Source organism: Triturus cristatus, chromosome 9 (genome assembly GCF_964204655.1).
Source record: "Triturus cristatus chromosome 9, aTriCri1.1, whole genome shotgun sequence".
Classification (NCBI taxonomy): Eukaryota; Metazoa; Chordata; class Amphibia; order Caudata; family Salamandridae; genus Triturus; species Triturus cristatus.
In genome coordinates, this window is record NC_140592.1 from 514,830,393 (window position 1) to 515,118,750 (window position 288,358).

Below are 288,358 nucleotides of genomic sequence, written 5' to 3' on the forward strand. Positions count from 1 at the left end.
GGAGGATTGTGCTCGCTCCATCCTCCTCTTTGTGTGGTGATTTTGTGGCCTTTTTGCAGGGAGATACAGTAGCCTTCTTGCACGGAGACAGATTTGCATTAGCAGGTCTACTCAGCTGCTCGTAATACTGCCTCTCTGCATCATCATACCTTGGCTTATCAAACCAGACCTTGTCATACAATAAAGATTCTGCATCCATTTTTGCAATCGGCGGTGCAGGGGAGCGCGGCTTCTCCACAGCGGTTAGTACGGCTGGCACTGCAAAAGGGCAAGAAATGAGATTGTTGTTCTTAAATTAATTACTGAACATATCAAATGTTTTCTAGGCTTTAATTGTGTTTTAGCTGGTTCTAATTCATCATCAACCAGTCCAACTAGTTGGTCCATCGACCAAACAGTGGAGTGCCTTGATGATAAAGACAGGATTCAGAAGACTGTATATAGAATGTATATATAATTTAGTAGAAAATGAATCCTGATAGATAATAAGGTACCCACATGGTCCAGCAGCCTTTCTCCTGTGTACAAATTCGAGTGAGTTGTGTGGATGAGAAGCGTGTTGGTGTTATGGGCCCCGCCAATGAATGAATGTATGAATGAACAGTTGTGAATAGGGATCTGTGACATAAGGAGATTATGTAAATGTTGTCCTCTGCGCTGGATCACACCCATCAAACATGTATTGCACAGTACCTCCAGGAATGGTGCATTTCACCACCTAGGGAAAACAATGTTGTTCAAAGAAATACCAGAATACAAAAGTAGCGCTACATTGGCAAATTCTGTAAAGTGGTGCTAATGTGTTTGGGTGTGAATAAAATCAATCTGGCACTTCGCAACAATTCTATCTTGCTTTATTTAGTTATTTTACACATTTTGAACCTGTCATTTCTCTCTGTCCCAAGGCTGCAAATTTCAATAGAAAAATGTCAGAAAAAGACAACATTTCCAGCAAAAGTGTTTTTTTTCTTTTTTGGATCCATTTCATGGAGGAACAAATAAACAAAATGAGAGGAAAGAAAGAGTAATAACAGTTTCTTGAAGTCACAGTTTTCAGTAAGTGAGGAGGAGCAAGACAGAAAGAGAGGGCGGAAGAGTAAGAAAGAAGGTGGGGCAGCTGCCAGCAGCAGAGCAGAAGTGGACACTGTCCTTGTCTTCTCTGGGCCGGAAGGAAGAGACAGAGGGCCATATGTACAAAGACTAGCAAAAACTACTGCTAATGCTAGTTAGCGACAGTTTTCTTACTGCTGTGTACCTGTGAAAACTAGCGCCTTGTTAGCGACATATGTACAAGACGTCGTTACATGGCGATAGCGTTAGGGATCAGCGGTGAAAACTGCCGCTAACATTAGCGTGATGGCGATAGGAATGCCGGTGTTAGCGGGCGAAAACCCAACGGCCCATTAGCAGCAAAAAAATGCATGTTGTTTGCCTCTATTAGAAAAAATAGCCTATCAGTCGACCTCCAATGGAAAATAGGCAAAAAAACAATGAAATGCAGAATAGAGCAGACAGGGCCAAGTGCCGCACACATCAACAACCCCCTCAAGTCACCCAACATCCAGGATGACCTGGAAGAGAGCCTGGATGCCTCGCTGGACCTGGCCTGGAGCCTGGATGTCTCGCTGGACCTGCGCCTGGAGCCTGGACTGGGATGCTGAGGAGCTGTGGAGTCGATGAGCTGTGGCGGTAGACATTGAGGAGCGGCGATTGCCTGTACCTGGTAGTGAAGTCTGGCCGGTCACATGGACACACATGTTGCTGACCTGTGTGAGAAGACCGCCATGTGTCTCTTGGAGCTGTAAATGGTAGAGGCGCTCCTGCGCACCAACGTAGGGAGGTCTGCATCGCATACTAGAATCCACCACTATACCGGGGTCAACGTAGGTGATTACCAATGGTGGGCGGCACCTCTCTGCATCACAGGTCGGATGATATTGCGCTGGCTGGACATTGTGGAGGGTGAGGCCCCTGAGCTTCACCGAACTTGTGTGGTGGGAGTGCTGCAACTTTATGCCTAAGGGGGCCTTGCTGCATCAACTGCATCAGGAGGTTCACCAGCGAACTTGGTGGTGGCTGCTTTACCCAGGCTTGTGAAATCCCACCTGGCTGAGGCTCCTGCTGGCTGAGTCACAGATTTGGAGAGAGTGCAGCGGATTGCGCCATAGTGTCAAGGTCCAGGTAAGGAGAAGGTGGGACGCGTAGCGGAGGAGGCCTGGGGTCAAGTTGCCCAGGCCTAGCACGTGTAGATAACGCACACCCAGTGGTGGCTCATCTGCTATGGCAGAAAAGTGTCACCCCACTGCTTTCAAGAAGAGGAACAATCACCACATGATGACAACTGATGTAATCGTGCCATGTTTCCTTTGCTAGCGGGAGGATGGGTAAGGTTGCTCCACTCATGGAGCAGGGACGGAGTGGCATGCCCACTCAAGTGCGCAGTCACTGTTTGATCGGCCTGCTCAGGCCACCCAAAGCAGTCATGCACATTGTCCTGCATTACAGCCTGCATGGAGAACATGACCACCTCTCCAGCCCCTGGCTGAGCACCTCGCCCAGGAGCCAGTGACCAATCTCAACGCTGCATTGCAGCGTTGTGATTGGTTTAGGGGAGGGACCCCAAAGCAAATCCTCAACCCTAAAATTCATCTTTGAGCCCCCAAAACTCACCCTAAAAATCATATTTGACCCAAATGCTCACCCCAATTTCCATGATTGACCCCAAAACACATCACAATTTTGAGATTTTACCCCCTAAGACACCCCGATTCTCAAATCTTACCCCATAAAACACCCCAAATTTCATCTCCTACACCCGAAACCCATACCCACCCTAAAACTTAAAAATACCCCATTACTGACCTCACAATGCATTGTAATAGAATGCGATGTAAAGGCACCTGCGTTGTTGGAGTTGTGTTGTATAGGCATTACGATGTAATGCCTGCGTTGTAATAGACGTCTCCTGTACCAAAGGCAAGCCATAGGCAAGGCCGTCTGCGTCTGTCTGCCCCTGGACAACGCTCAGCACCGAGGATCCTTCCTCTCGGACACTCTACCACTACGGTGCCAACACCCTCCTCGCCATCAACCCTGGATGCCACATCGTCTGCCAGGACCAACATCTGCTCTGGACCTGACATCACCATCGCCATCACTGACGGCTACTAAATCACCCGCAAGGGCCACCTCGACCATCCAGGAGGAGGCATTGCCATCACCTACACAAGCACAGTCCGACTGACCACGCACTCTAATGACCCAACGGTGACCATGGAACACCTCAACTTCCAGATCCGGGCCAACCCCAACCCCATCCTCTGCAGCACCCTCATCTGCAGGCCCTCAGGGCCATGGACACCCATTCTCCGATACCATTGTAGACCTCATTGCACACCAGGCTCTCCCATCCACCAACTACATCCTACTGGGAGAACTCACGTTCCACCTGGACAACCCCATTGATCAGAACACCAGCCACTCCTGGGAAGCTCCCCAACATCAGACTCAAGCAGCTAGTCACTGCAGCAAGCCACATAGCAGGACAAACTCCAGCGGGAACTTCAACTACAGCCACACCGCCGGACTTTCCTGGACCAACCATCATTGTATACATAACGTCTTCACCATGCCCACCGTACACCACCGCCATCATCGCCCCCCCCTCGCAGCTGGATCAAGGCCACCGAAGAACTTCTCATCAACTCCCTCAGCACCAACACTCCACCAACGCTTACGGACGATGACATCCCAGTGCTCAAGCGCCACCGATGGATATCCAACTGCGCCGGCACCCTGGCACCCCTCTAGAATGAACCAGGCAAAGCTAGCACCACGTTGTGCCATATTTGCAAAGTGATGCATGTAGGCATAAGCGTGACCTTGTTAAGCCCTGTGCCACATCATACCTGCATCAGGTATGATGTACCCAGGGTGTGCGTTCCCACGTGACAAGGCCTCATAGGAGTGGCACAGTGAAATCACTCAGATTTCGCTGTGACAATTGTAGGACGGCACTGTGCCAGTACCTTACGCCTGCCTGATGGCAGGTGTAAGGGTGATGCAGTGCCACAGGTATAGGCTGGCGCCAAGCATTGCTGGAGTTGCGTCATGCTTGTGACATGACTGCAGCAAGGAGTGACTTTAGCACAGACAGATACGTCAGGATTCCAGACGTATCTTGCATTACTTGCGTCATGGAGCGCTGTCCAGTGAATACAGCGCATCCGTGGTGTCGCAAGAAAGGTGTAGTGAAAAGTGTTGCAACGCTGTGTTGTCGTAGCGCTGCAACACTTTTCATGACTGAGGTCCAGGAATACGCACTATCTTATTGATGGTGCGCCTTCCTGCCCTGTATTTTTGTCGCAGGGCAGCGCTGCAACATTACTTGCAGCGCTGTCCAGCACCAAAACCCGCTGAAAAGAGGCCCCAAGTGTTATCTCCATTTTTAAGACCAGCTATTTTCTGGTCTTAAAAATCTGCCTCTAAGTGCAGTTAGAGGCAGGATTTTGGTCCTCCAAACTTCAGGAATCCCCTTGTAAAAATCGCGAAGTGGGGTTGGCGACCGTTTTTGCACGGGAACGCCTCCCTTGCATGTCATTATCGCTAACAGAAGTGGTGAACTTTAGAATAGATGTTTTCGCCGGAAAGCTTCCGATAACAATCTCACCTCAAAACCGTGGAAAAAATTTAGTTAAGGCGGCATTAGCCACTTGTACATATGTCCCAGATTCCTTTTCCTTCTTTGCCCACCTGCCCGTACCCGAACAGCCATGAACGCCAAGCCTTATCTGTAGGCCCTGACTATTTCTGCCATCCTGGAACTTGTATTTAAAATTTTTAAAAAGTAGGTGAACGGAATCTATTAAATTAAAGAAGTAGGGGCACACCTGCCCTGCCGATCCCGGCCACTTGGACCACTGATTAAAATGTAGTTTGGCCTTGTGCTTTTTTAAGGACACTTGAAAGTCATTTGATGTTCCTCAAGCTTGAAAAGAGGACCACTCATGCTAGATGTAAGATTAAGTTTAGTCAGGTATCAGTGGGGTCACCAGTTATTTACAATTTGAATAAGCAATGGAAAAGCTAGTAAGTCTTGACTTGGCAAGACAGTGCATTGTGTTTTTTTACTCCAAGATTTTGCCACAAAAATAAAGATGATAGGCTTCCACCAGAACGAGGCCACTGTATGCCTGCAACTCAAAATTTCAATTTAAAAAACATTCACTGACGTGGCTGTTTTACTTATGTTTTTCGACTTTAATTTACAATGTCACTTATACACTATATCAGCATTTATAAAGAAACAATAGGGAAAAATATCATCTAGGTAGGCTCCAGAACAACCGGCAAAATGAATAGCCAGTATTTAAAGTGAATATGAAAAATGAAAAGCACGCTTCAAACAAGCCTTATCTCTGAAGAGAAAGGAACTTTTTTGGATGGATGTGAACATCTTGGGCAGGCTTTGTGCAGTCTGCCAGATTGAAGGCAGCCAGTGGTTAAAGTGGCCTGATTGGTTGTTTGATGCTGTTTTTTTGCGGAAGGAGAATGTGACTGGCAATTCAGTAGACCAATGGGCGAAGCCCCCTACGATGCTTTTGGAAAAACAGTAGTTGTATGGTGTTGTTCGCCTTTTTGATAATGAGACCCTGCTTGTGACAGTTAAAGCAGTCCTAAAGGTCATATCTAAACTTTAATTTGTGGAGGGCCTGTGAGGTCCACCCATGTGTATCTCAAACTGAGAAGTTGGACTCGTCTAATGAGTAAGAAAAATAAAATGAACAACCATTACATGTTTCTAAGTGGGCCACAGTAAAAAATGATTGCACAGACACCAAGAAATTTATTATTATATATTGGTTTCGTTCCACAATCATTCTAAGAATACGTTTGTACAGAGGTACTGCAAACTGCACATGAACAAACTACAGTGTAAGTGACCAGTGACAATAAAATAGAACACAACATGTGAAATCGTTGATAGGAAAGATGAAGCGTATTGGAATAGCATTCAAAATGAATTACTGGGACAGAGGAAAATTCACTGCATAATGTACCCCACTTATGGTTAGCAATTCTCTGCAAACTCCGAGAACATTAAAAACCTTTGAAGTTTCAGCCCCTTTGCAGGAATTGTGCATGGGTATTCCTAAGGACCAGATATGGCTGCACCTTAAACTTGTTCAGCAAAAATAAAGTGCATTCAGCAGTGCTTGGCAATGCTGTAGCTTACTAAGGAAAAAAATGCATAATCTGTCTTTTTGAAACCATGGAGGTCGTGCTCTGCTCCGTGCCGCGTCTGACTCCAACAGCACTGGAGAGCAGCATTAATCGGATCTTGGACCAGCTCATAAATGTTAAATCTTGCTATTGGCGGTTAACTCAAAATGCACGCTAGGTGTATTGACATTGCCAGTGTTTATTTTTAAGTCTGGTGTTTGTCCGCTTTCTGTCTCGCCTGAGTATTTTTTTCCCCAAAAAATCATACATAGTACACATAAAGAGAGGGGTTGTTCGTCAGCGGGCTTAAACCATTGCTCTGTTAAATTATCATTCACATTTTTCTTCAACACACCACTGCATACAGTATAGAGCAGTGGGTCAGCACATTTGGCCTGTGCACGTTCATTTCTGCAGAAAGTTTTTTTTTTCAGTTGCTCAGCTGGTTCAAGAATGCATCTTATTTTTTATAATAACTTTAAGTACCAGCTATTTATTTTTTATCTGCGCTCCTTTCCTCTTTAAAGTTCGTTATAAAGTGTTTAAGTGGCATGGTAACTGCCTGTGATTTACTTGATTGGTTATGTGCTTCGTTTATTCCTGACTACTTGTTAAAAATGGGGTCTATAATGGGCAGTCGGTATGCATCCTGTCCAAGTGGGGACCCTCACTCTAGACAGGGTAAATATGTTTCGGTGAAGGCAGCAGTGCGGTGTCGGTGTTGAGTGTGCTTGTTGGCAGACCCGAGGCTGCGATGTGAGATGCGGCAATGCGCCATGCTCTTCACGAGCGGTGCACTCAGCCTAGGTGCAGGCAGCAGCGTCGTTTGACGAAGTCGGAGTTGAGGGAGCTGTCATCTACACACCAGGGGCAGCGGTGTCATTGCGGTCGATGCATAGTGTTCTCCATGTGCGTTGACCATGGCTTTGTTGCAAGCAGTCTGGATAGCTTTTCTTGGGATTACAGCACAGGGACTCGGTTCCAAGGGCTCCGGACTGGTTTTTGCACCACTTGGCAATGTAGGACTCACAGCAGAAGAGTCCAAGTGCTGGTCACAAGATGAGAAGGAAGTCTTTCATGCCCCTGGGACTTCTGCAACAGGATGCCAGCTCAAACTCAAGCCCTCGGAGAACCTTGGAAGGCAGGATACAGAAAGCAAAGTCCAGTCCTTTCACTGTCCAAGACAGAAGCAGCAGGCCAACACAACAAAGCAAACAGCAAAGTGGTAGCTCCTCCTGACAACAACACAGCTCTTCTTCCTGGCAGAATGTCCACAATCCAGAAGTGTTCTGAAGTTATGGTGTCACAGCTCCAATGCTTACACCAGTTTCTGCTTTTGAAGCAGGCAAACTGCAAAAGAAAGTCTTTGTAGTGCACAAGACCCACCCTGCCTTTACGTGACCTGGCTCCAGACACAATACAAGGGGGTGGAGGTAGCTTTGTGTGAGGACAGACACAGCCCCATTCAGGTGTCAGTGACAACTCCTTCCACCACTCTAGCTCAGAAAGGCCCACCAGCCTGGTGACTGCCCATCAGAATATGCAAGGTACACCTCAGCTCCCTTTGTGTGACTGTTTAGAGTGAATGCCCAAGAGCCCAACTGTCATCCTAACTCAGATGTGGATTCTAAAAGCAGAGGTACAGAATGGTTAAGCAAGAAAATGCCCACTTTCTAAAGGTGGCATTTTCAAACATGCAATTTAAAAACCAACTTCAACAAAAGATGTACTTTTAAATTGTGAGTTCAGAAACCCCAAACTCCAAATCTCTATCAGTACCCAATGGGAAATTACACTTAATAGATATTTCAAGGCAATCCCTATGTTATCATTTGGGATAGTCCTTGCAATAGCGAAAAACAAAATTAGCAGTATTTCACAATTAGGACATGTAAACCACATGCCCTACCTTTTAAATACACCCCACCCTGCACAGGGGGCTGTCTTCAGCCTACCTTAGGGGTAACTTACATGTAGTAAAAGGGAGGGTTTGGAACTGGAAAGTGGGTGCACTTGCCAGGTTGAAAGGGCAGTTTAAAACTGCACACACAGACACTGCAATGGCAGGCCTGAGATATGTTTGCAAGGCTACTCACGTGGGTGGCACAATCAGTGCTGCAGGCCCACTAGTATCATTTGATTTACAGGCTCTGGGCACGCCTGGTGCACTTCACTAGGGACTTACTAGTAAATCAAATATGCCAATCATGGATAACCCAGTCACCAATTCAAATTCCAAAGGGAGCACTTGCACTTTAGCACTGGTCAGCAGTGGTAAAGTGCCCAGAGTCCTAAAACCAGCAAAAACGAAGTAAAAAAAATGCAGGCAGAAGGCAAAAAGCCTGGGGTTAACCCTGCAGAAAGGGCCAGGTCCAACACTACTCAAATAATAAAATGAGTGGCACGCATGAAAGGCTTGCTGTTTAAAATCTTTTAGTAACAACAGCTGCATTGGTGGATTTTTATATATATGTAAATTTGTTGTTACAAAATTTAACTCAACACATTTCCATTCCACACCGCATAATTCAAAACCAAACCACATCACTCAACTCACCAACACCATTACACAATGCAGCACATACATCCAATCCACACCACAGAATTCCACATCATGCCACAAAATTCAACAGCATACCACATCATTAAACTCCGCTACATATCACTCCACAACACAAATTGCCATTCCACATAATTGCACTCCATGGCACACAATCCCACATAATTCCATTACACTCAATACCACATAACAGCTATCCACATAATTCCACTGCACATCAAGCCACAAAATCCTGCTACACAATTCCACTCCACACCACACAATTTCACAACTAACAATTCCAATCAACCCACATACTTCCACAGCACATACATCCACTCCACCCCATAACACATGGGTAACAGACATTGGGGCATATTTACGATAGGATGCCAGAGCTCGGCGTTGGGCTAAAATTGTTAATGCCGCGCTCCGCCATTCTGAAAACACAGCGATGCACCGTATTTACAATGATACGATGCCCACCTGTATTTTCCCTAGCATTGGCACTAAATTCATCTGCCTAGCGTCAACGCAGGCCCTCTTGCACCATAGTGCAAGGATGCCTACATTGAGGGAATGATTGTTGCGTTCCTTCTTGCACATAAATATTCACTAATGGTGATTTGTAACTCCTCTCTGTGCTGCACTGTGCAGCCCACATAGAAGTTGAAAATCGTCATTTTTTTCATGATCGTTTATTTGCAGGAAGGGACAACTTCCTGCACATAATCAATCATTAATGGCGATTTGCTGTTTCTATGTGTGGTGCACAATGCAACACACATAGAAACAGCAAAAACGGGGAGAAGTGAATAATTTCTAGTTTCGCCATGTAATCAGATTATTTTTGGTCTTAATTTTGGCACTGCCCCATATTTATGCCACCCTTGAAAATAGGGGAATGTGTCAAACTCAATGGGTGTTGCGACCCACCACACACCCATTGCCCACCCCTTTCACGCTAAGTGTTGCGTGAAAGGGGACCTTATTTACAAGGTGGCGTTAAGCCTAGTAAAGTGGCACAACGCCGTCTTGTAAAAAAGGCGGAAGTTTAATCGCTGCAGGAACATCACAAAAAGTGACGTTCCTGTGGCGATAAGCCCTTGTTAATATGCCCGTTGTCTCCAACTCCAATAGCTCCAACTCTTGCAGAAGTCAAGTCAAAAAGCACTTTATTCGATTATTTAAAAATCATAAAAGTATACTATACGGTTACATAGAGTTAAAAAATTTCCAGAGCGTATTATACAAATAAAATTTTAAATATATAAAAAGTCAGTGACATATACATATAAAACCACACATATATACTAAAATTTATAGTAGCAAATGTGACATGATTCATAACCCCAATATTTCATGTATTACAGGAGAATTGAATTAGATTGTGTCATACGATCTCGGGTAAACATTTACAGAACCAGAACCTACATTCAGCTTGAGTCTTTTCCTTCTAGCACGGATACAGGCAATCAGAAAATTGGCTACACCAAACATTACTAAAGGGGTCTCCATTAATTGAAGATAATACAATGCAGGTTTAAACTGTACAAACCCCTTTTCCCTTAACAGCGGTCTAATGAACTTTTTCCTACTTTCAGAAAAGAGAGAACAGAAAAACACAAAATGTGTCTGGTCCTGATCAGAAAAATTATCACAGTCACAAGGTGCGTTTTCCTTTGGGAGACACCACTTTTCATAAGTTCCCAACAAAAAATGAGCTTGATTGAATCTAAATTTTGTTAGGAGCCACCGATGATAGGGTCTGGTAACAATAGCCAGGTAGGGTTGAATTGACAAGGACGAGATCAGCAAAAAATGTGACCTAACTGTAGGCTTTGTAATTTCCTTTGCTTCTCGTTCTAATTCTCGTAAGTTTATAAATCGTGCTTTTACCCATGTAATATCTTCTTTAGTAAGATTTTCCGGAATCAGATATAATTCAGGGCGCCCAGAAGTACTGCAGATGTTTTAATAAAAGTAAACCACAAAATGTCCGCCACTCCATCCCTCTCCATACAATCCCTAATGATCTTGTGATTAAGTGTAAGGTTGGGGTTCAGCCAGGTTCTGATCCAGAGTAAAAGTGGTGCCAAATTTAGAATATCAGTAATATACCCTATCCCGAGCTCCGTGTGAGCTGCAAAGGATGATGTAGATTGGGGAAAACCCAAAACAGATCGAAGAAATTTATTTTCTTCTCTCTGTATCGGGGCTAGATCTTTATAGCCCCAAATACCTGCCCCATACCTTGCTATGGCTAGGGTTTTGGATCTATAGATCATCAATATGGCCTCAGCTGGTTTGCCACCCAGTCTTTTGGCAAAGCCTAATATAGCCGCCGAAGATCTTTTCACAGCTGCTACTTTATTAGCAACTTGGGGTACCCAAGACCCTATGTCATCAAACACTACGCCAAGATAGGTGAACACTTTCACTCTCGATATTACTAAGCCCTTACAAGAAAGGGTTTTCATGTTCTTCCTACCTTTCCCTATGGCCATGACATGCGATTTCTCTACATTTGTCACTAGGTCCAGATTTCTTTTGCAGAAGAAGACCAATTGGCTTTGCCAATGCTTGTTTGTCCCTCTATGTGCAATTCAACTGTTGGCTGTGATCTTGATGTTAACAGTAAGGCCCCAAAAAACAAATAAATTGCCAGACTATGCAGACTGAGCAGCTTAATACACATTCTGTACTGCACTGACTATCGTATAAACTCACCGTTGAACTCATAGTTTTACCTCACAATGATCAGTACAAAAAGTGCACATTAGTTGAAAAAATGCATGCATCCTGTCTGGCAAGGATTTAAAAAATTTAGAAAAAAACATCTCTAGAAGCATCTCAGTTTCGTAAGAACTTATAATATGAACTGCAATCAATGTCCTTCCTCACCCTACCTGCGTCTCACATTATATATGTGGTAAATGTGTCTGCCCTCTATCTTTGGCCGAAGGAAGAGAGCCAGCGCATAAAGCATGACCATGTTTCTTGACCAATTTCTACCACGAGATGGCAGCTCATCACAGCTGATAAAAAGGATGAGCTGTGTGAACATCGGAGCAGAAAGACGCTAGAAAATGAAATGAACAAATACAACCTAACGCCACAAAAGCTTTAAAGTTAAACACAAAAATATGTGTGATGAAGCAAATATTCTTCTCACGTAATGTGTTTTGAAGAAAATTAGCAAATCAAAATCCCAATGTTTAGAGATCGGTGCCCCACAGGCTGGAAACAGGGTTAAGGGCTATCGCAACAGTGGATTATGGGACAATATATGGCAGTTGTCTGCCTTAATTTAGCATGCAGAGACAATTTCCTGATTTCCTCCTTTGAAAGAGGAGTATTAGTAAATGGACAAATACAATGCAGTTCGTTTTAGATTCAAAATCATGGAATTCTTTCTAAAGGGTTCGTTATTGGAACTATATCTTCCTCTTGATAAAATGTTTGCTGGAAACTAGGGTCAGACTAGGACAGCCAATAGGCCCAGGCACCAAAATAAAATTGGCCCCATTAGTGAATTAGAAAGCTAAACTCACGGTTGCAATTTGGACCAATTTTGAACTAGTGAAGACTCGCTTTGTAAGTGTTTGAAAGATAAAGAAGACTGTATTGAATTGAGCTTGCTGCTGGGAATTTATTGTTTTAATTTCAGGGATATCAACAGTAGAAACCGGCACAGCAAACTATAACAACCATTTGCAATACAATAGGTCTCACATTTACGAGAGTTTGAGCTGTTGTCATTGTAAATGACAATGCCTTTTATTTATGTGTTGTTTTTAAAACAGATAAATAAAAGGCATTGTCATTAACAATACCAATAGCGTAAACTCTCACAAATGAGAGACCTATTGCAGTGCAAATACATTTGTGCTATAATTTTTTTTTTAAGAGTTTGGAGAGAACGTGTCCTGCCTGCAACAGCAGGCAAGACAAAGCTATTTGAGAAAATAGTGCTTAGAGGCTGTAATTAAAGCCTACTGAGTAACAACACATGTAACAGGCGATGTCACCATGGGAGGTTACAAAATGAGGCAAGGCGGTACTAATGGGGGACTACTAAGCCTATTGACCAATGAATGTCCACAGTTTACAGTGGACAGTGACACAAGCCAATGAAAAGTAGAGGAGAGTGGGCGGAGTTTCAAGTCCCTACCTGAATACAGCATGCCTCGCAGAGCAGCGCATGGGTTGCCCACGGTCAACCTAAAAAAAGGCCCATAAACAGCTACAAACACAGCACACAAACTTACATGCCAGTCCAGCCCGTCAAGCACTACCTGATTGCTCTATAGGCCAGTCCGATCTTGCAGAAATCCCATACTTGAATATTCTACTGTTTGATGATGGTCTTTTGTCATAAGAAGCAGTGTCCAGAGGATATCAGTATCAATCCCCCCTGACAGTGCTTTAAATGGGCCGGTACTGAGTACCAGCACTTTTTTATTTTGAGAGGGAGAGTACCTGCACTTCTCAAGAGAGATGGTATACTTTTAATTGGAGAGCACCGGCACTTCTCAGAAACAAACAGGTACTCTGGTACAGGCTAACTGCACTTTTATTTTCCCATTTCAGGCACTGCCTATGCAGGTGTGAAAATTAAAACTAGAGAGCAGGAGGTGGCTCAGTGACAGGATGGAAAGCCTGTGAGTGGGTGGAGCCACCCACGCAGGTTTTCACATCTTAGGTTTTTAAAACTATTGCTGGGACACCTACACTCCAGTGCTATCCTATGGCAGAGGTTTGTGAAGACTGACAGGCAAGAATGCACATTTTACATAGCCTAGGATTGCCTGGAACATTCTCATTAGACCACTGAATGAGCACAAATCCAAAAGGGCCTCAGAGAAAAAAGAAAAATCAAGACCCTCCTTAGATCAGAAACTTCAAGACACATGAGAAAGAACCACAAAACTAACCCTCAGGTCAGAGAAAAAACAAGTTACTTGCCTTCTGTAACGCTCCTTCTGGTAAATGTCTAACTGCAGATTCCTCAGCTTTGATTATTTCCCAAGTGCCACACTGGATCCGGATGTTTTCACAGTAGTTCTACCTTGCAGGGCTAGGTGGCACCATGTTTATTTTTGTATAAGGTTTTATATAGAGCGAACGTGACCCACGATGGTATCAGAGCACTTTACAGTATACAGTATAAAACATAAAAAGACGAAGTAGTATAAAAGCATTTGGTATTCGTCATTACGTATAAAAGAGGTATGTAGTATATGGATAACATAGGTGACCCGTAGCCAACAGAATATTGCACTATAGACAGTTATTGAGCATTAGGTGGTTGTGATAATAAACATACTTATATATTCTCCTACAACCTACCATAGGTATGTGGTATATGTATAATATAGGAGACCCGTGGCCCACAGAGCATTGCACTATATACAGTTGATGAGCATTACGAGGTTGTGATAAGAAACATACATATAATATTCTCCTTCAATCTACCAGGGGTAGGCAGTGATATGAAGAACGTATAGGTGACTCGATGTCAGCATAGAATTAAGTCTAAGGACGTCAATTTGTTCATTAGTAGTATTTTTACTTCTTTTTTGAATGCGGTAAAGGAAGAGATTCCACGTACCCCTGGAGGTAAGGAGTTCCAAATCTTTGGTGCAATCCCTGAGATAGCTCTGCAACTAGTTCTCTTCTTACGGAAGGATTGTGGTTTCAGAAGTAACGTACTCGCACTTCGTAGTTGTCTGCATCCTCCCGACATTTCAAGCTTTAGAGCTAAGTAACTGGGTGTATTGTTATGTAGTGCTTTATGGGTCATGCAGGCAACCTTTAGGTGTGTTCTTGCCTCGTATGGCAGCCAGTTCAGAGCTTTCAGGGTTGGAGAGATGTGGCTATTTCTTTTCGTTCCTGATACCAGTTTTGCCGCAGCATTAAGTGATGCCCTCAGCGGAGCCAGCTTGTATTTGGGGAGACCGCAAAGAGTGGTGCTTCCATAGTCTAATCTTGGTAGCACTAGGGCTTGCACTGCCATTTTTAGGTCGGCCTGAGGGAGGAAGGGTTTGAGTTTCCTTAGTATACTCAACTTGTGATTAGCTCCCTTAGTGGCATTAGTGATGTGAGTCTTCATATTCAGGTGTTTGTCTATGGTGACTTCTAGGGATTTTGCAGAGTCAATGATGAGGGGAGCACAGTCAAAGGAGGTTAGGTGTTTCAACCATAGGTCTATCTTAGGTGTGTGATTCGGTGGAGAGATGAGAATAAATTCTGTTTTCTTGGTATGCAGCATGAGGTGGTTGTTAGTGAGCCAGCTTTGCGTGTTCTGTAGAATAGCGTTAAGGGAAATGAAGTCTTCTGGAGTGGAGATTTTCAGATACAGTTAGGTGTCGTCCGCATACAGGTGATATAGAATATTTGCTGATTTCAATGCGTTCGCTAGGGGTTCCATTAATAGGATGAAAAGAATAGGTGATAGGGCTGATCCCTGTGGAACGCCCAGGGTGACCACGGAGGGTTTAGAGTGTGAATTCTTCATCTTGATTCTTTGTGTTCTGTCATTTAGGAAGGAGGAGAACCATTGTAATACTGTGCCCGAGAGGCCCATCCTTCGTTCCAATAGAGACAATAGGTTGTCATGCTTGACCGTATCGAAGGCGGAGGATAAGTCAAGAACTATCATTAGGCATGATTTGTTGAGGTCAAGCATTTTTAGTATGTCATCCATTATATTTGTGAGTGCAGATCCTGTGCTGTGACCTTGACGGAAGTCAGATTGGTGACTGTCTAGGAGGTTGTAATTCTCAATATGGTTGCATAATTGAATTTGTACACATTTCTCCAGCGGTTTCGCCAAAGTGGGGATGTTGGATATAGGGCGGTAGTTGTTGAGATCAGATGGGGTGGCGTTGGATGGCTCAACTTCACCTGTGTACCGTCATGGAAGTGATGTAGCGGAACCACATTGAAGCTCCATCCCTGAAACTCAACCCTCAGTTTCTTGATTGTCACTTTCCACAACCTCGAGTTCAGAGCATGAATAATTAGAGGTATCAGTGTGCAGATTTGGGACCTTTTTAAATGGTATAAAGGAAGCCACTCCACATAACGGGGAGGGTGTGAGGAATCTGCAGTCGTATTTAGTATTCACCAGAAACAGCATTACTGAAGGTAACGCCTGGTGGATACTTTTAACAGCAGATTCCTCACTTTTAGAATAGATACCAAGATCTGAAGGAGGAGGGTCTGTGGAGTGGGCTCAGACCAAAATGTCCTGCAGGTCCGAATGGGTGAAATGCCCTTCACTTGGACCTGGCGGTCAAGGCAGTAAAACTTTGTTCACATGTGGAGTGTTGCCCACGTCACTGCTTGACAGATGTCAAGAACAGGCACTCCGTGTGTAAATACAGTAGTAGTCACTTGGCTCTGGTGGAATGAGCCCTCAGTCTTTCCAGAGGCACTTCTTGGCCAATGCATAGCAGTAGCATATCTAATGCTGAGGACTATCTACTTAGACAATGTACTTTTGTGCACTGGTTTACCTTTCTTTGCCCCTGAGAACCCCACAAAAAGCTGGTTGCCCACCCAGTGGTCTTTGGTGCAATCTATATAAACGTTTAGGACTCTTTTGGGCTCTAACCGATGGAGTCTCTGCTCTCCTTTCAAGGTTAACCGTATCACAACAGGTGATTTTAATGAGGACGGTTGGTCTAGCATATGCAAAAGTGCATAAGGGCCAACTAATAACCATTAATAGCGCCCATTGCAAGACCTTGCTGGGTAAAAGACAAAAAAATAAAACAACTCAGTCACAACAGGGTCATAACAGGTGAATTTTACAAGGATGGCTGATCTGGCAATTGCAAAAAGTGCATAAGAGCTGACAGATAACCTTTAAAAGTGCCCATTGCAAGACCTTGCTGGTTCAAAGACAAAACAATAGTACAACTGATAGCTTGGCTTGTAAGGGGTCTGTCTTGTGGACTACAAATTAGGCCAAAAATGTATCCCAGCACCTGACATAAATAAATTGTGTGAAGCGTTGCTCGTCAGCGAGGATGACATCCATAACCTCTGGTGGTATATCAAACCAAGTCAGCCGCCACAGCAAAATTCTCCACATATAGAGGTGTAGATTGTGCAGGTTTGGTGCAGAACTCTTTCCTGCTGCTCCAACAGATCCTCTGGAAGCTGCAGCCTGATCGGAGGACAGATGCTCGTGTCCAGAAGTGCTGGGTACCAAACTCTCCTGGCCCAGTTCGGAGCCACTATGATGGCTTGGCTCCAGTTGTTGCTGACCAGAACTCAGGATAGGAAAGGCAAGGCGGGAAAATGTGCATGAGTCCCATGCTTCTCTCTAGCAAGAAAGTGTCTCCTAGAGAGAGAGATTTCTTGGGAATTCCAATTCACAGATGTTTTGAGCACTGCAAATTCTCAATTGAGGCGAAAAGATCCAGCAAGACTTCTACCCACTGTCAGAAGATGCCCTGTGCCACCGCAATTCGTGATCCATCCCATTCATGATTCACTAAGTGCTACAGCTGAGCTCCTCCGCCCTGGCATTTCAATGTCCTATCAGGTTGTTCACGTTCAAAGAGATGCCCAATGCTCCATCCAACTTCAAAGATGTAGCGTTTCTTGGCATAGGAATTAGAACCCGCACTCTGCCCTGCTTGTTGCAGTACCACATGGCAGCTGTGTTATTAATGAGAGCCTCCCCTTGATGGAGATGGCAAGAAGACCTTCAATGCTAGGTGAATGACCAGTAACTCAAATAGACAGATATGGAGCTGGGTTTCTACCAAACACCAGAGGTCGCTGAACCCCACTTCTTTGATGACCTCCCCCAACCAGAAGTGATGCATTTTTCACCAGAATAAGCTTTTTGGGAAAGGAAGGAAGAGGAGTCTGTTGCTGGTCAGGTTAAAGTTGAGCAGCGCCAATGCAGATCTTGTGCAGTCTCCTTCAAAACCTGGATAACATTTTGGTGCTAGGTCCACTAATCGTTCAGATCCCATTGCACACGCTCCATATGCCACCTGGAGATGTGAACAAGCAGCATGCATGAGGCTAAGAGGTCTCAGAGCTGCTCTCACCAAGATCCAGGACTGAGACTGATACATCGGGGTCATAGCCTGAATGTCCCTCCTTACCAGGCCCCAGTGCCATTGCTCATTCCTTAAAAACGACACTTTTTAATTGTGACCCAATTGGCAAGGACTTTAGCACCCTCGTAAGACCCTGATAAATTGTACCCCTGGTACCCTGGGCATGGATGCTAAAGAGAGTCCTTAAGGGCTGCAGCGTGTAGTATGCCACCCAAAGGGACCTACACACAAACTGCATGCAGACTGCCATTGCAGAGTGCCTGAAACAGTGCAGGCCATTTTGAAAACACAACATTGCCCACTCCCTGTGTGCAATGCCCATGTACACTACATGTGCTATATGTGTCACCCCTACAACAGGCCTTTAGACCCCTATGGCAGGATGCATTAAATTACATGTGATGGCACATCTGCATGAGCTGGTATGCCGCTGTGATCCCTAGTTCCATTGCTAGTCATTGCAAGTTTTCAGGATGCCATTTTGAGGACATGTACTGGGCACTAGTCATTACGAGTTACCCAGCTACAAAATGGCTTCACTGTGAGTAATGGTGTTTGATATTAAGCACCTTGCCTTATTGAATCTGTACTGATGCCAGTATCAGATTTATTGGGACATGCACTCAGAGGGAACCTTAGAGGTACACACTGTAGCCCTACCAGCCCCTTAGTATGTTGGCTGACTGGTATATTCCAGCCTGCCACCACAGATGGATTTCTGGCACCCTGGGAGGGAGAGCCCACGCTCTCAGAGGCCAATAAAAATGCTTGTTCGACAGAAAGTGTTCTCACCGCCTCCAGCAGGATGTTTAGCAGTTTAGCATATCAAGGCCAGAGGCTTCAAAGCCTCTGCAGCCTCTGATAAGCCACCCTGGCTTCCTTCAGACCTTAGAAGCGCCACCCTCTGCCCTGGGACTCGTATGGCACCAGAGCAGGCGGGAAATCAGTTATTCAGGAAGCATGTTGGAGCCAAAGGCTAACCACACCCCTAAGGTGAGGAACCTGAAGAGAACAGCCAGAGAAAGCTTGAACCATCTTGCTTTTGGTGAAATAGGGATTTTTGGGTCAGGGTTATGCTTATTCCTCATAGGAAGTGGTCATATAAGAGGTGTAGTCGCCCTAGTGGTAGATAGCATATTGGCTACTACCTCGTACTCACTTAAATTGAGTATTTAGGGCCTCCCCCAAAATCCGGCCCACGGATTCGACTTCCTGGGAACTGAAGAGGGCAAAGACGAGACAATACTGCGAGAACCATGGACCTGCACTGAAACTGGCCCCAAACCCTGCTGTGCTGCTTGTCTTTAACAATTGCAAAGACCTGATTTGTCCTATGGCTGTGCATCCTCCCCAAAACACTTGGAGGTCTGTCCAGCACTTTGACAACCAGCTATCATCTCCCTTGGGGTGGAGGAGACATCCTCCAGCATCTGCAGGCACGACCGCATTTGCCCGGTTCACTGTGTTGTTGGCATCACTTCAGGAGGAAGTCTTCGTGGCTCTAGGTCAGACTCATCCCTCGGCCGAGTTTCAAGACGCTAGACCCTCCAAGATCTCCCCTGCACCAATACCTTGCATACCGAGGCATTGGCATCAGCCAAGGCTTGTTTTGTGTCCAGCCCAGACACCAATGCCTTGGAAGCCTTCCTGCACATCGAAGGACATAAGGACAGATGAGACCCATGACCAGAGTGGCCCTCATGTTTTGTTTTCCTTCGCTCTGCAGATCTACTGACAACCATGAGAGCCTCAAACACCAGTGGCCAGCCAGCCAAGACCCTTGGCAACTAAGCTCCACAGCCTGGATAGAAGACATCTGACTGCATCCCGATGGCATAGGGGTCGCCACGACCAGAGTACCCCTTTGGGTTCATCCGGACTAGCCCCCAAGTCCCTCCATGCAGACCATGTTTCAAGTCTCATTGACTTCAACGGTGTAGCGCTCGATGCTACCATCCCAACCAGCACCTCTTTGCCCAGACACCCCAGGGCAGGTAAAACGAAACTGCTGGTGGTACTAGCACCTTAAGTCTCAAAGGGCTCCTCTGAATTCCGTTTGCAAGTACCTGTTTGCTATTTGTATTTTTCTTCTATAGGATAACATTGTAGAGCTCAAGGCTCATGCCTCAAAACTGTTATTCAAGCAATTTTTCTTTAAAATCGATATCTCTGCTCATACTTGAGTTATTCTAAATTTCGTGGTGTTTAAATTCTTATGAAAATCGACTATATATTTTTATAAAATTGGTCTCAGATTCCTTATTGATTGTGTGAACCATTTATTACCTGTGTCTATACAACAGATGCCTAACACTCTTCTCTGACAAGCCTGAGATGCTAGACCACATGAACACAAACAGAGCACAGGGTAATATTAAAGAAAGCCCTGTAACAATGTGTGCCATCTGGACTTTTTTGCATGGTCTGCCCCTACATTGGCATCACTACAAAAAAAGCCAGCTTCCTACAGTGGAGGACTCCCCTTCAACAGGCCAGTCATAGAAGTAGGGGAAAACTGGTATCTCTGAAATAACAAAGATGCGCGGCACAACTGTCATCAATTTTGTGAACATCAGAGGGGTGCTTCGAAGGCTGAAGTGGAACACAACAAACAGAAAATGCTCCTGGACAACATTGAAACACAGATAATGTCTGTGGGACTGCAGGACAGGCACATGAATGTATGTGGCCTGCAAGTCCAAGGCTACCATCCAGTTGCCCGGATCCACTGCAGATGGGACCTATGCAGAAAAGAACTGTTGATAAACAGAATGCAGAACAATGTCATACATTCACCCCAGTACAGAGATCTGGACCTAAATCCATTGTTTTTTTCCTAACCATGCCATTCCAGTTTGGACCCAGCCATATGCAAATCAGTCTTGACCCTGTGCCCTATGGGAACAGTCCAGCCCGAACTGCCAGGCCAGGTCCTCCCTGGACTGGAAACAAGCATCCTAGGACTGGTTTTGGGGTTTCACCCCTCTTCAGCCAGGATAGCTTGATTCCAGTGGCATGGAGAGCACGGGACTCACGTCTGAGCATATCCGTCCCACTCGGGGTGACAAATGCAGAAAAGAACTGTTGATGGACAGAATGCAGAACAATGTCATACATTCACCCCAGTATAGAGATCTGGGCCTAAATCCATTGTTTTTTGCTCTCCATGCCATTCCAGTTTGGACCCAGCGATATGCAAATCAGTCTTGACCCTGTGCCCTATGGGAACAGTCCAGCCCGAACTGCCAGGCCAGGTCCTCCCTGGACTGGAAAAAAGCATCCTAGGACCGGTTTTGGGGTTTCACCCCTCTTCAGCCAGGATAGCTTGATTCCAGTGGCATGGAGAGCACGGGACTCAAGTCTGAGCATACCCGTCCCACTCGGGATGACAAATGCAGAAAAGAACTGTTGATGGACAGAACGCAGAACAATGTCATACATTCACCCCATTACAGAGATCTGGGCCTAAATCCATTGTTTTTTTGCTCACCATGCCATTCCAGTTTGGACCAAGCCATATGCAAACCAGTCTTGACCTTGTGCCCTATGGGAACAGTCCAGCCCGAACTGCCAGGCTAGGTCCTCCCTGGACTGGAAAAAAGCATCCTAGGACCGGTTTCGGGGTTTCACCCCTCTTCAGCCAGGATAGCTTGATTCCAGTAGCATGGAGAGCACGGGACTCACGTCTGAGCATGCCAGTCCCACTCGGGGTGACAAATGCAGAAAAGAACTGTTGATGGACAGAATGCAGAACAATGTCATACATTCACCCCAGTACAGAGATCTGGGCCTAAATCTATCGTTTTTCTGCTCACCATGCCAATACAGTTTGGAACCAGCCATATGCAAATCAGTCTTGGCCCTGTGCCCTATGGGAACAGTCCAGCCCGAACTGCCAGGCCAGGTCCTCACTGGACTGGAAACAAGCATCCTAGGACCGGTTTCGGGGTTTTACCACTCTTCAGCCAGGATAGCTTGATTCCAGTGGCATGGAGGGCACGGGACTTACGTCTGAGCATACCCATCCCACTCGGGGTGACAAATGCAGAAAAGACCTGTTGAGGGACAGAATGTAGAACAATGTCATACATTCACCCCAGTACAGAGATCTGGGCCTAAATCCATCGATTTTTTGTTCACCATGCCATTCCAGTTTGGACCCAGCCATATGCAAATCAGTCTTGACCCTGTGCCCTATGGGAACAGTCCAGCCCGAACTGCCAGGCCGGGTCCTCCCTGAACTGGAAACAAGCATCCTAGGACCGGTTATGGGGTTTCACCCCTCTTCAGCCAGGATAGCTTGATTCCAGTGGCATGGAGAGCACGGGACTCACGTCTGAGCATACCCATCCCACTCGGGGTGACAAATGGAGAAAAGAACTGTTGATGGACAGAACGCAGAACAATGTCATACATTCACCCCATTACAGAGATCTGGGCCTAAATCCATTGTTTTTTTGCTCACCATGCCATTCCAGTTTGGACCCAGCCATATGCAAATCAGTCTTGACCCTGTGCCATATGGGAACAGTCCAGCCCGAACTGCCAGGCCAGGTCCTCCCTGGACTGGAAACAAACATCCTAGGACCGATTTCGGGGTTTCACCACTCTTCAGCCAGAATAGCTTGATTCCAGTGGCATGGCGAGCACGGGACTCACCTCTGAGCATACCCATCCCACTCGGGGTGACAAATGCAGAAAAAAACTGTTGATGGACAGAATGCAGAAGAATGTCATACATTCACCCCAGTACAGAGATCTGGGCCTAAATCCATCGTTTTACACAAGGGTTGAAACTGATTTGCATATGGCTGGGTCCAAACTGGGGTGGCGTAGTGGGCAAAAGAACGATGGATTTAACCCAGATCTTTTGACTGGGGGAGAATGTTTGCATTGTCAGCATTCCGTCCATCATTTGTTTGCTGTTACACTTTTCACCCTAAGTGGGATGGGTATGTCCAGATGTGGGTCCCTTGCTCACTGTGCCACTGGATTCAAGCTAGCCTGGCTGAAGAAGGGTGATATACCCTGAAACCGGTCCCAGGATGCTTGTTTCCGGTCCAAGGAGGACCTGGCCTGGCAGTTCGGTCTGGACTGGTCCCATGGGGCACAGGGTTGAGACTGATTTGCATATGGCTGGGTCCAAACTGGGGTGGCGTAGTGGGCAAAAGAACAATGGATTTAACCCAGATCTTTTGACTGGGGGAGAATGTTTGCATTGTCAGCATTCCGTCCATCATTTGTTTGCAGTAACGCAGATGGAACCTAGGCCAGTGTCAGCATTTTGAATGTGTCCTTCCACAGGAAGACATTTAGAGGTTGAAGATATGGAATAGGATGAAGACTTCCATTGTTATTAGGCCCTGGTTACAAGTGCAGGGCTAAATCCCCATTCCTGTGTAAAAAAGTTTTTGCACAGGGACCGGAATTACGAGTTGTGTGATAATTATCACACCCTTAGAGTTTTCCCCTGATAAATTCCGGCAGGTCAAACCTGCCAAAATTTATCAGGGAAAAGGGCCCGTAAAAAAGGGAAAACATGTGGAATTTGGTGTGTTAAATACTGATTCCGCATGTCATGCCTCATTTTAAAGGGCACAACTTGTAATAGGCAGTAATTATCACACCTTTTAATTTCCGATCCCCATAGTATCGGATTTTAAAAAGTATGATAATAATCACCTAACCAGCCAGGCACTCATAATGAGGGCCTGAGGCAACAGGAAATAGTTGGAGTAACATCCTGTCCTTATTTCTGAGTTTAGAACCCCTTTGAACAGCAGAGCTATTACCTCTTGAAATCAGATTGATATGTGCTCCCTTGCCACTCTGATGTGGGCAGAAGCTGCAACGGGTCAGAAAGGAACGGAAGGGCTTGAAGGCTGATGTTCAGGGACTGGGAAGAACAGTGTCCCTGGTGACCTGTGCGATGCCTGCTTGATCCCTGTCCTCAACCACAAAAGAACTGGTATAACTGTTGTGGGGTAGAAGGGGCCTCATGGTATCTTTAAGCAAACCCTCTGGTGTAGCCTAGTAGACCAAATTCATGCCCCAAGCATTCAGTAGGATCCAGACCAACCCAAATCACATATTTGGCTGTATCCTGGCCATCTTGAATAGTTTAAGCAATGGAGGCCCTGCCCTCCTTAGGGACTGCTGGTAAGATCTCTCTGGCCATGTGCCAAAGGGAGTGTGTGTAATGGCCTAATAGGCAGACAGCAATGACCAACCTCAAGGATAGGCTGGCTTAAGAGAACATTAGCTTCCAGAACACCTCAGTCCTTTTCGACTCCGTCTGGAGTGGTTGTGGGGAACGCATTAGGATTCACTTGCTGGTGGAAACCTCAATCACCAAACTCTCTGGGGTAGGGTGCTATGTAAGAAAATTCAGATTGCTGGACGCTGATCTGTGGTGTCTGGCCACCTGCCCATTCACTGATGGGCAAGAGAATTGCTTAGGACAAGTGCCAATAAGGGTGTCAGTTGGCACTTCATTCAATGGAATGAAGGGCTCAGATGAAGCTGATCTGGGGTGCACAAGCGCAGTAGCAACATTTGTCTTGACTTCAATAGAAGGCAGTTGTAGGTACATGTAGGAAAGTAGAATCTGCTTCTTTGGGTTACCCCCACTTTTTGCTTGATGTGATGCTGTTTTTGACTAATCTGACTAGGCTCCTGCTAATCAGGACCCCAGTCTATCTGTTTTCTCCCTAAATTGGTAAGTTCAGTACTTAGGTACATCCCAGATGAGATACTGGAGTACCCTTGTCAGTCCCTAGTATATGGTACCCATGTACCCGGGGCATAGGTACCCCAGAGGTCTTTCATGGGCTGACGCATGCATTATGCCACCCATGAGAGTCCATGCAAAATGGAACTACAGGGATGCCATTGTAGCCTGTGTAAGTTGGTGCATGCACCACTTACTAAATATATAGGTTTGCTATATCTAAGGGTCACTGCACTTAAAACCTATACTTCACCCCTACATCAGGCCTTTATACTATATAGAGGGGCACTGCGTAATCGATGACTATCTCGAACACTGCAGCAACAAATCCTACCATGTTTGGTATCAAACAAGTTGGAATCATACCCCACACCGTAAACGTTGTGGGAGGTATGATTCCAAGCACTGGAAGAGCCCTTTGTTAGGCTCTCAGTCTTCCCGGTACCAGCCATTTTGACCCGGACAGCACAAAATGGTTGCTGCCGACCAGAGACACATTTCTGCCCTCCTGCTCCTGAGCTAAGCTCGAGCAGAGGAAGGTGGAACAATAGGCATCCTGTCACAGGGAGGTGTGAACACCTCCCAGATAAAATTAAGTGTATTAGGGCTGGGTGTTCAGACAAGATTTAGTGTATTAGGGCTGGGTGGGTGCGCTTGCCAATGCCAGAAAGCCTGCATGAGGGACACATTTAGTGTCCCTGTGCATAGTCCAGTTCAAATTAGTCCTGGGAGACGTTGGCTCCTGATCTGGCACTAAACTGGACAAAGGACATGGGAGTAACCTCACCCCTGTCCAGACCCTCCCCTGGGAGGGTGCCTGAATCTTACCAACCCTTTCCCTAGGGTACTTAAGAGCTTACCTGGGTGTAGGTCTTTAGATGAGATTCATATCAGACACCATTACACTACTACCATCTGGGCACTCTGGACTTTGCTGGACTTCGTTTAGGCCTGACTTTGTCTCCCTTCCAGTCTGCTGCATCGTCTGTGCCTGTGCATCATACAGGAACCTTCCAAGACCTGTGAAGCATTAAGGACAACTGAAGTAATCTCCCTTGGAGTGAAGGAGTCACTCCCCTGCATTCGCAGGCACAGCAAATAAGTCGACTGGTCTGCAGATCCTGAGCTCCTCCGGACTCTGTGGGCTCTGCAATCCAGGTGGTGATTTTCCACAGCTCCCGAGGCTTGCTCTCCCCTTTCACCAAGTTTGAGGCCAGCAGCCTTCGTGGGGGTTACAGTAACCAAACCCCTGGGTACCGGGTCCCCTTTGCAGATGCAAAGGCTTTTTGTCATCTTTGCAAGAGGATCTTTGGGCTCCAAAGTAGCCCCAACCTCAAGCACCTCCACTGACCAGACAGTCCCGCCACACCGCATCGTGTGCATCTAGGCTTGCATCTTTTGGTGAGCTGCTTGAGGTCCTCTCGCGACTCCAGCGCCTTTGGCCGGTGGGCCCTCTTGAGGGTCATATTTGTTTCCTATGGGCTCCCCTGATTGCTCGGGATCTGCCCAGACTCCCCTGCTTGTGGTGAGTTTCCTGGACCTTGCTGGTCCCACCTTTGTACTTTCTTGACTTCCTGCTTGGGTTGCATTTGTCAAGGCTTGTTGGTGCTCCCGCCAGACACCGACCCTTCAGCACTCAACATCCTTCGTGGGACAGCTCGTATCCAGCTCCTGATCATCCTCAGCATCACCTGTTCCCCACTGTTGCATCGTCAAGTTCATCGACATCATCCCTGAAGCACCCGACATCAGAGGGCATTCGTCTTCCAAGTCTCCTGGTCACTGCTGAGTACATAGACTCTGTCCCCTCTGCTTTCAGGTACTAGTCTTCAAGAATGCAACACATTTGGATTCTCACGGACATTTTCTCCTCTTCCAGCAGCAGCACTTTCCTGAAGTCCTCCATTGGGTTCGACAGTAGTTTCCTACGCCACTTCACACCTATGCACCCGGCTTCCCTGGGATAGGTAACTTGGGCACCACGGTATCCACAGGTGGGGTACTCTCCAACCTTCCGTCTTCCACTGGGTTTCTACAGGGCCCACTGGGACCCTTAAAACTCCAACTACGACTTACACTTAGAATTGTATGGAGCCCGCGGTCATGTTCCCACGCTGCACGCACTCTCCGTGGGGTCCCTATCTACTCACCTTGGGTGGTTCCATGGGGTCCCAGCGATTCTACGTCCTCTCGACAGTATCTTGACCTGAGTCTGGTGCTTATACCACTTTCTTAGTATATGGTTTCCCCCCCTCCCCCCGGGGCCCACAGTGTATTAGTGCTATATTCTGTGATTGCTATAGTATTGTGTGCTTTGTGTGGTTCTTTTTCCTTTAATTTATACTATAAGATTGCATTCTGGTAAAACAAACTGCTTTACACTCCTTCAAGACTAAGCCTGAAGGCTGCTTTTCATAGACAACCTTAGAAAGCTTTCTAAGCGGTAGCTAAGACCTCTTAAATCATCATAAGGGTTGTCTAGACTGGTGCAAGGTGCCCACTGACATTAGTGGGCATTATATACCAGGCCAGCTTCTCACAGTACAGAACCTCAGCTGCTTGCCTAATGACAACAGCATAGAAAGCACTCTCTTCCATTGGGAGTTGAAAGTGCAAAATCAATCCTGTATCAATTGAAGTATTAAGCCCACTTGCCTCCTGTATGTCCGTGTATAAACATCATCATCATAATATGGGGATAACTCTTCCCTATCTTTACCACTGTCATCTGCTGGTGATGGCAAATTCTGGTCAGAATCAGAACCAAAAGGATGATGAAACTTCCAAGGAAGGTTCTACAGTAGTGGGGTCTATTATCTGAGCCAGACTGTATGGTTGCTGGGTGCAGGTGACTGGAGTAGGAACGCATTCTCAGTCAGGGTCAAGACAGATTCAGCTCAGTGTCAGGCACTTAAATCGGAACTGTATTCCCCTCCGTTGCCAGCAATGCGAGGACTGGCAACAATAAAAGAGGGACCTTCATAAGTCACAAAGCCTGAAAGGAATTCGGCCCCGTAGTTGGTGCAAAACCCAAGGAAGGCTCTTGTGGGTCAGATGGCGCAGTGGACAGATACACCAGCATTAACCCAACTGCAGGCCCTTGTGGAACGTTGGTCCTTAAAGACAGGCTAGAGGGAATCAGAAAAGTCCCACACTGATTGGCTCCCCTTGTTAGTACACACCATCTAGGAAACTAGCAGTATCATTTACAAAGCTATCACAACAAGCACTTCCGCTTATCTTGCAGACAAGTTCATCATTTCTGGAGGTTCTTGGCACACCTGAAGCCAGGACACCATCAAACTGCAGACTAAGAAGTGCTAAAGTAAACCAAGACCAAATACTTTTTCTGTCTGCGCACCTAGGATCTTGAACAACATCCCCTTATCCATTAGGACCACCCCAACCCTGCTCCTATTTAATAAAGAGATGAAGATTCACCTGTTTAAAGAACCCTACATCACAATGCATTAACTGTTCACACCTCAGCATCCTCTCCTACTACTCACCGATTTACATACATACATACATACAAGAGTGATAAAAATGCAAAGCATGACCTACATAAATGTCTGCAACATCACAGATGACCCGGGGAATTCCTGGTGCATTGGGACCAGTTGCAGAATGGGCTCCTCAATCTGGTATCGGAAGTGAGATTGATTTGAACTTTGCCGTCATCACGACTTCTCTTTAGACAGAGACTTGTGGGATGGGTTTGAGTCCCGCTTCAACTTCTTGTTTCTTCTTTAACTAGGACTTCGAATTACCAGACATCTTCAACTGCAAAGAAGACCTTTCGCAGGAGTGGACTCGAGAGCGGGAGCAGGACTTGCATATGGTCTATGTTATGTTAATATATATTTATGTTATGTTATGTTAACATATATTTATAAAGGGCCAAATCACCAACGGTCTCTAAGCGCTAACACATTGACCCAAAACCCAAATACCCCTACTGCCAGCTGATCAGACAAAAATGGGGAAGCTTATCCAAATGCCTCAGTAAACAGGATGGTCTTCAACTTCCTCCTAAAAGGAAGTAAAATAGATTCTCCACCTAGGCTCTCCGGAAGCTTATTCCAGAGCTGGGGAATTACCACAGAGAAAGACCGCCCTCCCAACGTAGCCCTATTGAAGCGTGGGCAAGTCAGCAAATTTCTCCAAGATGAACGGAGACACCGACTTGGAATTTACGGCTTCAGGCGCTCTTTTATATAACTGGGGGCTGCTCCATACTGGACTTTGTGTGCAATACACAGGCCCTTAAACCTGACCCTCTGCTTAATCGGGAGCCAATGTAATTGTTGTAGCAGGGGTGTGGCACTAGATCTTCTGGGCAGCTTGAAAATCAGCCTTGCCGCATCATTTAGTGTCACCTGAAGTTTCCGCAGGAGTTTCTCGGGGAGCCCAATAGAATTCTTTCAATGTAAGGCGACAAACAGCTTTGCTTCTCAGCCCTGTATTGCCTTCAAGTGCATGACAGCACATTGTTTGCACAACTTTGGAGTCGTGCCCAAAGCCCAACACCAAAGGCACACTTTGTGTGAGTTTCTTACTGACATGTGTTTCTGAGAGTCACAGCATGGTTTGATGGCCATAGTCTTTTGTGCGGACGTCGTTCCCCTGCACACTGGAATTCAATTTATAAAAAATCAGCAAACTTGAAAAGGGGGCAGATCTCCAGATCCACATTTGAAGGTGTGGAAGGAACTGATGTTGACGTTCAGGGATGCTGCTTATCCGAAACCAAAACTGAACAGAGCGACGGACTAATTGAATAGCACCTCACCTAAAAACTGCAATTTAGTCTTTGGAGAATGGTGCACAAATCATCCAGCAGTGTCGCCCTTGAGTGCCACTGAATACAGATTACGATTTTTGTTGAAAGCAAGGAGGTGCACCAAGAAAGTAGATTCAGTCCATAACAATTTCTTCAAGAAAGTTCTTTATTCAAAGGTTTTCAGAGAACAACCAGGCAACGCGTTTCCATCCCAAAATAAAATCGTGAAACTTCGTCAAGGGTTCTATGTTCTAGTGCGCCGTGAGGATACATCTTAAATTTGACAGTTGCCTTATGACAGATTTATTTATTATTTATTTAACGATTTGTAAAGTTCCTGGTGACCCGGAGGCATCCCCGCGCTGTAAAAGACTAGTAATGATCAGGGGGGGAGAGGAGGTACTATTTGGGGAAGAGGAAGGTTTTCAGTTCTTTGCGGAACCGAAGGTGGCAGGGTTCCAGACGCAAGCGGCGTGGAAGTAAGTTCCATCCAGAGGACGCCTTTACTGCGAAGTGTCGACCACCAGTGCGCACCTTCCTGAATCTCGGAACGTTGGCCAGACGCTCATTGTCAGAGCGCAGGAGTCTGGGAGCCTTATAGGGAGTGACCATGTCTCTCAGGATCGAAGAGCCTTGGGGAGTTTGTGGGTGGTACACATGGCCTTAAATTCAATCCTCTGACGGATCGGGAGCCAGTGTAGGGCCTTGAGTGCTGGTCTGGCAGAGGCTCTGGTGGGAAGATTCATTAGGAGCCGGGCGGCTGCATTTTGAGCGCGCTGGAAGTTTTGCCAGAGTGGATTCGGGGGCTCCTAGATAAACGGCGTTGCTATAGTCGAGGCGAGCAAGGATCAGGCCTTGGACAAGGAGTTTCCTTGATAGGGGAGGGAGTAGCGGGAGGATCTTTCGGATAGAGCGCATGAGTCCGAAGCAAGTGCCTGCTGTTTTGGCTGCCTGGGTCATCATGGATAGATCAGGTTCAAGCCAGACTCCCAAGGTCTTAATTTCCTTCTTCGGGGTGGGCGCCTCGCCAAAAACGTCAGGCCAGACCGATGAAGGAAAAGTAGCCCATTTCTTGCCCATGAGCATGACCTCCGTTTTGGATCCATTGAGCTTGAGTGATGAATCGCACATCCAGTGGTGGATTTCCTGGAGGCAGTTCAAAAGATTGTCTGGGCGGTGGTCAAGATGTGAGAGAGAGACGACCAATTGCGTGTCGTCCGCATAACTCACTATCTTGATACCGAATGGGGCTACTACATCCTCCAGGGGGGCCATATAGGCGTTAAACAGAGTGGGACTTAGCGAAGACCCTTGGGGGACTCCGCTAGAGAGAGGGAATGAGGCTGAGCGGGAATTGCCGTCCCAGACCTGGAACGAGCGTCCCAATAAAAAGGACTCTATCCAGGCAAACGCGGTACCCCCAAGACCTGCCCTGGCCAACCGATGGAGCAAGACATGGTGGTTCACCGTGTCAAAGGCTGCACTAAGGTCCAGGAGGATCACTGCCACTGACCCTCCTGAATCCAAGATGCACCTTGCCTCCTCGATGACTGTGAGGAGGGCGGTGTCCGTGCCGTGGCCAGGGCGAAATCCTGTTTGGGATTGACGCAGAAGGTTGTTGGATTCGAGAAACAGGGACAGTTGGGCATTGACCAGTTTTTCGGCAATTTTGCTAATGCCCGGGAGGAGCGAGATTGGCCTGTAATTTGCCAGATCGGAGGGGTCCAGTTGAGGTTTTTTAAGGAGGGCCTTGACTACTGCACCCTTCCAGCTCGGAGGGACAGAGCCTTGGGACAGCGAGATATTGATCAGCTCCGTAATAGGGGGTACGATGACCGGGGCAAATGTTTTCAGGAATCTCATGGGGGCGGGATCGAAGGGAGATCCGCTTATTATCTTGGCCAAAGTTTTTCCCACTTCGTCCAGGGATACAGCCCTAAACGCAGTTAGCTGTGGGTGAGAGATGTTTTCAGTGTGGGTAATAGACACATCGGTGTTGCTATGGGTTAGCTGACTGGGGGGTGGGAGAGAGGCCAAGATGTGGGAGATTTTGGAATCGAAGTAGGTTGCCAGTTCATCGCTTCTGCCCAGAGGGGAGCTGTTGGAGGAGGGGGGTGTTGGTATTTTCAGAAGCTCTTTGGCGATAAGGTGCGACTCTCTCGCCGAATTAGTGGCATTTTTTATTCTAGCATCGTAATATGAGGCTTTAGTGAGTTTCAGGGTGGATTTGTAGGTTCTCACTGACTTACGGAAGGCGTCTTTACTGGAGTGGAGCCAGTCCTTTCTCCACAGTCGCTCCGCTTTTTTGCATTCTTTGCAGAGGATTCTAAGCTCCTGGCTGAACCAGGGGGCTGATCCTGTCTTTCCGTTTTTGTCCTCACGAGTTTTAATGAGGAGGATCGAATCCAGGGAAGTGGAAATCCACTCTCTGAAATTTCTGTCCGCTGTGACAGGGTCCTCTGACGGAGTAAGGGTCATCGAGTTGAGAGTTCTGGCCCAGTCCTCTGTGGAGAGCCTGGACCAGGCCCTGTCCCGGATAAGGGTGGCTGGCTTGTGGGGCTTCCTAAATACTCCTGGTAAAAAGAGTGGGACCAAGAAATGGTCTGTCCAAGGGAGGGGAAGAGACACTTTGGATTGGAGGGTGTGGACATTGGTGAAGAGTGGGTCTAACAGGTGACCTTTGGTGTGGGTGGCTCCAGAGTTAGTCAATTGGAGTCCGTAGGCTGCCAGGTCTAGAGTCAGATCGGCGGCCCCTATATCTAGGGGGTCGTCAAAATGAATATTCAGGTCTCCAAGTATAGACAGAGGTAAGTTTAAGGTATTAAAGCTTGACACCTTGCTAAGCGTCTGATTTCTCCTTCCGTGGTTCCATGTGATTTTGAGCTCAGTCAGTCTCATGGTGGAACAGGGCACTGCGGAGCCTCACAGCGCCACCTAGCAGCGCCGTGCGCGCTGTTACGAAAACTTCCGGATCCAGTCTCGCACCAAGGGACAGTGGCGTCGCAAAGAGGGGCTGGTGCACAGGTTTTGAGGATGGTGGCCCCCCCCTACCCTTACCTGTGGCCGTCGCGGGGCAGCCGCCGCAGGAATCAACCCCCCACCTCCCCCACCCCCGTCCCCCACCACTCTTACATGTGCCCGTCGCAGGAATCACCACCACGCCCGCTCTTACAATGCAGCTGCAGCGGGAGGCAAAAGCAGGGACCGCCGCGGGCGGCACAGCTACGCCTCTGCCTGTGGAATATTCTAAAGGTAACAAATCTGTGGTTAGAAGTATTTATCAGGAAAAGGGCATAAGGTTCCTTAATAGGTGTATGCGATTTGGGCCTCGATGTGAGTGAGCGACCCTGGACCTGGAGTCATTGTTTTATTTGAATACTGCAAAGAAAGAGGACGTCAAGCAGGATCTTTTTCAAATACATTTATTAAGAGGTTTGTAAAGTGTTTTTTTCCAGGTAGCTTGGACTGTTCCTGTTATCCAGCCATGAACTGTGGCGGAGGGCTAAATACAGGTAATGACCAGAGCCCTCTACAGCGCACCTTTCAAACCTCCTATCCAGCGGGTCCATGGGATTCTCTCCCATAAGAATACTTCTTCAAATTTGAAATAATTACAACTGGAAAAACCACATTATCGGTGTTTTACGTTACTGCACCTAAAATCCAGATGTTTGAGAAACCTGTGGAATTTCGGGGTAGTTCAATTTACACAGTTTTAGGAGTGGGAGTTGAAACTCCGACAGGCACTTTAATTGTGTATGAAATAATACATAAAATAAATATAAACTCACTCACAATGCAGCTTTCAATGCCTTCCTCTCCCCTCTTTCACGAACCATAGCATCTCCCAAAAAGAAGCAACCTGATCCCCAGAGGTAAGCACGAGAATATAACATAAAACAAAAATGTGCACACAGGAAATCTGTTCTTCTTACCCTTTCTAATGAGGTCTCATTTCATCCTACTCATGTCCTTCAAGGTATCTTACCGCCCAGTCGAAATTGTTATAGTCCTCCATAAAACGGAGCATTGCCTTTTTCATCCATATGCAGTGTAACGTGAACCAAAACAAAAGAGCTCTTTTTCTGATGTGTCCAAGGACCTCAAAGTTTAGCCACTGCAAGTGCTATGTTGTAAAATATGCTAAGACAAGTGAACTATTCCTTTGATGTAATGTAATGGACAATTCTGGTCCACACTGGAATTCCACCTTAAAATGTTCCAATGGGTTTTAGACAAACAAACCTTTTTGAAACTACCCTCTGCAAGGCACAATAAAGATGCCATCTTGATTGATGCATTGTGCCAGAAAGCAGGGCAATGTTTGCAATCTTTGTGCATGCTGATTCCCTAATTGAGTTAAACCTCTAGGAAGGAAGTGGGTGGATTTTATGTACTACTATGCAGATCTTTTCCTGGCTAGCAGCTTCTCCAAGTCCTCCACCTACTGGAAAAAAGTTAGAGTATTAAACTGAGAACAAAAATGTTAGGAGTCATGTGTGGTGAAAGGTAACGTCGCAGCAAGGAGCTGGATAATGTGAACAGGAGTAAATCAAATGCATAGGAATCCCAGACTATAGCTGATGAGTCTGGAGTGCCATATTAATGCCCTGCAGGTCACGCATATTGAAGTCATCTGCAGCCTCTTGATCAGTAAGGTGTAAACAATGGTAGGTATATGAGGGGGTGGGAAGGAGGTATTTACCACTGAATGGGTTCGATCACACTTCCTTCCTCAGTGTTTCACGCTGATTGGCACGTTAAGTTCATAGCTACTAATGGTGCTTAGCCTATATAAATAAAATGACTTGCCAAGGAAGTGGCGTGCTAGACCTTCGGCTGCCCATGGCAGTCCCTGCATTTGCGGCTCAGCAGCGGCCGCATGTAAGAGTGGGGGGAGGGGGTGTCGATTCCTGCGTTTGCTGCAGGTAAGAGAAGGGGGGGTGCCTTCGCCGCCCCCGAAACTTGTGCCGCCTGGGGCACACCCCCCCCCCCCCCCCATGCTACGCCACCCCGCCAAGATCCCAGGCAAAAAGCCTTATCTCCCCACACATGAAAGTACAGACAGCAATATTTCTAACGGTGAGGGGCTTTGGGACTTACTTGCCATAAGATATAAAATAGGTGCCAACAGTACAAGGCAACAATTCTACTTTCTAAAGCAACAAGTCCATGTGTTTACTAGCCTCTCGTATGCACCTCATTCTTAAATTCTATTCCACTGAAGGCTCTCTCTTCTCTGTCATTGTCCTCCCAATACATTGTATCCACCACTATGTCCTAGTCTCTCTTGCATTCTGTTCGGATTTCCCTTTTGTAGTCTCCCTCACACAATCTACTCTTTCTTTTGCATCCTTTTCTCCACAATGCAGGCTATTCTGGCGATTGTCCTAGTCTTCTAGGTGATTACAATCCTCTCCTCTGTGCACTATGATCTTAACGCGCAATGTCATTTTAGTTCTATTTCTTGTCACATAGCAGCACTTACTCTAAACACCGTTTCAGCTTCATGGGTGGGTGGCTGCTGGTTAAGAAGCAGAGTGCAGAGACGCAGACATCATTGCCCATGTCTTCTGCTACCCAGTTCAGCATTTACAGACATTTCTCAACTTCAAAGATGTTTTGCAAGCAACCACCCCAGAAGGAGAGAAAGGTGTACCAATGATAACCTCTGTAATGGACTGCCTGTAGGTCCCCATAATGTGAAAGGCTGAAAAGGCTTCAGTCTGGTAGCTTACAATCCTCACTGAATAGTCTAGATGGTATTAAACATCTGGAAGAAATGAGAGGGTTTTGACAAACGGCATCAAACATTATATTTTTGGCAGCACTTGAATGTGGTCAAATTTGTAAAAAGCACTTGTGTCCAATTGAAGATATCTACAGGAGAAGTGTACTGTGCCGCACTTAAAGAGGCTGTCCTGATCAATGGACCTCGCTCATAGGGAATGCCAGGTTTAGCATGCTTATGCTCCCCACCGGCCCTCTGTGACAGTAGGGGACATATCAAGAGACACATATGGTACCAGGATTTAAGTGATAAAATGGGATATCCTGGAACATGCCAAGACCTCATGCAGTGTTATACTGTCAAACCTCTAAGATGTTCCCCTCATAAACCACGTCTACGACAAAATAAAGTAATTCCGACTCATGTAACAGAAAATGACTGTACCATGATAACCCCGACTGCTCCATTGGTAAACACTGCATATACTCCTTCACTGGGATCTGATAATATACACTACTCTTCTGCGTAGTGACACAGACTCCTCTACTGAGAAATGATAACACAGATCTCTGTACAGGTTAGTGACGACACAGAACCCGGCGCTGGCCAACAGCGATAACATCAATCCATATTCTGGACAACGATGACTTAGAATACTCGATTTAGCAACACATACTCCTCTGGAAATTACAAAGCAGAATCACCGACTGGGCACTAGCCTCTGCTGTAATATGAAAATGCATACTCATCCACTGAGAAGTTCTAATTCTTTACCAAGAAATAATAATGCAGACTGTTATCACCCCCACTCCCTCCCAAAGAGAAATCTTGATTTTGAGAGCTTCATTCAGAGCGATCTTGGAGATAATGTGCGCGTCCCTTTTTATGCGCAGTTGCATTTTTTTTAGGGAAAAAATACAAAAAACATAAGCTTACTTTTCCAAAAAATCAGAAGTCTCCCTTGAAATTAGGAAAGTTGACAAGTATGCACCCAGTGGCCTTGAGGCAAAAGTGCTCGGTAGCATGGGTCTAGTCTCAGAGAATGATCTTGAAAGGTGACGAGGCAGTTTATAGTGGCGCAACAAGTGACATCACATCCGGTTACAATGTTCTAAAAGCAATTTCTAGAACCGTATTGTGCTTGGAGCGAAGCAAAGGAAGAGAAGAGACACAGACAAGACACTTGTATCATGTTGAACCTCATATCAGGTGCATAAACAACGCCAGGAAGAACCATCTCATCAATTGAACATAGAGAAAAATACATTTAGACAAAAAAACTTTCGCCTGACTTGGACAACTATCAACAAGGGAGAAAAAAAGTGTTTGTCTTTGTTTTAATTAAAGTGCGACAAGAGAACTATCAGGGTTGCTTCGTCCAGTTCAGTGTTTGCTTAGGGGAGAGGAAGAGGAGGTGACATTTCTTGGGGGGAAGAACAGACATTGACTTGTGATGGCTTCGCATTTTCACCGAGGGATGGGAGCTGTTTTTTGTTGCTGCAAATACGCTTATAGGTCGCTCTCGCCATACAGGGCGCTGGAGAAGGAGATATAGTCCAGGGCGCCAGTCACCGCATCTCCTCCGATGTATTTTGTCATGCGGCTGATGCAGTACTCTGCCTGGTCTGGAGGCAGCTCCCTGCGCAGTTCATCCACGGTGATGTAGGACTGCAAGAGGTAAGGATGGTAGGAAAAAGGAAGAGAAAAAGACATATCAAGTAATGGAATTTTATTGTCATTTCTTTCATTTTTTGATGCCATTTTTTTATTTGTTTGATGGCAGATACTGCATTTGGAGGTTAGGTACTTATATCTTGAGAGCAAAGACACACCTTTTATAAACCTAGGGCCAGATTAAGAATAGCTCATGCACTGCTGTACAACATGGCTCTGTGCTGCGTTGTGTGAATGGGAGACAGCTGAAATGCGCCATATTTACAAAGATTTGGCTCTCTTTCTGTGCTGGTGGATGTGTGGCCCTGCTCCAGAATTAGCCAGGAGCTCCGGGGCCAGAGTATAGTCCTGAGAGGGCACCCTGCAGCTCGGGCCCCGGCCAACACCACAGGGGCTGCGGGAGCTAGTGTTACCCCACTGCTGTGGGCCTTATCTATCAGGTTTTGCGTCACCCTTGCACCACACAAAGGGGCACAAGGGCGATGTGAGCGATGCAAAACCTAACTGAGATTTACCAAGCCACTCAAGGCCACCTGGCCTGCATGAATAGATAAATCTGGAGTAACGGAAGGCAGCGCAAATCACTGCAATGCGTTACTGTGCCCCAGGGAAGCTTTCCATAATTGCAGCATGTGTGTTCCAATGCATCCACCCATGGATTTAGGCGCATTCCCAGATTTACTATTAGTGGGAATTTGCTAAAATTTGAATTTGAAATTTGTTAAAATGCTACGCCTCCCCAGGTGAAGCATAACGAGGAAAAATATCTTTATTTCTCCTCGTTTTTTTCCTCTTTCCACATGTGCTGCATTCTGCAGCACACATAGAAAGAGGAATATGCCTCTGAGGATTGTTTTTGTGCATAAAAACAATTCTGCCTACAACCCAGGCACCCTTGCACCATGATGCAAAGAGACCTGCTTTGGCGCTAGGCAGCCAAATTTGCACCAGTGCTAGGGAATGCACCGTATAATGTTAAATACGGCTCATTCCTGTCCTGTCCTTTTCACGCAACGTAAAGCAGCAAGGTTGATTGCTGAGTTGTGCTGCATAAAAAAATGATAAATAAGTGCCCACGTATCTAAGGTTGACTTCCTTTTAAAAAGTGTTTAAAGCACCAAATGTTTGCAGGCTGCTAACACTTACCTTGTCTGATGCCAGAATCTTGAAGGAGGCCATGACCTGTTCAGCGGTGTCTGTCTCGGCTGTCTCCCGGGTCATGAAGTCGATGAAGGCCTGGAAGGTTACCACACCAGTGTTGTTGGGATCCACAAGTGTCATGATGCGTGCAAATTCAACCTCTCCCTAGGGAATGAATTGAACCAAATCTAACTTATTGAACACCGTCAGGAAAGTCTTGCAATCAGTCATACTGGAAGCAGTTTTTAGAACTGAGAAATGTAGCAAGACATCTGAACCTACCAAGTCGTAGCCCATGGAAATGAGGCAAGCACGGAAGTCATCTGGGTCCATCATTCCATTTCTCTTCTGTGGGAGTCACAAAAAAAGATAATGAGACAAAGATTGCAAAACAAGCCAAAGTCCTTGCACTTTTTACTTTCTATCTTCTGTTTCAACTGCTACTTTTCATTATTGCCAATGCAGCTTACCAGATGAACAGATATAGAAATCAAAGTCTATACATCTTTATGGCAAGTCAAGAGGTACTTTCACTATGCTTTTTTGAGGCGTTCGAATGGATTGATACCCAGAGCATTAGTACACATAAGCCTCAAAGATCTTGAAGGAATAAGAAAAGAGGTAACTCATAAGCATCTCTAAAATTACACCTTTCAGGTTAAACAGAGAACTTAAGTGTGACTAAATATGCAAAGCTTAAACAGTTAAGGAGAACTGTGGACCATGTAGAAATTAATTATGGAATCCCTTGTGGGCCTCTCGCTGCCTAGGATAATCTGCCTTTCATACAGATAGTGACTCCAGCATTGATAACTCAGTGGATCAAGTTCAGATGAGAAATTGAGGAGTCCATGTAATTCAGGATTGGTTAGGTTGGCTTTCAAGTTTTCAGGTCAGAGATCTAATGTGGTCTGATTGGTCATCCTCTTATAATCTCCCTTTAATAGTAAATGCAGTCATGATACACAGTGAACCCATTGTTGGGGGGAGTTACAGAATTGTGTTTGAATATGAAATGGTTATGATTTTAATAAGTGAAGGTGTGAAAATAGATACATGCATGACTACATTGGTCTATTCCTTGCGAAAGATAGCGGTGCTGTAAAGACCTCTCTATTCACCTTTTACCCCAATGTCAAATTGCTATACTTGTGACCCTGGTAAGGCAGTAATTCTTGATCTCTTTTGGCAAATCTCTGAACAGCCCTTCTCCACCTACTTTACATATGATAGATGGTACACAATCTGTTGTCTCAATATAATCTGGATCTATATGAAATTTCTACAAAGTAGAGTTTTTTTCAATGTAGTAGCCTCATTTCTTCTGCTTACCATGTTGAGCAATGTGTTTGGCATTCACCCGTCTTACCCTGTCAAAGTGGTTAAAGGAAGCACGGAACTCATTCATCTGTTCCTGGCTAATGCCCTTGGCATCACGGGTCAGGATCTGGTTCTCCACCTCGTTGATGGTTCTAGCGATAGTGGTAAGCAGCTGCTCCCAGCCGACACGGATGTGCTAATGAAAAAGGAAAAGGTTAATGCAGAGTCGTGGCACTGGAATAAAACTGTTTTGTCAAAAGGTGCATTGGCCCTACAGAAAAATACTAATAGGAAAGGTGACCCAAAATAGGACAGAAATAAAACAACCAAGAAGTAAAATGGTCTATCTCTTCCAAGGTAGAGGAGCATGAGTAGATTGCCTACATTTCCAAATGACAGAGAATTAACATTAGTCACACACCTTGGTAGAGTTTAATAAAAGATCGACCAAGTCATGTACAATTCACACTAACACACAACACAAAGACTTTGCAGCCACCCCACTGCACAGCCGCACACTAAAATGAAGACGCACTCCACGTCGAATAACAACTTTACAAACCCCTACCATGGTAGACACACCACTACATCCCAATGCCCTTACATGTCATGCATACAAAAGGACTTCAATGTCCTTCCACAGAACATTTACCACAATTATGTGACTACCATCATGCTACTTGTACCCTACACTGACCGTAGGCCTTACAGGCACCACATTGACTTCACAGCCCTCTCACTGAACAAATACACTACAATGACTTCAATCTGTAAGCACTGCATGCACATACACAAACGCAGCATATGAAAGGAAATTGAATTACTGCACAACAGTTGTTGTGCTGTTTTGAAACTAATATTCATTGTACATAATGTACATTTATCCACTATCTAGTGGTTGGGGCTGGACAAAAACAAGTTAAATATAATTATTTTGGGTGTCAACAATAAATGTTATCTGTATGATACATAATGACATTAATCATAAGCTCATAAACTAATATCTCAGTGCATGACCACCATCTTCTTTTTTTTCTCCATTTAACAGGAATGAGGGAGGATAACATCTTGAATGTGCATAGTTACATTTTAATCTGTATACTCGGAACTTACATATTACTATGCAGTACTTTTCTTCATCAGTGAGCGAGGAGAGTGTATAGAATCTAGAATAGTGAGCAAAAATGTTCCTCTTCCAGGATGAGCCTATTCTAGATTCTCATGCTATGTGTTAACTGCGTAAATGTCCTGCACCTAGGGTGGTGCGCATAAAGTGTTCTTGCCCCCTGTTGCATAAAATATTTTTACAGAAAGTACATATGGATGAACATTTAGCTGCTTTACATGTCAGTCAGTGTTAAATTTCCGATAGAGTCTAGAAAGACACATGTTGTTCTGGTAGTGTGTGCTCTTGGTGCAATTCTCTGTGGCTTTTCAGCTACACAGTAACATAAGTGAATTGTCTCAATGATCCATCTTGAAATTGTGCCCTTTGTTGTCGATATAATATCTGTAGCACATTTGCCACAAAGAAACTGCTGACTTTGGTGTTTAGTTTTTGCATTCTCCATATAATACATCATTACCCTTCTGACATCCTTAGCATATTATGTTCTATCTCATGTAGATGGTTAGTTTCGGAAAATGTTGGTTTTTAAATGACTTGGCATGTGTGGAAAAATTAACTGACCTTGTGTATAAACTTTGGGTGAATAAACATATCTGCCTTTCCATGATGTACAGCTGTACAGAACAGTTGGACCATTAGGACTTGGTCCCAAGGGATGCTTACCATCAAGACATATTTATCATGTGGCTTTGTACTTCTGGTTTGGAGCCTGAACTTCTAAATGATGCAAACCATCTAATGATAGATTCTGTGCTGAACTGACAACTAGTTGTATCTGTGCAAATTAACAAGCAACTGAAGCAGCTGAACATCAATTGTTACACTGCATGTAATTACTTCGCAGTAGATTACTTCAACGTACCCATTCCTGAAACCTAAACACCTCTTTACTATCCCTTAATATGGCCCCTCCTTGAACCCTAAAACCCATTTAACGCTACCCAGCCCTGAACCCTAACAAATACTTACTACAACTAATAAACTAAAATTACATACTGTTAAAAAAATACACACACACATATATATATATATATATATATATATATATATATTTATATATATTGCATACACACACATAAACCTAATGTTATGTCACTTAAAAACATTATAAAAAATACGTGATAAAAAATACAATGATGTAAAGACAATGAAAACAACCTTCGATGTACTTACCTGTGATTAAAAACCCGGATGTACTTATCTGAAATGTAATGATTATGATCTAAAGGTAGCACACCAAAGCAGGTCATGCTGATTAGTTTCTCGACTGCACAATTAATGTGGTCCTTTCTTATAATCCTCATTGAGATATTATAGGATCACCTCAATATCCACTCACTTCTGGTGTCCAAACCTTGAAAGTAGCATTGTGGATTTTGAAAAGCGCCACACAAACAAGTTACTTACCTTCGGTAATGCTCTTTCTGGCAGAGACTCTCTTTAGCTGCAGATTCCTCTCCTTTTGAACACTCTCGGCATCAGACTGGATCTGGAAACTTATCAGCAGTACCTTTGCGTGCCAGTAGGTGGCTCTGCATTGCTGTTCAGCTCTGGATATAATGACAAGCAGGGCCGATAAAGGCGCCATTCCTGATTGCATCAGTTACTTTTGAGACTGTCCGTACCCCCAGATGCAGAACCCCAAAAGCAAATTGAGGAAACCAGTGTGCAGATACCTAGACTTGGGATCTTAACAGAGGGAGTCCGATCACAGAACGTGGAGGACGGGAAGGTCGGTAAGGAATCTGCAGCTAGACAGAGTCTCTCCTAGAAGGAGGATTACGAAAGTAAGTAACTTGTTCTTATGATAGAGACTTCTAGCCACAGATTTGTCACCATTTGAATAGATACCAAAGCCGTACCTATTTGGAGGTGGGTCTGTGAATGAACTCAGACCAGAAAGTCATGCAGGACAGAGTAGACAAAGAGCACTTCTTGAGAAACCAGACTATCCAGACAATAGTGCTTTATGAACATATGGAGGGACACACATGTAGCTGCCTAGCAGATGTCTAGAACAGAGACTCTGCATGCTAGCGCAGTGGTAGCAGCTTTGGCCTTGGTAAAATGAGCACACAGTCCTCCTAGTGGATGCTTTTTAGCCAATGTGTAAATGTGTAAGAGATCTTAATGAAGAGTATGAACCAGCATATGGTCCTCCTTCAGACATTGGAGGGACGGTGGAAGGTGGGGAAGTACAGAAAGGAGGGGTATGGCATAGCCCTTCTGGACTATATGAAGGACTCACCTGCCTGATGTAAAGACCTGCCAACCCGGCAATAATCATGGTGGCCTGCCTTCTACTCAGTGGCTGAGCTACAGTAAGGACACCCTACAGGAGTTTGGCAGATAGTACTGAGCGGGGGGGGGGGGGGGGCAGCCCATAGATCTTGTCCGCAGGGTGGGTGGCTGTTAAACTGTTGGGCGCTGTGGTTGGATTGGATGGTGATATGGCTTACCTCTGCCAAAGCGCAAAAGGAGCAGTAGGTCTGATGTAGTTAGTGCGGTAGGCAGATAGGCCTAGGGAGCAGGCTGTGGCCCTGCTCTCCTTGAACCACTCGAGAGCAGAGTCTGCCTTAGTCCCGAACAGGTGGGAACCATCCAACAGCATGTACATGTGGGACGACTGGACGCCACTTGAGAAACTGGTGGACCGCAACTAAGAGTGGGGGTGAATGGCAACTCTGATTGGCAATCACCCACCAGATGTAATCAGTGGTATCCAAGCCACAACAAATTGTGAACTTGGCTGCATATTGACCGTCCTCTTTGGCCTGGGCTAGGACAGGTCAGAGGTCTTAATGAAGAGCCTGATCCAGCAGGAAAGATGGTCCTCCTTCAGACATTGGAGGGACGGTGCAAGGTGCTGTGGTACAGAAAGGAAGGATATTACATAGCCCTTCCGGACTATATGCAGGACTCACCTGCCTGATGTAATGGCCTGCCAACTCAGCAAGAGTCACGGGATCCAGCCTCCTACCCAGTGGCTGAGCTCCAGCAAGGACCCCCTATAAGGGTTTGGCAGATGGGACAGAGCGGGGGCTGGGCAGCCCATAGACCTTGGCCGCAGGGTGGGTGGCTCCGAAACCGCTGCGCATCATGCTGCGGTTGGATTGAGTGGTGATATGGGGTACCTCTGCCAAAGCGCGAAAGGAGTAGTAGGTCTGATAAGGTTGGTGAGGTGGGCAGATAGGCCTATGTAGCAGGCCGTGGCCCTGCTCTCCATGAACCACTCGAGAGCAAAGTCTGCCTGGTGGGAACCATCCAACAGCATGTACATGTGGGACGACTGGACGCCACCTGAGAAACTGGTGGGCCACAACTAAGAGTGGGTGCGAATGGCAACGCTGAGTGCCAATCACCCACCAGATGGAATAAGTGGTATCCAAGCCACAACAAATTGTGAACTTGGCTACGTCCTGACCGTCATCTTTGGCCTGGGCAAGGACAGGTCAGAGGTCTTTTGGGACATCTGGAAGGACCTGTGCCACAGAGTTTCAAAGGGTATGGGAATAGTGTCCAAGGAGACAGCTGGCATTTACAAAACAGAGAGCCAGGCTGGTGGAAGAAAACAATTGCTTACCAAACATCTCCACTTGCTTCAATTACCTATCAAGGGGAGTGGTCAGAAAAGAGTTGGGGTTACTCTTGCTGGTGCACCACTACATTTTTGGGGGAGTGTTGCTGAGAAAGTAATGCAGTGTTGCCTGGGGTAGGGCAAAGACCTCTCCCTATTGCATTGTTGACTGGGGGAGCAGAGCAAGGTTTGGCCCACACAGAGTATCTGTCAGTGCCTCATTAAATGGCAGAAAAGGCTCAGGAGATGTTTGCCCCGACTGTAGGATGTCCGTTAGCACATTAGTTTTAACCAACATGGTGGGTAGCAGTAGGGCAAGGAATTCAGCTTCCCAACACACCACCATGCTGTAGGAGGGGGATTCTTCAGTTGCTAGGCCAGTGGGTAAGAGAATACCTGATTCAGGGGAGATACTGAGGCCACTGGCATCCTGCAAGACACTGCACCAGTTGTCATCATGATAGTGCTGAGCAAACTCATCACCTGCTTTATAATTGTTGTCTGAGTCCATGCCGAAAGGGGAGTGTAAGGTGTGTGTTCTCCCTTGTGGAGGAAGCAAATCTAGTGGGGGAAGTGGCGCCTTGACAGCAGGTGGAAGTGGCTTGGCAGGAATCACATGGACAGTGGCACCAGAATAGGAGCCGGAGGAGACGGGATGGGCTTGGAAGGTACCACTGGCACAGAAGGTCAATCTGCTGGAGGTACTCCAGAGAGGAGGCATCTTGTTTCTGTGGGACCTAAAGGCATGTCAGAGGGAGTCGGCACAGATCTAAGGTATTGCCTCGCTGAACTCTTCGATCTTTTGGGAGTGTCGGATGGCCCCAGAAACTCAGGTTGTGCTGTGATCGGTTTTGAGGTCGACGGCCTCCGGGAGCGAGATTGAGAGCCATGGTGCTGCCCCCCGCACCTTCTCAGGTGAATGCGAGTAGAAAGAGGGGGCGAGTCCCACTTTGATTTTTTATGCTTCTTTTTGGAATTACCTGATGATTTAGATCTCAATGAAGACTAGCCTCTGAAAAGGCTTTGTTGACTTCTAGAGGGAGAACGGGACTGTGCTTTTCAACTTGGACCATGACTTATACTGGTCTTGTTGTGGGGTTTTCTTATGTTCAGCAATGTAGAGTTTTGCCTCACGGTCCAGGGTGGCCCTCCAGTTCATTGATGCTCAGTCGTTGCAGGCCTTAGATTTGTGACACCACCCTTGGCACCACAGGCACACCTGATGGGAATCTTTCACAGACATTTGTTTGCAACAGTATTTACAGGTCTTGACACCTGTCATTTTTGGGGGTGGCATTCCCTTGCATATTTTGACAAATCATTGGAGGCACATGTCTTTAAGAGTCAAAAAAGAGAGCTCTGGATCTGCGTCAGGGTGCACGGAAAGAAAGGAACTGATGTCAGAGTGCAGCAGTGGCGACAAGAGACAAACGGCGTCAGTAAACAGTTGCACAGTGTTACCTACCGGCACGCAGAGGTATTGCTGAAAAGTTTACGGATCCAGTCTGATGCCTGGGAAATATTCGAAAGGACAGGAAAGAGGGGCTAGAAGTCTCTAACAGACGTTTGCAGTAGCAGCCTCAATTTTAGTTCCCATGTCAGCCAGCCTTTTGCTTGTTTTATTTGGCACAAACCTCTAGCAAATGCAAGACTAACTGATCTATCCCTTGCAGTAGCTAAGACAAAAGAATAATGTGCTGCATGCAATCTTGTCTGCTGGTCATGTAGTGAGGATCTATATTTCCTTTCTGTTCTTAGCGTTATACACTGTGTTGTTTTTGGCATTTGGAATATGTCTGGTGAACGACAGTGGTAGGAAGAAATTACCCCTTTTAAAGTGGGCTTAGCATTTCTAAAAGGAAACATAATTCCTCTCATGTTTTACATTAGACTGCCATTTTTTCTCTCTCTCTTTAAGACCTACATGATATGTTGAAATATCCTGAAGCATAGTCGAACAGGAAAAGTAAGTCACTAGCTCAAGCTCAGGCGATTCAGTGCAATATTCCTCCATTAGTCCCCTGCACATTAGCCTCATCTTCTGGAATATTTGGAATTACTTTGCAGCTTTATATAGCGCAAACTCAGCCCAAGGAGTTTACATAAGCACCAGTTACCATACACAAGGCCAAATTAATTAATTTTGGTATGGGTAGATTAAGTGATTTGGCCAGAATCACAGGATGTAGGCCTCGAGGACTCTAGGACTCGAACCTCATCTGCAGTTTTGGTATCCTCTTCCTGTGTAAGATGTTTTGATTGTATCAGAATCAGAGTGTGACTCTCAACAGCCTCTGGTTCCTTCCTAGATCTCATTAACTTGGATATTTAGGGCCCGATTCCGATGTCATTCGGAAGGCCTCCAAATCAAATTTGGCTTGCCTGGATTAGATTAGTAGCCCTTGTTTCCAACCGAATCGTACATAGGTCCGAAAGACCGAGTATGATGCGAAGATCGCGTACGAGTTGAACAAATTGTTTCCGGGATCCAAACCTGTCTGTACAACTCGTGATAGCCGAATCGTGCTGCTCAATGGAGCCGAATTCCGACCGAGCGAGTGTGAAGCACCATTGGGAGAGCCGCTTCGCCTCAGTCTCCGCGAGATGAAACGGCTGTCGGAATCGGAATTTGGGGGTCCGTAGCAGGTTCCCCTTCACCCGGGACCCTCCAAATGTCACAGGGGTGTGCCCATGGGTACCCCTGAGCCAGGCATGTACAGTATGGTGGGCACCATGGGGTGCCCGCTACAAGGTGTACGCTTTACCCCACTCACCCCTTTTTGCTATGGGAGCCTGTGTACGTGTCTGTACACAGGCTCTCATAGAGTTCAATAGGAGTCTGAGCGAACCGAGTCCGTAAGCATACACTGCATCTTACTCGCTCGTTCAGATTCCCGGAGCACGTCTCGCTCGGAGAGCCCTCCGGATCCGAGTCGTACAGAGGGCTTTCCTAGCGAGATCCGAAACGGGCCCTTAGTGACTATAAAGCTCCTTCAAAAGATTTTTTTAATTTGAGGGAAAGATATCTTTTTTGATGCCCATTGGTTTTGAAATATTTTCGCTGTTGAATATCTTGGTGACCATAACGATCTCAAGTCCTGTTGTCAAAAGTGGCGAATTTTCAGGGTTGAAATTATTTTGACCTCACTTCGAGATTTACCTTCTTTCTGTGGAGTAGAATTGATGCTGCTTCATTTGCCTTCTCAGAAATTATATCTAGGGTGTGTCTCTTCAAAGAAGTGCTCTTTTCTATTGCCTGCTTGGAAGTTCAATGTAATCGTTCCTTGAGCACACCAATCATATAGGACACTAAATATGTTTAGAAGATTTAAGCTCCAATATTTTAATCTCAAAAATTCTTTCTGTTGGCAAATTTTAAAGAGCGTCAAAATCACTTTAATAACAAATATTACAGGGTCAGGAACTTCTACTTCTCAGAGCTAGAAAAGTGTTGCCCCTATGCTAAATCAGTATACTCGACATCTGAACAGTTATTGTCGGAGTTCAAACACATATCCTGATAAGCAGTCTGTGACTCCGGTGCTCACTGGATTTCAATCTGCTGTGTCGTTTAGTAGAACACAAGCCCTAATATTTTTCTTTAGACGTTTTCAGTGATTACGATTTTAAACCGCACAATCCCAATCATAAGTACTGTTGTGCTCCCAATGGATATAAATGACTCTATGGGCAGGCCCTAAAAACATCCCTCTTTCTGAGTCATTAAACAGGTCCTGATTTTCAGATCATTCTCCCAGTGTTGTAGCAGTGCTGATATCTTCTTCCAGTGACTCTAAAACGCTTTCCAGACTGTCTTTGTTAAAAAATATATTAATAAAATAAATAAAAATATATAAATAAATAAAATATATTTTTATTTCCACTCCCAATGTGGAGATTGTTTTTTATCCCAATGGCGGAAAATAGAATCTAAAGATGGTGGACAAGTAGTGGGACATTGTGGGCTTGCGATCAACATCATCATGAATCCTGTTGACTCTGCCTAAGAGTGACATACGACATAAGAGATTACATTTTTGACAAGTGTCATCTGGACCAAAACAGTTGGCGGAATATTGCACGTCATATAAATATAGAATAGGTTCATGCCGCAAGAAACACACAACTACACCTCAATGACTTCATTGCTCTTCTACCGCATACGCAACTACCAGAATTATGTAACTAGCTTCCCACTGCTTACCTATTTAAATGCACGCACACACACCCCAACCACAAACACACACACTCGCTACTCAGCCTTTCCACGGGACAAATGCACATCACAATGATGTAACTAGCCAAGCACACTTCAATAACTTCACGGCTCTGCCACTCTATGGATACGCACCAAAAGAACAGCCCGCTCATGCAGACACACCAAACAGCACCTGCATGGTGCTCCTGCTGCTTAGAAACACACACACTCATGCAAACATCCACGTACAAACACGCAGAGCATCGAACAGATAATGCCGTTTACTTGAACGACATTGTCTCTGAAGAAGGATAATCAGTGGAACGTTGTGCAAATAACTGATACTAAAAATACAGCAACCAAAGCCTAAGGGTGCGTTAAGTAACACTTTTGGCGTGTGTGTGAGGTTGGCTGATTTACCAGTGGAGACAAATACCTGCCCAATCATCATTTTCTACTTCCTGCACAGTCCTTCACATAGCTCACCTCCATACTGTAGCTAGTATGCTTGTTGTCAAAGATCAAGGACTCCTGGATGAGCTGATGGTCTCCCTCCAATTTGTCAATGTTGGATTTGTAGTTGATGATGTTCTGTTCATACTGCTTAAGGTGGTTCATTTGATCTTCCAGGGACCCACTTATGTCCACAGAGATGTGGCCAATTTCCTTAAAATAGAGGAGACAGTCAACGCGCAAGTTAGTATGCACACCAGTGCAGCAATTTCCTTTGAGGAACGTTACATTTCTTTACGTTAACTTTGGATCACACTGTGTTATAGACATATTTAACACTAACACTCCTAAGTCACATAATGTCCTATAGTTCCTCGTTCTACCAGTATCAGTAGCACCTGTTTGCTCTGTTGCAAGTACCTATTCTATTTAAAATGTGGTCACTGTCCCATCAAGGAGGACAGAGAAGGGGCATTCACAGGGAGGATGGGACTGGCGCTACAGCTGTAGTGTGTATCTCTGCTTCTGGTTCTCCAATTCCAGCCCGCCCTGTTGGTTGTAGTACATCGGGAATGGACGTGGAGAGATACCGCAAGAAGCCGCTTTGAGCCGGCGGGCCTGGGTGGTAATGTGGGGGCTATGTAGCTTTCCCACCATATTAGACTCTACTATTATGTTTTTATGTCAAATAACTTGCTTATATTGATAGTATTGGATTTTTTATGGATTTGTCTTTCATGATTTTAAATCGAAATAAAGACTTGATGATGATGATGACTCTTCTATCTGCAGGCGCACAGCATTTGACTAGAAGGCTGTGACTCTGGATATACTGCACGGCATTAAAGATGGACTAAAGCTCTCATGCTATCCTCATATGACCTGCAAGGTTGGTGATACTACATTTTACTGTGGGAGGAGAGAGGATTTGCTTTCCTGGTGGGCCGAAAAAAGTTTGAGGATAGCCATCTTTTTGCACTGCTGCCTTGAGACCATTACTGGCCTGCTGCTGCTTCTCTGCTCCCCTGTTTCCTGGTTTAGTAGGGGCTGGCTTGCTATGGCTAGCCTGGGTTGCAAGAATAATTAAACACCTGAAGGAAAATGACAGCAAAAAATCATGGCTGAGAGAAAAAACAGGAGCAGATGGAAAAGTATGTGAAGTGGTCCAACCTTCGGATTACGGGTATTCCAGAGCACAGTGAAGATGCTGGCAAATGTATAAAATGAGTGGTAAATTTGATACAACCTTGTGTAATCCCAGTATTTGTACAGGATCTAGTAATTACACGGGCCTACTGTGTTCCTGCTCACATGGGTGATCAGGCCAAGTACCCCCGTACTATGTTAGTGAACTTTGCCGATCACAGAATTAAAGAAAGGATTCTGACTAAGGCTAAAAAGGAGAAGGCCTTTAGGTCTTCAGATAATTGTGAATCAGTGAGGGGTGCAGGGGGAAGGCTTCAATTATTCAATTTTCTGAACTTAAAATGCTGCACAAGGGTTGCTTTAGAATATTTGACATTGTGAAAGAAGCCAGTAAGTTTCTAGAGTCATTGCTTTAATAGTGGCACGCAGCTTGCTTGAGGCTTATTTCGGAGTATTTCTGGGGTACTGAGTTAGAAAGTTGTGTGGGCCTAATCTTGCTATTCAGTTTTTTCCAATGTCTATGGCCGATACGAGAATACTGAGGGAAGGGGCTGGAGGGGAGCAGCCGTAGGCCTCGGCACTGTGTCAGGGTGCCAATATCCCCAAGGGTGAAGGTTGGGTTGCATGCAGGGAGTGGGTGGAAAGGCGGGACACCCACTATGACATAAAGAGGGTGGGAAAGAGGGGTTGGTGGAGGTTGGGGTCAGAAGGGAGGTTCATGGTGTTTGATAAAAAGGGATCCAAGGGGTGCTCAAGGAGATGCTTGGTGGGCCAATGTTTTTGAAATTGTATGGAATGAAAGGGATGGTGAGGTGGAGGGCCCCAATTAGAGAACGGTGATCTGGCCAAAAAGCTAGGGAAGAGCTGTCCAAAGTGTTTTTGGGACCTTGGATTTGAGCACTTTAGTTACATTTGGGAGTAAGGGGGTAGGCAGTTTAGAGAGCACATTAGAGGATAGATGCACTTTAATCATTTGTCTTCAGCTTTTGGCTGGCACTTTCCATATGTTTGCACGTTTTTGCACTTGACACTTTAGGCACCCTATGGACTCTAGACACTTTGAATCATGTTTAGTGCCAGGGAACAGAAGGTGGGTGTGATGTCTAAGTGTACTCTGAAAATTGTTTCTTTTAATGTTAATGGACTAATCAATAAAAAGAACATGCATGTTATAGAAGCATGGATGGAAGATGAGAGTCCTTCAGTGGTATTACTGCAGGAGACTCAAATATCAGTTGCTAAGCTTTTAGAGTTTTCCATGCTTAAAATTTGGGCCAGTTATAGACTCTGCTCGTCACATTGGGGTACTGCAGTTTTTCTGACAAAGAGGCTGAATGCTAAAGCGCTTAATTCTGCCAGTGAGATATATATATATATATATATATATATATATATATATTCACTGAAAAAAACATAGGTTTCACACATGTTATAGTTAGCGGAAATTTTACTGATAAAAAACCAATGAAATTCCCCCGTTATAGTTAGTGCAGGCAACTATAACTCACGCGACCGCAATCCTCTGCTGATGCTAATACTGTATTTAGACACTTATTTGCCCATGTCTTCTTCCATACATTTTTAGCTATACATATATTACAAATATTTTTTTTTCATAAAGACACATATGTCATCAGCAGAAGATTGCGGTCGCGTGAGTTATAGTTGCCTGCACTAACTATAACGGGGGAATTTCATTGGTTTTTTATCAGTAAAATTTCCGCTAACTATAACATGTGTGAAACCTATGGTTTTTTCAGTGAATTTGCAAGGTTTTTTAAATGCTAATTCCTAACTATAACGTGTGTGAAACCTATGGTTTTTTCAGTGAATTTGTACGGTTTTTTAAATGCTAAGTTACTTTACGCCATTCGTGGCGTGCGCGCCCACTTAACGCAGTTCGTTCCGTGCGCGCACGGTGCGCTTCGCGCACCGCGCGCCCACTTTACGCAGTTAGTGCCGTGCACGCACGATGGGCACGCGGTGCGCTACGCGCACCGCGTGCCCACGTTACGCTAGATGGGCCATGTACGCACGATGCGCTTCGTGCACCGTGCGCACATGGAGGACATATGATGCACTTCGTTTTGAAATGTAATATTTTAATTTTTCGTATATTTTATAAGATATGCACAAATGGTGCCCTTCGGGCACCATTTGCACACGGGGTGGAGAGAGTGTGGATAATTTTTTTTTTTATTATTTTTTTTTTAAATATTTTAGTTTATCACTCGTGTGCTAAGCCATGCACAATTGCTGCCCGTCGGGCACCAATTGCACACGGGGTGGAGAGAGTGTGGATAATTTTTTTTTTTTTTTTAATTTTTTAGCGTACGCGTACGGTAAGCGTAATCGGCGAAATTACCGAAAAAATAAAAATTCCGTTTTTGGCCTTGGGGGATCTTTGGGGACTCCCTCAATATGGCTATGTGTGTGGGAGCTGTCTAAACAGCCCCTTTACATGTTTTTGGGCTTTATATTTTAAAAATCACTCTCAGTGCGAGAGAGAAAATGGCGGCCGCCGCTTCCTGGTTTCGGCCGATTCAAATGTTTACTAAGATCTAAGAGCCAATCAGAATCGCGCTCGCGCACGCCACCGTACGCGTACGGTAAGCGTACCGTAAGCGCACCGTAAGCTGGCTCAGATATATATATTGATTTAAAGGCTATTTTCTCAGAATCTACTGAACAGATTTACACCAAACCTACAAAAGGCACTTCCTTGACCTGAGGCCTACCTCTCTGCCAAATTTCTAGTAATTCTGTTCAGCCGTTCGGGCTGTAGCCCTGTCTAAAGGTCCTATGGAAAAATGCATGGGAAAAACGCGTTTTGGGACCCCCCTTTTATCTCAGCCCCCGCTTGACGAATCCCCCCGAGACTTTCAGGGTAGGAGCGGAGCGTAGCGCCCCACCTATTTTGAAAAATTCGCGAGGATTCGTCGACCGGCGCCAAAGTTATTCAAAATAGAATGTTGCGGATTTCCTATGGAAACGTGGTCCTAACTATAACTACCTACTGGCGACCGCCAGTAGGTAATATATATATATATATATATACACACATATATATATATATATATATATATATATATATATATATATATATATGAATATCAGGCGCATCCTTCCACTTCCCAGCGGGCGAGGAGGAAAAGCACACGGACACCAGACGTGCTTCATAAAGATTTATTCAAGGTTAGTGATGGCGAGGCATGTCATTACGCGTTTCGGCCACCAGGTGGCCTTGATCACATAAAGTAACAACCATATTGAATACCCTTTTATACAGCATTTTAAAGTCACGTGATGATTGGTGTTGAACGATATAGAAGAGATACTTGTGATTTGCTTGTCATTATGTAACCTGATAGAGATGTACAGATACATGATCAGTGATAAGGTGCAAATATTAGTTATTTAAAGTGCTTAGGTTGAAGTACACAAATGCAAGTTATGTGCAAAATATGCTGAAAAAGGTGTAAACTGCAAATAGTTGCATAGGATATTTGATTATACATGGGGGGGTAGCTAAAAAACCATTTTAAAATTATAAAATACATTTGATAAAAACCCTCGAATTTGATCATTTATAAAACAATATCAAGATGTTTATGTGCAAAATACGCAATGATTAAATCCACACTGATCAGCAAAAGAAAGAGAGAACTCTCAACCTAGTTCACAAATGATCATGAGTACAGGGTTCAATAACTGACAAGCAGAAAATAGAAATTCAAAGCCTGATGACAATATATCGTTCATGTGAATCCCAATTTATAAAACAAGTGCAAAAAATGTGTCAAAGTGATGGAATAGGGGAACACGAGGAAGGAACCCATATGTGTCTGACAATGGAAATTCATGAAATGTCCCAGCTTGCATATCAATTAAGTCCAAAATCAAAGTCCAATTTCAAGTTATGAAGGTTGGTTAGTGGGTGTTCACCTCAGAGTTAAGATATGCATTTCTTCAATCACAATATTACCAAACATATGATGGCTTGTGGGCTTCATGGAGGCTATATTGGATGTATTTTCCATTGATGATATATATATATACACATATATATATATATATATATATATATATATATATATATATATATATATATATATATATATATATATATATATATATATATATATATATATATATATGTTATCTACTGGCGGTCGCCAGTAGATAGTTATAGTTACAACCTAGTTTCCATAGGAAATCTCAAAATTCTATTTTGAATAAGTTTGGCGCCGTTTGACGAATCCTCGCGAAATTTTCAAAAGTAATGGGGCGCTCCGCTCAGTTCCTACCCTGAAAGTCTCGGGGTGATTCGTCAAGTGGGGACCAAGAAAAAAGGGGGGTCCCAAAATGCGTTTTCCCCATGCATTTTTCCATAGGACCTTTAGACACAGCTACAGCCCGAACGGCTGAACAGAATTACTTGAAATTTGGCAGAGAGGTAGCCATAAGGTCAAGGAAGTGCCTTTTGCAGGTCTAGTGTAAATCTGTTCAGTATTTCCTGAGAAAATAGCATTTAAAAGCATATCAATATCTATACGCGCGCATCGTGCGCGCACTGTGCGCGCACCCTGCCGTGCGCGAGCGCAATTCTGATTGGTTGTTAGATGTCGGTAAACATTCGAATCGGTCGAAACCATGAAGTGTCGGCCGCCATTTTGTCTCTCGCAGTCTGAGGGGGTGAACAACAAAGGTGGAGAACATGAAAAGGGGGCAGTGTGGACAGTTCCTGACCCCCTAGCCTTGGTCAGGGGGTCACAGAAGGACCCCTAAGGGAGAAAATTTTTTTTTTTTTTTTTTAAATCGCGAGGTGCGCGCACCCTGCGCGCACTGCGAACCGCGGGCGCTCGGTGCGCAAAGCGCACCGAGTGCCCACAGAGCGCGCACGGTGAGCGCACGGTGTAAACCTGAAAATAAATAAATACATAACTTAGCATTTAAAAAAACGTACAAATTCACTGAAAAAACCATAGGTTTCACACACGTTATAGTTACGAATTAGCATTTAAAAAACCTTGCAAATTCACTTAAAAAACCATAGGTTTCACACATGTTATAGTTAGCTGGACATTTCACTCGTAAAAAACCAATGAAATTCCCCCGTTATAGTTACTGCAGGCAACTATAACTTACGCGACCGCAATCCTCTGCTGATGACGTCAGGTTTCAAACCTTTTATTTGCAAATGAAAGCAGATTTTCACCTCGATTATTTCAGTCCTGCTACCAACGCGTTTCGAAGCCTCACGCTTCTTCTTCCAAGGTAATTCTGAAAATGCAGCATAGCATAGCGAACGCAGTCCCCTGTGTGCTCATATTTAATAGGCTTCAGGTGTGCCTCCCATCATGGTTGAACTCCCTTGCACACTGGGACATGTAGTTCCATTCTCAATTATTGCCCTCCAGTGGGTTCTGCATTTTCCAGACAATAAAGGACACAGTAAAAACCCTCCATTGGGCCTCGGAGTGAATCTTTGCCTTCATACTTTAAAGCGCTGCTGTGCCATCTGTGGAAACGAACCATTTCATTCCCCGAGGTCTCATATATTCCTTGAGTGGTGCGATCTTCCACGGCCGGAGCCGCCGTGATTAATTGTTTCCAAAGCCTGCCCAGATTTGAAGACGCACTCCACAGCAGCCAGGTTTCAAACCTTTTATTTGCAAATGAAAGCAGATTTTCACCTCGATTATTTCAGTCCTGCTACCAACGCGTTTCGAAGCCTCACGCTTCTTCTTCCAAGGTAATTCTGAAAATGCAGCATAGCATAGCGAACGCAGTCCCCTGTGTGCTCATATTTAATAGGCTTCAGGTGTGCCTCCCATCATGGTTGAACTCCCTTGCACACTGGGACATGTAGTTCCATTCTCAATTATTGCCCTTCAGTGGGTTCTGCATTTTCCAGACAATAAAGGACACAGTAAAAACCCTCCATTGGGCCTCGGAGTGAATCTCTGCCTTCATACTTTAAAGCGCTGCTGTGCCATCTGTGGAAACGAACCATTTCATTCCCCGAGGTCTCATATATTCCTTGAGTGGTGCGATCTTCCACGGCCGGAGCCGCCGTGATTAATTGTTTCCAAAGCCTGCCCAGATTTGAAGACGCACTCCACAGCAGGCAACTATAACTCACGCGACCGCAATCCTCTGCTGATGACGTCAGATATTACATCACTGTATTTAGACACCTATTTACCCATGTCTTCTTCCATTAATCTTTAACTATACATATATTACAAATATTTATTTTTCAGAAAGACACATTTGTAATCAGTGATGTAATATCTGACGTCATCAGCAGAGGATTGCGGTCGCGTGAGTTATAGTTGCCTGCACTAACTATAACGGGGGAATTTCATTGGTTTTTTACGAGGGAAATGTCCAGCTAACTATAACATGTGTGAAACCTATGGTTTTTTAAGTGAATTTGCAAGGTTTTTTAAATGCTAATTCCTAACTATAACGTGTGTGAAACCTATGGTGTTTTAAGTGAATTTGTACGTTTTTTTAAATGCTAAGTTATGTATTTATTAATATTTTTTTTTTCAGGTTTTTCACCGTGCGCGCACCGTGCACGCACTGTGGGCACTCGGTGCGCTTCGCGCACCGAGCACCCATGATGCGTTGTGCGTGCCATGCACGCACGGAGCGCGCACCCCGCACTTTATCGAATATAAAAATAAATGTTTTTTTCATCCATGGGGGTCCTTCAGTGACCCCCTGACAAAGGCTAAGGGGTGAGGAACTGTCCACCCTGCCCCCTTTTCACATTCTCCACCTTTGTTTTTCACTGCCTCAGACTGCGAGAGACAAAATGGCGGCCGACACTTCCTGATTTCGACCGATTCGAATATTTACTGACATCTAACAACCAATCAGAATTGCGCTCGCGCACGTCACCGTGCGCGCACGGTGCGAGGCTATAGATATGTATGTACTTTTAACTGCAATTTTCTCAGGAACTAATGAACAGATTGACTCCAGATATGCAAAAGGCACATCCCTGACCTGAGTACTACCTCTTTGTCAAATTTAAAGTAATTCTGTTCAGCCGTTTGGGCTGTACCTTGGACTAAAGGTCCCTATGGAAAATTGCATGGGAAAAACGCGTTTTGGGACCCCCCTTTTTTCTCAGCCCACGCTTGACGAATCCCCCTGAGACTTTCAGGGTAGGAGCGGAGCGCCCCACCTATTTTGAAAATTTCGCGAGGATTCATCAATCGGCGCCAAAGTTATTCCAAATAGAACGTTGCGGATTTCCTATGGAAAAACCGTCCTAACTATAACTATCTACTGGCGTCCGCCAGTAGATAATATATATATACATATATATAGTCGAGGGTATTGGGTTTATTGCTTAGTCTTTTCCACGCAGTCCACCTTTGTGAGTTTGTATGTCCCTGTAGAGGATAATGCTGGGCCATACAAGGAACTATTTCAATCATTATTGCAAGTCCCAGAGGAGAATATTACGGGTGGGGATTTTAACAATCTGCAGAACCCAAGAATAGATTCCTCTGTAAAATGTAAAAGACAGTTAAAGACTCAAGTTGCAAATGTTTTGCAGAGCTATCAAATAATAGTTGCACTTCTTGATCCCTGGAGGGAAGTCTTTCCAACAAAAATAGAATACACATGTCTATCCGGAAGGTTTCATAGCTCTTCACGCATCGATTTATTCTTGCTCTCTAAAGCCCTGGTTTTTAAGGACCAGCAGACCCTACCTAATGCGTTTCTGGACTATGCAATTCTTGATCTGGAGTTTTGTGGAGAGAGGCACTCCACAAGCTAGGAGATGGGTCTTTAATGAACAGTGTTTACAAGAGGAGGATTAGGTCCGAATATGTAAAGAAGAGATAAAGGAAGTTTTGATAAGGAATTGCCCCAGCATATGTGGTGTGGACTGAATTAAAAGCATATGTAAAGGCGCTGGTGACAGCCAAGGATGTCACAAATATTATAAATGTTAGAGAACAGAAGCAAATTCTAGAAAAGACTGTACAGGAAATTCACAATAAATTTTTGAGACAACTATTCTCTGCAAATAGAAAAGAGTTGGAGAAGGCTAAACAGGTATTCAGCAATTTCTATTATACTAAGTGTTGTGCATCCAATTGGGCCTATCTGCAGAAGATATATGAGGAGAGTAATTTTACTGGAAGATTTTTAGCTTGGCAGGCACGAGAACAAGCTGCAAGTAATGTGATCCTTGCTTTGAAGTGCCCAGTCTCTGGGGCCAGGTGCAAGGAGCAGTGGAAACAGGGTGACATTTTGGTTAAACACTACAGGCAAATTTATAGGTAGAATTAGGTGGTCAATATGGCAGCTAGAGGAAATTGTTTGGCAGGGCTGAATATTCCTACTCTTACAAAGGAGGGGGTTGAACATATAGCCTGCCCCTGGTTGAGGTGGTTAAAAGCCTCCCACAGTGCAAGGTATGTGGCCCAGATGGCTTCCCGGATGCGTTTTATAAATAGTTCCTGGAGGTGTTAGTGGACTATCTATTATTGGTTGCTAATGCCATGTTGAAGGATGGCCCCATACCTGCCTCCTTTAATAGTGGGAAAGTGGTTAGTTTTTTTTAAACAGAAAAGGATGGCGAAGATCCAAATTCTTATGGTCCAATCACATTGTTAAATTTAGATTATAAGATCGCAATGAAATGATTAGCTAACAGATTCAATTCTATAGCTGCAAAATTAATACACCAGAACCAGAATGGTTTTCTAGCCAGACAAAAGTTAGGAACAAATACACAGTACTTAGCTGAGACGCTCGATTTGTTTTCATTCACTGATACTCCTGCCATAGTTCTTCTATTGGATGCAGAGAAGGCATTCGACCTTGTGGTCTGGGAAACTCTTTTCTGTATTTTAGCTAAGTTTGGGATATCCACCCAGATCACGGGGGGTTGATATATAAGATGGACAAGAATGCTTAAGCCACGATTATACTTAATGCCACTGAGGTCGGCAGACTGCAAGTTTGCCATGGCACTCGGTAGGGATGTCCCCTGTTGTCGGTTTTATTTGCTTTTTTTTTCAAGCCATTAGCAATTACGATTAGGGAGAACAGAGATATTCACCCTCCTATACCACAGATGGGGAAGCTAAAACTGTATGCCCATGACATAATGCTGCTTCTGGATGCTAATAGGTGTTAACAGGAAAAAGCCTTTTATATTTTTTCTCTATATCAGGTGTTGAGGGGCTAAAAAATGAACAGAAAGAAAACTGAAGTTATAATTCAGATAGATTACTTCCAGATATAGTCTCATGTGTAAATGATGAGCTTGAAGAGATATTTGGGCATTGGAGATCCTGTAAAGTTTGAAGATTTATACGATCCTAATTTTGCCCCACTTCTTTTAAAAGTTTAAGCTACGTATGCATGATGGCGTTCGCTTCCTTTAACTATTCTTGGGAGGGTTGCCCTGATTGAAATTGCAGTTCTCCAATTGTCTAATTGCCTCTTTTCTGCTGTACCATGTGTTTTAACAACACCACTTTTTTAAAAGTGGCATCTTTTTTTACATCTTTTATCTGGCAAAACAAAACCTCTAGATTAGAACTTGGCCCTTTATATGAAGGGCTGGAGGGAGGCGGTTTAGCACTCCCCAATTTGAGAGATTACCATTTTGCTTATTTTAAACAATACATGTCCCTATTTAATGTGAAACTTAGACCAGGTAGAATTTTTAAGAATGATCTAATTCGACTGATATTTATTGAATATGATATTCGAGATGTGTTAAATGTAACAAAATCACCTAAGAACAAGCAATAAAGTTAAACTTAAAAACTTCATGAACCTTACGAAAGTAAGACGAAAACAAAGCAAATGAAATAAAAATGAATGCAGTTGAAGATACACAAACCATAGGCTACCACCCACCTCCATCTTTGTCTGGATCCATGGTCCAATGACATTCGCCTGGGCAGCAAACTGGCGACGGAGACGCTCGTTAGCCTGCTGGCGGGCAAGTTCTTCCTGCAGGGTTTGGTCTCTGTGTGGAACCAACTGCCTCACCTGAAGGAAATAGGGAATTCAAAATGTGTTTTTGTTACGTAAACACCTCTGTCTTTCAACACAAAAGCACAATGATTCATAATTTCTTTTTTAAGGAGACTTAAACATCAGGTCACAGGAGAAGCAAAATCTAGTATAATCAGCTACATCATCACCGTCTTTTCTTTCCTGAGAGATATACGGATAACCAATATCCCCTATAACTCACTTGCTGCCACATATTTGCCTGCACCTTCATTTAGAAGCCTCAGTTTGGCAGTGCTGTTGTATGCTTTTAAAAGTATCCGAGATCACTATAATACAATCTGTTGTGCAAACATCGTGGTCCTCCTCTTGCTCACGATCTTTTTTACACAGAGTAAACATATACAGAGTAACACCTTAAAGCCCTTTCTAAATGTCCATGCTGGCTGACTTCTGTGCCACTTGGGTCAATCACTTCTGATCATTTTTCTGCCTACTCACATCTAACTGGCGAATCATTTAGATGTAAACTGGGGTTGCAGCATTATCTGTGGACTGCTTTATAACATCTGTGATTTAATCTATTCGAGTAGTTATCTTTTCAAAATAGGTATGTTGTTAATTTTGTATAGCTTCAGTAAGTGTGTGTTCCTGTGTGTTATCAATCAGTTTTAATTAACAGGTTTCATGACTCGTGTTTTTATTAAAGGATGTCTAAAAACGTACAAGAGACTGTCACTTGAGTCAAAGCTTACATGACTTCTTTTCCACTGCCTCAATGACTTCAGTAAAATAACATCACTTTACTCTCCCTTACTGTCATGAGTAGTTTATCAATCATTTCTTTATACAATTTTGCTCTCAAGATGCAAACCTTGAGATTGTCTAGAAAAGGCAATTCATTTAATGGAAAATAAAGTTTCTATCCAAAACATAGTGGGTGTGATGCTAGCCAGTCAGGGAGACATAAGTGGGCACATGTACCACAGAATTCAGAACCATGTTGAGAATGGTCTCCATTGCTGTATCAGGGAGATATTAAAATACTTCTTTCTTAATTGTTTTAAAAACATGCTGTACAGAACTTTTATGATATACTTTTATATGTCGAATAAAGTATTACAACAACAACAAAATACTTCTACATAGGCGTTTGTAGCCAAGTTGCAAGTTCAAACCTCAGGCAGAAATGAAAAAAATGAGTATAGGCAGAGAGCATCTTGTTGACACAAATAACACCGCCTTCAAACCTGGTTACAGAAGCTGTAGGTTAAGTTGATTGAAAGCTGAAGACACGAAAATATCACCATAATGCAATATATGAAGATAACTATGTGGAACATAAAGGGCTATCGGACTATGAGCAACTCTTTGGGACGGATATTCAATGGTGGCAAAGATTGCTTCAGGTTGCCTGTTAATCACACCTACCGCCCCTACGAGAACTCAACACACTTGGATTGCTTATTTTGAGTTTTTGTACAGAGCAAACATCACCACTGGGTGGCATACATTCACTGGGTTTAGAGGAAAGGGGTAGGGGTCGAGGGTCAGATAAAATGAGAGACAGGTGCACTGGACTGGCTAGATGGATCGTCATGTTGCTTTAATGTACAGTTCAGTACCTGTATCTGTATGCTACTTGAAGCCAGGCAGACTTGGGTCCCTCCTGAACTTCAGGGGGTCTGACTTCAGGTGTAGTAGGAGATGATAGGTGCTCTGCAAGGAAGAATCCTCTACTTGTAGGAATCCACCCACAAACTATTTGTATGTTGCAGCTGAGTAGCTGCCAGGGTTTGTAGTGGAAATCCAGAAAGGCCATGAATGTGCCACAAAATACAGATTCCAACTTTCGAGCACTCATATTGGTCAAGAAGGGTCGATCAAGAGATAGGTGCTGCCGCATCACTGGCCACTTGGGGGGGGGGGTGGAATACTTCAATATAGATAATATTGATATCTACATTTTAAGATAGAGCAGCAGGTTTTTAAGTCCTAGTGTATTACCAAGTGCAATTCTGTTTAAGGACCCCAGTAATACAGCTGTGAAAAAATGCCTTGAGATTGGATTTCTTTTTTTTTTTTCATATGTTACTGAGCACATCCTACGTTTTGCTCAACAGAGATTTGGGATATTTTATCATGCAATAGGAGGTAACTTTGAACCTAATCATGGATGAAAGTTGCACACTGACATCTAGGCAGATAAGAGTACAATGTACCAGGAGGAGTTTGCTGCATACAGCTTTCTCAATTTGACTGGTTCACTTACAGATTCCCACTTGTTGGAGATGTCCAGGTGAGTGAGGTTGGTGTAGGGATTAATGCCAGAAAGTTTGATTCCATAAGTCTGGGCAATTTTCTGAATCTCAGCTTGGATTCCAAGGATGGCCATCTTCTCCTTGTCTGCCTCGGGAAGGGTAGCCTTGAACTGCTCATGAGCGGTGATCAGACTCTGTGAGATAAAAAGGGAAGAAACTGACATATCACATGGAAAACTGAAATCCTTAAAGCTTGCATACTAACAAAGTGCACAGATAAACAGATCTCTCATGACCCACAGCTTCCAGACTTAGGATCTCTCTTGTCTGACAGATTAGACCATTGCACAAAGATTTCCAAGCATAGCCTAGAGACCAGGTACCTAACAAACCGATTGCTTGGTGCCTTTCAGTCCATCTATATAAACCTTTACAGTTTGGCTCTCCTTTCCAAACCAGCCCAAGTTTCTAGGTTCCAAAATCTTTGCTGCACTCTCCCTCACCAATAACCTTCCACTTCTCCAATTCTGATTATTGGAACATGACTATTCCTATTTCATATCTGCAGTTTGGATTTCACATAACCTGTCTTTTCCATCTTAGAGGTAGCACATGTATTTCTCTAGCTAGCTGTTAGGGGCCCAAGATATCTAAATGTTATTATAGCCTTTGCAACAAAATTCATATAATTGATACTTGGATGGTGTTTTATATTCTTTATCCCCAGCAGCTGCATTTTCAGTACATGAATCTCCTAGGTTCCTACATTTACACTCTTTGAGTCACTAGGGCTAATTTTATCTATGCTCTGCATTCTTGGAGTGACAATTTTGGAGTAATTGAGGTCCCTTACATTTTGATATCTGGATCTCCTAGACCCAGAGAACTACGTCCTTCTGACTATTTGGCACCTTTCTCTTTGCGAACCTTACAACTGGTTTTCAGTTGACTTGACCCTTGTCTTGACATCAGACCTCAATTTTATGTGAAAATGATCCTGCATCCCTACTTACAGCCTCTTTTTTTCCTCTACACCTGACAAGATCTACTAGACTCAGTGGCCACTCACATTATTCTACTACCCATATCTTGACACCAGCCCACAAATCTGATATTTAATCTATGGTGCAACACAGAGCATACTCAAAGGATAACCAACGTCACACTATCTACATTTAAATCTACCTATGAATTACACATAAATATGTTAAAAGACATATTGGTTACTGAACTCTTTGACTTCCACACTCCATCCCACCATTAAAGTCTTACACACTGACCATGCCACCACTCAGATAGGCAGGGCCATACTCCTCTTCAACAAATCATACCACGGTAACCCCAGGCTGACTCTCCTTTGAATATTTCCCCTTCCTTTCAAGGCCCGAATTCTGGTAAGTTACAGCCTGATGATATACTGAAACATTCTTTGTTTATCCTGATATCTTCCTGTACCCTCTATAGCTCTAACATACCGTAATCAAATTCAGTTACTTAAATGTTAAACTCACTGACAACTGGCAACACATGCATTCTGCTCAGCTTCTCTTGTGCCAAGTCCTAAAAAAACGTTGTTTGTTTCCACTCACACAAATGGATTCCTCTTGATCTCATACTGATTTTTGACAGTGTGTATCGTTCCTTCTTCGCTACAGATCGTACATTGGCCATGCTTTGATTCACATGACCATAAACAACTCCTCACTAGAATTGCTGCTAAATCTCCCATCACCCAAAGAAAGTCTGTAACTAACTCAACTTAATCCAAGCTCACAATGACCGTGACTCATACATTTATCCCACATCTTAGATATGTTCAACAGCATTCTGCAATCAATATTTAATTCTCGCTATCACTTCATGCATTCATTCCTTGGCCTTTGGCCAATCATTGATACTTCCATCAATCTACAATTTCACAATGAAAATGCATTTGCTGCTTTACAATGGAAGATAACCCGTGCTACGAAGCATCTCCCCGAGTTAAAACAGACCCACGTTACCATCAAATCTGTAACTGAAACTCCTAAAAGAAAATATTTTTACTTATAATCTTAAATAGCTGTGACTATGTGTATGATCTTGAAACACCTTACAGGAAACAATCCTTATATTTAATATGTATGCTTATCTAACAGGTATGGTCCTGATTTTATGATAATCTATTGCACTATATAACTAACATAGAAAAAGAGGCCTCCATACTTTCCTAATAATTCTTTAGAAATTGAGAAAATGACAGAAACTGTCAGCTAGGCAGTACAGCCTTCCAGAAAGATAATCTGCACTGTTTTAAAGCTCCAGGCAAACCCTATTATCCCAATTGGCAAACATTTTGTAATCAATTGGAAGTTAATTTTGACTCTTTAATACTGCATTAGGATCATTACAAAAGGCTGTCCACCTATGTATACTGATGAGGCAAAGATTTCCATGACGGAGGACTATGATTAGAAGCATCTTTTCTTTCTCCAATATGGGATCTTTATTAATATGCTTGAACCCTAAACAGATGAACACGTTTATTCCCATTGCCTCTAATCAAAAACCACAGTGCATGAGTGTGAAAACGAAGCAGACATGCCTTAAATACAAAAAGGGTGTCACAGGGAAGCTTTGCCCACTATTTGTTCTGATTTCAGAGTGTAGACAATAGTGCCTTTGTTGACTGATCACCATGCAACTGTGAAGCAGATTTCAAGATCTTTCTGTGGACTGTGTAGCCACGTTTGCACTAGCTGAATGAGCCCTATGCCACCCTGAAGACATTTTGTTTGCATTTTGGTATCAAGTTATTTACAGGACACAACTTGGATGACTATAGACTGCTTGGAAGTTGGCATCCTTCTACAGATGGGAACATACTTGACAAACAATTGTTTAGTCTTTCCAATTTTCCCGATCCTGCCTAAGGAATACCACAGACCCCTTTTCATACCTAGATTGTGAAGAGATATTTCTCCCTCACACAACAGATTTTGGGGAAAATGGTTGGTGGTGATGTACTGAGATTTACATGGAAATCCTAAATAACTTTATAGAGAATGTTTGTGTGGATTCTTAAAACAACCTTCTTCCTATGGCACACTGTATCAGGTGGTTTTGAGTACAAGAGACAGATCTCAATAAAAGGCACGCCCGGTAGAGGTAAGAATGGTGGGGCAGGGCAAGGAGAGCAGGGCGTAAATCGAAAGATGACAGGAGAGGGAAAATAAAATAAATGAAAGCACTTACCTTGTGCTTGGCGATGTGGCGAGCACAAGGGAAGTAGTTTTATTTATTTACTTATTTTATTTTCCCTATCCCATCGGATGTCGGATTCCCCTGCCCCGCCCCACCACTCTTACCTAAACCAGCCATGCCTGTTCAATAACCCTTCGTCTAGTAGTGTTGGTAGCTAAAAAGCCAATTTTCAAGTAAAAACATTCCAAACTTGCTTTATATATGGGCTCTGATTAAAAATCAAGCAGCATTTGCAAAACAATATTCAGCATCCAAGTGGCAACAGGATTTCTGACCACAGAAACACAATGTTCACAAGAACCTATAAAAATACTTAATCACTGGGATGGCGAGGAAATACGTTGATAACCTGCCTCAAGGACCATAATGGATCAGAATTGCAGACCCCGCTTTGCCAAATACGGAAAGTGGAGTCTTGTGGCCGAAGGTCTACAGATACTAGATAAGAAGCTCTATTTGAGCATTATAAAAATCTAGCAGAATGTCTCAAGCCTACTTTAAGGAGGAAGATTTAACTGTCTATATTGGATCAATTCATAATATAGTCTCCTATGTTAAATGATTGCAAGCTGTGGGTCTAGATGTACGAGCATTTCATTTGCGAGTGTCCAATTGCGATTTTTTACAACTTGCAATTAGGAACTCGCAAAATGTGAAGTACTTATGTGTCCCACACACATTTAGTGATTACCAATGGGGTCGCAAATGGCCTACCTCATTAATATTCATGAAGTAGGTCGAAATTTGTAACACATTGGGAATAGCCTTTAATCACAGGGATGGTGGCCTGCTGGGGTCATCAGGCCACAATGTCTAATTGCTTTTTAAATAAAGCATTTTTTTTACTGCAGACCTGTTTCCTTAAAGAAAAACGGTATGCATTTAAAAGAGAAAAAGAAAAAATCCTTTTTCATTTTTTAAGAGTAGGCAGTGGCCCGTGGGACAACTGCTTGCTCTCTAAAAATGTTGGCGCCCACATACTCAAATTCCCGTTTGTGAATGGGTTACCACCTTCTTCATGGAGTCGGTAAATTATGAATGTTTTGCGATCGCATTGCGGTTCATACATGATCCTGCGACTCGCTATTAGGAAGGGACGCCCTAGAAAAAGCCCCTGCCTAATACTGAATAGCGAACCCTATTTTGCAAGTTGGTAATAAGTTACAGACTCTCAAAATAGGATTAGTACATGTTCAAATAGTCTTTAGTGGTCGTAAACTGTCTGATCCTACGTTTGTAACAGCTAAAACGGGTCATACATCTGGCCTTGGGTCTGCACAGCTATCGCTTGTGAGTGGTTTGATAGGTGAAGCAGAAATTGGAACTATTGTTGAGGCCACTCAGAGGCAGTTAAGATTATTCTTGTCTAGGCCTCTTTCAGGGCGATAATCACCTTTGGTTTAGGGGATTAGTGGGAAAGCAGAGAAATGTTTTTCACCACATAAGCAATCACCTTGAATCCAACCTTTAAAAATGTGGATACAAAATCTTACAATTTTTTATGTTCATAGTGAAAAGGTATATAAAGAGTCCTCATCAGTACTGGCATATTTAGAGATAAACCTTCCACATATTCTTTGTGATGATACTGCTTAGAGGATGTGCTTGCTCGTTTTGTGTTTGGCACAGTAGGACTGCTGTGACACAAATGTTCCAGGTGATGAACCAGTGCTTGGCAGGCAGATCTCCTATTAAAAGGATTCTTGATGTCATTCATACCTATATGTAGAGATTGTACACCACTGCTGTGTTATCCATTATTATCAATGGCAAGTTGTTTGTGCTGGTAAAAAAGAGACCTTAAAGTAAACTAACTAGTCCTTAGTTCCATCTTGTTTATGTGATGCAACAACTGCTTGTGTGTCCATTGCACTGAATACGCAGCTCACTGAACTTGGCTCCCAAGTAGGGAGAAATCCATCGCTTCTGTCACACAGAAAGACAGTTGTTGTAATGGCTCTCACTTAATTTTTTTCTCATTCAATGTCCACCACAGGATAGACCACAAAGTTGCCATAGAAAGCCTCCATTTCTTTTTACTTTTTTCCAAGCGCTGATTCTAATGGTCTTTTACAAAGCTTACGGAGGTCCTTATGAAATCTCAGATTTAGTGCATTCAAATGCCTATCATTCTGGGGCGAAACCAGTGTTGACAAGCCATGAGATTATTCTTCAATCATACAGGAAGCTTTTGACTTGTAAAACTTATGAGAAGATCCGAACTTCTGCATAGTTGTCACTGCTATCTGGAAATCATGAAGGATATTGTTTATGATTGGCTTTTAGCGACCAGTCAATCAGGTAAGTGTAAACTAAGATCCATTTTCTTCTGAGATATGATAATACTACTGTCATACACTTGAGCAGGCAGCTCTTGGCACAGATTTATGGTCAAGAATGGGCCTTGTTTCTCAATATTTTTTAAACTAGCCAGGTTTTGGCATCGGGTAATTGAAATAAGTGTCTTGCAGGTCTCGTGTACATTCACTATGACTGGCTTGGCAGTGAACCTCTAAGTGGCATATGTGTGGGCATCTAATACCTTAATGTTGAGATGGAGGGGGCTTTCTCTTAGATGCTGCATTCTTTGTCATTGTGTTTCAATGTCTGCCTTAGCATACAAAACACCCAATGGTTTTTAGTTGGCGGAAAGCCTCCTGTTTTGGTTCCAGATGCATCAGTAGAATTTCCATACATCTGAGTCCCATTTCTTCCGGGATCTTTCGTCCTTCCTGGCATTTTCCCGCATAATGGGTACCAGCGGCAGCTGGTACAGAATGGGGGTGGCGAGGAGGAGAGTGTTGGGGAGATGTGAAAATAAAAAAATTAAATCCCACTTACCTCCTGTGCAGGGCCACCGTCTCTCCTCCGGCGTCATCTCCCCTCCAGAAGCAGGAAGCACCCAGGCACATCTAACCCAATCAGGATGCTGCTGTCACCATGAGCACTGTGGTTCAGCGCTCAGATGGGGACTGGGATCCTGGGCAAGTTTTCCACCTACGCTGTGCATTACAGCCCGGTGGAGAACATGCTAAGTGTTCATGACTGTTAGTGGCCCAAGATGGCTGGCCAAACTGTCATGCGCACGTAAGTGCATGAACCACTCCTCCCCCTGCTGGCTGCGAGATAGCCCAGACAGCCCGCCCCCAAAACTGCCTCAGTAAGGAAAGATAACATTTTTAATAACAACGTGTTATTATCATTCGATTTTTCCTTTTTTCCACTGCTGAAACGCAGTGGGGCGATGCTCCTCCGCCTCAGCGAAGGAGCTGCCACTGATGGGTACCCGTGAAGTCTGTGGCTCTTGAGGGGGCAAATGATACATAAACCAAGAAAATTCCTTTTAGGCTTCTGCGGTAAAAAAGTTCATGAAAAATCTTAAACTCGCTGGCAAAATACTATTTTGAGAGAAAGATTATATTAAAAGATGTCAAATGGTATATAAATGTACGATAACCTTTTTGGAAATTGGACAGATATACCCAAAAAATGCAGAGACCAGTGTTCTCAGATTCTAAATGCATTCAGTAGAAAAATGTATCTGCTACTCTTCTGCCAAAGCAGTGGCCTTCAGGACAGCAGGGTAATTTAGTAGTTTAAAAATGAGCATTAGGAGGGTGTGGTCAACCAAGAAGGCCGAGTGGACGTGATCCACAGAGGCTTTGCTACACACTGGATAAACGTTAAGACACTACCTCTTTTGACGGCCTGATTTGGACCCTGGAGGCTGTCTGGAGAGCAAGGAGTGCCGATTGTGCCCGGGGTGAGTTTGCAAACGTTTAAACGGGAGAAATCAGACAGATTCAGTGAGGGCCTCTGAGGACAAAATAGCAGCATGACAGCTGCACCGCAGAGCCCGCAAGCCTAACTGGCGGGGAAGCCTAAACTGTTCCGAGATTTATTATGGTGCGTTGTGCCGCACCATGCCGCCTTGCACCAGAGATGAGGGTGGGCCCTCGAGAGACATGAGAATCCCTGATAAGTAAGGCCCCCAGACCCATCACACCCGCAGTCTTGCCCGTCGGCAATTAACCTCCAAAGAAAGCCAAGGCAACATCACAAGGATCTCAGCACATAAGGGGGGGACTGGTATGCAGGCTGATGAAGCCCCCTCCCAAGGACTAATGGCAGTGGCAGGCGTATGGGAGCCGCGTGGGCTGCTTGCCTCACTTTACAATCGTGGCCCATCGAAACAGGGAGAGTCTGATCGGTGAGCAAGGAGCTCCCCCAGCTTAAATATGATGTCTTCACACAATGGGATGCTCCATTGCACTGCCAAAAAGACAACCCGAAAGTGTTGGTTGTGCTTCTTGACGAGATAATGGGCTTGTTGCCTTCCCTCAATATGGCACATCCGCAAAAGGCCTACACAGTAAAGGCAATGCTTCATTCCAAAATCTCTCCACAAACGATACCTGACTGCAGGGGACTGGAGAATGACCTACAAGGGACCATTCACTTGATTGACTGTCCAGGTACAAAGCAACTCAGTGCACAAGGGCATCAGTAATCAACAAATCTGAACAAGGGCTGCTCTGCATCTCTACCTACATCATCTACTTGCTGTTACCTATATAGCCTTCCCTTGAAATATCAGTAAATCCACGCTGTGGAATAAAGGTCAAAAGGGGACTTAGCACATCATCACGTATCGGCTTGAAGCAAAATGGAGCAAACTCTGAGGAGATATTCCAAAATGTAATCACTCAATAGGCATGAGAGAGGCACACTATAAGTTACTCTATGACTGGTACCCATATTCCAATTAACTGAAAAAAATCTTCCCCAACACTTCTAATTTGTGTTGGAGAGGGTGTGGACTGTTGAGTAACTTTCACAACATACGGTGGGATTGCCCAACGATTCGTCGGTTCTGGTCTGAGATCTTAGTGCAAATCAAAGACATTCTGGGATAACCACTCCATGATACCCCGGAGATCGCATTATTAGGCGTGTGAGATGACGCCCTGAAACACCAAACTAAGGGTGATAGGGCTATAACATGGCTGTGGTTTGGTCTGCTAAATTGGCGGTAGCTACACCTTGGAAGAAGAAGGAGGCACCAGCACCGATACAGTGGGATGCTTGTCTGTGGCAGGCTCTTACAATGGAAAGGATAGCTGACATCTTTCTGGATGATTTTGAAAACTGTGACTTCACTTGGTATCCTGTCTCTCCAGAGACCTGCCGTTAACTACTTGCTCTTCGCGAACAAGGGCGCTTCATCTATTCCAAAGAATAGAGCCACTTTAGTCTAAGATAGCGTACTCTCCCGGTGCCTACACCTCACCTATAACACTTCTACAGTAACCGCCATATCCATAGGTCAAACTGTGTAACATCCATGTATCTTAATTGTCTTTTTCAGTTCTTTCTTTATTCGTTGTTATGCATGATAGGTTTGCGCGTGGGGGTGGAGGGGTTTGGGGAAAAGTTTATTGCTTGACATGTTTTAGCGTAATAGCAATTTCGCTACATGTCTTTATTCATTCTGAATCGTTGCCGCATCCAAAAGACACTGTTGAATACATTGGCTTCTTGGTGGTATAGTGAGGGGTTGTATATCGCATGTTCTGCTGTTACTTGGCATGTGTAAGATCCAATAAAAAGAGCTTTGACAAAAAATAAATGAGCATTAGGAAAATGTGGCAGCTCCTACCTTAAACATTTAATTTGAAGGTTTAATTGCCCACCTTAAAAAAGAGAGATAACCTCTATGTTTCGGATTCTACTCCTAGGCACAATATTCAATATTCATGAATATCAGTGAAGATCCCACGATGGGGAATAGTTTATTTCCCATACCTCATTATTTTAAAACAATTTCACTCCTCTGTCCTTTATCTGCAAAATCAGGCTCTCACTTCCCCACAGAACAACTATTAGACAATCTACAATCCTGCTTCTTCTCTCCTGCCTTTGCCACTCACTTCTCTAAAATCTGCATGCTGTTCTAACCCCCCACCTAACTTTACATCAAACCACCTATCCCATTACTCCACCCAGTTCTCATCACCATTCCAGCACCTGCCATGATGCTTATTCTCACAATCAAAACTACCACTCTATCCTCGGCCCACTGAGCTTCAGACCCACAACATCTGGTTTCTCCTCCTGCCTTCCATCATAAATCTTAATTTAAAAAAATGACTACCGCCTTTCAGGAACATAGCATAGTGGCTGGCATGTTGCTGTTACTAAAGAAACCCACAAGAGATTGTCCCACCCACTCCAACTCCAGATGTGCCTCTCAACTTCCTTTCTTGTTGTTGCCAACAACCCCTGAAGAATTCCAAGGTGATTCTACAGCCTCATGAAGCTAGATGCCTTTCATACTCGCAGTCCACAATAATACATCTAGCTCTCTTTTCCTGAGGTTTCTCATGTCTCAACACATTTCTCAATTACTCCTTTGGCTTGTCTTGGGCACCAAATGCTGCTATCTTGATTGCAATAGAAATCTACAACTGACCCATCCTAACCCTCTAACTATCACCCTGTCTCCTAACTTTCATGACCACTGAACTTGTGATAAAATGTCATACACCATAGTTTTTAACACACAAACCTATAAGCTGTCTCGAGTCTGGTTTCTAAGCCCTCCATTTCTCCAAGGTTGCCCTTTCTCACATTTCAAATGCCATTACCTCAATGCCCCGCCATCACTGAGGCTCAATGTTGATTCACCTCGACCTCTTTATAGTATTTGACAATGTTAATCTACAGGCACTACTTCTCTATCATCTCATGCCCCTGTGACTTCGACCAATTCACTAGCCTGTTGATACCCTCAATGCTGAGTCACTGGTCCTCTCCTGTTGTCCTTAAAAACTTCCCTAGGTGACAGTATTTACCTTTTGGGTACTCCTGTCACCTTATACACAGATAATACTAAAATCTTGTTCTCCTTCCTATGCTTTTCTCCCACCTCCAAGCTCATATTTCAGATTGTCTAGTGGAAGATCACTACTAGATTGCCCTCTGCTCTCCAGTGATAAACGCTTCGAGACAGCAATAATCTAATTGTCTGTATCTATTGCATCACAGACCTACCTCACTCACTCTCTTGCAAGCCTGAGTCACTCTCTCATTCTATCCCTATTAGCCAAAAACCTAAAGGTTCACTTCACCTCTTTTTTATGCCCAGAGGCCTTCATCGGTACCACAGCCTCATCTACAATATGCCAAGTTTTGTATATAAAAATTAACTACCCTATCTCTAACTCCATACCGCCAGAAGGATTTGATCAATACAATATTATTAAGAAAAATTGATTACTGCAGCAGTCTAATGCCATGCCTCCAAACCTGAGGCCCTCATTTATGTGTGGTGCAGGGACAGTTCATAAGTAATTACTAATCCCTTGCTTCATAATAATTATGGCATAAAATATTATTGCACCATTACAAGATCGGAGCCAAATAACAGTAAATAACAGCGGGAATCTAAAATTTAGCACCAATTTCCACAGGACGTTACTTTTTCAAAATCGCCAATAGGAAAAACAAAAGTGTTGGTTTAACCTCTGTACTCGTAATCTTGGCTAAGTCTAAACAAACCCAGAATTGCATTGTACTCAATAGTGAGGGCCTATGTCTTTGCCCCTCTGGTAAAAATTCCCATCCAACTTCCCCCAAATGACACTGACCTACCAATACTGACACCATTTTATATGGCTACACAAACAAATAGGTCTTTTTACAAATTGTTCACTGTTATCAGTAAGTCAATCAATGGGGCTTCTCCTCCATATAACATCAATATAATCTCCCAGGACATGTCCTCCACAAATATGGCCTGTCAATTTCTACTAGCACTAACCCCTCTGTGCCTCATCAAAATAGTCTCTTCAGCCTTCTAAATCTTTTACACTTGTAATAATCCTGGATGACCTGAGGATGATTGCCTCTCTTGTAATATTCAGAGTATCCAGGAATGTCCTGGAACTTCATCCCTCCTGTCCCTGAGCCACAGCAGTATTCAACACCTCTGCTATCACCCTCACCCTTATATCCCAGAATACACAGTAGCGGCCGGTATCTGGGCAAAGTGGCGGGGTAGGAGGAGGGGGAACCCTGGACAGACAACAAAATAAATGTAAAATATAATAACTTTCCTGCATCCACACTCCGTTCTGGCTCCGACACTCCCATCTGGCTCCGTGCACTGCAGGCACAGGCTCCCAGAATCCCCTGTGCCCAATCCTGCCGCTGCATGAAAGCAGTGTCAGGATTGGCCTGCGCACCATGGATTTGTGCTCCCAAGTAGATGGGGAGCCTGTGCCTGCTCTCTCCAACCCAGCAATGCAGCTGGGGTTGGAGAGAGCTTCAGTGCGCATGTCTGTTTGGCCATCCTGAGACGGCTGGCCAAACTGTCACACACACTGATTATAGAGCAAAGCACTCCTCCACCAGCCTGTCATCTCTGGCCCCACCCCCAAGCCTCAGCTCCGACAGCCAAAATAAAATGATAATAAACAAGCTTTTATTATCGTTTTATTTTTCATTTTTTGGGCTGCTGTCAGGAGGAGCGAAGCTCCTCTGCCATAGCGGAGGAGCCGCCGCTGAGAATACACCCTCCCAATACATCTATCCGGCCATACAACCATGGCACGCTAACTGTACAAAAGGGTCTAATTTGTAACATAATGCATGTTTTAAATTGGTTGAATTTTATCTGATAGCTCATCAGTCGCCCCTCTAACACCCATAAATGTCTTTGTGATCATGCTTAGGTAACACATCAGTAACTGTACGTTTTTGGGAAGCATACGCCTGTCTGGCTCAACAATAAACAAGAAATAATACATCCTCCAGAGTCCCTGCCCTCCTGGATCCATGAATCCCTCACTAGTCCATACCCTTCGTGCCCCCAATCTTTTCCTAAACGTATCTGAAGTCATAGTATATACACCTTCTGGAATAGATTGTACGAACAACACCCATTTCATTTTTGCTTTGCTCCCTGGTTACTGACCCTGCCTCGCCTTATATGCCATTGCACTGGTACCTGACTCATCCTGGATGCTTAGATCTATCCACCCTAGGAATCACTGGTACCTGAATTTCCTCAATGCTGTGAACAATGAACATGTCCTGCAGATCCTCAATGGCTCCATCCATCCAGTTGTTGAAAGGAGCGGCTCTTTTGGCAAATTCCAGGTAAAGCTGATCGATGGTCTCCAGAAGCTTCTCCACTCGCTGGGGAGGAAAGAACAGAAATATTACTGAAGGCATTCTACACTGTCTACAACAGGACATTGTTCGCTGCATCTGGATTACAATAAAAGCAGAATAATCTCTCAATCCCAGGTCTTTTGGCTACCTAAGCAATGGCCATTAGCATGACAACATACATCCTAGTTTGGAAGTCTTCTGATGCACTAATTGTTATGTAATTTTCCTTGGTTTAACTCCTTGACTAACCTACTAATACATATGGGGAATAAAAATCTGCTTCCAATATGCACTTAAAACAGATGCCCACATAATGGGCACAAGTGCCCTACCAATGTTTGTACAAAGTTCCCACAAACATTTGTGACAGTATCTTGCACAGGAGTGTGCAGCCACCTGGGCAGTCAAGGGCTTAACATTGAACCCGTAGAATTCAGTAGTACACGTATTCATTTTGGAGAGTCATTACAACCCCCAGTTTTGGCACCATATGGTGCTTCTGATTTTCATTCACAGTGTAAAAAGACCAGACCACAGTCACTGAGTTTTGATTTGAGGCTTCATAATACATATGTGTAGTGCTTCTTGAAATGTAGGCCTAGCTTCTTTACTCTCCTTACTACAATTTGTTGTATTGGAATTTTAGAGATTATCATTGCCTCTTGGAATACATTAAGGGCATCTTCAAAACGCACAACAGCAATTTCAATATGAGACAAAGCAAGACAAAATTTGCAGATTAAGGCTCCGATTACAAAACTCTGATACGTGCAGTACCACAAATCCGAATTCTGATTTTCACAGTGATTACCACACTCCCTGCAATTTTCCCTATACAAATATTAATACAAGCTGAATTTGATGCAGTAAGCTTCAACCTCTCCACGTTAAGTTATGTTTTCAACGAAAATCTTAGAATAGGAGATATTTGCTGGCCTCAGTAAATACCTCATTCTACTGTACCACTTCTTACACGGTGCAGTACATACCCCACCACCATCTAACCCCCACATAATTGGGGCCAAAGAGTAAATAAATAATGACAAAGAAATAATTTCGAATTTGAAGGCTATACCTAAAGCCCTGTTTAAAGAAATTAAAATTCACACAGATTAAACCAGCACTTTACTTCCTTCAACTTTTGAACTGCGACTGCACTTTATATGTAAGCAGCTTTCTAAAACTAGCTATCACTTTTAGGAAAAGTATGGAGGGATAACTATGCTGCTATTATTGTTCTATTCCTTAATGATTTTTAACTTTGTACAAATTATTTATATTCTTAACCTGCTTATCCTGCTTGTTGCCTTTACTCATATTGTTCCCACAGTTCGCCTATTATACAAAAGTATTGGACAGTTCTTTTTAAACTTTTTATGCAATTTATTTGTGAAATGTTTGTTCATGTATTGTGCTTTTATGATTGTTAAACTTTACAATCGAATAAAGTTATTTGAATTTGAACTTGAACTAATTTCGAAGTCTGCGATAGCATGAAACACATCTTACAATCAATCACCCTGCTTGTTTCTGCTACTGTCAAATCAGAACTGCCCCTTACCTCCAGGGAGTCCCTCCTTTTCTGGGTCAGGGTACCCAGGCTGTCCCACTGGTCACAGATGGCCTGGCAGCGGGCATTCACAGTGGCAGCATCATAGTAATCGAGCTCACTTTAAGAGAAAGCAATACACTGTCATTAAAAACATGACTGCCATCTCAACAAAGAAATTTGGAATTTGAAAAGAGCGACGCCAATTTACTGTCAGCAGAAGTCAATTAAAAGGTGACCTAGATATCGCTTTTATTGGGGTCCTGCCAAAAAGTACCATGCTTTTGTTGTCATTGAAAGACACATAAAAACAGTTACCTAGTTTGGGTTTAATCGGGTGTCTGTGAAAGCCCTCTGGGAGACTGGCTATTTATTCTTGATTACAAAGATGCTGGGATTAGCTTGTTGTTGATGTTTTGCTCTCTCTACAGTACCATTCTTATTCTAAGCCCTGAGGACCTGTGTATGTGAAGATGGTTTGACTGAAGGTGTCCTGCGCTTACCTTTCTCAGCTGTAGGGTAGAAGGGATCACCACAGTGTTGATGTGTAAGATTAGAAGGAGGATGGAACTCTTGGAGATTCTAATACACATTACAGCTAATTTGTGAACAACTTTTTCTTTCTCACTATACACTTATCTCTTATGTCTCATGGTGAAGCATCTTGAAGCTACCTTTTGAGGGCAGATAAAAGCAAATAAATACATATAGTGCACTTTGTAGTCTCTGCCTACAAAGGAGTTGGCATCCACAAACTTCCTTTATTAACTTTTAAGTTATTACTGTGTGGTTCATCCGACTAACTGTTCCTCCTCACTTAACCCACTAAAATATGGTTTTCACAAATTCCACTCGACTGAAATAGCTCTTGTTCAGAACTCAAACTTTCTCATTTAAGCCCATGATTACAGCCTCTCTTTCATGATCTTTCTTGCTGACCCCTCGATTGAATTCAGCACTGCGAACCACCCCACTATGCTCCCTAGCCTTGCCTCCCTAGGTTTTGGATTTGAGGCAGCAGAATGGCTCTCATCCTATTCCTAGAACCAGCCTTTTGGAGGTTTCTGACACATCCTTGAGCCCACTGCCCGCACCACTCTCAGTGGATGTATCCTAAGGATTGGTCCACCTCCTATGTTGATATCATTTTCTGCTTTACGTCCAAGACGTTCAAATGATTCAAGAGTCAATTTTGCTAACTTTGCACAGAAATTCACATACTTTACTTCACCAATATCCACCTGAACAGTTGACTATCAAAAATGTCAATGTACAAGAAACGTATTCTTGTTTTTCCCCCACATACCTCTCCTAACTGGTAACAGGACACAGCCAATAATGTTCCTTTTGTTTCACCAATCTTTACCTCTTTGCAGTTCCCATCTGACATGCAACCCCTCAACATTCAGATGTTTTTAACTCCTTGGTCCTCTTCTCTGGAATGGCTTCACTCACATACCAGCTCAGAATCATCCCCGTCCCCACTGAGGTTAAATGTGCCACTGACTCAAAATGGACAAATAAGGCCATGGCAGCTCGACCCATCTCTTTCACCAATCCTGAAACTGCAAATACGTATGCAGGCTTTACTCTTTGCTTGATGTGTACAAGAATCTATCACAGTATAATGTATGTGGTCGTGTCTCACTCACTAAAAGCCAAGATACGCCTCGTCCCTTGCATATAAGCCACCTCAACTGCTACTTATCCAATGAACCATTGTATGCAACTATGTACAACACTTAAAAGGGTACCAAATCATTAAATACAAATACATATAAAAGTCTGATAACCTTCAACACTGGACTGATATTAATCTGTTAGACTGACAATTTCAATGACTTGGAATGATAACTGTTGGGATCTAGAGTAAAAAGATAGTAAGCGCAGGAAAGATATCAACATATGTGAACTGGTTGGGATCTGGATAATATATGATCAACTCCAATAAAAATGTAGACAAAAATCATCAGTTGGCTTTAATTTTTGTTCCTTTAACATTTCATTCCCTTGACTAACTGAACAAGTTCAAGTGAGAGATGGGATGAGTATGTAAAAACTAGAGTACATAGATAATGATTATTCTAAGAGCTGTTGCTCTTTTTGAATTAATGCAGAAAGTGGGCGATCACTAGCGATTTTCACTTAAACATCCAACCACTCTAATAAAACCTCCTATTATAGACAGTTACAATAAAGTAGCTCAGGGAGATGAAAAGGGACATCGGCTTTTGTAGGGCTGATGGTTCTAGTTCTTACTTGAGTTCCTGGGCGATTGCAGCAATCTGTTCCACGCGGTCCTGGTGGGCAGCCAAGTCGCTCTCGAATGCTTCATGCTTGCGCAACAGAGCACGGATCTCCATCAGTGAGGCTGACTCATAGTCCCTCAGAGTCAGCATCTCCTCCTTACCTGTAAGGAATGGATATGTATAACATTGCATTGAATTGGAAATAGACAGAAGTTACTTCATCCATACACATTGCTGCAGGGAGGGCAAATGTAAAACACTTTGATCTTAGGCATAAAAAATCAAGCAGGGTATTGCAGTCCTGGAAACAATACAACAAAATAGCTAATCAGATTAAGGGTTGTCAAAAATGATTACATATAAAGGCCCGACCAGAAGAATGTGTTGTCAAAGTGGGGAGGAAAGGAAGGGAATTGCATTATGCAGGTTATTTTCCAAGCACGGGATGGATTTTGAATTATTCAGAGCTCTTGAATTACTACTTATCATCAAGGGTGACACCAGCCTAATACTTCTTGACCCCCCCAAGGGTACATGGAAGGGGTAACAAAGTGACCAACCCCACCCCCACCCCCTTGATTGGCTGGCTATAACATGGACAACATTTTGTGGCAGCCATTACAGGACTCGGGAGGTGGTTCTCATTGAAATGCAGTTGTAGTGAATGCCAGGATTTGAGGGTCACAAAAACACATAAAAGGGTGATTATCAGGTGATTTTAGACAAAATTAACATCAGTTGTTGATGGTGTTGAATTCGCTGTAGGAATTCTGGTGAGTCCTAAGCTGATTTTATACTGGTAAAAATGAGAACCCTCTGATGAGATTTTATGAACCACTTGTGAGAGAAAATTGTTTTCTCTCATGATTTTCTTACAGAGGTTATGGAAGGTGGTCCAGAAGCTAAAATGGGAACACATTTTCTATTTGTTCACTCTATATTCCTCAGCTATGCGCGAATAAAGTCTGAGACTCTGAGTACGAAGTGTATTTTCAAAAGCAGCAGCAGCCTGTCAGTTCTTTCCCCACAGTTCTACCGTAGCTTCACCATAGTGTCCTAATGAACCAGTACAATGGTACTATTCTGTGGTTATGGAAAAAGTGTGGCACCTGAACACTGTCTTGATGGAATCAAAGCTGTAAAATTGATACAATTTGCTGGAAAAAGCCACTTGCTTGTAATTCTAGTTCTTCACCATGGTATCTTCATTAAATTCATAAATACTAAAATAAATCTCAATTTATATGTGTGGGATCTAGACACAGTTTTGAGAACTACCTCCTTCCCTAAATATTTTAATATACATATATAAAGAATTAATTTCAATACCTACCCTGCTATTAAAGATGTACACTGCAGACGAGGCATTTGCATTCTAAGGGCTCTGACAATACTAATGTGGTATTCTGTCTTGGGATATAACTGAATACCCCACTATTTCTACATTTCTGTTAGTATAGTTAATTCTTAGATGCAAGAATTCCACTGTATTCCAAGAGGCGCCTAAGCAGACCACTAGAAATGGGGAAATATAGTTGTAAGTGGTGTTACCACACCCAATTTGTGGTAATTCCCCATTACAGAGTTGATTTGCCACTTAGAATTTTATCAGCATTCAGCTGGTGAAATATCTAGGTGGAAAACCATGCTATTTTCTTTTAATTCCGAATTTGGCCAGTATTTCCTGTAACAGGACGAATAAGGAATTACTCCCTTCTTACAATGAAGACCTAACTTCAGCATGTTCTCACATGTGAACAGCAATATTGAAATGGGTATATTCAGTAAGGAAAAATCAAAACAATTAGAGTAAAACCATACAGTGTCTTTTGACTTTTCATCTGAACTTGCACTATTTAGCTCCAGTGCTCTGTCTACAATAAACAGCATGACAAATGTTTTCATTGAGCACATAATAGCATCTAGCCACTAGGAACAATACATAGATGTGACCAGAATTAGCATGACAATTGCATTTATTTATGTTCATGTGCCCTGAAGTTCTCCTCCTGTACCTCTAGTCCAGGACTCGTGTAGGGAAGCCTTCTGCTTAAACTTCTCGGCCAGATGGTCCAGTCTTTCAAGTCGTCGGATCTCAGTCAATAGCCACTCCTCGTAGCCCTTCTCCACCTGTTCCAGACCTTTCCAGGCATTGGCAATATCCTGTGGGAATGTGTACAAGTTCATTACCTATCTGATCATTGGTAGCATTGGTGGATTTGTCTTAGGTGATTTCTGGGGTTAGAAAATTTAAAGTCCAAGGCATTACTTGGAAGTCATTTGTAGAAGAAAAGTGCTTGATACTACAACTCTAGTGCAGATGCCTTGTGGCTGGAATAACAGTGCAGATAATCAATGTCTGTGATAAGAGTGCCAGTGCAATTGTAGGTATTATCGAGTGCCATCCTACCAAATCTTTGTGTCATGGGGTGGTAGTATACTTTACAAATGCACATAACATGGGATAAAGTTGGCCTCTATGTGAGGTTGAAATAGAATATTTGTAATGCACCGGATACAGTTAAATAAATAGTCCGTAAAGGTGGAATAAGCAACCAAACAGCACCAGCTCTATACAGTACTTACTGACACCATCTTTCCCTCTGAGGGCATGAAAGCGGGTCTGTTGCTGAGCCGCAGCTTGGTCTGCAGGGTGTTGAAGTTGATCTCCAGTTGGCACTTCTCCTGCACACGAGGAGGCTTGTGGACACGGCGGTAGTCCCGGAAATCCTCCAGCTTCTTCTGCATAGCACTCATGGTCTGCTCGGTGGTGCGGTTCTCCAGCCAGGGAATTGTGCGTCTGATCCATTCCAAAAGCTAGAAGAAGTAATGAAGGGTAGAAAGGGAGCTAACTCTGAAGTATGGCACACAACACCATGCTAACATCAGAGGAGTACTTGGAAGTGGTGAAATCTTCATTTCTCTTGACTGCCCTTGGATGAATGTGATCAACTGTCATACATACAATGAAATGAAAGAGTAGGGTCTTACGTCATCCCTTTCATGAAAGAGCCTCCCAAAATGCACTAGGATTTAAAAAACGAGTAGACGTATACTTAACTTGGATCCCAAAATCGTAGGCCCTGTGTCGTATACTAGAGTTTTCAGGGCAGAGGGAGAGAAGGCAACATAGGTTCTACTGTAGAAATGTGTTCATTTAGGTTCAATGACAGTAAAAAAAGATCAAACCACTTCCTGACACCCGCAAATATTTTGAATGAAAAAAAGGGACTCTGGCATTCGCAATGGAGAAAGTGCAATACATGCATTGCTTTCCTCAATTCAAGCTCTTGATTGTTCTAAGCAAATCCCAGCTTACTATGGAATGTGGTCTGTAGCTTTACCCCTAAAAGTTCTTTTTTTTCCTCTGAAGAGGCTTGTTTGCCCAGACCTGTGCCTACCTACACCCGTTTCCATCATGTGAACATGTGGCAATGCGATATACATGATCCAGCCTTTCACTGGGGCTGAAAATAAACTTTTTAAGCCAAATGCCTTCTCAGTAACTTACTCATTTTATCTCTAGCAATATGGCCCTCACTTATGCACGTCTGTACTCTAAACAGACTCTGATGGCGCCCATATTTTTAATCTCTGAGAATATTTTGTAACCCATACCATCTTAACATCGGATTTAAACGGGCCATCTGGTAAAGGTTGTTTCAATTGATCTCAAAACACCAAATAAATAAAATATGACCAAAAGCAGCATTCTAGAATGCCTATTGCTTGTGACTGTTCAAAGTGCAGGACTGGGCCAAGAGAATCATTATTTTTATCTGCCTTGGACTGCTCCTATAATGCACAGCCTTGAGTTTGGGAATGGTGGAATAGCGTGCAGGTTACCTCGACATAAAAACGTTACCTCGCTTGCCAGCTTCTCATACTCTTCCATCAGCTTCTCATTCTCTTGGTTCACTGCTAAAACTTTACAGATCCTGTTTGCAGCGGTTTCAGCCTAAAACAGGAAAGAAAGAGAGGGCACAATTAGTTACACTGCCATATTGCAAAAAAATATCCATTAGATGCTGGCTCTGAGTAGGTAACTGACATTTTAGAAAAGGTTGTCAAGGAGACCAGGCATGTTTGACTAGAAGCACGGTGGTGGTCTCTTTCTGGGATCACAATTCCACATTTGTGCCTTCCAGGCCAAAACACTAGATGAAGATGACGAGAACACCACCAAAAAGTGAAGTTGCGGAACTGTGGCAAGATGGAAACGTGGTGGTTGTGGCAGGAGCTTTGTGTTTGTATTTGTAAGGATACTTTGTTTTTCCACTAAGCACTGACATTTTATTAGCATTATGAAATCAGCAGTTTATAAAAACTATATGAATAATATGTTTGAATGTATAAAGATTTTCTAATTCCATAGGTGAAATAAAGTTATAATCTAGTTTAATAAAAAAGGACCTCTGTCAGGGAGAGGCCGGACGGGGACCAGAGGCAGCGTACACCGGTCCTTGGCGGCCGCCGGAAGAGAAACACAGGTACAGCCACGAAGGAGTTAAGAAACTCCTCACGCCTTCTCCCCTACAGGATGACGTGGAGAGCGTCGATGCGGATGACCAATCACCGCTGAGGGAGGCAGGGAAAAGAGGCCTCTCGCGAGAGGAGGGGGCGAATGCGGAAGCCGGGGAAACCGATGACGCCAAAGAAAACAAGCCGGAAGACGCCAGGAGGGAAAGGAGACGTCCTGACGAGCCGGAGAAGGGGAGGACAGCGGGACTGACCCCACCGCCGTCACCGAAGCCAGAGACGTGGAGCGGGGACTGGTGGACGCCCCCGGGAGACACGAGCTAGCCGCCGTAACTCAGGAGAGTTACGGCTCTGGCGGTGAGTAAGCAGTCACCGGGGCACCCGAGGGGGAGGAGGGGGACGGGTATTGTAAGTCGAACCGCAGTTGGTTGTCAGAGCTGTGACTAAAACAGTTCCTTGGATGTTGCATTTAAGGCCGCCTTGCACATTAAGTTCCATGACCCTGCAGGGCTGATTGTTCATTTTGTTTTTGCTTTGACTTTGGGGGCTAGTTGTCGACGTTGGGGTAAGGGAAAGTCTGCAACCCTGGCCGGCACTGTTGTTATCTCACCGACCTAAACCCTCCACCCCTATAGGCTCACAAACCCCGCTTATATATTTTTTTTATCACGACCCCTTTCTCCTATCTCTGCGCGCCCCTCCCTCACGTGCCTCACAGCTGTCCCTACTGTACAGCACGGTCATCACCGGGTACGGTGAAGAGTAACTCAGAAGAGTAAAATAGGTCAGGATATTTACCGCCACTTGTTTTTTCTGTCTTTTCGAGTATCCTGGGGTGCCACCACTAGCGAGGAAGACCACATTACCAGTGGACAGAAGCCCCCTACTCACAACGACTCAACCATTCCATCATCCCCTGATGAACTACATCCGGAATTCAAGATTCCTGTGACTTTCTACTCATTTTTCCATTTACCATCCACCCTTCCTGAAGACCGAAATAAAAATCTTGTCACCATTGCACACCCCATACGGCCTCCTAGTTTTCATTTCCGACCCTCCCTCCGACAACCTCATACAAATGTAAGCGATATAGAATAGGTCTTGCTTCCAATTTGTGATGCTTTCAATCACTAAATGGAAAAACCTGGCCATCAGGATTTAGATATACACATGCCATAAGTGGACAAACTTGGTGGAACTTAGCCCTGTGTACACTAAAAGCCTTAAATATTGGCTCCAAACAACCAGCTAATGAGGTAATATGTGCAGTCTTAGTGCAGACCAAAATGGCCCCGCCATATGGATTGCACTGAGAGCAGAGAGTCTGCCGACCAGCATGTAGCGACTACACAGTAATTTCAATCAAGTAAGCTTTGTTAGCTCCGCTTGAGTGCCTATCTGCCTTGAATGCCTGCAGTTTTAAGATTCTGTGCCTGAGTGACAGTGAAAAACATGCAGTGTGGAGCCGCATTTAGAGCAGACCAAAATAGCTCTGCTGCATGGACTGCGCTGAGTACGATGAGCTGCCGAACTGCAGTCAGTGACCCCAGATAAGCACTAACAACACCGCCGACACGCCTAAAGCACATAATATCTGCAGTAGCACATAATACCTGTAGTATTGAGGGTCTACAGTTAAGTGGTAGTTAAAAAATGGTGCACTGTATGGAGGCCATGCAGTGTTTGAAAAAAAGACCTACCACCGTTGTCTCTTCTTGCAGACCCACCAATACAGCCTGATATCAGGCTGCCTTTAGTTACCTGTAGTCAATGACCACACAGGGGGCCCAAAACACTGTATATAGGGCGCTGGCCAAGCGGTTGTCCCCGCAGGCAGTGGCATGAGCGGTGATCCCACAGGAAACAAAATGATGGCATAGTGGGTGCAACCCGCCTGAGACCTGCGGTCAACGGTAAGACTTTAGCTGACGGGGAGCACGCTCTCCCATATGCCACACCATTGATAAGCAGTGATATTGACAATGTTGAAAGCAGTGAGTACTGCAGCGTTTTAACATTCTACATTGTGGTAGCACACATGTTTAGAAAGACAATGAGGGATCAGCCAATACCGCAGCTCCTTTACTAGCATTTCGCTGCTAATTAAAGTGCGCATCAATCTCACACCTGCTAGCAGTGGTGAAGCTTACCCCTGTTCACATTAGAAGCCTTACTAGAAGCCATGCTAAAGTTCTTAAGCTTCGGGCCACTTTTCAGCCCATTTCCTTAAGCACTGCATGTACACTCTCCATTTCCATGCAATTAAAACCTCAAAGGCGGAATGGAAGCGTGTCTCACTCCAAAAAAAGGAAGTCATGGAATCAAAGGTGCAACAACAATAATGGTGCACCTGGACTAGTGCTGCTATTGTGATGCTTTCTGCTGCTTCACACAATACCAAATAATGGACATACATATAGTATGAGCGCCATGGCATGGTAGAGGAGGTCATCTGAAACCAGCATTAAGAAACTGCTCAGAAACACTGCCACTGGTTTGATCTGCACTGTCATCCCTCAGACTATCTACACACAGGCATCTGTTGATCTACTGCCAATCCTTATCACAATCTTGTATCCACTATCTCCAATATTTCGTAGGAGCACAGAAACAAGTACAGTTGGAACCAAATATCATCCACATCACTTCTGACAAGATATACCAGAAGTAAAATACCCGATACAACATGGTTTTAAAAAGAGCCCAAAGCAAACCTAAAACGAGTTAAAGCAGATCTGCCTAACCCCGACTTGCCTCTCAAAAACAAAATTACATTGATGCAACAATGGATATGATCCTCAAGACATTAGCAGAGGTTCATGATCTGGCCAAATCCACAAAAGTTAACACAGATGCAATGCAGAATGAAATTTGCACAATCAGTACCGACGTAAAACAAATTAACAGTAGGATCGCTGAAACGGACAAAACAATTAGTAGCCTAAAAGACTCCAAAGTCAAAAACAGCAAGGCAATCGCATCACAGAACATCACAACACCGACTCCCTCCAATGAGTTGGCCGCCCTTGAAGACAGGAATAGGAGGGGGAAACTTCGTATTGTCGGCATCCCGCAGGGTGCAGAAGACCCGGCTGGGTCATGCATCTTGTTCTTAGGAAAATGGATCCCGCAAAACACTGATGTGTTTGAAAAGGAACTGGAATTTGAAAGAGTGCACAGAGTACTACACAAAAACTCCCTAACCAAACTCATCTGCGACCGATTGTATGCAAACCACTACGCTACCAATAAGTGGAAAAACCACTAACATTCATAAGAATGCACAACCATATTCAATGGAAAGGAAATAAGATTTACATTTTGCAGGACTACTCCAAATCCACACTAGAGACCCGAATGTTTTCCTAGACTTGTGACCATGACTGAAGGTAATGAACTGCCAATTTTCATTTGCCAGTTCGACCAAATACCCAGTAACAATCCAGGGCATCTCGCATATTTTCAATGATCAAAACGCTCTCTCAAAGTTTCTGTGTGATAAAGCGGAGAGTGAAATGGACACATACTCACATAAGGCTGCATTCAAAGCCAACAAACATTAGACTATTGCATTGCTCAAAAAATGCCTATTTACTTACTAATGCAACACTCTGAAGCTCCTAAGTGGACAATTTAAAACATCTATATTCTTTACTTATACAGCTGATTTATGTATTTATCTCCACCAAATGATGTGTTTTGATGCTCTGATTGGTTTATCTCAGATAGTAACAAGTTTAGATATTCGTTGCTATACTGGTTCATACCCAATATATGATCACTTTAAGTCTATTATATACTCACCTTTACAGTATATCTACCCGTGGTATATCTCAAACGTTGAAGTTATATATGCAAGTTCTCACTCTGGTTTAACAGTAGTGATGCAAGCTACTTCTTGCATTACTTGTTTCCTCCTCAGATAATGTAGGATGCTTTTCCCACATACCAAGGCTTTGGGGTTTATCAGTAGTTTACATTACGCTGGTGCTGCATTCACTACAATGTCACAGCAATATCAATGATGAGTGTTCGCACTGGTTGTCTTACTGCGCCCAATTTTAAAGTAAGGGCACTTTTAACGTGTCAACCATTAAGCACTCTAAATTGCGCACTTGAGGGGTAACATATATATTTTATTTACAAATGTTTCTATTTATTGTTTGCAATATAAACATACAATCAGAGAAATCATGAATACACGATACAAATAGAAGGTTGAGCAGTAGCATTCGATATAGGACAAAAGATCTAGCAACGTTCCCTTCGAAAGAGAGCAAGAGGTTAGAATCTAGGTTCAATATGAGGGGTCATATTAAACTTCTGAACCACAGCTTAATCATAACTGCTGTATGTTTTAACTGTTGAACGTCATGTAAGATCCTACACCTAGTATTACAATGTTGTTAGTTATTAATGACTGTTAATATCTATGACTAACTGTTTCCCTGGGGGGTATTTTCCTCCTTTCGCCATACCTCTTACATGTAGTGGGGGAAGGTGGAGGGTGGAATGCAGGTCAGAAAAATAGGATGACATTTTTGATACTTTTGTTTATTCTCGTTTTGCTATTGTTTGCACTTTTTTCAGTATCATTTAAGAAATACTTTCTGCCTTAAACGAGTGAGCACATCACACCTAAACGGTTTTGACACAGTTCTACTTTTAACACTATCATGCATTATTTGGTACACACTGAGTGTATTTAAATACAACTGCACTTCTATGACTACTCCTCAACACTACTGGATAGCTATGTCTCATAGTACATTTCTCTTTAGTCCTTACATTTATGAGCGACATCACAATGCCCAACCTAAATCCATTAAGTTCCACAAAGGAACTAAGAACCCCCAACCCATACCAATGACAAACACTAGGCAGAACATAAATGTAATATCCCTTAATGTTAAAGGTATCAACCACCCAGCTCAAAAAAAGAAGAAACATTGACTACTTGTACAAGTCGCCGGTGATATTATCCTGCTCTAGGAAACCAAGGTTGATACTACACATATCTCATCACTCAGAAATAACCAATTTATTGATGTAGCTTGCTCTGCGGCCGTTGTGAAGAAAAATTAAGCTCCAACTCTAATTTAAAAAAAGTCAAACACAGATATGGTTTCCAACTTATCTGCTAAACAAGGAAGATGGATCATTCCTAAACTTAACAAAACAATAGTGACTTTTTTTGTGATTGTCTACAAGCCCACAACTGATGACCAGTCCTTCTGGAGAGACCTGTCTGACCAATTTAGTTTAATCCCAGACATAGACATGATTATATTTGCAGGTGATTCCAATCTCCCGGCTAGACCCTGCACTTGACAAAAATTCTCGATGTGTATACCGACCCACAAAACCCATAAGGCCATAAAGAACCTGTGTTCCAGAAATAACCTAATAAACACTCGTAGGACATAAAACCCTGATGAAAGAGATTATAACTTCTATTTAACTCCACACAATTCATACTCTTGTATAGATTACTTACTAATATCGGGACACTCAATTAGCAAGGCTGACCAAACAACAATCAAACCAAGAGTGATCTCTGATCACTCTTGTATCACTTTGTCAATACCAGATATGTCCCTAGATACAAAACAAACTCAAAGGAAACTCAATGATGAGATACTCAGACACCAACATAATGTTCAACTAATTCAGGAAACTGTACAAAACTTCCTACTTGAAAATGACTCCTCTGACCTCATTAGATAGGACGCACTTAATGCTACTGTAAGAGGTGTGATTAATAAACGTCAATCCAGATTGCACAAAGAAACTTATAACAAACTAGTTGAACTAGAGAAACAAATTATAAAGTAAGAGAAGAAAGACATCTCCTCTAAAGATAAGCACATACTAAACAAGGGAAACATCGTTTACAATGCATGCAATACATGCATGCCATTACAACGTGGTCATTACAACGACCGCGTTGTTACAAAACATACCATTACAACGCAAGTCGTTATAACAACTTGCTGTAGGGGGTAGAAGGTGTTGGATTCCCTACTGTTGGACAGACTGAAGTTGGAATAGTAAAATATACTATTCCAAAACCCAGGATCCCTCCTACAGCAAGTCATTGTAACGACTTGCGTAGTAATAGCATGCAATGTACCAACGCGGTTGTTGTAATGACCGCGTTGTAATGGCATTCGATGTATCACATGCGTTGTAACGTGGCCTATTCACTAAGCAAGATTGGCAAGAACAAATACGGATACAACAAAATTCTAAGCACCACATCAGGCGTTTGACTCAATTAACAAAAAAGCATTAGGCTTTGCAAAGCTAATAAAGCCGGCAAAACTGTAGCAGCATTCTTAAAACACGGATTAGAAAGATACTCTATAAACACAATAAAGGACACGTTCAGACTAATAAAATTGCTGATATTTTGAGAGAGTTCTATCAAGAACTATATGCTAACAATACATCAACAGCCCACAGGAAGCGTGATGCCTACCTCCATAAGGCCAATTTACCCAAACGAACAGAAGAAGAGATTAAATTGGTCAACAGCTTGATAGAGAAAGAGGAAATAGCTGATGCCGTTAAAAAGCTTGCAGCAGGGAATGCCCTAGTCCCTCATGGCTATACAGCACAATTTAAAAAAAACATTTTCCACTGAAATTATCTCACCACTGTTAAAACTTTTAATCCACTTTGCCAGTACCGGTCAAGTCACAGGTACTCCAGTGGAGCCCATCATAACTGTGATCCCAAAGAAGGGATAAATGCAATACTACCAAAACATTCCAGACCAATCTCATTGCTAAACCTAGATTGCAAAATCTATGCTATGATACATCGCAACAGACTGCAAAAATACATATCTAAACATATACACCTATCACAAGTCGGATTTCTAAAAAATAGACTATCCAGGGACAACACAACAATATTTTGTAATTAAATCCTAAACACCTCTACAGTAGTGATCACACTAGATGGGGAAAAAACATTTGACAAAGAAGATTGGCGCTATTTGGAATCTGTCTTTAGGAAATTTAATCTGGGTGAACAATTGATCAAAATGATAATGACAGTATACCACAACCCGTTTGCTAGGGTTAAAGCGGGGGAAACAATTTCCAATCCCTTTTCTCTAAAACAAGGAACCAGACAGGGTTACCCTCTTTCACCTCCCCTCTTCCACTTGGCACTAGAACCACTTCTTCATAACCTTAAGGGAAAACACAGACATAGCTGGTATATCATTTGGAAGTAACACCATAATAATAGCTGCTTCTGCAGATGATATTTTATTTACCACAGAAGATCCCCCCCTCTTCCAGTACTGCCTTGACGGCATCAATCAGGTAGTTCTAAGTGGTCTCAGGTTATTTACTTAATGAAGACAAATCTGAGGTTAAACGTCTGAATAATCACAGAAATAAAGAAATATTAGGAGATTCTGCCCTCGCATTACAGTCTAGTTGCATCAAATACTTCAGGATAAAGCTCTCCAATGACCTCAATAACACAATCAAGCATAATGAAGAGAGCACACTCAGAAATGATCAACAATTACTTGACAATTGGTCACCCAAATTTCTTTCTTGGTGGGGAAGAGCTGAGTCCCTTAAAAGTGGTGATTACCCCGATAATCAACTATCTAATCAGTATGCTCCCACTGACAATCTCCAACAACTTTTTAATAAATTCTAATAGTAAAGCAAAAGAATTTCACTCAAAAAACGTAGGACCTGATTATGACTTTAGCAGTTAAAGAACTGCTGTTGCTTCTCGGCGGCCCGACCGGGCGCGTACCTGACAGTCGACCGCCGGATTACAAACACATCAGGAAAAACATCGCTAGACTGCCGCCACGAGGAGAGGCAGTAAATAGTAGCAGTGCAGGCATGTGGACCACATCCAGAATGCGACTTGCCTTTCTGCCGACCTTTTCCTGGAGGTGACGCTGCAACGCGCGAGTCGGCAGAAAGGCATGTTAATTGCTGATAATATGACCCTAGGGTGATTGTGCAGTTAGGGTACATCACTGGTGCACATACAAAGCACTCCAATACCTTCGGGTCAGGTTAGTGCTATTGCAAAATGAATTAAATTAATGAAATACACACATACTCCTGACTGGCTGGTATGACGATCTGGTTGTGTCCAGCAGTCAGCAGTGTAACCCATCTTGACTCTGCCACCGTTCAACCGCCAGCCCTGCGGGTAACTCATAATACAGTGAGTGAAATGTTGATGCCTTGGTGGCATTTTCAGAACCGCGGCGGCCTGGTGGTTCAACCGCCAAAGTCGTAATCGGGCCCTTAGGCTTCTAGGGATATGGGGAAGGTGTGTGCTGTCCTCCCTAACTTTAGGAACTATCAAATGGTTCATTGATGAGGTAGGCTACTAGTCAGTATGGGTGAATTTGGAAAACTCACTACTGGATGGTAAAGCCTACATGCTCATATCTAACGATGGAAAACTTTCACCCATCCCATTCTAACTACATCAAGAAGAACAACCCAAAAAATTATTCTGAGAATGGACTAGCATTCTAAAATGAGGAGCCGCAACTCCAATCTGCCAACCATCTAGCTCAATCCCAAAATTAAAATTGATGGACAATCAGTTATGTGGATTGACGGGTCAAAGAAAAGAATCAATCTGGTCACACACTTATTTGTTGGGACCTCTCCAAAAAACTTTTAAAAATTCCAAAGAGTGCTACATGTTGGAAAATCTCGACTTCTATCCATTTTTAAAACTTAAGGTTCAGTAATCTAAAAACTTAAACCTAAATAAAGACCCATCAGTACCTAACCTAATTGCTAGCTTATGGCCATGTGGTTACCAAAGTATACAAGCTACTCTTGCCAAAATCAACTAAACTTCACTCACGAAATGAACACAAATGGGAAACAGAACCACGCAAAAGCAACATGAAATTTGATCAGAAGAATATTTACAAATCTTGTTTCACAAATAAAGTATGCTGACCCAGATTAAATGTATGCTCTTTCACAAATCCTTCTTGGCACCTGAAAAACTACTAACACTTAATATGCGACAAGACCCTACCTGACAGGATTACAGAGATCACAAAGGTGACCTTGCTCATATGCTCTTTCATGGTTCCACACTGCAAATATACTGGGGTAGCATTATTAAGTTTGTTAAATGTACCTTTCGCATTACCCCCGCTCATGAATTCTCTTATGTAATACTAGGACAACTGATTCACAAATCAAATGGGAAGCAGGGAAGTTTCTTCCAGTGTTAATTCTGACTATGGTTTGCAAACTGATTCTCTCCAATTAGAAGAACTCCAGTATTGTATCCTTTCACATGTGGCAAGAGTGGCTTGCGTTTCTTAGATGAGCGGACAATACCTCGTTGCAACTTATTCCCTGGGGCCCTCCCAGCAGACCAACATAGGGTTCACTTGACACCCCACTACCTTATCATTCAGCAAATCACCTTGACAGACAGCTTTCCCGCTATGGACCGAAGCATCAAGATGTGCTGTGTCCTTTGCCTTAACTGTTCATTCTTAACCAGCACAATAATGCAACTCATAGAGAACAAACAATCAGCTCACTCGTACTCACTAACTCAGGCAACCAATTTTTCACTGTATTTTCAACTGTGCATGTACAAATGACACTAACAAGATGTAAGTACTGCACAGCCTTACACTCCTCTCCTTATCTTGTTTTGTCCCTATATGTGCTCCACTTGTGTTAGTTAATGTATTGTGATACTGCAGATGATATGAATTTTATGGCATGGCACAATATGCTTCCTATTCACTTGTTTTACCATACTGTCTTGTGTTAGGTTTTGCAAATAACTAATAAAGACTATTTGAACTAAACAAAAAGGAATTAAATATACACAATGATATGAAAGCGAGATACAAAAAGGTGTCTTTAGGGTACCTAATGACCCTGAATTCCTGCCATGACCTATATGATGCATATCCTTAAGTTGAGGATCACAAAGCTCACACAGGGAGTCATCTCTGGTATTCAAACAACACTAGTCCCAGGATAATGACTGCAAAGAAAAGATGGACACATCTTTTTGTTCTTGGTTCTTTGCCTGCTTCTCTTCAGATTGGGCACATGAGCACAACCTTCTTAACTTCCGTAAATTCTCATGGCCTATCAATTTATTAACATGGAATCTTAATTTCAGAAGCCCTCAGCTTTCCCTCTGCCTGTCAGGTAGCTTGCTGATGCATCCCTGGCAAACCCTGACTGAAGTAAACGGTTCCTAAAGTTTTAGCACTATACAAAAAGGCATAAACATAGCTAACCATATGAATGAAGTAAACTAGCTGATAAGATGATTTTCTTAGACTTCTTTATTACTGTCAGTACAGGAGAGGGTGCAGTCAGAGAAGTGACTACAGTGAGGACCAGAAATGCCATGTATTTAAGGAGAGAGTTACTCATAACACTAGTTCTACAATGTGGCTCTCTTTTTCATATTTTAACCTTTGGAATTCTCTTGCCTGCAGATCCTTTGTATGATGGAGAACATTATGATAATCTAATTCTTTTTTTAAATGCTTAAACTTCTTTAAACAGTATAGGTTTGCTTTCCATCTATCCTTCTGTGAGTAAAGGCCCTGCCAAGATAGTGGGCAGGACTAAAATTATTTGTAAGGCGTATCTCTCCCTTGGAATGGCTCTTCAGTGATCTTCTCAGCAAACCTAAAATCAAGCTCTTGTGGCTTAGATCTGAAGTCGAGCTTTGGGCCTTGCTGTTAGCCCCAAATGCTTCCTATTAGGATCAAGGTATGGATGTCATCATCGCACCTAATAAATTAGCGGCCCATCATGCCAACAATATGCAATGTTCTAGGTAGGCAAAAAAACGTAAAATCCCCTTCTTGGTGAGAAGCTTGTACCTGCTCAGCTCCAGCGAAGGCATGGTAGAAACAAGAAACGTATGTCATAATGGCTTTCTCGTCAGGCTTTGGAGTGTTCACAATATCTGGGGAAATGGAAACAAGACAGCATAAAAGTTTGACAGCGAGAATCCTGCTACTCTTGACTCTAACTCAGGAACATCTCTTCAAGACCCAGGACTAAGTATCATGAATTCAGCTTAAAAAGCCAATGTAACCACAATGGCACCAGAAACAAATAATGCAGAGCCATACTAACAATATGCACTTGAGTACAGTGCACCACAAACAATGAAAACACATTAATCACTGGCATAATAAGGAAAAACAGGAATTACTTTATTTCCTAGTCCTCTGTTAGGTAGATTAACAAATGTAACAGGAAAGGCTTGTTCTGCAGGACGGTGTGTTGTTTTTATAGTATTATTATTATTCATATTAATATTAGTAGTACTAATAGTAGTATTAGTATTATTATAATTACTGTTGTTGTATTTGTTGTTATTATTATTATTATCCCATGGTTTGTCTTTTTGGTGTATGTCCGTATCCCTTTGGGCTGCCAACCTGTGATAGTTAGCAGGAATATTTTTATTGAGGCTGAGGTGTGAGTGCGGATGTCCAAAGTGCAACATTCCCCAACATCTACAACGCACATATTGATTCCACCAGAGATTTAGACAGTGAATGAAATAATCCACACTTCACCCTACCTCACAAAGAACATACACAGACTAAGTAGGCTATTTATAGTTTGACAGATGTTCCACCATCCTGGTTGTTTGGCAGAGGCCAGAGGTATGCTATCCAAGGAGTAGCCTATCAAATAAATGTTGGGCTCAATTCACAAAGGTAATATGCATGATTAGATTTAATGCTGTATGCATTTACTACTACACTTAGGTGCAAATTCAAACTTTTGTGCTGTTCACCATTTCCAATATCTAATTGTAGACTTACAAGTCTCCATCAACTCAGTTCAAGGTGTGGAGACAGCTAATACAGAACTTACCAGGGTAAAGTTACTAGGATTAACTTTTCCCGCATAGGGAAAGATTTCTGCTACAGTAGACAGATATCTTTCTAGGGTAAAGTACAAGGAAAATAATAAAGCTTATGAATTTTTAAAAATATATGTTTTCATGTCAAAGAAAAATATAAATTAATTAAAAACCAAATAGTATTAACCTAGAACTAATCAAATAAAATGTTGCAGCACATGAACATAATTTTGGTTTTAAAGAATTAACTATTTGAAATATTGTAACTTAGTTAATAATTATTCCTTGTTATCAAAATTATAACACCCTTACTAGCATTTTACTATATAATTAATATTAAGTAAATCTAATTGAGAGTTATGCTTTTTGTATTAATATAAACTCTTTTTTAAAGTGTATCAGTTTCATAAAAAGAATTACAAATTCATTATTCATTTTTAAACATCTTAAATATTTGATTTAATCTGTTTAAACACTCAAAACAATTATCTATCTATCTATCTATCTATCTCTCTCTCTATATATATATATATATAGAGAGAGAGAGAGAATGAGAGAGAGAAAGAGAGAGAGAGAGAAAGAGAGAGAGAGAGAGAGAGAGAGAGAGAGAGTAAAGCAAAGGGTAAAGCGATGTTATGGGTAGGTGAAAATGTCAGTTAAAACATAACTGGTGCCCAAAAATAACTATATCTCGTGCCTCTGCCATGCAGTCTTGTCATCACAGATGTCATTTCAAATGTTGCAGTGATGTTGTCAATGATATCATAAAACATGTCATGAGTGATGTAATATATGGGGTAATTAGCAGTGCATGGTGAGGGTGCGAGTTATAGTTACTTTAGCACACAAGTCCCAGTTACTTGAGATAACTATAGTTGGTGAACTTCTGTGATTTTGTTAGTTTAGAACTGTATGTTTCAACTGACATTTTCACCTAACTATAACGTCCCTTTAACCTTTGTTTTTTTCACTGAATTTCTAAGGTTATTTTTAATGTACAGTAATATTTCATTAACATATGCAATGCCAACCCCACACCGTGCACCACCAAAGGCCAGGCCCCGCGCCCAACCTCAGCAAGCGCCCTACCCACTCTGCATGTGGCCTTTGGCCGTGTGCGGTGTGGGGTTTGGTGCAGGGCCTGGCCACACTAGGCAGCCTTACAACTCCCTACAAGCGCACTACCTCACATGGCCATCTGGAAAGAGTCACAACATCAAAATATAAAAACTGGCATTAACGGCTTCATGAAGGAGTGAGCATATCACTATATATAAAGCAGATCGATAATCTTTGTTCAGAAATTACCAATATTTTTAAAGGGTATCTCAGTAATTCACACAATGCGATGTTTAATAATAATGATTATTAAAAGTGTTTAATAAGGTTTTAATTAAAATATAAAAATCAACATGTCTGAGTCTTTTAACATAGTTTTTATGACAGCATTTTGTGGACTGGAAAATGTTAAAAGAAAGACTCAGAAACAAGTTTGTTTTTTTGCTATATTTTTTTAATAAGACCAACATGTCTCTGAGTCTTTCTTTTACAATTTTTCAGCCCACAAGACACAACCATGCAAAACAACAAGAAGAGGCCCTTGCATTCCAGCTGAAAAGCATAGAGCTCCCTCTATGAGTGTTTTTGAAAAATAAGGTAAGTTCCCCTGGGGGTCATGGATTTAATGACTCGGGAGGATTCCTGTCTGATTTAATAATGCTGGGGGCTACTGTGTTAGTGCCCGTGCCCCTTCTAAGGACATCACCATGCTGAAAATCAAAGTGTAAACAGCCTTTGCAGGGCATTTGGGGTGCTCCTTCAACACACAGTGAATAATATTTTTGAAACATTTTTGTGGGTGTCCCAGTGCCCACCCAGGACACCCACATTTTAGATTTCATTTGGGGACAGCAGGGTAGCCCCAGGGCCCCAGTGGCACCATCGGCACCCATAGTGGGTACCGTCAGGAGTCTGCTTTTCTTTCTTAAGCGGGTACTGGTGCCCATCCAGGGAACCCACAGCTCAACTTTGGGGGGTGGCCTGGGTGGAGAGCCCCAAGGCTCCCACGTCCCCAGCTAGCTCCCCTGGCAGGAGCCACCCCTTTTAAAAAAAATGTTGGTGGGTGCCTCAATGCCCACCTGGGGCACACACAGTGCTGGGACCGTTGAGGGCTGTGAGGGGAGCCCCAGGGCCGTGCGCTACCGCAACCTGCTCCCTATGCGAGACCTGGACCTTTTTCTTTAATTTGTGGTGTATTCCCCGAGGCCTACTTGGGGACCTCACACTACTTTCATCTTTAGGGGATGCGGGGCGAGTCCCAAAGCCATGCAGCCCCAGCCAGCTCCCTACTCAGCACCATACTGGGGACTGGTGGGAACCAGCATCTTTCCTTTACTCCCGCCCAGATGGTAGCAGCATTTTTTATAGCTCCTCTCCGGCAGGAGCAAAATTCTGTTCTATGTCCAAGAGAGTGCAGGCAGGGTATGCCTGCACTTTCCCAGACAGAGAACCAGTGTCCTGGGGGTACAGTCCCCAGGACACTGTCAAGTTTTAGACCTTGGTGGATAGGGTCCCATGGGCAGATATCAGCTTTGGGAGGGCACATGGCCCCCCTCCACTTTTAAAAGAAATTAAGTCCAAGGGATGTGGTGTCCGGGATCTGAACAGTCTCAGGAACGGTGGCCTTGTGCCCCCCTCCCTTTAAATAAAATACGGCTCTGGAGATATGGTCCTCAGGCCCTGTAAAAGCTCGAGATGGGGGCAACCCCCCCCCACTCCTCTTAAAAATGATAATGCCCGTGGATGGGGTCCCTGGGGCCTGAATGGGCTAGGGAAAGGGGGCAACATGCTCCCCTCCCATTCAAACTGACTTGTGCTGCACCAGGGGCCATGGCCCACTGCGGGATGGTTAGTTTCTTAAATGCAAAGACCCACCGCAAAATTATAAACATATATATGTTTTTGGTCGGGGGATCCCTCTGGGACACCCTAACCAGGCCTAGGGGGGCCGGCTATTACTACCCTGCCCAACTACATTTTTTTTAAACTTTTCTCTATGACTCAGGAATGAGTCTCGAGTCCTAAGAAGGCTGCCATCACATCGCGGTGATGTGGTGGCAGCCCTTCAGATTGCATCTGAAGATCTATCTGCTCCACAGATCCACAACAGCATGAAATATATAATGTTTGAGCCTTAATTGCTTAAAAACTACTGAATGGTTTTACACCAAATCACAAAAGCACACTTTCTGGGCCAAGATCTTTCTTTCTGCCAAATTTGGGGAAATTCTGCTCAGCCATGTGGGCTTTAGCTGTGTTTAATGTTCCTACTAAAAAATAAATGGGCAAATGTGTTTTTGACCCCCCCCCTTTATCTCTGCCCCCGCTTGAGGATCACCCTGAAACTTTCCAGAGAGAAGCAAGGGTGGAAGAACATTGTTTGGGAAAGTTTGCGAAAGATTTGGCAAACTGCGCCAAAGTTATAAGCAAACCAAAAAATGCTTTTTCTAAGGAAAAGTGGTCCTCACTATATATATATATATACATATATATATATATATATATATATATATATATATATATATATATATATATATATATATATAGGAAAAGTGGTCCTCACTATATATATATATATATATAATATAATATATACACACACACACACACATATATATTTAATTTAAAAGTCAAAATGATGTAGTGTATTTTTAATATTTCCTATGGGATGTTATATAAAGTCCTTGCCTCTATTATTTTATATGGGATTGTGCTGCAGTAACTGTGAGTGGCCTTGTGTGGTGCCAAACGTACTCCACAGCTGTGATGCAGTTTATTTAGAACTGTTTTGGGACCTTTTTGGTTGTAGTAACTTTAGAAGTTCAGTTTGTGAATAGTAATGGTGTTACTCTGCTGTGGATGAGTGTTTTAGTAGTCTGTTGTGCCCTAAACCCCTCCGTATACCTCCCTAGACCCCCTCTTTACCACTCCTTAACCCCTTTCCTATTTGGAAGAAAGTATTCCCCATTTTCAAGCCACTCTCCATGGTCCCTCCAAAATGTTATATCAAACATAGGCACACATGCAGAGATCTGTGTATAGAAAAGACAGGAACGGTGGAGGGCAGTTCTCTGCAGTAGGTTTGGTACCAGAGTAGTACTATTAAATATACAACAAAAAATAGTTTGTGAATTGGGACTTGTGAGTTAGATGCCACTGTGCCGCAAAAGTTCTCACATCAATGTTGTGAGAGCACGTTTAGCAAAATGTAATGATAGACAAGCCGACATGACAGGGTAGCCCTCTAAGCAATCTTTCTGTTTTCAGAAATAAACCTGCGAAAAGATTTTGTTTTAAAAAAAAAAAACCCTAGTGTGCAGAAAGCTTTTCCTTCCTGGAACAGCAATATTATTTTGCACGGCCTAAAGGGGTCCATGTGAATGCAGTAGACAATAAACATGGATACTGAAATCCCGTAGGTAAGTATTATGGAACCAGACTACAGGGGTAAACATAGAATAGAAGGGCCATCAGACGGCAATTTTCCATGGACGCCAGCATGTGGGATCAGGAAAAAGGGAGACATCCTTGTGAGGGGTAGGAAGAGGGACACAAGGGTGAGTTAGTGTAGCTTTAAAAGACAATATGACATGCAATGATGTGACTGTGCTACTCATGTATTTCATGACAACAGTCAAAGTGTGTAGCCCTGGGGATAGCTGGAAGAACACACAATCAGCAGTTATGCCATACAGTGATATCAACTTATTATTTTTCTTACAAATCTCTTTTGGGATACATAAGCTAAAGCAATACAGTGATTATCATGAACATCCCTATATAACTGAGAGGGTAAGGGTACACTTCTGAGGGTCCTACATCGTGCATATCACCATCAATGCATCAGACAACCTTCCTAAGAGCAAAACACATGCAACAAGGGAACAAAACACATGCATGGGAAGGAAAAAGCTTCTTGAACAATTTTCCAAAATTTCTACCAGGCATAGCGTGACTCACCCTCTGCATCCAACATCTTTGGTATATCCAAGAATTTTTCAGCCACTTCAAATGCAGTGTTCAAGTTACCAATGGGGTCATCCTAAAACGAGATAGACTACCATTAAAAAAGGGATCGGCAGTGAAAATAAAGGATGAAAAAATAGAGGGAAGAAAAAATGGAGGATGAATGAGGTATACGAAAAATACAGTATAATTAAAAAGCATTAGAGAGACAAAGAGAGAAGAGAAAAAAGGCATTCATAGAAGGAAATAGAAAAGAACAAAAGAGAATAAATGAACAAAATAGGGGGAAAAGCTAGAAACAAATTAGAGATGGAAACAATGACGAAATAAGGGAAGAGAAAGAGAAAAGGTACATGAGACAATACTGAAAAGAAGCATAATGAAATGAGAAATGCAAGACAAAATGAATAAAAAGAGGAGAAAGAAATATTAAATAACAGAAGAAAATCGAATGAGAGATAGAATTAATAAGCAAAAACAAATACATTACAGGAAATTATAAGCAAAGGACATTGGAGAAGGAAAGGGTAAAAGAGAAGAGCCAAATAGTGAAATTAATGAAGGAAGAGAGAAAAGACAGTACTAATGTAGGAAAAGCCAGAATGTGAATGGAGTGCGGGGAACAATGGTTCACACAGCCCAGGTCGGCAGCCAAGGTCAAACAGAGATAAACATGTCGAGGTTCAGCAGTAGCTGCCTCTGCACACTAAATCCATTCTTTCATTGTGCATGCTGATACACTCTATTAGTACGCCACGCACAGTGCAAGGTCATTTACTGCAACTATTTGCAAGCAAGGACAGAGGAGCTGCACTGCAATGTGAATTTTTTAAAAGCCGATATTGTTACCTATGAATGACAGAGTAGCTTATCGGAGTGTGTGTGAGGTCAGTCATAGGTGAAATGTGTTCTGTTATTTAGGGGCACAATCACACAAAAAAAACACCCTCAGAAGTACAGAGAAAGAGATCAGCAGCCCACAGAGAGGAAAGGACAGAGATTACCGTAAGTAGTTAAATAATGCGATGATGTTGACCGCAATAGGTGTGCATGCAGCAAGAAAATGTAGAATTAGAAAAGCAAAGACCAAGAGCAGGAGTAGAACAACTAGGACAAACATCAGTAACAATAGAAGAACATACACAAGCACATTAATAATAGCACAATGCATGGAGACAGAAGGAAAACATTAATATGAAAGCATGCAATTCATCGCCAACTGAGAGGCAAATAAACAGACCAGCATAGAAGTAGCTATAGAAGAGCAATCACAAAAATCTGCAGGGAAAGGAAAAGGGAACTCGAGATTAGCAGCACTAGAATGACAAAACAAAGCCAGACAGAACACAGGGAAAGCAAACAAAGAAACCAGCAGCAACAAAACAGAAAACACTCGGACCGAGAGCAATAGAGAACTTAAGCGCAAAGAGAAGCAGCCATAAAACAGAGCTAAACAAAGATTAAAAGAAATAAGAGAGAAATGAGCAAACAAATAGCAAGAAGAAATAGAAATGCAAACACTAAGAACAGTAGCAAAATAATTTTAAAAAATACAGACAGACCGAAAGCAATAGAAAAGAAACACAGCTAGATGTAGAAGAACGAACAATGGGGCAGGAAGCAATACAAGAGAGAAGAGAGACAAGAAGCAACACTGTGGGCCATATGTATCAAAAAAGAGTTTTGCGATTCTCAAATTGTGATTTTTAGCTAATCGCAATTAGAGAATCGCAAAATGCAATGTATATAGGATTTGCTAAAAATTTTGCAAATCCTACATATTCCTTATTTGCGAATCGAAAATTGAGATTCGCAAATAAGGAATACCTAACCATTCATTCCTATGGACTAGGAGGCCCATAGGAATGAATGGGAAGACATTCTCAATTTGCGACTACCAATTAGAGAATCTCAAATTGAGAATGCAATTTAAAGGTTGCAAGGGTGCCAAAAGGACACCCTGTTGCACCACTGAAATATGCATGTGTGCACATTTTGTGCACATACATGCCCTAAGGGCATGTATTTGCACCAAATGACACTTTGAAAATAGCAAAAAAGTGCTTTTTTTCTAGAAAATCGCAAATTACCACCAACTTCAAGTTGGTGGTAATTTGCGATTCCTTGAGGCCAAATAGCAAATTTCTGGTGCTTCCAAAATTGCATTTAAGGAATCACAATTTGCAATTCCTTAATTGCATTCGCAAAATAGAGAATCACAAATTTTGCGATTCTCTATTTTGCGATGGCCTTTTGGGATTATACATCCCAAAAGGCTTTTTCCCATTCGCAAATGGGCTGATTCTGAGAATCGGGCCGTTTGCGAACGGGAAAAAGGCTTGATACATATGACCCAAAATCAATTATTTAGACCAGCAGCAAAAGGAAGGCCAGAGCAGAAGACATCCGTATCCAGATGAAAAATACATAGACCATAAAAGGATCAATGGGAGATGGTGTGTCAAGGAGGCAGAAAAAGAGGAGAAAAATTAGAAGCAGGTGAAAGAAAACACAGGCACTGGCAGCAAAACAGGGTATGGCCAAGAAAGCATAGACGGAGGAGAAAAGGCAGGCTCTACTGCAAGAAAGCAGACAGACTTTAAGTGAATGTCAGAGGATAGAATAAGAAAGCATTTAGATTGGCTGGAAAAGGGAAAAGGTGTGAGAAAGCAAAGGCAAACACACAGTTCAACAAAGGAGAACAAGGATTAAGGATCAGGGGTGTCAATATGCACATTCTCCTCGCCATCATGCAGAGACCGCACACCAATGGCAAAGCAGGCAGGCACTAAAGGGAAATAAAGAAGGAAGGCAAAGGAACCTTTCTGAGCTTGGCATAGTCGATCAGGTCGGGTCTGTGTCTGTGGATGAGGGCACACAGTGCCAGGCCATCCTTCCAGCTTCAGAGCGACAAGAAGAGAGAAAAAGAATACAGAGATAGAGAAAGCAGAGATGAGCCTCATAGATCGTCAGCAAGCTCTTTCGAGGCCAGACCTAGCATACCCTGCTCCTACTCACACTTCATCTAAGCAATATCGTCTAGACTCATTCTGAGGCCAAGACACACTTTTAGGAAAGGAGGTAAGATTGCTTCATGGTGATGGGGAGATTAGACAGGCAGGCGTTTTTCAAAGTCTTTTACTGACGGGGCAAAATCAGCCAATTGTTGGCTTAGCGTGAGTGGCCCCGTCCCAAATCTGCTGTCTTTTCAGAATTTCTGTACACGCCAGTCCTCACTCCCTCCAGTATGTATGTTCATGAGTACAGCCCCCTTAAGCATGTTTGGTGCTTTTCCAGCTGAAACACAAACTAGATAAATTCCAAAGGTACCTTGACCAATATGGAGCGACTAAGCCAAGAAGATCATTACCAGACACCATTAAAGAAAACCACACTCTGCTACTAGTACTGCAGTGGTTCCCGGAGTATACCAAGCAATAATCTTAACAGTTGCGTCCTGGAGGATCCTCTCAGAATGACTCTTTCTCTCAAAATATATAATAGTAGAAAAAGCTTTCTGAAGGATTCATTCTAAATAACCCCAGGTCTGTGTCAAAAATAAACTGTCAGCTGAAAGTAAACAAAGGACAGGAAGTGAAAGTGAGAGGGGAATCTGCAAAGCACTTCCTGCTGTCCTTCAAATGTCATTCATTTGGGAGAAAAGAGTACATTAGGGCAAATTATGCTGAAAGTTTAGTTCTATGGATTAGAATCCTGCCACTCGATGCCTAACCCTTGTTATCGATTAGAGTTTAGGTTTATATCAGTGCAAATACATCAAGTCGCGTATTTATATTACAGTAAAGGTCATAAAAAAATGAAGGCTTTCCCAGTTTTCCAGTCACGTTCAACACAAATGGTATTCGAAGTCCCAGGTAACTAGTTCACATGAGAATGTTTTTACCAGCCGTCAGCCAAGGGGTTGTGCCTTCTGCACGTAAGTAATAGGTAAATCATTAGAGAAGGAAAACCCCAGATTACTGCATTTCTGTCTTTGAGAGTTCTAGATTACCCCCGTTTATTTCCAGCAGCCGAGTGGGAGATGGGAGCGCTCTCAGTTATTTAGGTTTCGAGCCAATACTGTTAAATATCTATTGTGCTTCCCGCTTGGGTATTGTAATGATGGGCCCTAGGCCCACATGCTAGGTGAAGGAGGACACAGGACACATAGTTGGGGATAGTGGGAATGGCCACGAGCACGTGCGCTCGGCCCCTTTTATTGACAGCGTCACCTGACACAGTGACGTCTGTGGTGGGTGGGTGTACAGTGTAATACAGCAGGTCGGAGCACTAGAACGTGTCCATGCTTGGACACTACATCCCTCCCAATTTTTAATAACAAAACCCAACGTCAACGTTCAACCTGGGGGAGAAAGAAAGATATACACAGTTGTAATACAGTGACCAAACTTCTGCAGAATCGCTCACGCTTCAGCTGCTTGGAGTCGCAGAAGATGTTCTTCCTGTCGCGGACGATGCTCTTCCTGTCGCAGACGATCACCAGTTCACTGTGGCACCAGTCATGGGTGCTCGATGGATCTAGTCTGTTTGACGGCTCTGCCTTGAAGTTGTTCTCACAGTCTTTCCTTCGCTTTTACTTTCTTGGCGACAAACGCAGTTGAGTTCTTGTGGTTTTTACCGCTAGATGTTGCCGTTCGTCTTTTCGTCCAGTCCTTTTCTTTATCTGTGGCGTGTGTTCTGTTTTGCAAAACGGATTGGTTGCAAGACACCCCTCTCACCAGGATGCCTCTCTCGCAGGTGTTCCCCTGCCACGGGATATCCCTGAGGCCCTCGGACTCGTCCTGAGCTGGGTGTACTGTGTCGTGTTACTCGCACGCCGATCCGTGTGGGTGCAGAGGAGACGACCAGTCTCACCTCGGGTTCTGCAGTCGTGCCTGGAGGGTAGCTGTTGGCTCCGGTCTTCGCACACAATGTCTTCATCCCCCTGGGACCTTTGCTGGAGGGCGGCTGGTGACCATCTCTCGTCGCGGGGACACTCTCTCACTGGTATCCCTGAGGCCTCTGCCCCTGGGTCACCACGGCTGGCGTTGTCCAGTGTCCGTGTGACCCCAAAGGTGGGTGTTTCGAATGGTCCGGCCTGCTCACCTCTGCCGATCCCAGGTGCGCTGAAGGTATCATCACAGATGGTCTTTTCTCCGTGCCACGGGTGTTCTTCAGGACTTGCGCACCGTGTTCTGACGCTTGTCACCTTCCTTGTCTTTGAGGTGTGAGTAGTCTTGCCACACTCTTCTCTCTTTCCTCTATTTCTTTCTCCGTGAGGATGTCATGTCACTCTGACTTCTTCTTTTGTTGCAGTGGCAACCGTGCCACTCAGATCTCTTCCTTTCCCCTTTCTTTTGGTGGCAAACGTGCCACTCCGATATCGACATACTTCTTTTCTTGTAGTGGCAAACGTGCCACTGCGATTTCTTCTTTCTTCGTAGTGGCGGACGTGCCACTCTGGTCTCTTCATCTCTTCGCTTCACGACCTACTCTGGACCGTTCCTGTTCTCTTATCTGGCCAGGCTTCTCCATGCAGCGCGCGCACTCTGCACGTGTTCCCCCTGGTCTTGTCCTCGTCCGAGAACACTCTCTTCATCTTCCTCAGCATTCCGAGTTAGGGTCGTGACCTTCTCTTCATCTTCACCTTGTCACCAGTTACTTCGGTTGAAGTTCGTGGGGCCATGCTCATGGTCCGCTTCGGTCTTCTCCCTTTCACCAGTTGCTTTGGTTCATCTTGAGCTTCTTTGGACCACTTGACGGTCCGCGCTGCCGATCACTGGCAGGATATCTTCGGTCTTGCGTCAGACCTCTTTGTGCGACTCCTGGCGAGTCGGCTTCTTTGGTGCGACCATGTGGCAGGTCGGCTGGGCCTTTGTGGTGCGACCGTTCGGCTGGTCGGCTTGACCTTTGTGGGGCGACCGTTTGGCAGGTCGGCTTGGCCTTTGTGGTGCGACCATTTGGCTGGTCGGCTTGACCTTTGTGGGGCGACCGTTTGGCAGGTCGGCTTGGCCTTTGTGGTGCGACCATTTGGCTGGTCGGCTTGACCTTTGCGTTGCGACCGTTTGGCAGGTCGGCTTGGCCTTTGTGGTGCGACCATTTGGCTGGTCGGCTTGACCTTTGTGGTGCGACCATTTTGGCTGGTCGGCTTGACCTTTGTGGTGCGACCGTTTGGCAGGTCGGCTGGGCCTTTGTGGTGCGACCATTTTCTGCTGGTCGGCTTGACCTTTGTGGTGCGACCGTTTGGCAGGTCGGCTGGGCCTTTGTGGTGCGACCATTTTTGGCTGGTCGGCTTCACGAGGTGTGTCACGTCGTGTGACTACCTGTGTCCGCTGCCTTGTCAGGCGCTGGTGCGTGCTACTCTTCGTACCGTCGTGGTACAGCTTCAGTGTAGCGTTGCTCCTAGTATCATGATCATTTGATGTGGTGGCTTCTTGGCGCCACTGGGTGTTGCTCTGCATCCTTGGCCGCCAGTGTCGGATACTTGCTGCGCCCATCCTCTTCAGTGGGTTCCTCTCGTGTAGGCGCTGCAGTGTACTGTCCGCGTCCGGGGTACCTCTGCGCTGAGTCCGTTTGTTCTCTCGAGGGTTCGCTCCACTTGATGCGGCGACAGCGCAGTCCTCGCTGGGGTGGATGTGGCTCAACACCGTTCTTATTTCTTCCTCCTTGTTGCTGCGGGATGACGCTGCATCCCTGTGGCACACCGTCTCTTCTTCCTGTGCTTCTGTCGCGTTCCTGCGCTTCTGGCACATTCCCGTGCGCCTCCGTCGCACTCCCGTGCGCTCACCTTCGCGCCTCCGTCAGACCTTGCGGTGCGTGCCTTGCTGCCTCTTCTCCCACGCCGTCGGTCTCTTGTGACTGCTGGACCTCCTTGGCTTGCTGTAGGCTTGTTGATCTTCCTCTTGCTGCAGTACCACCAGTGGCCACTGGGTGGCAGTGTTGCTTTTCTTCGGCTCCAGCAGCAACCTTCTGCGCTGCCAGAACTCTATGCCTTGTTTTCCTTTTCTCCAGGCTTCACTCGTGAGTAGGAAGGCTGGAGGGGAGCTGGAGCCAGGCAGAGCAGTGGAGTCCAGGACACGTGGCAGCAGGTAAGTCCTTTACGTTTTTTTTTGTATGGGGGGCAGGAGGGCACTGGCAGTCTGTCCAGTTTATCTCAACTTCTATTGCAGGTTGCAGCGTGCTTCTCTGGGCCACATTTCTGCCTCTTCCCCACAGCTCCTGACGGTCACCCGGGAGGACTCTTGACTCGGTGTGTGCCGTCCTTTCTTGGAGGGAGGGGCTCAGTAACTTGCTCTCTCGCGCTTCCCTGGCTGCTCAGGGACACACGTTGCAGCTGGCAGCCCGTTTACTTTGCTGGGGGCGGGGCCGGCTTCAGTGCATGCTGCCATTATCTCTTTAGTCACTGCAAGTGGGGAGGGGGGGGCCCCTCGCAGGCTGTCCGTCCTGCTCTGTCCTCACTGCGGGGTCTGTCTTTCGCGTGGTTACCGGCCACGCGCGGAATGTCTCAGGGGGCGGGGCACTACCCCGGACTGCAGCTCACGCTAGGACGCCTCACAGGCAGCCCTCTCGCCAGAATCACCGCACCGCCTCCCGAATCCCGGTAAGCTTTTAACTTCAGGCTCACCCGCCGCCGCAGCCTCACCTTCTCTACGCTGCGCGGCGGGGAGTAGGGTGTTGGTGAACTTGGTGCAGTCGCGCTTTACTGCGGGTGCTGTCGCTGCGGGTGGGCTCCGCTTTTGCTTACGTAGCTTTGGCAGGACGGTGGCAGTGATCCACTTCGCTGCACCTTCGTGCTCGCTCTCCGGGCTCACCTTCTGCCCGGTTGGGCGTCCTCTAACGCGGGTGGGCTCCGCTTGATACAGGCTCCGGTGAGGGGGTCGTGGCCGACGCGGGTGGGCTCCGCTCGGTCCACTCTTCGAACCGGGCACAGCGGCAGGCTAGACAGGCTCGGGGTGGGCACCCGACTTTCTCCGGCTGAATCACGGCGTCGCGGCCGGTGCGGGTGGGCTCCGCACGGCTCGCACTTCTCCTCCTTCACCGGGCAGGTCGCGGCCGATGCGGGTGGGCTCCGATCGGTCTGCTTGTCGTCGGGGCGCTTCCCACGCGGGGTTCACGGCGGCAGACTCGGGGTGGGCACCCGGCCGCCACGGGACATGCTGCGGGCTCCGCCTCGCCCCGTAGGCTTCTCGGCGCGTCGCGCCTTCATTCAGAGGGGGGGGGTGTCCTCACCGGGCAGTCCTCTCTCCCCCCATGTCGTCGATGGTGCGCCGATCGGGGGCTGCACACGCGGGTGTAGATTACCCGCCTCGTCGCCATTGTAATGATGGGCCCTAGGCCCACATGCTAGGTGAAGGAGGACACAGGACACATAGTTGGGGATAGTGGGAATGGCCACGAGCACGTGCGCTCGGCCCCTTTTATTGACAGCGTCACCTGACACAGTGACGTCTGTGGTGGGTGGGTGTACAGTGTAATACAGCAGGTCGGAGCACTAGAACGTGTCCATGCTTGGACACTACAGGTATCAGTCAAATCTTGCTGCTGTTCCGTGCCCGTGTGATGGCAAAACTGGCCAAAGAATTATACATTTTTTATTGTTTTGTAAATTCTATTATAATAATAATAATAATAATTATCAAATTTATAAAGCGCATGGTTACACTAGACTAGTGTGTCCCCGCGCTGCGGTGCAATCTGAAAGGCACTCATCCCAAAAAAGACAATAAAGGAGCTGGCCAGTAGACAGGTTGGCTTAATCAGAGGGAAAGAGATGAGTTTTCAGCTTCTTACGGAAGATAGTCTCCGAAGCCTCCAGCTGGAGCCCCCTTGGGAGTTTATTCCACTGCTGTGCTGCCAGAAAACGAAAGGAACGACCAACCATCCTTGCTCTCCTGATGGTAGGAATGCTCACCTCTGTTATTAATTCCTCTTTTTCAAAAGAAGTATCAAAATATCAGGCAGTGTAGAGCCGTGTTCTCATTAGTTTTGCAATTGTCTGATGTGGAAATCTGTTTACATGTATGTTCATTTTGAATTCATGCTGTATGGACACGTGGCACTTAACTATTTAAAAATATTCATGCCATACCTTTTCTCCGTGAATATGATTTTAACTGTATGAATTATTTTATTTGTCATATTTATGTTACTTTTATGAATGAAAATCTTTTCCGAATAAAGTGTTTGAAACTGAAACGTAAATCATCTCTCTCTTTTTTTTTTTTACAGAAGGAACTACCATAAAGGGAGTTCCCGTTCATGTGTGTGTTGTGCTGTTACTCGTGGTGATTTACTTGGTTAAACATAGTTTACTCCGCATGAGAAACAACGTATGCCATTACAACACGGTCATTACAACGACCACATTGGTACATCGCATGCCATTACAACTCAAGCTGTTACAATGGCTTGCTGTAGGGGGCAGAAGGTGTTGGATTTTAAATCCAACACCTTCCCTACTGTTGCACAGACTGGAGTTGGAATTGTACATTATACTATTCCATCATCCAGCGCACCCCCTACAGCAAGTCGGTGTAATGACTTCTGTTGTATTGGCATGCGATGGAACAACGCGGTCATTGTAATGGCATGTGTTCTAAACGCATACGTTATAACGTGGCCTATTCATTTTCTTGTGATGACTTAGATGCTGAGAGGGAAACCATGGACTTTTATTAGTGTTTATGTTCTTCCATAAATGGCTGATATTGATGGGGCTCTCTGACGCATGGCAGTGCTTTAACTTCAGGGCTGAGCCCCACACTAATTTCTCACCTCCCTGCTAAACTTTTTCTTGCATAAATTACTTTCTGTCCCCCAATATCAAGTGCTAAGATACTGCCCAGGTGTCTGTTTGACCATGCCCCAACTGAGTTGCACATGACAGAGCAACACGGAGAGGAACCTGCCATCTGAACGCATGGTGGTTGATGGATGGTACCTTTTATGCATACCTTAAAAAAGAACGGTACTTCCATTTCAATCTCGGTCTCTTCCTCTGACATGCTCTGGGAAACTTTTAAGTCAGTTATCTGAGGCAAGGCGATGGCATACCTACCTTACCGCGAAAAGTAAAGATGAGGCCACTGTGTGCTTGGAATCTGAACCTCTCAAGCTAGAATAGGTGTAGGTCTCAACCCGCGTTTAACTGAGTGAATGAATTCAGGAACAAATCTAGCAAAATGTTTTACTGGTTTGCATTGCATGTGCAGGGAATACAGTGTGTCCCTGATATGCAACTAGATTTAAGATAACATTGTCAGTGCATTCACAGTCTACTAGCAAAACCTATATGCCACCAATAGATGCAGGGGCCCTACCTAATTCATAGATGACCTCCTTGTGCAGTGCCTGGGAGGTGACTGAAAGCACTGACTCAAACTGCCTGTTGGTGGTAGAGGAGCTTGGAGAAGCTCTCACATCCATGCAATTCAGCGAGACTCTAAGGCCAATTGGCCGCTCTCTTGACTGTTCAAGAATATGGCCATGCTGCTCCTGCCAAGTATTTTCCCAATGTCAAAAAGGCTTTGCAGTGGGAGATCACCTCGAAGACCTCAAAATGGCAGCAATTGCATTAATCCCTACACAAGGCAGAGCAAGTCATTCCGCATGATTTTGCTCTTTAGTGTTCAGGCGAAGCTTCATGCCAAAGTACTGGTGAACAACCTAGCTTGGGCGGTCCGCAGACTAATCCATTCCGATCATAATGGCTTTCTGAAGCCATGAACAAGACACACCTGTGCAGACTCCATCTTGCAATGGCTCAATTGCAGGAGCTGCCCGAACCTTCACCATCATCTTGATCGACTTTTAGAAGGTGTTTTACACTTTGGATTCGGATTATCTATTCAAACATCTTAAAAATATAGACTTTGGGCCCAGATTTATTGCCTGTCAGGCTCCTTTATATGAAAACAGTTGTGAGGGTGAGAGTAAATCATGGGCTGTCTGACTCCTTGTACATTGCACAGGGTACCAGGCAGGGCTGCCCCATCCCAACTCCTCTTTGCCCTGGACATGGCAACTCTCAAGGCACAGATTAGGTGTGATCGAATAGCAATGGGTTTGAGTGGGGAGGTTTTGTTGATGACCATGTCTCCCACTATGTGGATGATATGCTGCTCTGTCAGATGTATCAAATCATTGTGACAGCGTCTTATAGAGACAATATACAGAGCAACAGGTAATTTAATATTTTTTTATTGGGAAAAATGTGTAATGTACCCAAAACCAGGGAGGAGCATTGACCATAAAACTGCAAACATGTCTACTAGAAGTCTCTAACAGTTTTAAATACTTGGGGCTCCATATTGCAAAGGACCCCCAGAATTTCAGGGATGACAACCTAATGCCCTTGTTTGATAGACTGCAAGGAGACCTGATCGCCTGGAACTGTCTTCCAGTCAATGTACTTGGAAAAGTGTCCATTTACGAGATGATGTCATTATGCTGTCAGTTATATGTCCTCCAAAATTACCCCTTTGGCTTCTCTGTGCAGTTTATCGTGAAAGTTCAGGAATATACACTTTTATTCCTATGGCCAAATATGGTCCAGAGACTTCCCTTTGAGAAATGTATGATGGTGGAATCTCCATGGATGACATCAGGTGTATTACTGGGTTTCCCTTCTTACTCTTACTTTAGGATACTTGCCTGATCTGCCCTTAGATTTGGAACCCAACACTTCATGGAAGCAGGATAGTGACCACGGCTTTATGGGGACCAGCTGCCATCTCCTTCGGCCACATCACTGCAGTTGCGTTTCAATGCCGGCAGGTGGGGTTGAAATTGAGGGGTTGAGATCACAATTTAAATCAGGAACCTCTACTTTAGGAGGGCACATGGCTCAAGCAAATGCTGAACCTAGGAAGCCCCGGTCGATAGAATCTAATTGCTACCTCTATAGTGGGGGATATTTAGTCTCATAACCAAATCAAATCATTTAATGCCTTTAGGCAATAACTTCTGCTGCACTTAACACAATTTTATAATATCACCAGGTGCAATTTTCATCAAAGGTCCACAAATTGGAGGTGATGCACCTTCCTCAATTCACCTCCCTTGAAGCTAAGCAGGCAATTGACCTGCCTGAGGATAAGGAAACTCCGAGGTTTGCTGTATGATAGTCATGAATGGCCCAGACAGATTGCCACCAGGAACTGGTTATAACTGACAGATTGTGCTTGATCCACTTTAAATACCTCCACAGGATATACCATTACCCACTGCACCTGTGGAGGATGTCCTTGTTTGCACAATATCTCAGGTGATTGCAACGAAATCTGGATTACTTCCATGTGGTGTTGGGGTGTCAGTCCATACAGAGGGATTGGTAGGAAGTAAGCTGTCAACAGTATTGGGGTGATAGGTGGCACTGATCTCCCCTACGGATCACTGACATAATATCGACTACAAAAATATAGACTTACAAAAATATCGATGCCAAAATATAGAATGCCAAAATATCGAAGTCCTATCTCCAAACAGGAAATTACAAAAATATCGAATCCAAAATATCGTTGTAAGTAATATAGTTAGTCAAAATATCGAATTTTTTAAATGTTTTAAAAGTAATGTTAAATAAATGAAATAATACATATAATTAACTGACACATACTTAAAAATACTTAAATAACAGTAAACTTAATGAATAATTAAAGTAAGTAAAAAAAAAAATTAATACATATATCTTAACGTGATATTAATTAAAAATATTCAATATTTTCTGTGTAGGATAGCGGGCGCGTAAAATTTACTATTACCACTCCAGTAAGTGCAATAGTAGGGAAAGCGTTGGATAGCGGGAGGGTAAAAATTACTATTCCCACTCCAGAGAATGCAACAGTAGGGAAAGCGTTGGATAGCGGGAGGGTAACATTTACTATTCCCACTCCAGTGAGTGCAACAGTAGGGAAAGCGTTGGATAGCGGGAGGGTAACATTTACTATTCCCACTCCAGTGAGTGCAACAGTAGGGAAAGCGTTGGATAGCGTAGGGGTAAAAATTACTATTCCCACTCCAGAGAGTGCAACAGTAGGGAAAGCGTTGGATAGCGGGAGGGTAACATTTACTATTCCCACTCCAGTGAGTGCAAAAGTAGGGAAAGCGTTGGATAGCGGGAGGGTAACATTTACTATTCCCACTCCAGTGAGTGCAACAGTAGGGAAAGCGTTGGATAGCGTAGGGGTAAAAATTACTATTCCCACTCCAGAGAGTGCAACAGTAGGGAAAGCGTTGGATAGCGGGAGGGTAACATTTATTATTCCCACTCCAGTGAGTGCAACAGTAGGGAAAGCGTTGGATAGCGTAGGGGTAAAAATGACTATTCCCACTCCAGAGAGTGCAACAGTAGGGAAAGCGTTGGATAGCGGGAGGGTAAAAATTACTATTCCCACTCCAGAGAGTGCAATAATAGGGAAAACATTGGATAGCGTAGGGGTAAAAATTACTATTCCCACTCCAGAGAGTGCAACAGTAGGGAAAGCGTTGGATAGCGGGAGGGTAACATTTACTATTCCCACTCCAGTGAGTGCAACAGTAGGGAAAGCGTTGGATAGCGTAGGGGTAAAAATTACTATTCACACTCCAGAGAGTGCAACAGTAGGGAAAACGTTGGATAGCGGGAGGGTAACATTTACTATTCCCACTCCAGTGAGTGCAACAGTAGGGAAAGCGTTGGATAGCGTAGGGGTAAAAATTACTATTCCCACTCCAGAGAGTGCAACAGTAGGGAAAGCGTTGGATAGCGGGAGGGTAAAAATTACTATTCCCACTCCAGTGAGTGCAACAGTAGGGAAAGCGTTGGATAGCGGGAGGGTAAAAATTACTATTCCCACTCCAGTGAGTGCAACAGTAGGGAAAGCGTTGGATAGCGGGAGGGTAAAAATTACTATTCACACTCCAGAGAGTGCAATAATAGGGAAAGCATTGGATAGCGTAGGGGTAAAAATTACTATTCCCACTCAAGTAAGTGCAATAGTAGAGAAAATAATAAATGTATTTTTATTTTTAAATTAATTAATTATTAATACAAAAACAAGTATTACCATTAATTACCAATCACACAAGAATTGATCATTTTTAAATACCAATACATTTTTGTTTAATTAATTAACAATTAATAATTAATTAACAAACAATTGTTTTTCAATAACAAACATTAATAAATGCAAATAATACCAATTAATAATTAATTTATAATATATTAATTAAGGATATACACAAATTATTTAAATATTTTTTTTTTCCAATTATATTACTTCCCTCCATATTCCCGTATAAACACAATACCCGCTACAAATATTAATTGAATACAATTAACATAATTATCAATTTACCTATTAATACTAATTAATTACCAATTAATACTAATTATTTACAAATTAATAATTAATCAACAAACAATTAATTTGCAATACCAATTAATAATTAACTAATAACAATTAAATTACTTCCCACCCTATTCCCCTATAAACCCACAACCCGCTACAGAAGTAAAATGCAAAATTAAATTAAAGATATATTAATTAACAATATACACAAATAAATTACATAATTATTTATTTACAATTATATTATTTGCCACCATATTCCCCTATAAACACACTGCCCGCTACAAATATTAAATGAATACAATTAACATAATTATCAATTAAACAATTAATACAAATTAATTACCAATTAATACTAATTATTTACCAATTAATAATTAATCAACAACCAATTAATTTGCAATACCAATTAATAATTAACTAATAACAATTAAATTACTTCCCACCCTATTCCCCTATAAACCCACAACCCGTTACAGAAATAAAACGCAAAATTAAATTAAAAATAATTAATAATTCCTATAAATTATTATTTAATAATATATAATTAAATTACTTCCCACCCTATTCCCCTATAAACCCACAACCCGCTACAGAAGTAAAACGCAAAATTAAATTAAAAATAATTAATAATTCCTATAAATTATTATTTAATGTACTATAATTAAATTACTTCCCACCCTACTCCCCTATAAACCCACAACCCGCTACGGAATTAAATTACAAAAAAATAAAAAAACATAAAATTCAATAATTTAAAAATATTCTAACATACATTCCAATATTAATACATACTTTTAACACATATACTAACACTTAAAACACTATAAAAAAATCGATATTTTTAACAACTATATTATTGCAATCGATATTTCTTACCTGTTTTTCGATATTCTTCACCACTATATTTTTGCAAGTCGATATTCTGTCCATTCGATATTAAAAACTCGATATTCTTGCTACTCGATATTTTTTTTTCGATATTATGTCTATTTACCCTCCCCTACGAATAAATTATTCTTGGCGATATGGAAGATGCAAGTTCTGAGTGCGTGGTAGGGTTAGGATTCCTTCTTGCTAAGCGTGACATTGCTAAATATTGGTGCTCGCCCATACTCCTGACAGTACAGGAATGGCTAAGGGCGATGGACACATGCTCCTTACTTTAAGAATCAATTATTTGGGTTCAGGGCTGCACCAAAAAGCGTGAAAAGATCGGGGTCAATGAGGGTAAAAGGAGGGCATTAAACTCCCAGGAGAAATGGGCCCATCACCTGTACCTTGACAAATAAATCCAAATGGAAAATGTTGTGAAACACCAGGGCAGAGGAAAAGGTATGACTGGATTCCTTCACTTTCCCAGAGATGATCATCCCTTGTATATGACCTTTGGGGTATAGTGTCACCTATAAGGAGAAAGGCCTAAAGGTGAGGTGCCTCACTGCATCTATGGCAGAATAGGTGCTCAGTGCGACACTTTTCGAACTTTTACTCACAACTCCTGTTGCAAAAATGAAATTCAACCTTTCCTTGTAGACAGGGTCCTCTTACATCTGCATACACGTCAGATGGTTTTTAAGACATCTTGCTCATTAGTGATGTAGAGAGAAAGCATATGCACAAAATGGTCATCCAACTGGTTAGCTTCACCTTTAGATGAGGGAAGTTCCACTATGTACTCCTCGGTGGCTATTCCAATCCTTCATAAATATAGTTCAAAATCATATAGTTCAAAATAATGAACCCAAAAAACGTTTCCAATATTTATTCAACTACATTTTTCTGTTTATTTGTGGTGTTTCTCCACATAGTAAATCCACTTTGATAGAGTTCATTCCAAAACCGATACCAATCATTTATCTCTTAACCTTGTAAGAGGTTGAGGAGTTGGGGAGAGGAGTTGGCCTAACTGCTAGGACGGTCGGCCTCGAACCTGGGGAACTGGGTTCGAATCTCTGCAATGACGCTGAACATCCTGTGATTCTGGGCAAATCACTTAATCTCCCCGTGCCTAACAAAAAAGAATGTGTCCTTATGTAATGTAACTGGTGCTATGTAAAGTGCTCTGATACCCGATTCGGGTCAACTTCGGCTTATATAAAACTCTGTAAAAAGAATATATATATATATATATATATGAAAGGAATTCTTCTTTAACTTTTCTATGCAATGCACATATCCCCCAAAGTATTTCCCGTGCCTCAGCCCTTCATCAGGGAAAATCGCTGTGAAGCCAAAAAAAATGGAATATAAATCTGTCTGCATCCAAATGTAAGAGACATCTGTGAAAACACCTGTTTAATAACGGCCAGTGCCAAAGCTCATTATGTGCATCCAATACACAGGACAATTTCAAGTGGTCCAAAATTAACCGAATGAAAAACCATCTAATCCCAAACCACACTGTGCAAAACAAATCAATATCTAATAACACAACCTGGCTAGCATATTCTCTGCTGCTTACACAACACTACCAACTTACTATAACTGCTTTATGTTGGGCTAATCACCATCAATGCACCATAACACCATAACACCACCAGAACGTCATGCTACTGCATGTTCAATACGAAAAAAAATGCAAAACAATTATACAATTCAATACCCAACAACTAAGTGCAACATAACACTAGCAAGATTGTATAAAACTGTACTTATGACCGAAACTCAACGTAAACTCTTGGTTACAACAGCATTCCATATCGTACTAATCGTCATGCGTGCACCATGACTACACCCTAGAGTCATTGTACTGCGTGTGATGGATGGCAAACCTACACTCCAACCCACCTCAGTGTAAACCTGTGCGATGCAATTTCAAAACAGTGAACATAGTTAACTCATATTAATACTGCATGACAATATTGTGCAAGTAGAGTGACATGCAATTCATTCTCTCATTGTTACTAATCTTAAACATACATGCGTATAACCTTAGGGCACTGACCTCGTCGAGGAGAACTGAATGCTTAAACGTGCCCAAACTGTAAAAACGCTAACCTAGCTCTGCTGAAATTTAAACTATTGTACGTAACCAACTAAGCTCTAGAGTTGTTCAAAGTACCACGATTGCAGAGTATGGTCACCATCTTGAAATGAGCACCATGTACCTTCGTTTACTCTTATAAGCATATACTCGTACTGTTAAAAAACACCTAAAACAATATAAATGAATTAACAATGTCAAACCCACCAAACTATCAACTCAAAATTGTATCACTATGCAAGAAAGCAAAACAATAAGGAAAATGAACCAATATCCCTATCCACCAGTGATTCCGGAAAGGCATCCAAATGTACCAAAATCTTTAGGAGGGCACATGGCTCTAGCAAATGGTGAACCTATGAAGCCCTGGTCGATAGAATCTAATTGCTACCACCTTAGTGGGGGATATTTAGTCTCATAACCGAATCAAATCATTTAATGCCTTTAGGCAATAACTTCTGCTGCACGTAACACAATTTTATAATATCACCAGGTGCAATTTTCATCAAAGGTCCACAAATTGGAGGTGATGCACCTTCCTCAATTCACCTCCCTTGAAGCTAAGAAGGTAATTGACCTGCCTGAGGATAAGGAAACTCAGAGGTTTGCTGTATGATAGTCATGAATGGCCCAGACAGATGGCCACCGGGAACTGGTTATAACTGACAGATTGTGCTTGATCCACTTTAAATACCTCCACAGGATATACCATTACCCACTGCACCTGTGGAGGATGTCCTTGTTTGCACAATATCTCAGGTGCTTGCAACGAAATTTGGATTACTTCCATGTGGTGTTGGGGTGTCCGTCCATACAGAGGGATTGATAGGAAGTAAACTGTCAACAGTATTGGGGTGATAGGTGGCACTGATCTCCCTTACGAATAAATTCTTCTTGGCGATATGGAAGATGCAAGTTCTGAGTGCGTGGTAGGGTTAGGATTCCTTCTTGCTAAGCGTGACATTGCTAAATATTGGTGCTCGCCCATACTCCCGACAGTACAGGAATGGCTAAAGGCGATGGACACATGCTCCTTACTTTAAGAAGCAATTATTTGGGTTCAGGGCTGCACCAAAAAGCATGAAAAGATCGGGGTCAATGAGGGTAAAAGGAGGGCATTAAACTCCCAGGAGAAATGGGCCCATCACCTGAACCTTGACAAATAAATCCAAATTGAAAATGTTGTGACACACCAGGGCAGAGGAAAAGGTTTGACTGGATTCCTTCACTTTCCCAGAGATGATCATCCCTTGTATATGACCTTTGGGGTATAGTGTCACCTATAAGGAGAAAGGCCTAAAGGTGAGGTGCCTCACTGCATCTATGGTAGAAGAGGTGCTCAGTGCGACACTTTTCGAACTTTTACTCACAACTCCTGTTGCAAAAATGAAATCCAACCTTTCCTTGTGGACAGGGTCCTCTTACGTCTGCATACACGTCAGATGGTTTTTAAGACATCTTGCTCATTAGTGATGTAGAGAGAAAGCATATGCACAAAATGGTCATCCAACTGGTTAGCTTCACCTTTAGATGAGGGAAGTTCCACTATGTACTCCTCTGTGGCTATTCCAATCCTTCATAAATATAGTTCAAAATCATATAGTTACAAATAATGAACCCAAAAAACGTTTCCAATATTTATTCAACTACATTTTTCTGTTTATTTGTGGTGTTTCTCCTCATAGTAAATCCACTTTGATAGAGTTCATTCCAAAACCGATACCAATCATTTTTTTCTTAACCTTGTAAGAGGTTGAGGAGTTGGGGAGAGGAGTTGGCCTTACTGCTAGGGCGGTCGGCCTCGAACCTGGGGAACTGGGTTCGAGTCTCGGCAATGACGCTGAACATCCTGTGATTCTGGGCAAATCACTTAATTTCCCCGTGCCTAACAAAAAAGAATGTGTCCTCATGTAATGCAACTGGTGCTATGTAAAGCTCTCTGATACCCGATTCGGGTCAACTTCGTGTTATATAAAACTCTGTAAATAAATATATATATATATATATATATATATATATATATATATATATATATATATATATTCACTGAAAAAACCATAGGTTTCACACATGTTATAGTTAGCTGGACATTTCACTCGTACAAAACCATTGAAATTCCCCCGTTATAGTTAGTTCAGCTAACTATAGCTCGCGCGACCGAAATCCACTGCTGATGACGTCACACATTACATCACTGTATTCACTAAGATACTGTTAATAAGTCAGTTATACAATTAATTTTACAAAAAAAACATCCATTTAGACACTTATTTACCCATTTATTCTTCCATTAACCTTTAGATATACATATATAAAAAATATTTATTTTTCAGAAAGACACATATTCATTGGATGATGTCATCAGTGATGTCATCAGTGATATCATTTGAGATGTCATGAGTGATGTCATGAGTGATGTCACTGACCATGTCATGAGTGATGTAATGTGTGACGTCATCAGCAGTGGATTGCGGTCGCGCAAGTTATAGTTAGCTGAACTAACTATAACGGGGGAATTTCAATGGTTTTGTATGAGTGAAATGTCCAGCTAACTATAACATGTGTGAAACCTATGGTTTTTTCAGTGAATTTGGAAGGTTTTTTAAATGCTAATTCCTAACTATAACGTGTGTGAAACCTATGGTTTTTTAAGTGAATTTGCAAGGTTTTTTAAATGCTAATTTCTAACTATAACGTGTGTGAAACCTATGGTTTTTTTAGTGAATTTGTAAGGTTTTTTAAATGCTAATTTATGTATGTATTATTATATTTTTTATATATTTATTTTACAATAAACTACCTATGTATATAGTTATAGATTGACTGTATCCTTTAATATGTAATGGCTCAGCTCTTTTATTTTGAATTTGGATAAAGTTGAACAGCATAGTTAATATCTTCTATAAACTTATAAACAGTTTAAAATGTTTTTTCTTGTTTTTTTAAGGGTTTTTCACGGTTCGCGCACGGTGCGCGCACCCCACGAATTTTTGAAAAAAAATCAAATGTTTTTTTCACCCTTCGGGGTCCTTCAGGGACCCCCTGACAAAGGCTAGGGGGTCAGGAACTCTCTACCCTGCCCCCTTTTCCTGTTCTCCACCTTTCTTTTTCACTGTCACACACAAAATGGCATCCGACACTTCCTGATTTCGACCGATTGGAATGTTGACTGACATCTAACCACCAATCAGAATTACGCTCGCGGACATTTGGTGCGCGCACCGTGCGCGCACCGTGCGCATATATAGATATTTATGTACTTTTAACTGCAATTTTCTCAGGAACTACTGAACAGATGGACACCATATATGCAAAAGGCACATGCCTGACCTGAGGACTACCTCTTTGCCAAATTTCATGTAATTCTGTTCAGCCGTTCGGGCTGTACCTTCGACTAAAGGTCCTATGGGAAAATGCATGGGGAAAACGCGTTTTGGGACCCCCCTTTTTTCTCAGCTCCCGCTTGACGAATCACCCCGAGACTTTCAGGGTAGGAGCTGAGCGGAGCGCCCCATTAGTTTTGAAAATTTCACTAAGATAAGTCAACCGGCGCCAAAGTTATTCAAAATAGAATTTTCAGATTTCCTATGGGAACTCGGTCCTAACTATAACTATCTACTGGCAACCGCCAGTAGATAATATATATATATATATATATATATATATATATGAAAGGAATTCTTCCTTAACTTTTCTATGAAATGCACATATCACCCAAAGTATTTCCTGTGCCTCAGCCCATCATCAGGGGATATCGCTGTGAAGCCAAAATAAATTGAATAAAAATCTGTCTGCATCCAAATGTAAGAGACATCTGTGAAACCACCCGTTTAATAACGGCCAGTGCCAAAACTCATTATGTGCATCCAATAGATAGGACAATTTCAAGTGGTCCAAAATTAACCGAAAGAAAAACCATCTAATCCCAAACCACACTGTGCAAAACAAATCAATATCTAATAACACGACCTGGCTAGCATATTCTGTGCTGCTTAAACAACACTACCAACTTACTATAATTGCTTTATGTTGGCCTAATCACCATCATTGCAACATAACACTATAACACTACCAGAATGTCATGCTACTGCATGTTCAATACAATAAAAAATGCAAAACAATTATACAATTCAATACCCAACAACCAAGTGCGACATAGCAAGATTGTATAAAACTGTACTTATGACCAAAACTCAACGTAAACTCTTGGTTCCGAAAACATTCTATATCGTACTAATCGTCATGCATGCACCATGACTACACCCTAGAGTCATTGTACTGCGTGTGATGGATGGCAAATCTACACTCCAACCCACCTCAGTGTAAACCTGTGTGATGCAATTTTTTAAACAGTGAACATAGTTAACTCATATTAATACTGCATGACAATATTGTGCAAGTAGAGTGACATGCAATTGATTCTCTCATCGTTACTAATCTTAAACATACATGCGTATAACCTTAGGGCACTGACCTCGTCGAGAAGGAGAACTGAATGCTTAAATGTACCCAAACTGTGAAAACGCTAACCTGGCTCTGCTGAAATTTAAACTATTGTACGTAACCAACAAAACTCTACAGTTGTTCTAAATACCACGATTGCAGAGTATGGTCACCATCTTGAAATGCGCACCATGTACCTTCGTTTACTCTTATAAGCATATACTCGTACTGTTAAAAAACACCTAAAACAATATAAATGAATTAACAACGTCAAACCCACCAACTTATCAACTCAAAATTGTATCACTATGCAAGAAAGCAAAACAATAAGGAAAATGAACCAATATCCCTATCCACCAGTGATTCCGGAAAGTTATCCAAATGTACTAAAAACAGTGTACTCACAGTTAATTCACAAAATAGAGATATTCAAAATCATACATATATTGTCTTGAAATTCAAACATCTGATAATATGAGACAAGATGATTAATGCGTACAAAATCATAAGTAACATGCAAAATCTAATCTGCCATTCATTCCAAAAGGGTGTAATGTCTAGGAATTTCACCTATTGTATTTCCCTTTGCAACAATTTCTTACAAATATCTCTTACTGGTTTTATTGTTACCACTTCCAGAATTTGGAATCCTAATTAGGAGGTATTGTGGTATGCTTCAAGCGAATGGCACACCAAACTTGTATTTAGCTGTTTATTGCGTATATTACTTTTGTATTCTGTAATTCTTATTTTAACTTTCGTTCCCTTTTACCAATGTACAATAAACCACAAGGGCATTTAATTGTGTAAATACAGTTTCCATGTCATATGTTGCCGAATGCTTCAAAATTACCTTTTGATCATTATATGGATGTACCACACTGTTGCCTAGAAAATATTGTTAGGGTGTACGTAATTTTCGCATCGCAAAGTTCCTTTGAAGTTTGTGCCTGTTATCTGTGGTCTCTTTTGTTTTAAAATAGCCATTAAATTCCATGACCGTTGATATGCAAATAATGGTTGGTTTTTTATATAATTCACCAAAATCTTTTTCAGATTGCAAAATTTCCCAATGATTTTAATTACTTGTTTAATCTTTGAGGAGAATCTGGACACAAAGGTGAACCTGATTTGCTCTTTTTTGTTTGATGTCATAATCAAAGAGTCCCGACTTCTTAGTTTTAAACGTTCTGTAGAAATAATTTTCTCTGGGTGCCCACGACTGTTCCATTTTTTTATACTCATCCTGCAAACCAAAAAAAACGTGTTCTTCAGATGCTATTCTCTTGAGGCTCATGAACTGTGAATACGGCAAGTGGTATTTCAATGATGTAGGATGGAAGCTGTGGTAGTATAGTCCACAATTCCTATCCATTAGCGTTTTATATACATTTGTCTGTATACTCAATTCTGTGAAACAAACCATGACATCTAGGAATAGTATTTGTGTTTTTAATGCAATGTGTTGACTGGATATTAGGGTTGATTTGATTTAAATTAAAAAATAAATAGCTCTAGAGTATCCCGTGCCCCATTCCACATGATGAAAATGTTGTCTATGTATCTAGTGTCAAGAGTCAAGCCTTGTTTCCATTGGGCATTATCAAACACAAATTCTGTCTCAAATTACTCAACAAATATGCTTGCGTAGCTCTGTGCCCTTGTAAATCCCATGGAAGTTCCATTGTTCTGGAGTAAAAAAAAAAAATTCCATTGAAAGTAGATGTGGCGGCATAAACAAAAATGGAGAGGTTCTAACAAAACAAATAAATGTTGGCTCCCATTTCTTCTTGTTTTAAAGGGGCTCATTCAATTGCTTCTATGCTTGCTTCATGTGGTATTGAGATATACAAAGAGTTAACGTCAATAGTACATAGCCATATTCCTGTAACTCAGTAATATCAACACTTTGCAGTTTTTGTTAAAAAGAAATGCTGTCGTATCTTCTGTGTAGGAATTCATTGTTTGAACAATGGGTTGGAGGAAAAAAAAATATATTTTCCTAATGGCACTTGAATAGGTCCACAAGCAGAAACAGTTGGTCACATTGGAGAGTCGAGCAAACACGTATTTTTTTTTAACATATATATGTGTAGTCTCTTAGGGAATGGTGTCTGAAGAGTTCTTTTAGTAATTCACTCTATTTCCTAAGCTTTTTATTTGTTCACAAAATGGTTGTCCTTCAGACAGAACATGGAACATAAATGCAGGACATGCACTGCAAACTGATTATGACAATTTGCATGTGGCTTAAAACGAAAAGGTTGAGGCGCAAGCTGGCTAAAATGAAAACGAGAAGAAGAATAAAACCGACCAAGAAAAATTAGGGATGAAGAGCAACACAGTGGGAAATGAATGAGTCCAAGAGTAGCACACTGAGTGGAGGTGTAAAGGTAACTGGAGATGGCATTCACCTATATTGAGGAAGGGACAGTGCCTCACATGGCTTGTCAAAAGTACCAGCCATGCAAAACTCTGATTTAAACAGTTTCCTAAGCAGTTTTGGGTTCCACCACTGGCTAAGTGAGTAACCCACAGTCTGGGGGAATAGGAGAGACCCATAACTTAGGGGACCAGGATTATGCTCCTGCATAACCCATCAAAGTGTAATACAGGCCATTAAGAAATGGCTAAAAGCCTCTGAGGGTCAGCTGAATGGTAAAAGTATCATACCTAAATAAATCAAATGCAAATGTGATCTGAGAGAAATTTGTAGAACAGACAAATCGCTCTTAGAGTTCTTTTCGAATGGAAAAGGGTTCCTTAAAAATACCATTGCCAACGTAAGCTTCTATAGACTGACTACATTAAGGGTCCAAGTGAACTTCATCAAATGGGAAAAAATTATGCAAGCTAATGAAAAGAGGTGTATTTCTGTACCAGGCTTAAAAATGTCCATTCTATAACCTTAAAGCAGATTTATTTATGGCCCAACCCTGATGAGTCATCGTATTAATGCATGTGTGTGTGCTGTTGGTCTAATGACTGAAATAAAGTTAGGACGGAGGATTTCTATGACCAACAGATGGAAATACCCCATACTTTCTATCATTCTAACAATATAGGTAAGTACACATTTTAAATAGACATGGCAGGATTCTCCCGTCTTTATGATGGCTGGAACGAGTAAGCTCCTCCTGTACCTGATGTGGAAGTTCTGCACATTCACATTCCTGTAGGGGGCGGTCTTCCTCTGGCACCAAAGCAGCAAACCCTCCTTGGCCGATGTTTCTTTGAAAGGATACAGAAAGATTAGGGTGAATGAAAATAACATGCACAAAATCTCCTTTTCACAAATGTTTCCTACAGTTCATGAAAGTAGAAGGCAACCATTTACTCTCACATATGACACATGGAAGTGCTGTCACAGCTCATCATGTCTTTTAACTGGGAGATGCTACCTGAACGTCACATGGGAGATATTACCAGATCTAATCTAGCACTCATTTCTGGCCTTATTACATGAACACCCTTTTCTGAAAGGATGCATGTTTCACACCTTTTTGTCCACTGTCAGCAATTACCAGAAAGCGATCACAAGGATTCTTGAAACTTGGTTATCAGTGTGCTTTAATTTGCACACGATTCAGGGAGTACTCGAGACCTCAGTCCGCTCCTACGTTTTGAAGCAGCATAGAATCATCTGATGCAGCTCATTCATATGACTACACACACTTGAGGTTCTACTGCCTCAACAGCTTATAGACAGCCTGAGTCTTAAGCTCATTTTGGTGTAATACTTCTCAACCCTCTACCTGTTGGAGGTCTAGTGAAACCATTCCTGGTGGGGAGGATGGGGGTAGCCTATCCCTGATGGATTATGTGACGTTTGATAAAACACACTTGGCCTCCACAGCGTGCTTACTTTTTTAGAAACTTGGAGCAAAGTGAATTTATTAAGGATGACCATAAATATGAAGATTATGAAGTCTCGGAAATTATCATGGCCTCAACTAAGGCAGAGAGGTAAGGCTACGATGCAGATCCTGAAGGAACATGACTATCTGGGAATAAAAATGACAGTGAAATTGTCTTGGGCAGCACAATAAAGCTTTTCGAACTAGAAACGTAGAACGACTAGTCAAGGAGTGAAACTATTTTATTCAAAATATGTGGGGGAAAGTATTGAACAGCAATATTTGCTCAATTTTACGGCACTGTACATCCTGTATCAGGGAGAATAACTCAGACAAGGACAGGATCAAATGTAACAAACAAAGAAAACTATACCTGTTGAAATTTAGGATGACTGCAGTAAGCAAACTACGTGAAGATTCTGTTTCCCATAACGGCAATAATAATGTAATTATTAATTTTAGTTAGCAGTAGTATTTGCAGAGCCTTCCATTTTGTGACTTAACCAGAGCTGATTTCCTGGTTCTGTGCAGTTGCAATCTTGGTAGCTCTGACCTAGGAGTTTGCTCTCAGAACCTCTTCTAGACTCCTTCACAGCTGGGCTACGGCAGGCACCAGTACTCATCTCCCTGCCTCAACTTCTCGAACGCTCCTCGCTGTCTTCGTCCCGTACCGCCTAAGCTTATCCTGTGCTACTGAGACAGCTCCCTTCTATTAGACAATGCTCACTGTTACCTCCTCCTATGCTTGCACTGTCACTATTGATCCTTCACCATATCTTCTGCTCCCTGTGCATCTGATCATCAGGCCACTTTCTTCAAACTGTCCTCTTTTGTGCTGCGTCCCAGCAGTTTTCACAGTTGACTTACTGTTCTTCCAAGAGTTGCTCTTCTTCAGCAGGTTCCAGCTTTCTAACTTGCTGTCTTTTGGGGATAATTTAGAGTTGGTTGTAATGAAAAAAAAACCTGATTTGAAAGGAAGTGCTAAATCCAGAGGAGACTCCATGTGTACAATTTCTATCTCCCTACAATCTCTGTGGCAAAGGCAATCATCATAAGGGTCACTGACCCAACGTTGCCCTTCCTGAATAAAACCTTTAAAGGTGCCACATAATGCTTACAGGTTTTATGTATTGTAGCAGAAGTTTTTCACAGGCTACAATCAAACAGGATGTGATTAATTGAAAATGACAAGATTGTAGTCATTGTTGCTAATTTGAAGCGCACCTAGAGGTATTTATATTCATAATGGTGATATGATTGTCCTAATTCACTGACTCACTGCAAACATTTGAATGGGGAAACATCTTTAATTTCTGTTACAGCTCCAAACTAGGGTTCCGCATGCTCATGCATTTCATGGTACTAAATTGGTAGGCGTTTACCCCCACCGAGGGTGCCATTTTCATCCAAACACCAAGCCGCCCCAACTTTTTTAAATGAGCCATTTTTCAGACCTCATCCATTCCACACAGCACAGAGCAATGACGCCTCATTCACACCCAAGGCCCACCCCTGGACATCGACTCACCTTCCACAGAGATGTCCTGGATGGCAAAGCGCAGGATGATAGTCCAGATCATACCCAGGGTCATCTTCAGGTTGCCATCAACGATCTCTGTGAAAGAAATGGTGGAACAAAGAAGGCTGTATCAATTGAAAAGCAAAAGACACCGGGCTCAGGAGAAAGCCAACACTGTCTTCTGTCTTAATACAATCTTATTTTATTGTTCAAATAGCAAATTAATTCCTGGTTAACAAGGCCCTATTTCAATCCAGACACCCAGCACTGCTCGACCTACCGAAGGGCCTGTGCCCTTGTATCTAAACCATGCTCCAGAAATCATAGCTGTTTAAAGGTGAGAAAGGGGTTAAGAAGTCTGATTCAGTCTCACCCAGTCAGTCTTGTATTCTCTTGACCATCCTATTTGGTGGCCTGTTTGGGTCCCACTTCTGGGTTGCTGTCGTAAGTCCCTCAACAGGACTTTCCTTTGCTCGCTTCATCTCTCCAATTTTTATAGTAAACTTAATAGGCCCGCATGGCTGAGAGGCACAATAATGGCAACCTTTTGTACAAGGCTTATTTTATAATGTGACTGATTAATACATGCTACTACTACATAATGTCCAAACATCAGTCCATCCCCATGTTTTCTGAACCATTTAAGGATGCCGCAGTAGCATTCCCAAGCACTTGCCTCTGATATGCATGTGAATGGGGCTGAAAGAGCTGCAAAACAGCGACAGGGGTTTAATAAAACAGCATCTGCCCGCAAAGAAAAGGAAAGGAAGATGAGTCCACACATTAGTGAAGACACAGCGAACAGCTGCGAGTCTTGTTTCGACAGAAATGTGTGGATAGAGGACTAGAAGGGGATTAGGTTCAAGAACATTTGATGGTCTGCGATGTGGAGTAGGGAGCATGCGTTAGCTGATGTGGTTCGAGTGTGAACTCAGCTACACATATGACTTCTATGTGCTTTTTACTTGACGACTCACAAGAACAGTCGATGGCTCACCAGCAGTGGTGCTCAGCCAAGTGGAAAAAGATAGCTACATCTCTCCAAGTGGCATTTAGAAGACTGTGTCGTTATCTGTTTGCACTTTAACAATCTGGTGAGCAGGGGCTTTCCAGAGATTTCATATTTACTGTAAATGACTCAAAAAGGCTCATAAAACATGGTAGAACATAGATGTGCTACAGAGGTAACGACACCCGAAAGTACGAGACCTGTAACTCCTTAAAAATGTAAACCTTTCCTGTTGCAGTTAGCAATCTAACTCACCCTCAGCACCAATGGAGACCAGCTTCACTCCCTTGCTGGCGATGTAGTCCAAAGCTTTGTTTACGTTGGCAATCTTATGGAAACGCATCTTGCCTTTGTCTGGCTTAGGCAGTCTTTCACCTGAGAGGGAAAAAGAGAGACCATAAGATCAAGATACAATCTGAAGCTTAAAATTTGTGTATGGCAATTAGACCATAGGACTGGTTCCAAGCCTGACTTGCTGGGTGTGAGCCTCCAAAATCACTAGTATCTGTGACCTTATGTGCAAATTCCTCACTTCAAATAATACTTTTCTCAATTAAAATATGTATGTTTGATCAGGACTCATAACTATTGCACTGGATGGGTCCTCGGATCTGATGAAGTGATCAATCAAGAGCGGTCTTGGGCAACAAATAATTTTAGAGTTTATGAGCAATTCAAAACTGTGGCAGAAGACGAAAAAAGTACATGAGCACCAGGTTTAGGATTCTAGGGAAATATAGTGAGTGAATAGAAGTAGTAAGATGGAAATCAGATCCTTGTATTTAAAAATGGCAATATGGACACATATGCATTGGAAATTTGTCAGTTCTAATTAACTCTAAAACATCCATAGCTTTTCCAAAAGTTCAATGCTTATCCATTTTAATATTTAACTTGATGCATTTTCCACAAAATCCCCTTTCTTTTCAATCACAAAGTATCATCAAAGAATGGGATGTTAATACTTTGAAGTGGCACAGGAGTCATATAACGAGAATTACCATGAAATAATAAATGCAATTTCATTTCACACCTCGCTTCTTTTTCCCTAGGTAGCACTTGATAACGCTCATCATTTTGCCTAATCACCATTTCATGCTTTGGTTCCTTTGCCCATTGGATATTGCATTAAGGGGGTATCTCATGCTTTCCCTCATTTGGTCTAGAGGGTAGTTCACGATGTCCTTTTTTCCCAAAAAGGGCAATTCAGGATTTTTCTTGTTTTTCGTTGGTGACATTTGATGTTTCTTCTTATTTTCCTTGGAAGACATTTCACGTTTTTCTTTATTTTCCCAAATATTAAGGCTTCATTTAATTTCTCCCCACTTACATATAAAAACGAATTCTATGAAAATATCAAATAAAAAATGCTTTCAAAGCCTGGACCTTCATCCAAGCTTATGTAGTCTTAGGCCAGGCCCAAAATAAACCTTCTGAAGCCAACCATTTATCTCCTACAATCGAACATCAGGCAACCACTAGAACTTTGTATTCTTTAAAACATTAAAGACAAAACTTTCATTGCTTTGCTTTTAAAGCCTCTGCAGGAGTAATACATTGTCAACAATGTCTGAATAACCAGCATCTAGAAGAGCTCGGATTCATGTTGAGCTTAGATAACACTCAGAAGAATAGACTGCTTATGTGGAATAGTCTCCTTGATTTGTGCCATCATACTTTTTAGTTTGAGCTTAAAATCAGTATGTATTTGAAGAACAGGTTACTAACCTTCACTTACAATCTTTCTAGTTGACACTCTAGCAACCTGCAGTTTCCTCACCCCTAAAATCTCCCTCCATGGGCCAGACTAGATCTCGATAATTGAAACGGCTCTGAATCGGCTTGTGGAACTATCATGGGCATGACATCACAGAGCTGTATAAGGCACCACCCTGGCATATTTACAGGGATAGGTAGACCAGATCCGAGTACCAAACCCCCTGTGGTCAGTCTGGTGCAATTAAGATATTCTGTGCATGTCCTGATGCAGCTATCTGAGAAAGTGAGGAATCAGGGGGATGGGAGGAAATTCACAGTGGATATGGAAATCCAACCTCAGACTGAACTCTTTCCCAGGACTCCCAGAAGCAGAAACTGAAGGGTGCAGAATTGTGAAGATAGTATGTGTTTTTGTGAGTGGCAAAAAGATCTACTGATGGATTGTTTCAATGGTTGAGAATGGATTGAAGCACCTCCGGATGAAGACAACACTTGTGATTGATAAGATAGTGCCAACTGAGATTGTTGTGCCACACATTCAGACAGCCAGTCAGATGACTTACAGCCAGCCAGATGGCTTACAACCAGCCACATATCGAGTCCATGAGCTCAAAACCAAAGCGTCAGTACTTTCAATTACAGGGAACAAGGACCTACACCCCCATCTGCAGGTGTATCAAATCACTGTGTGTTGCCAGTAAGGTCTTAAATGTTCTGACCAAAGATGGATGGCGAATCACTTTGAGGGCAGGCGTATCTCCGGAAGCTTGAGACAATTAATGCATGATTTCTGTTCTGTAAAAGACCACGGGCCTCTGATCGCCAAAGGATCAAGATGCCCACCTCAATCATGAGTGATATATCATTTTCTATTGTGACCACTACAGGTAGAAAGCAGAAGGGTTTTCGGCACGCAAGGCGGTCTGTCACCAGCCATCACCTCAGACCTTGAGTTGGTTCTGGGTAATTCAATTGTTGTCCTTCATGACTCCCCAGAGCTGGGCCCACAGAAAGCAGAGGAACCACACAGAAGTCACTGTGTGTGCCATAGAGCTTGGGGAACTAACAAAATGGGAGCAGGCCCACAAGGCAGAGGATGACTCTCAGGACTGGGACCAGAGCTTCCTCCTGAAAAATCAAGATCATAGCCGGAATATCTTGAACCTGTTGAGAAGATAGGAAGGCTTTTTGGTATACAGCGCCGCCCTAATGAAGAGAAGACACCGGGAGGGCTAAAACTGTGACCTCTAGTCGAGGAACAGGAAGATTGTTCCCTGCAGATGATTCAGCATTAACACCTTCAACAGCCAGGTGTCAAGTTACAGGAATACAGAAGTCCATGACTTGTGAAGATGTGCCACAACCACAGACATTTGTAAAGTCTCAGGGCTGAAGTTACGCTAAATGGAAGAACTGCGAATTGATAATGGGTGGAGCCCCGCACAAAACACAGATACCTCCTATGCAACTGCAGGATTGGTATATGAAAATATGGATCCTGTAAGTCGAGGCACACCATCCAGTCTCCAAGCTCTGTACACAAAAGGACTTGCACAAGAGACAGTATCTTGTGCTCTGCAACAAACTCCACAGCCTCTTTGCTCAACACAGCGAAAATCTCTGGCTGAGGAATGCAGGCATGGTCATCTCAGATGACCCAGGCAAAAGAGGGGTTAGGTGGAGGCATGTTCTAAAATAGGTAGGCATAACTTGGTTCGAAAATATGTAGGACTCAACGTTCCGTGGAGATGGACAGCCAACATGGTAAATGGATGGACATACTCCCCCCTTTGGGCTGCACATGGTCCTTGAAGGTTAGTTAGAGCAGTTTTTGTAGGAGATGATGGAGAAGAGAAGGAAGAGAACGGTTGTGACTGCCCTCTATGGCCTTTGCAGCTGCCATGCCCCCTGTAGCTGCAAAAGAACGCACTGTGCTGCTCTAGTGGGTCAGAAGTCTGATACCACAGAAAAGGCAGGTCACTGGATTATCCCCTGAACTTGCGGTACTGTTGGTGAAATTGGCAAGCAGGGGAATCCTGCATAACAGACTACCCGAATGGATTTCACCCTTAAAAACAGTGGGAAATGTCCAGGCAGGGAGGTGGATTGTTACAAAGAAGCCCATGTAATGTTCCACTAACTTGACCATATCTAGGCCTCAGCAGAGGATCTGTTTGGCTGCGTATTGCCCATCCTGCACAAAATGAGCAATATGGTCCCAAATATGGTCTGTGAGGTTCAAGATGATCATTTGGCCATTTCCCAGCATGAGAGTAAGGGAATGGAAGACAAGTCACTTTCGTGGAGCAAATGGCAAGGCTCCCTAAAAAAAATACTTTGTTCCCAATTGCAGTAATTCTAATTGTCTTCATAACTGTAGAAGAGGGGAAAATAGTTCAGTTTCTGTTTCAAAGAGGAGGAAGCCTGCATGACAAGACTAAGCAAAGAGGGGTGAGCTGTTAAAAACGTTGGGTACCAGGAGTCGGACAATTGACACTGACCTGGGACCTGGCGGTTCACCAGAGAAAGTGATCTACTCCAGGCAATCAAAATCAGATCCATCAGTGTTTCACATAAAGGGAGTAATGGCTCCACTGCAGGAGATACCATTTTCTGGATTTCTGTGAGGTTAGCTTTATTCTCTTTCACTCAAAAAGGAAACCCTCTTTCTTGCACAGGGGAGGTATGAATTCCGCTTTGGGGGTTCTACCTCAGGACAGGTATCCAAGCCACTGTCGTTCTAGAGTGCTAAGTAGTTGCCACTATTTCAGCATAAAGGGGGAAGAAGATAGGCTCCCTCACTGTTGTAATCATGGTCATCAAAGACTATGTTGGGGATGTGAATGAAATCTGAATCAGAGCCAAAAAACCCTCAAACCTACCACAGCACTCGTCATAAGGCAAAGGCATATGAGGGAACATGGACACTCTTCCCCCAACAACCATAGTGCCCCATGTCAGGCCGAGCACCCGGTAAACACTGACTGTCCCATTCCCGGCGGCAGCCGGGAGAAAAACTACGTTTCCCATGAGGCACAGCGTGAGACGCTGGACACGCATCGTGCATGCGCGCGCCACGCCTATATCTGGGAACCCGGAAGGACGGACAGGCGCTGGTTATTCCCATGCTGTATGCAGTTACGGCGTTCCGTGTGACGTACAGTCCTGTCGACCAGCTCCGGAGGCTCCCGTTTCAGAGTTGTGAGTATCCTGCCTGAGCCTTCCCAACCCAACTCCGGATTTGTTCCCTGTTCGCTCCTCTGTTGGAGAGACGGTTGCGACGTCTCGTGCAGAGGAGCAATAAAGCTCCGCGTGCCAGTTTCCAACCCGGCACTTGTTTGTTCCCTGTTCGCTCCTCTGTTGGAGAGACGGTTGCGACGTCTCGTGCAGAGGAGCAATAAAGCTCCGCGTGCCAGTTTCCAACCCGGCACTTGTTTGGTCCCTGTTCGCTCCTCTGTTGGAGAGACGGTTGCGACGTCTCGTGCAGAGGAGCAATAAAGCTTCGCGTGCCAGTTTCCAACCCGGCATTTGTTTGTTCCCTGTTCGCTCCTCTGTTGGAGAGACGGTTGCGACGTCTCGTGCAGAGGAGCAATAAAGCTTCGCGTGCCAGTTTCCAACCCGGCATTTGTTTGTTCCCTGTTCGCTCCTCTGTTGGTGAGACGATTGCGACGTCTCGTGCAGAGGAGCACTACGGCTTCGTGTGCCGGCTTTCAACCCGGTATTGGTGAGTTCCCTGGTAGCTCCTCTGTTGGAGAGACGGGTGCCTCGTCTCATGCAGAGGAGCATCGCGATAGGCCACTGATAACCACGCCGGAGTCCTTGGGGAGTCCTGCTGTTGGAGGATTCCCGGGAGGAAACACACTCCGTTGGCAGTAAGACTCCCACTGGGAGACATTGCGTTCTTGTATCATCACTGATTGTTATGTCGGGGTATAAATGAGTTTGGGGTTTTGGTACACTTTTCGTAAGACACAACCCCGCTCATTTCTTTGCTGGTTTGCCTCCATCTTTGGTTGAGGAAAGACTGTATTTCTCACAGAGATCCTACCGGTCTCCGTGATTCCTGGTACCAGAGATAATCCACACCACGACCAACCCCGCATCCACTATTCTGTTCCCCTGCTTCTCATTTCAGGTAGGGGTGGGGAGGCATCCATTCGGGATTCACACGGGGTCCACAAAGTCTCTGGGGGTATATATATTAACAGTGCGCTCTCTCTCATTTCAGATCTCCTTCCCCGCTGTCCCTACCCTTTCCTTCCCTCGCTTGACCACTTCACCAGTCCGCGCTAATGTATATATCCAGACTTGGGGAGGTCAAGAGGTGGACCCCATTTGGCATCAGCACAGCTCCGAGGAACCTGGGAACACAGAACGTGACAGAATAACCAGCCCACGAGTTCGTTTCTTCCCGGTTGTGCTGGTGGTAGAATGGCCACCCTCGAGGATGTTGTGGCAGCACTGGCGGTTGTGCAGGCCGAGCTTACGGCTTCACGTACTGAAACGGCCGCCCTCCAGGACAGAGTAGATAGGATACAAAGAAACCCGTTCGATGCAGGGAGTCCACGCCATAACCCCGCTCCTGTAGTAGTAGAGATGCCCACGCAAATACCGTTGGCCTCTCCTGAACGGTTTTATGGGGACAATAGAAAGGTTCAAGTATTCCTAACTCAAGCCCTCCTGCACTTTACCTGTAAACCCCGATTGTTCGCCACGAACCAAGCGAGAGTGGCCTTCGTGATTTCCTATCTGGCCGGAGAAGCGGCACAGTGGGCAGTACCACTGGTAAGAAAAGACGACCCCCTGCTATACGACTGGGACTCGTTCAGGACCGAGTTTGAGAAAACATTCGATCGGAGGACCGAGTCCTTCGCGGCAGACAAAGACCTATTGGAACTTCGCCAGGGCAGTTCCGATTTGATTACTTACCTCAATCACTTTCGGCGGTTGGTGGCGGAGACCGACTGGCCTGAATCCAAACAAGCTGCCGTCTTCTATCAGGGACTGAAAGAAGAGCTGAAGGACGTCCTTGCCCAGATTGACCCGCAACCCTCCACATGCACTGCTCTCATAGAGCTAACCTTGCGACTGGACCATCGCCTCAAGGAACGGAAAGGAGACCACAAACGTAGGGACAGAACTCCGTTCCTAAGCGATCATGGTCCTCCTAAGGACTCACCGGCTAGCAAACCTGAACCCATGGAAATCGGAGCAGTTCGGGCGTCCCTCACCCTGAGCGAGAAGGACCAGAGAAGGAAGCAAGGCCTCTGTCTCTATTGCGGCAAGAAGGGGCACTTCTTACGCAACTGTCCAGTAAGACCTAGGTATGGACGCTCTCGACCGGGACAAATGGCCGCGGTCACAACCGACAAGGACACGGAAAACATCAAAGCTTGAAGGCCCAAGAAGGGGAGCCCTCAAGCAAGTATCTGATCCCTTCCGTTGACAGCCATGACATAGCCGAGACAAAACATTTCTACATAGAGGTAGACATCCACGTGGAAAACGTCATCCGACATACAAAGGCCATGGTGGATTCTGGCATCACTGGGTGTTTTATCGATTACAAAGAAGCCCAACGACTACGGTTGCACCTCATCCAGAAAACAACTCCTGAAAAGGTATATGCCGTGGACGGCAAGTAATTGGAGTCTGGCCCTATCAGTTACAGGACCAGAGAATACGAAATCGTCTATGGAGGATACCACCACGAACTATTGTTGTTTCAAGTGATCCATGCCCCGCAGTACGGGGTGATCCTTCGTCTTCCCTGGCTGCAAAAACACGAACCGACCATACAATGGGACAACCAGACGTTAACATTTCAGTCGCGCTATTGTCAGAACAGGTGCTACTTGCCCGCCACACGACCCTCAAAGACGTTAGCCACTGGGTTTTACGTGGCCACAGCGGCAGAAAAGGAGGTGAGCCTGCCAGAATGCTACATGAAACACGCGGAAGTGTTTAGTAACAGTAAAGCGGACGAACTTCCCCCGCACAGGGACTACGACTGCCGGATCGATTTGGTTCCAGGCGCGGAGATCCCGTGTGGCAGAATATATGCCCTCACCACACCCGAAAACATCCATCTCCGGGACTATCTGGACAAGTATTTACATTTGGGGTTCATCCGCCCGTCCAGATCACCAGCGGCCTCCCCCCTTTTCTTCATCCCCAAGGCCAACGGGGAATTGCGATGCTGCATTGACTATAGGGCATTGAACGCCATCACTGTGAAGAATCAATATCCACTACCCTTGATCCCCGTTCTGCTAGAACAAGTGAGGACAGCGGTTGTGTATACCAAATTGGACCTACGGGGGGCGTATCATCTGGTTCGCATGAGAGAAGGCGATGAATGGAAGACGGCCTTCAAGACGCGGTATGGGCTATTTGAGTACTTAGTCATGCCCTTCGGGCTGTGTAATGCCCCAGCCACGTTTCAGTTCTTCCTGAACGACGTTCTGCGGCCCTTCCTGGATCGCTTTGTTGTTGTCTACATAGACGATATTCTGGTGTATTCGGCTACCGAAGAGGAACATCAAGGTCATGTAGGACAAGTGTTACAAGCGCTCCAGGACCACCAACTCTACTGCAAGATATCCAAATGTGAGTTCCATGTTACCACGGTGGAGTTCCTGGGGGTAATGCTCACCCCATCGGGTCAGGTAATGGCAGAACGTAAAGTCAAAGCTATCCTCGACTGGCCTCAGCCCCGGAATGTGAAAGAAATCCAGGGATTCCTGGGTTTCGCGAACTTCTATCGAAGATTCATCTCTAACTTTTCGGATAAGGTAACGCCGCTCACCAGGCTCACTCGAAAGAAGACTCCTTTCATATGGTCTTCGGACACCCAAAAGGCTTTTGAGGTGCTCAAACGAGCCTTTACATCTGCGCCTGTGTTGGCCCATGCCCGTCCGGAGATACCATTCATCGTGGAAGCAGATGCATCAGAAGTAGCGGTGGGAGCAGTGCTATCCCAGCGAAACGAAGAAACGGGTTATCTCCACCCGATTGCTTTCATGTCCAGAAAGCTCAATTCCGCAGAGCAGAATTACACGATAGCGGAGAAGGAGCTCTTGGCTATAAAGGACGCATTTAGCGAATGGAGACACTGGTTATTGGGGGCCGCTCACCAAGTCACCGTTTACACCGATCATCGGAACCTCCAATTAATGCGAGCGGCACGCCACCTCACCCCTCGCCAGCTTCGGTGGATGTTGTTCTTTGCCGAGTTCCATTTCCTCATCACCTTTCGCCCCGGCAAAGACAACCGGAAAGCAGATGCTCTCACGAGGCAAGAAACCTCACCAGTACAATCCAGAACATTGGAAAGGGCCATTATCGAACCCACCAGAGTGATTGGGACCATCCACACGGATTTGTTCCTGCAGAAAACCAAGCGGGGTGTAAATAGGTTTCCGTGGAGGACCTGGTCGAAATTCCACCCCGAATGGAAAAACCACCAGGGGCTGTTGATAAAAGGTCACCAGCTCCTGATCCCAACACAAGAACTACGAAGGATGGTGTTTTCTTGGTGTCACGACCTTCCCTGTGCCGGACATCCCGGAGGGAAGAAAACCCTGGAAAAAATACAGAGACAATTTTGGTGGCCTTCGGTTCGTGCAGATGTCCTGTCTTGGGTAAAAAACTACTCCACGTGTGCCCAAATGAAGGCCGACCATCGCCCCACACAGGGATTGTTACGCCCACTACCGACACCCGATACCCCCTGGGAACGCTTTTCGGTGGATTTCATTGTGGGGTTACCCAAAGATCAAGGGTGCACCGCTATTGTGGTCGTCATTGACTATCTATCCAAAATGGGTCACTTTATTGCCTGTAAACAAGTTCCAACAGCCAGCTCATTGGCCAAGCTGCTTCTCACCCATGTCATTCGGCTTCATGGCCTCCCCAAAGTCATCGTATCAGATAGGGGGGCCCAATTCACTGCCCGTTTCTGGACAACCTGGTGCTCTGAACTCAAGATTGAATCCGCTCTTTCCACCAGCTTTCACCCGCAGACTGATGGCCAAACTGAGAGACTTAATCAAACGCTAAAACAGTTTCTCAGATGCTATGTAGACAGTAATACGGAGGCGTGGGTGGAGTGGCTCTGGGTAGCAGAGATAGCTTACAATAGCGCCGAACACTCTTCTACCCAACACTCCCCTTTCTTTAGCACATACGGTTTTCACCCCCGGTTTACTCCTCTTGTTCTTCCACATCTGAACTCCAAATTCCCTACAGTACAAGAGAGACTAGAACATATCCGCAGTATTTTACTCAAGACCCGAGAGAGGTTACTCCACGCCAAAACACAGTATAAAGCCCAGGCAGACAAACACAGACGACCAGGCCCCACATACAAGAAAGGGGAGCGGGTCTGGCTTTCCACGAGGAATATCAGGTTTAGAAAGTACAGCGCTTTTCACCCAAAGTTCATAGGACCTTATCAGGTGATCAGGCATGTTAACCCTGTGGCAGTCAAACTAAGGTTGCCTCCGTCTCTGCGGATCCACCCGGTTTTTCACGTTTCCCTTCTCAAACCATCCCACTGTCCGGTGAAAAGACGCCCTGTACCGATATGGGTCCAACATGATCAGGAGTATGAGGTGCAAGGGATCGTGGACTCCAAGGTGGTGAGGGACAAGTTGTGGTACCTGGTGGCTTGGAAGGGGTATGGGCCAGAGGAGAACTCTTGGGAACCAGCAACCGCGATTCACGCGGCTCGATTGGTTGCTGCGTTCCATGCACGATACCCAGGTAAGCCACGCATCAGTCAGTGTTCCCGGAAGGGCGGATGTACTGTCAGGCCGAGCACCCGGTAAACACTGACTGTCCCATTCCCGGCGGCAGCCGGGAGAAAAAACTACGTTTCCCATGAGGCACAGCGCGAGACGCTGGACACGCATCGTGCATGCGCGCGCCACGCCTATATCTGGGAACCCGGAAGGACGGACAGGCGCTGGTTATTCCCATGCTGTATGCAGTTACGGCATTCCGTGTGACGTACAGTCCTGTCGACCAGCTCCGGAGGCTCCCGTTTCAGAGTTGTGAGTATCCTGCCTGAGCCTTCCCAACCCAACTCCGGATTTGTTCCCTGTTCGCTCCTCTGTTGGAGAGACGGTTGCGACGTCTCGTGCAGAGGAGCAATAAAGCTTCGCGTGCCAGTTTCCAACCCGGCATTTGTTTGTTCCCTGTTCGCTCCTCTGTTGGAGAGACGGTTGCGACGTCTCGTGCAGAGGAGCAATAAAGCTTCGCGTGCCAGTTTCCAACCCGGCATTTGTTTGTTCCCTGTTCGCTCCTCTGTTGGTGAGACGATTGCGACGTCTCGTGCAGAGGAGCACTACGGCTTCGTGTGCCGGCTTTCAACCCGGTATTGGTGAGTTCCCTGGTAGCTCCTCTGTTGGAGAGACGGGTGCCTCGTCTCATGCAGAGGAGCATCGCGATAGGCCACTGATCACCACGCCGGAGTCCTTGGGGAGTCCTGCTGTTGGAGGATTCCCGGGAGGAGACACACTCCGTTGGCAGTAAGACTCCCACTGGGAGACATTGCGTTCTTGTATCATCACTGATTGTTATGTCGGGGTATAAATGAGTTTGGGGTTTTGGTACACTTTTCGTAAGACACAACCCCGCTCATTTCTTTGCTGGTTTGCCTCCATCTTTGGTTGAGGAAAGACTGTATTTCTCACAGAGATCCTACCGGTCTCCGTGATTCCTGGTACCAGAGATAATCCACACCACGACCAACCCCGCATCCACTATTCTGTTCCCCTGCTTCTCATTTCAGGTAGGGGTGGGGAGGCATCCATTCGGGATTCACACGGGGTCCACAAAGTCTCTGGGGGTATATATATTAACAGTGCGCTCTCTCTCATTTCAGATCTCCTTCCCCGCTGTCCCTACCCTTTCCTTCCCTCGCTTGACCACTTCACCAGTCCGCGCTGATGTATATATCCAGACTTGGGGAGGTCAAGAGGTGGACCCCATTTGGCATCAGCACAGCTCCGAGGAACCTGGGAACACAGAACGTGACACCCTACTTCTGGATCTGACTAGGATGGCCTCTGTCGTTTGAAAATTCACACCTTTCAGTAATAAATCCACACTGAACACGCTAGACAGGGTTTTTTTCTGCGCTTTCAACCATGCTGCACAGCAGCTGCGCTGCTGTACAACATGGCAAAAAATGTACCAAAGCCAATAGGTCTTGCATAGGTGAGACCTACTGGCTTTGCCAATGCTTGGTTTTCCTGGCAGGAGGAGATGAGGAAGATGAGGCAAGCAACAAAGCGGGAGGGGGCGAGGCAAGCAAGAACAAAGGATGGTGGTGAGCTGGAGGGGGGGCAAGCAAGAACACAGTGGAGGATGAGCAAACAACAGCTGGCAACAACGCCGATCAAAAATGATGGGCAACAATGACAACCAGGCAAGGATGCATAGCGCAAGCTACAACAACAGGATAACATTAATGGACCAAGAAATGACAGGCCAAACAATAGTGAGGCAAGAAATGAATGAAAAACAACTGCCAACATCAACATGGAAAACAACAGAATGAAAAAAATGCAGGGCGGGAAGGTAGGTGGTAGACGGCCTACCAACAGGCACTCTTAGGGAGTGCTACAGCTAAAAAATTAAAAGTACCTCCGAAAGCACGCAAACAGTGGAAGCTCACACAGCACTGACAGGAAGCAGTACTTGGGCTCTGCTCCAGGGGAGGGTCAAACATACGAAGTGGGAGTGAAGTTGGCACATGCTGACCAAAAAAGAAGAAAAGAAATAAGAGTTACAAAATGCTGCAGTCCGTGTTGTGCAGGTACTGGTGTGCATGCACACAGGGGGGCACATGATGTGCCCCCTGTGTGCATCCACATGGAGTGAGGCACAAGGGGTTGTTTCTACACTGCCACACTTTTCATGGGAGTCCCACTGTCATGAAAAGTGTGGCAGTGAAGAAACTTGTAATATGCTTGGCGGGGCTGCAGCAGCCCCACCAAGCATAATGAGGCCTCAAGACCACTGTGCCACCTCCAGGGATCAGAGGTTCTGGTGGTTCCAGAGCAGCCGAACGCCCTGGTCGTAATGAGGCGGCCGGAAGACCGCCATCACTGCACTCCCGCAAGTCTGGCAGTCCGTGGACCGCCAAACTCCTAATAAAACCCTGACTTTGGGATTGTTCTGCCGCCAGCTGCCTCACCTCAACTTGTATCCTTACCTGTGGCCTGCTGTTACTAATGTTGCACATCTGTCTTCAAGAATTCGCCACCATTGTTTTTTATAGCGTTTGTCCACATAATGTAGCAATATAACACAAAATGGAGTTTAGCTAAATCTGAAAAAGCACTAAGAACAGATTAGGGCAATTTTGCGCTAGAAGGGGATAAAAGATTATATTATTGCCTCCAGACTCAAGAGATGCTTGAAAGACTTTTATTCATGTGTGCGTTCCATAATAGCTTTTCATCGATTGTCATATTGTGCAATCAGTTTGGCTTCCAGCAATAGACCTGCAGAACTTTTTGTTTACTTTGGTGGGAGACATTATTTTAATTTCGCCAAGATTGACGGACATTGAATGGCTCAGATCTAGTGATTTTAACAAGTGATGTAAACGTATAGGAATCTTATTGATTGCACAAGATCATTTGCATAAGTTAACGTTTTTACCGGTGACGACCAGCTGCCTATTACATGTTAATTAGTCAGGAGACACAAAACTCTTCAGCCAGGATTTCAGACAGCAAATAGGGACAGACAGAAGAGAGATGTTGATTTACTTATTAATGTATGTTTTACAGCACACCAATATGTCACCTTTCTACCACTTTGTAAATCAATGTCATAAATACAATTGTTTACATTGGAGACGTACATAATTGAGTCGTTCTCTCTCAAACTGGCAACTTTTCTGGTTACTTAACAGGCTAAGAAGGAAAACGTGGATCTTAAATTGGACATTGACATAGCCTGCGTTGAATATATTACACAATGCACATAGTGACGGCCCCTGGCACACAGACCAAGGAGGAGAATGCCTTGGGGTTCACCATTGCGTGAGTGTGATGAGGGGGCATAGAGTGCACAGACAGGGGTGCAGAGATAAAGGAGCTTTGAGGGGCATAACATGAGACGTGCAGCAAAGTCCACAATGCCGCAGTCTAATGGCTTGTACAAAGGAGCTGGAGCCTCCAAACAGGTCGAAAAAATAACGGCTAAATAACTCATAATTAATATTCCTGCATAAAGCTGCCATAAAGTGCATGTAATCCTGTATGGATAGGGCTTTTGAGCAGTTCCGTAAACTGAGGACAGTGAGAGGGGCATAGTTGTTTAATAAGTAACATTGTAACATGTTCTTGCTTGGGTACTATGACTCTTCAATCGGTTACTTTGAAACATATTCAGTCAAGTGCTTTGCTGTTTGTCAGAAAGCAAAACAAACCCAACAAAAATGTAAACTAAGAAAAGGGAATGGAAACAAGGCCTCGGTTCATGATTTCCAGTCTGGGCATATCTAGGGACGGGGAACAGCCATTACAACGCGGTTTTTACCACGCGTAGCCATTACATCGCAAGTCTTTACATCGACTTGCGCTAGATGGCGTGCTAACATTACAAATAGTGTAGTTTACTATCCCAACACCTTCCCTACTGTTAAGTGGACTGGAGTTGGAATAGTAAATTACACTTTTCTAATGTTAGCACGCCAGCTAGCGCAAGTCGATGTAAAGACTTGCGTTGTAATGGCATAGCGTTGTAACATCGCATGCGTTGTAACGCATGCGATGTAACTGCACGCGCTGTAATGACTCGCGTTGTTACGTCATACATCCCTAGGGACAACAAGGAATAACTCGAATTATGTTAGTCTTTATACTGCAGAACTGAAGTCGATTTTTCATGGGGCGTAAAGGTCCAAGCAGTACATTAATATGCCTTTAAATTCTGCATTTATCTTTCTCTGTGCTTTAAAGACAGAGGTCAAATGTCTGGCTATGTGTTCTGACACATTTATGGCTATGGTTTTTAATATAGGGACTGGTGTTGACAAACTCCACTCACTTTGCGGTCAGAGAAAGAAAAGTCAAGTCAATTATGTGGCCATTTTGCTGGGGTACAGGAGTGTCAAAGGAAAGGCTGTAGGATCTCATTTGTTCGTACCATACAACAAAATGTAAGTGAACTGTACACATTCAGCAGTTAAGAAAGCGAACATGAAGCACTTTTTTTTGTAATTTGGAAATTAGATAGAAACGAAGATTTTAACAGGCTCAGACCAAAACAAGACACTTTACTTGGTGATGCACAAATAACATTAACAGAAACCCCATTTCTACACTATCATTTGTGTGCAATCAGTTTTATCAGTAAAACGGTATGTCTGTGCAAATTTAGTGGCCATTTCAATGGAAAATGTTCTAACTGTAAATGACAATGTGCTACCACACGATGCTTTACGTACATTAATAAATCACGTCCTTTAAAGCTAGGTGGGTCGCAAAAGTTTGTCATTCTAAAAAGCGGGTCGTGGTTCTAAAACTTTTGGGAAACTGCTTTAGAGAGATTTTTTAGAGAAAAAGCTCTCCTGATTTGACATCTGATGTGTACCATTTGAAAATAAAATAATCCAGAAGCAGAGAATCTTTGAAAACACTTATTGAACAAATAACATCAGGTGGGATTGGAGAGAATTTGAAAATTTGGGATTTTATTTAGCCTTTACTAATAGGGGGCAATTCAGTAAATGAGTGATGCTCTCACTACTCCAAACTAGCGAGTCCCTGCTCTATTTACTCTTGTGGAAGCACCTGGATTAAACCAGTACACAGCCGCAACTCAGGTAGGAGTGGTGGGGACCGGTGGTGGTGGTGGGGAGTTTCAACAGACGATGACGAGGGAAAATCAATTATTTATTCAATTTTCCTCTCGTCGTCGTCCGTTGAAATACCCCCATTGGCCCCCATTGCCCCACCACTCTTACCAGCGTGGGCCACGGCTGCCAGTGCAACCTCCATTGGTTTCAACAGTGTAAACCTCTTATTTGGCAGCCCGTCTGCCAAGGAATCATCAGGTCACAGTGAATGTTGTTCCGCGCTGCAGGGGGCAGGCCGAACGTTGCTGATGTTAATTTCAATTTATTTGTTGTATTATAGTTCTTAATTCTGTGGTGAAAATAATCATCGCGCATAGGAAGGACTGTGAATACTTTCACATAAAATCACAAATCAACTTATAAAAAACAAACGAAAACTTGTTTTTGTTTAGGGGGCCTAGAATACTGTACAACCCGGTTTGTATTTAACGTCAGGTGAAAGCAGCAGTTAAGAAAACCTGTTTTCCCAGTGCCAGATGTAATTCACAAGTCTGCTTTGACAGACCTTCACTGATGATCCAAGGCCATAGTGTACAGCTGTATCAGTCCCATACAGCTTTGCAAATAACATGCCTACAGACACTGCAAGGACTAGTGCTAAAGAACAAACAGGCATGAAACATAGCCAAGCACAGACCTTTGATGCTGGGAATGAAGAAACTCCCAATCAAACAGTCTAAATGCCTAAATATTCAACCAGCAACTCGTGCAACAGAACTAAATTCTGTCACACAGAATGTGGAGATTTGTAACTTAAGCTACCAATGGCGGCTACCGCCAGTCTAAAGTGGTAGGGCAGTGCGGGTGGGGGGTAGGAGGGGTCGGGGAATGAAAATAAAATAAACTGACTTACCTGCAACTCCAGCTAATGCTTATAGCCACCCTGTTGCTCCGCCCATCCCGGCAGTCGATGGGCCACGAAGCACAGGCTCCCCACCCAACCCAGATGCTGCTCTTGTGCAATACCTAGCATGAGAGAAGCGCCGGGACTGGCCTGAGCAGACTGGTCTGAAGCCTGCTCAGGCACACAGAGCCTGTGCTTGTTCTCCACCCGGCTGTGCAACACAGCTGGGTTGGGGAAACATAAGTGCGCATGTTGGTTTGGCCGGTCTAAGACAGCCAGCTAAACTGACATGCACACTTAAAAGTGCCCATCACTTTCTCCTCCCTGACATTGCCTGGCTCTGGAATCTATACGCTAGCGGACTCAGCGCCGACGCTAAACGCTGAAGGACGGAGTACTCTCCGTGTAGCTGCTCTTTTTCCTCATTTTCCCGTATTCGGGAAGAAGTGTTGGTTATACGCCACTTAGGAGTTGTGAGTTCTTGGTGCTGGACTTTTTCTGATTACTTGTTCGAATATTTCTGAAGCCCTGATGATGTCTTGGGGTTATACCCCTATCAAGACGAAACACGTGTTGGCTATGTTCAATGGCTACTGAAGAGTGTCAACATTAGGCTATGTTCAACGGCTACTGAAGAGTGTCAACATTAAAGCACCGTGACAAAGAAGAAAAATCGTCTACTTCCTAATTTATACTGTTTGTCTCAGTGATTCCTATTGTGTTTTTTCTATTGCCAGCCCCTGCCCTAGTACTCAGCGGCTTCGCAATTCAGACAGTGAGAAATGAAATGATAATAACAATGTTTTATTATCATTTTATTTATCATCTGCTGTGTTTGAACAGTGGGGAGATGCTCTTCTTCCATCATGGAGGAGCCACCCCTGTAAGCCACACCTATGATCCCAATAACTGCAGAAAAGTAACCCCAACTGCAAATATCACAAGCACTTCATCACCCGCTCACACAGTAAACCACACAAAGAAATGCAATAACTGCAAAATTGTAACTGCTAGCACCAATATTCTCATATGGACTTTTCTACTTGCTCATGCCATGTATCTACTCTTTCTCTCTAAAGGTGTCTTGAAACAATTTAGGACTGGATTAACGTGGTGTGCGCTTTACAGGGGAATAAACATATATCTATCTATCTATCTATCTATCTATCTATCTATCTATCTATCTATCTATCTATCTATCTTTATATATATAGATATATATATGTGTGTGTGTGTCTGTGTGTGTGTGTATATATATATATATATATATATATATATATATATATATATATATATATATATATATAATGAGCAATAATATCCTTGTGAGGGGAACAACTTGTGCTGGTGCCGGCGTCGAGGAAAGGACCCGTCCTCGTTTAAAATTCCAAAAGCAATTGAAGAAAAACGCCGCACTCGCTCCAGTGTAGTCCGTTGGTGTTTATTGACTACATAGCTCTTCACCTACGCGTTTCGAGCTGAACACAGCTCCTGATCACGGTAGTTTTACAAGTCTTTTTTCAATTTCCTCATTTTATACCAAAATATCACATGAGCTGATGGTGGTGCATTATGGACTTAGTAGTCCATCCAATGTTATACTAACATTTATTTGGTTGTATGGGTTCATTTCTGTAATCATTGTTCATAATCAAATATGATGGATTGTTCCTTATCAATTATAAATTAATAAATTGATTAGGTTAAATTAAATTGTTTGGCCTGAGTGGCCTAATATGAGCAAAAATTAAATTTCCTAAATTACGGCATTTAGCATAGTTGCTATTGTCTGCTCGTATTATTGCTCATAGTTTTGGGGGCTGAGTGCCCTGTTGTTACATGAAAAAATGAAACCAATCAACAAAGAAATGTGTTATACCAATAACTTAGCATGTACATCTAGTCACTCCGAGAAAAAGAAAGATGGGAAGAAAAGAAAGAGAGGAAGGATTATGAGGAAAAGATAGGAACCAAAGGTAAGAGGAGAAAAAAAGGAGAAAAAAAGGGAAGGGAGAATAAGTTGAGGAAACATGGTGCGTAATGGAAGAGGAGAAGAATCAAAATATAGCAGTCCTTAAATTTCATTATGCTTGTTTGTACAAAGTTCTACAAATGTACATGCATCTCCCCATCTCCATTAAGCCCAAACGGATTCTTGGTTTTGAACCGTATTATAAGTTTGGATTCTAGTCGTCGCAGTTTTTGAGTTCTATTGCCTCCTCTTTCATGATTTGGTATTGATGCTAGACCTGAATATTTGATGTCCAACCAAGTCTTGCCCTGATGTTGCTGGATATGCTTTGCTATTGCATAGGTGTTGTCTTTATTTTGAATTGCTCGAATATGTTCCAATATGCGTTTTTTCAACGGACAAATTGTTGATTCTATGTATCGTTGGCCACAGCAACATTCGATTACATACACGACAAATTGGGATTCACAGGTGATAGTGCCCTTCATTTCAAAAGTTTGGCCTTTGGGGTCTTTGATTGTTCGTAAATTTCTTCCCACTTTGCAAGCCTTGCATTTAAGGCATTTAGTGAATCCTGGTTGTCTTTTTTGAAGCCAGGTCTCTGTTTTTCTGGTCTCAAAATGGCTGTGAACCAGTGTGTCCTGAATTGAAGGTGCTTTTCTATAAGAAATCAATGGTTGATTTCCTATCTTTGTTCCAATATCAGGATCCTTTTTGATTATATTCCAATATTTCATTATTGTTTTGCGAATTTTAAAACTCTCTTTGAAATATGTTAGGATAAGTCTTGGTGGATCATTATTCGATGCTTTGGTTTTGCTTTTGTCTTTGCAAGTTAGAGTTTGGGCTCTTGATTTCTGTCTAGCTTTAATTTCTCCATTTGTAATATCCGAACGCAGTGTACTTAATAAAGGGTTAACCTTTTGTCCAGAAAAACATCAAGACATAGTTGAAACTAAGATAGACGTATACACATATGTTCGGAAATTAAAACTGAAGAAATTCTTCGAAAAAACAACTTGTAATAAAGGCCAAACTGCAACAGTTGAAGGCATTAATGTGACTTCAAACATGCAAGAATACACCATAGCTGATACCAATGGTCTAATAACAGCTTATGAACTGGCTCATGAAGTGGACCAAGGTGATCTAACAAACACACAAGTATTAGAAGAATTGGGAATTCAAACAGATAATCATCCAAGGACCAATTTTAAGATAAAATCAACATTTTGTCCAATACTCCATCCTGGCAATCGGATAGAGACTTTCCATGACCTGGTTGTGGCAGAACTGGAGACCATGGAAAATACCAAACATGGCAATAGAAAAGAAAACCTATCAATACAGGAACGTCAAGCCTTAATGAAGCTAAAAAATAATCATTTAATTGAAATTAAGCCAGCGGACAAAGGTGGCAACATTGTTATCCTTAACAAACAGGATTATATTGATGAAGCCACACGCCAACTTAATGATCAGACTAACTACACCAGATTGACCAACAACCCTATTCCAAAAATGATCATAGAAATACAAGAACGGCTACTGCAATGGCACAAAAAGGGACTATTAAGCTTTGACGAAATGACCTTCTTAACCACAAACAATCCCGTAACACCAACTATATACTTTCTGCCTAAAGTGCATAAAACACTAAACAAACCTCCAGCACGCCCCATAATATCCAGCTGTGGATCCCTATATGAAAACATAGCATCCTATGTGGACCACTTTTTGGCACCTATAGTTCCAACTTTAAGTTCCTATATTAAAGACACTGGGGACTTTTTGAGAATTCTGATGGAAACAGATTGGCACCCCGAATATTTGCTGGTAACTATTGATGTTGTGTCTTTGTACACTTCTATCAATCACAATATTGGGCTAGCTGCCATTGCCTACTTTCTGAAACAGAGACCTATTGGGGACTTACAGCATTCTACTATGCTGCTAGAAATGATCGAACTATGTCTAACCAATAATGTGTTTTTGTTTAATAAACAAATGTACTCGCAGAAACGCGGAACTGCTATGGGAGTTTCCTTCTCTCCAAGCTACGCCAATCTCACCATGGGTTGGTGGGAGAAAAACGTGGCTTGGAGAGAAGAAAGCGACCTATACACTGCCAATATAGCATTATGGCTGCGTTTTATTGATGATCTCTTCCTTCTTTAGAAGGGATCTAAAGACAAACTGATAGAGTACATAACAATACTAAATCAGAACGATGTTGGTCTAACATTTACCTTTAACATCCAACAGAAGGAAATTGAATTTTTGGACACTAAGGTGTATATAAAATGTAACAAGATACACACTACTCTATTTCGTAAAAAAACAGCTACGAATAGTATCCTCCATGGAAATAGCTTCCACCCAGAGAACTTAAAAAGAAGCATTCCTTACGGTGAATTTCTAAGGATGAAAAGAAATTGTTCCGAACCGGAAGAAATGGAGGCTAAGTTTGAAGACACCAAAAAACGTTTTCTTCAAAGGGGATACAAACATAAGGATATTACAAATGAAGAAATTAAAGCTAGACAGAAATCAAGAGCCCAAACTCTAACTTGCAAAGACAAAAGCAAAACCAAAGCATCGAATAATGATCCACCAAGAATTATCCTAACATATTCCAAAGAGAGTTTTAAAATTCGCAAATCAATAATGAAATATTGGAATATAATCAAAAAGGATCCTGATATTGGAACAAAGATAGGAAATCAACCATTGATTTCTTATAGAAAAGCACCTTCAATTCAGGACACACTGGTTCACAGCCATTTTGAGACCAGAAAAACAGAGACCTGGCTTCAAAAAAGACAACCAGGATTCACTAAATGCCTTAAATGCAAGGCTTGCAAAGTGGGAAGAAATTTAAGAACAATCAAAGACCCCAAAGGCCAAACTTTTGAAATCAAAAGCACTATCACCTGTGAATCCCAATTTGTCGTGTATCTAATCGAATGTTGCTGTGGCCAATGATACATAGGATCAACAATTTGTCCGTTGAAAAAACGCATATTGGAACATATTCGAGCAATTCAAAATAAAGACAACACCTATGCAATAGCAAAGCATATCCAGCAACATCAGGGCAAGACTTGGTTGGACATCAAATATTCAGGTCTAGCATCAATACCAAATCATGAAAGAGGAGGCAATAGAACTCAAAAACTGCGACGACTAGAATCCAAACTTATAATACGGTTCAAAACCAAGAATCCGTTTGGGCTTAATGGAGATGAGGAGATGCATGTACATTTGTAGAACTTTGTACAAACAAGCATAATGAAATTTAAGGACTGCTATATTTCGATTCTTCTCCTCTTCCATTACGCACCATGTTTCCTCAACTTATTCTCCCTTCTCTTTTTTTCTCCTTTTTTTCTCCTCTTACCTTTGGTTCCTATCTTTTCCTCATAATCCTTCCTCTCTTTCTTTTCTTCCCATCTTTCTTTTTCTCGGAGTGACTAGATGTACATGCTAAGTTATTGGTATAACACATTTCTTTGTTGATTTGTTTCATTTTTTCATGTAACAACAGGGCACTCAGCCCCCAAAACTATGAGCAATAATACGAGCAGACAATAGCAACTATGCTAAATGCCGTAATTTAGGAAATTTAATTTTTGCTCATATTAGGCCACTCAGGCCAAACAATTTAATTTAATCTAATCAATTTATTAATTTATAATTGATAAGGAACAATCCATCATATTTGATTATGAACAATGATTACAGAAATGAACCCATACAACCAAATAAATGTTAGTATAACATTGGATGGACTACTAAGTCCATAATGCACCACCATCAGCTCATGTGATATTTTGGTATAAAATGAGGAAATTGAAAAAAGACTTGTAAAACTACCGTGATCAGGAGCTGTGTTCAGCTCGAAACGCGTAGGTGAAGAGCTATGTAGTCAATAAACACCAACTGACTACACTGGAGCGAGTGCGGCGTTTTTCTTCAATTGCTTTTGGGATATATATATATATATATATATATATATATATATATATATATATATATATATAGATATATATATATATATATATATATATATACATACACATATATATATGTAGTTTCACTAGAATCACCGCCGCGCGCCACTCGCCCCGGGTGCTGTCTTCGCGGTGGTGAGCCGCGATATATTCCTCCACAGCGGGATAATTAGAGCCACAAATAGACGCACTCATGGGTTAGTTCTTCGTGGGTTTTTTTATTGTGCGGACCCCCCCTCCCGCACCGACAGACGCGTTTTGGCGTAGAAGCCTTTTTCAATGTCGGTGTCCCTAGACTAGGCATTGATTTAAATACAAGCTCATTAGTCAAGTGAAGATGAAGGGTCCGCGGAAGGGAGTATGCAGGTGCCATCCGGGCGCGTGACTTTGACGAACGTGTGACTATAAGCCACCACCCCTCACCGGGACCCATGTTGTGAGGTTATCTAATACTTTACATACTTGCGGCTTTCGGAAATCCTGAAAGCTCAACAACAACCGTGAGTTCATTCGGTTTCTTCCCACCACAGGTTAGGGTGCGCCTTAGTGTGCGCATATCATTGTGGTGCGCTGGTCCTGATGAATGCTTCGCTAAGAGCATTTTGAAGCAGAAACATGTTGACCAATTCTTCTTTTCACATTAGGATGTACCTGGTCAATTTAACCAGTTATTAAACCATCCAAAGCACTTGTTTTTACCCGTGCCTAGTTTTTCCACCATTAAATATTATTGGGAATAAAACAAAGACATTTTTAATCACTTTTTTCACTCACGTATTGCACTCACGCCATACACCAAAAAAAACCTGCTCCACTGTAGTCAGGCATCGTAGCACACCAGAGAGGCACTCGGCCTCTCTGGTGGGAACCCGATGATGAAGCATGTCACCAACTAGGTTGGTGAGTGAGGGTTCTTTTATCACAACAAGAGTGGTTTCTTTTTCCGTCTCTTTGTTTGTTGGTTGCTCTCTTCCGTTGTTGAATTGATATTGTTCAGGGGGACCAAGAGTGGCTCCATTTTCCTTCCGTCTCTCTCCTGTTGTTTATCTATAGTATAAGTAGATATACACACGACCAGATGAGAGAAGAGTTAGGACTAAATAAAAAAGGCGGGTAAGAATGAAGCTGTTTGAGACTTAGGGAGAAGAAGGAAGCAAGAGAGAGTGGTATACTGGGAAAATACAAAGAAGTAGAAAAGATGCGTGCGTCAAACATACAGACATGGATATGTATTTGGGTGTGCTTGTCACTGCTTGTAAAATTGGTCCGACGGTAGGGTGACCAGGCGTCCCAGATTTGCCCGGACAGTCCCTGTTTTTTCGCCAGCTGTACTGGCATATTTCAGGAAATTAAACTCATGTCCCCGTTTTTAGAGAGGGGCAGCTGAAAATGGTGGAAGGTGTCTTTTTATGTTTTGCAAAGCAGGGGATAGTTAGCAGCTGTTATAAGAACGCAATTTAATTAACAGGCATGGTACTGGCTTTAAAATGGCATTTTATTTATGTTCTTACTGCCTCCTCTGTAATTCTCTGCTAAGGAGCGGTCATTTTGTGCTCTGGGTAAAATTGTAGTCCTTATTCTAATTTTGGGAAACGTCCTAGTTTTTGGCTTTAAAATTATGGTCACCCTGCCAACGGGAGAGAAGTTGCTCTTGTGCATATTTACAGCGACTCGAAGGATGGCTCTGACCACAGGTTCAGATACAATGAGCACCATCAGTGCAATGAGCACCAACAGGAGAGTTCACTTGACCTCCTGGTTTGTGTGGCCGGTAGGACTTTAAGTGGATGAAAAAACTGGGGGGTCTCTCATAGGGGCGTGGCTACTGTAATTAGGGCGTGGCTTAAAACACTTAAACTAAAAATTACTGGTATTTTTTTGCTGCTTCAGTCCATTCATTCAGATATATTGCACAAGTAACATTACACCTACAATAAGCCAGGACTATTGGATTTCTCAATGATTGTAAATTGCATAAGATAAATAAGCAACAACTAGGACTTTGTTGTGTTTAATACTAAAAATGGTTTAGTTCTTGGGGGCGAGGTTGTGGCCTAAGGCTAGAGTAGCCGACCTTTGAGCTGAGAAAGCAGGTTCGAGTCTCACACCATGTGTTTCAAAAAAGTATTATGTCCTTGTGCAATGTAACTGGTGCTCATGTAAAGCGCTCCAGGTTTGAACAATATAAAACTGAAAAACGAGTCTCTTTGAAGTTACATCAAAAGCAGTGACTTTTTTTTGCTTTTTTTCACCCTGAGGGTAAAACTGGAGAGCCCAATAGGGACCCATCTGGGCAGCTGCTTTTAGAAACCGACACACCGGCTGGACCCGGCCCACTTGAAGCCCTGGTGGCAGGAATGCCACACTCTATCCACTCACCACAACTGCCATTGAATTCCAATCTGAAAGTTTCCATGGCCAGGCACTGACACCACTCCTGTCCTGTTCATGAAATATTCACAGCTGCCAAATTGCTGAGCCTGTGCAGTTAAGAAGGTGACGCTTCTTTTCTCGCAGAAGTTACACCTCGTATGACTTTGAACCCACAGACGAGGCTCGTTCCTCGCCGTCCCGCTCACCTCCTCCTGCTCCACACAGGTCGTCACCCAACTCAGACACAAGAGTGGGTATGTCCCTGTCAGGCCTCTGCAAAGAGGGACCTGATTAATTCCGCCCTCTTGATTACCTGTGCAACGGGCATCAATAACTCAGGGATGGGGTGTTGCCCTCCTTTTGGTGCTGAAAAGGCACAAAGTGAGTCCTGGCTGAGTCTGAGTCACAAGATAGCTGCCAGCACTTCGTGGTTGATGTGCTGGAAGGCAATCAGATATCACAATGAGATCTGTGCTTAGGCTCTGCCCAGATATACAAACTTCTTCTTCCTTCAATAACTCCAAAACTACTGAACGGATTTACACAAAATTACAAGAAGGGCTCCTTCTGGACAAAGATCTAACTTTCTGCCAAATTTGCTGTAATTCCCTTCAGCGGTTCGGGCTGTAGTCGTGTGTAAAATCCCTATGGGAAATGCAAATTTTTCGACCCCCCGCCTTTTTCCTCAAGCCCTGCTTGACAGACCACCCGAAAACTTTCCATGGAGAACTAGACATTTGGGAATAATTTGTGACATTCGTCAAACAACGTCAAAGTTATTAGCTTTTCCTATGGAAACTAGGCCCTAACTATAGCTACCTACTGGTGCCTGCCAGTAGCTAATATATATATATTGAAATCTGTTTTTATTTATTAACAGAATCATGGACTGGATATGACCTAAACGTTTGGGCATTTGCCCGAGATTTCTTTGCAAATGGACAGTGTGACCGACATGATGAAAAATTGATATGTTGATTCATAGCAATAAGTGATTGATATTTAAATTGTTTGTTATCCAGAGAGCATATCAGGAAACAGCAATTATTAGTGGGATTTAAATTTAAGGCGACACAATGTCATTGTAATCATGTGAAACTAAGAATAATTCTTCCCAATGAATCAACATCTAGAGCATGTACAGAGTTTTTAACATATCTAATATGATATTTTTTAAATACTATATATGTAAATCTATTAGTGATTTTAACTAATGGAGTAAGGGAGGAAGTAAAAAAAGTCGGTCTAATGTATAGTGATGATGGTGTTTCACTTACGTAGTCTGTTCACTATATCTATTTGACAAATCTGTCATGTGACCTTCATTATGTGTTTAAAAACGGTGTTCTTTTAGTGACTTCCCAGTGTGAAAAAGGCAAGTGTGCCGAAACGCGTCAAGCAGAGAAAATAAACTGAAGCTGGATGGTAAAACTCACCCAAGTGTCGGAGTCTGATTTCGGAAGTGAAATTGGAGGTGGTTTGAATATATATATATATATATATATATATATATATATTTAGAGATATAGAGATAGATAGATATAGATATCTTGATGACAATAGACGTAACCTTGCTGTATACCAGCATCGGACGGGCTCGGAGCTATGAAACACTTTTTAGACTCAAGACCAATAAGTCAGTATCAACATTCCTTGAGATGGCAAAATGGTGTTTAGAAAATAATGTTTTAATGTTTGGAAAGGACACCTTTATGCAAGTAAGGGGCATGGCCATGGGCACCTGTTTTGCCCCGAGTTATGCCAACCTCCACATGGGTTGGTGGGAGGAGCAGGTGCTCAGAGTCAAATATGCCAGAGAATGGTCTGAGAACGTTATTCTCTTGTGGAAAGGTACCCAAGAATCAACCAGGGTATTTGTCTCCGAACTAAACACCAACACATTGAATTTACAGTTCACGTCCACCAGTAGTGCATCAGAGATTTGCTTTTTGGATCTGGAGGTGTTTGTGAAAAAACAACAGGATATACACTAAGACACAGAGGAAACCCACAGCAGGAAATTCAATCTTGCACTCACGCAACTTTCCTCCAAAGAAATTAAAGTAGAGTATTCCATATGCAGAACATCTATGGATGAAAAGGAATTGTAGTGATTCAAGATCTTTGAAGGAAGCGCAGGGGCAATTGACAGAGAGATTTATTGATAGAGGGTACAGTACTCAGGTTTTAGAACAAGCCAAATATAAGGTTGAGGGAATCACCAGAGATTCATTATTGTTTTCTAATAAGACAGAAGGTAAGGGCACTAGAGGTACTAAAAATAACAAAGGCAAGAATGAACTACGAATGATCACAGGATAAAATGCCTACCCTGCTAAGGTGAGACAGGTAATGATTAGGCACTGGCATATAGTTAAGAGTGATCCAATATTAAGTAGCATAACACCACGCAAATCACTGCTAACCTTCAGATGAGCCGAATCAATGCACCAAGATCTACTTGTGAGTAGCCCTAAGGTGACAGATACAGAAGGATATTGAGGGCCAGTCTGGGTTTTCTTAGATGCCATAAATGCAAAGTGTGCAAACTTGGTCTCAGTGAGAAAGAATTTCAATCACCACTATTGGAGAGTCCATTGAAAATTTGCAGTCCCTACAACTGCAGGAGTGACTATTTATTTTATATTTTACAATACTCATACCCTAAATTATATGTAGGGAGTACTATCCATATAGCTCACTTGAGAATTCTGCACCACCTCAGGACAGTGAAAAACTCCAACAAGAGCTATCCTGTCACCAGACATATTAATGAGGTCCATGGAGGAAATATGAATGAGCTGTTTTATCATGTCATTGATTCGGTTCCAAAGAACAGAAGATGTGGAAATCGAGAACTTAAATTAAGACAGTTGGAATCAAGATATATTGTGATGTTAAATACCCAATTTCGCATGGCTTGAATTTGGATGAAGAGTTATAGGTACATATATAGTAAGGATTCTTCTCTCTAAAACAGTTAAAAGTAATTACATGTGCATATATGGAGAAATTTGGTTATGAAAATTGAGCATTTTAGAATGAAATAGTGATTAAAAAGAAAGGAAAAACAGCACTAGCACTTTACATCCACGAGAGTAGGTTTTGTTAATGTACTGTTGTAATGAATTGGTGTGATGTACAGCATAAGTACTTTATGAATAGAATTTGTTGGCAAAATATACCAATAGTAAAAAGATAGAGAGAATATATAGTAATAGGCAAACAAGTGTGTGTCAATACACAATCTTGTGCTGTGTGCAAGATAGATCATAGGGAAAATCAAGGGGTAGGAAATCCCTCTTCATTGTTTTTTAACCCTCCTTTAAGTTTAATTGTTGGAAAAATGTGAGTATTGCTTGTATATTATATGATATGCAGTACAAGTCAGGGGCACAAGCCAGTAATCGTCAGGTCTCCTTCAGGCACTAGCTAGTGACAATATGGAATAGGATTATTCATGAGAATGCTCTTTAATCTGATAAGGGGCCGAAAAATGTATATCAAATTGGCTCAGGATATTAACTTACATTTATTTGAAATGTATGTATAATTTTTACAATATTCTTAAAATGTTTCTATGATCATATTAGATACTAGAAGACTTGGTAACAGTAATATATTTTAAAAACAAAAATGAAATTACTTATTTACAAAATTAGATAAATAAAAAGTGCAAGAATAAGATGGTGCCAATTAAATAGTGGAAAAAGTGGCTTACCAACAAAATAACGAGAAAATGGTACACAGGGAAAAAGCTGCAAGGAACTGGGAGATGCACAAACAGGATGCATGGAAATGGCATTTACTTGTACAAAACTATGGTCTGAATAAAGACCAGGGAGCTTTAAATAGTGTCTCCACTGGCAGGTTCTGGATTTAGTCAAATATAAAGGGATCCCTGTTGGCCTCATTATCAGCGGACCACAGATCACAGCTATCGGCAGCTTTCTTTCAATTATTTAAAATGTTAACACAATCATCGGAGTTGAAAAAATATTTTGTATCTCTTCACACTTACTTGCCTCTGTACCTTGGTTTTGCCCTTACCAAACCACTGTTCATCTACAAGGGACAGAAGTGTTGTGGTTAAGTCAAGAATTGGCCTAGCAAACTCACAAGAATTCTTAATGTTAGGGCATAAGTGAGCCCTATCCATGAAGGGGGGGGGGTGGGGAGGGGGAGCTCCGTTGTCCCGTATGCACTCTTCACCAAAGAGAAACTAAATACAACAGCTAAAAGTTCATCTGTGGTGTCCATTCCCCTGAGCAAAATTGTCACGCTGACCCCCTACAATCGCCACCAGATTTATACTTTTGTTTTTACTTTTCCAGACCAGGGGTTTCATAAAGCTCCGTACACATGGTTCTTAGTCCTGACAAGCGCTTGAATCCCTATTACATTGTACCTCTGCCTATTAATTCAAACATACCCACAAGCCTGACTAACCAATGTTTCTCAGTACTGATTTGAATCACCTTAATGCTGGCCTACAACAACCCTGAATCCTAGGCCTGACTACTCGAGATGGTAAGCCTTTGCCTTCTTTCAATCCTGGTCAACTCTCAAACATCTGTCTCTGCATATCCAAGCATCTATGGATCTCAGTTCTAACACATCCAAACCAACAAACTCTGCTGAGATTTCACAGCAGTCAATTCCCCCACCACACCCACAAAAAGCCAATCTGACCTCAAGAGCCAGATGAGTTATCCCTTACCAGAGATGACCTCGAGCAGCAGCATGAGCTTGAGACCATTTCGGAAGTCCTCCTCAATGTTCTCAATCTGGGTCCCAGCTTTCCTCAGGTGGGAGTTACACCAGGCAGTGAAGGTCTGCAAACAGAACAGAGACACACTGAAAAACTGAAATTTCCTGCTTCGTTGTATGAGAGAATCTTGCACATCTACAAGCTATGCTGTGCCTTTTTTGTGGAAAAGGGTGAGCGCTGCTAGCATTGCTGCTGCATGCGCTATCTCTGTTGTCTGAAACGTGCACTGCAGTTGTCTGTGGTGTACATGTTCTGTAAGTGAGGAAGAATTAGCCGATGCTGTTTGTGCTGCACCTGTTCTGTGTGTGAGGACCACTTATAGACAGCTGTTGCCCACGATGCACAGGTTCTATGCCTATGAGGTAAACTGCGTTGCTGCTGTCATACTGTGAGGAAAAGTTGAGCTGGAGTTGTCTATATCTGTATTGGGTATGATGGAAGCTTGCACTGTTAGTGGTTGTGACACAATCTCAACACAACTGGAGGGAGGAGGTAAGCCGTCCTTAAACTGTTTTTAGGGAGGTGAAGTCATCTTCCTAGCAAGAGGCAGAGGGAGGTGTCTTAATGTGAGCTGTGCACTTGTGTCACATTGTGCCTTGGGCCCTCCCACCATTTCTCTCAGCCTGTGCATGCTATGCCCCTGCATGAGCTGTTAATGTGGCATCAGAGGAAGCATTTAACTCCCTGGCGGCTGCACTTTATCTCTCAGAAGAGCTGGGCGTGTGGAGGAGGAGGCTTGGAAGAGAAGAGCTTCTTTCTGGAATCTTAATTGTCCCAAAACTGATCTGCTCAATAGTTATCCTTTGATTGTGGTTCTCGCCTCAACAAGGTGTGCATGTACTTTATTTGACTTAAAACTGTACATTTGTACCCTGACTAAACTACACTATTATCTGCAGAAACGATAAGACTTACATTTGACAGAAGAGAGTAACTCGTTTTGTTTTTCATAATATTAATATGTCACTTATATCTTACCTTTATCCATGACACTTTAGACTAAAAGTTTTTGCATGTAATTCATATTACCAGATCTAAAACAACACTCACATAAATCATCTTTCAAGGATTTAAACCTGTGACCTACAGGTCACACACAGATCTCAGTTATTAAAACATGAATGCATATTTTTAATGCCAACATATAACACTTAAGGGACATACGTAACACTGTATGAGATATAGGAACATATGTCTATCTAGGTAACTGCACATAATACATCCATCTTAAAACATTGAATATGAGACTACTGTTTGTTGCTTCCACTGTAAGACATCGTGAACGTGGAGTTCAAAACCCGGCCAGCCACCGCTCTGACGTCAGAGCAATGAACACCGGTCCGAACCCCAGGCCAGAGTTCAGCGGACTGAGTTCTGGAGACCTGAGGGAGCACTTCACAGTTGCTGCTTTCCCCGCCCCTCGGGTCTCCACATATCCGAGAGGCGACGAAGTGTCAACAGCCGCCCCTCTGACATGGGATTAAAGGTGGCACTGACAAGCGGCTCTCAGAGAGTCTGACTTCCGGCTCTGAATGAAATCAGAGCGTCTGGCCATGGTTTCAGGGAGAGAATGCGCTGCAGGTTGTGCGAGGATAGCGGGATGCCTGCCTGCCACCATGTTTTTTAGGTCTCGCTGAGACAGCGAAAGCTGTCTCTTTGAGACATTTTGTAAGTGGGTTTTCAAAAGTGCTACCCACATGATTTTGCTGGCCTAGAGCGTGAGTGCACGATGACGTGCACGTGCACAGCTGCTCCTTGCATTCACCCCTCCCTTCTCACCCAGCCCTTTGATGCTCTGCTGTATCTCCCTCCTCCCTGGGCGTGAAGGGAGACAGAGCCATCGTGCTTGATTAATGGCTTTGCATTGCCATGTGTTCCAGCAATAAACATGCCCGAGGCACCAGCCGAGCCAAAGGCACACGGAGACATTCTCTTTACCCTCGTTAGTCCCTGTATCTCTATTTCATTCAGAAGCTCTTGCTTTTCCTACCTTTCTGCCCAGCGATTTGCTTGTTTATCAGTTTTCACTGCGCTTATTTATTTAATTATTTTACCCCCGATTTGCTTTCATTGCACTTGTATCTTCTATCCGCTCCCTCCCAAAGCAATCTTTTTTAAGCTTTCCCCGCGCTTGTTCATTTAATTATTTTACCCCCGATTTGCTTTCACCAAGCTTGTATCTTCTGTCCGCTCCCTCCCAAAGCAATCTTGTTCACCAGACGGCCGGGGGTAGGGGAAAGCTCAGCTGATGGAATGGATGGTCGAACCAGTTTTTCACTCAGTGACTTGGGGACGTCTACTGAGGGTTTCAGAGTGTGCGTGTACATGTGTGGGGAGGAGGGGGTTCCCTTTCCCATAGCGACAGTGGCTAGAGACATCCTTTCATAGAGCGAGTTTGCGATATAGGGAAATGGCTGGGCCACTTCGGAACCTCACCCCCCCCCCCCCAGGGAAGACGGAGGATGTGGCTACCTTTTCCACAACAGCTTAGCTGGGGCAGCCTTTGGCCGAGTGACAATACACCAATATTTAACCACTGAAGGGCTTGCGGCCAGCCATGCCCTACAGGGTGTCGACGAGTCAATGTGGGTACACAGGAAACACCCGCCTCTGCCATACCTTAGTGTATACATTGATCTACTTTAGGTTTTCTATAGCGCGAACTAAGCCTGTAGGTTAGCAGCCATTGGGCACAGTATACACATTACGACTACACATTGCAGAGCACAATATTTTACTTTAAAACAATCGTATATTTAATGCAAGCTTTCCAATGTCTTTCTCTTAGCAAGGTCAGATGCTACTCTGTATTTTCTAGTTACTATTTCGTAGTTGTATCTTGTTTGTTACCCTGGACACATCTTGCTTTGTTGTGAAGCGCTCTATTGCCCATGGGCTAAGTCTATAAAATAAAGAGCAGAGCATCGCCAGTGCCTTGTTGTTCTGTCAGGCATCCAACAATGGCCTGGGTGTGGGGGTTTGTAATCAGCCCCTGTCCACGGGGAGGATAGGGGGACATTGTCCTTATGGTGACAGAGGCGGGCCCTCACCCCAGGGGTCGGTGAAAGAAACAACTCTTGCTGCTGAGAAGCCCCCTCCCAGTGGGTTGTGAAGAGCCCCTTTCCTGGTTCAGAGGGCTCTGCATGCACCCCCCGACGAGCAGCTGTGAGCGGCAGGCCAGGTGAATGGACCCGCACCCCAGGAGCCGGGGAGACCGGTGAACTCCCACCCCTTCCGTACGCCCATCCCCCCCAAACTTTCCATATTACTTAAGTGACCAAAAGGGAAGCACACACAGCCTGTATTCCCTGTTAAAAGCCTTATGCAAGCAGCTGCAGACAAGAGACCCGACCCCCGCGAAGGCCTCCAGGCAGGGGGCGGTCCTGCATGGAATTCTGTTCACTCAGGTAACATCCAGCTGGATCCAGTACAGATACTGCTCTGAATGTAAAACCTGCGGCACTAGCCAATCTCGGTGCTGGCGCTGGGGCCCCATTGCATCCCATATCACCTCCCAGAAGAGCTCGCAGCACTACAGCACACCGCCGTGCACCCAGCACACCCTGTGCGCTCCAGCACACGGTAGTGCACCCAGCACACCCTAGTGCGCTCCAGCATACTGAAGTTCACCCAGCACACCCTAGTGCGCTCCAGCACACCCTAGTGCACCCAGCACACCCAAGTGCGCTCAAGCGCCTCTCTCTGCACCATCTTCTTCTGTTATCCTCTTTTGTTTCATCATCCGTTCTTTCTCTCTCAGCTGAGCTGCCCTCACTTTCTTTTGTCCCTCTTTACTCTCACTGTTTCAACCTCCTGTCTTTCTGTCTCTGCATATATCTTTCTCACCATAGTTGTTCTCTAATTTTCACACTCTCTAGTAGTGCTACTGCCTGTGAACTCTAAGTCTACGTTCAGTAGCATAACGCTGCTTCTGGCACTATCATTGTCGGCTGTCAAATTCTGCTTGGTCTGTATACGTTCAACTATATGTGAATGTCTGCTCAATACTCCAATGTGTAATACTACTAAAGGACATAAACCTATTTTGGCTTGTATTTTTGTCAACTTTCTATTTTATAACCGCGCAACCCCCTCAGATGTGTCAGCAAAAATTACCTTTTGTCCAGAATTTTGACACTTTCTCCTGAATTTTTGTCCTGAATTGTGACCATTTGTCCTGAATGTTTACTGTCACTGTTCAGATTTCACCTTCTTGCCAGGTGTTCACCCTACCCCCAGCACCTCCCGGTGCAGCACTGTGCACCCCAGCGCACCCTAGTGTAGCCCCTAGCACCCTCCAGCAGAGGCCGTTGTACCCCAGTGCGCTATAGTGAAGCCCATAGCACCCCCCAGCGGAATTCAGTGTATCCCAGCGCAACCAAGTGCAGCCCGCAGGACCTCACAGTGGAGCTCAGTATACCCCAGCTCTCTCTAGTGCAGCCCGAAGCATCCCCCAGCGGAGCTCAATGTACCCCAGTGCACCCTAGTGTAGCCCATAGCCTCCCTTAGTGGAACTCAGTGTACCCCAGCGCACCCTAGCGCAGCCCATAGCACTCCATAGCAGAGCTCAGTGTACCCAAGCACACCCTTGTACAGCCTCTAGCACCCCCGCGGAGCTCAGTGTACCCCAGAACACCCTAGTGCAGCCCATAGCACCCTGCCAGCGGAGCTCAGTGTACCCCATCGCACCCTAGTGCAGCCCATAGCATACCCCAGCACAGCTCAGTGTACTCCAGCACACCCTAGTGTAGCCCACAGCATCCCCCAGCAGAGCTCAGTATACCCCAGTGCACCCTAATGCAGCCCATAGCCCCCCCCGCAATAGATTTCACAGTTACAAAAAATTTAGCTATTGCCATTTTACATTAGAATGCATTTTATTTATGTTTTACAAAGGAAAAACAAAACAAAATAACAATGTCATTTACAATGTCAATAGCTCAAAATAATGTCATTGCAAGACCTATTGCATTGCAAATGCTTGTTTCCTTTAAGTTATCGATCCAGCTTGTGTCAGTAGCTAAAAAAATAAATCGTGACTGCATCATTTTGTAGTTGTGCATTCATGGTGGTTACACCTACAAAGTGATGCGGCTATCGGCGTCAACATTTCTTTTTTAATTGTTTTGCCATGCTGCACAGCATCACATGAGTAAAACTCATTGACCAAACCAATAGGTCCCAAAGGCGAGACCTAATGGCTTTGCCAATGGTTGTTTGTTTTTGGAAGTGCTGTCTGTTTGGGGTAGCCTCTTGTTAAGGCATTGTGCTATTCACTAATCATACTTTGTATGTTTGTTTTACTTTGGTGTCATGATAACATACAGGTAGATGAATTACTTGTTTTGTTAACAACGTTATGTTGTGCCTGCCTATAGACTTTATTCCTCTTTCCGAATAGGCAACTCTTAAATAACACATAGAAAATTGTCATTACTGTATCATTCTTTCAAACCAAAAGTGACTTGGAGAGCAGGGCTTCCATTTTTAGGTCTCGTGCCTAGCAAAGCAGTGCGTAGCACTGCTCGCACAGCGAAAGTCCTTTTGTCCGGGGTTCTGAAACGGACGCTGGAATTGTACACGCTTGTGCGTGTGTTTTTAGTTTTAGCTTCCGTTATTGGGCTTTGAGTGCGTGTTTTTTTAAAACAGAGCACGCAATAGGCCAAAGGCGGGCGCATTGCTCTGCCCATAGCCTATTGGTGTCTGTTATGCGCACAAAAACCCATGTGGTTTCAATTATCGTGCCCAGACACGGGCGAGATAATTGAAAACATATGGCTCGCTGTGGCGCGCGCGTGCACACCACTAGCGAGCGTGTTTTTTTTATACAATAGCGAGCTTTCAGTGCCGCTTGTTGCATGTGTGATGGGCTCTGTGACATGGTGTGCGAAGTCATGAGCCGCGCATTGGGAACAATCGTGATTGGGTATCACACATTTTTTCGTGATGAAAGTTAACAAGTCATTTTTTTTTCAATGTTGTTTTACTGAAACTCTACCTGTCTTTTTCAATATGGCACAGTGAATTGAACACTCCTCTGTGATTTATATAGTGATCTGCAGGTGAACAATTTTGAATCATAGCAAGGCTGATTCAGTCATCCATCCTTCCGACGGCGGTAAACTGAGTATGATAACATTTTAATTTTCAGCTCTTAGAAAGGAGAAAAAGTAATATTAAGTGCTACAGAAAAAACGATTTTTATTAATACATACAAATCCTAATGCATACGAATCCTATACACCTAGATCATATTATCACTACGGTCATTTTTAGTAGTGAATACGTTTTGTTTGTGTTTGCCTATGTGCACGCATTCTTCCCTTTTGTGTATTTGCCTTAATTTTATCGACCTTACATTTATTTCTGACTCCCATTAATGCTTTAGTATATAGTATTTTTACTCTCCATCTGGAACCAGATATTTTTTCTGAGGTCCAAATACCAGCGACGGCCCATATAGGGCGTGTTACCGGGGCGGTGACGTGGGGCAGAGGAGGGGCAGGGTGGGGGGTTGCAAAATGCGGCATACGGCCGATTGCAGGGTAGTTACGAAAAAAATAAAGAAAACGAATTTTGTTTTGCGCTCTGCATCGCATTTGGCGATGCTGCGCGCGCAACGAAATTCGTTTGTTTTTTTCGTAACTTACCTGCAATCGGCCGTTTGCCGCATTTTGCAATCCCCCACCCTGCCCCACGTCACCGCCCCGGTAACACGCCCTATACGGGCCGTCGCTGCCAAATACAATGTACACCTATATTAGGCAACGCGGCTTGTTATTAAGAGAGGCTGGTGTTCAAACATTTTCCCGTCAGGCTGTGCGGCCAGTGACACATTCAGCGTACCTTGTGGGACAATCCCAAGCATCAGAGATTCGTCCTGTTGCCATGGCAATACAACCTCACTCCTAAAGGAGGTTTTGCCGTTTCCCAGCACAGCCTGATCATTTCTGACAGTGCTTTAAATAAAACTGCAAATCATACTCTGTAAACGTGATACCCGAAGCTAATTTTTTCCCCCACTTCCCTACACGCTGAATTTGCTGCTTTCGAAGTGTGACTAGCAAGTACTATAGATGTCACTCATTTATGTTATATTAAAAGCAGGGGCGTAGCTGGCATCGGAGCTGCAGGTACAGTGGCCCCGGAACCCACTGATCTCTGACGTGCTGTATTTTACCACCGCCAACAGCTTTCACCAAGGCCTATGGCATCCATCCTGGCTCCTCTATTGATTCAGAGATATTTGAATAGCGCACATTATGCAGATGGTATGACTTAGAAGCGCAAGCATAAGTCTGACGAACTGTCCAACACGGTATTCCAGTTTTCGTCAAACTGCGGTTCGATTCTGCTTGTTCCAAAATTAACTTTCCTTACCCACACTGATCCCAAATGAAAACATTCTAGCCACAAATGTAACTCAATACTAGCGAATCTGTATTTATAAATTGAGTGCAAATTTCAATTGGTCAGTAACGATGCTGTACATTAAAAGGTTCTTTGTAAAGCAATGTTTCAGAATTGCTAAAATAGTTGAGCATTTATTATGTTTCACCTACAGACCATCTTTAGCTGTCTGTTTTCGAAAATACCTCTTTTCAACAATATCAAAACTTTGAGGTGGGACAACCCATTGCTTACAATTGGTTAATTTTCTTGTCATTCTTTTTTTCTTACTTCTTAATCAATTACTTTTTTCCATATTCTTGTGTTTCCTGGAAAATATCTTTTTAAGTCGAGCCTGGGCAGCGCATGCTCTGCTCTGCGAGGCAGGCTGTATTGAGGTAGGGACTTGAAGCTCTGCCCACAATGTTCATTGGCTTTTGTCATTGTACACTGTAAACTGTGGCTGTTCATTGGTCAAAACGCTTTGTAATCCCTCCTAAGTACCTCCTTGCTCATTTTGTAACCTCTCATGGCGACTCCCCCTGTTACGTGTGTCGTTGCACAGTAGCCTTTAATTACAGCCTCCAAGCATTATTTTCTCAAATAGCTTTAGCCTGCCTGCGACACACTCTCTCCTAATGCTTTTAAAAAAATGTATAGCACGCATTTGCAATGCAATAGGTCTTGCATTTGCAAGAGTTTAAGCTATTGGCATTGTAAATGACAATGCCTTTTGTTTATCTGTTTTAAAAACAACACAAATAAAAGGCTTTGTTATTTACAATGCCAATAGCTCAAACTCCCATAAATGCGAGACCTATTGCATTGCAAATGCTTGTTTTGTTTTTTTCCGGGACAAGCTGTAGAGGAAGATGTTGAGGGTAGGGAGGGGGGTTGGAAGGACGTCGGGTTTGCATGTATTTCAGAAATATCGGGATGGGGTGGAGGACAGTGTTTGAGGATTGTGCGTGACCGTGGCTGGCTACCAGGTACGTTGTGTAACTGGACGAGATGAAGGCACAATTGATGGTGTGGGCACCTGAGGGAGGTACGTTCTGTAAAATTCGGGTGAGGGGAGTTGCACAAAGAGTGTTAGGGAGTGGCTGGCTGGATACTATAGAGTCCAAAGATGAGCCAAGGTGACTTCTTCCTCTGAAGCTCAACAGGCAGCACTGCATTGTATTGCCTCGGTTGCCAGCCTCGCCCAGCTCCACTCCTGCATTCATTCCATCCCGTCAAGAAACAGCAGGTGAATGGAATGTATGGTAGGCAGCTTCAAGGCAGGCTCCACCCCACATATACTAACCAAGTAAATGTGACTTTTAATATCCAGTCAGCGGAGGGGGCTACAGGAGAGTGGCATTTCTGTGTACGGCATCTCTATGCGCCCTTGTTCCCTGCGCAGGAGGGCAGGACTGAAGAGGGGCCATGCATGCCAAAGTTGTAGATGATTGTCCTTCAATTAAGTCGAACTTTTCATCTCAAGGTTCCGAGTAGAACCATAGACTACTCGAGCTGTGTTTTTGTTGTCTATTTGATGTCACTTGTAACTCAGAGGAAAGTAAACCTCGTTCTTGAAAGATACTATCCATTATGCTATATGTTGAGTATGGCACACACTGAAAATCATTGGCTTGAACACCCGATTTGCGACTCCTTATTCACTGCTGTAGGGCAACAGCAGTAACAACATCATACATTGTATATGCTAAGTAATACTTGCATTTAATTAGTACTGACATTTTAGGAGGGAATCTTGCACTGCTGGTCTGTGCTGCCCTCTATCTTGTGTGTTAGGTTATCTTGAACGTCTGCTTCTCGGGTTGAAAATTTTAAGCAAGATACTAATGGCAGGTGGTAAGAGTGACACCCTGCCTCCTTTGACCCCCAGATTACATCAATGCTCTAATCCATGGACGTCAATTAGGGGTCCCCAGGGGTCGCAACTGTGACCCCTAGGCCACCCGTTGCGACCCCTGCTACCCTGCTTGCAACCCCTGCCTGCTTGTCAGCCATGGCTAGCACTCTGGTGGCATAAAATCAGCCACAGCTTGCGCAGCTCTTAATTGCACTGCTGTGCTAAAGCTCTGCCTGCAGAGATATCAGGATGTCCTGCAAACTAGGCCTGGGTGGGGGAAAGAACTTGTCTCACTTGTTGCTATTGTGACAACGGGCCAGGGTGGCCGGCAAAGTCCTTAATTTGATACATTGTATGTATCTGATGAGGGCCTGGGCCAGGAAGCTGAGCAAGAAGCATGTGAGCACAAAGCATGCACAGCATGACTGAGTAGGATTGGACAGTGACTAACTACACGTGCTGTAGCTAGCAGCACGTATGTAAGTGCAAGCACGCACCTGCAGCACCCTACACCTAGCTGAGGATGTGGTGCCTGTGTGGAATGTGTACCACCAAGTTTGGGATTGCCGACCGGGTCCCAGGGCTGTCAATCTGGTAGCGCGAATGCATTACCAATGATGACGGCTCTGGCAAAGATTATTGGCCAGCCCCCACATGGCAATAAAAGCCGTGCTGACACAGCATGGCCTCGGAGTCGAGTAGGACTGGTGCCTGCTGTGTGGGTGCTGGGTGTCAAGACTCTAGAGTGACTGACTAGAATCGATTAAATTCGGGACCGGGTCACTTAATTGTCACTCTCTGACTGAGTCGAACGGTTGGACCTTGGGCGGGCCGCAGGGCAGGGCAGGTCATGTGAGAGTGAGTGACTGAGTTGTCACATCGACTACACTAGAGTCTCGACCCTCCAACGCCCCCTGAGGTAGTGCCGTTCTTTGTGACTCCTATGAGCTGCAGGCCCTGGGAAAACCTCTAACAGTAGCAACAAGTAAATTATGATAAGATTATCTGTTTTTGGAGTTGACACAAGATTTTCAAATGCCCTGCAAAACTTCAGAAATTACTGTTTAAGAGCACACATTTCAGGTTCAATCATTCTAGAGGTCTAGCCATCGTTTAGGTAATGAGAATAACACATTAATTGCCATAGTTTATGTTGAACACTGCATCCGTGTAGCCGCAGCATGCGCACACCGGTCTGTGAGTGCTCAGTGGCGTAACGAAGGTTGAAGGGGCCCCCCTGCAAGGTACACAGAGGGGCCCCACTCCGGATTTAATACAGAGCTCTCCGGCGTGAGTACAGTGCTGAGGGGGGCCCCTGCAGCTCGGGGCCACCCCGCACTGCAGGGGATGCGGGGGCCTCTGTTACACCCCTGTGAGTGCTGGTAGACTGGCCAACAAGATATTGCCTGTTTTGAAGACCACCAAGGCTGGAATGGCCCTACAGGGCATTGGGCGACGGTCAGGCATTTCACCGGGAGGCTGGAAGGGTGGGAAGCAGGTTTTGCTAGCGGTGTCATTTTTATAGCAGTGAAGCAGTTTTACAAGCACTGCAAAGCTCCTTGTATATTCAGCAGAAATAAAAGTGTCAAGTTAACTCTGGTGATTTATTGATGTATTTGCTGGATAGATAGGGGAATTTTGTCTTCTGGCAGTTTTCACTTATCTAAGTTAGCACAGAGGGTTAATATGCCTACCGCAAAGAATGTGTACCATGCATAACAAAGAACAATATTTTGTGTGGATAGCTGCTTTTGTCACAAGGATTTCATTTTTTTTTTTTAACTAGTGAAGAGATGGGACGTATACTTTGTATCGGGTTAAGGACAGAACGAGTACGAATACCATCCCGGTAATCACTAATGAAAGGGGCTAGCAGGTCACAGCTCAGATACTTATTTGTGAAGAATTACATAGCTACTATCAAAAGCTTTACTAGGAGGACGAGGCACCCCCAGTACAATTCACCAATCAATGTATTGGTAAGCATTATCATCGGGTGTTGACCGAGTTACAGAGTTCTAATCTCAAGGCCTCAATCTCCCTATTGGAAGTGGAGAATTCAGTAAGACAGCTAGCTAGAGGCAAAGTGTCCGGTCCTGATCAGATCTCACTGGCGTTCTATGCAGCCTTTGAATGCCTTGTGCTCCTTCTCTGCGACCTCTTTAACTCCTTTGAGCTTTCAGGGCAGGTCCCCAAAACCTGGTCAGGAAAAGGGAAAGACCACAGGCTCTGTGGGTAATATCAGCCAATCTCATTGATTAACACGGATTCCAAAATATTTACTCGTATCCTTGCTAACAGACTTTCTTCTGTGATTGTAGACCTGGTTGATGAGAATCAACACAGGTTTATACTAGGAAGAGATACCACAGCCTATACGGACGTGGCCATCTCTGCTATGGAAGTTGTGTAGGGCGGATGGGCACTCAGTCAGAATGATAATGTTTGATGCTGAAAAAGCAATTGATCGGGTTTATTAGTTGTTCCTATGGGCAATGATGGGGCCTGGTGGCTTTGGTCCTGGGTTTACTAATTGGATCCAACAACTATGCAGAGGGTTAAAGGCTAAGGTGCTCTTCTCAGGTATTCCTTCAGATCCTATAAGTATTAGTGGGGGCACCCGCCAGGGGTGTCCTCTCTCACCCCAGCTATTCATAATTTACATTGATCCATATGTCCAAGCTTTGAAAATGGCCTAGCATCTCTCTCCATTGCGAATCCATCAGCTACAGATCAAGGTTTTAGCCTTTGCGGATGACGTAGCAATCTTGACCTCTGCCCCTAGCGCTGCCTTGACCACTATAGATACAATTGCTAGTCAATTTGGCTCAATCTCAGGGTACAAATTAAACATCGATAAGACTCAGGTCTTGTCAAATGTCTCCACCCCGGACCGATGTCGACGCTGAGTATGCACTGCAACATACCTGGAGGTTGAGTTGTCATTAGAAATAGAAGAAATAATTTAATCTAATTTTGGCCAGTTGTTCACGAGAATAGAGGAGACGTTCAATAAGTAAAATAGACTTCATCTAGGGATAATTGGGAGATGTAACCTGATTGAAATGATCGTGTTGCCTCAATATCTTTACCTGTTCGGATGTACACCTACTTATCTTCCTAAAATCTTTTTTTAAAGATTGAAGTATCTTGGCAGAAATTCATCTGTAGTTATAGGAAGCCTAGAGCAAATATACACCTACTTCAATTGTCACGTGAAAAAGGGGGGGTCTCTCATTACCGGGTTTGACCCTTTATTATTTTGCTGCATTCATGTCCTGATTAAGAAAGGTGCTTGGTAGGGAACCATGGAAGCAGGGACACATGTTTCCAGAGTACCTACCTTGGGGTGAGGTAATTGTGCCCTGCTGTGGTATCATTGACACAATCTACTTTAAAAGAACTAGGTTTAAGACCCTGCAGGTGTATCATTTTATCTGGTCTAACCTAAAAAAAGAAATGCTGGATATCGAAAAAGAAATGCTGGATATCGGACTCTATAATGCATATACACATTTGGGCTACAATCCCAACTGACCTCGCCAAGTGCATGAAAGCTTCCTGACATGCTGGGAAGGCCCTCAACCCTATAAATTATTTGAGGTAGGTAATCTACTCCCATATGAGATGGTGCAACAAATGTTCTCTCACCCTCATGCTGGATTTTTTCGCTATTTACAGCTAAGACATTTTCTGGGAAGTGTGAAGGCTGAATATCTATGTTGTACTCAATGTAATTTTATGGACTGTTTAATAAATAGCCCTCTTAAGGGATCCATTAGCCTGGCCTACAGGATGATCTCTTCAGTGGAGGCTAAGGCTAGAGACCGGGTGGACCCCTTTCAATCTAGAGTGCATAAATGGACCCGACATCTTGGCTCAGAGATTACAGTTGAGGATCTCAGGCACAGTAATCTGCTTGCACAGATTGTCTTAAATGTTTCAAAGGTCACAGTTCATCATTACGAGTTTATAAATAACTTTTATCTTATACCCTATTGTCTTTATGTTATGAAGGTTAGGCAGATCCGCCCAATAGCAAGGCTGCCTTTTCTAGCCAAACTAGTAAAAAGAGTCATGAATGAACAGATGACATCTTTAATTTAAAAACAGTGGACGTGGGATGGAGACGGCCCTTACAGTTGCTACTGAGGAGATCCGAGCAACCCTAGATAGAGGTGGAAGAGCGGCCTTGGTCTTACATGACCTCTCCGCAGCATTTGATATGGTCGACCATGTGCGCTTGGTCGACCGTTTAAGCACTTTAGGAGTCAAGGGCAAAGTGATTGCTATACTCAAATCCTTCCTCTCCTCTGGAGTTCAATCTGTTCAGCTTTGCGAATACACCTCTGAATCCTATGTGTTACTATGCGGGGTTCTTCAGGGCTCATCTTTGAGCCCATCTTTGTTCAACATCTAGGTTACTCCACAGCACTGATCTGATTAGATCCTTCAGGTTCTCATTGATCTCATATGCTGATGATACCCTGATAATTGTATCCCTTTCCAATTCAAACCAAGGTATCTAGGAATCCTTCCTCAACTGTATGTCCGCAGTCAGTGAAAAAACTGTCTAAAATTAAATTCAGCTAAGACAGAGGTGATCTTATTTGGCCATAATACATCATTTTGAACCCCGGCATACTGGCCCAAGATATGGGGACTCTTCCCATCCCTAAGAATGAAGTCAGAAACCTAGGAGTCCTTCTGGACAACAAACTAACATGCAAATATCAGGTCAATGCAGTCACCTCCTCGTTTTTCTTCACATAAAAAACCTTGATGACATTTAAAAATGTTACTCCCCATGACCTTCTGAAATCAGTGGTGATTGCTGTAGTACTTTCACGTATTGACTACTGCAATGACCTCTATCTCAGCTTGCAAGTTAACACCATGCGAAAACTGCAGATTGTACAGAACTCTGCAGGCAGAATGTTAAAAAATCTGCCTACATTCCAATCTGCTATCCCAGCGTTGAATGATCTTCACTGGCTTCCAGTCAGAAAGCGAGCTGCTTTTAAATCTTTATGTATTGCCTACATGGCGCTGGCAGGGAGATGTCCGGAGTATTTGGAAAAATAAATTCTGCTGGTACATTCCTAACAGACCTCTTCGATCCAGCCTGGCAAAACCAGTTGTTGTGCCTCGCCGCAGATTGGCCACATGGGGGGGGAGAGGCTTTATGAAAAATACCACACTCCTCTGGAATGAACTTCCTCTTGAACTAAAAACTGCCCCCACTCTTCTTATCTTCAGGAAAAAATAAAAAATGTGGCTCTACTGTAAATAAAACAATCCAACCAGCTAATAGTTCAGTAGCCTATCATGCTCAGATCAGTACCAAGATGCATTAGGGCATTAGTGCGCTTTACAAAAACACAAACATCCAAAATCAAATCATGCTTTCATTGTATGGCTGAACAGGCAGAAGCCATCCCTGTTTTTCCTTCTTGCCCGTCAATTAAGCCTTTTTGGGAATCAGTGGCGGGGAAACTGAACCAGGCTTTCCCAGCTAAAGACTTGTGGGATTCCAAAAATTATTTTTGTGCACTCTCCTGATTTCCCATCACATTTAGCTGGGATATATTTATTTGCTATTACGCTGGCCAGATAAGTTCTGTCACGGCACTGGTTGCTCAAAGAGTCTCCCAATTCTATGCTCTTGTGGCACAAATTTGTGAACACTGGTTTGCTGGAAATGTCCTTAGTTGATAATGAAGAATGTAGGGCAGGTGAACAAGAATCTGGGACCCAATGAGGGGGATGTTAAGCCGTTTTTTGGACTCTTCAGGGTTGGTCATGACTTATTATTATCGTTAACTAAATCAAGTGTTTTCTTATCCATTTGAGTATTTTATGTGATTTCAATTATCCATTTGCACCTTGTATTATAGGTATGGCTTGTTGACTGTTGCGTATTCCTTCGCTCGGGTATACATGCATTTGTCTGTTTTATTTTGTGTGACAGGATCTGTATCACTTAAGTATTTGTCATTTGGCGAAAATTAAATAAAGGAAAAAAACAGATTCTGTTGTTACTGTACAGTTCATAAGTTACATTCGTAATCTAGCACAGTGAGGGATGAACTGCCATCTAAGAGCTGCATGTAAGCTGTATGTTACAGGTTAGAAAGTTATGTTTTTCCAGTCTTTCTATCCTGATGTTGCTAAAAAAGGTTTGTTTGGGTAGAGATAAATTCTTATTATTAAAGTCAACCCTAACCACTGTCTTATGTTCTGAATCCTGGGTTTGTGCTTCTCCCGGCCAAGTACTCTTAAAAGGTGCTTACCAGTATGGATGACATGTGAATCCTGCACCTTGTAGTCTACTTTGACATATGTGACATTTTCTATACACTGATTTACACATGTATGATTAATTGTCTCAGTATGTGTGTGTGATGGATTTTGAAAATGTGTAAAGTTTTTCTTTAGGAGCAGTGATTAATGAAGTTATGCTTAAATGTGGACTGCAACATCTGCATTTGCAAAGCAAGCATTCATGCCTTTGGGCATTCTGGCTGTTAGATAAGATATGTGTTGCAGGTAAGGTAAGTTAATGCTGAACAAGCATATTACTAATCAACCAAAATACTGTATCAGTGATGTGTATGTTTTCTGTAGAAGAAATTAATGATAGTAAACCTGTTCAATGGCTCCACAGGATAAAGAAGTATGCATACCATGTCATGGAAAGGAAGATTGCTGGGAGAACCTGACCTGCATTAAATAGGACTGCTATCTACGTTCCAAGACTGAAAATTAATTACATGGCACTCTTAGTTTCTAAAACAAATGAGAAAGAAAACTTGTTTTGAACATTATAGGCCCATAAACCTTCCCATTTTATGTTATTTGATATTGATAATGGCTGATTTCAACTACACTAGCGTATTTTCCATTGTCGTTCACTATTTGATAGGTTGTAATCAATGCTACATTATCTAAATTGTATATCTGAAGATACTACCTGAAACAATGTATGTTGCTCCATTCTCAATAGGATTTGAAGTATGTCTGTTTATAGGGTACTTCTTTTGTATCTGTAGAGATTTTCCAGCCTCTGTGTGTTATGTAAGTAAACAAAAGTTAGATTTATCACTTCCTGTGATAGCACTGAGCCAAAGTTCATACAATGTCACTTCCTTTGGTTTCATGGGGTCCAAAGGTCATGTGATGTCACTTTCTGTGATGTCATCAGGCCAAATGCCTTGCAATGTCACTTCCTGTGAAATCATCGGGGTGGGTCAAAGGGCAGGTGATGCCACTTCCTTTGATGTCACCAGGTCAAAGTTTGAGTGAAGTCGCTTCCTGTGAAATCAGGCAGGGGTCACATGGCATATGATGTCACTTCTCCTACCCCTGGCATTTTGATGAATCAACATCCATGCTAATCCCTTACCATAGGCCTTCAACTGTCTCATATTTACTACAATAAGGATGGGGGCAGCAAGGAGCAGAAACCACAGAAAATAAACACAGGCTTGATTTAGAGTTTGAAGTACGGATATCCAGTCAGTCTTAATACAATATCCCAGGTGCACAGGATTTGTTTCACATTTGTAACAGAGTACTGTGTACCAAACTCTAAATCAGACTCACGGTTGTTAAATTCCTGGAAGTGGAACCAAAGGGATACTACCTCAACCCGTCTGGGTGGCCAAGCAATACACAAAGGCTAAGGCAGCCGTAGGAGCTGTACAGACTGCCAGTTGGTTCACTGTAATGCAAAGGATGCTAATGAGCCAGCTTGGGTGAGGCCCATACTCAAGCCTTGGACGACCCATGCAGACTTTATAATGCTGTTTGGAGAAGGTCCTTTGAAAGAGGAGAAAACAAAAGGGGAGTTGACTAGCCTGTATGTGCTCTTGTGATGTCGTCTATAAATCCATATTTGTAAAGCGTGAACTACTCACCCTTACGTCTATCAGATTACAAAACAGTGAGAGGCATAAGAAACTACTGAAGATGTGCTACTTGCTCTCCTCAGATACTGTAGCCCTACTGCACATAAACAATCATTAAAGGCGATTTGCTCCTTCTATGTGTGCTGCAGAATTCAGCACACACAGAAAGAGCAAAAACTAGGAGAAATAGGAATATTTCTCCTTGTTGCACCAATATAACACCTGTTGTTCTATGGCGTCAGTTTTTAGAGGTGCCTTAGATATACAGATCCTTGTAAATCTGAGGCAGCATCAAAAAGCAATAGGTGTTGCGGTAGAACTCCCACATCAACACCCCTTGCACAACCCTTCCATGCAGATACCTGTGTGAAAGGGTACGATATTTACAAAGTTGTTTTTTGCCAGACAACGTGGCTTAACGCTGCCATGTGAATATGGAGCAGGGCATTGCACCATCAGAGCGTCCTAAAAAGTGCCGATCGGCGGTGCAATGCCCTTGTAAATATGCTCCTCAGAGTTTTAAAGTGGCTGGCCCACTATCACAAATGGAAGCAGGATGTGGCAAGGTCTCAAAGCAGGGGCATCGACACTAGAAGCCAACAAGCAAAGTCTTTTCACCTCTCCATCCTGCTCAATGCTGGACGGGGCTGGCTCAAGTCCAACCCCAGGACACCATCTGGGGATAGCTCCAGAGCTATTTGTAGAAATGATCACAGCCAGCAGGATCTTAACCTCCTGCTGAGGGGGCTCTTTTAGGAGGGCAGAGGAGGGTGTTGTCAGAGCTCTGGAATGAAAAGGCTCCTGTTCCACATACCAGTTACGCAGAGACCGTGCAGTAAAGGGCTAGGGTGGGATTAAACTTAACCGCCAAGAGTGCATCACTGAACTACTCCCAGTTCTTTCCACCTGTCACCGAAAGAGGACACCCTTGACTCTAATGCTAATTTCTCTTTTCTACTCCTCACACAAAATCTCCTTGAATTATTTTCCTCATCCCCACATGTGACAATTTTTCTTTTCCACATCTCTGATCTGCTACTCATCTCACTGATTAAATCCCATCGAAGTGTCTTTTTGCCTCACTGCCTCTTCCACCATACCCCATCTTTTATCCTCTCATTACCTGACATTCTCTAACCAGTCTCATTTCTCAACCAGTCGTAACATCAATATCCTTGTCATCGTTTCACACTTCTTATATATGCCATATAATTTCCATTCCTTCCCATCTCCTGTGTGATTCCTTACTTCTTTCCTCCTACCACATCTTCTTGGCACCCCCAACAACTCTTCATTTGTTTATCTCTCAGACTATTTCTTATTTCCTCTGTTGTCTTATCAATCTCTTCTCCAACCCCTGGCCGTCCTCTACCCATTCCTTCTTCAATCTCACTTTTCTTCACTCTTCCTTCTCTCCACACATCACCACTGCACTCCCATACATTCTTCTTTCTCTTTCCTCTAATTCAGTCCACTGCTTCTCCTCTCTTTTGCTCTTTGTCTACTCCTATCCCCTCTTTCACTTCTCATATTCACACTTTTTTCTCTATCCTCTGAGCCCCTCCACTGACTCTCCTCGTATTTACTCTTGTCTCCATACTCATATTTCCAATATCTCATTCATAGTTCCTTCTCTCTTTTCTCATTCACTTTTTGTCTCCCCACATGCCCTCTCCATATGCTCCTCACTTTCATTCTGCACTACCATCTCCTACCACCCTTCCTTCCTTCGTCACAAACCTTCTCTTCTCACCTCAACTTTCATTTTCATGTTTTTTCATCTCTTTCCTTTCATGACCCCCAGTTCTTTGCTCTCATTCTTGTCTACATTCTGTGCTGTCCTTATGTCATTGCCGTAGCTTACCTTATTCTCTCCTTCCTCTGTACTGTTTTTTCAACCTCTCATGCATTGACTAAGGGAGTCTTGCTTACCATTTTGTCTATCCTATTCTTGCGCTAATCCAGTGGGGACACGGGTGCCCAGATTTATTACGGACTTAAGTTGTGCGTGAAGCAAGTTGTTGCAAAAGATACACAATTGATGGACGGAATGCAGAACAAATCAAAACATTCACCCCCAGTCAAGAGATCTGGGTTAAATCCATCATTCTTTTGCTCACCATGCCACCCCAGTTTAGACCTGGCCATATGCAAATCAGTCTTGACCCTGTGCCTCATGGGAACAGTCCAGCCCGAACCGCCAAGCCAGGTCCTCCCTGGACCAGAAACAAGCATACTAGGACCGGTTTCGGGGTTTCACCCCTCTTCAGCCAGGATAGCTTGATTCCAGTGGCACAGTGAGCCAAGGACCCACATCTGGGCATACCTAACGCGCACTTAGGGCAAGGCAATGCAAATCCTTTAATGGGCTTTATAAAGATATGCAAGGGGCTACTTGGGCCACCTTGCGTGACTTTGTCAAGAAAATGTAAAACAATTCAGTGGCTTGCACTGCATTGTGTTGTGTTGTGATAGGCGGTCCATGACTGGAGCATGTGCATTCCCATACACCCACCTATGGAATCTAACACAATCCCAAATTTCCTAAAGGTAGTAAACCTGGGATTGCGCCAAAATGGTGTGCATACCACAGAGAGGTATATTAAGCAGAAATATGTTTATTTCTCCTAGTTACTGACTCTTTCGGTCCGTGATACATTCTGCATCACACATAGAAAGAGAAAATTGCCTCTTAGGATTGTTTTTGGACAGAAAGGTGTTCTGTTCTGCACAAAAACAATCCTGCCTGCGTTGGCCCTAGGCAGCCTCAAGTGCACCTGCGCAGGCAAAGTGCTGACGAGCAAATTTTTAGTAGATATGGCGCTGTGCAGCATTCTCCTGTTTACGCAACGCAGAGTTGCAACTTTGCTTGCTGCCTTGCGTTGTGTATACTTTGAGTAAATATGCCTCAGGATGTTGCAGTGAGACTTGGTGCCCTTGTTACCATCAATTTTACATTTTCTTGGCATTGATGGATTGACCTATTAGTGAAAGATAGGAGTGTTTTTTATAGGGATATAATTTGGTTTTGTATGACTTTATTTGTAAAGTTTTGTACTATTTTGTAAAGCGTTTTGTATATAGGAGGATTTGAATGTTTTATGTACCACACTTTATAGTAGCTCTATTTCGATATGGATAATATGTGAATACTTTGTAGGGATTCAATAAAAGAAGAATCGATGACTTTTCGAGTTGCATCTATGATTAATTGATGTAATCATTAGATTTAGTAATGTTTGTATCTTTTCCTGCTTCTCAGTCATTTTTCTCAGTAAAAACAGTGTGGGACACTAAAAGCTTTATTTTACCAAAAATGAAGGTCAGTGCCTAGGGTTCATTGCAGATATGTAGGCCTTGCTAATCCAACCCTGTCCATAATAAAGTCAGACCCCGGGAAGGCATTATTGTCCGCTAACTCTGACTCGCAAAAGTGACTTCCGCTAGTCATTTTTTCAGCTGACATCACTTACTATGCTGTGAATTGTAGTTTCATTTCTTTTTATTATACGTGTAGGTCTACAGGTCCCAGAATACTTAGCGCATTGGCTGAAACCCCAGTATGGCTTTAAAATGAGCTCATAACACTGGCCAGCTGACAACTATGGGACTGCGTCCCAGCAGCTGGGCAGTACCTGTGCAGTCCAAGCCATGACTGGGCCAGGGGACTGTGCCAGGCTGCGTCCTGCTATGCTGCGACCCGCTGACAATGGGAAGTTATTTTTAAATGTAGGCAGGGGCACTCATTCAGCTTTTTTCGTAAGCTTAATCGTTTGTATTATAGTGGGTGGTGCTGGGAAGGGTTGGAGTAGGTCTATTTAGAGGAGGCTTCCGTTCATTCATGGATGGTGACCATGGCTTCCAGTCCACTATTTATAAGGGCGTTAAGAGAAGCTCGCCTTGGACAACACAGCAACGGAGGCCCACTGGCCAAGATGGTGAGCTCATGCAGAGAGGGGGGGGGGGGGGGGAGTCCATGTGATCTTCGGTCTTCGGTAACGTACAAAATGGGATTTTCATGGAATAACTATTGCAAAATACCTATTGTAAAACAATGTGAAACGTGATTTTCATGGAATAACCATTTCAAAATAGTTTTTGTAAAACAATGTGAAACGTGATTTTCATGGTATTACTATTACAAAATAATAGCAAACGGATGAAAAACAATTGCGTTAAACTTAATGCTGGAAAATCGGAAGTCCTTCTGTTTGGCAATGATGCTTCCTTCTTCTCGCCCTCTTGGTGGCCGCATGATTTAGGCACTTTTTCATCCCCTTCTAGAAAGGTAAATAATTTAGGAGATCTTTCTGATGATAAATTTACTTTTTCAGATCAAATCAATCTGGCAACTTTCTTGTTTCTACATCATAAAAATATTGAAGAAAATATTTCCTTGTATTCCATCTGATCTGTAGAAACCAGTGATAGTTACTCTGGTACTATCACACATTGATTATTGCAATGCTCTTTTATGTTCATTTGCAACAGCAATTTCTGGATAGGCTTCAAACCCTTCATAACGCAGCTGCTCGTCTTCTACTCAGTCTTCGCAAGTTCCAGTAGCATCCTAGGCATTACAAAAGCTGCACAGGCTTCCTGTAAAAAAGGTAGTGCTTTTAAGGTTCTCTGCAAAGCCCACAAGGCCTTAGATAGTTGTGGACCTGACTATATCAATCTTAGGTTCCAGTGGCATGTTCCAAGTAGAAACCTACGCTCTTCATCTGCAGGACATTTGCTGATACCTAAAGTGAGACGGGCATCTTGGGGCGGTAGAAGTTTTACTTTCGCTACTGGAAAACAGTGGATTAGTCTTCCAGTGTCTATTCAGAGTCTGACTAACCATATGCATTTTAGGAAATCACTGAAAATCTGGTTATTTTCAATGTAATCTTGGTAGGGGTTTCTGGTCATCCATGGCAACTTTAGTGCCAAGACACTAACGGGCATGAGCACACTTTATATATATTCATTCATTTGTTCCAGTGAAATCCTTAAGTGTGAGTGATATTCCAAACCCGACTCGCCAAAAAGAGGCAGTCTTTAACATAATGCAAGAACTGGGAAATATAACTGTCGTTATAGAGAGAGAAAATGAATGAAGACCATTAACATGCAAAAGTGAAGTGAAATGAAATGAAAAGAAATGTATAAAGCGCAAACAAATGCCCCAAGGTGTCAAGGCGCTAATAGGGTTAGACCTACGAAAGAAGGAAAAGTGGAAAAACAGACCTAAAGAAGTAAGGGAAACAGACCCCCATTAGAGAGTAAAGAGCCAGTATCGACTGAAGTTCATTCTTGTTACCACTTTTATGAGAAAAATATAACCTGGAGGTGCTAATCCCTGGATCCCCAATCCTTTTACGTCCATGCAACTGCAGGACTAATAAAATATCTGTTACTACTCTCACCAAACTAAAGACACTGTTCCTAAGTGCAGCAGAATGAAGCAAGGTTAATAGTAACAATGCAATGGAAAAACAATACCATGTCCGCACTGGGATCACTGCGCGGTAAAATCCTGTTGATGGTACCACCACAAGAGTCAATAGAAAAAAAGCCAAAACTCTCAACAGGTGCAAAATTTGAAACTGGGCACTGGGCATTGGAGGTCTGACAGAGGAAACTTTTGGGGGGGAATATGGGTGACTACCTCTGACAAGTTTAGGTGTTAGTCACTGCTAAGTCAGCAGTAGGTCAATGTTACAGAAAAAATAATGTGAATGGAGCCCGGCATTGTTAAATAAACTGACGCACTTGCACCATTCAATGTTATTCTAGCATGCTCTGAATCCTGCAACAGCCTGTAGGCAAAACCGTGTCCAACGCAGAGAATCTAAAACTCAAGGAGTACAGAGTCCAACCTGCAAGCTAAACCACGACCAGAGAAGGGATGGGCTACACGTTTGATAGGTAAAACACCAGCACTGGTGGTAAAGTGGAGGCATGTGCAGTGATTCCCCGAAAGACCCGGTGTAGCAGATGTGACATCACACACCCTTTGACCCACATAATCACAGCATTGACACCTAGTGCCACCAGTAGAGCCTCATTAGCCTTTTGTTAGCTGCTGATAACAGTAAACAGACAGTCAACTGGGACAGTAAACTGGGCTCCATACAGTTTACTTTTTGTTCCATTTGCTTCATTATTCAAAGGTGGCATGGGCAGTGCCAGAGGTACCACTGGCATGCCAGGGGCAGAATTTGATACCGAGGCTACCTCTTCTTGACATCCATGAGTAAAAGCAAACTCCAAAACTCCAAAGCTGCTGCTCTTTCAAGAGCACGGCACTGTCCCTTTCTAGATCACTGAAGATGGTCTATGTTTGCTAAGTTGAGAGACTGCAGACTAACCATAACTATTCCCAGTCATTAAGCTGAAGAATAGAACTGGCATCACCCAAGAGTATCAAAGCCTTGAATGTAGGGGACACAGAAATAAGCATTTTTAGGTGAAGCCTGTGCAGCGTATGTGCTGCTTTGTGAGGCATGCTGTATTCGAGTAAGGACTTGAAGCTCCGCCCATATTTTTCATTGGCTTGTGTCATTCTCCTTTGTAAATGCTGGATTCTGATTCGTTAATAGGCTTGGTATCCCCACTTAGTACTGCCTTGTCTACATTTGAAATCTCCCATGAGGACTGGCCCTTTTACTTCTGTTATTTAGTCTGTAGGCACTATTTTCTTTAATGAGTTTCTCCTACTGCAGGCACGACATGCTTTCCTGCAACAATCAGCATGCCATGCACATTTTCACTTTCCAAGCAGCCTAGGACAATAGCTGACGCTTCTTTGAAATGAAATAGGTCTCAGATTTACAAGAGCTTGAGCTATAGGCATTGTAAATGACAATGTCTTTCATTTATGTGTTAATTATCAAAACATATAAATAAAAGGCATTGCCATTTACAATGCCAATAGCTTAAACTCTCGCAAATGCAATACCTATTGCCTTGCAAATGCTTGTTAATGTTCTCATATAGTGACCATCCGCTCTTTACAACCCTCCCACCCCACAACCCAATATAAACTCAAGCATAAACTCAGCACCGAGTTGCCCATACACACTGTCTGGCATTTAGGAACAAATGATCAAAATGCACTTCTGTGTACCGAGCCCCATTTCATCCTGTTGCAGTGCCTAAGTAATTAGTGGCTGATTCTTTTGACTACTATTAGCACATCATTCATTGATAAGAATGCTATGGATATTGGATTTCACCAGAACAACTTTTCAATTCAATTCAACTTAGTTTAGACTTTCTGGATTATACTTTTACATTGATTCAATTTACACTCATTACCGTAGAATGCAATATGTAAACATATTATATTGAAAAAGCGATGTTGGTTATTAGTGATCCACCTCTCTGGGTTAATTTTTCTCTCAATGTATGAACACACCTATTTTCTAATATATTTTGAATATTTTAAACATTCGATTTGGCCCGTGTGTAAGTAGATTCTTATTCGCTCTGTTTTTGTCACACGAATTAATAATAAAAGTTATTTCAGGATTGACGAGTTATTAATTTCCCAGGCAAACACAGAGTTTACATGATTTTCATAGGTTGCGATAGTAGTATCTAATAGTATGATGGCCGCCGTGTTAGAATTACCGCACTGCACAGTTTATGCAAAGGATTTTTGGTCGCCATGTTGGGTAAACGGGATACATTTCAACACACCGATCCGACAACTTTTCATCACTTTGATACATTTCTGGGGCACAGATGAGGTGATAAATAACACACGTAACTATGTTTTGATTTGCGTTTAGTATGTACAGCTTTTTTAGTGACTGGCATTTAACGAGCGTGGACTCGCTTGAGTATTTAAACCCGACACAGCATGGGGTCAGGTTACCATGCCTGCACACACGCATGATTGTAGTACTCTCCTGTCAGATGCTAGTTTGCACAGGTATGAATGATATTGTGCGCTGTATATTGTTTTGTGCAGGTTACTGTCTGAGCATGCGTTTCTGTTTGATGCGGGTTTTTAGACACAGATATAACTGTGTTCATGTATTGTGGAATGTGCCGTGTAAGATACTGATTTAGCGCGCTGATCTGTTCCCAGGGTCGGAGAAACTGATTAGTTCGAGCTCGTGCATACACTGAGACGTTCGTCTGGTTAAATAAATAAGGGGTTAAAGGCAGATATTTACTGACTATCGGTTTCTGTTTTAGGCAACTGATATCCTGTCATCGGGAGTTTGTTATACTAAAGAGGAGGATCTGTACATATACAATATAGGTGAGAACTTAGACGTGTTTTACACTATGTATTTGGACACATCAGTATGACTGTGTGCCACGGATTTATTTATTTATTTGATATATTCTTTATAAACCGATCCACTGAAGAACTTGAGACTGATTATTAATTTACAACGATACGGTATTAGATTATGATTGTTTGATAACAGGTGAACAGGCATGATGACTTCCTGGCACTAGGTCTGATCTATGGGTAATAAGGTAGCACTAAGGAGAAACAATAAAGTAGGGCATGCCTACTCCGTTCTAATGTATTTACTTGTATTAAGTTTGTTCGCATGAGATTCTGACACATCATTCACTGTTGGAAAGTATGCCATCACTGAGTGTGTTTTGTGACCTAAATATATACTTATGTTTGTACTTACTTCTGTGAAAACATAGGTCCTAATAGAACAATATATATAGATATGGGCACATTCTCTAACTAACTAAAATATACTAGAGGTCTCGTTCGCAAACATGTTACTTAGTGGTTCACTGTGGTTTTCTACACAGAGATCATTCTAACGAGTACTTAGGTTTTGTAGGTGTTGGGGTTACAGCTCCATGTATATAACGATGAGCTGATGGTTTATATTTATCTCATAACCCTGATGAAGTCAGAGGTGTATGTACCCAATGACGAAACACGTGTTGGCTACTGAAGTTACCCGAGTGACTACGAGGTGTATTAAGAACATCTAATGAAATGTGAAGAAGAAAGAAAATAAAGAACGAAGAACAAAGAAACTTTTTTGAACTGATATATTCAGATTTTAATATTTGGTTGTACAGGGATTAAATTAATCATTTTGTAGAATTACCCTACCAAACAAAGCATCTGATGTGACAAGGCCCTGTGGACACTCTCCCCGGACCAAGTCTTTTGGCTTTTACACTTTGAACAAACACATCTTTTGTCACATGCAGCACACCAAGGACTCTGAGGCTGCACTCCGCAGAGCAATACATAATAGGTCCCAAACTGCAGACTAAGGCTCTGTGATATTACACTCCAGAACGAGGCCTTTGAGGTGACTCACTGCAGACCAAAGTGGTAGTTTACTAAAGTTTTACATGACACAAAACACGGCAGTCACGACAAGATGCACGCCGTCAATTTACTAGCCATTTTAAAGACCCATGGGCACAGAGCTAAACTGGGCTGCGTCATGCAAGTTTCTATGTGACCTTTAGTAAATAAGGGCCCAAGGCCTCTGGGTGTTTGGGCCCTCTGGGGTGTAGACTTTGAAGATGCATACTGCAGACCAAAATACATTTAATCTCGTGCCATGCAAGGCATATTGGGTCACACACTGAAGACCAAGGGCTATTGGGTAAACATTGAAAGCTAATGCCTGGGTATCAGACACTGAATACATGGCCGTTATTTGGTGTATATACTGCAGACTGTGGTCTATGGTGCAGAAACTTCTGACCAAGTCCTGGGGGTTATGCACTGCGCACCGATATCCTACTGGTGGTCACACACATCTGATGGTGATTGGGAGAATAATCCGCAGACTAGCCAGACTCTCAGGGGACATACTGTGCAGACCCAGGTGAAATCCAGTCCAGACATTCATCACAGGTACACACTTTCAGCCTCAGTTCTGAACCCGAGACATGGGAGAGCTGGGTAACAGAGGGTACTTTTTCTGGCTGAGCCGTAGGTTTTACATTTCTGAGTAACCTAAGAACACTTTACGCTTGTACCTATCACATCTGTGTAATGGACAGAGCTGCCGCCAGTGCACAGGCATGGACTATGTGAGCACTGAATTTCGAGGAAACGCTACTCTATCACGTCAAAGACTTCAAGCTCAGGTGACTCTGATGGTCACTCACTGTGTGAGGCCTTGGGCTGTGAGAGTTGTACAGTTCAGGGGCAGCTCTGCTCTGGAACTCTTGGATTATACAAAGGGTGCGGTCTAAGGCACAGCTTCGCTCTGCAATACGTGAGGTATTGTTGCGCCGCTGAATTGTTTTGGTATTTAAGAATGCCGTAGTTTAAGGGCCAGCTCTGCTGTCAAGATTTATCCATGTGAGTGTGACCGAGGTACAGTTTAGCTTTACTCTCCAAGTCTGTCCCTGTAGGATGTGTTTACCTCAACGTTCGGGACGCTATACTACTCCGCAGTCTCAACTATCAGTTTGAAACATGTGTCTAAGAAACCTGAAAGTTCACTGAGATCATAAGATAAATAAAAAAAAGACACACTTTTGTCACTCACGATTTAGTCACTTTAAGCAAAACGAACGCTTCTGGTTGTGGATTACTGATGTGGGTGCTTCGTGTGAGCACAGGTGTCAAGACGTGATTGTCACGCAGCCGTGGTTTTTTCACCACGCAGTGCAAAGCATGCCGGGAGCTGTCGCCCCACAGCACGTACAATTAACTTGCAAAGCGTTGTTGCCTGATACTCCTCGGCCAGAGTAAGCCATCCTCATCAAATGAGGTCACCTGTGATTTTGGGCGCGCGCCTCTGCCTACGGCACAGATTGCAGTAGGAAGGATGCCGGAAAACAAATCGCAGAAATGCCAAGCTTAGTCACAAAAACCCTCCCTGTTAGCAGACAGCGTCATGGTCTAATGCCATTTGCCTTGATTTACGAGACCTCTTTTAACGCCCTCTTTAAATAGACAGGTGCAGTATTTCTGAGCTTCCCGGGGGGGCCGCTGCCCTCATCCCCTCGCCCCCCGCACGCCCCTCCCCCCGCCCACCCCCGGTCTCCCGAAGTCTGCGCTGGCTATCCATAGCTCCCCGGCGAGTGTGCGTTGCACTTCCACATACATCCTAATTAAGAGCATTCTAAAATACCTGCATGCGCTCACCCTTCTCTCGGCGGGGGGTGGGCCGGGCAGTTTTTATTAGAAACTGCCCTAGATGGGCAAGGATCTGGAATAGCAGCAGCCATACGATCCCCCTTCTCCCAGCCCACCTGCCTGTCTACGAAAGTCGCAGCCTCAGCAGAAAAGCCCTGGACACCTTGCTTACACTGAGCGCCTCAGCAATTTCATAACTGAAGTCCAACTTTTACTCACAATACTTGGGATCAACACGTTCGTACGAATTCGCTGTTTCATGATGCAAGAGAACACACGCTGCAGAGTTTGAGTAAATTGTCCAGCATCACAGTGTGGCCAAGTTTCCTGGCGCTAAAGATGACAGTAGAAACGAATATATCACATCTGTTCACTTGCCGTGCCACTTCGGGGAGCATGGCGCACCCCCCAGCAAGAACTACACCCTCTTGTGACCCTGAACATAGGCCTCAATTCTATTTTATGTTCTTTCAATGTTTTTTCCAGGCAGCGTTTATTTGGCAATCACGCCCACCCCAGGGTCCAGGAGTTTGGAGGCCCAACCTGACAGAAACTGGCATCCATACTTTTTAGGTCTCGCCTGACCCAGCGCATGCGCTGGTCTGGCGAGACTTATTGAGAGGGCTCCAAAAAGTGCTACCAGGCCAGCCTAGAGCTACAGTGCATGTGCGCGGGCGCGTGCGCCGCGCTTGACCACGATTACTTTTCACATTTGCATAGCCAATAGGTCTCGCTTTTGGGACCTTGTAAGTATTTAGTTAACACTTTAAGGTCCCAAAGGCGAGACCTATTGGCTATGCCAATGCTTGTTTATCTTACATGAGGAGCGCCCTGGAGCCAAAGCCTTGCTAGCCTTATAGGCTGCTTGAACCCACCAATATACCAGTGATGCCCAACTGCAACCAAGGCCATCCTGTCTCCATGGATTGTGTAAAAAAGGCCCAGGCAGGACAAGCGTCTCTGATGAATTTGTAATCGTTAAAGCAGAACTGATTTACTGCTGATCTCATAACGACAAACTGATGGCCCTAGGCATCAATGCAGAACTGTGAAACAGGAACAGATAATCATGGCTTTCAATCCTAGTTCTCCTTAATGGATTTCTTCATTATATTCATGAAATATAGACCATGTCCAGAGCTGTTCGGGCCTGGGAACAGTTTATATAGATACTTTTCTACTCCAAAAATATCTCTGTCTGTCTGAATCAAACTTGTTTTTTTTTTAGGTCTCGCCTGACCCAGCGCATGCGCTGGGCTGGCGAGACTTATTGAGAGGGCTCCAAAAAGTGCTACCAGGCCAGCCTAGAGCTACAGTGCATGTGCGCGGGCGCGCGCGCCGCGCTTTACCGCGATTACTTTCACTTTCGCTGCCGCACGGCCGCTTTGATGTTTGATCGTGATCGCGATCACTTTCGCAGCCGCACGGCCGCTTGCCATAGCCAATAGGTCTCGCTTTTGGAACCTTATAAGTATTTAGTTATGCAACTGTTGCATGGCTAAATACTTATAAGGTCCCAAAGGCGAGACCTATTGGCTATGCCAATGCTTGTTTAAAGATTGATTTAAACACTCACCAAAAAAGTAACGTAGCTATTTCAGTTTTCATGTTTAAGAAAGAAAAAAGAAACAGGGAAACGTCTACAGCAAAAACACATCTTGGTTGCAACAAGGCAACAGAACATAGTACAGGGACAGTTGTTTTGGCAGCGATAGGATCCACCCCTATCTATTCTCCTGGCATTTCCGAATAATGAATAGAACAAGGCTGTCCATGATAAAGTAACTTTCTTCTACGTGAAGTCTTCATTATGTATCATAAAATCTACAATAGGCTCTAAAGTCAAATCGCAAAACCAGAAGCAAACTGAGAAGCATGCGCCTTAGAGGGCTGATCCACTTGCATTTTTATCTGTGGTCAGATTTCAGACCCTAGCATCTAGCACACATAAGAACTGATCTGCACGGGTCTGCTACAGCGACTTATGCACCTCTAGTTAAATGTGCTTCAGGCTTGCCTATAAGGAGTCCGATGGTCTTCTTATAGCATGTGGAGAGACACTTTACTATCCACCTGGCTACAAGATTGTTAGGGGGCCTGATGTTTGAAACTGGGAATAGAAAATAATGTTCTTATATACTACTAGATCCGTTTACAAATTCCAAATTGTAGTGGGACACAATCTGACCAACCTCATCAATATTCGTGAGGTAAGTTGCGAATTATGATTCACTATGAATGGATGCCTTCACAGGGATAGTGGCCTGCTTGCGTCTGCAGACCACCATCTCTGTGATTGCATTTTAATTAAGGGTGGGCGTAGTTCGCGAAGTAGCGCTTCGCGAAGCTACGCAAAGTGAAGTTCGCACTATGCGAGCTACGCGTAGCACTTCGCGAACTGTGTAGTAACATGTTCGCACTGTGCAAGATGTTGTTTTCAATGATTGCACAGTGCGGACAAGCAACCGGCACTGTGCAATCATTGAAAATGGCATCTTGCACAGTGCGAGCTGTAGTTTTCTGCTGCTCGAGTAGATTTTTACTCGAGCTGCAGCTTTCTCAACGCGAACTGGTAGTTTCTCATCGCGAGCGGTCGCGAGCATACGCGACCCCTCGCAATGAGAAACCTGACCTCCTCGCGTTGGGAATCTCGCCGGGAGGTTTATTTTCCATGCTCGCGATCGCGAACAAGGAAAAAGTCTCGCCAGGATGTCATTTTGCTTGCTCGCGGTCGCCAACTTGACGTTGAGGACCGCGAGCAAGCAAAAAATGACCGCAGCACTACGCAACACTACGCTACGCGTGTTCGCACTGTGCTACGTGCAGTTCGCGTAGTGCGAAGTAGCGCGAACTTCGCAAACTACGCGAGCGTAGCGTAGTGCTTCGCCCAGGCCTAATTTTAATAAGGCATTTTTTTTTAATGTGGTATGTTTTCCTTAACGTAAAATGGCACTTTGAATAGATATATATATTTTTTAAAGTTTGCATGAGAGTTGAAAATAGTGCGATGGACATAGGCCCACTCCCCAACACACTTTTCCTTTTATTTAAATTCACAAAAGGAATAAGGTCCCAGGTGGACCTTTCTATTGGCAAATGTGTTAACACACAAACTCGTTAGTAGATAACTTTTCAATGTTTTGTCACTGGATTATAGTCGCACTATTTGGAAGGGAGACCCTAAAGAAGCTCTTTCCAAATAGCAATTTGTCATGAGTTTAGTAAATAACAAGTAGCCATTTTGCAGTTGCAAACCTTGTGATTTTGCGAACCGCAGGCTTTGCGATTGCAAAACGGCTTTGTACATCAGGCCCTATACTCTATATGAAAGGTCCAAGACGTCACATTTATATATTGGTTCAAAAGGAGAACCTATTAGTTTGAAAGGTCTACAAGGAGAAACGATTTCTTAATGTTCTCCAAAATACAATAAATAACGATAATAAAAAAGCACTGACAAAGTCAGTAGGTCTGGCATTAGCACTAGCTTTTTAGCTTTGTCAATACTTGTTTTGTCATGGTTTTCACAAAATTTTTTGGTGGGAAGCTACCGGGCGCTTGTCAATCGAATAGAAAAATGTAAACATTGGCTGGTCTTGATAAGCGCACATTGCCATGGTAGTCCCTGGCACTGAGGGGATTTGCTTTATGTGCAGAGACAGAAAAGAATGCTGTCACTCACAGTGAAGATAGCCACTGACACAACTTAGCTGACCCACTACCTCCTGTTGTATTTTTGAAATAGGTGTAAGAAAAATGTGACTGACACAACAACAGACTAATGGAAGAGGAAAGCAATCTGAAAGCCCGAATGAGAAAGTATATAATTTGAGTAAAATCAAAAGCTCTTGGCTAAAGGCAGACTTAAAAGTAACTTCAGACAGTACAAAGGGTTAATACTCACCTACCTGCCTTATTAAAGTTATGATTTAATTTAACAATAGTTAGATAAAACATCATTTTATATAAAGAATGAAGGTTCATAGTGTTTTAATGTTAATAAACTTTCATTAATGGTATCCTCATCAATTCAGTTTGAAAGACAATTAATTGAACATAGAATCAGATGATCAATCTATAACATTGATGATATGCTGTAGCCTCATCCCATCTCCCTTTACCCATTTCTTATGCTAAATCACAGCCTTTAATCTGACAATGATCACACCTTGAAAACTGATCTGACCAAGGGAACGTATTTGCAGCTGAGACAGCTCAGAGAATCTCCCCCGCATTCCCACAGTGAAGTAAACCCAAATATTTTACAACATAATTTTATATCGAAGCCACTGTCCTATTTTCTTGTCTACTAAAATGATCAGACCTTGTCTTAAAATTCAGAAGGTAGAAGGAGGTTGTGTTACTAAGTCATGCTCACTGATTCGACGTGTCATAACTGCAAGAACTGAAGATGTACTGTGCTTACAGATAGTAGTGTTTGTGGTATATGCAATAAAATCGATCCCCCAAAAAGCCTTGTTTCCAAATTGAAAGCTGTTATTGACTCACAATTTGGGTGCTAGAAAAAACAAATGGGTCCTCAGAACCAGTCAAAATTAAATATTAAAAAGTAAGGTAACATTATCTTTTTCAGCCATGCAGATCATGCAGCTATCATCCTCCATGTTACGCATGCACTTCCAAGCTGACACGCTGCACATGCACTTTGCTGACCCCATGCTCCACATGCACTTTCCAAAGACAAAGAAAGGCCTGTGAAAGTACATAAACTCATAATTAATTCTAGACCCAACTACTTGATCAACTGCAGACATTCATCTCAATATGGAAGCAGATTTTTTACATCAATTAGTGATCACCCAAATAATTTCATTTTTAAAGCACAAATAAGCAATGACCTCTTGCTAATCAACATCCACTGACTTATAATATTTGCATAATTTGCATGAGTCTCAACGGATTTCCTTTTCTTAGTGTCAGACCAAGACCTATGCTAATGACGCATCAGTTAAGAATCATGGGACCTCAGTCCCTCAAATGTGATTTGTTACTCACAAATACATTCCAGACACAAGGAGATGCTGGATGGAGTGCTGAAACTTTTCAGACACTCCCCCGTCAGATCTGGGTTGAATCCAAGATTGTTCTTTAGCTCACTTTGCCAGACCGGAAACAAGCATCCTAGGACCGGTTTCAGGGTAACACCCCTCATCAGCCAGGCTAGCTTGAATCCAGTGGCAAAGTGAGCAAGGAACTCACATCTGGGCATACCCTGCCAACCTAGAGCGAACAAAGCAAACACAAGGAGATGATGGACAGAGCACTGAAACATTTCAGACACTCACCCCCAGTCACAGATCTGGGTTGAATCCATCATAGTTCTTCAGCTCACTTCGCCACCCCAGTACAGACCCAGATATATGCAAATCAGTCTGACCCTGTGCCTTATGGGAACAGTCCAGCCCGAACTGCAAAGCCAAGTGTTCCGTGGTCCGAAACAAACATCCTTGGACCAGTTTCGGGGGAACACCCCTCATTAGCCAGGCTAGCTTGAATCCAGTGGCAAAGTGAGCAAGGGTCCCACGTCTGGGCATGCCCTGCCATCTTAGGGCGAACAAAGCAAACACAAGGAGATGATGGACGGAGCGCTGAAACTTTTCAGACACTCATCCTCAGTCACAGATCTGGGTTGAATCCATCATCATTCTTTAGCTCACTTCGCCACCCCAGTTCAGACCCAGCTATATGCAAATCAGTCTTGACCCTGTGCCTCATGGGAAAAGTGTCTGAAACGTTTAGGCCCTCCATCCATCATCTCCTTGTGTTTGCTTTGTTCACAAATACATTCAACTTAAAAATGATTTTTAGGTGATAACTGGATCAGACGTGAAGCATGGCTCACGGGCACATCTACACTGGCTCACAAAACTGGAGGCAAATCCAGGCTTACAGGCACAACAGATGTAAGTTGTGATTCCCAAGGTGTGAATCATGGTCCACAGGAACACTTTATATGAATGGGGGCTCACAGTTGCGTTGAATGTGAATTAAGTTGTATGGACACATCAGATGTAAAGTGAACTTCAGATGCTTATCGTGTACTCAGATACACCAATTGTGAATTGCAGTTGGAAGATGTGTTAAATGTGTATCTTGATTCATGGATGCATCAACTGTAAATCATGGATCACAAATCCATCATATGTGAACCATGGTTACCAGAAGCAATACAAGTGAAATGTGGCTTCCACACTAAGCCCTGATCTTTGTGTTCAAACATATCAACTATGAAAAGAGTCTTCCAGATGCAATTATATTGCTTTTTGAGATAAATATTTAGACAAAAATCCCATATTCTGGCAAATTTAGGCTATATGTATCTTGGACCTCCTTCTCGTTACATTTCTTTAAAAATAATAATTGTAATTACATCACACATCTCACAAATGGAAAAACATAATGTAAACAGCTAGTAGTACACAGTCCATCCAGCATTTCACCAGACCTCTGCAATCCAATTTCAATTAAATACATCTTTTTTGATTACAGCATATTATCTAGATAGTGAATTGCAGAATCAAATTGAGTAACTCAAGGGAGAATATATCATTTTCAAAACATAGGCCGCTCAGCATACTTTTCCATAGCCTTGCGTTGTAAAATGTATAAAGCGCTGCACATCCTTGATAAAGCAAAACCAAAGGGGATACTGGACGGAGTGTTGAACATTGCAAGCACTCACCCCCAGTCAACTGATCTGGGTTTAATCCATCATCATTCTGTAGCTCACCCCGCCACCCCAGTTCAGACATGGCCATTTGCAAATCAGTCTGACCCTATGCCTCATGGGAACAGTCCAGCCCGAACTGCCAAGCCATGTCTTCCCTGGACCAGAAACAAGCATCCTGGGGTTTCTGGCTAATCAGCCATCATCAGCCAGGCTAGGTTGAATCCAGTGGCAAAGTGAGCAAGGGACCCACGTCTGGGCATACCCTGCCAACTTAGGGTGAACAAAGCAAAACCAAAGGGGAGATGGACGGAGTGTTGAACATTGCAAGCACTCACCCCCAGTCAACTGATCTGGGTTTAATACATCATCATTCTTTAGCTCACTCCGTCACCCCAGTTCAGACATGGCCATATGCAAATCAGTCTGACCCTGGGCCAGGTCTAAACTGTGTTGGCATTGTGAGCAAAAGAATGATGGATTTAACCCAGATCTCTTGACTGGGGGTGAATGTTTTGATTTGTTCTACATCCCGTCCATCAATTGTGTGTCTTTTGCACATCCTTGATAGCGCAGCAAAGCACTCCCACTGACATCGGATTCCTCAGCGACCAAGATTGAAAGGATGTTGGGTTATCTAGCCTACATAGGAGTGGTGCATAGGGGCCAGAGATTTGCTCCAATAGTGGTGTGCTGAACATTTAGCTGTGCAAAGCATGAGGTGTGGTAGAAGAAATTAAGAAGGAGAGGACAGTCTTGCTAGATGTTTAATTGAGATGGGTTCATATAATTCTCAAAGGACAGATTGGTCTATTTTATTCATAGAGGACAGGGTGGGAGGTGAGCTGCTCTGCTTAGATTCTGTCTATTTGGTTATAATCATGTTCAGGGTTACTTAAATTGGCCTTAAGCACTTTCATTTACGATCCCAATATTACCAAATTTAAAAGAAATTGTTAATAACAAACACATGAGAAATCAAACCGTACTACAGCAGGTGAATCTTGTTTCAATGGTACTAAAGAAAGAATTCCGAGGCCGGTGATATTTATTTATTTTTATTTGTTTTTTAGGTTTTCGAAAGCGAAATCAGGCCTCAGAGGATACCATAGCACAATATATAGGTTCACACTGAAGTCCAGAACAGGTAGTACTCCATCTTAATACTGACACCAGAATATCATGAATAAAATATTGCAGCTCAAACCATCGACATGGTAAGTATATATAGGTAAGTATAGGTTTACTTTACTTAACACCATATAGATGTACCTTGATGCTTACCTGTATGCACTTAGTCAATCAGTACACTGCCCAAAACCCAATACAATGCAGAATATAATATATAGCGTTTGAAAAGACACATTACGGTAGTTATGCAGGGATTGATACTACACGTATCTCGTTTTCTGCACAGTGCTCTTTTATCTTAGGTGTAGGTTTACACTTTATAAGCATATTTCTAATTAAATAATTTAACAAAAAGTTTTAAAAAGTCACAAGAATCCTCGTGGCTAAGCCATCAACTACTCCTGGAAAATCACTAGTCTTTTTAAATATATTTTCTGGAAGTTGAGCTGAAGCTTAAAGGGTGAACTTTGAGGATTTAGTATTTCACACAACATATTCAGCAGCAAATGTGGGCAATCTGTTCTGGATGGGAGGGAGTGCTCCAGATAAGTTGTAAAGAAGAGGTTTTGCATCAGACACTCTTCAAGGAGGTTGGTGTCTTGTTCACCGGAAACTTTATGGTAATGGAGTACCGTCTTAGAATTAGTGCAAGCTGATGTTCTTGTAGCTCATCACGTGATTGAGGGGCTTAATGTATGTCTTAACCAGGGAGCAGGAGTGGGCTAAGTCTTAGGCGATTCCCCCGAATAGAGGAGGGATTGATTGTGAAAGGAATTCGCCATTATCAGCACCTCTGAATAATAATGCAGGAAAGAGGTGACCCAGTTGAAGACTCGATCACTTATGACCAAGTGTAACTTTGGGATGTTGGTAAGTTCCTTCTGTTCCACAGGTTCACACAGTTTATGCAGGATGAACAGGCAGACAAGCCTCAGTTCAATCCAGAAGAACATTGTTTATGTCTTGGAGAGGGCATTTCAAGCTCTACACAGCCCAGCATAGAAAGCTGTTATTCCAAGAGCTGAACGTATCATTTTCTTAAGCCACTGAGTTTCTCTGTTTTTCCACACAAAAATAGCCCTATAATGGGGATTTAAGTTGTCAGAGAAGCCTGCTTTTGAGTTCTTTAAGTAGGAGGTTCATACGGTTTTAGTGAAGAGTTGATAATATTGTTGCAACATAGGCCCACGCAGCGTGGTGCGACATGCGATGAAAGGTGCTTGACGAGGTACAAAATAACTGCCTTGTTCATCTGTAATGATTCCAAGGAAAATTATACAAACCTTGCCCATTTTTTGCTTGGGGTGACTGGTGCTCGTTGAATTCGGTTACATGCACTTTACAAGGTAGTATTGGTTGGGTAAGTGATTATTGACACCTACATTTCAAGGCCTTTCTTACCTCATTTAATCCCACTGTGAAAACGAGTTAGGTTTATTTTTCTCGATTTTCAGCAACAGGTGCCGGTTCATCTACAGTGAGTAAAATCGTGTTTTCAATGGAAAAAATGAGGACTTTTCTGTCCACAGCCATCATATCCACAGCACACTCCTCCAGATCTGTGAATTTAAAATGCCTGATCCAAGTGTGTAGTTTGCGTTGCACCATATATTTCATCTTAAAGAAGCTGAACACAGGGAATCTACTGATGATCCAGCCAGTGAACCCAAATCAAGTCTTGTGTGCTAAATTGCTCATAAGGAACTTGCATTCTCTAGTTGGGTAGCCTATATTATTTATTGTTGTTAATTTGAATTGGGAGGTATGACACTTCCAAAAGCATAAGATAATGTCACAGTGGAGAACGGTCACAATACATAAAGAAAACAGAAAATGGTCAATGTTGTCTAATCAAAGTCGGACACCACCATTAAATCATTCCCACAATGGATGTGATTTTAATTCATCACAATATTGAGGTAAATCAAATCATACAGTACAATCAATTTCACATTTCGATATTTTTGAAAGACAGGTGCACACAGGGTGGAGTGATGAGTGCATAGGAGGCATTTGCGAAAAGTGATGTGAAAAGGGGACGGTAGTGTGCATATATTCATCAGTAATTAGTAGTAACAACCTATCCAACTAGATACATGGCATATGCATGAATTGCAAATCATAACATAATTGAGTAGATGCAGATATACACTCTCTGTCATCTATGTTTGACCAATAAACAAAACACTGTTGACGTTTCGACCCCTATGTAGAACAGCAGACTTGACGCCTTGGGTTGGGGTCTTCATCAGGACCGAGGTGAGAGAAGGTAGGGGGCACCTATGGATAATCGGATGAGGTTAATGAGGTGGTGTGTCAAGAATGAGCGTATCAATGGGTTATATTGTAAAGGGTAATTTACCGGTAAAAGACAGCGAGAAAACTTCAGGCTGAGGATTTAGAAAGCTGGGCATTGTGGGCTCCTAAGAGGGAAAGAGGAGACACAGAAGAAAACACTAGGATCTATATTTCTACTAGTGGAATGAGGAGTATAAACAGAGAGCAAAAGCTCACAGAAACGTACTCCGAATGTTCGCAGATGATCGTGGTTAGTGATCTGCTGGCCAAGGCTGATCAGTGACCTATGGCTAGAGAGAAAATGTATCCTGTGTCAAAAATGTGCATGCCGCCATTACGCCAGCAAATCCAGACAAAGCGTGATTGAGAGCATATCCTAGATGATAATAGCAGTGAAGAGTGAAAAGACTGCGCATAAACAAGCCAGCAAATTGGTGCCCGCAGTGCACACCGCATTATAAATCCGCAATACAGACTATAACTAGAAAATAACTCTCATGGTGCCTAAGATATGGACTTCTATCGGAAAATGAAGAGGACAGTGCTTAATTTGAGCCGGTGCTTTCCGGTGCTCAGCACCGGCACTTAATTGGTTTCCGGTGCTCGGCAACGGCACCTAATTGTCAACACCATACTTAGAACAGTCTACCACATGGTGGCGCTGTTCACCCAATTTAGAGATTAGCAGACCATGAGTGTTTAGGAATACAATATACATCACAGTAGTGCTAATACCTGCCTCCCCTGCCATTCCTTTAGCTTTGGGGGCCTGGAATAATCTGAAATGTCGCATTTACACGCGAGAGAGATGGTTAGTAGTTGTTTTGCCAGAGATGATAAGGGCGATGGGTGGTGCACGCTGCAGTGGCCTCCTAGTCAGAGCCCTGGCACTTCATATTTAACAAATTAAGCACTGGAAGAGGAGCGATGTGGAACGCGCGTCTAAGATGTGCGCGCGTTGACTACTACAGTGACTAATTATGAAGAATAATTAAATTCACCCACTGGGGTTAAATATTGTGTCTGCGCCAATGATAAATAAATACTTAAGGCGCTCAGCACAGACCGCGTTGGAAATCATAGAGGCAGGCCGGTGCTTGAAAACGAAGTAATGCTCAGTGCGTATGAATTGTAACAAGGTAGCCCTCTGAACAAAAATGTGCTTCTAAAATAAAGCGGACCACTCCTAAGAGTCCTGCAAGTTATAGCCCAACAGCACAAAACAGTGCGTCTTAATTATTACAATGTAACCACTGAAAGAAGAGAAAAGAAAACGCGTGTCTCGAAGGAAATGACAGCGCGTGTAAATGCGGATCGCTTTACATCCTTGCAAGTGAAACTGTAAAACTGGATTATTGGATATATAACCTTAACATCATGAACATACCCTCTCTCTAGAATTTCATAACTGAAATACATTCAAGAGTCCCAGATTGTGCGCCAACTCTTGGAACTGAACAGTTACATGTTTTACACCTCATATGCTACTACCTTGGGGTCCTGACATATACGTTTACATAATGCTTTTATGTTGGTGAATAATAAGCGTACAACTTTTAATCTTAAAATCATGAACATTCTCCCTCTCTATCTGAAACGCATTCACAAGTTACTATTTTGCACTTTGACAACATAATGAATCATGTGTTCTCATTATCGCCTTGGTAATCATGAACATTCTATCTCTCTAAGAATTTCATAATTGAAATACATTCCAAAGTTACTACTGTGCGTTTTGACAAAAGTATTGTTATAAAGAATTGTGTGCTCGTATTATCTCCTTGCTTTATTGTGTGCTGCAGTCTGCAGACAAGGAATCTAGTACATCGCGTTGAGGGCAAACTGAGGGCTTGGCAAGACTTCCCTCTTTCTCCTTCCGGTAGGCAAATAGTCGTAAACTCCATCAGCTGTCACAACGGACGTGCCCAGCGTGCACGCCGTTTCCCGCTATTTAATCTTTCATCCCGACACGGCCACAGTGTTAGCTGAATCACGGGTATCCCCAGCAGCCGTCAGGTCAGGTACGTTCCTACCCTCAGACCGAGTTGAGAGGAGTTCTGTTGTGCATGTGGTTGTTCACTTAGACACAGTTTTACACAGTTTCACTTGCAAGGATGTAAAGCGATCCGCATTTACACGCGCTGTCATTGCCTTCGAGACACACGTTTTCTTTTCTCTTCTTTCAGTGGTTACATTGTAATAATTAAGACGCACTGTTTTGTGCTGTTGGGCTTTAACTTGCAGGACTCTTAGGAGTGGTCCGCTTTATTTTAGAAGCGCGCTTGTGTTCAGAGGGCTACCTTGTTACAATTCATACGCACTGAGCATTACTTAGTTTTCAAGCACCGGCCTGCTTGTATGATTTCCAATGCAGTCTGTGCTGAGCGCCTTAAGTATTTCTTTATCATTGGCGCAGACACAATATTTAACCCCAGTGCGTGAATTTAATTTTTCTTCATAATTAGTCACTGTAGTAGTCAACGCGCACACATCTTAGTCGCGCGTTCCACGTTGCTCCTCTTCATCTTCGGTTAGAAGTCCATAGCTTAGGCACCATGAGAGTTATTTTCTAGTTATAGTCTGGATTGCGGATTTATAATGCGGTGTGCACTGCGGGCACCAATTTGCTGGCTTGTTTATGCGCAGTCTTTTCCCTCTTCACTGCTATTATCATCTAGGATATGCTCTCAATCACGCTTTGTCTGGATTTGCTGGCGTAATGGCGGCCTGCACATTTTTGACACAGGATACATTTTCTCTCTAGCCATAGGTTACTGATCAGCCTTGGCCAGCATATCACTAACCACGATCATCTGCGAACATTCTGAGTACGTTTCTGTGAGCTTTTGCTCTGTGTTTATACTCCTCATTCCACTAGTAGAAATATAGATCCTAGTGTTTTCTTCTGTGTCTCCTCTTTCCCTCTTGGGAGCCCACAAATCCCAGCTTTCTAAATCCTCAGCCTGAAGTTTTCTCGCTGTCTTTTACAGGTAAATTACCCTTTATAATATAACCCATTGATACGCTCATTCTTGACACACCACCTCATTAACCTCATCCGTTTATCCATAGGTGCCCACTACCTTCCCTCACCTCGGTCCTGATGAAGACCCCAACCCAAGGCGTTAAGTCTGCTGTTCTACATAGGGGTCGAAACGTCAACAGTGTTTTGTTTATTGGTCAAACATAGATGACAGAGAGTGTATATCTACATCTACTAAATTATGTTATGATTTGCCATTCATGCATATGCCATGCATCTGGTTGGATAGGTTGTTACTACTGATTACTGATGTATATATGCACACTACCGTCCCCTTTTCACATCACTTTTCACAAATCCCTCCTATGCACTCATCACTCCACCCTGTGTGCACCTGTCTTTCAAAAATATCGAAATGTGAAATTAATTGTATCGTATGATTTGATTGACCTCCATATTGTGATGAACTAAAATCACATCCATTGTTGGAATGATTTAATGGTGGTGTCCGACTTTGATTAGATAACATTGACCATTTTCTGTTCTCTTTATGTATTGTGACTATTCTCCACTGTGACATTATCTTTTGTACCACAATTTACCTGGGTCCAGTGGCCTATCTGGTTACCCCATTGCTACATAACCACTTCCAAAAGCAAGCTATCAAAATATGAACTGTCCTTGTATCAGTTACAGTGTCAAATCAGAGACCTTTAAATGTGGTTATCAGTTTCTATGTCAAAGTGGTTCAGTTAATGTATCCCTCTTTTCAGGGTATAGGATTCTCTATATGCTATACCTGAGCCTCATCTCAACTATGACCATGTGTCTATTGAGCTAGACTCACACCTCAACTGGAAACCACTCTTACATACTGTATTGATACCTCAGAGATACTCCAATACCTATATCAATATCTCTCCTCTCCATCATCCCGCTAGGGCCAGTTCTAGAGTCAGACAAAAGGAGGAGCCCAACTACTGGCTAGAAAACACCATCATTGCTTGCCAGACCATTCTTGAGCAGAAAAGGTTGCTCCTGAGAAGAGGGGAGGGAGGGTAGAATGTGACTTTGCACCGGGTAGCAAACATATGTCCACAGACCATGGCAAAATCACTAAACATGTTAAAAATAAGCAGAGACGTTTTTTCTGCAAAAAATGTCTGTAATAATTAATGAGAGCCCCCAAACTTGTGCATCTTAAACAATAGGGCTTAAGCTACCAAATCACCCACACTGCCAAACTCTATTTGCCCTTTTTTTATTAGATGATTAATTTCAAGAGTAACAAGAAAATAGGATTTCTTTCTGACAGTCCGGGCTCCTGAAGTTTCAGCATGAAGTTAAAATGGGCTCATGCATATGCCTTGGAATATTTAACGTAAGCAGTGTACCCAGACAGTATTAATTAAAAAAGCATGTCCTATAAAACACACAAGGAGTAATGTGTAATGTGGTGCTATATTGACATCTCGAGGTACAGGTGACATTTATGATGCACTTGTTACATGGTTTTATAACATATATAATCTGTTAGCAAGTAAACTTACACACACTGAGACAATGAATCCCAGCAATAAAACAGGAATGACAGTATTGGGTGTGCACGCACTGGCTTAAGCAGATACTGTGCTATGAAAGACATGTTGCACGCTTGATAGTCTGGGGATTTTCTATCAACCTACTACTGAATGCCACACATACTGTGCTACTGATCCTTACATGAACAGACGTGCGGGTCCTGCCAATGGTAAAAGCCTCCATTGGCTCAAGAGGCCGCTTGCTGATTGGACTTTGATTTGGGAATGCTGGAGAGTTGCCCTCAAAGGCCTAGGAAGGATCATCTGCTCTACGGGTTGTCGGTGCTGGGCCAGTGGTATTGCAGAGATGTGTAGTGTATGTAATTCAGGGATACAAATAAGAAACTGTCACAATGTTTTGCCACTCCTCCACAACTCCCGGGCGATCATTTCACATAACTGGCCTATGTAAATGAACAGTGCTCTGCAATCGAATTAGGAACACCGTCTTTTGCAGAAAAGAGTCACTTGTTCCACGCAGGCACAATGGGCCTTTTCGTGGAGTGAGACAGTTTAGTCCAAAATAAGTCAGTGGGAGGCAAGGCGTTCTCAGTTTGAAGCAGTGGTGCTGGGACTAAGGAGCCAGGTTAAGTCTTGATCTGTAGGGGTGGCTGATGAAAGGCAGTAGCAGAGGAACTTCTCAAAATAAAGCTGGCATCCTGGACTCAGGAAGAAGTCACATCCTGACTGGGAGAAGATACTGTATAGTAGGATGTAAGCGATGTCCCAAGTCAAAACTGGCACTCCTGGGCACATCAGCACCAATAAAATACGACAAGAGGCACGGTAGAAGGCAAACTAAGTGCAAAACTCATTAGTAAAGTAAAAAAACACATCAAGCAACATTTGTAGAATAGATGCCAAGAGATGAGGATATGTGGGTGGGAGTTACTACACTGAAAGAACTGACTCAAAGTAAAGGAGTAATTATAAATATGACTTGTTCCCACTCTTGATGTCTGCACCTGTCATATTCCTAAATACTATATGGACAGTGTGTAGCTCAAAGTCAGGATCAAGCATGTGTGTTGCACAACATTGCCTCGCCAAACCAAGGATCTGCTCTGAATAAGGCGCTCAATCAGCAGAACTTGCAGACACTTCCGGAAGTTGCCCAGATAGCTGCTCTGCAGGTGTCAGTAAAGGTTCATGTTCGTGCAAAGCCAACTATGCTACACTTGCTATAATGCAATGAGCATGCATGTTTCAACGAGAACAAGATTTTAGGACCACGAGTCAGATTTTGATGCAGGAGACTGTCCACCTGTTTCAGAGGCCTTCGAAGTCTGTGATCATTGGTCCACAGAAAGTACATCTAGACAGAGGTAAACAAATGTCCTTCGGCTGTTGGAGTTGGATGACCCACTAAGGGACTAAATAATGAGTCAAGAAAGAAAGAGAGGCAGTAAGTTTGATAATATGAAAGAACCGTAAAATCACTAATACACCTGGCAGAAGTCTTCCGAGTGAGGAGATCTGGGCAAAAAAATACCTTAGCTCCAACTGCGAAAATGTTCAGAGCCCTCTGAGGAGCTGGACGCCATTCACAGTATATAATGAATATTCAACCTGTTCTCTTTTGCCAACAGGTTCGTACTTTATGTAAAAGCATGACATTAGTTCTTCTTATCTTCCGTTCAGTGTCTGTTCCTGCCTATTTTCTTGTCATCAACCTTTCTCTTGTGCTAATGTGATCTGTGGTCACTTCACCAGAAATTCCTGAACATGTGTTTTCAAACATATAGATAGCACAAAAAAGGTGTACAAAATTGGGCGTTGGAAATTCTCTTTCCTTAACCCCTTCGCTGCTGCGGACATTCCGCTGCAGCGCTGGGGGGGGCAGGGGGGCAGCGCGGTGGGCCTGTGCTCATGACGGAGCCGCTCCGTCATGAGCCACAGTTGAGCTGTGCTCATGACGGAACGGTTCCGTCATGACTCCGCCCATTTGCGTTGTCGCCCCGCACAGGCGGGGAAACAGCGCCGCGCAGGCGGAGCGGCCGCCGACAGGATTGTCATGACGGAACCGTTCCGTCATGAGCACACGCCAACCGTGGCTCATGACGGAACGGTTCCGTCATGAGCAGGGAAGGGGTTAATCATAAGGGTGTTAACGCGCTAACTTGACAATGACAATCTAATCAAATGATCAGCCCAGTGGCAGGACACATAATTCACTCTAGAGCAGACACCTTTAAATAAATGCTTAGATTATCAAATTCAACCATTGCTGACTAAAACAAGGTTGTCATCTCTTTGGGCCTCTAAAGACCTGGAATGGCCTAAATCAGAACCCTGGACCCTCCAGCGACAGCATCTAGCTTCTGCCTGGTGATACACAAACATGTGCCACACCCAGCAAATAACACTACCCATCCTCACACTCTCACCTAGATCCAGACATCATTAATACTCAGCCCATGTTTGATCAGCATGCAGCTCAGACCTTATCTACATCCCACTAACTGCTACTCACAGACGAACTAGAAGACACACCTATCGCTGTATACTCATTAAGGTAGGTTCTGCTGTGCTCCATTCTCTAGACATTTCAGAGCTCATCACACATAACAACCACAATGCACTCTTCAGCACAGAAAGATGGCTCACTCAACATCATTACACATCCTAGACATCCTTATGCTCACAGGCTACGGCATTCAGAAAGCAGACCATTCACTCAAGTAGGAGATGCCTCACCATCACGCCCATATCCTCCTAGCCTTGCATCTTAGGCAAAAGAGAAACACCTACATTTTTGGATTTCCTTACATGCAAAGGTACACACTCTGCAAAACACACAAGCAGCCTAAATGTCATCTACAGGACATTTCCCAAATACAAGCAGATGAAATCTCTGACCACCACTCCAAGTCGCGGCCGCCATGACTTGTTTGGAGGGGAGGGGGTCACGAGGGGGGGGGGTGACACGAGGGGGGGTGGTAATTCTAAATAAACAAATATAAAAACGTTCCTTAGGCGGTCTGGTCCTGTGGCACGTCGCCCTCACAGGAAGCAGCTGCAGGCAGCCTCCCTACCCTCCCCTAAGCCAATCACAATGCTGCAATGGCAGAGTTGGGATTGACTGGGACACCGACCACACAGGCGTCTATTGGGAGGCCGTTTTCTCCATGTTGGCTGCATGCAGTCTATATGGAGAAAAGGGAGAGTGTGCATGACTGGTTTGATCGGCCCTGGGGCCAACCAAACCACTAGCGCCCACAACATTGGGATAGCCACTCATCCCCTGCCCACGAGCAGGATCGCCCACCTGCCCGCCCCCAACCAAACCCTTCTGCTTTTTCACAGTGCAAGAAGCTGAAACATAAAACGGTTTTCATACCATTTTATGTTTCTGCTTCTTGCATTGCGAGAAAGCAGTTGGGCGACGTTCCTCTGCCCACATGGAGGAGCTGCCCCTGTACACCACATCGAACATTCAAAAGACACACTGGGAGACTTCAACCTCCCTAGTAACTCAAGCACAACCAAAACGAGAAACAGTCTCCATAACTTCATCAGCACACTTAAAATGGGATACAATGTCACTGAACCAACTGAAACCAATTGCCACATCCACAACTTTGCAATCTCACCAATCATTTGCTTTAAACAACTAATACTCTTGAATGGACAAACCATCTCATAATTCTCATCACCCTACCCTAATCTTTCAATTGAAACTCTACAACACAAACTCAACTCTTATCAACATCACCCCTTTAATATGTGAAATAAATACCCTTGTCAACAACATCAAAAACAATATCAACATTAATGCTTCACTGACAACACAAAAGTAAAAATGACAACTATTTGGACACTGATATACCAAAGACCTCACCGCTAACAAGCAAATCAAATGGCAAACAGGAAAGAAAATCTCTCCAATCAAATATGAGACCGCTCATTACATCGGTCATGGTCCAATACTACACCAAAACCATCTATGAAGCAACAAGTAGATACAGAATAATTAATGATTAAGCACTGCATCAACCCCTTCCCAACCCCACCAAGCACACCTCTATTGGAAAGTGCAATGCAGCCAGCTGTTTCTTCATAAAAGAGATAAATTCAACAAAATAACAACCAACCAAACCTACATCCTTCTGACCACCTATCCTACTGTGCAATATTCCAAAATGATTGTCTTGCAACCACCTTTCATTCACAGGGCACATTACATTTTCAATTCCCCCAAGCCCACTTCAGACAATAAAAGTGTTATACCCTCATGCTTAATCAAATTCCTCTCCGGAGGAGCTCTCCCTCCCACCTGACAACATCAACACTGCCTTCTACCAAGACATCTTCTCAAAGGATGGACCATTTCCTCCCGCTCCTGCTTTAATCCATCTTAAACAATGAAGACCTTACAAACTAATATCATATTACTCATCTAATTTCCATTGCAAAGATAAACAAAAAATAGTCTGCACCCAACTTCAAGAACACATAAACACCAATCATCTTCACAACTGTCTTTAAGTCTTCAGATGACATTGCAGCTTTGAAACAGCAACCAAACGTGTAGTAGATGGCACCCGCCTGACCCCAGAGAAAAAGGACCCCTACCTCCTAGTACTTTTGGACCTCTCAGCTGTCTTTGACACTGTCAGCCACCCTGACCCTAAAGTCCAACCCTGATGTCTCCCATATGTTTTGCTTGCACTGTGCACCAGCTCATCCAGATGCATATCTCAAGATACCAGAAACTCTTTACTATCTTCAGAATTCCCCATCATCTTCAACTTCTACATGAACCCCTCGAAAATCCTTACTCAGTGATAGCAGCATCAAATTCACCAGCACACCAATGACACTCCACTATGCATGAAATTGTTCTCAGCCCTCAACATTCAGGCAACTCAGACATTGTCTCCACCTCTTTCCGGTTTGGATGTCCAGCACCTATCTCAAAAGCAATTCAAAATAGACCTGATTGCTCCTAATTGCAAACAACACATAACTTCTAGTGTAAACATAAGTGGAACCACATGAACTTGGGCACCTCAAACCCACATCTATCAGCCAATACCAAGATACTTGCATGCACACTCAAAATCATCCTGTCCATCAAAGAGAACAACTCGAAGAATACCAAGAGAGCATGGTGCCCTCCTGAAACACATTAAACCATTCTTGCCTGAAAGTGACTTTAGAATGAATGTCTCGGCCCCTGAGTTCTCACATTTTGATGGAGTTAACAGCTTGCTTCACAGCCTCAAAACACTAAACTGAGTTATACTCTAAACTCCACGTGTGAAGAGTTCCTTCTAGGCAATTTGATTTACAAAGTTCTGTGAGAATTTTATAATTATTCTTTATTTGAACATTTAGTCTTTTGAATTCTGTCTGAATAGTATCTTTTCTTAGCTTTTTTATTGCTGACTTGTATAATCTGTTAAGTTTCTGTAGGTGAAGTTTGTCTTATTTATATTTGTTTTGAGACAGTTGTGATGCAGCTTTCTAATTTGCTATGTTATCTCTTTTAGCTCTGTATTTTTCCAAGGTGTCCTTTTTCTTTTGTTCTGTTGTGGTGTTCTTAGTGTTATTAGGCTATCAAAAGCTTCCTGTAGCCACTCATATCGTTTTTTAAACTGATTTTATTGTGCCTAGATCTGTTTGTTTCTAAGTGTTCAAAATTGAGTTTGTTCCACGGTTGAAAGGTGGATACATGTAAGGCTATTTTAGGTGTGTTGTTTGTGGTGTTTTGTTTGGAAAGTAAGCACATGGTGGTCTGACCATGTGACTGGAGTAATCGTTTGAAAGGTAACTTGTTCTGTATTTGCAAAAATGACATCTAGGATGTGCCCAGCGATGTGTGGGGGTTTGTGGACAGTCGGATGTAGGTTCAGTGCATCTAGGCCAGTGATTGTTTTTGGATGGGGCGTATTGGGTTTGTCAAACCAAATATTTAGGTCACCAAGAATGCATAGGTTGGAGTGTTGTGCTATCAAGTTTGAAACTATGTCTAGAAGTTTCTTGGAATGTTGCATTGCTAGGTGGAGGTCTGTAAAGGAGTAGGAAGTTAGACAAGGGAGATGGTGTAGGGTTGCATCTGGTGAACAGGGCCTCACAACCGTGTATGGATATGTTGGCACCTTTAGTGATATTCAATGTTTGCTTGAATACAACAACTAGGCTACCTCCTATTTTGCCTATACGATTTTGTGAGATAGTTTGATAGCCTAGAGGAATGGCTTCACACAACACTGGAGTCATGTCATCCCTCAACCATGATTCATTTATGAAGAGTAAGTCAGGTTGTGTGTCAGCAAAAAGGTTGTAGATATGATGCTTGTTTTTTTTAGAGTGATCGAGCATTTATTAGTAGGCAGTTTAGAGAATGTGTTTTTGTGATAGTGTGACTTTGTTTTGTAGAAGAGTGAGCAGTGTTTTGTGGACTTGTAGCAGGTGTATCTTTAGCGCTGATAGTAGCTGTATCAGGATAGCAGTGGTGTAGTGGTTCTGTATCGTGTTCCACATCCAGCAGGCTAAGAAGGCATTTTGAAGGGTCTGCATGTGTAGGTGGTGATGGTGGCTGAGAGTGAGTTGGTGAACTGTGTTTTTGTAGAGTAGCCTTGTTGTGCAGAAGACATGGAGATGCGAAGTTGTGAAGAGTGGCATATAGTTTATTTTGTTTGTGTCGGTTTCGGGTGGAAGGTGTATGAGTTAGGGGTGGTGGTGGTGCAGCATGTGAGTCACGGTTTAAGGTTCTAAATTGTCCAGGGCATGAGAGGCGGTTAAAGAGAGGTGCTGCATATGCGTTGGGTGTGGGGGAAAGAGACAATGTTGTCAGTAGATTTGGTTTATGTTATGTGTGTAGTCAAGAGGGTGGGTGTGGGTGTATGTTTCTAGTTTGTGACGTAAAGTATTATGAGGTGGTGTGTGTGTGTGTGATTTTGTTGTGCTGGTATGTGTGTTATGATTTTGAGGAGTAGTGAGAGGAGATGATGATGTATTTGTTTTCTGAGAAGTATTTGTATGTAAAGTATTGTTGGAGAGTGGAAGCTGTAAGGTAGAGGGGTGGTGATGTGTTTTAAAAAGGAGTATATGTGTTGTGTGAGAGGGGATGGACAAAAGTTAAGTGTTTGTGTTGGATTTGATTGCTGGAAGAGGTAATATGTGTGGTAGAGTGCAGGGTAAGGGCTGTGTGGTCGTGTTTTTTTGGTAAAAAGAGGAGGCGAGTGTTGGTGGATGAAAAGATGGAAGGCTGAGTATAGGTTTGGTGGTAACAGAAAGGGGTCTGTTAGGAGTAATTAGAGGGTAAGCTGGTGCTTTGTATTAGCAGGTAGTGTGTGTCTGGATAGGATATAATTATGTATGGTGTGGATTTGTGTTGTATTGGTGATGAGTGGCTTGGTTAGTGGTATGGGATAGAGTTGTGTTATGTGTATCAGTGAGGATGCCATTGTGTGGTAGTTGGGTGTTATATAAATGCCAACATACACGCAAAATACAAGGTCCCACATCACAAATCCCACAAAATGCCATTCATTTTACGTTATACAACTCATTGCAAGAGTCAAGCCCAGAGTAAATGACACCCCCCAAAAAATCGTATGATGCTAGAGCAGCACAGCCATAACTGAAGACATAAACAAATATACATTGCAGTCTCATATGACCTAGACTGCTGTTTTAAAAGCAGCTAGCGCTGCTCCAACACTCAGTCCCATGACAAGAAAGTGGCGCAAGATGCTGCAAGTGCATTGGGAAAGGCCTAACATTTTAATTTCAAAACTTAAATTTTTGTCTATTACTAGTGCCTTTAACACAAAGCGAAAATTGTACAGAGTGATTCGATGAGCACAGGTGTTCCCTAAAACCAATGCTGAGAATACACCAAGGCCGAGACAAATATGGAATCTGGTATGTTGTTCGGAAGGGAGCAAGACGCTGAAAGAATTTGGGGTTATTAGGGAACAGTAGTCCTATATCCAAAATTATCAGGGTTACAAAGTGATGTCTCAAGCAGTTTGGTACTGATGGCATTGCACAATTTATGACTGCAGTCTTTGGTCAAAATCGCAAGCAATCAATAACAAGCATTGGCATAGCCAATAGGTCTCGCCTTTGGGACCTTATAAGTGTTTAGTCATGCAACAGTTGCATAACTAAATACCGCGAAAGTGAAAGTGATCGCGCTCAAACATCAAAGCGGCCGTGGGGCCGCGAAAGCGAAAGTAATCGCGGTAAAGCGCTGCGCGCGTGCCCGCGTACATGCACTGTAGCTCTAGGCTGGCCTGGTAGCACTTTTTGGAGCCCTCTCAATAAGTCTCGCCAGACCAGCGCATGCGCTGGGTCAGGCGAGACCTAAAAAAGTTCTAAAGTGATAAATAACTTCTAAATCTCGATGAGTTTGGTAAAAGGCAGGCACTAAAGTCATAATTAAATACATAGGCCTCAGTTAAGGCTCCTGGTGACCTCAGTCAAAATGATACAACTTCCATCAGTTGACTGTTCCGTGCTGGGTCCTGCTGTAGGTGGGGATGAACAAAAGTGTTTTAATCTCCATTTCCATAAGTGCTTGAGGGTCAGGTGAGAGTTGTCTTGAAAGTTCTGAGTCTTAGGGAAATTAAAGGCTATCATGGCAAGCAAAGGAGTTGTGATCGTTGCCACTGCCTTGTGATCCCTAAGTGGCCCATGGGAGGGAAATGAAAAATAGTGGAGCATGGCATCAGCAGTTGGCTTGCTTGAGCCTTCCTAGGCTACCAAGATCCCATTTGAATGTTGGTTCAAGCCAGATGCGTGCAATGAAATAGAGAACAAGAAAATGTAAAATTGGACAGACATCTGCAGCTGAGCTGAACTTTACAGACCTGCCCCATTGCAGAGCTCGGTGATACTAGCATACAGGAAGGGCTCTGCCTTCTTTGCAATATAGAGGCAAAAACAGAAGCATTTTTAACTCAAGTTCTTCCCTATTTTTCCTTATAGTAATTTAGCAGATATTCTCTCTTTCATGCTCCTATTCCTCTTTTGGAACAACGTTTTTCTATTGAGAATTCCTACGAAGTGTCGTGTCCAGTTAATTTCTTGTTTTATTTGTGTACTATGAAAGATAAAGTATTAAGTTGTGTCAATAAAATCTCAACAAGATTTTCTATCTAATGAGGACAAGAAGGATGGTCATCTCGATGATTGGTCAACTCGTTGATAAGTTAATTTATAGTTAAATACATGACAAATTAATGACAAAAAACAGACCCCTATTACCAAACCGGGGGTCATTATGGAAAAATCTACAAAAGATTCTCACAATTCCTAAAATGTTATGGCATGTCTATTTAGAAAACAGCCTGAAGAGGAGATCTGGAAAACACATTTTTTTATCTGGTCAGAGCAACAGAAAGGACCAAGCGAAGAGACACAGCAGTGGAGCATAGAATACAAGTAAAAGTAAAGAATGTAGGGTGAAATAAAAGAGAAATGGAAGCAGGCGTGGAGGTGTAATGCAGTCAGTCTGGTTTCATGAAGTTTGCTTTTCAAAGGAAGATTAATTCTTATCACAAACGACCACCCTTTGAACATACTGTACTTTATTTAGCTTTTTAAAAACGTGAGAAAATAGGTCCTAGTCCCGGTACTAATGCATATATAATAATATTGGATTGTTAAATAGTGCTCCCCACTTGAATGTAAAATAAAAGCTGCATTGCAATGTTAAGAGCAGAACAATTTTAAATGTATGTGTACTTACAGGCACATTCCATAATGCTCGGGAATAGCCCCTCCAAATTCGTTTTGGCGCGCCTTACACTCTTAACTTGGCTATTTCCTTGAATTTTCCTGGTACTTCACTTAAAGATCTTAGACTCTAGCATTTTGACAGCTAACTAATCAACTCTTTATGGTCAGGCTGATTATTGTTTTCATTTTTATTAATGTTTTGTAATCAACTTCAGTGAATGTTTCATTTATTTATTTTACAGAAAATCTATATACGTCAATTCAAGTCACCGTGCAGAGTTAAGAAAGGCAACTGTGTCAGATCATGGTAAATTAGTGATTAAGTAGGGCCAAATACCCTTGAGGAATGCGAGCGTGAATAGGAGAGCTTAAGGTCTGCAGTAGGTGCCTAGTAGACTGAGAACAAGTCCACTCACACGTTTGGATCCTTGACAGGAAGCTAACAGTGTATCTTTTCGAGGATGGAAAGAAGCTCAACAGCAGAGAAAGTAATGGGTTCCTCTTAGACTGTGTGGATTACTGATATATGACTGGGTGACCACAGTTGCTTAAGAGTATGTGAGTGGAACTTTCCAGAATGTTAGAGAAGTTGAGAAATGGTTTTTGAAGAGAACACAGTAGTACGCAAGAGCTCAGCCCCAGGGAGAAGCCTATAAGCCTCTACCCTGGTCAGCAGCAGTTCCTCCATTAGGGATGAGGAATGTCACCCCTGCGCTGTGAGTGCAGCAAAAATAAAAAAATAAAATGGCCGGCTGTGTTACGACTGCTAGCCTGACAAGCGCACTTTAAACACTCAAACCCGAGCTGTTGCAGACAGCTGGGTGGAGAGCAGGTCATTGTCCCCAGTGCCTGAAGGAGCGTCAAACCAGTTGATCCTGGTGCTTCTCTCATGTTGCCTGAGCAGCATGGGAGAGGCATTTTGATTGGTAGACAGGAGCTGGCTGAGGTTCAGGGAGCCTGAGCTGGAGTCACGGACTACTGAGATGACGACTAGCACCGTAGCAGTGGCTAAGTAAATATTTTTATTTTTTTATTTAAAGTTGAACTAACTCACTGACAGGCACTGTGAAAAACTCGCAGTGCCTTCACCCTCAACTCTTAGAGCTCTCAAACGTGGCCTGTTATGAACACTGTTTAAAATGTACCACGATTGATAGTTTGGCATTGAGTCTAAGGGCACTTCTGGTTTTTATCAGTGCCTGCAGTGGGTCAAATAGTCGCTTACCAGTTTTATTTGCCGCTGGCCGCCACTGATCCTGGTATGCCCAGTAGCTTGGGATGATACACAATAGAGGGTTGTATGAATCATAAAACAATAGAATCGATGCACTTAGATGTACACTCAATCAATGAATCAATGGCCATTTATATAGTGCACGGCTACCTCAGCAGAGGTATCCAGGTTCTGAAAAATGGACTAAAGGAACTGAACGGCTCAGGAAACTACTCCACCTGCCTAAAGAGCCAGGTTTTTAATGCTTTTCTGAACTCATGTTCCGTATCTAACATACGTAGGTGACTCGGCAAGGCATCCCAAAGTTTGGCAGTCCTGACTGTGAAGGACCCGCCCCCTTGTCGCATTTTAGCAGAGCGAAGGACATTGAGGAGACGCTGCTGATTAGATCTCAATGTTCACTCCTGGCGATATAGGCTACGCCTCGACCTACAGTAAGCATACTTAGTATCTATAGTATGCTAAAAAACATGGCCCAGTAAGTGTAAGCACTCCCAGACAGATAGATAGACAGATGTAGCTCCCAATAGGGTAATATTGCACGTAAGAGGAAAACTGGATTACAGACCTAAAGATAATAATAGGTGGGGCAGATGAAGGGACATTACACAAGTGGACACGTTGCAAAACAAACTGCAATAAAATGGTCTTATAGCATATTAAGGGTGACACTTTGAAATTACTCAGTTGCCCCCACCTGACCAATTTCCTACCCACAATGTGAGTGAAAAGAGGAAGTTTGGATCTGACGCTGCTAAAGTGGTAAAACGTAAGACTAGAACAAGTATACTCAGAAGGAACATGTGCTTCTGGGACCATCAAAAGAGTTCTGGATTCTAGGGATTTAGAATTGGCATCCCCATACCATAGGGGCAGATGGTGAAAAAAGGATTGTATTTTCAGTCTTAATTGTCACTAGCATTAACTTCTTGCATTTCGACTCCAGATATTAAATTTTTTTCTTATCAGTGTTATCAATTAGTTTGGTCTTACATAGGTAGGTATTCTTTAAAAGTCCCCAAAACAGCACATTATTGTAAATCGGTGTAATTACCTCTACGGAGGCTGTAATTCGGATCTGTGTCATGATAAAGAATATCATGTAAACAAATTACCTTTGTGAGGATCCCCTTCAATAACCATCTTCCAGGTATTACTGGGCCTCCCAGCTAGCTGCAATTAACCATGGCCTATACGGGCCCGCCTTAAACCCGGCATTTGAAATAGACAAGATGCTACTGCCAGGTGGCGACTACAATCGAGCGCTCTATTCTGGCTCGCCCGACTCTCGTCTGACGGGGCCCACGCGTGTCATGGTGCGAGTATGGCACGCGGCTAATGCAGCTATGGGGTGGAAGGACCGTTTGACCCGGGCGTCACCTCTATATGCGTCTGAGAGGTTGGGCTCCCTGTGGACCTCGAAGGGCTTCGAGAAGTGGGACATAATAGGCATCAGTAAAGTGGGGGACCTATGGACGAGGGGGGGATTTAAAACATTCGAGACGCTGCAGACGGAATTTCAGTTGCAGGGCAGTGAATACTTTCGGTACTTGCAGGTCCGTCATGCACTGGGCTCCGTCTTCCCAGACGTTGCCTCCATTCCGGAGTCTTCCCCCCTGGAGGATAGAGTGCTGGATGGCCACGTCCCAGACAGCACGATCTCACTGATCTACAAAAAACTGATCAATGACCGCTCGGGCTTGCTGACTGGCCTCCGTGAGGCTTGGGTTGCCGACGGGCTGGAGTTGGATGACGAGGACTGGACCTCCGCGGTGGCCTCTCCGAAGGAGGTGGCCATACCGGCTCGCCTTCGCTTCGTCCAGCTTAAGGTACTCCACCGGGTCTACATGACGGGGCCAAGGCTTCTGCGTATGGGCTATGCTGAGGATGGGTTGTGTAAGCGTGGGTGTGGTGCTTTGGCGACATTTCTGCATATTTTGTGGGAATGCCCAAAGGTGGAGCGATTCTGGCGTGGTGTGCACGAGGTCCTGCGAGTGGTTACGCGTGTGGCGCTGCTGCCCGAAGCGAGGAGATGCCTGTTGAATGTGTGGGAACCGACTGATTACTCGGCTCCGCAGACGTGGTGGGTGACTCTGGGATATATGGTAGCTAAGCGTGATATTGCTCAACTGTGGGGATCCCAGAGGCCTCCGGCGGTGTCGGCCTGGAAAGAACACATGGACTGGTGCATGTTTCGAGAAAAGGTGGTGTATGTGGCGAGGGGTAAGCCTGGGACATGGGTGAAAGTATGGGGCCCCTGGAACGCCTACCGCGGGGGTATCTGCGCACCACCATTGCTGCCTGCTACCTCACCAGCCCCGTCCCCTTAGCCGACTCCTTCCCCCAGCCCCGGGCACAGGGTTCCCCCAGTCCTCGCTCTGTTCTCCTCCCCCTCCTTAGACTTCTGTGGATAGTTGGGATCCCCCATTTGGGGAGCACGTGCTGCTATTTTCGATTGCGGGTTGCCTTGTGGGTGTGGTTTTTCTTGTTGTTTGTAATTTAAAATGAAACCGTATTGTGGGGTCTGGCTGATGTGGCTTACGACGTTGATACCTCCTGATTATGCTCCTCTGCAACGCCAAGTGTTTTATGAATGTATGTCATATGCTCCTGTCATTTCTAGCGGCCGGCCGGAAGGTTGTAGGCCCATACTTGTATATTCTTGAGATTTGTAATAAACGGTTTCAAAAAAAAATAAAAAAATAACCATCTTCCAGCATATAATGTACTTTACAACTTCAATTTAGTTACTTTACTCATAAATTCAATGGCATTCGTTTAATTTCTTTGCTCAAAATTCACTGCATCCTGACATTTGAACAATTTCGCCTTGTTGCCTTAATGAGTTTAGAGGGATTGCCCTTCTTCAGGGGATGTATATTACTCATTTATATATAAGTATATCTTTGCAGGGATATTTTACGCTTGCACCCTATGACGGTTTACTAGTTCAACTTCTGCCTAGCCCGATTCGGACTTTGCTTCAGCAGTTCTCGTTCATCCTTATTAGATTCTTTTGCATTACACATGCAATCTCGAATCCACCTGAACTGTCACTGTTATAGAGGGATCTTGGCAGGATTTGGCCATTTACGCATGTGCGAATTCCACATCTTCTCCTTAGATTATTTAGGGCAACAGCAAAATGACTGTTATAGTGGAGGAGACAACCAACTGCAATGGACACCAGTGTAAGGAGACAAAGTAATTGACCTTTCTCTGTATATTATCTAGTTCATTAGAGAAACTCAACTGCTCCAGACATTTCAAGAGAAAAATACCACATCACCTACATGAAGCAAACATCCAAGCGTGAATACCAATAAATGAAAAGCACATCTATTGGAGAGGCTAACCATTCAAAACAGAAACTCACAGCTGGTTTCTACTGCTGAATACTACAAAAGAGGAAGAGAATTACAACTTAATACATCACCAACTATGGACAAAGTCATTTTTACCACTTTACCAATGTCATTGTATCTTCACTTCTCCAATTGAAGCTACATTGCACCAGATCCCTGGATGTAATTGAATCACATTAAATCTTCTGATTAAAGGTAGCCCTACTTCAATGGATGTTAAACTATGAGGAATCCAATCTCCAATCTTGCTATAGAAATTCAACCTTAGCTGACCCAGAAGAAGCAAATCAACTGTGGTGACTATTCTGCTGTTGGCTACACAAACTCATTGGTGCTTCTGATGTGGGCAACTCAGCTTCTTTGATTTATCGCCTTTAGGTCACACTTGACATCCTAACTCAACCTCATTAAATCTTTTGCCATTATCAACTCAACTTCGCTGTGTTGTATATGAGGCATAAACCAATAGCTTCGAATCTTCTGCAATAGACACGAAAATCTCATCGGATCTTCCGCAATCGGCAATCCCACCTCATTGGATCTTCTACTCTGAGAAATCCATGTCCTATTAGAGTGTCTGGTACCTGGCTGGGTCTTCTGATACAGGACACCTCAAGCACACAGACTCTTCTGCTAAGGGCATTCCATTCTCATAGGCTCTTCTTCTGTGGACATGGTCCTGATAATAATAAGGATGGGGATATTGTTTCATTTTCAGCGTGAGAAGTTTGCATTGGTGTCCCATCTAGCAAGGGAAGATTTCAACTGTTTCAGCATTGATAGATTTATGCTCTGCTATTCCATATACCTGAAAGCAAGAAAGCTGTATTTATCTATGTGTAGGAATAGCCAAAAATGGATGGCGTGGTCATATTGTTTCGGACGAGACCACGAAGTACAGAATCATCATACGTTGTTCCTGAACAGGGTACAAATAAAGAAAGGTCTGTGAAATTCAGGTTGTACTAATAGGTAAGTATGAACCTTGACCCACAGTAACTTCTTCCAAAAGCATGTCTGAACCGCAAAGAATGAAACTCAGATCACTGCATCTTTAATGAAAATATCTACTTTTAACCCTAATTCTTAAAAAGTTCGTTTTTTTTAATCAAGCTGCTAAAAAACAAAGCTGTACACTTTAGAATTGTGTTAGTTTCTCGCTTATGGCAATACTGGTCTCCTCTCTTGCACCTGGGCGCACAAGTAATCCTGTGGGCAGTCCAGACACCTTTTCTCCCATGGGCCAACCGAACCACAGTGAAGAACACAGTTGCTGTGCTGTAGGCACGTAAAAGGCAAGCCTCTTTGGCCAGTTTGCTCCCAAACGCCACCTGCCGACTGTCATCCTGCTAATTATGTCTTAGACCCTCCTGCGAAAGAACATGATTCTACAACCAAACGTTCCCGTAAAATTCTTTTAAGTTGTACAAGCCAGCAACTCTATTCGAAGCTTTATGTAGCAAGAACACCTGATTTAAAAACCAAAGGAGTTTGGTTAGTGAAAATGTATATGTTTTGACATCTAAACTTAACATAGCTAACATCCAGACAATAAGGTATAAATTAAATAAGACAAAAGTATACAAAATGTATGGTGCTAGAACTGGGCTATGCAATGTTCAGCGATCACCCATAAAGCAGATATTTATAGCCCATTAAAGCAGCACAACATTGCTAACCTCTTTCCTACAAAGACGCGACTACCGTACAAAGCAAAGCTATTCTAGATGCACCTACTGAAAAGACAAACAAGGGGAGGGAATCACTGCTCGTGGCGGCATGACTTTAAAAAGACAAGAGTTTTTGAAGTGTTCTCACCATAATCTTATTCTATTAATTGACAATGGTCAGAACCATGCACTGGTTGACGTAGTATATTAACCTCTTCAGTGCCCATGACGAGATAGTCTCGTCATGGAGCACGGTTGCGCTGTGCCCATGACGAGACTATCTCGTCATGAACCCCGCCCGCTAATGTAACGCCCGGCACAGGGCGGGGAAAGGGCGTGGCACTGAAGGGGTTAACCCACCAATTCCACGATAGACTCCATGTATGATCTTTCAAAGAGATTAGCACTCTGTGTCTGCAAAAGGAGTCCGTGTTTCTACGGAATACCCAAAAGGCATTCTCTCAATTTCTTAGATACTTTCGAGACATTTGGCCTAACACTAACCTCAACACATCTCAGTAAAGTTGCAGCCCTGGTATGATTCGACCATACTGGGGTACTTTTGTACCTTCAAGCTTTTGTTTCCAGTGAAGAATGTAGCAACAAATAATAACACTAAAGAATCAGCCCAACTTGAAATACACCCTGTCAATGCTTAGACTATATATTTACTTATTTGGGCGCTTGACAAAGCCTTACTTGTGCAACATAAATGAAGGCAACTCTCAAGAAAGACAATGCCTGGCTTTTCGCAAACTTGGCAACTAGTAAATTAGAATTATGCCAGTTAGAATTAAAATGGAGCAGATCATATGACCAGTAAATAAAAAAGGAAATATAGTGCAAAGGGGAGACATTATAATCATATCAAATTGGCTATGCTAACATGTTTTTCAAAGTATTTTGTGCAGTCAAAATGATAAAATATCTCTTTAAAACTGTGAAGGAGTTACAAGCATCCAAGACAAACCAAAGTTAAATCAACCCCCGCCCCCTCTTCAACTACAGGAAAGCCTGGCAACACTTTTTTCTAAAAACATAAGTGGAATTAGGCAAGAAATTGAGACAGCGACTACTGCACTGACTTCTTGTGTCATTAATGTGACTCTAAAAAAAAGAGTATTAACTCCTCTTTGTCTAAATTTCTACCAGTTACTGAATCTGTGCTCCTTGAGGTGACAAACTGTAGCAGTCACTCTGTTCTCCCCAAGATATCTTTCTGACAAAGTCTGTAAAAATGAACTAAAGAAGTTTTAGCAGTATTCAACTCTTTACTTAAAACTGGACTGGTACCACATAATTCTTGGAAAGACGGAGCACTTAAGCCAATACTACAAAGGAGCCAACAGACAGAATTGATCCTAACACCTTCTGCCCAATATATCTTCCTCCGTCCTTGTCTACATTGTTGGAAAAACTCAGCTTTTTCTCAATTGCAGGAATATGTAGAGACTGGCTCTTTATTAGATCCCCAGCAGGCTGGTTTTGGTTCTGGCCTGAGTGCTTAGGTTGTGGTGGTCCCAGTTGTTGATGTCAGAGGACCAGGCGTCCTTGTACTCCGTCGACCATGACCTTCTCATTACAAGGTTATTGTAGATCAGTGTAAGCAGATCCGTTCTAACGTGGACCAAGAGTTCCTTTATCCAATCCACTCTTAATTAATAAGTAATCATTTAGCAGCACTTTCTACTAGAATGTGCTTCCTTCAGGATATCACCAAGAAACGTTATGATGTACTTTGTGCTGTCTAGTACAAAAAGCTCCACACCGCGGCGGACCAATGGTTCAGAACATACTTCTCCCAGGCGTACCTGCCGCTGACAAGAAGAGGAACTTCCAGACTGAAGTGGCTGGATTGGAGACATGTGAACCCTCACGGTGGGGCTTCTTCTTGAGAGAAATTGAGAATATAACTTGGACTACTTCACCTAGTCTTTATTGCCCTGATGAAGTTCCTTTGATAGGAATGAAACGCGTTGGCTGATGTCTAATCATATGTTTTATAAAGAACAATAAAAGAAATACAAAGGACTTCCTTCAGAGTGCGTGACTTCTTTCCTGGTGCACCTTCCACTATCTTAAAAACCTACTTTTTGCTGTATAAATGAATATTGTAATCCTGAAATACACATGTACGCAAACACATACAACTCACATATTCAGTTGCAAAATTGGGGAATTCATAACACGAAGTTGTCTTCTCAAAGAAATGCTCACCAAAGAGATATTGCTGGGTCAATTGTAACAGTGGATAGATCAGTCTTTTCAATATGGTCAATGTATGGGATTCACCAAATGTTCTTCAGCACTTTTCATTGAGAAGAGCAGAAGGAATGTTTTTTTGCACCATTTTATAAACTGAAAAATCCCTTAAATGATATTCCGTATCCAAGTACCTAAGCTAAAGGTAACAGACATCTCTTACTATTTGCTTTTCTCGTTTCTATTCCCATTTATCATAACTGTCAAATGCATGTAGTGGAAGATTGGCAGACTGGCTTGACAATGGAAATACATTGTTTTACTCACTGAACCCCATTTAGAGATCTAAATCTAATACTATCGGCCATTCATAAATTGCATTTTCAGCTCTCACCTACGTAGCTAACATTTTTACTTATACCCATCGCAATCACCTCTCATTAATAATCATTTTCCTTGACCTCTCTTATGCATACAGCGTGGTTCAATACTCTATCATGCAGTTAGGGAGATAGGAAGAGAGAAGTTCCCTTCCTATCTCCCTAACTGCTTATTCTCTGTTTCCTGGCAATCTTCTAGCATGATGCCATCCAGTATATTACTCAATAGACCGAGTCCTGGGATCGACCCTCCTGTTCACCCTCTACTGTATCTCCCTATATTCATTAACTTATTTATTTTTTGTATTTATGGAGGGCACGCTTACTAGAGTGCGCTAGAGTGCCATACATTCTAACTACTCATACGTCACGTTCAATATTAACCAATAATGAAACAAAATGTCACTGGACTGGATCCACTCCTTCCTGACCGGCCGAACGGAGCGAGTTAGACTACCCCTGTTCCTCTCAGGACCTACAGAGATCAGCTGTGGAGTGTCCCAGGGCTCCTCCCTGAGCCTCACCCTCTTCAAAATCTACATGGCTCCACTCTGAGCCATCGTCAGAAGATGAACTCAACGTCGTCTCCTACATGGATGACACCAAGCTAATGATCTCCCTCACCAACAACCCACACAACCGCTAAAATCAACTTTCACAGCGGAATGAAGGCAGTCGCTACCTGGATACAAGACAGCTACCTCAAGCTCAACTCAGACAAAACCAAAGTACTTATCCTGGGATCTAACCCCTCAGCCTGGGATGACTCCTGGTGGCCTGCCGCACTAGGAACCCCTCCCACCACTATGGACCACACATCCAACCTTGACATCATACTGGATTCCTCGCTCTCAGGAACCGCCAAACCAATGCAGTATCCTCATCTTGTTTCCACACACTCCACCTGCTTCGAAAGACTTTCAGATGGCTCCCCACCGAATCCGGAAAAACAGTCATCCACCCACTCATGGCCAGTAGAATGGACTACAGTAACGCACTCTACTCCGACGTCACCCAGAAACAGCTTAGGAAACTACAGAACGTCCAAAACACCACAACCAGACTGGTCCACTACATCCCCCACCGCAGCCCTATTTCACAACACCTCTGACAACTCTGTAGTTTCTTCATGTTGTGTTATTATATTCTATGTTATCTTGTTCCTAGCTGCTCAGCCAGTGTGAGTGCTCTGTGTGAAATGTTGGTGTGTGGGCCATGAGTGGAATGCTTGAGTGACTGGTATGAGTGGTGACAGTTGGTGGAAGGGCTGAGCAGCTAGCAGGCTGCTGCTGGTGGGGCTGCTCTACTGAACTTAACTACCTGCGGTACAGGATCTATGCTACATGTTGTCTACTTAAATAAACTTATTCAAACTACATCCTACCAGCGTGGACTACGTTACTACAAATTTTCATCTCCCTATCGACAAGAAAATCACCTTCAAGTTCCTCACACATGCCTACAAAGCTCTCCACAACGCAGGACCAGAATATCTGAACCACCGCCTCACCTTCCACACACCCGCCAGACTACTCTGCTCCGCCCAACTCACCCTGGCCTCCGTCCTACTGATCCACAAGACCAGTATCGGAGGAAGATCCTTATCCTACCTAATCGCCAAGACCTGCGCCTCCACCTCAGGCCTTATTGACACAATTCAGGAAGGACCCCAAGACCTGGCTTTTCGACTGAACTTCCATACCCAAACAGATCTGCAGCAACTCTACCCCCCCCCCCCCCCCAACGCCTTGAGACCCTCACAGGCGAGTAGCCATGCTCTACAAACCCCTGACCGATTGATTGATTGATTTATGGGTAAGTTCATGTTAGGTAAAGAACATTTCTCATGTTGGAGACCACTTGTATTAATTTCAGTGGTTAGACCTACTCTGAGTAGATGCGTTTTCAAGGCTTACTTTTGTCTGATGAATTCTGAAGTTTGGGGGCCAAACAGGGGGATTCTTGTTTCATGGTGTTCGTCTTCACTGATTCAGGGACCTCTAGGAGCAGTCTTTTCTGACATAATATCTTCCTTTGGCTATTATGTCCCTTGATGTCAGGGTATCCTTGTTTAGTTTTTCTTATCATGTATGATGAGAGATCAGATCCTTTTCTTCCTCCTCCTCTCCCTCACAGCCTTTCTACAAACAATTCTGATTTTCTAAGTGACATAATACTTCAGATGGCACGCAAGTGTTTAATGCAGAACCTCTTCAAAAATGAAGCACTGTTCCTCTCCGGCAGCCCAATGCTTGTCCAACCTCCTTCCCCCGAAAGCTTGACTTCGTCTCTTAAACCTGGAGACCTAGATGTAATCCATGATCATGAGTGTAGGATACTTTTTCACAAACTCCAGCACCACACCACATTACAACTGTTAAGCATCGCAATGACTTACCATCTCCTTCCATTCAAAATCCCTGATAAACGTATTGGTAATGACAAAGCTCAATGTATGTAAATGCCTACTGGTAGCAACCCCCTAGTGAATAATTTTAACATAACATTTGCCACCTTCCTGCTCTGCAGATAGCTAGAACATCACCCATCTCCGTCCACTGACATCAAGTAGGCCGGCTGGTTGCCGAATGCAGAGAGCCATATGGAATGATCATACTAGTTCTGGCACTGCTTCTCCCAATACCTAGACTTTCATCCCACATCCTTACATCCACTGAACCCTTGCAATCTCCATACCCTACCTGTTCTTAAATCCTTATGGCCTTCTCTGACCCAGTAGGGTTGGGTCACCAAGCCAGCCCTAGAATCATGGCTACTGCCTATGACACCCGACCACAGCATGTCATCCTCACCATCTAGAACTGGCAGACATGGTGAGTTTTCATGTTAAGTGTGTTTGGTTGCAGCAGCATTATGGAACTGACAGCCATTGCAATGTGTCCTTTATACACAAGGACACTGTAAACCTTCATCACATTGTATTCTTTATAGTTGTGCAAATGTCATCACAATGTTTGATACATTGCCATTTATCTCCTTAATGCTGTGTATCTAATTCATATTCAACAGTGATGTTTTCTTTGATGGCCAAGGGCTATAAATCTGGCATGTGTCATTGCAATGCATTGATTACACGAATGGCTATTGCGGAATACTGTCATGACATTCCATATTTTACATAAAGGGATCATTGTTGAATCTGATGGCAATGAGTGCCTTACAGTACAGTGCAATATGAAAACTTTCATGGGTGGCGTATCCATTCTAGAAATGTGTTGCAAATTAAGCCACAGGAAAATAATAAGTAACCTGTGACTGTCATAGCACTATAGGCAATGGCCATGGCATTTTAGCAACCTCAATACTCCTGTGCAGAATGAGCGGTCCTGACCTGTGCAAGCATCGATGCATTTAATTTTACCGTTTTCTAAAGCGACTCGAGACCCAAGGTGGGACAGATCACTTGGCATAATTCCAAGTAACCATTTGTGGGTTGCAAGAGAGAGACTACATGTAATACAAGTAAGTAAGAATACAAAATGAGTGAGAACAGAATAGCATTCAATAAGTACAGGTTACGTGTTGCTTCAATGAGTGTTATGAATAATCTTGAAGTAAACGCTAAAACTCAATTAGAGTTCCAGACTTTCCAGAAATGTAAGGGCTTTCTTGTTGATTGGTGTTCCTCGAAGTGTGAGGTGGCGTTGAAACAGGAGACATTTTACTTAACTTTAAAGGTAACATGGGAAGGGTTGATTTTTGATGTGTGTTGGGATGGAGAGTCACCCTCTCGAGGAAGTTCAGGAGAAGGATTGCGCTTTAGTGTCTTTCTGTTTGAATTATGGGATTGAGGAAGGAGAGAGTATGTAAATCCAAAGATGGGACTCGATACCTGAAATGGCCGGTTCTGAGCTAGATAAAATGAAGAGAGCTAGAGTGGAATGCCTTATGGGTAAAGCTTACTCGTTTACAGTTTTAGATTCAGTGGAGAGTTAGTTTACTGTGATCAGGTTGCTGTGAAATAATCAAACTTTCTTCAGCCAGTAGCTAGCCAAGCCACTGCATTTAATGCTGCTTTGAGAGGGGGCAGATAATAGACTGGGGATTCCTACAGGTAGTAACTTTCTCCAGTAAAACCGTGAAAGCACAAGAACGTTCCTCACTTGGATCATTTCTTCACAGCAGGATGGCACCAGATCACACAACATAAATTGACCCAGACTTGGACTGAGGCGGTGCAGTTTGGGGAGACATCAGAAGGAATTGTGTTTTAAGTGGGGTGAGATTAAGGTAGTATATCATCTTCAAGACTTGATGTCAGCCAGAAATTGATCAGCAATTTCAAAGTCTTTTGAGGGAAGAAATGTTCAAATAGAGTTGAACGTCATTGGCGTAAAAGTGATATTCAGTGTTTGAGGGAGGAGACAAGTAGTTCCCTGTGGAGATTGAAAAGAGTGGAAGCGAGAATAACATTGCGGAACACTTTATCCTAGCATGAATACCCCATGCCCCATATCCCAAGACCCTCCCTTAGCAGGCTAGCACAATGGTCATAATTTTCTTATCAATCCCATACAATATATCACCAGAACCCTTAAACAGAACTGTTAGCAGCCTGGAATGTTTTTTGCAGCACTCATTTATATTTTGGACATGCCAGGTATGAAACCAGCACCCTGACGAGTAATGACATCAACTAGGAGTTTTTCTTAAGAACAGCCTGCCACAGTTGTAGGCAATGCTTTTTAAAATATCCCATCAAGCAAAGTATTTTTTTCACATACTCTTGGTGGGGGGGACTACCCTGCCCCCAAGTCCCCTAGGAAGTGCAAGGGTCTCACATACTCAGGTCAGTATAAGGCTGGAAAGAGCATGTCTGAAGAGAATTGCTTTTGGTGTCCATTCCGGCCCTGCTTATCGGTGTCTGTTTAGTTAGAAAATTTTGCAGTTCTATCACTTCGTCTGTTATTAATATACAAATAAATGCATTTAAAGAATGGGTATGCCACCTTCACTGACTATTGCTGTAGGCAACTTAAATGCTTGAATAGTTTGGTCTTTGGATCGTTTGCAACTTTGTTTTGTGGGATGTTATCGACAACCTTAGTTTGCCGAATCATTTGGGTTACAGAGTTTTTTTATAGCAGTTTATGAAGCGCCATGCTTACTCTATTGCCGAGTGTTCCCGCACTGAATCCCATTCAAGAGGCTGAGATCATGAAGAGCATAAAGGATAGAGAGATTCTAGGTAGCGAAACTTTTCCTAAAACAGCCAAGTTTTGAGTTGCATGCTACTCACCAAAAAAGCACTTCAACACTTATCAGGGGTAGCAAGTGCTAAATAAATGCAAACCTTTTTCCCTTTTCTATCCCTCCACTATGCTCCTCAATCAAAATAACTGAATAAAATATCCACCACTCAAATTACTTTCATATTTCACTATATTAATTCACCACTAATTCTTTATAGGTTCCAGAGTATCGTGCTACTCGACGAAAAAGCACTTCAACCCCTCGTCACCGGTAATAAGCTCTATGTAAATGCAATTACAATAAAATACAGTACAATTTGTTGATTCAGTCAACATCTTCATCACAGATGTCAGATCTTTATTTTTGGGCAATTCAACCTTAACCCATCTCCTGCACCTCAATTAAATCGTGGGTTTCACGTGGGTAGTACCTGCCAAGGAGACAGCAATGTTTGGGCGATATTAAAGAAATGCAAGTCCATTCATTAATTTCAGAATCTAATATATTAATTCATGTATTCATTGTCCTCATGTAGGACTACGGCTGCTACTGTGTTTTCTAGGACTGGTAGTGTTTCCTGCAGATTTGTGTCGGGACAGAAAATATGGAGTTGAGAAAAAGTTAATGTGGTGCCGATATTTTATACACATTTTAAAATTAGAAAAGTGTATAGATAGGTGCAGAGTGAAGTAACTATTTTATTATAAGAACTGGTCCCACTCAGGGGTTGCGAAAGAAGTGAAACATTCATCTTTTCGAAATGGTTCTCAAAATGCTTGTCAGGCAGACTGTAATAAATCTGTGAATGTCCTGAAAAATAATTCAAAGTGTATAGTTAGTTAGAGCCACTGCTGGCTACGTGGTACCCAACTAAACATACTCTGCATTAAGCAAAGGGGGCTTAGGATGTCATTCTGGCCTGGGAAAGCAAAATTTCCCAGGGACAGTTAAGATAGTTCAGTTGGTTTATGTGCCTTCTAAAGAAATTTGAGGTCGCTGCTTTGACTTATAGGTCGAGTCTACTCAGCCTTCCCTACCACTGAAAAGGTACCGCTGTGGTTAACAATAGTAACCAGGGCTGGACTGGCCGTAACGGGCATCGGGCATTTCCCCGGTGGGCCGCCAGGGTGGGGTCCGGTATTGGGCCCCTGGGGGGCCGTTTTTGTTACAGGCCCGTTTTTTGCAGCATAGCTGCAATATCACCACCTGTAACAAAATCAGCCGAAACCGGCACTCACAAACAGCTCGACCGCACCTCCAACTCCCCCGGGGCCGGCCAAGCACTTTGCCAGGGTCGGTTTTGGTTCCCAGTCCGGCCCTGATAGTAACATGTTACTAACTTAAATGAAAACCAGGTGAATACCCTCCCTCTAAATACCCTCCCTCTTTTGTATGGGTGTGTGGAGTGTGGTGCAAAGTGAGCTGAAGAACAATGATGGATTCAACCCAGATCTGTGACTGGGGGTGAGTGTCTGAAAAGTTTCAGCGCACCGTCCATCATCTCCTTGTGTTTGCTGTGTGGTACACACTCCAAACGTTCCTGGCCCATTCAAAAGCGTTACAAATCAAGCCACACAGTTGGGAAGGTACTGCCAAGCAAGAGAGAAGACAGACCAGAGAGAACCTCTGAATGGAAGGAGTAGAGGCATTCCGCAATTCACTCTAATAACAGGGGAGTAACAAAGGCCCCTGCAGCCCCTGTAGCGGAGGGGGCCCCCATTCAGCACTAGGCCAATAACTATCTGTTAAATACGAGAGACCTAGGGTCCTTATCCTAATCTGAAGGGGTGCACCATTATTTTGCAGTACACCATTGTCTAATAATGCTCACCAACGGCTCAGATAATGCACTTTCCTGCAAGGAACACTAATTTACCACGTCTACACATGCTTTCTAGTTGAATTTACACAAAATGCATGTAACTCCATGATCAAATATGCAAAACGTGTTAGGTATACTACTAGTAAATCGGTGGACCACAAGAACACTTAACTCAAACAAAAAGATTGTGTCTAGGACACTTCAAACATATTCTCAAATGCGCTGGCATGCAGTTTTGCAACTGTTTAATCTCTCAGTACATGCACTTTAATTTGCAATCCCAGCAGCTGCCAATAAAATGACTAGATTGCTGGTGCCAACATGCACTGGGGTAAGCCTTTAAAAGCAGCAGACACTAGGGGCCTGATGTGCAAAGAGACCGGGTGCAAATAGTTGTGGTCGAAGGCTACCGACTATTTGTGACCTGCCTCCAATTTTGCGATGCGACCTATGTACTAATAGATAGGGTCGCAAAATCTCATTTCAGAAGGCCGCAGAAAGACCAGCCTAAGTAATAATAATTAGACATGTTGAGAGTTGCGCCCCCGTGGGATTGGATACAAACACAGGGATGATGACCTGAAAGAAACAGCACATTTTTTTTACAGTAGTCGTGTTCCTTAAATAAGCCACTGCTGACTTAAAAAAATATATTTCCCACTTGAGAACACATCAGGGGGAGCTGGGAGTGGGTGCTTAAAACACAGCCCTCCCCCGGAGGTCGGTCAACAGAACTCCAAAGGTTGAAGCTATCCCTCCGGGACAGCTTACCCTCTACAAATAGGTTACCACCACCTTTGAGGGCTCAGTAACTTTTAAATGGTTTGCAACTGCGGCCACAAACCATTGAAAAATCTCTTTGGAAATCCCAATTAAGTGGGAACATCCCCTTAACTCCCGTTCCCAATTGCGATTTGAAACAAATTTGTAAACCTATTTTAAGATTTGGACAGACTTTACCTAATTGCAAAACTGGTTCAGTAGATCGCAAAAAGCAATTTTGCAGTCACAAACCTTGGGCCTCATTTATGGTTTCTTGCTGTAGGGCAGCACAGCAGGCCTTGCTGCTAATCTGCCCTATGGCAAAAGAAAAGGGCAGGAATGTGCCCTATCTATCCGATACGGTGCATTCCTGTCCTTTTCCTCCACGCTGGTGCACAATGGGCTGCTGTGCACCAATGCAGGCACCTTTGCACCATGGTACGTGCGTTGCGGGGATGACCATCACAAGAGGTGTTTCCTCTTTCTATGTGCACTGCAGAATGCCTCCTTTACGCCTCCCATGTGGGGGCGTACGTTTTTGGGGCTGCCTCAGACTTACAATTTCTTGTAAATCTGGGGTAGTGTCAAAAAGCCATGGATGTTGCTGGGAACGCCCCCAGCAACACCCATGGAACACACCTTACATCCAATTTTCTGCAAGAAAGGGGTACGTATTTTATAAGATCATCAAACGCCATGTAACGTGGCTTTACGTGGCCTTATAAATATGCCAGTGGCACATTGCACCACTGGAACGTCCAAAAAATGATGTTCTGAAGCCGTAATAGTGGCGGCGAGGCCCCTTTAGAGTGTGTAAAGCGCAGGGTTTGCACCCACAAAATGGCTTTGTTACACCAGCCCCAGAATACATAAACTCCTCAGATGTTCCTAACAGTGCTACTTACCACACCATATATTGCATGATGAAACCCTGTGAAATTTTGCACCATTGCTTTTTGCATCAGTACTTGGTGCTATTTTGCTGTATGAATCCCAATGTTTGTAATTTGAAAGTTGTTGCACAGAAAAGCACTGATCATAACAAAAATCAACCGCAAAATGCACACCCCTTACCACTTGTAATACGGTGCTTAACAAATCCTTGGAGCAATGTAGCACCGCCTGGAAAGTAAACTGCCGAAAACTACAAGCAATAAATACATGACTTCTTTGTAGCAAAGTAAAATCCGCATCGCTCTCCTGCTATGAGCAGCTTTGGAGAAGAGACCCTGCTTTTAGTAACCCAGAAAGAGATTGGTACAATCCATGTTAAATAGAAAAAGCACAGCTGACCGAAGGCCGTTGCAATCAAAACCCGGGACGTGATCACTTCATGGCAGGGGTGAGCAGCGATATCTCCTTCCCCTCCCTTTGGAATGGTCCGTCAAGGTTATATTTAGCTATCTGAATTCCCAAGCACTCCCCAGGCAGCCTGAAGTCACTGCTAGCACCTGCTCCGATACCCCTCTCAAAGCCTGGAAAATTCAATAAAGAACAGCTACACAAAGATCTAACAAACTATTAAGTTTTCAACTATTTGCCCACTTTTGAATGTGCCTTCAGTGTCCCACTCCTGCTAAATGACAGGGTTTTTGGCACACGCTCTATTTCCACTGCCGGTCTGAAGAATCTCGGGTTCCCCTCTTGGAACCAGAAATGTGATCTCACGCCGCCCCTCCCATCTGCACAGGTCTCTGGTGACACCATGCCTAAAATGGCACATGGACGGGGTCTCCGTTTAGAATCCCAGACCTAAATGTGTCTTTTAACGGCCTGGTGGCACCAGCTGGTGTCAGTTACTTGAGGGTCAGCTGGCCCGCGGGGGAGGGGGCCCGGGTCAAGATGGGGTGAAAATAACCACTGCTTAGTTGAACGACACCTCGAACTGTCAACGTTTGCGAAAAGCAAGTGCAGTTGAAAATCTCAAATACTTTTCAGCCACGAAGATCTACGTCAGTTCCGCTTACCACCTGCACCCGTTCACCCAGACTGCAGGGTGCATGCGCTTGTTAGGCTCTGTTTCGTTGAAAGAGCTATTTTACCAAAGTCCCAGGGCAGTGACACTGCTGCGGGGTTGACAGCTATTATTTGACATGGCTACTTCACTTTCAAAAAGGGCCTGTCTTCAAGTTGTAGATTGATCACATAAAGTCACGAGGAACGCTCAGAGTGTTGCGCGCCTGCTGCAGCGATCTAGGCGGGGCCGCTGCTTTTCGACCTTCAAAAATCCACCGAGTGGCTGCGATCTATGTAGCACCTCAAGGTGACCGGTTTGAATCCCGGTGGGAGCCGATGCGGCCTTCATCCTTAGTACATCGACAGAGTACCAATGGGAGGATTTATTCTAACCTTATATGCAGCACTACAAAACAGTAACTTTAGGTGTGAACTACAAGTTATCATTATTTTTATAACCACATAAGGCACACGCTAGAGATGCATGAGAAGAGACCATTTCAATATGCGGGTCTCTGTCGGAATCTTCTTACCTTCCTTTGCTGCTTCTCCCAGGCTGGGTCCAGGAGCAGGTCCCTGTCCCAGTCATCCTCCTGGGTCATGTACGTCGTTTCCTCCACATAGGAGTGGTTGTACTGTACGTGACTCTCGACGGCAGTCATTTTCATGCCCTGGCTTCCTCTCCCTCTGTTCACTTTAATTTCCCCCTACCCCCTTTAGCTTAAAAATATCTATCTGCTATCGCCCGCGCCCTCTCTCGTGGAAGCCCTGGGCAGCTCGTCGAGACGGGACCCTGTCCTGGCTGCTGCTCGCCCCGCGCAAAGCTCCTGGTCAAAAGTGGCCCACGTGACCGGTCCTCAATAAGTATGAGCCACCCTCCAGATCCGGATCAGGTTCCATCCTGGAATGGAGAAAAGGGAGGGGCCGCCAACCCCCGGAGGCCAATCCTAGAGGGATATTTCCAATTGCTGGGGGAGGCGAGGGGTGTCGCAACCCCCACCACCTGCACCGAGCAAAGACCTTGCTTTGCGACAGCTGAGCCTTTTCCCAGTTACACGTCTAAGGGTGGGGATCCGACACTGACTATGCCCCCAACACATGGATGGCCAAGATGCCTTACCACACAAGTGGAACGCTAACCTACCTTGTGGAAGATTAATTTCTCTGACTGCAAGTATATTTTCTAGTCATACATAAAAGTTATAGATGTGGTCACTGCCCTTTAAATACGTCACAGGCTCACTTCACTCACTGAGTGCATATTATCAGAGAAGCCTCGCCGTACTCGGCACCTATGAATAGCTCAACTTGTGGAAAAAAATGCTTCGTAGCTTCTTAGGGCCCTCTGCGCCAGCCATTTTGAAAGCATCCGAGAAAAGTTATGTTTCCTAGTGAAATTATATCTAAGAACTCTACACGACGTGGAATCTTTCTGAGCAGAAACAGCAAGGACGTTACTTTATGAACGAGGAAGGGTAGCAGCTGTGGATACACACAATGATAATGTCTAAAACTGCAGTCTGACAAGGAACAGGCACCACCCATACCACTGTGCATAGTGGCGAGGTGAAGAGTCCCATAGCAATGTTTTTTTACCTGTCACACAAAGCAAACATCTTTGCTTTCTTGCATGTTCAGCAGTAGGCCCTGTGAAAATGTGCAGAATAATCTCAGCATGACTACTCCTTTCTCGTGCTCAGTTCTCAGCTACTTCCCATTGTCGTGGTGGCTCTGACCACCTCCTGTCAAGCATTCTCTTCCGTCTTCTGGCATGGATCCCTAAGTCTTCACGTCCCACTGCTGCCATATACCGCACCTGTGCATATCAAACCCTTAATGTGCTAGTAGACATTCGCTCATTCAGATTCAATGGTTCCACATCTCTAGCTCAAGAAGGTTCAACAGATGCTGTGTCGGCCTCTGCCTGTCCTGACATTCTTAGGTTTAAAATTTCTGACATTGACGCAGACGACATGCTCCTCTATTTTACCAAGCCGGAAACCACCATACTGGCTATTCTGCAGCTTTCCGAGACCTACGGGGCTCACTCTGACTGCCATATCAATTGGGGCAAATTGGTTCTTTACCACCCCTGTGGCCGATTTGATTAATCTGTACATCCCCAGATACTCCTGGTGATAAATGATGGCTTCTGCTACTTGGGTATTTATGTCACTCCACACAGAGAGAAAGAAAAGTGGGAAAACCCACTTGGTACCTTGCACTGTTCACAAACTTGGGGATCCCCCCAAGTAAACAATTAGATCAAAAATATTTGAAATGGCAATTCCATCTATAAAAAAACTGTACACGTATTTGAATAAACATAGACATCTTTAGTTTTAGATCATTTCGTTCCAAAATAAAACTTAATGAAATTCACAAAAGTACAACAAGTTAATGGTTTCTTAACTGAATGTACAAGTTGACTTATTCATTATCTAACAAACGTAGCTGTATTATACATAATGACATTTTTTTTCAAGTTGTTGGTAGAAAGTGCCCAATGCATTTCGGGATCGAAAGAGTCCCTTCGCCAGGGGCCAACCTAAAACAAATGTAAGCATTATAAGTTTTATGTTCAAAAACTTTATGAAGCAATATCAATTCGATGATGCTCAAGTGGAGGTTAGTAATAACACACAGCATGCTACACGCTAAAAACCATGTGGGTAGTTGAAAAGGAAAAGCTCATATTGAAGTGCTCCTGTCAGTATGTGGAGACTGTGGGCATAGAGCATGGATGTTGTTCTGGCCTGGTGAAATTGGGAGTGAAAATGAAGTGTGAAAAGATACCAGAGCTTAGGACCACTAAAGAAAAACGTGGGAAAATGAAGCTACAAACTAAAGTAAACTACGTGACAAATGAAGCTCACCTGAAAACAAGTCATAACTTTGTTTTTCCCAAAAATTCCACAATCGGAAATGAATTTCGAGGAATCTAAAATGCACGAATGTGTTGAATGTCAGGCTGATGTGGTCGTTAAGAGGAAATAGAAATGCATACGATAATGAACGCATAATGCATTTCGGCGCTTACTGTGTTCACAGGAGTGAAGTGGCAGCGCTGTTAAATCAATAACGTGGCAACTGGTGATGCCTCCTTGTGTACAATTGACCTTGAGCCCGTGTGGCGGGCAACTTTCTGAAAACAGAGAGAAGAAAAATCTATATGGGTACAAGTTATGGCCAAGCAGGCAGCGGCTCTGAGCGGTAAAGAGTAGCTCATTACAAGTAAAAAAGTACCTGAAAGTAGAAGCCCGGAAGCGTAGCAGCGAAAATCTGTAATAGACGGGACGTGCTGGAACAAGCGCAGTGATAGGGTGAAGACACCCGGTCGTTTAATGGGAAACGCAACGGAGGACGTGTCACGTGGGTCAATGAACGAAGAAGAAATACTCTAGGGTGCAGCAAAAGAGAAAAGATTATGAATGTAATGATGGGCGCCTTGAAACGTGAAACAGCGAAAAGTGAAGAGGAAAAACAATTAGAAGCTCGGAATTGGAATAAAGCTCTCAATAAACGAAGTGGTGGAGAATGAACTCCAAAAAGTTACCATAACAATAAAAAACCGCCTGAAAATGTCTGGTGTGATGATACCATGAAACCAGTAGGGGTGTAGCTATAGATCAATGACATAGCGTGTTCACGTGTTAACATAGGTGTGTGTGGGTTAATAAAGTGCTCTGTATATCGTGCGTGAAAGATACACTTTACAAAACTCTCTAGTTGTGCAAAAATACAATTTGTACAATTGAATACATGGACATTATTGAAGTTATAGTGACATCCATATAAGATTGTATCCCCATAATATAAGTAGTGAGGGTAATGGGATAAAAGTATGAAAATGGGGTATTTGTATGATGGGAAATTGAAGGTATAGGATAAAGATACTCAAAATGTTCACAGGAAGCAATTCATATCAATCCGGTCATTGAGGCCTGATGGGATCAAGGTGTGAAGGTGTTTAATCCAGTAGATCTCTCTTTTCAGAAGTTTTTGTGTTGTATCAGTACCTGGAGCGGTATTGATGAGTTAAACTATCTGGAATCTTAATTGAGAAATGGTATGATGTAGTTCGTTCCAATGGGTGGCAAGTGGAGAAGAAGTGCTGCGAATCCTGATTTTGCTTTTGTGTTCTGTGATTCTCACCTTGATTTTTCGTTCCGTTTTGCCGATGTAGGCTTTGCCACAAGGGCATTTAATGCAATATATTAGATTCATAGAATTGCAATTACCCGAGTGTTTCAAAATGATTGGTTTGCCTGAAGATGGATGTGTCAGGGTGTTGCCAGTAATCACATTGTTGCAGTGCACACAGTTGTTGCATTTAGACGTTCCTTTATAAAGAGTCATATGTTGTCTAGTAGATGGCGTAGACAAAAGTGATTTCAAATTTGATTTCAAATTTCTCCCGCGGGTATACACAAATAAAGGCTTGGTAGAAAAAATATTGTTGAAGTCGTCTTCTGACGATAACATTTCCCATCTGTTGTTAATGATGCTTTTTATTTCTCTTGCTGCTGTGGAGAATTTTGACACGAAGACTGGGCGGTCAGTTGTTTGTTTTATCTGTTCTTTGAGCAACGTGGTTCTGTCCTGTTGCTGTGCCCGTTGTAGACATTCTTGTAAAACATTATCTGGATATCCCCGATTTTGAAAACGGGACATGTATTCCAGTTCTTTACTTTTGGTGACTTCTGGATTTGAACAAATTCGTCTTATTCTGAGAAATTGAGAAAATGGCAGGTTCCTGAGAAGACTGTTTGGGTGAAAACTGGTGTAGTGCAAGGTGATTATTACAGTACTGTTGCGGTCTGTAGGTTTCAAGAACACCGAGGTTTCAAAATTGTTGTTATCTTCTGTTTTGGAAATGAGGACATCTAGAAAATGGATAGTATGTTGTTGAATGTTCCAGGTGAACTGGATCCTTGGATCAATGGTATTCAAGTCTGTTATCATGGTTTCTAGTTGGATTGTGGTACCTTTCCAGAGGATAAATATATCGTCAATGTAACGACAGTACATCAGTATGTTATTCCACCACTCTGGGTTGGACATGATGTTTACATGTTCAAAGAGTGCCATAAAAGTATTGGCGTATGCCGGTGCTCCTGAAAAACCCATCGAAGTTCCCGTGAGTTGTGCGTAGAACTGTCCATCCCATTCAAAATAGCTAGAGAGTTTTGTAAAGTGTATCTTTCACGCACGATATACAGAGCACTTTATTAACCCACACACACCTATGTTAACACGTGAACACGCTATGTCATTGATCTATAGCTACACCCCTACTGGTTTCATGGTATCATCACACCAGACATTTTCAGGCGGTTATTTATTGTTATGGTAACTTTTTGGAGTTCATTCTCCACCACTTCGTTTATTGAGAGCTTTATTCCAATTACGAGCTTCTAATTGTTTTTCCACTTCACTTTTTGCTGTTTCACGTTTCAAGGCGCCCATCATTACTTTCATAATATTTTCTCCTTTGCTGCACCCTAGAGTATTTCTTCTTCGTTCATTGACCCACGTGACACGTCCTCCGTTGCGTTTCCCATTAAATGACCGGTCTCTTCACCCTATCACGGCGCTTGTTCCAGCACGTCCCATCTATTACAGATTTTCGCTGCTACGCTTCCGGGCTTCTACTTTCAGGTACTTTTTTACTTGTAATGAGCTTCTATTTACCGCTCAGAGCCGCTGCCTGCTTGGCCATCACTTGTTCCCATATAGATTTTTCTTCTTTCTGTTTTCAGAAAGTTGCCCGCCACACGGGCTCAAGGTCAATTGTATACAAGGAGGCATCACCAGTTGCCACGTTATTGATTTAACAGCGCTGCCACTTCACTCCTGCGAACACGGTAAGCGCCGAAACGCATTATGCGTTCATTATCGTATGCATTTCTATTTCCTCTTAACGACCACATCAGCCTGACATTCAACACATTCGTGCATTTTAGATTCCTCGAAATTCATTTCCGATTGTGGAATTTTTTGGAAAAACAAAGTTATGACTTGTTTTCAGGTGAGCTTCATTTGTCACGTAGTTTACTTTAGTTTGTAGCTTCATTTTCCCACGTTTTTCTTTAGGGGTCCTAAGCTCTGGTATCTTTTCACACTTCATTTTCACTCCCAATTTCACCAGGCCAGAACAACATCCATGCTCTATGCCCACAGTCTCCACATACTGACAGGAGCACTTCAATATGAGCTTTTCCTTTTCAACTACCCACATGGTTTTTAGCGTGTAGCATGCTGTGTGTTATTACTAACCTCCACTTGAGCATCATCGAATTGATATTGCTTCATAAAGTTTTTGAACATAAAACTTATAATGCTTACATTTGTTCTAGGTTGGCCCCTGACGAAGGGACTCTTTCGATCCCGAAATGCATTGGGCACTTTCTACCAACAACTTGAAAGATTTTTTCATTATGTATAATACAGCTACATTTGTTAGATAATGAATAAGTCAACTTGTACATTCAGTTAAGAAACCATTAACTTGTTGTACTTTTGTGAATTTCATTAAGTTTTATTTTGGAACTACATTATCTAAAACTAAAGATGTCTATGTTTATTCAAATACGTGTACAGTTTTTTTATAGATGGAATTGCCATTTCAAATATTTTTGATCTAATTGTTTACTTGGGGGGATCCCCAAGTTTGTGAACAGTGCAAGGTACCAAGTGGGTTTTCTCACTTTTCTTTCTCTATATTCCTTTTCCGCAGTGACAGCGGAACTAGTACCTTAGCACCCACAATCATAAGAGTTTAAAAACTTATCGATTAACTTTTCTACAGAGTTTACCGTAGGGTGTGCTCCTTTCCTTCATTACCTTATTACTCCACACAGAGAGACATGTCTGGCTAAAAATCTGGGTCGGGTGGTGAGGGACTTCCAGGCTGACGCCGAGAGGTGACGTAGGCTGCCTCTTACATTGATGCAAAGGGCGGCTGTTTTTAAAATATTACGCTCCCCAAACTACTTTTCACCCTGTAAAATACTTACTATCTGATGCCGGAGACTCTGTTTGGGCAGTTAGAGGGTGATTTGAGGACCCTGCTCTGGTGCTGTGGCCGCCCCAGGATAGTGCTTGCAGCCCTCCAATGGTGGGATCGCTCCCCTGGGCATGTGGGCCTACTATTGGGTGGCCCATATGGTGTCCATAAATGTTTGGCTATTTACACAGCAAGATCAGTCTACATACAAATCGGAGAGAGCGCATTTCGATGGCCTGTGTGCCTCATAACCTTTATGGCGGAAAGGGAGTTCGACGGCTATTGTCCACAACACAGGTGGCCTTGGACACATGGAAGAAACCCACTAGACGTATTGGTTGGCGAGGAAAGTTAATGCGGGCGACACCGTCTGGAAGAGTGTGTGGATGCACAATATGGGAAAACTCAAGGGGTTTTGATGCCTGCGACCTGCGGGGAATCTTCCAGATACGAGACATCCTGGAGGAAGGCGTTCTGATGCCCTTTTCATCTCTACAAAGGGAGTATTCCATGCACTAGAACCACCAGTATCCAAAAATATGCAGCAGTCGTGACATGCCTGGCATGCAGAGAGAATGGGAGAATTGGACCTACCAGAATATGCCCCGTTGGAGGGCAGGTTGTTACTCAACGAGCTAGAACAGGAGGCTAATTCCCTTACCTATAAGATGCTGAATAATAATATGCCAGACACATTGACTAGGCTGAGGGCCAGAAGGGAGACTGACATGGGGGAACTGGAGGATATTGACTGGGCCCAGATGCACCCGAGGGAAGTGGCCATTAAGGCATGACTGCGCCTGATTCAACTTAAGATACTCCATTTGGTCTGTAATGACAGGGACCGCCTGCACTGAATGAGAATGGCAGCTTCCTCAGCCTACGTATGCTGTGGGGATGCTAGAGGTACATTCATACAAACCTTATGGGGCTTCCCAGCCATTCAGACATATTGGTCACGGGTGGTGAGGGAGCTCAGCTTAGTGCTGGAACAGTCATTTCTCTTGATCCTAAATATATTTTACTGGGTATCCCAGGTGATGTTGATGTTCCCAGACCGCAACTTCTTTTCTGCAACCTGGGGCTGGTAGTGGCTAAAAGAGACGTGGCGTACCACTGGGGTGCACTGGAGGTTTCTGCTAAAATTGAATGGAAGGCGGGGATGGATCTTTAAATGGCTGCTGCGAAAGTTACGCATAAAAGCAGAGGGTGCCCTCGTAAGTTCCTCAAGGTATGAGGAGGTTGGCTTAGGCATTACTGTCTCTACCGCTTGGAAGACGCATCAGCATCCTCACTATGGTCCTGAACTGTGATATACACTGTGATGTTGTCCCAATTCATAATGTAGTTTATTTGCCTCACTCTTCTCCTTGTTGTTATGTGCTTGTCTTCTGTGAATGTTTGCATGTCTCCTTTCCTCCTTTTTTGTGTTAATTTATTTTGGATGCAGGCTTGCACCCAATACTGTTGTTTATTGATATATAAAAATATAAAACTTTAATAAAGATATAAAAACAAACAGATACTGTGTCTTTCTGGTTTTAGAGACAAGGTAAAATCCCATGCCCAATAAATCCATGCAGTTGACCTCTGGCATAAGCTAGTAGTTCATGTTCTATGACTACACAGGTCTTCAACTTGCTATACCGGACATCAGTGGCGGCTGGTTAACTGTGAAAGTGGTGAGCAAAAATATATCACTGTATATTATCAAAGGAGTGTGCGAAGGGAGCAAGCCTGACTCCCGGTGGGAATTGACAGGGAGTTCTAACACTGAATTTCTTTTTTTTTTTAAATAGTGTGATATTGATTTAACTGTCATCTACTAAATTCTTCTGTGTAATTATTGTATAGCGCCACTCACCTGTAGGGTGTCGGAGTGCTTACATCATACAGAGAGGCACAATAAATCATACAAGTGTGTAAATCAATATACAGGAAATGTTACACAAGCCATTGAGTCTTACAGGGTGTAGGAATCTTATATCATCCAAACTTCTAGACGTTTTACATTAAGAGTGAATGGCTGGGAGGACCATATAGTTAGAATATAAAACGTAATGCAGTTGATTGTAATTGTCAGTACTAACAAGACTTTATCACTTACCAAAGGACCTCTACTGTGCAATCTTAGAATAACAACAGATTGAGGAAAAATAAGGATGTAAACCCATGACTTACAGTTTGCATGCAGCACCTTCATGCCAGTAAATAGATCACTGTACAATATTAGAATATTTCAACTTAACAACTGGAAGGAACAAAATGGCCTCAGTCTCAGAAGCAGTAGCCCACTTACCTAGCTAAATATTCTGTGATCTGCATGTTACACAGTGTGCCTTGCAGCAGGCACATTAATCCGCTAAACTACTTTATGAGTCAAAACTGTGAATGGAAAAAACAAAGAACTCTTCCAGAGCTGTGTTAATCCCTAGAGTCATCATTTCCAGCATAATCTCCTCAAAATTGTTTGGCGGACACAGACCTCTGCATCAGGTGTCTTAACCCTGTAAAATAGTTTGCAATTCAGCCTCTTTGTGACCAGTTAGGTAATCTAAAACAGATTTACTGTCAAATATGTGCTTGATGCCAATTTTATTGCAGCAGATATATTTTGAAATACATTTGTAAATTGACTGTCAGACTCTGGTGTACAAGCTCTGGCCCTCAAGACTTAAACCCCCTTTCCTTTGCCACACATTAGAGTATTTTTTTAATCCAAATTCATCACTTTCTCTCTCTGATAATTAAAGCAAACAAAGACAGAACAATGAGTACAGAAACTCTAAATAAAACGTGTACAGAAGCGTGATTGTCATGTAAGATGTAAACTTATTGTAAATGCTTTTAAATGAAGGATTCCTTTCCATAGTTTACTTACCTGCGTGTTTCTGCATGTCTTGAATGGCTCCATTCGGTCTTTTTATTACAGCGCCAGGAATGTGCTGATCACAGCCGTATCAGGAATCAGGTTAGAGCTGAGCTTTAACCCTCTTTTCACCCTTACTCCATCCTGACTCCTAATAGGGCCGGGGGCGATTTTGTCTCACAAACTGTGCATGCATCCATTCTTAGACAAGCTGCGCTGCAAAGAGCATGTGCAGCAAGTCTATGGGTTGCGAATGTGTGAAGAGGGCTGAAATGGAAAGCGCTCTTCACACATGTGCAAAACATGGACCTGAAGCACCCCCTGCCCTGTGCTGCTCCTCTGTGCACTTCCGTTGACACCTGCACAGAAATGGACAGGGAGCAGTGTTGATCCCCCTAAGGATTTTGTTGGTCCTCAACTGGACATGTTCAACATATTTCAATGAAAAAAAACTATGTAATAGTAAAGCAAATTAGGCATTAAAATGAAGACAAGGCCTGAATTTAAAAAGAAACCACGAAGGTCTATTAAAGGATTCAGATGATTACAGAAAATAAAATTACATGGTTAAAAGTCCATCAGTTAATCAATTCTCATATAATAGCATCGTGCTTAGAATAAAGTGTAGGAAATGAAGAAGCAGAACCAGATATAGTTCAGCTCTAAGGAATACATCAACGTTCTAAATCAGAGCTCAGATTGTCATAGCATCACCCCCTAAAGATCAAGTGAGAGTGAGCCCACAATTCTCAAGAATGGGCTTCTTTTATAATGCAAACTACAAAGAAATCTATACATGAATAGTATTGTATAAAAATCACACAAATTGGCCCAATCAGGTTAAAGGAAGAACAATAAAGTTTCTGAAATCACATTATTCAGCAATATCCCACTGATTCACAAAACACAGTTCCTATCCCTGGTTCCATCCAGACACCTCAGTTGTTAATATAAACATCACTACTAAGGGGTCAATTACGAAGCCACCCGGAAAGGCTTTGAACGGGATTCGGATTAGGCGAATCCATTTCAGAACCTATGTTTCCGACCGAATCGGACATTTTTCTGGACGACCGATTACGATGCAAGGAAACTGTACGGGCTGTCCGAATCGGTTACGAACAGCATTCGGACAGCCCATGGACACAGTTTCCAAATGAGCGATTACGATGACCGATTCGGACAGCTGTTCTGATTCGGCCTGCCTGACACAAAACGGCAGTTGGAATCTGACTTGAGGGGTCCGTTGGAGGCCTCCCATCACCCTGAGGTCTCTGGTTGGGGTCCGTGTGGGTACCCAAGTGAGCCCCCGTTAAACCATGCTCAGTGTGGCAGGCACCATGGGTTGCCCATCACAAGGTGCATGGTTTTCCCCAACCACCCCTTTTTATCAATGGGACCCTGTGTTCCCGTTCGGAACACAGGTTCCCATTGAAGTCAATGCAAATCCGACTGAACTATGTTCAAAGGCATCCTAATTGTTCGGTGCACCTTGCAGTACACAAGTTGGTACGAAACAATTCCAAAATAGATTCGGTCGGAAGAGTTTCCTAACGAGATCGTAATTGACCCCTTAGTATACAAGGCACTTTCTCATGAGAATCTCACCCTGGTTCCAATTGGTGAGGCCTTGAAACAATTCACTCTCAGTGGAATATAATGCTACTGGGTCCTAAAGAGAGAAACATCATTCTGTACCTGGGAAAGTGAAATTTCATCTGAAACATAGTTTACAGAGTTGACTGTATATGAATCGTCTTGGTGTAGAGTGAGACAAAAAAAAGATGATTACATACTGAAAAAGATGGCTCCAAGTGGCATCAAACATTTTAAAATTGACGGCTACATTAGCCAATGGTAGAAACAAATGCAATCAGCTTCACTTGCATGTTATATATTGTCATATTAATACTATTATACATAAACACCTTTCTCAACACCCGGATGATTTTTGAAATCATCATAATTCTCACTTCATCAAATAGGCCCCGTCTAATTTCAACTTCTTATATCTGGCTTCCTCCAACTCTTCTCTAATTTCAACTTCTTATATCTGGCTTCATCTCATCATACATCTTTGATTGGATGTTATCTAGATCACTATCTTCGTGTTTTCATTTTCTTCCACTTGTTGCTGATAGCTTCTTGACATGTCTACAATTTAAACTGCTCTTTGATTGACAGCATCTAACATTCATTAAGCAAATTAAGACAATTATTATAGGGGTAAGTGTAATAGAACGATCTTCAAAATTGTTTAATGCTCTGTCCTCCCAAGTAAAAAAAAAAATCATAAGGGCCCCCAGAATTAACATATTTTTTCACACTATTTTATTCTATAAGAATTGGCAATGTTTAAATATATCTAAACATATTTAAACATTGCATTTATGTCCAAACATCCTTTTTAAATATCCAATCAAATACTTGATTGACAACATGTGATTCAGGTCAGCCAGGACTTTCTAAAGTATAAAGTATCCACAGTGTGATTCTTTATACACTGAGTGTGAGGCCCTCCCCCTCGATCCCTATTCCCAGCCAGGATAAGAATGACAAAAGATGTTAGTGATTGCCTATTACAGAGCGGCTGTTGCTTTCTTTTTACACTAAAACAAAGCACTGCTATCGGTATGATGCTTCTCTTCACCAGTGCCTGACGCCCCCCTTGGAATTAAAAAAAGGTGCCCCCAGGGGACACACCCCTCAGTTTGAAGACCTCAGGTATAGTACTAAGGAAGCTTCCTCCTAACTCAACAACCCACTCACCAATCTTTGAAAGCTCTTTGCAGATCACTAAACACCATGCAATGTCCATCCCATGCACCTGGTTGGTCAAGAAACTTTACCTCACGCTTCATGTTAGTGATGTTTGAAACATAACTGTTAATTTGTTTACTGTTATTAGGCAAATATATGCAATATTGCTGTACATGCAACATACGGACACTCTGCCTGCTTTTGCTAATAATATATCTAAAGCTAACCTGTTTTGCATATCTATAGCTCCCAAAGCTATCAGCTCCTTGCTAATGGTTGTTAAAGCTCCAGAAGTATTACCTGATTCACTAAGGAAGATAGCTTTTTAATCCTTATGTCAGTTGAAGCTATCCCAATTGAAGGAACAGGTAGTCAAAGTTACATTTCTTTCTCTATATAATTGTATCATCTTCCTCACTAAGTTTGTTGGAATGGAAAAGTCCTTCACATGGTGATGGACATAAACCCCTGACCTGAGTGCCCCAATTGTAACGATGTCTGGATCTCTAATCCGGATATTTTTTTATTGTCATTAGCGAACACCGATCATGCATGTGCACCATGACATAGGCCTGTCTCACAGATTGCGGTCTTTTTGGACCGAGAGGGTTGCCAAAAGCGCTACCCCTACTAATAGAAAGCTACTGCCTTTTCCAGGAGTCAAGAAGCACAAGCACAGTTGTGGCACCATACTGTGTAGTGATCAGTAGGAATAAACAGGTCCTTTATACCTGTGTCACAGAGTGTGACCTACATGCTCATTCATTTAAAGCACCACTGATGTGTGTAATTGACCTTTGTCCAACATCAGTGTGGTGTCGAGTGCTGCCCAGTGCATGTGAGGTACACATGTGCTGGGTGTATGTGTCCCTGTGAATGGTACAATACTGGAATAATGCAGTGCTGTTTAATGCATGTATATTATATGTATATGCATGTCCTGGGTGTATATGTGCCTGTGAATGGTACAATACATGAAGGATGAAGTGCTGTGCAGGACATGGATCCAATGTGCATGTGCCAGGCGTATGTGTGCCTGTGAAGGTCACAATACATGGAAGACTCTAGATTTCATTTTGGGAGACCCAGGACTGACTGGAGGAACACGAGGAGAGGAGGTAGAGTAGTCCCCCCAGACAGATTTGTGTATTGCTGCATTCCTGTAATCTGGGTGGGACACACTAGAGGAAGAGATAGCCAGGCTCTTTGTACACTTCAAAGGGTGCTCTTTGATTCAGAGAGAGGTCACCTGGAAGGTGCCTGGGGACATCTTAGGGAGAAGATGGGGCTGATAAGAATCATAAAGAGTAGGGCCGAGGTCCTGGAGTAAACGTTTAATACACCTAACAATGTGGCTAACATCTGGGTGTGAACCGCTAGTCACTCCCATGGCCTTTGTTGTGGAGCTATCAGATTTGTATTCACTACTGCTGTGACAGACTGCTTTCTGAAAGAAGAGAGAACAGAGGAGAGTGCACTTGAAAGGGAAGCAGGCATCTAACATAAAACTGCAAAGACTCAGACTTTAAATCACATTTGGGAATGGATTGTAATAAGGGAAACTGAGACCCCCAAAATTGTCAACTGTCAAGTAACCAGCCGAGCTGTGCGAGGTGGAGAAGCTCTGCAAGGCTTCTGCTGTGACCAGGACTGGGGGCCAAGGCATGCTGGTCTCCCACCTGGGTGAGGGGATATTACTCAGGGGATCCAAGACCACCTGCGCTTGGAGCCTTGAGCACCAGTGCCTACCTGCTTGCCAAGACCAGTATGTTTGTAAGGGAGAGGAGAGTGTTGGATGGAGCGAGGTCCAGTGGAAGGATCCTGGCAAGTGGATCCCCGTAGTGAGGGGTAAAGAGACAGCTGCTGCACCAATAGGGTGATTGCCTGATGTACTGGGAAAAGTCGGCATCACCTGTATGCCAGAGGAGGGCCGTCGTGAAGAGAGCCGTGACAGTTGATGCACCGAACGGACTGTGAAAATTGCTGCTGTTCTGATCGGGCCATACCCAGGTGTGGATTGCTGCTGCGCTGATTGGGCCATAGCCCGTGTGTGGTATTACATCAGCGACCCATTATGCCAGGTGAGGCTGCCGTCAAGATGGCTACTGTGCCAATTGGATATTAACCCCTGTGCCGGATCAAGTCAGCACAACCCTGTATTACAGGTTGGGCTGCCGTGAAGTTTGCTGCTGTGCCGATCGGGCCATAGCCCATGCACATAGGAGAAATGGGGGTCCCATGTGCCAGGAGGGCCACCAGTACAAAGCAAGAAGCGTAGTCTGGGTGAAAACGCCGTTGGAGGCAGTCGTGGTGCACCGAGTGGGCCTAAACCAAGACTGAGGATCAGCAAAAGGATCATCGCACTGACACCCCTATCTGTAGAAAGGAACCCAAAGAACATATCAAGATCCGTAACAGCATTGGAAAACCCCCGGCTGCTGCAGAACTGCATGTGAGAAACTCAAGGTCACCCGACTACAGCCCTACTTGCCCACATGTGAAAGACTTACTGGATGCAGTTGCTGAAGCTTAAGAGTCTGCGAAGGAGGTGCACCTAGAGACACTGGTAGCTTGAGTCCTGCTGGTGCGGACTGGACTGATTTCTAGCACACATGGCCCAGGAGAACTTGGAACTTTCTTGTTAGATAGTTCTGCAGAGCTGGAACACTTTTGACTCTAATCAAGAGTTGGAGAGAGACTCTTGAGACCCGGACTAGTAGTGAGGCTTAACCTGAATGTTGCTGCTAGTGAAGGGGGCATAACCACTACTGCTAGCTAGAGGGGAGTGGGATTCAGAGTCCTGACCTTAGAGGTGTTTATTGTTTGTGAATGTTGTATTTTACTTCGTGGTCATATGTAAATATGACTTTTTTGATAAAAACTAGTATTTGATTGGATAATCATTTTTTTGCTGCTTCTGTGCATATTTTGAGTTGTGAGTCTTTGTTCAACGCATGTCTGCCTCCCCCCGAGAAGCCTTGGACTGAATGAACCACACTACCACTGAGAGTCAAGTGCTAAAAGGGTAATTGGTCCAGTTGCTAAGGACCCATAGGAAATCTGTTGTACGGTTCATACTATTTCAGTATGATTTTAATAGCAGATTGTATAATGTTACTCGGAAAATAAATCCTAGTGGACAATTTATTCATACCATTGTCAGCTACGGCTAAAGCCTTTTCCAAATTTGCTCTGTCAACTTCACGTATCTGTTAAGCAGCTTCCTGCTGTGAAACCTTCTATACTTTATAGTATATTGCATACACAAAGTGCTTTTGACGTGGCTTTCTAGGACCTAACAAGAAATCCTGTAAATCCATGCCATCAGAAAGGAGAAACAAGTGTTTTTTCCCATCATCTAACGTTGAAAGTTTTGGCCAATCTAGGCACAACTTTCCGATGCTATATATATTTACCACTCCTGAGTGTTGTGTCTGCACGTTACGTGGGTCTGGCCTTTTTATCCAAAAAACCCTCGTGTTGATAAAATGTGCATGACATTCACTAGTGTCTTATGGCCACACTAGCCAACCGTCCGGGTTGGAATGTGAAGAATTGTATTTACCATTCTTTAGCATGTTGTTTAATGTTTACTCCATGTAGTTTGTGAATTGCTGGCAATTCTCAAAACTTGCAAATGTGGGAATATATAATGTATTCATATCCTTTATATTAGCTAGGATGAGACAGGACGTTTGCTGCACAGTTTGTTCAGGAAAATCATTTGTCTTGGTGTAAGGCATGCTCTAAACAAAGCCTCATTGCCATAAACCTTGCAGTCTTTAGTTCACCAAACAGATTTTAAGTCAACATTGTCCTTCCAAAAGTTATACTCTTGTATTGAAAACTGGGAAATTAAGGGGGCTGAATATAATAGAATTTTGTTAGTTAGCATATTCTTCTTTGCTGGGGAAGGGAGCAGTTTATAGTAATAAGACTCTGGGTCTACAAGGTTGTGAGCAGAAAAGTACACAAACTTCTGTGCAAATATCTTGGAGCTACCCACTGATGGTGTATGGCAGTTTGCCCATTGTGTGTGATTGAATACTGCAAGTGGAGTACTTGCTTTGTGTAAGAAATGGTGTACATAATGGTGAAAACAAAACATTTCATCATAATTAAATATACCACTATACATATCTTCACTTTCAAATACAGTATAATGTTCTAATTCATCAAGCATTGTCCTCACTGTACGAATATACCAATCATCAGAGATGATGCCAGGAGTGATAACATCACTAAGAGAAATTTTAAAAACATATGGAATCTGTAAAGTCTCGGCACAATTCACAGAAGTAATCTGCGACGAAAGTCTAACTCTGCGACTTTCGGTATTCACAAAGGGCATTTACCAGTAGTAAAGTTAGACTTTTGGTCTAAGTTTAGACCAAAACTCTAACTTAGAACAAAAGTCTAACTTTACTACTACTAAAGTTAGACTTTTGGTCTAAGTTAAAACTTTTGGTCTAAACTTAGACCAAAAGTCTAACTTTACTACTCGTAAATGCCCTTTGTGAATACCGAAAGTCATAAAATTTCGTCTCAGATTACTTCTGTGAATCAGGCCCTCTGTCGGCCCAAATATATCATAGGGTACATGATCCCAAACAATTCCATCAATTTAAGGAACCACTGAAATGTTCACAAGGGTTCCCTTTGCACTTTATGTGATGAAGAATGAGGCTTTAATACCTCGGTTAACAGTTCAACAGCAGAGCATTCTGGGAGTTAGTGTCCATTGAGAAGCAAAAAGAAGACTGTCACAAAACCAATCCAAAAGAAAAGGAAAATAAATAAAATGGAAATCCAAATGTAGATCCAAAGCAGAACAAGAAACTTCAGTGTCAGATAACTACCTTGGAGTTACCATGGGGAATCAACCATATGGTGTGATTTGATGAGATCTATAGACACAAATCTCTTGTGTTTGCTACCAGCAAGGGGCAGTAAAAGTACAGTTCTGGTATCTTTAACAGCCAGGATGGCCCAAATTTCTTCTTGATCCTTGGTCCTTTAAACCAACAAAGAAGAGATTGGCACAGAAGCTGTAATATCAAGAAAACATATTTAATAACCTCACATGAGGGAGACTGCGTCATACAGTACCCTCAGGCCACTGTAGGAGACAGTCTATATATACCCACACAGGAGCTCAAAAGAAGGCGGTACAAGTACACATGAGAAGAGTTACACCCATAGATGGTCATACAGAAAATGCACAGTCAACAAGTAGGAGGAGTAATGAGTTGCTGACATCAGTTAGAACAGCCTGACAGTTCTATACTAGGAGCAGGTGCATTCTGGCAGCTACAGGTCTCTCTGAGCATGCGCAAGGCTCTGGAAGAGGGAGAAAGCGCATGGCTAACTAAAATGGCTGCCAACAACTAAATGGCTTTCAGCTCATGCTAACAGCGATTCCTGCAATCATTAACAGATGGTCCTCTTAGCATGAGCTAAAGACATCCCTATGAACTAGAAGGAACATAGAAAATATTTTGCACATTTATTTTAATAAATTCATCAATATCCTAATTCATTGCTGGGTCGGCATTTCTCATTCTAAATATTGTTAAACAGGCATATATAAGGTATAAGCAGGAGTACAAAGGGAACAGAACATTGGGTCATACAGATAGCTGGAGAGAGTAATGACTGTTATCACAAACAAAACGATCAATATTTTTCAACCCCAAGCAGAAAGCAAATCCTAGAACCATCTAGTCTAATTCTATGTAAAAAACACATTTTCAATAGACTTTTCCAGTGTTCCTTTTATGAGGGCTAGAGCATCAATCATTATAGTCAAGAAAAGGGCAAAGTAACATTTGTCACTTGCTCAGAAGAATGACTCTTGCAAAAAAAGCATTATACCTAATGCAAATATTAAAGCAGTCAGACATATTATTACAAAAACAATCCTGGCTCCAGGGGACCAGGAGGACCTCACAGGGCCATAGGAAGTAGGATGAGGAGCCGCAAAGGGCTTCTCCTCCTCAAAAATGGGACGACTAAAGGGGTACATTACTAACAAAAAGAAGTCCTTGGGAAATTGAAGCCGCTGTACAACCAGCCAGAGGGGAGTCTTCTCCCTGTGTCCGTTTGAGCCTCACAGGCAGGCTCTTGTTGTTCCCACGGTGGAGCTGCACAACTCGCAACTTAGGAATCACGGCCCAGTTTGAGAAGCAAAAGTCTTTCCAGAGTCTCCGGCAGTGCACCAGTTTTCTTCACTTCAATCTAACAGGCACCAAAGGCACAGCACCTGCACCCTAAACTCAAGTCCTTCCCTAACTCCTGTATTGCTCCACTGGCGCACTGTTTGTTAGGGCCACAGATTGTATTCAGTGTGCCCAGGTATTCCTTGATCAACAAAGGTGTAAACTTTCATTAAGTTTTAGGAACAGGATTCAAAGGCCTGAAGCAACCCTTGTTTCAAAGGGGTCACCTCAAGCAAAAGCCTCCTTGCCGTTCTGGTCGGTCTGTGACTCTCAGCTGGGCATCAAAAACTGGATCCATGACTTCTCCTTTCTGATTTGTGACCCCGTCTTTCGCCCAAGACAGTGGCAGGGGTACACGTTTCACATTCCAGTGCTTCCGCCTTCACTGAGGTCCTAGTTGCCAGCAATGCCTGTGCTGATTACCTTCATCTTGGCTTCAAGCTGGACTGGTGCTGACTCCTCAGGCTGGATCTGATGTCTGGGCCCCTCTGGCATGGTTGTAAGGCAGCAAATATCTATTGGTGGACAGAACAAAAGTTCTTTAGACAAGGCATAGAAATAATCTATCACCGGAGAGGATAATCTCAAAATACTTCCTAGTCTTGGGGCGCCCCATGTATTAGCAAGGCACCCAAGCACCACTTCATCTATCTGAGAGTAAAAACTCTGGACCTATTACACTATTTAAAGCAGCTAAGGAAGTCAGTGTTCATTTACTAAATTGTGAGGTAAAGAAAGAAACAATACAGACATACTCTAAATCCTTACATTTGTGTATTCCTATATTATTCATCTGAAGAACCTCAAGAAAAAAAGGAAATGTTCTACACTTTTACTCATAAACCTTGCATTACTTGTACAGGACTGCAGACACTTCTAAAATGATTTTTCTTTCATAAAGACACCTACATTGTACACTTAGGACCATGTTCTCATGTTATAGGTGCAGCAAGAAAATCTAAAACTGCTAATTTAACAGGGATTCTTATTTCATAAAGAACTAAAAAAAACTTCAACATAGTGGGTACATAAATTTCTCCAGCAGAACATGTTGTAACAAACAAACTCCTATACAACAATATTTTCCTTCAAAAATGTTTGCTGAGGATCACATGGGCGTCTTCCCTGACATTATAAACCTTATGCATTCTACTTTTAACGATGTGGACTATGCAACATCATTTTGAAAGGAAAAAAACATATTCGCCAGCTCTAATAAGGGCTGTCAGCTTATTTACACAGACTAACTAATAAAAGACTAGCAATGCCCTTGCAAAACTGTATGTAGCATGAGAATAACATATAGTTCCCCTTAAAGGTCAAATAGGGGAACAGCAATCTAGACTACTCATCCTTTCATAATTTCGTCAGACAGGATGTGCAGTAACATAGCATATATATTTTATTCTTCATTTTATTAAATGCTAACAATTTTAAAACAGTATTACTGAATATCCGATTAAATGTCTCATGGCTATTTCCTAGACAATTTATAGACAGGCTCAAAAGAGAGTGAGAAAAAGAGAGAGAAAATATAAATTTGCCTACCCTTAATTTGTAGACGAGCTAACCTCCTCCCCCCATTTGGACAGTGGAAACCTGAAACAGGTTTCACTTCTGTCTACACTATCAATCCCTATTTGTGGCAGCTAGGCACAAATACACTTGTAGGAGGTAAATAGCACATTGAGCTAGCTAGAAAACATTAATAACCAACCACCAATTCCTTTAGCAATTGTACTAGTTGTAACATGAGGGCGCATGAATTCAAACTAAATCCCATTGCCTCCTTATCTCAGCCCTTGCACAGTAAACTTTAAACTAAAAGCATTAGTGCTATATACATGGCAAAGCTATTCTCTAATCAGGGCAAACATATACCACTATATTTCCTTCTGTTCATATGACTGCACAAAAACTTGCTTTTGCCAAGAATAGTAAGCAAAGCTTCTCTTTCTCTCCCTGCGCTGTTATCTTGTCTTTCAACAATTTTCAGAGGTCAAAGTGTTAAAGCAAACCTTGCCTTTAGCAAGAGAAACACACCGGACGGTGGACTACCCTTCCTACACCTCTATACCAGTTTGTTTTGTAAATGTCCCACGCTACAAACCCAGACACCAACCGTCCTATGGTGCCACTGTTATCCAGATCATAGAGCAATGCTTAAATGACGTGTGTAGGGATATAAAAAATGTCCAGGAATTTGCTCTGAGAATATCCAACGTTTCTTTATTGTTCAAATATATAAGGTTCACAGAAAAACAGGGAATTTCAGCCAACGCGTTTTGTTCTCTTGGAGAACTTCATCAGGGCTTCTCAGGGGAATACCCTTCTTGAAGGAGAGAACATGTAAGCTCTCATAGATTGCAAGGACACAATAATGTTGTACAATGTACCTGAAATTACTTAGGCTGTGGCGAAACCTGAAAAACAGCAGTATTCCAACTGTAATTGTACTCCTGGGCTTATGTGAGGAGATCAAAAAAGAGTATCTTCCATCAACAAGGTTATGGCAATTCTATATTCGACGGGATAATCGGATAACTGCCACTGTCCACGTTAAAAAGTGAGATAAACACACGCTCTGTATAATGGAAAGTGGCAGATCCCAACATCAACCCGTATGAAGACACATTTCTGTTATAGGGCATCCAAACGAGGAATCCTTGTTCAAATTAAATTAATCTGCTAGCAACTCTCGCGTAACGACAATTATTTCAGACTGTGGCTTTTCCAATTCAAAGCAACTTATGGAGACTCACAGCTGAAGAGCAGTCCTATTCCTTTCCTGTTTGCCAGTAATTTAGAGGTAGGATAATAACTTCTGCTTGTTTTTTTATACTTATTTACATTTGTAAGCTGTGTGTGTTGTGCTTTCTAGCAGTTCAGAGGTCAGCTGCTTGTTCTATACTTGCATGTGTGCATTACTGAAGCCTGAGATCAGTTTGAAAACTTCCATGAGTGGCAGAACTGCTTTTAAAAGGTAGATTTTGCCCAATTTTGACTTTGGTGTTAGGGGCACTTAAAAATGAATAACCTACAATGTTTTGGCATATTAGTCATCCCCAGAGTGTCCCCTAAATATCCCAGGAATGGGGGATCAGAAATTTATAAGGTACACCCTTAAAAAATGAGTTTGTATGCCTGGGTAAAGTGAAATTTTCCATTTTAGTTCCCCCCATTGCTGTAAAGCGCTGCTTAAATTCAACTTTGATGCTAGGATTTCACAGTATCATTATTAGGCATTATAGAGATTAAAAAACTAATTTAGTACACTTATTTTTTAATAAACCTTTTTTTCATATAATCAAAATTCCCTCTTTTTTTTTAATAACACCAACCCATTTGATTGTTCCACATATGAAAAGCAAGCCTCATTCCTGTCCTAGCATATTTAAATGCATTCATTTATAAGCCTAAGCTCAGAAGTTGTACTGAAACATGAATAGCCTGCGCCACATTTTAAAGAGCAGTGATAATTTTACCATCAGATCCACAGATGTACTTATGTAAAAAGGCATTAAGAAAGGAAATCCCTACTTTTAGTCTTTTCTCTGTTATCCAAAAAAATGAAACTGTCTTTTGTAACTTTTAAAATCAGCAGTCTGTAATGCACTCCTTTATACCGTGTTTTGCACTAACTTAAAATCTAGTTGACTCAGCAGTTTCCTTGTGGCTTGGGACCAAGAATAGCCATGTATTATTGACGCAGCTGTGCTCTTGACCAGCAGGCGTCACTTTATACGCCTTTCAAGCCAGCACAAATCTATCGTTCTGTAATGTCGTGTTTATTTCAGCAACAACCAATTCACTCAGATGATGTGAATGCCTTTTAATATCTAATACATAAGGATACATGTTGTGACATTTTATATTAAGTCCTAGGCGTGTAAAGCACACAATTTTGTTTTTTCTTCCTTTCTATGAGGCCTATTTCATTCCTATTGAATGTGAATTCTAATTTTATCTTTAGCATTGTGGCAATTTGCACTCATGTATAGTTTCTTACTTTGTCAATTTAATGGTAGTGTGCACCTATTTAGCATATGTTACATAATTTCATTTCTGGACTTTAAAAAAAAATGTAATTCATTCAATGACATTTTGCATAACAGAATGATGACAAAAAAAATCACATTGAGCTCATTCCAGACATTTTCAGAAGGGGGTCATACACTGAGAACACACAATACAGCGCGCTTCAGGCTAGCCATTCTTACACAAAGAGCGCAATCGCTACTCAGTCACACAAGTACCACCGGTGTCAAACTTACAAACCACATAGACATTTAAACACATAATTAACCCACAAATCAACACTTAGGACAGAACCAAGAGACAGCTCACAGACTGTACTGAAACCAAACCATTTGTAAATATTAGTTGTAAGTCATATTTACAAGAAAAGCTCTCAAAAGTAGTCCAAAAGACTGCACAAAAAACAGCCCAAAAGACTGTTCCATGTTCAAGAAGCCAAAATACACCAAATTCACTAGTTTTGGCTGGCAGAACACCCCAAAACAAAAACGCTCTGCATATCACTACTTATGGATGTTAAAGTGCACAGATCAGGATCCTTTTTTATGTACATATTTTAATTCCATGGGGTACTTAGTCACCAAGGAAGAAATACGTTTTTATACCTAAACCAATTTAGGTATCCCCTCTAGGGGAGCCGGCTGATTCCATTCAAGATTCACATTGGTACCTCCAAGAAAGCAGCACATTCTTTGATGTGCGCTTGAAACAGGCATGCCAAAAATATTGTAGCATATACAATATTATACAGCAGTGGCACTTAATACAATATGCGCCGTTACGAATTATTCAAAAGTTAGAGAAAAATCTCCTCATTACCTGCCTACATAAATTGCAATTTACATATTTCCACAAATCACGATAATCACATCATTAGCCAATACAAGTCAAGCACATGTCGACGACCTGTCCAAGCACAAATCGCCAGTCTCTCACTGCCAAGTTCTGAGTGACCTAACGGTCGTTTTAGAATACTCACGCCAAAAAGGTTCTCAGTCAGGAGGGGCTACCTCCTGGAGCGCCAGATCAGTGAAGACCAGAAATATACTGGGCTGCAGAGACAGAGAATCTCAGTGCGCAGGGTATCTCCTTAGTAGATTTCTGTCCTGTCCTCCTCCGTAGATTCCTGTCTCCCATCAAGACCACTCCCTTGGATAGCCGCTTCTCTGATGAGGTCCACGTTTCGGGTGCCATTTGAAGAAATAAGAACCTTCTAAGGGGTTCACTGATACACCTGGTCCTTTAAACTAACAAAGAAGAGATTGGCACAGAAGCTGTAATACCAAGAACACATATTTAATAACCTCACATGAGGGAGACTGCATCATACAGTACCCTCAGGCCACTGTAGGAGACAGTCTAAGGAGTACAGCGAACAGGGGCCTTTTATACCCACACAGGGGCTCAAAAGAAGGCTGTACAAGTACACATGAGAAGAGTTACACACTTAGATGGTCATGCAGAAAATGCAGTCAACAAGTAGGAGGAGTAATGAATGGCTGACATCAGTTAGAACAGCCTGACAGTTCTATACTAGGAGCAGGTGCATTCTGGCAGCTACAGGTCTCTCTGAGCATGTGCAAGGCTCTGGAAGAGGAAGAAAGCACATGGCTAACTAAAATGGCTGCCAAAAACAAAATGGCTTTCAGCTCATGCTAACAGCAATTCCTGCAATCTTTAACACGTTCACTGATAACAAAAGGCGTTTCCACCGCCACGGTACTAGGACTGTCAAGGTCTGGAACCCCCAGCTTAACCAGTGGTGGCTGCTCTAATTTGCAAGTGGTAGGGCAACGCAAATGTGCAGGTGGTGTGGGGTTAGAGGGGGAACTAATAAATTAACTAACTTACCTGCCACTGTGGCTGCTGCCTTGGTGCTCCTCTCCAGACGCTGGTGCACTGCAGAGGCTCCCAGGGGCCAATTATTGTGCTGTTCTCATGCTGGTACCAGCATGAGAGAAGCGGCGTGATTGGCCTTAGCAAGCTGACTTGACGCTCGCTCAGGCACAGGGAGCCTTTGTCATTTCTCTACCAGGCTGTGCAACACAGCTGGGTTGGAGAAATATAAGTGCGCCTGTCGGTTTGGCAGTCCTAAGGTGCACTCACCACTCCTCCTCCATCCTGCTGACGCAGTGATGCTTCCAGGATCGCCCAGCTCCCGCTCTAAAATTTGGCCAGCAATGTCAAGGTAAGAAAAAGATAAAATGATAATATAATGGTTTTATTATCATTTTATTTTTCACGTTTGCCTCTGCTGCCTCTCAGCAGTGGGGCGATGCTCCTCCGCCAGAACGGAGTAGCCGCCCCTGATCATAACCCCAAACTGAATTTCATAGAGAGTCCGACCACTCAAGGATCTTCTTTACAGACTGTTTAAGGATCGCTGCAACCCATACAGGTAGTGGACCCAACTGAGACCTGAACCTAATACTCTAGCTGTTAAAGACTGCTTTAAGACACATTTTCTTCCTCTCCACTGCCATGCATCTCTTGTGATAGTATGGTGAGGAATAGTGCACAGTCACACTCACACCCAATGTTCGGTAAGCTCTGGAGGCAAATGCTGGACCCTGGTCCAAATGGAATGCAGCTGCTGCATATGTGCTGATGAAGACTTGCAAATCTTTTGTAACAGTTCTAGCAACAGCTATGGTCTGTCCGTCAGGCCCCGCATAGGAAGCTTCCGATAGTCGGAGATAGGTGTTGAAAGGCTCCCAAGTATCATGAGGACGAGATCTTGATGGTAACAGTTCCCAATAGTTGGTCAGTTGCTCGTGGCAGTATGCAGTGTCTTTAAGCCAGTGTCGGGTTTGTGGAGCTCGGGGGCGTCCCCAATTCATTGCGACTCTGCGTTCTGCAATCAGTAGCATTAGTGCGACAAGTTTCCGGACACCGTGATCTACATCCGCCACATAGCCCAACAGCCCTAGCAGCTGGGACGGGTTTAGTGGTGTGTCTATAATTTTTCCGATAGTGTTAAATATCTCTCCCCAGTAGTCAGCGATGGCTGGGCATTGCCAAGCTAGGTGTAGAAAATCTGCCATCGGCGAATGACACAGTGTGCAGTGATAGCCCCATACGATGTGTTTGAACGGGTGTTCTATAAATGCTGTGCCGGAATTTAAAATGGATGAGGCGCAATCTATAGTTAGGGGATAGGAACTCAAGTTGGCCACAGCAGAATGACCATTGTTCATCTGTGAGAGGTGTATGGAGATCATTTCCCCATGCTTCCCGGGCCGGCGTGTCTGCTGCAGGCGCTGAGCGTTGCATGTGATTGTACAGAGATGTAATGAGCTTACGCGCAGTGGTAGATGTATAAGTGTATTCTAGTGCTGTAAGTGTCTGCAGGATGCATGGGAATGTCTTGAATACTGCCCGCCAAGTTGCGCATATTTGGTAGTATAGAAGGCTGTCCAGTGGGTTGTTTATGGCAGGATTTTGGACAGGGGTTCTAAGAATTGGTCATTTTAGAATAAGTCTGCAAAGGTGAGAATGCCAAGTTTAGCTCAGGCACCGCTGACCAACAACGGAGGCAGCAGTGGGTGCTTTGCCACCGGGACTGACGGGGTGTAAAGGCGCATGAGCCCCATGCGTCTCGCCAACCCCATCCATGCCCACCTCAAACACTGTGGAGTGTCTATCTCAGGGCCCGGGTGTTTGAATGGAAGGAACAGCGCCGTCGAGAGCGGGCATGGTGGGACCGTGTGGCTGGAAGGGTGTGGGGTGTGTCCAATAGTGTAGAAATTGTGCTTGGGCGCATAGTGCATACAGCTGCAAATCTGGTGCGCCCATTCTGCCTTGTGGTAGTGTGAGGAGTTCATATTTAACTCGAGGCTATTTCCCTGCCCAGATTAATGTTATGAGATTGGACCGGAGTCTCTTGTAAAAAGCTTGCGTGTTTGGTATAGGGATATTAACGAACAAATAAAGGAACTTGGGTAGGATCACAATTTTTGCGATGGTGATTTGCCCCACCAGAGATAGCGGTAGTTTTGTCCATATGGGGATTCGGTCCTCCAGCCAAGTCATTGCATTGCCAAAATTGGCTCACTATATTTCCTCTGTGACATTACATACATATATCACCAAATACTTAACAGGACCATCTGCCCATTGAAGTGGGTACTCCATGGGAAACGGGACTGCAGCCTCTGTTAGGGGGAGCAGAGCGGGCTTAGCCCAGTTGACATGCCACCAAAGCATATAATTTTGCAAATAAGTGGTGAGAGATTGCGTTCAGGATGCTTTACATACAGGGTGACGCCGTCCGCATAGAGGGACACGACCAACCCGCAAGTGGGGGATGTACAAGGGTTTGAGGGCTAAATTATAGATGATGGACATGGTAGTGGAAGTGCAATGCCAAAGTGGAGGTGTTGTTGGAGGAGTATAATGTTTGCATTTGTGAAGTAGTGGATTGGCAAAAGAGCTCAAAGTGAGTGTAGCCATATCTGACAGTCATACCTTGTATGTGGAACGAATGGCCCCTAGAGCAAAGGGGACTTTGCAGTAGTCTCTCAAAGCTTGTGCGACCTCCCCTGGTTTAAGTTTGTATAACAAGGGTAACTAAGTAGTAGTCTCTTAGCACTAGGGTGACCTCCCCTTGTTTTGAGAAAAGTTACTTAGTGTGCTACATGATATATGAATGTGACTTGCAATTCTGATTAACGGCTAGATAGCTGTAAAGTACCAAGCCTCCAATGAAACTTTGCACTGAATTTGTGACATAGTTTTGTTTCTGATGGCTTGAAACGGGAAGTTTTCTTTTTGAGTATGATATAAGGTCATGTACAGGAGGTTGTTGATTATGTCCTTGTTTAAGCTGTATCTCTGTTGACATTTCAAGCTCATGCAGCCAGGGAAGATTCTACTTTGTTTCAGTTCAGTCTTCTTGATGTCTTGCATGGGTTTGTGAGCTGGGCATTTTTTGCATGTCTACAAGATGCAGTTCTTCGGCCAGGTTGACAGTATCATTATAGCCATGGCAAACAACTTTCTTTTAGGTCTCAGCTACACAGCGCATGCACTGTCTCAAATAGACGTGTTGTGTGCTATCTGTGCGCTTACATGCCGCCCATCTCCTACCGTTGGTAAACTTCAGCATCACTCTCATTTTCTTTGATGCCATTCGTCATTGCATGCAGGTGTAATGCCCTCTTCTTGTGTTTGACCCTCTGATAGCGCATGGACCAAGTACATGTCTCCTTACAATTCTCCCAATTTGCGGAGCTATTTGTTTCATTGTTTTCAAGTACACTCCATAGGAGTACTTGTCTTTTCAGGCCGTCTCCCTTGTGCACATACACATAAACCACTAAAATGCATGCAAGTGTACTTACACTAATGCATTTCTTTAAAAGTTGTTTAAACATGAACAGCATCTGTTTCTTTTTTTGCACGATCCAATGGTATTGGAGCACTTGCTCTGTCCTCCGTCATGTCATAGTGCAAACACAAGCCAATGGTATTGGAGTGCTTCCTCTTGCATAGTCCCGTCGCTGCTTGCCCATCTCTCCATCCCCTCCTGCTTCCCTACTTGACCCATCCCCTCACTACCTCCCTCGTCGCCGCTGTTTTTTTTTTATTTTTCACACGATCCGATGGTATTGGAGCCCTTGTTCTGTCCTCCATCTTTCCATATTGCTAACACCAGCCAATTGTATTGGAGCGCTTTTTATGCGCATGAATGTTCTACACCCAAGCTGTATTGCAGCCTTGGTGGAGAACATGCTCAGGGTCCCATTCCCTGTCTGAGTGCCGAACCATGGCGCTCAGACCAATCACAACGCTGCATTGCAGCATTGTGATTGGCTCTGGGGAGCCTGGGTGCTCACCAATCACAACGCTGCATTGCAGCATTGTGATTGGTTCAGGGGAGCCTGAGTACTTCCTGCTTCCACAGAAGCCAGGAAGAGGATGAGAGGACAGATGAAAGACGACGGCCGGCCGCATCCAGGTAAGTGGATTTTCAACATTTATTTTTAATTCCCTCCCCCCTGCCTCCGCCCCCCCACATCCATTTGGTAGCAGCCGCTACTGGCTTTAAGTGCTCACCAGTTATATTACACAGTGACACATTCATTGTCCTAGGCAGGGGAAGTGTAAGTGATTTGTCCAGAATCACAAATTGTTCAGCCTACCCTGAGAATCAAACCTGGTTCCCCAGTTCCCCTGTCACGCCACATCCTCACTTAACTTCAAAGCTTCTCAACTGTTTCTCACTATCACTTCAGCATTTGTTCAGCAAGACCTTGTCAATACAGAACAAGCATTGGTAAAGCCACTACATTGCGACAATGCCCGAACTATTGGCCTTGACAATGTGAATGTCTTTTAGCCATGTTGTCCAGCAGCATTTCTGCTGTTCATCATGGCTTTTGCCAATGCTTGTTAGTTTAGGTCGTGCTTAGGGCTGCTGATGTAGGAGTTTCATGCAGTCTTTATAAACGTGTGTGTTCAATGACCTGAACTGCCAACCTGTGCATTACAATGCTGTGATTGTAGTATTGCTGGCATTTTTGCTGTGATAACGATCGAAAACTGACGTTTGTTTGTAAAGGTTCTTCTCCCTTGCTTTGCGGTTTTCATTTTAGATGAGTAAACGTTTTGCTTTGCACGTTTTATACCGCTATATTTACTTGTAATTTGCTTTTTTGGTGTTTATTTCTAGGTGGATGTGCTTTCGGTAAGATGTACGTTCTGCCAACTGAGCTGACTGTGAGTTGGCATGAGATTCAGCATTGGTGGGGAGTGTAAGACTTTTTTTTCTTAGCTCAAATGCTGTTTTCCCGTGGGAGAGTGCATGTATTCTATTCCTGATCAGAGACTCCATATCAAATATGGTTATATCTGAAAGAAACACGTTAGTTAGATTCCTCACCTTAGAATATCCCCAGGCGTCACGCTGGATCCGGAAAGATTTTCGTCAGCAATACCCTTGCGTGTCGCTAGGCGTCGTCGGAGTCGTGATCGCCGAAATTACGTCGTCGGGAGTACTTAGATGCCGCCCTCGCGCGCTGACGTCAGTTCTTCTTTTTTCCGCGCCAGTAAGCGCTGATCCGGGAAGAGCATACCCTTTAGTCATTTTTTGACTAAACTTTTTGAACTCTTTTGGTTCGATTCTCATCGACTCGACTCTGGTGCCGGTAGGGATGCCTGGCTTTAAAGCTTTTGACTCCTGTCACCGACTGATGTTGGTTACGGACCACCACTGCCTTTACTGCCTGGGGGCCGACCAAGATGCCGAGTTGTGCCCCGTACTCGAGCTCTGGCAGTCGGCTCCGTGCCGTTCACGGTCCCGGTCGAGGAGGAGGTCGAGGGACCGGTTGCGGAGCCGCAGCCATCACCACCACTCGTCGGGTTCCAAGTCTTCGGGTAAGTCGAAGCATAGTAAGAAGTCCAAGAGGCAACATCGTTCTTCGGGCTCCCCTCACCGGTCGACCGACTCGGCAGAGGGTTTGGGTGGTACCACCCACGCGGGTCCGTCAGAGCCGCAATAGTCGCGTCCGTCCCCATACCCGCCGGTCCCTGGGGCTGGCGCGACTACGGCAGAGATCAGTGCCTTCCTCGAGATCATGAGGACCACCATCGACGCCTACTGGTGTGCCTTCGGGCCCCACAGGCTCGACCGGGAGGTCTAGCGAGCCGGCGGCTCAGGCCCCGGCGCCGTCGTCGACTCTGGTCCCAACATCGCAGGTCCCCGAGGGATCCAGGCCTGGATTCCAGTCGGCGCCAGTCGACCTCACGAACCCTCCGCCGGCGCCGACCCCGACTCCGGTGCCACCCCCGGCGCCGCCTTGAGACGACGCCGTTCCCCGATTTAGTCCCGGACCGGGCCCGGCGTCAGAGCGTCGCCGCACCCGACGCCGATGGGTGGCAATTTCATCTTCTGCCCGGCTCCGATCATTCCTCCTGTCTACCAGGAATCGGATGACGGTGATGACTGGGAGGGGTCTGAGGACCCTCTGGCCCAGCAGGGTCAGTTATCTCAGGACTGGGCAGATGAGCTGGGGGATGCCAGTGGTCTGGATACCTCCCCTGAAACTGGCTTCATCTCTCCTCCGACTGTGGCTTCAGAGTAAGGTGCTGCATTATCTGTGGTGCTGCGCAAGGCGGCCGAAGCCCTTGGGCTGGAGCTACCTGCTGTGGCCATGAGGACGAACCTCCTCACTGAAGTGCTCCAACTGTCAGCAAGCTCCTCGGAGCCTCTGCTGCAGTTTAATGAAGCACTGGTTGACGTTCTCAAGGGCACCTGGTCCAATCCCTCCACAGTACCTCCTGTGGACCGGAACGTGGCCCGGCGCCACCGCCCTGCACCGGGCGACCCCAGTTTTCTGTCCATGCACCCCACACCTGAGAGCCTGGTTATCCAGGCCTCTACTTCCCAGACCTCCTTCCCATCCACTCCCCCGGATCGGGAAGCCAAGAGACTAGAACAGTTTGGTAACAAGCTGTTCTCCTCCCTTAGTTTGGGACTGCGTTCTATTAACACCGCTTGTCTCTTGGACCGTTACTCCCACTCCCTGTGGGATACGGTGGAGGACGTGCTGCCCCAGTGCCCGGAGGAGGCCCGGACACGGCTCGCCCAGGCTCTTGCTGAAGGGCGGGATGCAGCACGGCATGCAATCTGATGTGGACTGGACACTACGGACTCGCTAGGTCGGGAAATGTCGACCACGGTGGCACTTCGGCACCACGCCTGGTTGCGGTCCACGAGTTTTTCTGGGGATGTCCAGAACACCCTCATGGACATGCCCTTCGATGGCAGTCGCCTTTTTGGCGACAAAGCTGATAGTGCGCTGGAGCGCTTTAAGGACTCCGGGGCTACGGCTAAGTCCTTTGGCCTCTCGGCTCGCGCCCGCCAGCTTCCGCTTTTTGCCCCTTTCGTGGCCAAGAAAAGGGGCGCCCCCTCACGTCCACCTAGCCACAGGCCGCAGAACCAACCTCCACGTGGTCGCGGACGTGGATTCCGCCGAGGCGGTACAGGGGGACAACGTGCCGGTCCGTCCACATCTACCCCGGCAGCATCCGCCTCAAAGCCCTCCTAAGCCGTGCTTTCAGGCCCAATCCACGCCAGTGGGAGGCAGAGCTCGCCATCACCTGCTCCACTGACGTTCCATCAAGTCGGACAGGTGGGTGCTGCAAATCGTCTGAAGGGGCTACTCCCTTCCCTTCGAGGCGACCCCTCCAGCCATGCCACCTCAGTACCACCGCATGTCGGGGGATCACTTGAATCTTCTGCAGGAGGAAGTTACGGGCCTCTTGGCCAAGGGGGCCATTGAGCGCGTTCCTGGTCCAGAAGTAGGTTGTGGTTGTTATTCCCACTACTTTCCGGTTCCCAAGAAGGGCAAAGGGGGCCTACGCCCTATCTTGGACCTCAGGAGTGTCAACGCCTTCCTCCGGAAGGAGAGGTTCAAGATGCTCACCTTAGCTCAGGTTCTGGCTGCTCTAGACCCTGGAGACTGGATGGTAGCGTTGGACTTGCAGGACGCTTATTTCCACATCCTCGTCCTGCCGGCCCACCAACGTTACCTGCGGTTCACGGTAAGCCAGGAGCATTTTCAGTTTACCATGCTCCCCTTCGGACTCACCAGTGCCCCTCGGGTGTTCACTAAAGTGATGGCGGTGGTCGCAGCTCATCTGCAAAGATTGGGGGTTTCAGGCTTCCCCTATCTCGACGACTGGTTGTTGAAGGCGGGCTCGCCCCAGGCAGTCGTCTCCCACCTCCAGACTACGGCCGACCTCCTGCATTTGCTGGAGTTCTCCATCAACATGCCGAAGTCGCATCTGAGTCCCTCCCAGAAACTCCTCATCATCGGAGCGGTTATGGACTCGGCGCAGTTCCGGGCCTATCCTCCGGAACAGCGGGTCCGGTATATTCAGGCTCTGGTTCCCATCTTCCGGCCTCTATCCCGGTTTTCGGTCAGGTTGGTGCTGCGGCTTCTGGGTCTGATGGCCTCCTGCATCCTGTTGGTGCATCACGCCAGATGGTGAATGCGACCTCTGCAGTGGGATCTGAAGTTTCAGTGGGCCCAGCATCGGGGCAACCTGTCCGACCAGGTCTTGATCTCGGAGGGCTCTGCGAGACAGTTGCAGTGGTGGCTCACGGACCGCGATTGGGTCAGTGGCAGATCCCTCTCCCTACCCCAACCAGAGCACGTAGTAGTGACGGATGCGTCCCTCCTGAGATGGGGGGGGCCACATGGGAGAGGCGGGGATCAGAGGACTCTGGTCTCCGGCGGAGTCTCGGCTCCATATCAACCTTTTGGAGCTGAGGGCGATCCGACTTGCACTGAAGGCATTCCTTCCCTCTGTCCGGGGAAGTGTAGTGCAGATGTTCACGGACAACACTACCGCCATGTGGTATTGCAACAAGCAGGGCGGAATGGGGTTGTGGACCATTTGTCAGGAGGCTCTGCGCCTCTGGACATGGCTGGAACATCAGGGCATCACGCTGGTGGTTCAACATCTGGCGGGCTCTCTGAACGCCAGAGCAGACAAACTCAGCCGCCGGTGCATGATGGATCACTAATGGCGTCTAAGCTCGGACGTGGCGCAAGGCCTTTTTCGGCAGTGGGGAGAGCCTTGGTTAGATCTATTTGCCACCGGAGAGAACGCGCAATGTCAGCAGTTCTGCGCGTTGGAGTTTCCAAGGCGGCACTCGCTCGGGGACTCCTTTCGTTGCGTGTGGAGTTGCGGTCTATTGTACGCCTTTCCGCCTATACCACTTCTGCCCAGAGTGCTGAAGAAGATCAGGCGCGACCGGGCCCAAGTCATCTTGGTGGCTCCAAATTGGGCAAGGAGGTACTGGTATCCCGAGCTATTCAGTCTGTCGATCGATCCCCCGATACGACTGCCTCTTCAGGAGGACCTTCTGTCGCAGCAGCAGCAGGGAACGGTCCTCCACTCGAACCTGTCCAGTCTCCACCTCCAAGCGTGGAGATTGAGCGGCGACAGTTGATGCCATTTGACTTGCCTCCTGAAGTCTGTGATGTTATTCTGGCAGCCAGGCATCCCTCCACAAAATCGGTATACGCCTGCAGGTGGAAACGCTTCCTCCCCTCTTTCTGAGGTTCTCTTCTTTCTTCTTTCCATGGCCCAGCAGAGCTCTGCTCTGGGCACTCGTAAAGGTTATCTTTCAGCTATCTCTGCTTTCTTACGGCTTCCTGATCAGCCTTCTCTTTTCAAATCCCCTGTTGTTTCTCGCTTCTTTAAGGGCATTACTCACATGTTTCCTCCTATCCCTTTCGTAATGCCTCAGTGGGATTTGAATCTGGTATTGACGTATCTGATGTGCGCCCCCTTTGAGCCACTTCATAATTGTCCCCTTCGTCTGTTGACGCTTAAGACTGCTTTCCTGGTAGCCATCGCCTCTGGTAGAAGGGTGAGTGAGCTCCAGGCTCTCTCTTCTAAGCCTCCTTTCCTTTCTGTCCATCCGGACAAAGTTGTTCTCAGAACTCGTCCTTCCTTTCTTCCTAAGGTGGTGACTGCCTTTCACATCGGGCAGTCTGTTACGCTGCCCACCTTCTTTCCGCCTCCGCATCCCTCGAAAGAGGAAGAGAGGCTCCACCGTCTGGACCCAAAACGGGCGCTGTCCTTCTATCTGGACCGCACCAAGCAGTTCCGGGTGGACGACCAACTCTTTGTCGGCTACGTGGGCACTAAGAAGGGGCGGACGGTGCACAAACAAACCATCTCTCGGTGGGTCGTTTTGTGTATCAAGGCTTGTTACTCCTTAGCTAAAAAGGAACCTCCTGTAGGGCTGAGGGCCCATTCCACTCGGGCCACAGCGGCGACCACTGCCCTGGGCTGGGGAGTCCCCTTGAAAGACATTTGCCAGGCAGCAACATGGGCCTCGCTGCATACGTTTGCCAGACACTATTGCCTGGACAGCCAAGTCTGGAGGGACGGCTTCTTTGGCCGTTCTGTTCTCCAGGACTTTCTGGTGTGATCTTGGTTCGCCGACCCACCACCAGGGTTGGTATTGCTGGGGTATCTATTCTAAGGTGAGGAATCTAACTAATGTGTTTCTTTCAGATGAACAAGTTACTTAGCTTCGGTAACGATATATCTGTAAGAAACATTAGTTAGTTAGATTCTTCACCGACCCACCCATCTTCCCCGTTCTGCGAACCGATATCTAGGGTTGAGGTCATCCCTTTCAGGGCCCTAGCATTTTTTGGCACCAGTGTCGGTCTCTTGCTTGGCTCTGCGTTCCTGGCGCGGAAAGCTATGTACAAGAACTGACGTCAGCGCGCGAGGGCGGCGTCTAAGTACTCCGACGACGTCATTCCGGCGATCACGACGCCGACGACCGACACGTAGCCGTAGACGACGCCTAGAAACGCGCAAGGGTATTGCTGACGAAAATCTTTCCGGGTTCCAGCCTGACGCCTAGGGATATTCGAACTAACTAATGTTTCTTACAGATATATCGTTACCGAAGGTAAGTAACTTGTTCTTCATACTCAAAAACTTTCAAGACTGAGGCAACGTCTTTCGGTGACACTTGTGTTCCTATGAGGACTTGTCTACAGAGTAACTAAGCCACTTTACTGCCAGTAGATTTAGCACTAGGGAAGTTCACTCTTCAATGCCTGTCCTTAAAATGCGAGTAAACTGAACTGTACAATAGCGGAATAGTGACCATATTGAACTGCATCTACCATAATGCATTGCGGGAGGACTGTTCTAACAAGTGAAAGTACAAGCCAACCGTATGACATGTTCTCGTAGGTACCTGCCAAGCCCATCTTCATCTGTCAATTTGACCTTCTGATTCCACCATGTCTTTGGAAAAGGGCATATGGGGATGCTCCCAGAGCGAGTAAAGTTATTTATTGTCAGCCACTTGACTCAGTCATGCAACCTGGCGGTGGGTTTGCTGCAGATCGGCGCATATAAATTCTCCCTGCTTCCACGGACAGAGTAAACCTACAGTCACACGCACAAACACACATCATACGCTAGGGCCCATCACACTAAAATTCATACTATTACTCTATCCACACTGAATATAGGAGAACCAATCTGCATCTACAATCAGGTCAATGGGACCAGAAAATCATTGTCCTGAGTCATGATTTTAAAACATAGGAAATACATTTGAAACTCAATAAAGGACAAGAAATGAACACCCAACACCGTAATTCAAACAAATGCTTATTTATCTAAATTAGTTCAAAATGAAAGTTAATCATTAGCAAAATCATTATTCTTATAGTTACCTATTCTAGCTAAAAGGGTCAGGACAGGTCTCTCAGTAAAGTCTCTCGAGATGCCGTCCTCAGCATAGGTTCAGGAAGAAGTCCAAAATGCGATGAACTGCAAGAAACGCACTGAACGCAATGGACGCAATGGACACGATGAACAGCAATGAACACGGACCCTCTCTAGTCTAACATATTTATAGGAAAAGTTTCGAACAAAAGTTACAAACAAATGTTAGATATCCGTTGAACCGCTGAGCAGAGCGGACAGGAAAGGATGCCATTCAGTTTCATTTAGGAAACCTCCGCTCAGGAAAAATCACAAAAATAAAAAGACGGAAGAAGGAAACTCAAGTTTGCAAATGTATCTTTCGTAAATGTTCTTCCTTGATATCTTAGCAGAGCCACCGCAATTGTTCATTGTGACTTTATCCTTATCCAAGGGCAGCTGGAAACGTTCCCAGAACTGCTGTCCTCACGGAAAGCTTTCTAACCAGGCAAAGTCTGCGGTCAGGTGACTCTCGACCATGTTCAGCAAGGCCTCTCATCAAAATTCAATCACTCGAGTGCAGGCTGTAAAAGGCAGCCATCTTGTTTTAGGCCAAAACAGACCATCTTAATTAAAAGAAACACAAAACAATGTTACCAGAGCATAATGATTAAACAGTGTTAATCCCCACTAATACCCATATGTGTATGTAATTATCTGGCCTTCTGCAATGCAATAAAGCATTAGTACACGTTATTTTAAAAGCATAAACATGAAACAAATAGCACTTTTACAACACTCATTTAGTAAAACCGCACATTATTATTAAGCAACATATATGCAACCCACGTGTAATCGTTTCCTCTCATTATTAATGTTGGTTAGTTCAGACTTTTAACAAAACAAACTATTTATTAGTGTTTTCAAATTAGTAGTTTAAATCATAACATTTAGACAAAACTGGAGCTTAAAACACGATAATTTTTCAACAGAAAACTCTGCTCCAGCAATCCCCCCTTTGGTGATATCTAATCACCACAAAAACACAAAAACCAACCCAAAAAAAAAATTTAGTCCCCATTTTTAGGAGAAATAGAAAATGTCTTTTTCAACACAACATTAAACACCAGACTCCCTCACATCATCCCTCTTTGTCTCCAAGTAAACACTCTCCCTCAATTCTTCTAATTCTATTTCTTGCTGATCTCTCCTTGATCTCTTTTGTTTCTTGTCAGTTTTTCCTCTAATTATTCTCTTTTTCCCTCCCCTGTTTTACAACACAAACACCCCAATCTTAGAATCAATAAAGCAACAATTACACATGTCAAAGGAAACAATATTTTCCCAATAAAGGTACTACCTATCTTAGCAATAAAACTCTTAACAGCAACTATCTTATTAGCTATTTTAGTCCAAACACTTTCAGCTTCCAGGGGTACTAATTCTTCATGCAAATCAGTAATATTTTTGATATAGACCTTTAGGATATAGACCTTTAGGTCTTTGCTTTCGTCAGGAATGTAAGTGCAACAATGTTGAACTTTCAGCATTCCGCAGACTCCACCCTCCTTGGCCAATAGAATATCAAGGGCAAGTCGATTCTGCATAGACATGGCACGTACGGCAATCATCTCCGTATTCACCAAAAGAAACCCTCCAGCGGTACTTGTCGATAAGCGATCCACCACTGTTGACAATTTTCGAATCCCATATGCATTCAAAGAAATTCCCACTGCTGGAATTAAAGCACCAAAAATATCACCCACTATCTCTGACCACGTTTCTCTCTTAAAACGTATTAGTAAATTAATGTGTTCTACATCTTCTATCCTATCTATATGAAAAATCTTTGGAAAAACCAGGCCCACATAACACGTGCCATACCAATGGTCAGGCAACTTGTAATAAGCCTTGTTCCCACAAACATAAAACACTCCTGGGAAAACTGGATCCTCTCCACCTTTAAAACCCCATCCTGTTGCAATGAAGTATGTATCATGACACTCACTAGTCCCAACAAAATATGTATCATATTGAGACTTCTTTCTGATAATGCATAGTTTACCCTTCTGTGGTGCATCTAAAGCTAAAGTTGGACTAGCTCCATTCTTCAACTCCTTTCCCATTTCAATGTCCCAAATAGTCTCACTCACTTTATATTTCCCTGCCTTCTCATGCATGCTCATTCTCCTTTCCTCTACCATGTTTAGGAAAGCTTTCTCCTCTTCTTTCAAACTACAAGTTAAATTGTTTCTAAAAATGTAATCTAATGTTAATTCTTCTTTCTCAATAAAAATCTCACCAAAAATGTTAGCTTCTTTAGCTGGATTCAGCTTTTGGTTCATAGGCAATTGCCCAAAAATGTTATCTTTGTTAGACATCTCATAATCTATTTTCCCTAACAAATAAAAAACACTACTTAACACACTACATGAAATTCCATACGTAGCTGGTAAATGGTGATCAGTAACACCTTCTGAAACGGATGCAGGTAACTGCATACAAACGTAGCAATCCCTAACTTCCATTGTCTTTACGTATTCGTACAATAACTTTGAAAAAACATTGCTAGAAAAATCATTAATTGACCTATCTTTATGTATGTAAATGTTACTAATTCTAGTTGGAACTACTTTTTGTGAACTCTTCTCTACATTGGTCACATTCTCAGTATCTATTCCAAAAGTATCTATTGTAACTCTAAAAGTAACTAGTAAAGCTAATACACCCCATAATAGCATTAATAATCCAGTACTGCAGCAGCACATTCTACACCATCTTTTCAAAAAGGCACATCTACTTTTATTAATCTCTGTGTTAGCCATTTCACTACTTTGGCAGTGTCTTTTAACTTAGCCTCTTCTACTCCACTACTGAGATTTAGAACACTAGATTATTCCAAACAGCTAATTTCAGATTTTCCCTTTTCACTTCTCCAAGTGACTCCTTTAGTTTACTCAATTTGGATTTTCATCACTTTTCACTTCTTCTTCAGCAACATCAAATTGTATCAGATCATCAACAACATCCTGTGCATCCGACTCTTCTCCAATGTCAGTCAAGATTACTTTCAGGATTCCAACAGTTTTCTCCTCAACCACTTCTCGTACGGTCCCCTCTGGATTTCCTTGACCTTCTGTCTCTTCACCTTCAGACAGTGCCACATACGTCCATTCCGGTGACCTATACTTCTGGTTAGGTTTTCTTATTCTCTTGATCTCCTCTGGTTCTTTTGTAACCTTTTGTTTTTCACCTTTTGCTTGATTCTGACTCGACACCTCGTTCACCTGTTCAGCTTTCGATGAATTTACTCGTGTCAGTCTGTACCTCAGCCTCTTTATCCTGTTAGGCCAAAGATCTCCTCTTACAACCCTCTTTGGTCTCACTTCTTTATTATTTCTTTCTCCAATCCAAGTTCTCTTTCTCAGAACTCGACCCTCCGATTTCTCATTATCACTCTCATCTGATTCTGTCTCATTTGCCTCTTGTTCTTCAGCAGTTTTCTTTTGCTCCACAGTTTTTACCACCACTGATTGAGACTTCCCTATTTCTTTCCCTCCTCGGGTCTTCGACACGCAATCTTCTTGCTGTCTACTTGTCCCTTCACCTAGCTCATCAGGAATGTTCCCTACACCTCCTCGAGGGTCTTCCGCAATCTGTCCCTCTCTATCTTCTTCTGACCCTGCTTCTTCAGGTGTAATCTCAAGTGGATTTTCAACCTCCTCATCTGATTCAGGAGTAGTCTCTGTGGAATTGCTCCTTTCTCTTCTGTTTTCTCCACTGCTTTTTGGAACTTCAGGCACTCTTACAGAATCTGATCTTTCCCCTGAAACTCTCAAGGTTTCTCCTGAAGCCTCTCTTGGAAAGAAAGAATCACCTGACTCTCTTTCTCCTTCAGCTCTTTCAGGATTCTTTCTCCTTCTCACTGGCTCAGTTTCTTCATCATCACTCGAATCTGACTCTTCAAAATACTCTTTACCAGTTCCCTCTTTTGGATTTGGAACTCTCAGAGTATGATTTGCATGCACCCAGTTTTTCACACCGGCATACTTCACTGCAGTTGTCGTAGTCAGAATAACTTGTCTCGGCCTTCCCCACCTTGGAACCAAGCAATTTCTTCTTCTGTGTACCTTAATCCTCACCCAGTCCCCTGGACTCAGATCATGGGCTTGCTTCTTCTCAAGTGGAGTAGCGTCTCCTCCAACCTGGTGAAACACAGAATGAACTGCGTCAGCCAGGCCTTTACAGTAATCCAAAATCATGTCATCAGTTATTGTCATCAACTTGTTCACAGGCACAAAAGCATGTCTCATCGCACGTCCCATTAAAATTTCGTGCGGACTCAAACCTGTGGTTCTATCTGGAGTAGACCTAATGGTCATCAGCACTAGAGGCAAGACATCAGGCCATTTCATTCCAGTGGCTAAACACATCTTACCAATTTGATTTTTTATTGTGCCGTTCATCTGCTCTACGACGCCAGAAGCCTCTGGCCTGTATGCACAATGTAGCTTCTGCTGTATACTCAATGCTTCACAAATTAAACCCATGAGCTCATTGTAGAAGTGTCCACCTCTATCAGACTCAATTGTCACTGGGAACCCGTACCTGGGAATCAACTCCCGCAACAGTAACTTTGCAACTGTTATTCCATCATTTCTCCTAGTCGGATAGGCCTCCACCCATCTTGAAAACAAACAAACTACCACTAGAACATACCTCAATTTGTTCACTTGGGGCATTTCAATGAAATCTATTTGCATCCTGGTAAAAGGACCTCCTTCTCTGCCTATTTTTCCTAGACTCACCACTGTCTTTTTCCCAGTATTGAACTGCTGACAAATCAAACATCTCTGACAGATGCTTTCTGCAATCAACCTGAACTTTGCATTGTACCAGGTCTGCTTGAATGACCTAATCATCGCGTCCCTTCCCAGATGTCCCTGGCCATGATACATTCTTGCCATTGTCGACAACATGCTATTTGGCATGACTTGTCTACCATCTCTATAGATCCAAACATGATCTGTCTCTCTTGGGGCACAACCTGCCTTGATCCAATCTCTCATTTCCTCATCTCCTGCCTCATCCTGCAACTGTTTCACTTCATCCCACGTTTCTAGGACATTAGTAAACATCACAGAACAAAAAGACATTTCCCTCTCTCGCGCCTTATTAATCGATTGATTTGTTTTCGCAAAATACTGCGCTATGTCATTGGCAAATCTATTACCAAGAGTAACAAAATCATCTCCTTGTCCATGAGCAGCACACTTCACAACTGCTAGTTCTTTAGGCAGCTGTATCTCCTCAAGTAATTTTCCAATCACTTCAGCATTCTTTATTGGAGTCCCACTCGACGTCAAGAAACCTCTATGTAGCCAAAGCTGGCCAAAGTCATGAACGACTCCAAATCCGTACTGACTATCAGTCATCACAGTCACTCTCAGATTCTTTCCAATTTTGCAAGCTTTCGTCAATGCCACCAATTCAGCCACTTGAGCAGATCTCACTCCTTTCAAAGGCGAAGCTTCCATAACTTCTGAAACCTTGCACACTGCATATGCTGCACTCAGCACACCATCATCAGTCCTCAGACATGATCCATCCACAAACAACACATGATCACTCTCTGGCAATGGTAAATCTCTTATGTCTGGTCTTGGTTTTGTGCAGTAATCAAGCACATCCAAACAATCATGATCAACATCATCTCCCACATTCACATTTTCAGCATCTGGTAAAAGTGTCGCTGGATTCACATTCACACATCTCTCAAGAGTCACATTTGATGCTCCCAGAATGATTTTCTCATATTTAGTCAGCTGACTATGTGACATGTACTGAGGTCTGCTTCTTGTCAAAAGAATTGCCACATCATGAGGTACGAATACCCTTACAGGATATCCCATTATTATACCCTCACTCTGTTCCAAGCTCCTGCACGTAGCAGCTACTGCTTTCAGGCAACCTGGCAAACCCACAGCTACGGGGTCAAGTGTCGATGAGAAGTACGCAATCGGCCTTCTCAGTTGTCCATGCTTCTGAATTAACACTGAAAGTGCACACCCATTTCTCTCACTGCAGTACAACTCAAACTCTTTCTCATAGTCTGGCATTCCCAAAGCAGGGGCTTCACACATTCTGCTCTTCAACTCTTCAAATGCTGCCATTTGTTCTCCATCCAGTTCCAATGGGTCTCTCACTTCACTTTTTGTCAGCTTAATCAGTGGCTTTGCTATCAGCGAGAAATTACTTATCCACTGACGACAATAACCCACCATCCCCAGAAACATCCTCACTTCTCTCTGGGTCATTGGGGCTCTCATTCCTCTGATAATTTTGATCCTGTCATCGGTCACCTTTCTCAGACCCTTTTCAATATTGTGTCCAAGATAATGCACCTCTTTCTTGCAAAACTGCAATTTGGCTGGAGATACCTTTAATCCTCCATCTGCCAGATGATTCAGTAAAGCTATGGTATCTAATTCACAAGCCTCACGTGTCTTTGATGCCACAAGTAAGTCATCAATATACTGCACTAGTACTGAGCTTTCAGGCATGATCAAACTCTCCAATGATTTTTTCAATAACTGATTGAATATCGAAGGACTCTCTGTATACCCCTGTGGGATACGACACCATGCTAAAATACGCTGGCCAAACCGGAATGCAAAAATCGGCTGGCTGTCATGATGCAATGGAATTGAAAAGAAAGCATGACACAAATCAATTACCGTGTACCACTCAGCATCATGAGGAATCTGATACAAAATCACTGAAGGATTTGGCACAATGGGACAACATGCCACCACAATTTTGTTCACTTTTCTCAAATCTTGTACAATCCTGAACTTTCCATTAGGTTTCTTCAGCCCCATTATCGGTGAATTACACGGGCTACTCAGTATCTCTCTCAAAACACCCTGTTGAATCATCTTGTCAATTATAGGAGTAATTCCCTCAATTATTTCTGGTGTCAATCTGTACTGAGGAATATTAGGATAAACAATACCCTCTTTCACTGAAATCTTCACTGGATCTACATTATTCATTAATCCCACATCTTCTCCAGTAAAATCCCAAACTGCTGTTTTCACTGTGTGTCTCAACTCCTGAGGCAAATCATCTGGATTAAACACAGCATATGTACCAACAATCTCACTCTCTCTATTATCTAGAGTCATCCGGTACAAAACATCCTCATCTGGTGTCTCAAAAGCTATTCCATCCGGAGTACAGAAAATTGTACAATTCATCTTGCACAATAGGTCCCTACCTAACAAGTTCACTGGACTAGTGTCACAGACAACAAATCTGTGCATGTCTGAAAATTTCCCTATACTCACCCTTACTGGTTCAGTAAGACGAGTCTTAATCTGTGTATTGGCTACACCAGCCACTTGGATTGCTTCGTCCGAGAGAGGAAGATTTCTAATATCTGCTGACCTGACAGTTGATCTCGTCGCTCCTGTGTCTACCAAAAAAGTAACACTCTCCCCATTTATTTTCCCATCTACAAATGGTCCTGCCTGGTCTATTTCTAGAGTTGCACCAAGTATGCACTCTTCCTCCTCTCTTCGGCACCGTCAGTAGTCCCCTTCAGACTCACTCCCCTCATTCTTTAACCAGTACTGTTGTACCAGATTAGAACGTCTCGGTGTGTTTACCTGCTCATCATTGTAGAATCCTGAGTCCTGGTTATACTTTTGGGACCCTCTATTCTGCGGCAAGGGCGGTTTTGGCTCTTGACTCTGCTGTCTGACAACCTTCTGCTGTTGATTACACCCCTCGTCCTGCACCTGTTGATTTAATGATTTATTTTCATTACTCACTAATGGTGGATTGGTACACTCGGATCTCCAATGCCCCAATTGTCCACAGTTGTGACAAGGGAACTTCTTCTTGGCCTCCTCTAAATTCCCCTTTCCTTTTCCTGCATATCTGGGTCTATTTCCTGGATTATTTGCCTGTTCCATCAACTGTGCTTCTTGTCTTTCAGCAACCTTCACTTGTGCCCACATTGCCTTTTCTTTCAACTTTCTCTGTTTTGCTTCAATCTCATCACTGAAGTATTTTGCACGTCTCAGGATCTCATCAATCTTTTTACTCTGCCAATCAACTGTATGTTCACGAATCCTTTCACTGATTTCAGGTCTCAGACCATATACAAATCTGTATACAAATTGACTCAAATCCTTGTCACCCAGGTGTTCATCTCCACTAAACTGTTTAAAAGCCAGTATCAGCCTTTCGTAAAAAGCATGAACTGATTCTTTTGCTTCTTGATGTGTTCGATCTATCTTAACCCAGTCTGTCTCTTTCGGGGGTACTTTATTTTTCAGGAACACAATAACCTGATCATACTTCTTCATAACCTCTGGATCTGGTGCTCCTGTTTTCGGATCTCTTGGATACTCCTTTGCAGGCCAATCTATAACTATCTTACACTCAGCCCACAAGTCTGCTGGAACAATTATATCAAACAGACTATTCAGGTCAATCCACAGCACTTTTGACAATTTCACAAACCTGTCTACCTGCCTATACCACTCGACGGGCTTTTCTCTCAGTCGAGGGAAATCATTCGTAAATGATAGAATATCCTGTCTAGTCCATGGGACATGTACATATCCACCTCCAGGAATCTCTCTCATAGGATAAGCATCCACTGTTTTCTCTTTTTCTCTTACAGGGAAAGCTGAATAAGTCCTATCCACTGAATCTTCCCTTTTCTTGTACCATCTATCCTTCCACTTTTCTACATCACCCCATTTTCGCAATAAGGCAATCATTTCCTTAATCTGTCCTGTTCTGCCAGCACCATTTAGATTTTCAATATCTTTGTCAGTGAAATCCATCCTGTAGGACTTCTGCAAAGCTTTCACCTTATCCATGTCAACTCCTTGTTCACTCGCTATTGCTCTTAACCTGTCATGTGTACTCTTAGCCCTCCAGGTGATACTTTTACACATGAATAACAACTCCCCATCATGATGATTTTTTAGTATATCTGTAGGAATTGTCCCTGCAATAAGCTCCTCCAGTTCTATGCGCAACCTTGCTACATCAATTGCCTGTGAATCTTTATCCTTCTTTTGAAGAACTTTCAACCAATCATTCAAATCCTCAGCTGTTATTTCAGTAGATTTTTTCACTGCACCCACTTGTTCTGTCACCCTCTGTGGTTCCAATATTGTTCCTCCCAAACAACCAGTGTTCAATCCTGAATTAGGCTGTACATCTAATCCTCCACTACAAGTGTCATGTCTCAATTGACTCAAATTATTTCCTCCCATCCTTATTCCCGATTCCTCCAAAGAACAAGTACCAACCAAACCATTTCCAACATAGGGAACTGTCAAACTATTTTCACCCATTCTTTGCTTATCAAAAATAGGCACAACCGGACCTATGGTTACAGGCACCGTAACTGCTTCAAGATTTTTCGTCAGCTCTCTTATTTTCTCAGTCAGTTCAGATGTCGATCTGGCTAATTCTCTTGTTTTCTCGTCACTGACTCGATTCTCTCTCTCTCTCGCTCTCTTTCTCTTTCTCTTTCTCCTTCCGTGAAAGAGCTATCACTTTTCAGATCAGGTGTCACAACCTCAGTTTTAATAATTCGCAAAGTATCTCTTATTGGAGTAGCAACTGGCATGCTCTCTTCTGGTTCTGGTCTATACGGAGGTGGTCTCTTGTAAATCATGTCATCCAAGACCTCATCCTCATAATCATTAACTCCAGACTTTCTCACCTCTGCATCAGGCACCTTCGCTGCACCTTTCCTCCCTTCCGCTTCTTCAACTGTCCTCATAGGATATAATCCCTCTGACATACTAGCATCTCGCCATCTCCTCATGCGATCATGATGAGTTTCACGATCATATTTCCTCCCAAAAAAGTACCTATAATTATTTCCACTCCTCTGCTTTTCTCGCTCATGCACCTCATCTTCCCATTTCACCAACGCCTCGAACTGTGTCGGCCTTGGTCTAGGTTCTAGACACATCATCTTTTCCCGTAAATTTCTCAACACGGCCAAATTAAATGAACCATGTTCCGGGAACGCTAACACACCATCTTCCTTAGTATACTTAGCCCAGTTATCTAACCAAATACAGGTATGATACCCATACTTCGCAACCATGAAGGATGCAGGAGTTCTCGTCGGAGGTAGCAATTCACCCTCTCTGGTTATTATGTTCTTATCCTTGTCGAACCACTTCTTTATTTTGCCGAACAAAGATATCTTCTTCTTTTCCTCTGGTTGGTAATACATTGTAATGTTTACCAATATTCTCTAATCCCTTCCGTACAGTTACGATCTTTTGTCCAATAACAGCGCGACTCACACCAACGCACCAATCCTGGAGCGTCTACGTCACTCTGTACTCCTTCCAATCCCTGCGCGGCTCACACTAACGCACCAATCCTAGCGCGAGCACTGTTCTGATTCAGTACCCAATCAGAGCGCGGTCTGTATGACGTCAGCAGTCGCTGCAGTCGCTTCTGCTCCTGTCTCCTGTCACTCGTCTACCCCTCCTTTACAAAGCCTTTTCAGTAGACTTCGTTTCAGATTCCACAAAATCTATTAGTTACAACACATAAACATCTCCATTGTCTGTTTCTCTAACCACAGAATAGTAAAAGAAATCTTTTTCACAAGAATCCCGCTTCTCTCTAGAACAGCGCTTACCTCTGCTCCACTACGGAATTATTACTCTCGTTGACACAGTAGCACATCCCTCTACTCTGCCCTTCTAACATGCATCCATTAACTGTTTCCTCTAGGACTGCTCCAAAGAGTCTTACAATCAATTAAATGCTCATCCATTCACGCACTTTCACACCAGAAAATGTAGCACATGCACACAAAATCCTGCCTTTCCCGAGAACAGCGAACAGTCTGTTCCACTACAGAATTATAACACACGTTAACCAAGCAGCGCTTACCTCTGCCCAGTCCTTCAGACAAGCTCAGAGAATACCTATTACTCCTCCCGCGATAAGCTTTAACGGCAAACCTTACGGATCCCTGGGACTTATGACCAGAGTTTCACAGATAACCTTCCGCTACCATACACACTCCTTTTATACTGGAAATATCTCTAATAGTAACACACGACAATGTCACTAATTCCGAACCCAGACAATGTGACGCGCAACTTCAATTGTCACACGTTTTTCCTGCATACATACAGGTAATTCCAACAATCCCGTTTTTCCCGAGAGCAGCACACACTTCCCTCTGCCCTACTACAGAACCGTCACCAGCTCCCAAGTTCCAGAAGCACTACATAAAACTCAATACGACGACTTCAACATATAGTATTAGTACATATACCAACATCAATCAATAAATCAATAAATCAAAAGCCAATGCACAAGCAATCTAATCTGATCAAGACAATAATCAAACCATCATACTGCTACCAGGAAACTGCTGCAGATCGGCGCATATAAATTCTCCCTGCTTCCACGGACAGAGTAAACCTACAGTCACACGCACAAACACACATCATACGCTAGGGCCCATCACACTAAAATTCATACTATTACTCTATCCACACTGAATATAGGAGAACCAATCTGCATCTACAATCAGGTCAATGCGACCAGAAAATCATTGTCCTGAGTCATGATTTTAAAACATAGGAAATACATTTGAAACTCAATAAATGACAAGAAATGAACACCCAACACCGTAATTCAAACAAATGCTTATTTATCTAAATTAGTTCAAAATGAAAGTTAATCATTAGCGAAATCATTATTCTTATAGTTACCTATTCTAGCTAAAAGGGTCAGGACAGGTCTCTCAGTAAAGTCTCTCGAGATGCCGTCCTCAGCATAGGTTCAGGAAGAAGTCCAAAATGCGATGAACTGCAAGAAACGCACTGAACGCAATGGACGCAATGGACACGATGAACAGCAATGAACACGGACCCTCTCTAGTCTAACATATTTATAGGAAAAGTATCTTTCGTAAATGTTCTTCCTTGATATCTTAGCAGAGCCACCGCAATTGTTCATTGTGACTTTATCCTTATCCAAGGGCAGCTGGAAACGTTCCCAGAACTGCTGTCCTCACGGAAAGCTTTCTAACCAGGCAAAGTCTGCGGTCAGGTGACTCTCGACCATGTTCAGCAAGGCCTCTCATCAAAATTCAATCACTCGAGTGCAGGCTGTAAAAGGCAGCCATCTTGTTTTAGGCCAAAACGGACCATCTTAATTAAAAGAAACACAAAATAACGTTACCACAGCATAATGATTAAACAGTGTTAATCCCCACTAATACCCATATGTGTATGTAATTATCTGGCCTTCTGCAACGCAATAAAGCATTAGTACACGTTATTTTAAAAGCATAAACATGAAACAAATAGCACTTTTACAACACTCATTTAGTAAAACCGCACATTATTATTAAGCAACATATATGCGACCCACGTGTAATCGTTTCCTCTCATTAGTAATGTTGGTTAGTTCAGACTTTTAACAAAACAAACTATTTATTAGTGTTTTCAAATTAGTAGTTTAAATCATAACATTTAGACAAAACTGGAGCTTAAAACACGATAAATTTTCAACAGAAAACTCTGCTCCAGCAGGTTTCCCTGCAGTTACCACCACATCTAGGTCCAAATGCACTACTCTTGCATCTATTTGCGTTCCCATATGTTAAACTCATTGCCCCGCAGAGAGACTTGATTTGCTTATGCAGGACTGGTGCTGTTATCTGGAAATCCTGCAGTACTTCATTGTAAGAACTGGCTTTCATTAAGGAGTTTGTTCCAATAGTCGTAGAATGAGGTTCTCTCCTCCGAGGTAAGACACCACTATTGGCTATGTCAGTACTTGTTAAGTTGTATTATGTCTGTACGGATGTATGTTTGTGGATATATGTAGAGCAAATGTAGCTACTAGCTAATTAATGTTCATACATCATATATTCCCCATTTTCAGCCAGATCTTTGAATCGTGTGCAAAGAAACTGGAAGCACCTGCCTCAAATAGTTTTTGTGTCAGGGTGTTTTGTGTCCATATTTCCCCCAATAATCTGTTTAAAAGTACTGATATTTCAGGATCAGTTTGTACACGTTTTTAGGTCTCGCCTGAGCCAGCGCTTTAGCGCTGCTCTGGCGAGAGCTAAAGAACGCGGGATTTGGAAGTGCAAACTAGTGCTTTTCAGGCCGCCAACTACAGTGCATGTGCGCCGGGGGCGCGCACCATTTGGCAGCCTGCTGATCACTTTCCCGGCCGCTTTGATGTTCTCAGTGAGCTGCGTGGCCACTGAGAACATCAAAGCGGCCGCGAAAGTGCACACCATTTGCCACCCCCTCCCTTATCCCACTTCCTGCTTGTTTTATTGGATTTTCGATCTGCCTTCATTCCCCTCTAGCACTGCGCTCTAACGCGAGACGTGTGACACCAGGGAGACTCTTGATTCCATATTTAAAGGCTTGGTGCGGGATGACTTCACAGGCACCTCAAAGTGTCAGTGTGTGTGTGTCAGGGTTCCAAAAACTTTTTCAGGGCCAGTGACTCAGGCACTCTCACTGGAATGCCATTGGCACAGGGCACTTGCTACGTTTTAATACTATCTTTACCCTCAATGGTTTAATAATAGCATGACTGGTCTATTTTTATTAAACTTTTTTTGAAAAACTATGCATGCACATACTTTCTAGATGGAATGTTGCTGTCAAATTTACCGTGCACCTTTTATAATTGCAGCCCCCTGCCCCAATCGTTTACATTCCCTATTCCTTGTTCTCACCCTGCAATGAGAGCCGGGCTCGCTGCCACCTGGGCGATGGCCCATCGCCCCCCCTCTCTCTCCTTCCCCTTAAACACATCACATGGATGAGTTTGCAAACTTCGAGAGGGAAAAGTGCTCAGTGTTTGTCAAGCTCTGAAGGCAAACAGCAGCCGCCGCATCCTGGGATCCTTGGCTGCACAGCCGGACACAACCTTGGACCGCTTCCGGGAGGCGGAGCCAGAGCCGAGCCTAAGACACATGATGGGCCAAACTGCGCAAGTCACCACAGGCGGTCACTGCACAAGAGGGGCACTTTATGTTTTAGAGCTACAAGCTCACACACGCTGCACACCCGCCTTGTCGTTTTACAGACCAGAGCCCTTCCTAGATGGCCAACAACCTCTTCATCTGGCAAGCCCCCTGACTGCCACCGTAGCTCCAAGTCCACACTTTGTACCAGCCCACCGCATCTTCTCTCCATCAAGCTACCTCCCTGCCCTCGCCCCTGGGCTTGCAAGTCCCACAGGACCTAGAGTGCTTAATTTGAGCCGGTGGTTTGTGTGCTCAACACCAGCTTTTAATTGTCAACACCGATGCTTATGAGAGTCAGTCGCCTGGTGGCGCGGTCTCTCTTATTTACAACAACTGTTGTTTATTAATTCAATATACATTAATAATGGCCAATACCTGCCGCCCATGCCATTCTTATGGCTCTGGGGGCTTGCTAGTAATTGTGCTGGCACTGTCATTGGCAGAGATGGCAGGGGCAATGAATGGGTAAGTGCACGTTGCAAAGGGCTCGTGAGGAGTGCCCTGGCACTTTTTAACAAATCATAACACTGCCGAGTACATTACAGCCACAGACTCTCGAGTACAATGCTCGCACTGGAAACAAGGCCAGCTTTGCACCCCACATAATGAGCATTTAGCATGAGGTGACCGGATTTTCAGAATGAAACAACCTGGACGGCCGCCGACATAGAAATAGGACTGTTTTGGTCGGGCCGGATTACGGTTTCAAAAGGACTGCACCAAAAATATTTAAGGTCACTTTCCCATATGCATATATTTCATAGCTCTTGTATTTATTCATTACGATACAGTTAATTGAAACCATTACATGATTATAGAACGCGCAGTGAAAAATACAAAAGCACACGCTAAACACCAGACTCCTTCAATAATTGTCCTTAATGCTACCAACGAGCTCGCGCGACGCAGATGAGAATGAAGCAGATGTCACCGGTATAGAAACGGTTAAAAGCTACAAAATCGTACTAATGGCAAGTGGACTCCTGGGTCATTACTTTCTGTATGTCTGGTGCAATTAAGGACAAAGTGCCAGTGCATGGAAATAATGAGTGAGTGAGTAAATATTACATATACACATGTGTGATGAGACCCAGGGGCGGGCTGCTATTGAGTCTGGCTTGGGCTGATGGGACACGGAGTCGCCCCCTCATTACATCATGCTGTGCTGCCTGGGAAAGACAAGGCAGAGGGTGGCTTTTAAACCGCTCCGCTCATGTTCCTGTGTTGAGAGAGCCGGAGAAAACGTGCGCCTGCCCTGTACCACACTGTGATAATGTGCGTCCTCATCCGACCCGCTCTCAACAAGCATTGGTATAGCCAATAGGTCTCGCTTTTGGGACCTTATAAGTGTTTAGCCATGCAACAGTTGCATAACTAAATACTTATAAGGTCCCAAAAGCGAGACCTATTGGCTATGCCAATGCTTGTTTAAAGATGTTTCTTTTGCGTCACCTTGTTCTACACCCTTCCATCAGCAACCTTAGCGACTTTTGCCCGAGTTTACATCCTTTAAAACTCGCAGTGTCTCCTTCTGTAGGATTCTCTTTATTGTAATTGTCTGTATTATTTGGGGCAACAAGCTAACGAAGGCAATCATTTTATGTGGAGTATAAAACACGTTTTCCCTTTGCCTGCATCATAACAATGTCTCGTTTGGGTGTATGGTTGAAACCTTGGCCTATTTATGTGTTTCAAGCATCCAAGTCGATGCACGGATGTATCCCCCCCCCCCTTCCGACAACCCGATGCCTCACAATTACTCCACAGCATCGACACTCGGTGCTTCCGTCACTCAGCTCCAGCGCAGTTGCCCACGCTTCTTTCAACGCTCCCCCCCCCCCACCCCCACCCGTATAACAAAACACACTGATAGCCTGCCCAGCGGCGCAGGGGTAACTTAACTGCATGCCAAGACAAAACAGATGCGGCGAGGGGATCTCTGCAACCATCTCATATCGCGGCTTTCTTCACTAAATGGCTGGGTGAGCAGACCAAAAAACCCTCATTACAGAGGCCTATACTATTGGGGTAAAGGTCAAGGGCTCCTTTTATACCCCTAGGCACTAAACAGGTTGCAAATAACATTTGCACCTCTTTCAGCACTTGTCTTCATTAGGAATTAAGCACATTTCTGATTGTTCTCATTTTTAGGGTCGAGTCTGTGAGAGCATGCCTCTCGCTTGCAAGACACTGTTTTAAGAAAAAAAAGCTTGCAGCCCGCACACTACTTCTCATTTGTTGGCTTGTGTGGCACTCTTCTTTACAGCCTCGTTAATTCGTCACAGCAGGCCTAACATCATTTTCATTTCTCTCCGCGGAGCAGGGATCAAGCACTGATTGATTCAACTTAATCAGTGCCCGTTCGCTGTCGGGCGTGGTTGAGGTTCTATTTTGTTCTGTTTAACTTTTAGTGCTCGATATTTGATATTTGAGGGGTATTTCTAGAGCGCAACGTTCGCTCCGGAGGGAGCATCTTGGCGCTGAGGATCCTGAAAGAACCAGACCATGAGAATTTATATGGAAGCTTTGGAGTAATCATCCGAGAGATTAAAGATCCATGTCTTTAGGAGCTTTCTAAAGGGTTTTTCCTGGGTTTGTTGTCTGAGTGTTTTGGGCAGTTTGTTCCAAGCTTTGGTTGCAAGGAAACTGAGAGTCTTATCACCCTTCGTTTTCAGATTGTATTTAGAGGGAAGGATGAGGTTGTCGTGAGTCGAACAAAGGTGACGGCAAACAGAAGGCGCATGACAAAAACTTGCACAGCAGGACAAACAAAAATGCAAAGGTTTTTTCTTTAGTTATTAACTTTCTTTTATTTTGCCTAGTCTTTGCTCACTGTGCACTCATGATTTCTTTTGTTTTTGCTTGTGGGCGCTGTTCTCAAAAGATGAGTATCATGTTATTACAAAGCAACATTGTCTCTTTCTTATGTGTAATTTCTGAAAGGATGCTTCAACACATATTTGTGCAGTACACCCCAATCCACCCCATTCCAATCCAAGCCAATCTACCCCACCTCACCCCACACTAATCTACCCAACTCAATCCAGTCCACCCCACCCCACCCCAATACATTCAACCCCACTCAAATTCAAACTAATCAGCCCAATCCACTCCACTTCAATTCACCAAACTCCAATCCTCTCAAGCCACCTCATTCCAATCTGCCCAACGCTATTTCGCCCAACTCCAATGCAAGCCAATTTGCCCCACTCCTATCAAAAACAATCGGCCCCACTCCAATCGTCCAAACTCCAATCTGCCCCACTCCAGTCCAAAACAATCTGCCACATTCCAATCCAAAACAATCTGCCCCACTCCAATCCAAAACAACCTGCCCCACTCCAATCTAAAACAATCAACCCGACTCCAATTTGCTCCATTCCAATCCAAAACAGTCTACCTCACTCCAATCTGCCTCACTCCAATCAAAAACAATCTTCCACATTCCAGTCCAAAACAATCTGCCCCAATCTAATCCAAAACTGTCTGCCCCACTTAATCTAAAACAATCTGCCCCACTCCAATCTGCCCTACTCTAATCCAAAACAATCTGCTCCAGTCCACTCCAAAACAATCTGCCCCAATCCAATCTGCCCGATTCCAATCCAAAACAATCTGCCCACTCAAATCTGCCTCACTCAAATCCACCCCACTCCAACCTGCCCCACTACAATCTAAAACAATCTGCCTACTCCATCCGCCCCAATCCAATCCAAAACAATCTGCCCAGTCCAATCTGCCCCACTCCAATCTAAACCAATCTGTCCACTCAATCCAAAACAATCAGCCTCACTCCAATCTGCCCCACTCCAGTCTCCCAACTCCAATCTGCCCTACTCAAATCCAAAACAGTCTGCCCCACTCTAACCTGCCCACTGCAATCTGCCCCACTCCAATCCAAAACAGCTGGCCCCATTCCAATCCATCCACTCCAACTGCCCCAAACCAATGTGCCCCACTCCAATTCAAAACAATCTGCCCTACTGTAATCTGTTTCACTCCAATCTTCCCAACTCCAATTCGCCCCATTCCTACCCAAACCACCTCACCCTAATCCTTCCACTCCACCCCAATGCACCACACTCCAATCCACCCCACTCCAATTCAATCTACCCCACACCAATCCAATCCAACGCAATCCAGCCCAATCCAATCTATTCCATTCCAATCCAATCCACCTCACCCAAATCCAATCCGGTCCATCCAATCAACCCCTCTCCACTCCACTCAATCCAACCCACTCCAGTCCAATCCACCCCACTACCTCAATCCACTCCAACCCACTCCAACCTAATCCACACTACTCTACTCTGAGCAACTCCACTCAATGACACTGCACTCTGACACTACACTCTACGACACTCTCTGCCACTGAACCAATGAACTCTACTCAACTCCATGACACACTACTCCCCCTATTCTACTCTAGAACACTCTACTCCAACAAATCCAGACTGCGTCATTTTGCCTCACCCTCTCTAGAACGCTCTATGCCACTAACTTTTAGCCATGCTGAACAGCAGCCACATTAGTGTACAACATGGCAAAACACATTGTCAAAGCCAATAGCTCTTGTATAGGCTAAACCTATTGCCTTTGCCAATGATTGTTGCATATGCCATTACTTCTAGTTTGTTGATAAATATCTATGAAACCGAGAGTGCAAAGGGAAATCCTATGTGGAAAAAATGGTGTAAATTCAATTATTCTCCTCCTTATTCCCCATGAATTGCACGTTGATAAGTGAATACAACCAGTTCTAATTCTAAAAGGAACACAGTAAATCACTGCCTTGATACAGTAATAAAAGTGGGTACTAATATTTAAAACCTGTCGATCTAAAAGCATTTACCGCTTAAAAGGTAAGGTCCGGTGGGATTGGGTAAGAAACAGTATTCATAAAGACCGTTTGGAATGTTTTTTTAATGAAAGAACATATAAAACACCTTAAACCAGAATATAATACGTCCAAGACACACTGAGGTAAATACATTAGCACAATGTAAATAGTTTTCGACAGTTATGACTACCAGAATGGAATGCTAGTTCATACTTTTAAAGAGTTATTGGGGAAGAAGTTATAAAAGAGACCTTTAAATTTCCTAATTAGCCAAACGAAGTATAGTAGCTGCTAATGCTTATGAATGAGGAGACGTCACGATTAGTACGAAATAATCATTGTGCCAGCTTAAAATGCCTTATGCCTGGGGCAATGCAGAATGGTCTTATCCATATCCTTCTGGGTTTAGCTCAGGCTTGGCAAAGAAACAACAAATGTTCCACATCCTCAGGAATGTGTGAACAAAGTGCAGAGTGTAATGATTTGTCCTGGTTTCCCTTCCATTTTGTAGCAAATGCGCCAACCTGCAAAGTACCCAGTTGAAATTTTATGTACACGGTTTGAGCAAGGGGAAGGGTTACAAATGCATCCATAAATGATTCTTGGATGGGCACTGGTTTGTAAGTTAGAAAATCATTAACCAAGGCACATTTTTTTGCAATGCGGTGGCACATTATCATTTTATGTTCCCAGAATGCCTCTTTGATTATTAATCTGGTGTTATTTTTTAATCAATGTGTGGTTGTCCCAGAGCATACTCATCCCTAGCTCACTGAGTTGTGTTCTAATGTGTCTGAGCCAGGGAATCAGGTTACAGTTCCCATGGTTTTTTTACCCTTTCCATTGCTTGTCTGTAAACGGAGAGTTCGGGTGTAGTATCTTCATGCCTGGAGCAGGCGTGCAACGCTAGGTCCATGCAAGACGGGAAGCAGTAAGAAGGGGAAGGAGGAACCGGAAGGGAGGAGCGTGGGCGAGAGGGGAACATTAGAAAAAAAGAAATAAAGAACTGTGCATCTCAAGGCTGTGTTGGCCCCGTTATTCATGCTGGAAGACACAAAAACTAGCGACAAGGGTGGGATTCGGGGACCCGCCGACCTGACTTCATCCGGACAACGTGTTCCACGATCCTGGGACCCGCCACCTGCTTCATCCACTGCCTGCTGGATGTCAGACTGCATCTGAGTTAAGCGCGTGCCATTTTAGTCACAATGAGCCTTCTTTAACGCCTGGACTCTAGAGCCTGACCCAAATGCAGCATCCCTCCAGGGTAAGCCTCACTGCCTAATTCCTGCCTGCAGCCATGTGCATATATGTCCTCCTCGGCGGCCATATTAAAGTCAGGCCCTTCTGCAAAGACCCTGCTACCACTCCGGTGGCCACCTTGAAACCAGGCAAATAGAAAAAAAAATTATATGGACTGACCAAACACCACTCCTGGGCATCACAATTGCATTCTACACCACCACACTGCCAGACGCCTGCCCCAGGGTGCCTTGCTGACTCTTGGGAAGAGTATACAAGGTTCATCCACGCGTTATCATGTCGGTGTCCCCAGACACCTCACAGAATGTGCAACCAGGCCCTGCACTAAATGTGCAGCCAGGTCCAGTATTGCTGGGTGTATCTTTCCTACGCCCCCCAGAATCTCTGATTCTGACATCTAGCAGCGGCATGGGTCCTAGATGGCAAAGCTGGCTAGAAGACTTGCGCAATCTGGTTGGAAAAGACGTTGGGTAAGTTATCAAAGTACTGCCGCCGGCTACGTCCGCCTTCTATCAAGACTTAAAGGAGGCGCTAAACAGGAAATTCCTCAACAAGCGAAACCTGGACTACAAACGATACACCTTCAACTTAGCGTCACAGGAAAAAGACGAGCCAATGGGTGATTTCATCACACGCCTCAAACGCCTAGCTCCCTACTGCGAATTTGACAATTTCACTACCGAGGACGCACTTAGTCTACATATTATAGAAGGGTGACAAGCAGAATCAGGAAAAAGAGGAGCCAAAAGGTGATTTCATCACACGCCTCAAACGCCTAGCTCACTACTGCGAATTAGATAATTTCACTACCGAGGACGCACTTCGCCTTCAAATTGTAGAAGGGTGACAGTCAGAATCTCTAAGTCGTTGCCTGCTGAAGAAAGATTACTCACTCGACGACATCGAAGAGCTGATGCGAATAAACGACCAAGCTGAAGAACATGCCAAAAAGATGGAAGCAGACAAAACATAGAAACGTGAACAAGCCTTCCCACTGCACTCTCAATAGACTCACAATGCCAGTCAGACTACAAAAAGTCTCAGAAACCCACAAGCCAAACTCGCAGCGGGAATAAGAACAGCAGTAATCGTAAACAACAATTACAGTGCTATCGCTGTGGTCAAGATTACCCTCACACCGGTCCATGTCCTGCCATGGGACAACAGTGCCATCGCTGTGGGAAAGAAAATCACTTCGAACTGGTGTGCCAAACATCTTGCAAGGAGTCAGCGCCAACAAAACGAAACTCTGGACCTCGGCATCACACAAGAGGGGTACGTGAGAGGCGAGATAGGTCAACTGGTTAATCAAGATCCAGTACACGGCCACGCCTCACAAACCGGTTTCGACAATCGTCATCAAGAGAATCCTCGGCCCTCACTCCCATATCTCAAGACAGCGACGAATACGTATGCATCATTGCAGACCCCGATAGATTAAAGAAATACCCAACGCTGCACATTCACATGGGAAATCACCCAGCAAAATTTGTCTTAGACACTGGAGTGTCGCTCAACTACAAATGCGCAACAGAATACAAGAAAATGAATCCGAAACCCAAACTACAGAAGGCTGCTGTGCGTGTTTATACATGGATGTCCAAAGAACCACTGCGATGCCTGGGACAATTTTGCTCGTCTCTGACATATGAAGATATAACAGTTCAGGCACAAGTTCATGTCATAGAAGGACCCGAAGCAGCCGACTGTCTTCTCAGCCTGCCCACGGCCGAGTGTGTAAAACTTGTGGAAATACTGTACAAAGTAGACGACACACCAGACATTATCAGCAAATTCCCAAAGTTATTCTCCGGACTAGGAAAACTTGCTCACTTCAAAGTCTGACTGCACATAAATGAACATGTAACACCTGTAGATCAGCATCACTGGAAAGTATTTTTTCACTTCCAACAAGCAGTGGATGAAGAGCTAAAAGATCTACTGAGAGCTGACATCATTGAGAGATCGACTGGACCCACCCCGTGGGTATCCCCAGTAGAAGTGGTGCACAAACGGAGATCAGAGAACAAAGTGCGCATTTGCGTGGACATGAGGGCCCCAAATACAGCCATAGAAGGTGAACGACACCCGGGACCTCATATCAGTGACATGATCACTCGTCTAAATGGAGCAAGGTCTTTTCAAAACTGGACCTAAACAAGGGGTACCACCAGCTCGAGCTTCACGAGAAATTCCGTTATATCACCACCTTCTCAACACATCAAGGGCTTATCAGATACAAACGCCTTAACTTCTTCATTTCTTCAGCAGCAAAATATTCCAAGAAGCAGTGAGGTGAGTTATTCACCACATCACGAATTCGTTCATCTACAGTGACGACATCCTGGTGTTTGGTGAAACCTGCAAGGAACACGACAAAGCTCTAGATCGAGTGTGTCACGCTCTTCTAAATGGCAACCTTACACTCAACCGAGACAAATGTGAGTTTCATAAATCTACACTGAAATTCTACGGTCACATCTTCTCCAGCGACAGGATGCGATCTGACCCTGAAAAAGTGTCAGCATTCGCTGACACCCCGTGCCCCCGACATGTTAGCGATGTACGATCCTTTCTGGGCATGGCCAGCTACTACACCCGATATATCAAGGATTACGCCACCATCAGCTATCCTCTGAGGGATCTTACAAAACAAGGTCAAATCTTCCAATGGTCAGCCAAATGTGAGCAAGCGTTCAACCAAATCAAGACAGCAGTAAGTTCTACCATTAACTTGGCATACTTCAACCGTTGCAAGAAAACAGAAATCACGGTTGACGCAAGCCCAGTAGGACTCGGAGCCATCTTAGCCCAGGACGAAGGAGATCAGCGACACATCACAGCGTACGCCAGTCACAGCCTTACGGACACTCAGAAAGCTTACTCACAGCCGGAGAAAGAGAGCCTGGCGGTTGTGTGGGCATGCAAGCACTTCCATATCTTCATCTACGGGTAGCACTCCACACTGATCACCGACCATCAAGCTCTCACAACAATATTCGGGAAACCCCAAGCAAAGATGCCACCGTGGACTGAACGTTGGGGCATTCGCCTCCAAGAATACACGAACACCATTATTCACAAGCCAGGGAAGGCAGAGAATCCAGCAGGCTACATTTCGCAAGATCCCAGGGCCTCGACACGAACGAGACACTCGGTGGTGGAAGAATACATCCACTTCGTCATCGATCAGGCAAGACCACCAGCCGTCCCGTTGGAGGCAATCGCAGAAGCCACTGCTAAGGACTCCACGCTCCAAAACATAATGCACCGCATCCGCACTAACTCGCGGAGACACCTGGAGGAAGCACCAATCGACAAAACCGTCAACACACAGGAACTCATGTCCTTCTGACATATCAAGGATGATCTCACAATCAGTGACAACTGACTATTACTAAAAGACAGACGGAGTGTCATCCCACAACAGCTACGACAAGGAGTTGTCAATTTAGCGCATGAGGGACACAGAAGCGTAGTGGCAACAAAGAAAGCACTACGTAAGCGAGTCTGGTTCCCCTCCCT

At 43.6% G+C, this 288,358-nt stretch overlaps 1 protein-coding gene and 1 pseudogene across 2 annotated transcripts in view; both read right to left on the minus strand.

Moving 5' to 3' along the window:
- Positions 1-270, minus strand: part of LOC146798215 (elongation factor 1-delta pseudogene) — a 1,061-nt pseudogene extending 791 nt beyond the window's left edge. Inside the window, exon 1 of the transcript XR_014968639.1 lies at positions 1-270. This exon is cut by the window's left edge and continues 791 nt beyond it. The product of XR_014968639.1 is annotated as an elongation factor 1-delta pseudogene (transcript).
- Positions 271-32,769: 32,499 nt separating this feature from the next.
- On the minus strand, positions 32,770-229,395 carry ACTN3 (actinin alpha 3). The gene is made up of 21 exons (XM_085625497.1): positions 229,096-229,395; positions 157,282-157,396; positions 128,014-128,133; positions 126,759-126,845; positions 124,517-124,604; positions 102,436-102,514; positions 99,609-99,690; positions 93,589-93,674; positions 82,081-82,173; positions 80,802-81,032; positions 80,231-80,378; positions 78,226-78,376; positions 75,979-76,087; positions 74,301-74,441; positions 62,009-62,191; positions 59,638-59,772; positions 48,619-48,798; positions 39,278-39,424; positions 38,191-38,256; positions 37,915-38,073; positions 32,770-36,762 (listed from the first exon to the last, which is right to left on the minus strand). Exons 1-21 carry the CDS (start codon positions 229,228-229,230, stop codon positions 36,604-36,606), a joined length of 2,694 nt encoding a protein of 897 aa, XP_085481623.1. The 5' UTR covers positions 229,231-229,395; the 3' UTR covers positions 32,770-36,603.
- Between the last annotated feature and the right edge of the window lie 58,963 nt (positions 229,396-288,358).

Excerpts from the sequence above, each read along its gene's own strand:
- ACTN3 (XM_085625497.1), bottom strand. The coding sequence starts at position 229,230 with ATGAAAATGACTGCCGTCGAGAGTCACGTACAGTACAACCACTCCTAT. Across the intron at positions 99,691-102,435 it reads ACTATGCCAAGCTCAGAAAG|GATGACCCCATTGGTAACTT; the intron begins GTTCCTTTGCCT and ends ATCTCGTTTTAG. Across the intron at positions 74,442-75,978 it reads AAAGGAGGGACTCCCTGGAG|CGAGTGGAGAAGCTTCTGGA; the intron begins GTAAGGGGCAGT and ends TTTCCTCCCCAG.